General features: G+C 36.0%; 25 protein-coding genes, 2 long non-coding RNA genes and 6 pseudogenes across 34 annotated transcripts; 15 read left to right on the forward strand and 18 right to left on the reverse strand.

Annotated features, from left to right (window-relative positions):
• Positions 1–1780: 1780 nt before the first annotated feature.
• LOC120159119 (polynucleotide 3'-phosphatase ZDP-like) lies at positions 1781–2458 on the reverse strand. The gene is made up of 3 exons (XM_039169781.1): positions 2087–2458; positions 1923–1982; positions 1781–1813 (listed from the first exon to the last, which is right to left on the reverse strand). Exons 1-3 carry the CDS (start codon positions 2432–2434, stop codon positions 1799–1801), a joined length of 423 nt encoding a protein of 140 aa, XP_039025712.1. The 5' UTR covers positions 2435–2458; the 3' UTR covers positions 1781–1798.
• Positions 2459–3356: 898 nt separating this feature from the next.
• Positions 3357–8723, forward strand: LOC120159073. 2 transcript variants are annotated; one of them, XM_039169741.1, is made up of 8 exons: positions 3357–4155; positions 4483–4578; positions 5336–5461; positions 5559–5645; positions 6020–6631; positions 7345–7440; positions 7830–8432; positions 8513–8723. In XM_039169741.1, the coding sequence occupies exons 1-8, from the start codon at positions 3412–3414 to the stop codon at positions 8540–8542; spliced, it is 2394 nt and encodes a 797-aa protein (XP_039025672.1). In that variant the 5' UTR covers positions 3357–3411; the 3' UTR covers positions 8543–8723. The 2 variants fall into 2 exon arrangements, with proteins under 2 accessions (XP_039025672.1, XP_039025671.1); XM_039169740.1 differs by having other exon boundaries at positions 3358–4155; positions 8510–8723.
• A 5005-nt stretch (positions 8724–13728) lies between these two features.
• Positions 13729–15277, forward strand: LOC120159106 (multiprotein-bridging factor 1a-like). Its single transcript, XM_039169772.1, has 4 exons — positions 13729–13975; positions 14112–14195; positions 14871–14953; positions 15061–15277. Exons 1-4 carry the CDS (start codon positions 13834–13836, stop codon positions 15178–15180), a joined length of 429 nt encoding a protein of 142 aa, XP_039025703.1. The 5' UTR covers positions 13729–13833; the 3' UTR covers positions 15181–15277.
• A 2238-nt stretch (positions 15278–17515) lies between these two features.
• LOC120159202 (cytochrome b561 and DOMON domain-containing protein At5g47530-like) lies at positions 17516–18622 on the reverse strand. Its single transcript, XM_039169844.1, has one exon. It carries the CDS (start codon positions 18620–18622, stop codon positions 17516–17518), a length of 1107 nt encoding a protein of 368 aa, XP_039025775.1.
• Positions 18623–19360: 738 nt separating this feature from the next.
• On the reverse strand, positions 19361–23118 carry LOC120159203 (receptor-like protein 33). The gene is made up of 3 exons (XM_039169845.1): positions 20625–23118; positions 19663–19969; positions 19361–19505 (listed from the first exon to the last, which is right to left on the reverse strand). The coding sequence occupies exons 1-3, from the start codon at positions 23113–23115 to the stop codon at positions 19361–19363; spliced, it is 2943 nt and encodes a 980-aa protein (XP_039025776.1). The 5' UTR covers positions 23116–23118.
• Positions 23119–23597: 479 nt separating this feature from the next.
• LOC120159240 (receptor-like protein 33) lies at positions 23598–32847 on the reverse strand. The gene is made up of 3 exons (XM_039169879.1): positions 30852–32847; positions 25279–25687; positions 23598–23869 (listed from the first exon to the last, which is right to left on the reverse strand). Exons 1-3 carry the CDS (start codon positions 32845–32847, stop codon positions 23704–23706), a joined length of 2571 nt encoding a protein of 856 aa, XP_039025810.1. The 3' UTR covers positions 23598–23703.
• A 1103-nt stretch (positions 32848–33950) lies between these two features.
• Positions 33951–38477, forward strand: LOC120159204 (annotated as a pseudogene).
• A 283-nt stretch (positions 38478–38760) lies between these two features.
• LOC120159242 (BES1/BZR1 homolog protein 4-like) lies at positions 38761–41724 on the reverse strand. The gene is made up of 3 exons (XM_039169881.1): positions 41470–41724; positions 38908–39670; positions 38761–38811 (listed from the first exon to the last, which is right to left on the reverse strand). The coding sequence occupies exons 1-2, from the start codon at positions 41683–41685 to the stop codon at positions 38912–38914; spliced, it is 975 nt and encodes a 324-aa protein (XP_039025812.1). The 5' UTR covers positions 41686–41724; the 3' UTR covers positions 38761–38811; positions 38908–38911.
• A 4530-nt stretch (positions 41725–46254) lies between these two features.
• LOC120159241 (LEAF RUST 10 DISEASE-RESISTANCE LOCUS RECEPTOR-LIKE PROTEIN KINASE-like 2.1) lies at positions 46255–49064 on the reverse strand. Its single transcript, XM_039169880.1, has 3 exons — positions 48201–49064; positions 47563–47604; positions 46255–47480 (listed from the first exon to the last, which is right to left on the reverse strand). Exons 1-3 carry the CDS (start codon positions 48748–48750, stop codon positions 46339–46341), a joined length of 1734 nt encoding a protein of 577 aa, XP_039025811.1. The 5' UTR covers positions 48751–49064; the 3' UTR covers positions 46255–46338.
• Positions 49065–62745: 13681 nt separating this feature from the next.
• LOC120159205 lies at positions 62746–67450 on the reverse strand (annotated as a pseudogene).
• A 6820-nt stretch (positions 67451–74270) lies between these two features.
• LOC120159206 lies at positions 74271–80904 on the reverse strand (annotated as a pseudogene).
• Positions 80905–97000: 16096 nt separating this feature from the next.
• Positions 97001–99496, forward strand: LOC120159207 (annotated as a pseudogene).
• A 602-nt stretch (positions 99497–100098) lies between these two features.
• On the reverse strand, positions 100099–102704 carry LOC120159047 (B-box zinc finger protein 22-like). The gene is made up of 3 exons (XM_039169723.1): positions 102371–102704; positions 100866–101300; positions 100099–100659 (listed from the first exon to the last, which is right to left on the reverse strand). The coding sequence occupies exons 1-3, from the start codon at positions 102554–102556 to the stop codon at positions 100378–100380; spliced, it is 903 nt and encodes a 300-aa protein (XP_039025654.1). The 5' UTR covers positions 102557–102704; the 3' UTR covers positions 100099–100377.
• A 6824-nt stretch (positions 102705–109528) lies between these two features.
• On the forward strand, positions 109529–111619 carry LOC120159076 (E3 ubiquitin-protein ligase CCNB1IP1 homolog). 2 transcript variants are annotated; one of them, XM_039169744.1, is made up of 7 exons: positions 109529–109720; positions 109839–109911; positions 110221–110266; positions 110449–110479; positions 110655–110910; positions 110983–111149; positions 111357–111619. In XM_039169744.1, exons 1-7 carry the CDS (start codon positions 109651–109653, stop codon positions 111617–111619), a joined length of 906 nt encoding a protein of 301 aa, XP_039025675.1. In that variant the 5' UTR covers positions 109529–109650. The 2 variants fall into 2 exon arrangements, with proteins under 2 accessions (XP_039025675.1, XP_039025676.1); XM_039169745.1 differs by having other exon boundaries at positions 111387–111619.
• Positions 111620–113926: 2307 nt separating this feature from the next.
• On the reverse strand, positions 113927–116501 carry LOC120159077 (NADH kinase-like). The gene is made up of 5 exons (XM_039169746.1): positions 116391–116501; positions 115247–115492; positions 115024–115104; positions 114507–114658; positions 113927–114431 (listed from the first exon to the last, which is right to left on the reverse strand). Exons 1-5 carry the CDS (start codon positions 116481–116483, stop codon positions 114068–114070), a joined length of 936 nt encoding a protein of 311 aa, XP_039025677.1. The 5' UTR covers positions 116484–116501; the 3' UTR covers positions 113927–114067.
• A 10110-nt stretch (positions 116502–126611) lies between these two features.
• Positions 126612–141454, forward strand: LOC120159226 (trifunctional UDP-glucose 4,6-dehydratase/UDP-4-keto-6-deoxy-D-glucose 3,5-epimerase/UDP-4-keto-L-rhamnose-reductase RHM1). Of its 4 annotated transcripts, none has more exons than XM_039169863.1 (4): positions 126612–126617; positions 131772–131773; positions 139086–140658; positions 140745–141188. In XM_039169863.1, the coding sequence occupies exons 3-4, from the start codon at positions 139099–139101 to the stop codon at positions 141186–141188; spliced, it is 2004 nt and encodes a 667-aa protein (XP_039025794.1). In that variant the 5' UTR covers positions 126612–126617; positions 131772–131773; positions 139086–139098. The 4 variants fall into 4 exon arrangements, with proteins under 4 accessions (XP_039025794.1, XP_039025795.1, XP_039025793.1 ...); XM_039169864.1 differs by lacking the exon at positions 131772–131773 and adding an exon at positions 130723–130726 and having other exon boundaries at positions 126613–126617; positions 139088–140658; XM_039169862.1 differs by lacking the exons at positions 126612–126617; positions 131772–131773 and adding an exon at positions 138175–138300.
• LOC120159208 (tyrosine--tRNA ligase-like) lies at positions 130062–132972 on the forward strand. Its single transcript, XM_039169847.1, is given in 9 exon segments — positions 130062–130112; positions 130207–130347; positions 130478–130643; positions 130954–131045; positions 131167–131385; positions 131791–132030; positions 132032–132709; positions 132711–132784; positions 132786–132972. Coding segments are annotated over 9 exon segments (1785 nt in total). The 3' UTR covers positions 132910–132972.
• On the reverse strand, positions 135005–135534 carry LOC120159209 (annotated as a pseudogene).
• A 702-nt stretch (positions 141455–142156) lies between the features above and the next one.
• LOC120159227 lies at positions 142157–144108 on the reverse strand. Of its 2 annotated transcripts, XM_039169867.1 has the most exons (5): positions 144020–144108; positions 143807–143826; positions 143428–143675; positions 142657–142845; positions 142157–142454 (listed from the first exon to the last, which is right to left on the reverse strand). In XM_039169867.1, exons 3-5 carry the CDS (start codon positions 143668–143670, stop codon positions 142377–142379), a joined length of 510 nt encoding a protein of 169 aa, XP_039025798.1. In that variant the 5' UTR covers positions 143671–143675; positions 143807–143826; positions 144020–144108; the 3' UTR covers positions 142157–142376. The 2 variants fall into 2 exon arrangements, with proteins under 2 accessions (XP_039025798.1, XP_039025799.1); XM_039169868.1 differs by lacking the exon at positions 143807–143826.
• A 1384-nt stretch (positions 144109–145492) lies between these two features.
• LOC120159224 (alpha,alpha-trehalose-phosphate synthase [UDP-forming] 1-like) lies at positions 145493–153599 on the reverse strand. 2 transcript variants are annotated; one of them, XM_039169861.1, is made up of 18 exons: positions 153200–153599; positions 153008–153105; positions 152528–152916; positions 151825–151939; positions 151581–151682; positions 150789–150939; positions 149850–149938; positions 149125–149173; positions 148340–148440; positions 147962–148149; positions 147411–147528; positions 146916–147092; positions 146710–146832; positions 146541–146643; positions 146315–146445; positions 146106–146204; positions 145604–146000; positions 145493–145542 (listed from the first exon to the last, which is right to left on the reverse strand). In XM_039169861.1, the coding sequence occupies exons 1-17, from the start codon at positions 153588–153590 to the stop codon at positions 145608–145610; spliced, it is 2817 nt and encodes a 938-aa protein (XP_039025792.1). In that variant the 5' UTR covers positions 153591–153599; the 3' UTR covers positions 145493–145542; positions 145604–145607. The 2 variants fall into 2 exon arrangements, with proteins under 2 accessions (XP_039025792.1, XP_039025791.1); XM_039169860.1 differs by having other exon boundaries at positions 145532–146000.
• Positions 153600–164244: 10645 nt separating this feature from the next.
• Positions 164245–165324, forward strand: LOC120159210 (putative disease resistance protein At3g14460). Its single transcript, XM_039169848.1, has one exon. It carries the CDS (start codon positions 164245–164247, stop codon positions 165322–165324), a length of 1080 nt encoding a protein of 359 aa, XP_039025779.1.
• Positions 165325–168438: 3114 nt separating this feature from the next.
• Positions 168439–169790, forward strand: LOC120159096 (receptor-like serine/threonine-protein kinase At1g78530). Its single transcript, XM_039169765.1, has 4 exons — positions 168439–168913; positions 168989–169243; positions 169337–169470; positions 169582–169790. Exons 1-4 carry the CDS (start codon positions 168439–168441, stop codon positions 169759–169761), a joined length of 1044 nt encoding a protein of 347 aa, XP_039025696.1. The 3' UTR covers positions 169762–169790.
• Positions 169791–170204: 414 nt separating this feature from the next.
• LOC120159138 (persulfide dioxygenase ETHE1 homolog, mitochondrial-like) lies at positions 170205–172536 on the reverse strand. The gene is made up of 9 exons (XM_039169792.1): positions 172121–172536; positions 171915–172043; positions 171709–171816; positions 171236–171370; positions 170938–170979; positions 170801–170860; positions 170666–170719; positions 170556–170580; positions 170205–170471 (listed from the first exon to the last, which is right to left on the reverse strand). The coding sequence occupies exons 1-9, from the start codon at positions 172379–172381 to the stop codon at positions 170380–170382; spliced, it is 906 nt and encodes a 301-aa protein (XP_039025723.1). The 5' UTR covers positions 172382–172536; the 3' UTR covers positions 170205–170379.
• A 493-nt stretch (positions 172537–173029) lies between these two features.
• LOC120159142 lies at positions 173030–173829 on the forward strand. Its single transcript, XR_005519327.1, has 3 exons — positions 173030–173131; positions 173204–173325; positions 173798–173829. It is a non-coding gene; the product is annotated as an uncharacterized LOC120159142 (long non-coding RNA).
• A 2027-nt stretch (positions 173830–175856) lies between these two features.
• LOC120159135 (C2 domain-containing protein At1g53590-like) lies at positions 175857–180456 on the reverse strand. The gene is made up of 12 exons (XM_039169790.1): positions 180100–180456; positions 179909–179983; positions 179334–179477; positions 178949–179044; positions 178722–178850; positions 178362–178514; positions 178231–178272; positions 178031–178079; positions 177779–177871; positions 177514–177697; positions 177119–177242; positions 175857–176986 (listed from the first exon to the last, which is right to left on the reverse strand). The coding sequence occupies exons 1-12, from the start codon at positions 180223–180225 to the stop codon at positions 175883–175885; spliced, it is 2319 nt and encodes a 772-aa protein (XP_039025721.1). The 5' UTR covers positions 180226–180456; the 3' UTR covers positions 175857–175882.
• An 18273-nt stretch (positions 180457–198729) lies between these two features.
• On the reverse strand, positions 198730–201943 carry LOC120159140. The gene is made up of 2 exons (XM_039169793.1): positions 201913–201943; positions 198730–199290 (listed from the first exon to the last, which is right to left on the reverse strand). The coding sequence occupies exon 2, from the start codon at positions 199286–199288 to the stop codon at positions 198830–198832; it is 459 nt and encodes a 152-aa protein (XP_039025724.1). The 5' UTR covers positions 199289–199290; positions 201913–201943; the 3' UTR covers positions 198730–198829.
• Positions 201944–205742: 3799 nt separating this feature from the next.
• Positions 205743–229096, reverse strand: LOC120159134 (ubiquitin carboxyl-terminal hydrolase 15-like). The gene is made up of 15 exons (XM_039169789.1): positions 229083–229096; positions 212225–212308; positions 210084–210513; positions 209522–209960; positions 209027–209432; positions 208819–208934; positions 208599–208687; positions 208263–208348; positions 208001–208163; positions 207713–207836; positions 207420–207577; positions 207224–207308; positions 206926–207138; positions 206723–206784; positions 205743–206479 (listed from the first exon to the last, which is right to left on the reverse strand). The coding sequence occupies exons 3-15, from the start codon at positions 210368–210370 to the stop codon at positions 205801–205803; spliced, it is 2907 nt and encodes a 968-aa protein (XP_039025720.1). The 5' UTR covers positions 210371–210513; positions 212225–212308; positions 229083–229096; the 3' UTR covers positions 205743–205800.
• LOC120159143 lies at positions 206728–206988 on the forward strand. Its single transcript, XR_005519328.1, has 2 exons — positions 206728–206847; positions 206909–206988. It is a non-coding gene; the product is annotated as an uncharacterized LOC120159143 (long non-coding RNA).
• LOC120159212 (receptor-like protein 34) lies at positions 214916–220794 on the forward strand. The gene is made up of 7 exons (XM_039169849.1): positions 214916–215762; positions 215878–215988; positions 216279–218090; positions 218323–219375; positions 219638–219744; positions 220510–220578; positions 220777–220794. The coding sequence occupies exons 1-7, from the start codon at positions 214916–214918 to the stop codon at positions 220792–220794; spliced, it is 4017 nt and encodes a 1338-aa protein (XP_039025780.1).
• Positions 220132–230680, forward strand: LOC120159136 (annotated as a pseudogene).
• Positions 223383–234922, forward strand: LOC120159141 (VQ motif-containing protein 1-like). The gene is made up of 2 exons (XM_039169794.1): positions 223383–223792; positions 234911–234922. Exon 1 carries the CDS (start codon positions 223458–223460, stop codon positions 223776–223778), a length of 321 nt encoding a protein of 106 aa, XP_039025725.1. The 5' UTR covers positions 223383–223457; the 3' UTR covers positions 223779–223792; positions 234911–234922.
• Positions 226624–227451, forward strand: LOC120159213. The gene is made up of 2 exons (XM_039169850.1): positions 226624–227014; positions 227255–227451. The coding sequence occupies exons 1-2, from the start codon at positions 226624–226626 to the stop codon at positions 227449–227451; spliced, it is 588 nt and encodes a 195-aa protein (XP_039025781.1).
• Positions 230963–232202, reverse strand: LOC120159137 (GLABROUS1 enhancer-binding protein-like). Its single transcript, XM_039169791.1, has one exon. The coding sequence runs from the start codon at positions 232194–232196 to the stop codon at positions 231153–231155; it is 1044 nt and encodes a 347-aa protein (XP_039025722.1). The 5' UTR covers positions 232197–232202; the 3' UTR covers positions 230963–231152.
• Positions 234923–245359: the final 10437 nt, after the last annotated feature.

Raw genomic sequence — 245359 nt, forward strand, 5'->3', positions numbered from 1 at the left:
TATTGTGACAACCAATCGGCAATTCGGCTAGCGGAGAATCCTGTCTTTCATGCAAGAACTAAACATGTGGAAGTACATTACCACTTTGTTAGGGAAAAAGTTTTGCAAGAAGAGATTGAGATGAGGCAAATCAAGACAGATGAGCAAATTGCTGACTTGTTTACAAAAAGCTTGAGTGTTGGAAAGTTTGAACATTTTCGTCGTCAGCATGGCGTGATTCAAAGAATGGAGGCTAACATTGAGGGGGAGTGTTGAAAATTCAATATTAGCCTATATGTTCACACCTAAATTAATTTGATGTCATTGCTTACATCAATTTAGTTTTGATGTCATTGCTTACATCAATTTAGTTAGGTGAAAATTAAGTATTTTTCTCATGTTTTAATTTCAATGGTTTAGATTATTTAGTGTTTATTTTAATGAGTGGTTTAGATTGTTTCTTGTAACCTATAAATACCCTACTTGTATTTGAGTTTTATCATCCAACAATCAAAGCTTAATTATAAGCATTTGAAAGCTTTCTTAAGAGTTCTTCCCTTTTGCAATTTTGTGAGATTATTCTAAAGAGAGTTTTTTTTTATCAATTAGAGTTTTTACTCTATTTTGATTCAACAAGAAGCTCCACAAGGTTTGTAATAACCTCGACAATAACTCAAGAAATATTTTCTGATGTGGAAGATCAGTTAAAAACTGCAGCCACAGAGCATACTCAGAATTTCAAGAGATCTTAAAAAACGTGGCTCTGATACCAATTGTTGAATCAAAATAGAGTAAAAACTCTAATTGATCAAAAAAAACTCTCTTTAGAATAATCTCACAAAATTGCAAAAGGTAAGAACTCTTAAGAAAGCTTTCAAATGCTTATAATTAAGCTTTGATTGTTGGATGATAAAACTCAAATACAAGTAGGGTATTTATAGGTTACAAGAAACAATCTAAACCACTCATTAAAATAAACACTAAATAATCTAAACCATTGAAATTAAAACATGAGAAAAATACTTAATTTTCACCTAACTAAATTGATGTAAGCAATGACATCAAAACTAAATTGATGTAAGCAATGACATCAAATTAATTTAGGTGTGAACATATAGGCTAATATTGAATTTTCAACATGTTCTTTGTATGAGGAGCAGGATATCGCATAAAATGTGATAGATAAATTATAATATGAGCAATGCAAAGCTAAAAATAGAAAGGTGATTTTCCTTTTCTTCTTTTCTTTCTGAAGGTTTTATATCATGCAAGAAAGCGATACTCGCGTACCTTAATTTTCTTTGAAATGCTTTAATCTGATTCAATTTCTTCTTCTTCTTTTCTTTCCCTTTCATCATCTTTTCCCTGGAATTGTTAAAGAGATAGATAAATGAAATCAATACACTAACAAAGCTGAAAGTGGAAAACCATAAGTTTAATTTTAGGGGGGTCCCCAACTCTCAAAATACACCTAAAGCATCTCTTCTTCATGAAAACAAAAAAAGGAAAGAAGGATAACAGAAAATCGTAAACACATTACCAACTGACGACAACGTAGAAACATTTTATCAGCAACCCAATCCATGCAAAAACCATGTAAAGGCAAAACACAGGAACTGTGTATGACTACAAATTACATTCCATACAATTCTAGTAAAGGTTCTAGAATGCTCCATTCAGGGGGATTCCAACAGAATGTTCCCTTTTCAAACTTGTTCTTAACTCTAGCTCATGCCGATTTTATTAGACAATATGCTGCACCGGGAAAAGAATCAAACAAAACTAGAATCCTCTTGGACACAATTCGAGTAATACTTTATCAATTTTGTCTCATCTGCAGCATAAGCATAAACCAAATCACACTCAACTAACTCTAAAATCAACCGGAAAGAGATAATCTCAGTTCATATTTACAATCAAAACTCTGAAACTTATTAAAGTACCTGCTTGGTCGACTTAATAGAACCATCAGCCAAATTCTTTAAAGCTTCCTGGTCAACACCCTATCACCAACAACAAAAATCACTTTAACCAAAACACAGTTTATATATATATATATATATATATATATATATATATGCAAGGTAAAAGGATAAAAAGGTTCAACCTTGAGAGTGTCAAAGCCTTTTATTCCATCAACGGAATCAATCTTTCCAGCGAAGCAATCCAAGTGATGCCATTTGGTCATGTCAAAGCCTCTAGCATCTCTGGAAACAAGGCCCAACCTCAGGGCCTGAGCAGTTATGGCGTTGCCACATTTCTTGCAAGAGGACCTTCCGGATTTGGCATACTCAGCTACGATTTTGGTGGACATATTTCGCTTTTTCCAACAGTGGAAAGAAAAGTGAGATGAAAGATCGGGGCTTTGGAGGGATTCCGGATTGGGGAAGCGGGAAAACAGAAGAGGAATTCTGGGTTTATCGAGTGTTGTAAGGATTAAGGAAAGGTTAAGCATGGAAAAGAGAGGGGATTTTATGGGGAAGAACCGAAGAGGCTTAATGGGCTCCCGCCATTTTGTGGTGGTTTCGCTCTTCACTGTGGAAGAATGTTGTGCGTGACAAAAGCCTGACAGGTTAGTCGATTAATGTTATAAATCGATTAATCTTAGTAATAAAATTATTATTATTATTTAAAATTCTGGATTTGAATATTAAAAATATCATAACAAATATTCTCTTATATTTAAGTTAAATTAATAAAAAAATTATTAATTTTAAAATATTAATGAAAATTGTTTTTACTCAAATATAAATAATCATTTAAGTAGTTTATCTAAATTCTGACCATTTAAATACTTTGCATTAATTGAGTGGTCTCCTTGGTAAAGGAACGGTTCCTTGAAAATTGAGTTCGAGTATTGAGAACGTCATGGGTGTGTACGTTTAATGTTAAGAGGTTCAGAGTTATATTCGAACAGATAATATCTTGTATTTACTTCAGATTAATAAAAAATACTTAAATTTTTATTTTTTTAAAATTATATCTAAAGTTTAGTTTTTATTTTATTTTAGTATCCCGTTGTTAAAAACTTTAGTTTTGGTTTCATTTTAATATCTCGTTCAAAATTTAACGTTAAATTTTGAAAAAATTGAAAGTTTAAATGCTAAAACGGATCAAAACTAATAATTTCGTTACTCAACGTGTTAAATTTTTAACGACAACGTACTAAATTAAAATAAAAACTAAACATTATATATGATTTTGAAAATATTAAAAGTTTAAATATTAAAATAAATTAAAATTATTAATTTAAATACTAAATACGTAGTTTAATCTTCTTATTTTTACTTCTTTCAGATTTCTCCTATTTCCATGTTTTACCCTTTGCTCGCCCTCCAGCCAGAATTTTATTCGAAGTGATTCCAAGTGGAGGAAATTCCTATAAAAAGTTCCAATAAACAAAGGAAAACCCGAAATATTATACTCGTCTTAATGAATCCATATGACGAGAAAAGGCTAAGAGACGAAGTGATCTACTTGCACTATCTCTGGCACCAAGGACCCCCTCAGAGCACTAATCAAACCCCCCAGAAAAGACCCAGACCTTCAACCCAAAACCCCACCAACAGAAGAAAGTTTGCTCCTTTAGGATCCGACCCATCCCCCGAACCCGACCCGGGACTCGACTGGTCAGCCCTTATGAAACCATCATCACCTTCTTCTCCTGGATGGCCAAAACCCAAGTCTAAACCTGACCCCACCACGGTCAGGCCTGTTTCAGTTGAAGACCAGGCCAGGTTTGCCTCCATGCAAATGCAGAACAAGGTCGTTGAAGGCTGCAAAGAGTTCTTTAATAAAAGGGTTCATGATGAAGAGAACAGTGACGGTGATGATGTTGATGATGAAGAAGAAAAGAGTGAGTTTGACGTGTTTTTGTTGAGTGTTTTTGTGAATAACAGTGAGTTGAGGGGTTATTATGAGGAGAATCATGAGAAAGGTGAGTTCTTTTGCTTGGTTTGTGGTGGCATTGGTGAGAATTTAGGTAAGAAATTCAATGATTGTGTTGGACTTGTACATCATTGTATGTCGATTTCGAAAACAAAGTGTAAGACAGGACATAGAGCTTTTGGATTGGTTGTTTGTAAAGTTCTTGGTTGGGACTGTGATAGGTTGCCTGTGATTTTGTTGAAGGGGGAGCCATTGAGTCGTCGTTTGGAAAATTCAGGGGAATCCCAGGTAATATTTATTATGTTTACTTCATCTTGTTTTTTGTGTTTAATTGCATGCTAATTGTCTCAATCATGGAGCTGTATGAGTGTAGGATACATGTGAACTCTCTATATTTCCATGGTATAGATGATTTGAATTGAATAATTAGTAGTAGAATTGACAGAGAATAACCATTCCCGGTGTGAACTGCTGCCAATGGTAAAGTTTGCAGGGTTAAAAGGGTTAGTGTTGGATTGTGGTCATGCTTGATTAATGAGGAATTTTCTGTAATATGAATTTAGAAATTGAATTGAATTCAAATACGGGAATCTATTATAATCGTGTTAAGTGCAGAACACTTTAAATGGAGATGATTCCAATAAAAATGTGGACAATCTTGAAACCGGAAATTCAGTTGGCGAAGCCCAGAAAGAAATGTCTAACTCTCTGGTAAGAGATTATCTGTAGACTTTTTCTGCTAGTATTTTTATCGACTTTTTGCATTGTTGTGATCGGAGTGATTGTTGTTTGATGTGAAATAATACTAACTGGGTGACATTTAGTTGTGAAATTTTCTATCTTTTAGTTTTAAAATTGAACAATATTTGATTTTTTACTAATTAAATGAAAAGTATGAGGATTCTGATTTTAAAGGATATCGACTAGATAGCCCTTTTTTCTTAATAAAAATCATAATAATGGTTGTTACAGCATTGTCGGTGTATGGTTGCCATTTTATGGACAACTGAACAGTATAATCATGTATGTCAGATATGCAAACTTTTGTTATTTGTAAAAATTAGTTACCAAATTACCGATATACTAACTTTTCCACTTATCAATATCCTTTGTTGGTATACTCGATAACATCACCTTCATTTCGTTCCTAAGGGCACTATTATGATGCTTCTTAACATTCTATAAGTGTTTAATCTCATGGCTAATTTGAAGAAAGGTCAATAGATGATTTGAGGATACGTGAATAGCTGGTGAAAAGCCTAGAGTTTCTCTTAGAATATTTTGAAACTAAGCCTTTTCCTTAAAGTACTAAAGCCAACCTCATTTATTCATTTCAGTCAGAGCATGTTTTGTTTGATTTTTGTCACATTGTTGTGGCTTTTCAAATGTTTCTTATTCTGACATTGCTCTTGCATTAATTAAATTTGGTTTTTCAAGTTCATAGGTTGGCTTATGTCAAATTTTGCAGGATAAGCAGAACGATTTGAATGTAGTTTCGGGTAATGTGGAGTCTGCAAATGATGATGGGAATAAATCAGTTGAAAGAGAGGTTTCTGGTATTGGTCAGAGAAATGGTGAACTGATGATCTTTGAGGTGAGTAACGAGTAACGTGAGTGTAGGATTATTCGCTTTATCATTTGTCGAATCTTGGCTAAACAAGGAATTTTATTCTTGTTCTTTTGAGTTGCAGAATTCTTTAGAGGGGGATGATGCCAATAAAAATGTTGAAAGCCTTGAGATTTTAGATGCTGAGCCAAATAAAGCAGTTAATGATATGGTGAGATAACTATTTTCTAGTAGTGTATGTATGCACATCACATAAATCAACCAAAATTACTATTCCAGCAATCTCAACCTTGTTCTTCATTGCATGCTACAATGAGTTATGAAAATGCTTCTCCATGATCCACAAGTATAGAAACTCATTGTAATTAGGTGAAAAAGGGGATATGATAGTATTTAGGTCCCCTAATTGTTTCTCTGCTGCACAACAATTCGTACAAATCATTAATCCAAGTTGTTGCTTCTGCAAGTGCTTCTTTGAGATCCCCTCACTTGCACCCTTCCTTTCGAATTTTAAACTGGACAAAGTTGGTTATCGATTTTGGTACCATCAAAATCTTTACCCGTTATGGAATATGTATGATGCAGGGATTAGACTCGTCTCAGATCACTACCGGTGAATGGCCCTGCATTGAACCTGTTAATGAGTCCACTTCAACAACTCTGGAATGGCCCAGCTTTAAGACTTTCACTGCTCCTGTCACACACGTGGTTTCTGCTGAAGAACAGATACGAATCGACATGGTGAAGTTCCAGCAGAATGTCTTTGAAGCTTGCACACAATTCTTATCTACAACAGCTGAATCAGACAGTGGCGAAGACTATAATGAATTTGATGAAGATGGAAATGAAAATGATTTGATGGATGAAGATGAGTCTAAAGATAGTGAGGGGTTCAGTTTCTTTCTGAGGCTTTTCACAGAGAACGATGGACTCCGCAGTTATTACGAGACTCACTGTAGAAATGGGGATTTCTTTTGTTTGGTCTGTCGTGGGATGAGGGAAAAAGCTTGGAGGACTTTTAAAGACTGTGTGGGGCTTATTCAGCATTCGACTGCTATATCAAAGACAAAAAGGAAACGAGCTCATAGAGCTTTTGGGCAGGTTATCTGTAAAGTTCTTAATTGGGATATTGACCATCTTCCATCGATCATGTTAAAGAGTGAGCTTCAGAGCCATTCATTGGAGGACTCGTCACAGGTAACCATCGATATGCAACTGAGCATTATAATTATACATGTCAGAGATGCAAACTTTTGGTATTATGAAAATTAGTTAAAAAATTACCGAAACATTAAAGTTACCCCTTACCAATATCCCTTTGCTGGTATTTTCGATATCATCATCTTTATTTCATTCCTAAGAGCACTCTAACGATGCTTTTTAACATTATGAGTATATAATCTCATGACGTGTTTACATAAAGAATGTCAATAGGTGTTTTAAGGATTTTGCCAATGGTTGTGAAAAGCCTAGTTTTCTCCTACAATATTTTGAAACCAAGCCTTTTCCATAAAATACTAAACCTTATTGATTCAAATCGGTGCATGTTTTTTTTTCTTTTTCTTTTTCTTTTTTTTTTTATCTCGTGTTGTGGTTTTTTCAAATGTTTCTTATCCCGACATTGTCCGCACTAGCTAATTTTGGTTTCCAAGCTCAACGGTTGGCTTATGTTAATTTTGCCCGTTTAGGGGGGATGATTTGAATGTTGCTTTGGGTTATTTAGAATCTGCAAATGCTGATTGTAGTGAATCAATTGAAAGAGAGGTTTCTATTATCGGTCAAAAGTAATGTTAAATTGAAGACTTGTAACACAAGTAACGCGAGTGTAGTATTTTTCACTTAATTCATGTGTGCACTAATGGAATCTGAGCTAAATATGGAATTATCTATTGCTTATGTAAATTTTGCAGAATTCCTTGAAGGGGGATGATGCCGATGAAAATGTAGAAAGTCTAGGGATTTCGGATGGTAAACCAAAACCAAACAAAGGAGCACCTAATGATCTGGTGAGATAATTTCTTTTTCTTGCACTGTATCCATGCGATATAAATCACCCACACATCCTTTACCATCATACCACAAGGAGCTATAATAAAGCTTCTCCATGATCCACAAGCATATAAAAACTCGTTGTTTTTTGGTGAAAGAAAATTAAAAATGATACTTAAGATGTTCTACAGATAAAAGCCCGGGTAAGTTCGAGACTAAGTTACCTAATCCTACCTCAGCTACTCAACAGTTCTTACAAAGCATTATCGAGTGGCCTCAGCAAGTACCTCTTTCAGATTCCCTCACTTGCACCCTTTCTTTTGAATGTTAAACTGGAAAAAGTCTATCGATTTTGGTACCATCAAAATTCAAAACCTTTATCTGTTTTGGAATGTGTATGATGCAGGGATTAGACTCGTCTCCGATCACTGCCGGTGAATGGCCCTGCATAGAACCTGTTAATGAGTCCACTTCAACAGCTCTGGAATGGCCCAGCTTTAAGCCTTGCAGTGCTTCCTTCACACTCGTGGTTTCTGCCGAAGAACAGATACGAATTGACATGGTGCAGTTCCAGCAGAATGTCTTTGAAGCTTGCACACAATTCTTGTCTGCAACAGCTGAATCAGACAGTGATGAAGATGATGATGAAGATGATAATGAAGATGATTTAATGGATGAAGATGGGTCTAAAGATGGTGAGGAGTTCAGTTTCTTTCTGAGGCTTTTCACAGAGAACAATAGACTCCGAAGTTATTACGAGACTCACTGTAGAGATGGGGATTTCTTTTGTTTGGTCTGTCGTGGGATTGGGAAGAAAGCTTGGAGGACTTTCAAAGACTGCGCGGGGCTCGTTCAGCATTCGACCGCGATATCAAAGACAAAAAGGAAACGAGCTCATAGAGCTTTCGGGCAGGCTATTTGTAAGGTTCTTAATTGGGATATTGACCATCTTCCATCGACCATAATAAAGAGTAAAACTCGGAGCCATTCATCGGAGGACTTGTCACAGGTAACCACCAATCTACAATACTGAAACTGCAAGTTCCCTTTGTTCTTCACTAATAACAACCATAACATTGTCAACAGAAGAATTCTTCAGAGGGAAACAACACAACCTAAAGCGGACGATAACAAGATCAAGAGTACGAGTTCTCGAAAATCTGGGTGTGGACGCTCGCAATCTCAAGTAGAAGAAATGTGTTGAAAATCAATGAACATTATAGCTAGCTAGTGCAAGTGTGTGTTGAATTGTTTCGTAGTTTATTTGAATGGAGGTGTTAACCGTTCTGCAAAAACTTGGATTAATTTAGACATATTAAGCCTTCTGTTAATCTTTGCACTTGTTGGTTTAGATATTCTGGTTTAATCATTCTTAATCCCCTTATTTTTAAAGTTCAAAATTTTGATTTAGATGTTATTATATTTAGCTGATAAATGTCAAATTATATATTTTTTAATTATATATTTATAGTTGTAAATTTAGCTGATAAATTTCAAATTATATATTTAGCTGATAAATGTCAAATTATATATTTTTTAATTTAAATGTTTAACGTTTTTTGTTAAATGTTTCATTACATTACTATTTTAAAGTTGGTCTGATAATTTTGTAAAAAATATGTGCTTCTTATGAATGTATGACGGCAAAAATCGTGAGATAATGGTGTGGAGAAAAAAAATTCCTAAGATAATGTTGTTGGAGAATTATTTGTTGAGATAGGACGTTTGCTACAGTTTGAACGTTGGTCGCCAAGTGGTCCGGGCGATGAAGGAGGTCGCCAAGCCATCCCTGCGACTTGTGCATGCGCCATGGTTGTAGGTCGCCATGCACGCCAACTACCTGCATATTCATGCTTGAATCTTTAGAATTTCAACATCTTTAATATAATATTCATGCTATGTGCATGGCTTATTATTTTATTAGATTTGTTTTATATAGTATTATTTTTATTATTAAATGATATATGTTTTTATTTTATTATATTAACATTAATATTTTTTATAGTATTGATATATGTTTTTTACTTTTTAAAATTTTTGAATTATTTAATCAGATTTGTTTTATATAATATTATTTTATTATTAAATGATTAACTTTTATTATCTAATGATTTAAAAAATAGCCTATTAATATATTATTATGTGATATTAATCTTAGATTGACAACCAAAACTGTGATGGTTTGTATAAAATAAGATTGCCTATTAGATTGGGCAAAATTCTTGAGATAATGATGTGGAAAAAAAAAATCTTGAGATAGTGCTATTGAAGAATTAATTGCTGAGATAGGGCAATGGTATGTTGAGGGCAATGAAAGGGGTAGAGGATGGTGATATCTATCATGATGGTGGTTACAAATTTGTTTTTTATAAGAAGAAATTGATTGGAGGGAGAATGATTAGAATTTAGGGTTTTTAGCAATAACTAAAATATTTTAGGGTTTAGGGTTCACAAAATCAATATACAACAAATAATATAAGTAACTATTGATTTTGTGAACCTTAAACCTTAAACCCTAAACCCTAAACTTTAAACCCTAAATCTTAAAAATATTTTGGTTATTGCTAAAAACCCTAAACCTTAAACACTAAACCCTAACCATTCTCCCTCCAATCAATTTCTTCTTATAAAAAACAAATATGTAACCACCATCATGGTAGATATCACCATCCTCTACCCCCTTCATTGCCCTCAACATATCATGAATTTATAAAGATTTTCAGCAATAATCAAAATTTTAGGGTTTAAGGTTCCAAAATCAATATACAACAAATAATATAAGGAACTATGATTTGTAAACCTTAAACCCTAAACCCTAAAATATTTTGGTTATTGTTGAAAACTCTAAATGCTAAACCCTAAACCCTAAACACTAAATCCTAACCATTCTCCCTCCAATCAATTTCTTCTTATAAAAACCAAATATGTAACCACCATCATGGTAGATATCACCATCCTCTACCCCCTTCATTGCCCTCAACATATCATGAACTTATAAAGGTTTTCAACAATAACCAAAATATTTTAGGGTTTAAGCTTCCAAAATCAATATACAACAATAATATCAGTAACTATTGATTTTGCAAACCCTAAATCTTAAACCTTAAACCCTAAAATTTTTTGGTTGTTATTGAAAACCCTAAAACCAAAAATCTAAACCCTAAACACTAAATCTAAACATTCTCCCTCCAATCAATTTCTTCTTATAAAAAATAAATATGTAACCACCATCATGGTAGATACCACCATCCTCTACCCCTTTCATTACCCTCAACATACCATTGCCATATCTCAGCAATTAATTCTTCAACAACATTATTTCAAGAATTTTTTTTTCACATCATTATCTCAAGAATTTTGCCCAATCTAATAGGCAATCTTATTTTATACAAACCATCACAGTTTTGGTAGTCAATCTAAGATTAATATCACATAATAATATTAATAGGCTATTTTTTAAATCATTAGATAATAAAAATTAATCATTTAATAATAAAAATAATATTATATAAAACAAATCTGATTAAATAATTCAAAAATTTTAAAAAGTAAAAAAACATATATCAATACTATAAAAAATATTAATGTTAATATAATAATAAAATAAAAACATATATCATTTAATAATAAAAATAACACTATAAAAAACAAATCTAATAAAATAATAAGCCATGCACGTGGAAGCCATGGCATGAATATTATATTAAAGATGTTTAAATTCTAAAGATTCAAGCATGAATATGCAGGTAGTTGCGTGCATGGCGACTTACAGCCATGGTGCATGCACAGGTCGCAAGGATGGCTTGGCGACCTCCTTTATCGCCCGGACCATTTGGCGACCAACGTTCGAACTGTAGCAAACGCCCTATCTCAGCAAATAATTCTCCAACAACATTATCTCAGGAATTTTTTTTCTCCACACCATTATCTCTCGATTTTTGCCAATGTATGACATATGATGTATATTTTAATTTTTCTTATTACAATTGTTATTGAATGGTAAAAAGTAGGGTAAACTAAGCCAATGGGCACTAATGTTTGTGTAAGTTTTCGTTTTCACCACTAATATTTGAAAAGTTAAAAATCGGTCACTAATGTTATCCTTTGTTACAAAATGGTCACTAACGTTATCGTTTGTTACAAAATGATCACTCATCGTTAATGGCCGTTGACAAATCGTTACTACATTAACGAAATACTGACGTGACACGTTAAACCAGCTAACTCGACATGTTTGACCGACTGTTTGACTCTTCTTCCTCCTCCCCCATTAACCATTATCCGTGAAATCAAGCCCAAGAGCAAAAGAATTATGGTAATTTCACATTCTTAAAAAAAAAATCCATTTTTCCTCGTTGGAATGGTGTTTAATGGCTTTGATTTTCGTTTGATAAGGAGTCGGTGGTCCTGATGAAGAAGACAACATGTGAACACCATGGTTGAAATCTTTGTTGAGAGAACATTCTTTGTTCATGTTGATTTTCACAATAGTAAGTGCAATATATTCTGCTTAGATTGCATGAACGGCACCCTTTGCTCTCTCTGCTTAGCTTATCATAAGGATCATCGTCTTTTTGAATGAGAGGCCACAACCGAGGCTCGGAAAAGGAGTGACCAATACGTGCGAGGTCTGTGATTGTAGCCACGTGGACTCCTTTCGGTTCTGTTCTCTGGGTTGCAAGGTACAATTCCCCTGTTTATAATTTTCTCGGTTTCTGTTTGGTAGCCGAGGAAATGAAGATCATAATTTGAACTAGTTTTTTTTTGTTAAGTGTATGAGTGCAGATTATTGGAACATCAAAGAGTTTCTGGAAGAAGAAGAGGTAGTTGCACATGGGTATGGCATTAAACTCTAAGGATTCATACAACAGCAGTAGCAGCCATGGAAAGCCGAGGAGCTTTAGTCCGTCGACATCGCCTTCAACTTCGGTTAATCATTAGACTGCGAAATGGAGAAAGGGGGTTCCTCACAGAGCTCCGATGGTAGCGAGCAAAACATAGAAGTGAAAAATGATAATAATAAGCTACTTGGAATGCTTAGTTTTTAAAGATAAATTAGGGTTTATACTTCTGGTTTTAAGGCAAGACTAGGAGCAGTTGAAACATGAAAAAAATAAGAAGACAACAAATGGACGCCATGGTTTTGTCTTTACTTTTGATGTTATCGTATTTGTTACTGTGTTTTTTCTTGTATGGTTTTGTCTAAATGGTCATGGGTGAAGAAGAAGAAAAATAAAAAGAATCAAACGATGAGTCAAACATGTTGAGTCAACTGGTTTAACGTGTCACGTCAGTATTTTGTTATTATAGTAACGATTTGTTAACGGCTGTTAATATCAAATGATTATTTTATAATAAACGATAATGTTAGTGACCATTTTGTAATAATGTTAATGATCGATTTGTGACTTTTCAAATATCAATGGTGAAAACGAATACATACCCAAATATTAGTGAATATTGGTGTAGTTTACCCTAAAAAGAATTGAATATGATGATGATAACAATGGAAGATTCGAAAAGTACATGAATTAAAAATAATTAAATTAGGTATAAAGATTAAATTTAGGATAAATTACGCGCTTAATATCTAAACTATCAGTTTTATTATGTTTTAATATTCTAATTTCAAAACTATATTTAATGTTTCAATTTAGTAAATCGTCGTTAAAAACTTAACACATGATTTGCACGTAACTTATTTTCTATGGGTAAGTTGTATCATTCATTACTCAACTATCTCACTCTTACTTTGTTCACTAAAGTTTAAATTTTTTAATTTAATTACTTAACTTTTAAATTACTCATAATTTAATCACACGAACTTTTAAATTAATTTTTTATTTTTAATTATATATTAATAAACTAATAATAAATGTCATGTCACACAAATTATTAATAAAATAAATTAGAGTGATTAAAATAAGAATAATTTGAAAGTTGAGTAGTTAAATTGAAATTTTTTAAACTTTATTATCAAAATAAAAATAAAAAATAGTTAAGTGATGAATAATGTAACTTACCCATAAAATGTAGTGACGTTAAAAACTTAACGACGATGTACTAAGAAACAAAAATTAAATATTAGATATAATTTTAAAAATTAATAATTTAAATACTAAAATAGATTAAAATATATAATTTAAGTGTTAAATACGTAATTTTTACCCTTAAATCTATCATCTATAGATAAAGCAGGGACTAGTAGTAGTAATAAATTAATTAATAATTGGATAATGTTTAATTATTGTTTAGAAATTAATAATACCTATAAAAAAAAGGAAGCCCCTATAGATAATTTTGTTGCAATCTTTTTCTAGCCAAAAAAAAAAAATTCTCTTTTTTGATTCCTTTCTTTCAATTTGCCTTTCCTTTCCTTTCGTCCGATCAAGGATTAAGAGGTTACAGAAATGGCCGGAATCGGACCTTTAACTCAAGACTGGGAGCCCGTCGTCATTCGGAAGAAAGCCCCCAGCGCCGCCACCAAAAAGGATGAGAAAGTCGTCAACGCCGCCCGTCGAGCCGGTGCCGAGATCGAATCCGTTAAAAAATGTAATATATTTACCCCTTCTGTAAAAAAACATAAATACCTAATATAATTAGATATTTTTTTTATCTCAATCAGGGTAATTTTGGTTGATGATAAAGGATAATTTAAATCTGTTTTCTTGTTGATGGGAATTTGCAGCGAATGCTGGGACGAACAAGGCAGCATCAAGTGGTACCACTTTGAATACAAGGAAGCTTGATGAAGAAACTGAAAATCTTGCTCGTAAGGAATACTTTATTCCCTTTCGTTCCTTTTTTTTCCTCCCCTATTTATCAAATTATAGCTGAATTACGTCTGAATAATAAAGGAATTTTTTCACAAGAGAATATTTGATTTTCTTTTGAATAAGTAATAGAATAAGTTCCTTTTGAATCTATCCGTTGGGGTGGATTTTAATTTTTGTATGGCAAGTGTTTGTTGATTTAAAGCATGTTTCTTCACTGACTGGCAATTTTATGAACTTTTTAATCTTAAAGGTTTAAAAATGGGTTCTTTATGCATCAATGTAATCTTTGTTAAGAAATATCGAGATATAAAGGGGTGGTTTTCGAGTTGATTGTTATTGTTGCAGTAGCAATGACTAGGTTCATACATCCTTGCATTCCTTGGAATGGTATTTTTATCATGTGCAAGTCAAATTACTTGCTCAATGTGTCCATTGCTTTCAAAGTTAAATTATGCTTTTATGAGTTTATTTACATGAACTCTGTGAATTACCTGATTATGTGTTTTGGTGATCTCGTTCGTAACAAGTGAGATGCTTTTCATTTACACGTTTGGCTATTATGACATGACCTGAAGTTCCATTGTTTTCACTAGTTTTAAACATTTATACACGTTGGGTTTTGATCGGTGTTGCCGTTATAAATATCGATCGGTGTTTAAACTAATGAACAGATGAACGAGTGCCAACAGAACTGAAGAAAGCCATCATGCTGGCTCGAATGGACAAGAAACTCACCCAGGCTCAACTTGCTCAGGTCTCTCTCTTCATCTATGTGTATGCTGATGCATATTCCCTAAGAGTGTTACACATTCCATATTTATTGTAATGTTCTTTAATTGAATCTTTCTTGTCGTCCTACAGATGATCAACGAAAAGCCTCAGATCATACAAGAGTACGAATCCGGGAAAGCTATCCCTAACCAGCAGATAATTGGTAAACTTGAGAGGGCACTTGGTACGAAGCTGCGAGGGAAAAAGTGAGGGTCATATTGTAACATCAAACAGAACTCGAATATGGTTTCCCAGTGTTTTAGTCCTGAAAACTTTGTGATATGAATAAATATTCGGAATAACAGTGTCATCGACTTTGTCCAGTTACTATAACTATGAAGTTTGTGTTCTTGAATGTTACAAGGAATCCTCTTTTCCGTATTAACAGAGACAAGTTTGCAGCCAATAATTTCAGCAAATGTTATTAGCTACAAGAGAAACATGTACGTGATTTGCTTGTCTCATAAAGCCAAGGCTGTCTAGAAGTTTTGAAAGTGAATTAAAAAAGAAAGCATTATATTAAACATGTAGCACAACTTGTTAAAAAAAAAGCCGGGCAGTTCGACGTTAAACAGCCCGAGTACACCGAGTACACAGATGGTTTCGAAATCAATATCCGAAAGACTCCTCGGAAAATTCTTCGATGCATCTCTATACGGTTTTGATTACGAGCAGAGTTGTTGGTCTCCTCATGTGAGAAGAAGCGTTTACTTGACATCCCCTGGTAACATTGTTATTTGCTCTCAAGTTGAATTGATCTTCTCCTAACTCAAAATCGCAAACAAGGCTTGCAGGTGGAGCTTTCGCAGTATCGCTTGCTTCAGTGTATGCACATTGCTTTCTCTTTGGTAACTCGGTACATACATACATACATATATATATTACACTTTCTTTTCTTTTCTCTTCTAGTTACTTATCTACATATAGGCAGATCTTCGTAAAGATTAAAAGATTTTGCTACCAGTTCATGCATATGGAGTAGCAGTGCAATCGAGTCAAGTCTTACTTAGATTGTAGTAAGTTCATACTGAAAATATTGATTCGAATTTGAAAGGCATTTAAAAGGACATCACTGACTGGCAATTTTATTAACTTTTTAAAGTTAATAAGTCTTACTTAGATTGCAGTATGTTTATTTTCTTTGTCTCTGTTTCTTGTATGGAAAATGCACCTATAAACACAGAAGCTTTGTGGCTTTTTCAAATCATCTCAAAATATATTCTCCTCTCTGCTTTCAAAGTTTTTCTCTCTTCCTACAAACTTTTCTTCGAAGTTTGTTTCTTCCGAAATTATAAGTGGTGAAGAGCGATACCACCTTTTGTCCACTCCAATCTCTTGGGTGTACGAGTTTTGAAGAATCGTGTTAACCTTAGGGGGCATTCGACCATTGCTGCGATTACATTCATCGGACCAAATTAGCTTATAAGGCAGTGGATCACCAAAAACACGGTTTATAGTTACGATTTATTTTATTTATTTATATTCCATGTCATTACTAACGACTTTGTTTTTGTAATTACTTTTTCCAATTTTTTAGAGACAAAATCCTGTTTGGAGGTAAAATTATCTTTTTATCTTTCTTAACTCGTAGGTTCTTTCAGCAACTGTTTTCACTCAGGGAAAAATATTTGAAAAATCCATTTTTATAAATTATAAATATATTATTATTGTTTTGTTCAAATAATTTATGGTTGAATTTTTAAAAGAATAATGTATTTTATTATAATTTAGGTTGATATATTTGATATATTAAAATATAATTGAATTTAAAATAATATATATTTTTAATTTACAATATAATGTCTAAAACATAGATTTCATCTTCTCCAAAGTACTTTTTAAATTAATATCAAACACTAAAATCTAAACTCAACTTTTCAAAATCACTTTTAAAAATACTTTCTCATAGGGATGGGCCAAGGCAGGGTGGGTGGAGGTGGTCGCCCTCCCCCTTAGAAATATAAAATTACCATATATTTTAAATTTTTTCTATGTATTTTCTATTGAAAATCCGTTTTCGTCTCTTAAAATTTTGTAAATTCAAGGTCACCCCATGAAATTTTGTAAGTTCAAGCTTGTCCCCCAACGTAAAATCATACGTTTGTTTCTGCTTTCTCATATCACTTTTCAAAAATAATGTCAAACTAGTCGATATTAATTTTAAGATTTAAATTTAGATTCTCTACTTAAAAAATACAATGTACTTAATTCTCATAAATTACCTCTTTTTCTATTATCCTAGATTGATTTTAAGGAAACATCTATTCATGATCTTTCTTAACTATTGATAGTGTACACACATCTTACAAACGTAGCTGCTCGAATTCAATACCTCGAGAGATAACAACACTCCACTTAACCAATTATTATTAATCTTATGCTTCAAATTATTATATTAAACCATTCTGGCCCAAACAATCTTGTCAATATTGGCAATAAATTTCCCCAAAACATATAGTCAATAAAAAGTAAAACAAAGTCCCTAAAGAAACTAAGACAAGAAAAATACTTAAGACAAAGCCTATAAAGAAACTAAGATCACAGCTTAAATTTCTTCCAAAGCACCTTCGGTGATAATTGCTGATTTGCTCCACTTCCACCAGCTGAATCCTTCCAAGATTAAAGCACAGGTTCCCAACAATGACATTACAACAATGAACGTCAATTGAGGCCAAGCCTTGATCCCCAAATGTACCATATGAAAACCCAGCAAGGCATTGACAATGCTTAATCCAATGGTTCCATATCCCATTGTGAAGTGAAAGATCTTGAAGTAGACCCTCTTTTTATCTTCCTTGTGTGGCCTGAAACGCCCTATTATCCCTTGAAAGAACCCGAGGCAAAGAAGGGCAATTCCTATATATTGATGGCTTGCACCGCAAGTTTTAACTCCATTGGCCCCAACTCCATGCCAAAGCAAAATACCAACGATCCCACCACCCAAACCCATCGAGTAAGCTGTGCACTGAGTATAAACATGTAGTTTAAACCAAGTAGTGCCTGCCCCTTGCTTCCCATGCCTTGCGATTAAAGCTCCAATAGGCATTAGAATACAATATCCCAATATGCATAAAACTCCATGAAGTATCTTCCATCGGCTACTTGTTTTGTGAACAACGACCTTGCCGGAGAGAAAATCCAGGGTTCCGGTCGAAGCCATGTTGGGACCGGACAATCGGTGCATCCTGGGAACGTTGCCGACTAAGGGTCCTTGTTGCCAAAGGTGGTTCACGGTGGTAGCGTTGGCGGCCGGCAACATCAGGGTTGCGAAGATGATCATCTCGTTGCCGTCGACGATCGAGGAAACTCGATCGACGGGGAAACTAAGGTCACCTTGTTGAAGCTGAGTCGCGTAACTTGTTATAGGAGAAGTATAAGCCATCATAGTTCCATCGTCTCTTTGGAAAGCGACCAATGCTTGTGAACCCACCATGCCTTTCGAGTGCGGATTGATCGCCCATGAAATCCATCTTGGGTTTTGGTCGACGCTGCTTTGCCGGAAGGCGATGTCGACTGTTTGAGACGATGAATGGAAGTTCCAATGAAGTGAGCAGTTTAAGGAAGGTAGGTCGGTGCATGAGGCGAAGGTTTTGCCTCCATGAAAACGGTGGTTGCCGCAAGGTTCGGCGGCGGAGAAGGTGCAGAAAAACATAGCAGAAGAAAGATGAAAAAGGATTTAGAAGCCATTGGAGACTATGGATTAACGAAAGACGAAGGGTTTTAAGCTTTGCCCTAGCTCTTAGGGTTCGTTATATAAGCTTTGATAGTCGGTGCAGTAGTTCCCTCCTCTTTGCTTTTCATACAAGAAAGAAGATTTGATTTATTGAAAACAAGTAACTTATTCAAATTAAAATTCTAACCTAATTTGCTTTCACTAATTAATTTAAATACTAATACTATTCAATTAAAATATATATATATACTTTTATTTTAAACTATAATAAATATTATTGTAAACTTTTTCTATTTTTAATATTTTTATAAATTTTTAAATAAAATAAATAGAAACTATCTCTTTAAATTCGGGTACTTACCATATTCTTTTTCATGCAATCCTTTTCTTTTTAAGGAATTTTATGCTTCTCCAATTCATTAATAATCATTTATTGATTAACTATAACAATTTTTAAACTTTTTTTTAAAAAAATTAAAACACTTTAAGTAATAATTAATTTAAAATAATTATTATAATTTATTATTGATATGATCTTATATATCATTATAATTTTGATTTAAGTTGTTAATAGGAGTGTTATTCTCCCTAAAGGTTATAGATTCGAACAATTACACTTATAAGGAATGCGTGTCGCGTGTATTATCAATGATTAAGAACATATTAGGTAAAATAGTTCGTGAAGGCCCTGTACTTTTAAACCAGCTCAACAACTGCCTAAATGGTCACGGATTGCTCCCCACACGACCCACGACCATCCATATCAGCTCTAGCACCATCACGACCATCCATATCAGCTCTAGCACCATCGGTATTGACCTCTAACCATCCCACCGGCGGAGGAGACCAGAACACCATCGATCTGCAAAACACCATGAACATTACCAACTCCGCAAGGAACCACATGATACTGATGCATACGAAAACAGTTCTCCTAAAATGCCATATCATCTGTTTCGAGCGAGGGAGTTAGGATTCAAGAGCGACGGACGAAGCATAAACTTCGGGGATTCCCGCACTGGGTCGGAATACTGCTGGCTGTTCGAGTGTAACTTTCAAGCACGTGGTCGGCTCGAGTCCTTCGATGAATTCGTTCATTTTGATGTTCAGGATTTGGGATTCGGATCGGTGACTGGTTATGAGAGGAATGGCGTAGATAACGGATTCGGCGAAACGGAGAGTTTGACTCTTGAAGCGCGGCATACATGGATACCTTGAAGCAGAGGTGACTCTCCGTTGGCAAATAGGAACTCAAACATGACATATGGATTGTAATGTCAGTACCGTGGACTTTCCCGTCAGCATCGTGAACTACCCTGTTAGAACCTTAATCAAACAACGAAAAATGTTGATCAATAGGCAACATTAAAAAAAATCTGAGTTGGAAGGTCATTAAGAGAAAATGAGGATCATATTGTTTTTTTTCAAAAGTACAGGGATCTCTACTGCGTTTTTACCAATATTGTTTTTTGTTTTGTTGGGGGCCTACTCATGATGTCACGGTCCGTGTACTCAAAATTAGTCTAGCCTGAAAGAGATTATTGCTAGCAGACATGAAACCCGACTCAAATTTAGTTAAAGTTCCTTTTCCTTCTTTGTTTCTCATCTGCACTACTGGCCAGTACTATTTCTGCATTGGACCATTTACCGAGCACCCATGTTGATAGATAATTTCACTTATGAATCCAGAATATAACACAGTAGCTGTAAGTTTAATGCAGATATTAGTTTGATATGAATGAAGTTTTGGTCATAATCTTTGAAGTTTGAGGGTTCTGGTATGGGTTTTGGACTTTGGACACTGATTGAGATTAATGGTTTTGAAAGTTGTTGATGGTCCTGTGTTCATTTCTGAATCTGATATGCTATTACATGTCATAAAATAAGAACATTTAAAAACAGAATACAACCAGGCACTGATGAACAATCATCTATCTTCCTCAATGATATTTTTTCTTGAATGTCCTTAGAACTTTGTTGCCTGCTCTTTGAACCATTTCAACAAGCCATTTTGGCTTCCTGATTGTCATCATTATATATCCTGCTGAAAATCCCAACACCGCTCCACATCCATAACTCATTATCACGATTTTGCAATCCAATCCGAGCTCGGAATCAGCTTCTTGTTCATCAAAAGTAGTTGCTGCCGGTGGTGGTTCACTTTGGCCACAACTTTCTGAAACTGGGAACCCGCATAATCCAATATTGCCGATGTAGGAATCATTCTGAAAGGTGTTGAATTGTTTCCCCTTAGGAATTGGTCCGACAAGCTGGTTCTCCGATAGGTTTAGTGTGGAAAGAAAATTCAAGTCGGTCAACTGCGAAGGAATTCCCCCGGCAAGCTTGTTGTCTGAGAGATCTAAAGATTCAAGTGCTGTCATTTTCCCTAATGAGGAAGGGATGTGACCGGTGAGGTGGTTATGAGAAAAATTGAGCACTTTGAGAGATATAAGGTTTCCAACTGTTTCCGAAATCGTTCCCTCGAATCGGTTGCTCGACATATCAATGGTTGCAAAAATAGTGAGGATTCTCTTCAGCTCGATGTCGATACCTTTCATTGTGATAACCACAGAATCTTCGTAGTATGAACTCCTGTATCCCATCTGAACTTGAGACAAATTCATCATACTTTTGAAAATTTTGAAGTATGATGTTGGAAGAGATCCAGAGAACTCATTATAGGAGAGATCCAATATTCTTAAACTCGAGAAATCCGATCCGTTTTTTAAAGGACTTATTCGACCATGGAAATGATTGGATCGCAAGGCAAGAACCTGTAGCCAAGGAAGAGTTCCTAACCAGTAGGGGAAGGTGTCATTTATCTTATTGTTTCCGAGATTCAACACTTCCAAATTCTCACAGTTAGCCAAGGATTTAGGCACCGGCCCTTCGAAATCATTGTCGTTGAGGTTAAGTGAATTTAACATGTAATCCTCAACACAAAAATCAGGGATGACTCCATGAAAATGATTCGTCTGCAAATATAAACGAACAAGTTTTGCATAGGCCATACATTTTGGAATTGCTCCACTCAAGTTGTTATGAGACAAGTCAAAAGTATTAGAATCAAACCCGATATTGCACATAGAAGATGGAATTTCTCCGGTCAATCTGTTGTTCGAGATTAAGAAGACTTGTGTAGAAAGTGGTGGTACCAGAAGTGGCCCTTCTAGCAGGTTGGAACGGAGATTAAGCGTTTCGACATTCTTCCATGGATAATATTCTATAGCTGTCAACAAGTTGTTAGAAAGATCAAGGATTTCCAGGCTGCTTCCCCAATTGTTTTCTTGCTCGGTAATTCGGCCTCGAATGTTGTTGTTTGAAAGATCTAAATGAGTCAAACTCTCTTGAGTCGTCAAGAAATTTGAAAGTTGGGTTATATTACAAGAAGACATGAGCAATGTCCTAAGAACGGGCAAGACAAGAGTAAGGTTGTTGATGTTGCTAAACGATAACGGACTGTTGTGTGAAAGATCCAATTCTTGAAGGTTTGTAAGGTTTGCAAACATATCGGCATCGATGAATCGGATCTTATTGCGAGAAAGGTCTAGGGTCATCAAAGAGTAATCGGGATTGCTTGCACTGGTGAACGATAGCAAAGCGTTATCCGAGAGAGAGAGTATCATAACTTTACGGAACCTTGATAATTTGTTCAATTCAAAGCTGCCACTCAAATTATTTGAAGAAAGATCAAGAAGAGTAATGTTCACAAGTTCGAAAACCGGATCCGGAATCGGACCGGTGAGATTGTTGTTACTAAGGGCCAACCTAAACAAAGATCGGAGAGAAAACAACCAAGAGGGTACCCTGCCACTGAAAGAGTTGTGATCAAGGAGTAGACCAACAATCCGTGAAAGCCCACTAACTCGAGAAGGAAGAGAACCGATCAAGTTGTTATACGAAAGATCTAGAAATTCAACTCGTGGGAGGTTAAAAACTGAGAATGGAATAAGACCACTAAGCTGATTATGTGAAAGAGCTAAAGTTTTGAGTTGTGTGAGGTTACCAAGAGATGCTGGAATTGGACCTGTTAAATTGCAATAAGAAAGATACAATATCTCGAGCGATTTAAGATCGCCGAACTCGGACGTTATCGGGGAGGACTCGAAATCATTGTTAGAAAGGTCAAGCTCCCGCAGTTGGCCGAGGCGGAAGAGATTGCTGTTAGAGGGGATAAGGCCTACAAGGCAGCTGCAACTAAGATCAAGGCCGGTCACGTCCCCTGTTTCAGTATCACACTTAACCCCATCCCACAAGCAACAATCTGTTCCTTGCTTCCACGACGTCGTCTTTCTGTTTAGTACACCACACGCCGACGGAGAGTCATGGCACCGAACGGAAAAGGAGCTGTTGAATTGGATTAAGGCAACGCTTTGGTCAGGAGGGCAGGACGGATTTGTTTGAGCAGAAGAATCATAGGCAAAGAAGTGGGAAAAGAGCAGAAAATACAATGGTATCAACCACATTTTCATGTCTCTCTCAGGTACGGCAATGGAACAATAAAATGTGAAGGCTGAGATATAATAAGAGTTCAGAGTCAAGTGGAATGCATGCACTTATACGAAATAAACAATGACAGCCATTTTCTTTTTCTTTTAGTGTTTTGATAATACAATTACAGCCATTTTTCTTTAATATTTTGATAATACAAGAGACGTTGACATTTCATTTCATAAACCACGTTGACAGGTATGCTCGATGAATTTTAAAGTTATCTGAATGTTGGTATTATTTGTTAAGCCACAAAGTCAACAGGTATGCTCCTACATCAAAAGGAAACAAGACAACAAAATACAAACATCTATCTTCACCAATCCCAACTGTTTCCTGAATTGTTCCTTCGAATCGGTTGCTTGACACATCTATGGTTGTGAAAATAGTGAGAATTCTTAACATGTCATTTGCTTTATGTTTTTTATGGAATGCTTAACATGTAGTTGAACTTCCTGTCTCAATAATATGACCCAAGACTTGACTCATCAAAACTCACATGGCCAACCAAATACAAACATTTAAAAACAGAATACAACCTGGCACCGATGAGCAATTATCCATCTTCCTCAATGATAGCCTGCTCTTTGAACCATTCCAACTAGCCATTTTGGCTTCCTAATTTCCATCATTATATATCCTGCTGAAAATCCCAACACCACTCCACATCCATAACTCATCATCACGGTTTTCCAAACCAATCCGAACTCAGAATCAGCTTCTTGTTCATCAAAAGTTGTTGCTGGTAGATTGCTTACAAAATTTGGGAACTCACTTGTGTTGCAAGAAGAGAGGTTTAATGTCGAAAGATCTGGCGAAGAGTAATTGGCATTGCTTGCACTGGTGAATGATAGCAAAGTGTTATCCGAGAGATAGAGGTGCTGAAGTTTACCGAACCTTGATAGTTTGTCCAATTCAAAGCTGCCACTTAAATTATTTGAAGAAAGATCAAGAAGAGTAAGATTCACAAGTTCGGAAACGGGATCCGGAATCGAACCGGTGAGATTGTTATTACTAAGGACCAGCCTACCCAAAGATTAGAGAGAAAACAACCAAGAGGGTACCCTACCACTGAGAAAGTTGTGATCAAGGAGTAGATCAACAAGACGGGAAAGCCCACCAAATTGAGAAGGAAGAGAACCGAGCAAGTTATTATATGAAAAATCTAGTAATTCAACTTGTGGGAGGTTGAAAATTGAGAATGGCACATCCCACTTTCCTTTTCTATGTAATGAACACATCTTCTAGAAGAAAAAGTAGGCATAGGAGCAAATGGGATGACACTTTGGTCACATGGTTACCAACTGGAATTCACATGGACTTGTTCTCTTTTGTCTTCTTGAAACATGGTGTTAATATTCTTAAGGGCCCATGCCAAGCAGTTGTCGACATGAAAACATGCTTCAGCTTATTAACGCAAGTTTTTTTTTTTTAATCCATGCAACCATGGCTGAATTGAATGACAGTGGAAATATAGCTTCCACTTGTAACGTCAAACACCTAAAGTAGCAGCGTTTATAACTTTAGGCACCTGGATGAGATAAAAAATAGTTTCAGCGCCTATTCGAAAAAAACACTATAGTTTTGTCAGTTATTTTATACTTAAGCCTTTAATTAAAGAAAATTAGATTGAGATCTGTCTGATAAGGTATTAAAATATTATAACTAAGTTTGATAATTTAAAATTAAATTTATCTATTATATTTTTTTTATAAATTGCGTGAAAATGTTAAATAATAATAATCTAATTCTCATTTAATTTAAAAAAAAGAGTTCATACAAATTTATCTAAAATACGTCTGTTTTTAATTTGGATAAGGCAAAACTCTAAAGTTGATGAACATGAACATGAACATGAACATGAACATGAACATGAACATGAAGAACATCAAAAGGAAACAAGATAACAAAATACAAACATCTATCTTCACCATTTCCATCTTCCTCAATGATGTTTTTTCTTGAATGTCCTCAACACTTTGTTGCCTGCTCGTTGAATCATCCCGACAAGCCATTTTGGTTTCCTGATTGTCATCATTATATATCCTGCTGAAAATCCCAACACTGCTCCACATCCATAGCCCATAATTATAGATTTCCATTCCAATCTGAATGTAGAATCAGCTTCTTGTTCGTCAAAAGTTGTTGCTGGTGGTGGTTCACTGCGGCCGCAACTTTTCGAAACTGGAAACCCACACAAGCCTGGATTGCCAACGTAGGAATCATTCATGAAGGTATTGAATTGTTTTCCCTGAGGAATGAGCCCAACAAGCTGGTTCTCTGACAGGTTTAACACCGCAAGAAAGTTCAAGTCAGTCAACTGTGAAGGAATTTTCCCAACTAGCACGTTGTAGGAGAGATCTAATGACTCAAGTGTTGCCAAATTCCCTAATGCTGAAGGAATTTGGCCGGTTAAGTGGTTATGAGAAAAGTTGAGCACGTTGAGAGACACAAGGTTTCCAACTGTTTCTGGAATTGTTCCTTCGAATCGGTTGCTCGACATGTCGATGGTTGCAAAAATAGTGAGGATTCTCTTGAGTTCGACCTCCACACCTTTCATTGCGATAACCAGAATACAACCAGGCACCGATGAGCAATCATCATCTTCCTCAATGATATTTTTTCTTGAATGTCCTTAGAACTTTGTTGCCTGCTCTTTGAACCATTTCAACAAGCCATTTTGGCTTCCTGATTGTCATCATTATATATCCTGCTGAAAATCCCAACACCGCTCCACATCCATAACTCATTATCACGATTTTCCAATCCAATCCGAGCTCGGAATCAGCTTCTTGTTCATCAAAAGTAGTTGCTGCCGGTGGTGGTTCACTTTGGCCACAACTTTCTGAAACTGGGAACCCGCATAATCCAATATTGCCGATGTAGGAATCATTCTCAAAGGTGTTGAATTGTTTCCCCTTAGGAATTGGTCCGACAAGCTGGTTCTCCGACAGGTTTAGTGTGGAAAGAAAATTCAAGTCGGTCAACTGCGAAGGAATTCCCCCGGCAAGCTTGTTGTCTGAGAGATCTAAAGATTCAAGTGCTGTCATTTTCCCTAATGAGGAAGGGATGTGACCGGTGAGGTGGTTATGAGAAAAATTGAGCACTTTGAGAGATATAAGGTTTCCAACTGTTTCCGAAATCGTTCCCTCGAATCGGTTGCTTGACATATCAATGGTTGCAAAAATAGTGAGGATTCTCTTCAGCTCGATGTCGATACCTTTCATTGTGATAACCACAGAATCTTCGTAGTATGAACTCCTGTATCCCATCTGAACTTGAGACAAATTCATCATACTTTTGAAAATTTTGAAGTATGATGTTGGAAGAGATCCAGAGAACTCATTATAGGAGAGATCCAATATTCTTAAACTCGAGAAATCCGATCCGTTTTTTAAAGGACTTATTCGACCATGGAAATGATTGGATCGCAAGGCAAGAACCTGTAGCCAAGGAAGAGTTCCTAACCAGTAGGGGAAGGTGTCATTGATCTTATTGTTTCCGAGATTCAACACTTCCAAATTCTCACAGTTAGCCAAGGATTTAGGCACCGGCCCTTCGAAATCATTGTCGTTGAGGTTAAGTGAATTTAACATGTAATCCTCAACACAAAAATCAGGGATGACTCCATGAAAATGATTCGTCTGCAAATATAAACGAACAAGTTTTGCATAGGCCATACATTTTGGAATTGCTCCACTCAAGTTGTTATGAGACAAGTCAAAAGTATTAGAATCAAACCCGATATTGCACATAGAAGATGGAATTTCTCCGGTCAATCTGTTGTTCGAGATTAAGAAGACTTGTGTAGAAAGTGGTGGTACCAGAAGTGGCCCTTCTAGCAGGTTGGAACGGAGATTAAGCGTTTCGACATTCTTCCATGCATAATATTCTATAGTTGTCAACAAGTTGTTAGAAAGATCAAGGATTTCCAGGTTGCTTCCCCAATTGTTTTCTTGCTCGGTAATTCGGCCTCGAATGTTGTTGTTTGAAAGATCTAAATGAGTCAAACTCTCTTGAGTCGTCAAGAAATTTGAAAGTTGGGTTATATTACAAGAAGACATGAGCAATGTCCTAAGAACGGGCAAGACAAGAGTAAGGTTGTTGATGTTGCTAAACGATAACGGACTGTTGTGAGAAAGATCCAATTCTTGAAGGTTTGTAAGGTTTGCAAACATATCGGCATCGATGAATCGGATCTTATTGCGAGAAAGGTCTAGGGTCATCAAGCCTGGTAGATTTCTTACAAAATTTGGGAACTCACTTGTGTTGCAAGAAGAGAGGTTTAATGTCGAAAGATTTGGCAAAGAGTAATCGGGATTGCTTGCACTGGTGAACGATAGCAAAGCGTTATCCGAGAGAGAGAGTATCATAACTTTACGGAACCTTGATAATTTGTTCAATTCAAAGCTGCCACTCAAATTATTTGAAGAAAGATCAAGAAGAGTAATGTTCACAAGTTCGAAAACCGGATCCGGAATCGGACCGGTGAGATTGTTGTTACTAAGGGCCAACCTAAACAAGATCGGAGAGAAAACAACCAAGAGGGTACCCTGCCACTGAAAGAGTTGTGATCAAGGAGTAGACCAACAATCCGTGAAAGCCCACTAACTCGAGAAGGAAGAGAACCGATCAAGTTGTTATACGAAAGATCTAGAAATTCAACTCGTGGGAGGTTAAAAACTGAGAATGGAATAAGACCACTAAGCTGATTATGTGAAAGAGCTAAAGTTTTGAGTTGTGTGAGATTACCAAGAGATGCTGGAATTGGACCTGTTAAATTGCAATAAGAAAGATACAATATCTCGAGCGATTTAAGATCGCCGAACTCGGACGTTATCGGGGAGGACTCGAAATCATTGTTAGAAAGGTCAAGCTCCCGCAGTTGGCCGAGGCGGAAGAGATTGCTGTTAGAGGGGATAAGGCCTACAAGGCAGCTGCAACTAAGATCAAGGCCGGTCACGTCCCCTGTTTCAGTATCACACTTAACCCCATCCCACTAGCAACAATCTGTTCCTTGCTTCCACGACGTCGTCTTTCTGTTTAGTACACCACACGCCGACGGAGAGTCATGGCACCGAACGGAAAAGGAGCTGTTGAATTGGATTAAGGCAACGCTTTGGTCAGGAGGGCAGGACGGATTTGTTTGAGCAGAATAATCATAGGCAAAGAAGTGGGAAAAGAGCAGAAAATACAATGGTATCAACCACATTTTCATGTCTCTCTCAGGTACGGCAATGGAACAATAAAATGTGAAGGCTGAGATATAATAAGAGTTCAGAGTCAAGTGGAATGCATGCACTTATACGAAATAAACAATGACAGCCTTTTTCTTTTTCTTTTAGTGTTTTGATAATACAATTACAGCCATTTTTCTTTAATATTTTGATAATACAAGAGACGTTGACATTTCATTTCATAAACCACGTTGACAGGTATGCTCGATGAATTTTAAAGTTATCTGAATGTTGGTATTATTTGTTAAGCCACAAAGTCAACAGGTATGCTCCTACATCAAAAGGAAACAAGACAACAAAATACAAACATCTATCTTCACCAATCCCAACTGTTTCCTGAATTGTTCCTTCGAATCGGTTGCTTGACACATCGATGGTTGTGAAAATAGTGAGAATTCTTAACATGTCATTTGCTTTATGTTTTTTATGGAATGCTTAACATGTAGTTGAACTTCCTGTCTCAATAATATGACCCAAGACTTGACTCATCAAAACTCACATGGCCAACCAAATACAAACATTTAAAAACAGAATACAACCTGGCACCAATGAGCAATTATCCATCTTCCTCAATGATAGCCTGCTCTTTGAACCATTCCAACTAGCCATTTTGGCTTCCTAATTTCCATCATTATATCCTGCTGAAAATCCCAACACCACTCCACATCCATAACTCATCATCACGGTTTCCAAACCAATCCGAACTCAGAATCAGCTTCTTGTTCATCAAAAGTTGTTGCTGGTAGATTGCTTACAAAATTTGGGAACTCACTTGTGTTGCAAGAAGAGAGGTTTAATGTCGAAAGATCTGGCGAAGAGTAATTGACATTGCTTGCACTGGTGAATGATAGCAAAGTGTTATCCGAGAGATAGAGGTGCTGAAGTTTACCGAACCTTGATAGTTTGTCCAATTCAAAGCTGCCACTTAAATTATTTGAAGAAAGATCAAGAAGAGTAAGATTCACAAGTTCAGAAACGGGATCCGGAATCGAACCGGTGAGATTGTTATTACTAAGGACCAGCCTACCCAAAGATTAGAGAGAAAACAACCAAGAGGGTACCCTACCACTGAGAAAGTTGTGATCAAGGAGTAGATCAACAAGACGGGAAAGCCCACCAACTTGAGAAGGAAGAGAACCGAGCAAGTTATTATATGAAAAATCTAGTAATTCAACTTGTGGGAGGTTGAAAATTGAGAATGGCACATCCCACTTTCCTTTTCTATGTAATGAACACATCTTCTAGAAGAAAAAGTAGGCATAGGAGCAAATGGGATGACACTTTGGTCACATGGTTACCAACTGGAATTCACATGGACCTGTTCTCTTTTGTCTTCTTGAAACATGGTGCTAATATTCTTGAGGGCCCATGCCAAGCTGTTGTCGACATGAAAACATGCTTCAGCTTATTAACGCAAGTTTTTTTTAATCCATGCAACCATGGCTGAATTGAATGACAGTGGAAATATAGCTTCCACTTGTAACGTCAAACACCTAAAGTAGCAGCGTTTATAACTTTAGGCACCTAGATGAGACAAAAAATAGTTTCAACGCCTATTCGAAAAAAACTAGATTGAGATCTGTCTGATAAAGGTATTAAAATATTATAACTAAGTTTGATAATTTAAAATTAAATTTATCTATTATATTTTTTTATAAATTGCGTGAAAATGTTAAATAATAATAATCTAATTCTCATTTAATTTTTAAAAAAAAGTGTTCATACAAATTTATCTAAAATACGTCTGTTTTTAATTTGGATAAGGCAAAACTCTAAAGTACATGAACATGAACATGAACATGAACATGAACAACATCAAAAGAAAACAAGATAACAAAATACAAACATCTATCTTCACCAATTCCAGCTTCCTCAATGATGCTTTTTCTTGAATGTCCTCAACACTTTGTTGCCTGCTCGTTGAATCATCCCGACAAGCCATTTTGGTTTCCTGATTGTCATCATTATATATCCTGCTGAAAATCCCAACACTGCTCCACATCCATAGCCCATAATTATAGATTTCCATTCCAATCTGAATGTAGAATCAGCTTCTTGTTCGTCAAAAGTTGTTGCTGGTGGTGGTTCACTGCGGCCGCAACTTTTCGAAACTGGAAACCCACACAAGCCTGGATTGCCAACGTAGGAATCATTCATGAAGGTATTGAATTGTTTTCCCTGAGGAATGAGCCCAACAAGATGGTTCTCTGACAGGTTTAACACCGCAAGAAAGTTCAGGCCAGTCAACTGTGAAGGAATTTTCCCAACTAGCATGTTGTAGGAGACATCTAATGACTCAAGTGTTGCCAAATTCCCTAATGCTGAAGGAATTTGGCCGGTTAAGTGGTTATGAGAAAAGTTGAGCACGTTGAGAGACACAAGGTTTCCAACTGTTTCTGGAATTGTTCCTTCGAATCGGTTGCTCGACATGTCGATGGTTGCAAAAATAGTGAGGATTCTCTTGAGTTCGACCTCCACACCTTTCATTGCGATAACCAAAGAATCTTCAAAGTAAGAATTCATATATCCCATCTGAACTTGAGACAAATCCATCATACTTTTGAAACTTTTGAAGTATGATGTTGGGAGAAGTCCAGAGAACTCGTTATGGGAGAGGTCCAAGATTCGTAAGGTCGAGAAATGTGACCCGTTTTCCGATGGACTTATTTGACCATGGAAATGGTTGGCGCGCAAGGCAAGAACCTGTAGCCGAGGAAGAGTTCCTAACCAGTGGGGGAAAGTGTCATTTATCTTGTTGTTTCCAAGATTCAACACTTCCAAATTCTCACAGTTAACCAAGGATTTAGGTACTGAGCCCTCGAAATCATTGTCGTTGAGGTTAAGTGTATTTAACATGCGATCATCAGCACAAAAATTAGGGATGTTTCCATGAAAATGATTCTTATGTAAATACAAACTATTAAGTTTTGCATAGCCCAAACATTCTGGAATTGCTCCACTCAAGTTGTTACGGGACAAGTCAAGAATATTAGAATCAAACCCAATGTTGCATATTGAAGATGGAATTTCTCCAATCAATCTGTTGTTCGAGACTAAGAAGATTTGTGTGGAAACTGGTGGGACTAGAAGTGGCCCTTCTAGCAGGTTGGAACCAAGATTAAGCGTTTCAACATTCTTCCATGGATAATATTCTATAGCTGTCAACAAGTTGTTTGAAAGATGAAGGACTTCCAGGTTGCTTCCCCAGTTGTTTTCTTGTTCGGTAATCCGGCCTCGAATGCTGTTGTTTGAAAGGTCTAAACTAGTCAAACTCTCTTGAGTTGTCAAGAAATTTGAAAGTTGGGTTATGTTACAAGAAGACATGGACAATGTACGAAGAAGGGGAAAGACAAGAGTAAGGTTGTTGATGTTGCTGAACGATAGTGGACTGTTGTGTGAAAGATCCAGTTCTTGAAGGTTTTTAAGGTTTACAAACATATCGGCGTCGATGAATCGGATTTTATTGTGAGAAAGGTCTAGAGTCACCAAGCCTGGTAGATTTCTTACAAAATTCGGGAACTCACTTGTGTTGCAAGAAGAGAGGTTTAATATCGAAAGATCCGGCAAAGAGTAATCGGCATTGCTTGCACTGGCGAATGATAGCAAAGCGTTACCCGAGAGATAGAGTTGCCCAAGTTTACCGAACCCTGATAGTTGGTCCAATTCAAAGGTGCCACTCAAATTATTTGAAGAAAGATCAAGAAGAGTAAGGTTCACAAGTTCGGAAACTGGATCGGGAATCGGACCGGTGAGCTTGTTGTTACTAAGCACCAACCTACTTAAAGATGGGAGAGAAAACAACCAGGAGGGTACCCTGCCACTGACGAAGTTGTGATCAAGGAACAGATCAACAACTCGAGAAAGCCCGGTAACTTGAGAAGGAAGAGAACCAAGCAAGTTGTTATACGAAAAATCTAGAAATTCAACTTGTGGGAGGTTGAAAACTGAGAACGGAATAAGACCACTGAGTCGATTATGTGAAAGAGCTAAAGTCTTGAGTTGTGTGAGGTTACCAAGAGATGCTGGAATTGTACCTGTTAAATTGCAATCGGAAAGATACAATATCTCCAGAGACGTAAGATCGCCGAACTCCGATGCCACCGGGGAGGACTGGAGATCGTTGAAAGAAAGGGAAAGCTCCCGCAGGTGGCGGAGGCGGAAGAGAGTGCTGTTAGAGGGCACAGCGCCGACAAGGCAGTTGCAAGTAAGATCAAGGCCGATCACGTTCCCTGTTTCAGTATCACACTTAACCCCATCCCACAAACAACAGTCCTTTCCTCTCTTCCACGACAATGTAATGTTCCGTACACCACACGTCGACAAAGCGTCGGAGCACTGAACGGAAAAGGAGCTGTTGAATTGGATTAAGGCAAGGCTTTGGTCTCGAGGGCACGACGGCTTTGTTTGAGCACAAGAATCACAAGCAAAGAAGAGGAAAAAGAGGAGAAAATACGACGGCATTAAGGATGGTTTCATGTTTCTCTCAGAAACGATAATGGATGAATGGTGTAAAATGGAAAGCATATATTTAGATGGAACCTTTGGGGTTTGGTTTGGTGGACTTATTTTTTAGATGGAAAATTCAAAGACAGACTCTTGACTTTGAATGTTTCATGGAGACTCCCATGACAAGGACAACCGAAGACTAACGACCAGAAATGCTTACTTAGCGGGAAAAAAAGGTAAATTACACATTTAGTATCTATATTATTAGTTTTGATCTATTTTGGTATCTAAACTTTTACCTTTTTCAAAGTCATACCTAATGTTTAGATTTTGTTTCATTTTAGTATCCGTTCAAAATTTAATATTGAGTTTTGAAAAAATTAAAAGTTTAGGTACTAAAATGGATAAAAACTGGTAGTTTAGGTATTAAAAATGTTAAGTTTTTAACACCGAGTACTAAAATTAAATAAAAATTAAATATTATGCATGATTCTGAAAAAAAATTAAAAATTTAGTTACTAAAACGGACCAAAACTATTAATTTAAATACTAAATGTGTAATTTACTCAAAAAAAAATTGGGCTTGTTTTTGTAAAGTCAAGTTTAGATACTAAAACAGACAAAAACTGATAATTTAAGTATGATTTCAAGAAACTACATTATTACTATCAGATTAGATCGGAGTTATTTCACCTTCCACCCGACCTGACCTATGCCAAATCTATATATTTTTCTTAAAAAATGACCTTATCATATTGATTGAAGTTGGAAATCATCGATTTTGACTTAAATTGAGATCCCTAACTTATGCAACTTACTTTAAATTTAATTATATTTAATATTAAACCTAAATTTAATATTTATGTTTTTCTCATTTCATCAAATACTAATACTTCAAAATTTGGTTAACTAAAAATATCAAATTAATTAAATTTTTTATCTTAATAAAGATAAAGATAACATATAGATATGGATAACAAATACATTTTTTCTTAAAAAAAATGGAGAAAAATCCGAGCTAAATATTTCTTTACAGCAAGTGATCCCGTAGTACTGTTTTCGATTACGTTTGTCTTCTTTGGGTCGAATAAAAAACCTTTTTTTAGTTTCAAAATATAGGGAGGAATCAATCAATGGAGGAGAAGATAGAATACCCAGAAATTCTACAAGAAGAATACCAGTCTAAGTTATTCTCTAACCCGGTATTTTTTTCTATTCTCTTTGTTAAATATCTGTTTGGTTGCCAAGAAAACCATGGAAATGGAGCTGGAAAGTTTGTGAACATGTTTCTATTCTTTTCCAATTTGGGTTATTTATAAAAGGTTTGGGGTTTTATCCCAATTGCTAAATTTTTTTTGTTTATTTCATCTGTTTGTTCATTAAAGTTTAAGGGTTGCTCTTGGTATTTCTTTGTGTAACAAAATTGTAGGGTGTTATTGTAGTTTTAGTTTGATATCTCTTACGTTACGATCATGGAAGCTAATGTGGAACCATTAAGAACGTTTTTAGCTAAGACATGGTGAACTGTTGGTCCTGGAATTTTCTGAGTAGTTTATGTTGTGCTTGTCATAATGTATGTTCAAGATCGATTGTAGTGTGTTCGCATTGCTGCATCGATGTAATTTCCAAGTATTTGTGTAACACCCCAATTTAGGGGTTATGTTTTTCTAGATTAAATATGAAGTTGGTTGGAAAATAATTGTTGTATTAGACCATTATTTTATTAAACAAATGGAGGATAATGAATTAGGTAGAATGTGGACACTGGACAAATTGTTGTGTGAAATAGGAATAAAATAAGGATAATGGCATTCCATAATTGAAAAAAAATTATCATACAAACTTAATCATGAAGACAAAAGTCTTTGGAGTCTGACAAAGAAAGCAACAAAATAAAGTTGAAGACTTTGTATCATATACTTGTAGCTTTGTTGTGTTAATTATCTAAGGGTAAAGGGGCACGTAGAGGAGGGGGGGGGGAAGGGAAAGCTGAAGATAGAGACATGTGAGAATAAAACAAAGTGAGCGGTTTTGGGGATTTGGTAACGCCGATTCAATTTTCTTTCCGGTGGAGAAGGAACACAAGCAGCTACAACCTGCGTCTGCTTTCACTTGCCAAGGCTGCCCGTGCTTTGGATGATGATTTGCCCGATGATGGTGTTCACTTCTATACTGATGCATGTGTTATTCTCGAAGATGATGGAAATGAACAAATGGCCTTTGATCTGTATCGTGCTACCGCTAGTGTTTATGTTAAACTTGAGAAGGTATGAGGTTCCAAGACTTCCTTCAATAACAAGCTCGATAGAATGGGAGCTGATCCATGGAAAGTTCTCAACCAGGGTGTAAACTACTCCAGACTTCTCAAATCCATGCTCTCCACCGGCTTTCTCCTTGTCCTAGCTGGTTTAGTGCTAGGACGTGAATCACAAGGTATGTCATCCAAGTTTGGTGAGATATTTACTTTGTCTCTTAGTTTCCAAGTGGTTATAGTTATGACATAATAGTTTTTACAAGATCAATTTAGTCACTAATTTAAGTAATTAACTATTTTGATGGCAACACTAGTTTTTAATTTTACCAATTGAGTCCTCAAATTATTACTTAGATTCTAATAAGTTATTTTTATGGCGAGGGAAATTATTTGGATACGAGTTAGTAATTTTGATGACCTGGATCGTGAGGAAAATATTGGAAGTTGAATTAAAGATCGAGGGCGTTCAAATGGAATTTAAATGGTCGATCGATATGGCATGGAAATCGAGGTTACTACATCTTTATGCTTTATGGAACAAGTTGATATTGATAAATGCATGAATAAGATAATGTTTGGTCTCATCTGGCTAGTTAATTAATTCATACACTAAATATGAATGCGGTAAAAATTCGATAATTGAATACGGCTCAGATGATTAATATAAGAAATGGAGGAATTGTTAGAATTAAATTACGAATTCTGTGATTAGTGATAAAGGAATTAGCCTAGATATGTAACTTAAAATTTATATCATCAAAGGTTAATTGTTAAAGGTATTTGGATGAGAAATTATGAGAATACTCTGATTGGATAAAATTACGAAAATACCCTTATATTGTAAAAGTACAAGAATTGACTTTGAAAGTTGGATAAGAAGTTGTAAAGACGTATTGATCTAATAAAACTACTGATGTGTATAGAAAATACTAGCTTTGCTTAGAAAATCTGGATAATCAATTTCTAAACTCAAGATGACTTGTACAAGATACTAGAAGTTTGGTAAGGAATAATTTAAAGTTTAAAGATTATCCGAAAAAGATATAAACCCTAGAATCTCTGAATTATAATTATCTTTGTTAAGAATTTTAATATCGAAATTATATGGTTAAGAAATTATGAAATTACCCTTGAGAGGGAAAAGTAGCTTGAATTGACCATGAATGAAAAAATACTCAAGAAGTCATACCTAAATCGATGAATTACCAGTTTCATCGTTAAGTTACACGTTTATACAGAAAGTTCTTGATAATCCGTAAATCTTCGAGTTATCAGTAAATACCTGAAGAATAATTTATCGATTATGCTCTTTTGTCAGAATTGTTTGAAAAGACTAGAATAGATAATAAGTTTGAATTAATTAATAAGATCGGATGGAAGGACATGATTGAAATACCATAGAACTGTAAAATGACTAAATTACCCTTGGAATAGAAATGACCCAAGAATATCACCAAGCTCAGAAATGAATGGATATCCTCAAGCCTAGAAATAAATAGATATCCTCAAGCTTTAAAATGATTGGAATAACATCGAGTACCAAAATGACCAAAATACCCTTAAGGACTAGACTAAGTAAATGTCTTGGATTAATTAAGGAATCCAAATAAACATAGGTGTTGTACTACCCTTAAAAGTTGTGGAACACAACTTAAGTGAGTAGCAGCTTATAAGTTATGAGGATGAATGTAGAGAAGAAAGCAATCCGGTCGATAAAAATGTCGTGCAAGATGGAAAGCAGCTTATAAGTTCTGAGGGTGAAGTAGATCCTGGAGTTAGCTGGCGCAATGACGTGGAAATTGTTTCGGGCCTCGGAAACCAGAAGCAAGGAAAAGTGTTTTACTATGATAACCCAATTTCCGAAGAAACTGGAGTTTGGACACTTGTATCAGTTCCTCCTATGACTGAAAATAAACATGAAGAATGGGATAGAGGCCTCTTCCTGAATGGAGGGCACTTTCCTGATGATGGTTTGGGTTCGAATCAGTTTACAGGAGACAGTAAGGATCTGACCATGTGGGATGTGTTCAGTGAGTTGTTAATTGCCGCTCGAGGCAAAGTGAGTGCTATTGCTTCAGGTGACGTTCAAAGATGTGGGATCGCTTGGTTATCCAATCATCTTCTTGAACAAACTTGGAACGAGATGGCTCAAACACTTGCAGAGGCTAATTTTGGTAACTTCAATGAAATACTTGAAGCAGAGCCGCCGAAATGGTTGGCTGACAGTGCTGCTTCCACTTGCATGCTATGTAACGTGCGGTTCCATCCTATCATGCGCTCCCGTCATCATTGCCGTTTCTGCGGTGGGATATTCTGCAATGAATGTTCCAGGGGACGGAGCCTGTTACCAATGAAATTCTGCATGGGGAACCCACAACGAGTATGTGATGTTTGTTGTGTGCGACTTGAGCCCGTCCAACCATACTTGATGGACTGGGTAAGTCGTGCTGCTCAGTTGCCTACCCACGATCTGACAGACCTCAGTACATTAAGGTCATGGCTTAATTTTCCTTGGGGCCAATCAATGGAATATGAGATTTACAAGGCAGCAAATACTATTACCAATTACAGAAAGGTGGTGTCTCACTTTTTAATTTGAACTCATCTAGATTAATACTTGAAAGTGTTCATCTCATAAGACCATTTCATGACACATTGGTTACTTTACACAGGTCGGGTCCTTGAAACCTGAAAAGTCCATACCAGATGCTATTTTGAAACAAGCAAAAGGCCTTGCGATTCTCACTGTTGCAAAGGTTGGGGTTATGGTGACATACAATATCGGAACGGGACTGGTTGTTGCTCGTAGAGATGATGGATCTGGGTCTCCACCATCTGCCATAACTTCCTTGGGTGTTGGCTGAGGAGTTCAGGTAACTCGATATTGTCCGATTATGATGATGAAACCGTTTTGATGATCATTTAACAATATCTTTCACAAGTTTGAATGTATAGTTCCAATCCGACTCGGGGTACCTATATCTATTGTACTATTTTTTCTTGAATCTAACAGGCCGGAGGTGAATTTACGGATTTCGTTATTGTACTGGGAAATGAAAGTGCCGTTGCAACATTTAGTGGAAACATGCATTTATCAGTTGGAGCAGGTTCGAGTGCAGCTGTTGGCATTGTTGGGCGAGCTGCTGAAGCTGACATTCGTGGTGGCTCTGGAGGTTATGCTGCTTGTTATACATACAGCTGTAGTAAAGGTGAGATTTCTTTTTGTGACAAATCTTCGATTGGATTTATTAGTTTGCATAGTTTTGTTGCTTGGAGTTCGGGCAGCCAGTCGGAGTTATTTCCATTTTATCTTCTCTGCCCAGAAGAAAATAGGTGCCCACCAGGGTCCAGTTTAGATACTGGAAGAAACCCTTCCTACTTAAAGAGATAGATGGACTATAAAACTACTCGAGGTCTATGTTTTAAAACCTTGCATGTCAAGCAAACCAAATGAATCCGAATTTTTTTTTGAGATGGTTTGTTTAATGTTTGATGCTTGCGGCTTGGTCATTGTAGAGCCATTACATCTTCGAGAAAACAAGAAAACAATCATGCTAAGAAAGCAGAGAACAAACTATCTTCGAGAACAAACTAATATTTATATAATTCAGAGTTAAAATTTTCAAAAATTAATGAAAGCTGAATCAAGGGCGAGCAACGGCTCAGGCTCAGGCTCAGGCTCACCTCCATCCCTATTGTTTCCCGACCGAACAAACATGGGATCAAAGTTAATGCTAAGAAAGTGATTTTTTTTCAAGCGGATTGCTCTTATCTGCAGGACAATGTGACGCTGTAAAATAGAAGTCGATTTTAGCTAATCTATTCGATAAGCTTTCGGACTCACCTAGTCTTGGAACTGCCAAGAGTGAGTTCTAGATCATCTGATCCACATTCTTCATGTATTCTCTCCCCTTCCCATGGCTTTACTATCCCGGTTGCATTGCTTCCAAATGCAAACTCATCTGAAATAGCTTCAGACATTGGAACATCAGCAGTATGATCTAATCCTCCAGCTATTGCAGGAGAACATGTCCCACTTTGTCCGGGAGTCCACATGCCGGATCCCCCACCGGCTAAGACTTCCTCCTTGAAGCCAAAGGGGTTTGAGGAGACAAGACTGAATGTGGGAGACGTTGGCCGGCTATGAGGGGTTCGGAGCCCAGTAAACCATTCTGGGTCGGGAACGATCTGACGACCAGGGCTAGGGGGAGTTGAAGAAGGTAGGAAAGACCGCTGTTGTGCACTCCAATTTGGGTGAGTAGACTGATACTCCCAGTCATTTTTGATTCGTGGGGTTCGAGCAGTGGGTGAGCTCAATGGAGGGGTCACAGGAGCACTAATAGAACCACCGTGAATGTAGCTATAGGGACGCTTGGAAGAGGATGCTGATGAGGAGGCAGATGATAGGTTCTTGAGCCAGGGGAAAAGAGCTTTCACATCACCATTGGGATTAACCACATAAGAAGAAGCTGGGCTTGGAAAGGATGATGATGCAGGGCTTGGGTTGTAAGAAGCACAAGGGCTTGGTTGGTAAGACGAACAGGGGCTCAACGTTGCAGATCCACCAACCATATCAATGCGCTCAACAGGCTTGCAACCCTGCCAAAATCAATTTTTTTTATCAGTTCGCTAAAAGCACAAGCAACAGATCAATGAACATTACTGTAAAAGTATGCTCAACTTTGGAAATAATAAATTTTAAACAAATAGCAGCTCGGAAAACCAAAACTCATTCCAGCTTTTTATTACACGTGTAATTTGAGCTCTTACTTCTTATGAATGCCATTAATTTCACCATGGTAGGGCATCATTATATTCACTCCATCTTTCTTTTCCATCCCTATAATCTTACTTTCCACCCAAAATCATTTCATTTATGTACAATATCAGTTAATTTGAGCTTATTAATTGTGCCATATTACTCCTTGTTTCCATCACATCCCAGTCTCACAATGTCTTCCCTGAAAAACTCATCTTTTTGCGCTATGATAAAAAAAGAAAGCATGGTCATCATACATTCTTAAAATAAATTTATCCTCAATTTTTGCTTAGGAGCCAGACAACTGCTTTATGCATTATAAAAACCTCAATTTCCCCTTTAAGCTGCAGTTCTAAGATATGGTCCTTCTGATATTTTATTTCAAAATTGTACACAATAGGGGCCTTACTAATTAAACTATTTGAGTAATTAAAACTAAGAACGCCAAAACAAGTTAAAATGTGGTACTAATTTGCCTAAAAGGTTTTGTAATTTACAAATACAGTCAAGCAGCAAAAAAACAAAAAAAAATTACTGTAACATAAAATGCGCCAAGTTATAAAAATATATCGAAATATAGAACACCTTAAACACAATTATAACAAAAGAAAGACTACAAACAAACGGATTGCCAAGTCTGAAACCCCCAAATGATTGTATGAGCAACTGATAATGAAAGTTATCTCAAAGTGGAAACTGTGTAAAATCCTTGAAAACGGACTCTTTTACTTGGCAATTAAAAAAAGGTCTAAAAATAATATCAAAACTCACTGTAAGTTCACATGGTGGCATGGTGCAAAAAACAAGGGTAGTTAGGTATTTTCTCAAGATCTATGCAATTTGGGTTATTTTTTAAAATTGGGATGATCAGTCCCATGTTCTTTCTCATCTGGAATAGTGGAATACTACAAGTTATATGGAATATGGCCATCAAAGAAAGAGAAGAATCTTTCGTTGGTGCTTCACGCCTCACGCGTTGGCTAAAGTGAAAGTTAAAAAAAAAGTACAAGAAAAGAGGGCTGACCAGATCTCTAAAACGAACGATTTGAGAGGACTAATAAAATGACGATTCTAACCTTGCAACAAACAAAACTAACGCGGTCAGTGATTCAGGCCGTGCATGTTAGCAGTTGACACCAGATCTTCCTGTTTCTCCGATGTCAACATTCGGCCGGGACCGGCGTATGCTAGCACCACGGGAAGACTTCCGTTGATTAACATGCACCGCAAAGAGCGGCACAAATCAGCATACGGATCGCAGTTTAACTTGATTTTCTTTTCATTTTTGAATATTAATTTATTATTACTACTACACTAGAAACTAAAATCTTCGTGCTAAAATACGCCAGACAAATTTAATAAAAAAAGTACAATTTCAATGATACGACTTCCGTCGTGCCAAGTTATGCAGGAAATAAGCAATTTTCCGTTGCTTTTATATTTAAAAAATTCACAAACAAATTAAAACAAGCAATGTTGAAGTTCAAACAAGCTATTAATAAACTCAATTTTCAGTTAATTTTCATTTCAAACAAGATATTGACCGTTCCATCAGCATTATCTTCATCTATTTCCTACTAACACTAATCAATAAAATAACAAAGAAAAAAAATAAGTTTAGGTGATGATAGTAATTTACCTTACGATAAGTAGTGCCATCGGGTTCGACAGTCCAACCGGCCTCGTTACAAAGAGCTTTGAGAACTTCATTGTTATCGCAGTGCTTTGGAAGCTTATAATTACCGTACATCCGAAGTCCGGCGAAGATCTTCGCCGCTATTGCTCTCCTCCGCCGCTCTCTCCGCTTGTTATTCTCTCTTTCTTTCCATGTCGGTAGCCTCGTCCCAGACGTCATTTCAAAGAAGGGAGAAAAAAACCGAAGATATAACTATTGAATTTAGAGAAAATTTTATTGTCCGGTCGAAAGAAAAAAAATAGAATTTGACAAATTAATAAAAATAAATAAAGGATCGGAGAAGGATCTCTAGTTTCGAAATTTTAGATCGACGACCGGAGATATAAAACGCCGGCGTTTGCTGACGGGTGAATTGGAGGGGAAGTTCAGAAGCAGAGTTGACTGAGATCTAGCCGGAAGTGGATTCCGATCAACAGATGGACCGGAAACAGACCGGGAAAAAGGAAACGGTTTTTGGGTTGTTAAAGTTGAAAACCCGGGAAGAAAACGGAAGTTGTATCATTGATAGGAAGCTTGAAATGGTAGCGCTTGGAAAATGGTCTGTTAAAACTGCACTGATTGGATATCTTTGCCCTTGATCTCTTTGCAATTTACAACTTTTCCACTCATAGTTGAACATTTTATTAATAATTTTTATTAAAATATTTTCCCCCTACCAAATTTTAATTTGAGGATGAAATTATTATTAACATAAACGTAAATTTTAACGTATTTAATATTTATAATAAACAAATAAATCTACTGTACAAAAGGTTGATATTTGAATTTATTGAGTAATAAAAATATTGATATGTAAATTTATTGAATAGTTTTAATGGTAAAAAATATTATTCTTTTATAAAATTTGAATTTAAATAGTCGTGCTTATAAAATATGTTTATGTTATTAATAAGTTAAAAAAAATTTAAAAATATAATATCTTATAATTATCGTATATTACTAAAAACTTAATATTTTCATTTTTTAATTCCTTATAATTATTTTATTAATAAATATAGTCTTGTATACTAACATTTGTAGATAATTAAAACCCAATCTTAATGTCTACAAGTGTCCACCTTTATCCTATTTCTTATTTTATTTCTTATTTACTCTATTTTAATTTTTTTCTAAGAAACTAATTTATTTATTTTTTATTAATCTAGAATAAGTACAAAGTAATATATATTCATAGATAAAATTTTACTATTGATATTGAACATTTACACTTCTAACATTTCAAGTCTTAAATCGAGATCTCAAATAATAATAATATTTTTTATTATCGAGATCGTTTAATTTATGTAACTAATTTATCTTTTAATGATATAATTTTATGATTAAAATAAAATTTGTTTTTTAAATATCGATTTAAAATAAAAAAATTGAAAAAGATAATGGAAAGGGCAAATTGAGAAACGCAAATGCACATGGTAAAGCAGCACGTTAAGCGTTAGTCCCCCCTTCTCTCTCCCTCCCAATGCGTGACCAAAGTGTGACCCGTGGCGGATCCTCCTGCAATGGGTTCGGCAACCGTCTTTGTCGATGACTCTTCAATGGGAAACGAAGATAATGTCACAAGTGTCAAAGTTCGTCCCACGTGCGAAATTACTCCACCGGCCCAATTAGGGATCATGGGCATGGGTAAGCTTAATTAGGTTTTCGCTCAATCCAACTCGATTCAAAAATATTTATCCTTCATTCTAGATTCGATTCGAGTTTAGAGGTGACTTCACTTATATGAATTCTATCTAATGTTTTGAGATAAAACCCAAACTTGACCCGGTTTAATCCGAAATAAATATATTTTTAAAATTTTATTTATATTCATAAAAAATATAGATTTAATTGAAAAAAATAATATATAGAGAGTCATTATTGTAATTATTTATAAATATATAAGGTAAAATTTGCTAGGTCGGGTTAGGAAATTTTTCATTGAAACACGAACCCAATCCGAATATATTTTAAAAAAACCCGACCCTATACAATCGGGTTGGATACCATCGGGTTTGGATCCCATGCCATTTCTAGGCCCAACCCAAGGTGACAAAGATTCGAAACAAATAAAGGAATCGGTTGCCGAACTATTAACTTGTGTCTATTTATGTCATCAAAATAATTATTTTCAATTTAGTCACTATCGTTACAAAAATTGATATTTTGATTATCATCCGTTAAGTATTAATGGAGTTACCAATGTGACTCATTTTTAATTCGACATGTAAAGTGTTAATAATATATTGATTTCAGCATCTCATCTTGCATCTTAACTATTCATGGATCTTAAAAAAATATTTGACATTTGAGATGATGATGATGATAGTGTGTTTTAGGGTCAATTTTATAGAATATGTAAATATATAACACTAAGTTTGTTAAATTATTTAGAATTAATATCAAATGAATAAAATATAGGAATATTGAGAACTAAAATTATTATTATTCCAATTAAAAACGAGTTTTATTAATAATTAATGATAGATGGTTAAATGATTAATTTTTGTAATGTTTACGACCAAATATGAAAAGTTATTTCAGTGATCAAAACAGAAACCTACTAATAATTGGGTGATCAACTATGTGGTTTACCCTATTAAATAAACAAAAAGTTAACTAACCGATCCTTGTGTCTCCATGTGTGGGGGTCCACCAAAAGATGATGCGGACTCGGGGGTGGGGGCTGCTCCCTTTCACGTGATCATACAGCTTAGCGTGGCAATAGATAAGGTGGGACCCGTAATTTTTTTAATATAGAGTAATTATAATATAGTATTTTATTAGATATATTTTTTAATTTTTTTAATATTAAAGGTTTATGTCTCTGATATCTATGGTGTTCGAACCGAGGTTCTTAAAGAATAATAAGAATTCCTTTATAATAAAAGTCACTTGATTCGTGTGAGACCTAATAATTTAAACACGAAATAATATTTTGAAATAATAATAATGATAATAATAAGGGTTAATAATGATACTAATAAGGGTTAATTGACTTATAATTTAGTTTTGGTGAGTCGATATTTTTTTTATTTCTGTACTTTGAAAACGACAAAAAAGGCTCAAAAGTCGAATTTATGTTTGGTATGTTTTATGACTTTAAATTTATTTTTCCTACCCTTTTATGGAATTCCATTGGATTTTATTACCATTTTCTTTAGGATTATTAGAAATTCTGCATTTGTTATTTTTGAAATTAAAATAATTTTTTTTCAAAAAAAAATTATTCTATTTAAAAATCAAATCAAATGATTATTTATTTTTCTAATTTAGAGTAATTATAACATAGCGTCTGTTCAGAATTTTTTAACTAATTACAAAACACATACATTCTTCAAACGCAGTTGCTCGAAACTAAATCTTTATAAAAAAAAAATATTTTCTTTTAATACTGGGATAATTTAATAATTTTTTAGATTAATTATTTTCAATATATATTGCTGGTGAAGAATTTTCAGATAAATGTAAGTGTTTGCAGATATATATATATATATATATATATATATTATAAGTTTACAAATTTTGATATACATTAATGATAAAATATTTTAACGTGATGACGTGAAATTTAATTTTTGTTTAGTCAAAATATTGGATTGTTAAATCGTTAATGACGTGATAACATGATCATTTATTTTTAATTTGTAAAAATTCATTAACTCCTTTGATTATTGTTTTCGGTTGATCATTTCTCATTAACGGTCGTTATTCACGGTAAAATCAATATTAAAACATTCACATCTCATTCTTCTTCTTAAATTGATTTTCTACAAAATCTACTCAAAAAGGGCAAAAATTCATCTAAATGATTGACTTTTTTTATGCTCTGATATCCTCCGACAGCTATTCAATGAACTTATTTCTACGTATATTGTTCGTATGTCAACTACCATATTATCCAACTATTAATGGTTAAACAGTCCAATGTTCTAATTGAAAAGTAACTAAAGTTAGTGTTAAAACTGAAGTACTTTAAAGTTTAGTGTTAAAACTAATACACAATCTAAAGTTTAATGACTACTAGTGTATTTTATACTATTTTTCATCTACAAAACCCTTACATGACTCGGCAATGTAATACAAGGGCTTATTTTTGGGGGTAATTATGCATTTAATATATAAATTATCAGTTTTAATATTTAATATTTTAATTTTTTTAAAACCATTTCTAATGTTTAGTTTTTAAAATTTTATTTCAGTACCCTGCCGTTAAATAAACGATCAGTTTTTGTTCATTTTAGTATCTAAACTTTTAATATTTTTCAAAACTTAATGTTTAATTTTGAACGAGTATACTAAAATGAAACAAAAACTAAAATTTTTAACGGCGGAGTACTAAAATGAAACAAAAACTAAACTTTAGCTATGATTTAAAAAAAATAAAAAATTTAGGTATTAAAACGGACCAAAACTAATATATGTACTAAACGCATAATTTATCTTTTTTAACCTATGTATAAATCACAGGACCCTATATCCTATCAAACCAGTAGCGGATCCAGAAATATTTTTTAGGGTAGATACATATATATTAACAACATAAAATTTTTAAATGGGACGGGTACAAATAAAATTTCAGGTCAAACATCGTCCGTAAAATAAGTAACTAATTGAAGAAAACTCAGATTTTATGGTAAGCACAAAAAATTTCAGGGGGACCACTATCAGTAAAATAAATACTTAATCGAAGAAAATTCAGATTTCAAGTATGTACTCACCCTAAACAAGCCGTGGCTCCGCCACTGTATCAAACTGTGATGAAATATTATGATCAAGGTTAAAGATACTAAATTTTCTAAATAACTAACAAGAAACACACACTGTGTTAAATTCTTACTGGTAATAGCTGGTATAAAATGATATTGCCGATGAGGAATTTCCGGCCGATCGTGGAGGAGAAAACAAGAATGGTCTCGGCGGAATCGGCAAAGATTGAAGTGTTCCTTGTAACATCTCGAGCACTCTTGTCATTGATGGTCGGTCCGACGGATTCGTTTGAATGCACCATAAACTCACTATGATCATCTTCTTAGTTGTTTCTTCATCTTCAACCGTGATTCCTTCGAGATCGAATGGTTCGTCTCGGAGATGTTCGTAAATCCATGTAGGGAAGTTCGTTTCGCTAGTTATTGACCCTGCGACATGAACGTTTTCCTTTGCTCCAACCATTTCGAGCACCATCATTCCGTAGCTATAAACATCGGATTTGTACGAAACTCCACCGAAGTTTCGACAGAATAGTTCCGGGGCGATGTATCCTATAGTTCCGCGGGCGGTTATCGACGAAAGAATGCTTTCTTTCCGCTCGCATAACTTAGCGAGACCGAAATCGGATATCTTGGGGATGAAGTCATCGTCTAGAAGGACGTTATGAGGTTTTATGTCCAAGTGCAAGATTCTTGTGTTACATCCTTGATGGAGATATTCTAGTCCTCTAGCGATCCCGACTGCGATTTCGAACAATGTTTTCTGGTCTAGCACACGAAGTCGATCCCTGGATCCATGGTGATAGATGAACTTATCCAACGATCCATTCGGCATGAATTCGTACAATAAAGCCCTCATCGAACTGTCGTAGCAGAATCCAAGAAACGTCACGACATTGACATGAGAAGTTCGACTAATACTCGCAACTTCGTTAATGAACTCCTCTCCGTCCCCCCTCGACTCACTCAGGACTTTAACAGCAACGAGACGACCGTCGGGCAAATTACCTCTGTAGACAGTGCCGAATCCGCCTTCGCCGAGCTTGTCTCTGAACGACTTGGTGATTTTCTTGATGTCCGAATAAGAATATCGCTTCGGAGCAAGATCCGAACCGTATCTCATGATGAAAGCCTCGATCCTTTCACTGTTTTTCCTTTTATTTTGCTGTAAACCCATCAGCATTCCACTTGACAACGATCCTTTCTTAAGCCTCAAGGCAAACACCATGAGAGAAACCACCATAGCAGCAGCCCCAACCACTGCAAACCCTGTTTTAAATGAATGGCCCAATTAGCTGACAAATTTTAGTTTATTTTCATATTTTTTTCAAATATGATTATGATAAATTACCTATGATTAGTTTAATCTTCAAAATGGTACCTTTAGATGACCCTGTAACATAAAATACAAAAAAATTAAAGAGAAAAAAAACCCCATATTTAACTAATCTTCAAAAGCAAGCATGTTACTTTAGAATAAAAAAATATTCATTATTTGTCACCTTTAAATTTGATGCTGTCACATAAATTATATTACAAAAGTGGCCGACAGCTGACTGTTGATTGAATACTTTGTTTCTGCGTTTATATTATAATAATAGCAACCAATGTTCTTCATATCCATGCTTTTGGTTTATGTCATCAAACCACTAAAAGAGCTAAAAGAAAACCCAGTTTTTGACTCACATGGTTGAAAAAGTTGCAGGTTTTGGAGAATTTTCAATTTCTTTTTCCAGGGGAAAAGAAACCTACCATGGAAAATCCAAAACTTGACAAATTTGATCACAAAACTAAGAAAAAAGAAGGAAAATCTTTGGTTTTAGTGCACACGTGATAGAAGATACATGGTTGAAAAAGTTGCAGATTTTGGAGAATTTTCAAGTTCTTTTTCCAGGGGAAAAGAAACCCACCAAGGAAATTCCAAAACTTGACTAATTTGATCAACAAAACTAAGAAAAAAGAAAAAAAATTTGTGGGTTTAGTGCATACCTGATAGAAAACAAGTTGATAGATGAGTATGGTCTGGACAATAGCAAGTGAATTGATTCAAGCTCCTATTGTGCCCACACCTCCCACCAGAACCATTGCATTCCTCACATTTGGAAGCAATTTTTTCACCCCATTTCAGGCCAAATCCATTACCTAGTGGCAAAACCAGAGTGTCTGGAGTTGGTTTGCTCTTAATCGACTCGGCTGCAGTATAAAAAGCCGGAACAATCACATTGCTAGTACAACATCCCAACCCATCTTTAACCTCGTCCGATAGGTTACCAAAAACAGATGCTACGACATAGTAGTTCACCAAATTTGTTCCACTGCAGTTGAACCGAGTTGGAAACCCTGAAAACATGTCGGAAATCGAAGGGCAGCCATAGTACAATGTTATGTTCTCCAGATTCCAGGCGTAGCTCAATATGTTGAAGTTCATGGTGGTATTGAAAAGGGCTTGTGGACAAAGGGTTTGCAGATAATCAGCTCTTGCAACCGTGAAAGCTCGTAAATCGAGGTTGATTTCGATGACTTTGTAGCTTACAGACATGATTGAGATCAGGGTTCGCTCATTTTCCGTGCAGGTTAGCTTCAGCTCTGGATGGCCACAGTTCTGGGGCCTGTCACCTCCCCAGAAAGGGTAGCTTACATTCTTTATGTTCCCACAATGGAACTGTTTGCTGCAGGCCGAATAGTTTTCATTGCTTGAACTTGATGATGACTGAACATGAACCGATAGAATGATAATGGTGAAGAAAACCAGTAGCTTGAGGAAGAACTTGACAGATATTTCATAATGACAAAAGATCAAGACGCTACGAATGTTTGTGAAGAGATTTTCTTCATAGATTAATGAAGCTCTTAAATGATTCTAAGCACTTGGAGAAGTTGAAAGGAAGTTTCCCCCATTTTCTTTTATTATTGTTAATAATTAGAGTGAGAAAGTGAAATATTCCTACTGGAATTGTGCTTGGTATTAACATTGATGGGCCTGGTGTGGTTTATATATTTTTTTCTTTCATTTTTCAAAAAAAATATTTTCTGGGATGAGACACTAGGTCTCTTAACCAAAGTTAGGCGTTCGAATCTTGGCGTTTACAAATGAAGCAAACTGGGTTGGGAAGGTCACGCTCGCCTCTGCAGTATCCGATCTGAATTAGTTAGTCAATAAATTGAATATCAGTAATTAATTCAAAAAAATATTTTCTAGTTATATATTGTAATAATGACTAGCAAGAAAGAAGAGACGAATTTGGTCTTTTTTTTTCTTCCTTTACTTCTATGTGTACATGATTTCTCACTTTGAAGATCATTTATAGAAGTGTATATGATTTGATTCAATTTTTTAAATATTTTTAATAATTTAAATTCGGTTAATTTAAACTTTTTAGTTAATTTTAAGGTAAAGTACACAAATAATTCCTTGACTATAGAGTATCGCTTTATTAAGTATCTCGAATATTAAAAGTTACAAATAGTCCTCCAACTATAGAGTGTTACTCTGTTGAGTCACTCGACTATTATAAGTTATAAAATTATCACCCGACTAATCATTATATTCATTATCTTCCGTTAAAAAATTGACAAAAAGTTTAACATTAAGTTTTGGACAAATTAAAAGTTTAGATACTAAAACAAATCAAAAGTAATAGTTTAGGTATGAAACACGTTAAGTTTTTAATGATGACGGGACACTAAAATAAAATGAAAACTAAACCATAGGTATGATTTTAAAAAAATTAAAAGTTTATGTACTTAAACGGATCAAAACCAATAGCCTAGGTACTAAAGGGGTAGTTTATCCTAAAAAGAATGTAAGTCTTTATTTTATTCCTTTATATGCTTCCCCCCTACTTGATTCTCCCCATTTGCATAATTTATTAAGCTTCTCAAAGCTTTTGAACTTGGATAACGTTAAACGCGTCTTTCGAGCATCTCTTCGAATCATTTCATCTCCATCCATTTTGCTCTTCTTCTTCTTCCCGTTGTTCCTCTGCATCTGGCTTTCAATTTTTCCCCGCCTTGTTGAAAGAGTATACCGTTTTTCTTCACTTGTTTCAAAAGAAGGCTAAAGGGTCCTCCATTAAAGACCTCGGTTTTGTTCATTCATTTTTCTTTTCCTATTTTCATGTAAGCCCTCATCATTGCCATTATTCTCATAGATCTTTATTGTCTGCCCCCATTTCCCCCCCCCCCTGTCTATCCCTTTCTTATTTACTTATTGTCTGCTTGAGATCGCATTTGCAGATAGAAGCTGTGATGCCAACGGCTGTTGCACCATCAAGAGTAAATGGGCTCGAACTTTATCGAAAGTCCTTCACCGGCACTCGAAGGCGGCTGGGGTTGTCCCCGACGACGGGGTTCACAAGGTTAAACTGCCTAACGAAACTGGAGAATGGAAATTATCCAGAAATTTGACAGATTACATGATGAAGAGCATGAAAGAAAGCTGGCCTTGGAAGCACTTGTTGCGAAAATCTTTGCAGCTGTTTCAGCTATTAATGCAGGATATGCTCAGTTGCAGTACGCTCAATCTCCTTACGATGCTGAAGGGATACAAGAAGCCGATGGATTGATTGTTTCCGACTTGAAAAAGCTGTCGGAATTGAAGCAGTGTTGCTTGAAGAAACAGTACGATTTTTCCCCAGAACAGGCGATGGCTTTAGCAGAAATCCAGGAACTGAAGAGCCTTTCGACGACGTTTAAAATCATGGGAAAGAAACTGGAATCCCAGATGAGACTCAAAGATTCCGAGATCATTTTTCTTCGAGGAAAGTTGGTGAATCCAATAAGCAAAACAGGTTCTGGAGAAGAGATTAAATCAAAGCGGTCAGTTAGTTGTGCTCGACGATCTAGACCTCTCCGGCTTAAACCCGACCCATTTCGTCACTTTTCTTCGACAAACTGTGAAGTCGATTCGAAGTTTCGTCAGGCTCATGATCGACGAAATGAAGTTGGCTGATTGGGATCAATGCGGCAGCAAATTCAATCGAAAGAGACGTGGTGTATTGGAAAGAAGATGACAAATGTTTTGCATTTGAGTCCTTCATTTGCAGGGAAATGTCCAAGTCCTTCCACATACCGTATTTCTCCCTTTTTGGTAGCTCAGTGCCAAAAGGGAAGAATCATCACCATCCCCAAGTCTTTTTCGATCGGTTTACTGAATTGAAATCCATGAAAGCTAATGAATACTTATCTTCGAAACCGAAATCAACATTCGCCAAATTTGCAGGAACAAGTACTTGCAAGTCGTTCATCCCAAGATGGAATCATCGTTTCTGGCAATTAAACAAGAGAGATGGTGGGTTCATATCAGTTCCTAGACACAACACTTTTCGGCAATATTATATTAAAAATCTCAAATAAATAATTATTTAAATAAATAGAGTCATCCATAAATTATTTGAAAATATAACTTCAATTCGTCCATATCAAATGATCTCGCGACCTATAAACTGCTTGTTAAATCCTTGCATCTTCCAAGTGAGATACATCCGAAGTGGGCTTACTTTCCAGTTAATCCAATAAAATAATTAGATAAAATAACCTCACGCATTTCGAAACGTGAGATTCTTTCGAATTTCGTATAACATCTTAATTTAAAATGTATAAATTAAATTAATATAATAAATAAATATAATAAAAATAATAATTAATAATATTAATTATTAAATATAATAATAATTAAAATATAATAATATATAAATATAGTAATTAAAATAGATATTCTATAAAAAATAATTATAATATATTTTGTAAATTTTGAAAAATTATATGGGTAAAATATTAAATATAATAAATAATTAATAATATTATAATTATAATATATTTTAAAATTTAAAAGATAAAAGCTGTTAGCAATCTCGTATCTTGCAAACCGCGAGGTACTGAGAATAGAATAAGTAACTCACATATTGCAGGAGGCGAGTTGCATTTAAAACTGCGCTTCCCCAGATGCAAAAAGGGTTATAAATAGAGTCATTTACTCATATTCATCACCACACCCATCTATTTCATTTATTCAAAGATTCATATCATGACTGTCTATTAAGACATTATCAAAGTCACGTATTCGATTATTGGAGGCGAAATAACGAGGTAAAATAATTAATATTATTTTATATTTTTTCTATTTATTTATTTATTTAGTTTATTTATTTTGGTATTTAAATAATTTTTTAATATTTATATTTCGTAGAGATATGAATGTGTATTAGAGTGTCATATAAATCGTGTGACACCGCCAGATGCAGATATTATTGACTATTTACATTTAGCGGGTTTGGATATATAAGTAGTATAACTCGTGACAGTGTTAAGTTGCACCCTCCACTTATGAATGATGGAAAGATGGAGACCGAAGACGCACACGTTTCATTTACCGTGTGGGAAGGCAACTAGTACCCTGCAAGATATTGTATTTCATATGGGTCTGCTATTGATGGAGTAGCTATTACTGCTGTTGACGGCGCCCTAGAAACATATGTGAAGTATTGCTCGGAATTGATCCGCCTGATAAGGCATGTGATGGTGGAAAAATAAAAATTAAATTTTTGGATAAAAATTTTACGAACCTACCCCAGAATGCGGAGCATGAAGTGAATGAGGTAAATATAAATGTTTTTGTCTATGAATATTTATTAATATTTCAATTTATTTATTTAATTTTTTAGAAATGAAGTAATTATATTATTTTATTAATTTTTTGAAGCGATTTTCTCGTGCGCATATTACGAGTTATTGGGGGATTTTAATGTCAGACAAATCCAGAAATAAGGTGCATCTAATGTTGTTGAATCATTTGCAAAATTTGAGTGATTCAGAAATATAAGTTGGGGATCGGCAGTTTTGACATTTTGTTCAAGCAGCTTTGTAGAGCCGTAGATCCAACGAAAAATGTCATTGGAGGGTGTTTATTGTTGTTCCAATCGTGGGCCTAGATTCGAATGCCATTTTTATGCCCAATCCTTAAAACACATGTCTTATATGAATTTCCATTACTTAAGAGATAAAAAATAATTTTTATCTATTTTTATAATATTACAAACAAATAATACAATTCTATTATATTAATGATATGTGGACAGATGAAACCTCTCGCGCCCACTTACCAACACATCAACGAGACTTCAGACTCTTGATCAATAAGTTTGGACATCAGGTAACAAAATATTTTCCTTCAACTTTTATATTGTAATTTTAGAATAATTTAATTTATTTGATGTTTTTAGCTAACAAAGTTATGTAATTTTAATTGTTCATGTGGACGCCTTACTGTGATGTTGTTATTGCCGACTTTATACCACATGAGATTTGGGTGACTAATGCGCTCGTGTACATCGTGTCAGTCCCGTTGATCTTGTATGAGATAGTCGAGTGACATCCTATCGATCGCGTCCTTCAACAATTTAACTATGTCCAATCAATTTCGTCACATTCACCTTGCTTGGATGAGTTGTATCGATTGACACGACAAGCGAAGACGGAAATTAATTGAGTGGACCATAATATGGTGTATCTGAACAAGTGGGTTCGAAGATTCGAGAGGACACCCACAACTCAACCCATCTTCGACCACAACATGACATACAATTATATGCGGTGGTACCAATAATATGAGATGCCACATATATTGACCGATGAGGAACAAGCGCGAGAATTATATATTCCTCCACAGAGTCATCCACGGACGGGGAGGCAACGTGGGGGGAGTTAAGGCAGAGAAGAAGAAGCAACAAGGTGCATCCTCCTCATCGACAACAACACCTGTACCTCCGTAGACACCCCTGACAACCCTGACCCTGTCTTCACCCATTCGACTCAATCAAAATTTCAACAAAATGGGGCAGTTCTCGGAAGGTTTCCTCACCAACTTCTTTGACCAGTTGAATTCACCACCGATACAATTGGCGGCTAACTTTGGATTCAATATTGTTGAGCAGACGCTGTCGTAGAGCATATTCTACACCGGTCCCGGTTTCAGTGCCAGTGGTGGATCGATTCCATATACAATTGCCGGTCCTAATGATGATATTGCTGAAGAGGAAGAGGAACCTCAATTATGTCTAAGTCAGACTCGTCGTCCACCACGATACAAAATTGGTGGACATCAACATTAGTAGATGTTATTTATTTCGTTCTTCAAAACTGAAATATTTGTACTAAACTATTTTATTTTGAGTTAATCATAATATTTCAGTGAAAATCGCACCCTACATCCCGCGATATCTATAGTACGTTAGTAGAACAACGCATCTTGCAAAACACGAGATACTAGGATCTCGCACCCTGCAACCCGCATTATTTGGAATCGAGTCTTGCAACCCGTGAGGTTCTTAAATGCCAATAAAACAACAACAATTCAGTATTATCGGGCAATAATTCAGCTAAAATATTGAAGAGAAAACGACTTACTTCTTTGGTATATTACGATGACGAAATGATCAATGATGCATCTCTTGGTGTCGTGTTTCAGTCCGTACACAATGTGATAATAATGCTACCAACGAAGTTAACGTATAACAAGTTGATGAAGGAAGTGAAAAATGTCTCACATGCTTGCAGTACAAAATTGTTACCCTTGAAGTATCGACTACCGACGTTGTTAGAACCATTAACGTACACGATATACACTGTTAAGGACAATAGTGATGTGCATATGATGGTCAACACTCACTTGCAATATTCATTTGGAGGGCCGATAGAGTTCTATGCATTATTTTATGATGTTGATGATGATACCACTGTTCCAAGTAGGAGACGAGCGGAGTTCGACTTTGATCCAACTATTGACAGTCCGACGAGAAATTTAAGAAATGACTTCAATTTGTTAAGTACACACGGTACACAGAATGATTTGGGTGCATCATCGTCTCGATGCCAAGGTATTCTTGCATTACTAGATTCGAGTTTGACTTGAACATGCCACTACGCAACAATCCATATTTAATCCATTCGATGATTTCTCATCTCGACGATATTCAATGTATATCCCTTCTGTGGATAACGTTTCAACACATATGGGGATACATTCTTTTACTAGTGTATGTGACGTTGATCTTGGGGAACTGGTTCATGAGCGGTCTCGTGATCGATGAACGCTTGCAACAGTGGCTAACTTTGATTTAAACGAGGCTAAACTATTCCACTTTGAGGGGGATCATTCTGACGAAAAACCAATAAGGGAGCCCAACCCCGACGGTGATGAGTTAGGCCATTCTATGAAGAATCAGAAGACCTTGACATACCGTGAGAAGCAGACGACTACGAAGAATACGATACGGCTACAATGATTCCACTTCCTGCAATGTTTATTTCTTATTACCAACTATCATCGCACCTTACAACAATTGATATGGAAGCATTTAACGCTCTGGAATTTTCCCAATTCCCACACATTGAGCAATACAATCAACGTAGTGATGGTGATCTATATGTTGGAATGGTTTTCAGGTTAATATAATGTTTTAATTTTTCATTATTTATTTTGATTTGTTTATTGGTAAGTTGACAATTTTATTTACTCTTTTTACGAATGAGTTTTAGGACAAAAGAACAAGTTGTGGCTGCAATCAAGAACTGCAATATAAGTCGATCCGTCACATCAACTATGAAAAAATGATACGGATAAGTACATTGCTGAATATCTCCACAAGAAGAAGGGATGTAATTGAAGGGTTCGTGTATCACGGTTGAAGACGATGAACAACATTTGGAAACTCACAAAATACGTCCAACCACATACATACACCGCCAACATCCTAAATCAAGATCATCGTAAATTAGATATGCACGTGCTTTCTGAAGCCTTTATTCCGCTGCTCAAATCAAATCCACGTGTTACGGTTGCGACCTGTATTGCTTCAGTTACATCGCTATATGGGAGGAATCATTCAATGAATTGCGGCCATGGCTTAAACTGATGTAGAAACACATTCCAGGAACAATTGTGAAATTGGAAACAATCCCGGCATACAAAAATGACCGTGTTCTACAAGGTGTCTGCCAATTATACCTGCTCTTTTAAACTTTTCTGTAATGTATTAATGCATTCTAACAATGCAAGCTGATTGTTCAAATTGACAACACTTGGTTATATGGTTGATACACTCAAATAATGTTATTGATTGTTGCACAAGACGACAACAGAAAAACTATTCCTATCGCTTTCACAATTATCGAAAAGAAAGATATCGACTCTTGGAATTCTTCCTTACGAACTTACAAACATATGTTCTATCACATGTGATGCATGATAGAGATGATGAGATTTGTCTTTTTTCTGACAGAGGCGCTAATATCAAATACGCACTCCAGTGTATGAGCATGTCTTGCCAAGCCCTAAATATTTATCACTGGTACTGTTTACGACATATTGCCGCAAACTATTTGTAGAACTTCAAGAGTCAAGATGAGCGTCTAATGGTGCTTCGAATGGGTATTTCATTCGCCTTTTTCGGTTTACCATATCTTTACAAAAAGTATTTCAAATTAATTGTTCCACTTTTTATTGATAGGCTACACATAGTTCGTATGTGAGTTTGAGGACCTGATACAGGAACTGAGACACGTGAATTCTGAGGGCTTCAACTACCTTGCTAGAATCTCAAAAGAGAAATGACTTTGATCATTTGATACGGGTAGACGGTATGGTCACATGACAACGAACTTGGCTGAGGCAATAAATTCATCACTAAAAGTGATCCATTTTCCTATCACGTCCGTTGTAAAGTGACATATTATAGATTGGCAACTTTTTTGCAACTTTGGGAAGACAAGCAGCTGACTGGATGACAAGGGGCCACCAAATCCACCCAGACCTCCTCAAAAAATTAAAACATTCCAGCAGTATTCCAACGCGATGAGTGCCATATGATTCTCTCGCGAAATGTCATTATTCTGTATATCAGAATTTGCGAGGCCATTGGAAGGCATATACACAACGTTTATATGGTTAATTTACGAGAAAAAACATACGAGTGTGGATTCTTCTAAACTTTCAAATACCCGTGTGCGCACACCATTGTTGATGCTGCTTCTGTTGTTCAGATACCCTATATGAGATTCATTGATCAGGTTTACTTACTTGAAACTATATTCAAGATTTATGAATACAAGTTTGCTCCCATTGGAAATGAATGGGATCTGGATGAAGCTGACGATGAACCTACAATACGGTCATATATATACTACGGTGAAAAAATCAATCGTCCACGACCAACTCGGATTTTTTGTGACGAGGATTTGGTCAAACATTAAGAAAGAACCGGACAACCGAAATTGTGCTCTATATGTAGGAATCCCAGACACACGAAGAATAAATGTCCCAATCGCTCAGACCCACGTATCAATTAAATGGTTTTTTTGCATTTCTTTTTTAATTAGCAACACATATACTTAGTTTTCAATTTCTTTTGATTTCTTCATGCACCAAATCATGCATTCCAGCCTTTTCCAACACGATTTTTACCCCATTAAAAATCTCGTATGTGGCCAAATTAGCCTTAACATAAATATAAGTTGCAATACTATACATCTAAGCATATAAATTATGAAATCACTCATATTTACTAGCCAGAAATAACACTCCAATATGTCTATCAAACATTTTTTTCTTCTTCCTTCACAAAACCATGATTTCTAACCATTTCAACGTCATTTTTACTCCGCGTAAAATGTCTTATATATGATGAGATTATAGTCACCTTAAAGATAAATTGTAACACTACGAGTTTATATTAAAATTTAAAAAAATTCAGTTTCCCACCTGAAAATAGTATTCAAACAAGACTATGGACACTAAAGGGAGGGTAGGGATTCTATTGTCCACGCTTTTAACAGGTCGCGAAATCTCCAATAAATCTCGCGATATTTTGGATCATAAAGGTTACCTCACGATTCGCAATGTGCGAAATCATTTTATCCAATTGTTTTATTGGCTTACCTGGAAAGTGCGCCCACATCGGATGTATCTTGCGTGTTGGAGGGTGTGAGGATTTAACGCTGTTTGCAGATCGTGAGGTTGTCCGATGTGGACGATTTAGGGTTATTCTTCCAATAATTTCTGGAGAACCTTATTTTTAAATAATTATTTATTATGGTTTTTAATATAAAATTGCCGCACTGCTTAACAAAGGGTTTGACTTCTGCACTGCTTAGCTTTCTCCTTCGATCCTAGAGCATCTATCTTTCAAATTAGCAAAGGGTGTAGGTTTTAAGAAGTGTACATGGAAAGCGTAACCGAGGAAGCCTTCCTCCTAATAACAAATAAATATTATAAAAAAATAAATTTTAAAAAGCATGCCGCTAATAATAATATTGACATGTATTGAAAAATTGGGCCATTAATAACAAAAATTAGAAAAATATTGGCAATAAATTAGACACTTGTACAAAAATTAGAAAAAAATTATAAGAGTAGACTCTAATAATAAATATTATAAAAAAACTAAGCCTATAATAATAAATATTAGGGAAAAAATAAACCCTAAATAATAAGTATTAAACATAATTGAAACCCTGTAATCGATGTAAAACTATTTTTTATAATATAATACATTATAAAATTCTGAATCCTGGCAGATATCCCTCCTGTCTAGGCCTAGATACGGTCCTGGCAGCCTCCTTTCAAAGATGTTTGGATTTTCATTTCCCATCATGGGAGTTCATAATGGTCCTTTCTTGATTTAATACCTGTTAAAAACTTGGATTTTGATCATGTTAAACTTGCAGCAATTTCTGCTGTATCACTCCCTACATATGGGCGAGTTCTGATGAACATTAGAGGGAAAGCTCAAGCTCAAAACAGACAGTTCACATTTGAGGATTCGAATATCTGTAAATGGTAATGAATCTCTTGCACCTACGAGGTAACGATAGAATCTTCCTAGAAGTAATATTATATTCTGTGAACTAAACGACAGGTTAGAGTCATCAATGGCTGTTCGAGACACTCATAAGAAGGTAGATCCCATTGTCCTTTATTACGGCTATGAAGGCCTTAGCATGGTAGAACCAATAATGAAGAAACCGCTGAGATTCAGCACTATGCATCTTACTTTTTAGTGGGTCCTTTTCTGCTTCAAATTTGATGTTGTTCCATTGATTTGGAATATTGCAAGTTCTAAACTTGTTCAAGTGGTCTTTACTGTTTGATATGAAAAACGTATCTTTGTTATTCATGAAAAAGGTTATATTGCAAAACGCCTTGTAATTAATCATACTGCAGAATCTTCATATCAACAAAGTGAAAGCAATAGATGGATATGAGTCATATGACCAAGAATTTCATTTCTTATTCATAGCAAACTTCATTGTATGCATATTAATAAAACTAAGCCCCAACCCCAAATTACAAATATATAGACATACAATATGTACTGTAAAAATGGAAGCATATAGAACTCTAACCATGACATATAAAGAACAACATATAGTAAGGGGGGACACTGGGAGGATAATGCGATTAGTTTCAGTGGTGACTGCCTCCAGGACTTGCGTGGGATTGTAATATTCTATCTATCTTGGCTAGATGAATGGCTATTAGCCTCTTATTGTTAGCCATTGCATGCCCTTTATCATCATCACCAGCAGGAAACATCTTTGTAGGCTCCTTGGAAAGGGTGGTTCCAACAAAATGCCCTTAAATTGGAATGCTTTCTAGGCTCAAAACATGTTGGATGGAAGATCAGAGTACGATAACGAGGAACAAGACAGGCTTGAACGAGCCATTTTAACCCAGCTTGTATGTGTTTTTAAGCAACTTCATGCAATGTCCGTCCACTTATCACCACAAATATTTGGGTACAAACAGGGTCAAACACAAAGCTTTTGCTTTCCCAGTTAAATCATCTACAGGAGATCTAAAAACGACCAAGTTTGCCAATGGTGCACTGGAAGTTGACTTTATAGGCCTAGGAGTAAAACGAAATGCCCTCAAATCTCTTATTGTAGAGGTTGAAGAGGGCAAGATAACGGCTGTTATTGCAGCACTAACTAGAAAATATTGAACCCTTGCATGAACTTCATTATCAGGAACTGCTATTTCTTTCTCTATATTCAATCGTCTTCTAGATTCTAAATAAGGTAAGATACGTGGAAAATGATGATTTGATCCAGCTATTAAGTCCTAGGGAAGTGAGGACTTCTTTTACGGTGCATATTCACCAAGTCGACAAACATCAATTATTGTTCCTAAAGTGGTCGGTACTGTGCTGTCTTCGGAGCACTTCTCTTTGCCACAAAGGTATTGATCATTGCATAAGTCATATAAAAAGTTTTGATATGCTCAAGTTTATGGTTTTCTTTAGTCCGGTCAGGTTCTCGACCTAATTCCATCAATTTCACTCCATTACCATGAGATCTTTTCTCTATATACATGCATGAAACTGATGGCTAACGCAAGCTAATTATTATGAGACATTGCAGGAAAGAGAGACGTGAGGGTCACTTTAACTAGATGAGATGATATGCATATTTGAAAAAAAACCCTGAAAAATTATTTGATATATAACAAGTGTACATAATGTAGGGAGGCTTCACTGAAAATTGAGTCGGGTTGTTCTCAACTAGTTAGCTGCCTTCTCGGTTCTTTTACCTTTCCACTGCTCATAGTACTTGACAATGCTGTTGTATCAGAAAATCTAAAAAAAAATTATAATCAAGTTCTAACATTTATAATGACAGGCATATATCGATTACACTGCAGGCTTGAATGAATGTGTGACTACAAACAATCAATAGATAAAGTTCATTCAACTTTTCTGGGCATCCGCCCTCTACCTTTGTTCCAAGCTGTCTATGAAGGCGAAAGACCATTTCTTTGCTTTGTGAGACCCAACATTCTGGGCATGGATTACAGCACCTATTTGTCTGTTCAACCAGGTTAATTTGGGCTATTAACATGATATCTTTGCGTATTGCTCTTGCTTTGAAGTCACATAATCAATATATTTGGCATAATTTTAAGTAATATATCTGCAGGCTAAGGTGGAATTTAGAACTTTGACAAAAAAAAAAAGTAAAATTGTTTTCCCTCTCAAAGTTGGAAAGCTTTCTAGCTTCGAAACATGTTGTTTGTAAGATGAAAGCAACAATATAATATGTGTGAAAATACGCAAATTGCTTATCTAAGTGAAAAGGTACTTTTAGTCTGGTCTGTTTCACAACTCGGTTCCATCAATTTCATTCCATTACTATAAATCGTTCTCTCTATATATCTGGGAATCATATATACTATTCCTCGGCTTGCTGAAGCAGGCTTACATGCATGAACTCTTGGTGTAAAATTCGTATGGCTAAATTATTTATAAGACATTGTAGGAAAGAGAGACGTAAGGGTCACTTTTAACTGGCTGAGATGATATATGCATATTTGAAAACCCCTCAACGGTTATTTGATAAGTGTAAATAATGCTGCAGGTAAGCTTCATTGAAAATTAAGTCGGGTAATTCTCAACTAGTTGGCCGCCTTTTCGTTTCTTGCACCTTTCCACTGCTAAGTGCAAATAATGCAGGGCCTAATGAGTAACGAATGCTTGAGGTTTTGCAGTCGATACAATGAACATTTTAACAATGGTGTTGTTTCAGAAACTTTCAAAGATCAGTGGTAACCAGTAAAGCTATTTTTGTCCAGCAGATACAACATATGGTATGGATATGAGACATGATTCTTCATACATACATACATACATACACACACACACACACACACACATATATATATGACAAAATTGATTATACTCGTACTAAACATATATTGTGATGAATTATATTGATCTGTTTTTAATGAGTTTAGAGGCATGCTTGACTCTCAAGAAAACTGTTATAAAAGGTTTAGGATGCTGATTACATACACTAGCCATATATTTGGCATAATTTTAATTAATATATCTGCAGGATAAGGTGCGATTTAGGACTTTGACAAAGAAAAAGGTGAGCTGATGAACTAATTATTGGAGTAGACATTCTTAAATAAAGAACAGAAGTCAACCAGCATAAACTATCCAGTAAAGGAGGGAATTAACATGGAGTTCCATTAAACATTTTTGCCATTTAATTGAATAAGATTATATATTTAGTCAACCATTTTTTTTCAATAAAGAAATTGAGTTGTGTTCATGAAGTTGGTAGGTCATGAGATCACAGGAACCACTTGGACCAAAAGAGAACAATTTTATGCTTTGTTATCATATTTATTAGTTTGGAAATAACAAAAACAGACAAAAGTTGGCCTCTGATACAACTTGATTAAGTCATTTCAGGTTTGAAAGCAAGAATTTTCTCTCTAAATTGAATTAGTCTGTGGAATTTAACCCTTTAATTGAGCTCTTAACTATGATTTGACAGATTCTGCAGACAACAATTTAGCATTTACATATGAAATGCTTCTACACTGAATCTCACTGTCATTATTCATTGCAACAAACATCTAAACATTATTGTAATTAAAATTGCAGATAAACCATTGCAGGCAACAACATAAGAGTATGATAAACCACACATATACTGAATTCAAGGGCTACAGTTTAGTGACAAATGAGTGTAGCTAGTGGCCACCTCCAGGACTTGGAACCGACTGCAATATTCGATCGATTTCAGCAAGATGAGCAGCAAAAGCAAAAACCCTTTCATTATTAGCCATTACATGATCTTTATCAGTTGGAGATTTCATGGGAAAATCGCTTGGAACCAAATTATCACTGGGGGAAATGACTGGTTCTTCCATCTCAACATTGAACAGCTTCCTAGATTGCATATATGGTACCTGATAGATCAAAAAAAAGACAACTATAAGCAAAGAAACGCATAAGCGAGCCATATTTGGACCCCCCAAGTAACCTATATCGCCTGGTTTTGAAATTTGAAGGGCTTTAGATGGTGTGCATGAGTTGGATTTCGAGGTGCGTATATATAGATGAGTTCAGAGAGGGATTGCTTCACGCTTCATGTTGGATAAGTCATCGTAATTGGAACATAAATCACTTAAAATTTAGGCTGGTTTGAAAAGATTTTCAGTGAGATACTATGGAATTTGTGGTTGGTACAAATCAACTGCAGCATTTCTACCGGCTTTTGTTTTATAATTCCTCGGTTTAATTTAATTAATTTCTAAATTGACAACATCTTAAAAAACAATTAAACTAGAAATACCAAGGTAATAAGACTAATTTCACTTAATTTAAAATTGCAGTAACTTAAATGTAATTAAACCATAAAAGGTGAGAGGGATTGTCCCTCCCACACCGCTGCTAGTTCAATCCCCGAGTATCGTATTGATAGGAGTAAATTACATCGTTTCTCAATAAATTTTACTATGTCTCCTATTTTAATAAAAAACTATCAATTTTTCTATTTGGTTCACCGAAATTTATCGAAGGTGTGGATATCACCTCCGGCCACCGTTGATTGCCATAGATGGTGGTCGTTCGGTCCCAAATTTCATGGGTCGTTCTTCTCGACACCTTGAGTTTGGATCCAACCTCCATTTTGTCGGAACTTGCTCCAAAGTTAAAATTGGAGATTAAAAGTGAGGAAGCCGAAACATTTGAATCGAGATTCATGGATTTTGAGATATTTTCTAGTGAAACAACCACCAGATTTGGGCTTGGGGGTTGAGACAAACCGACCCATGAATTTGAGACCGAACGGCCACCATCAACGATGATAGACGGTGGCGATATAAAAAATGATGTGGTAGCCGACTGCGAGTAAAGAAAAAATTGGAGGAAAGAAGAAGATTTGAAACAACGTTGTTTTGGTGTATATTTGAGTTTTGTAAAATGATGTCATTTTGATACTTGTGTCATGTTATCACACTGTTAGAGAGTTAACGTAGAATGAGCAAAATGATTCAATCTAAAAAATTCAGTGAGCAAATAAGAAAATGAATATATGATGAGTAAAATAAGAGAGAGAATAAAGTTCAATGAGATACGGTGTAATTTACCTTTAGATAGTTATACTGTTTTTCACTTGTATATAATGGTATTGTTGTTTCTGATATGATTACAGTTTATAGTTTTAAATATTCTGTATATTATAATATATATATTTAAATTTGTATTTATAATGTTATTTATATTTTGTACCAAAAAATATAATGTATTTATATAAATATTTAAATCTTAAAATTATTAATTAAGTATGATAATTAAATTATTTAAATATAATTATAAAAAATAACAACAGTTCCAATAGAAAAAGCTTAATTATAAAATAAGTACCTAACTATAACGCTTTTCACAAATAGGTGTCCAAACTTTTTTTAATGATTCGGGTGCCTAATTTTACAAACATTACATTTTAGATGTCCGAGCCGTAAACGTCATTAATTTCTTTATTAAGTGACCTGTGTCATATTCTGGTAAATTTAAAAAGTTTATTTATAATTATTTTTTTTATAAAAAAATATAAAACTTTGAAATAGCCCCAAAACTTTGAAAACCCTCATTTCAACCCTAAACCCATGTCAGTCGCCTCCCTTTATCGTCGATGAAGCTCCACCCAACCTCACCTCCCCATCGACCAATAGCCATATGAAATTGTGACCAATCGACGACCAATCAACATTTTGTGTCCTGTGAACCCTAGGCTGAAAATCGTGACCTCACATGATCCTAACGACCAATTAGTGACAACTATGGCAGCGCATGACTAGGAAGATGGTAGGGACTACGTCGGTGGCAGCGATCGTGGCCGGCAAGGACGACCACGACGGGTTAGGGATTTAAGAGTTTTAGGGATTTGTTTTTGTAATTTAGGAGAAATTAAGGTTTTTTTTTAATAAATATACTAATATTTTTAATTTTTTTTTAAAAATTTAAAATTGCCAGAATTTGACACTGAATCGAAAAAAAATTAACAAAAATTATGACCCAGACACCTAAAATGGTAATATTTATAATGCCAAACACGTAAATCATTCAAAAGAAAGTATGAACATTTATTTTATAATTAATCCATATAAAATGAAAATTAGATTAAAATGTTTGCATGTAACATACAAGTTAATGTTAATCAAAACTGATCGAAATATATCAAACTTTGAATTATAATGGAATTTAAAATACTTGATATCCATCGAAGATTGATTCAATTAATAATAATTTAAGACCTATATGATCAATACCGATATAATATTAACGATAAATCTAGGGTTAACGTCGTCGCTGCACATGGCCTTCTCCGGGACTCGGCACCGACTGCAAAATTCGACGAATTTAAGCAAGACGAGCAGCAAAAACCCTTTCGTTATTGTCCATACGTGATCCTTATCAGTTCCAGGCTTCTCGGGGAAATCACTTTGAACCAAATTATCCTTCTGGGAAATGACTGATGCTTCCATCTCAGCATCGAAAAGCTTCCCGGACTGCATCGGTGGTGCCTGATGGATCAAAACGAAGACAAATATCTAAGCTTTGTTGTAATTAAAAGGTCTAAAAGCCTCATTTGCCCCCTTAACTTTAAAACATTACCTATGTTATCATATTTTTAGGGTAAACTACATATTTAGTCACCCGATATTATTTTGGTTCTGTTTTAGTCACCCAACTATGCTTTTTTAAATCATTACTAATGTTAAGTTTTGGTTTCATTTTGGTCACCCATCGCTAAAAAATTAATAGAATTGTTGACGTGATATTTTTTGTATATATTTTTCAATGATGACATGACATTAGCTTATTGTGACATGTTAGCATGACCGTTGATTTTTTAACGGCATGTGACCAAAATAAAACCAAAATGTAACATTAGAGATGATTTTGAAAAAAAATAGTTAAACGATCAAAACGGAACCAAAGTGATAGTTGAGTGACTAAATACATTGTTTACCTTTTTTCTAAAAGTTCCTTAGAGAAAAAGTTCCGCTGATGAGAACTGTTCGTTGCATTTTTGACAAAAAACTGCTGCTGACTTCAATAAAAAAAAGGTAAATTGCAAGTTAACTCTGTCAAATTTGTTTTTATTCAATTTAATATGATTCTCTGAATAAAATTTCTCACTAAATTTTAACATTAAAGCAAAGGCATGGTGTCGGAGAATCAACTAATAAAGGACTAAAACACACAAATCATTAGTGACTATATCATCTAACCCTTTGTATTTCCTTTAGAAACTTGGTTTTGATCTTCTTCATGTCAATTCTCTCTTCAGGTGAATCTGCAGAACATTCCCCAGCTAATTGCAAAATGGAGATAGCACAATCCTTTGCTGCCAAATGTTGTCTCCCACTAGAACTTAGAAAATTTGTATCCACAACTTGGATTAATGTATGTGCTCACACATTACCTGGTGCCATATAGCCCATAGATGCCATTGTCATGGTTTGTATCATTGAGTCTTCTTCACCTAGGAGTTTCGAAATGCCGAAATCAGTTAGATGTGCAACCATATCACCGTCTATAAGAACATTGCTCGGCTTTATATCGCAGTGCACACGGATGTTGTGAGGCCTTGATGGAGATACTCTAATGCATATGCAACATCTATCATTATGTTCAACCTCTGTAAAATATCGAGAGAATGGTTGTGAGAGTACAAACCATTTCTCTAGACTTTCATTAGGCAAGAACTCAAATACCAAAGCTTTAAAATCAAGGTTACAACAACTGCTGATGATTTTGACTAGATTCCGATGGCGAATCTGTCTTAGGACCTCACACTCGACTTCGAAAACTTTTGAAGGCTCTTTCTGAATCCACATTGATGACCTTTACTGCAATGATCGTTCCATCAGTTAGTGCTCCTTGGTATACCGAGCCGAAACTTCCCGCACCGAGAAAATTGCTCTCACAAAACCGATCAGTCGCTTGTTGAAGCTCGTGGTAGGATATCATTCTCCATGTTGCTAAAGGCAAAACATCTCGATGAGTTGGGACTCTAGCTTTCCTTATTCGGCTTCGTATGATAATCAAGGCCAGTACTAACATTGTTGCAGCAGCTACTGGTGGTAGAATATATGCTAAAAGATTTCTAACCTTCATGGATCGACTTCTATGAGCATTAACTTTGCATGGTGGCAGGTGCAATCGAGCAGCACCATAAAATGCTTGATTTCCCATGAATGATCGAATCGAGTAGTTCGAAAATGCTCCTCCGTTGGGAAATTCCCCTTGTAGTTTATTGAAAGAGACATTGAAATACTTGAGCATCAAAAGCTTTTCAAGTGATCTGGGAATTGTTCCGGACAGATTATTCCTCGACAAATCCAGGAATTCCAAGTCTATCATTTTAGCAATGGACTCAGGCATAGAGCCCAGCAATTTATTACTAGACAAAGAGATGAATTATGCCTATGAGATCTCCAATGCCATCAGGGATATCACCATATAGCTGATTTCCTGATAAATCTATACCGATGACAACCTGCCATTTTCTTATATCGTCCGGTAGAGGGCCGCTTAGAGAATTCGAAGACAAATTCAGGTGCAGGATATCTTCAAGCCTTGTCAAAGTCAAGGGTATTGAGGATGTGAACCTGTTAGAGCCTAAGAACAGAGATCTCAGAGAAGTAATATTACCCAACCAAGCCGGAATAGATCCGGAGAGGTCGTTGTTGGTGAGAATTAAGTAACTCAACCTCTCCAAACGACAAATATCGACCGGAAGAGAAATATTGCAGCTCTCTTAATCTTCCAACTGTACTAGGAATTGTTTGTTGGATCATAAACTTGATCCATTATGGGAGCCTAAACCCAAACCCAAACTAAATTGATGTCATTACTTACATCATTTAATTAAAGATGTCATTGCTTACATCATTTAATTAATGATGTCATTGCTTACATCAATTTAGTTAGGTGAGAGTTAGATATTTGTTGAATTTGTAATGGTTTAAATTAGTTTATTTGTGTGGTGTAGGATTGTTCTTGAGTAGTATAAATACCCCTTCCCATTTTAGTTTTAAGCATCAAGAAAAATTAAGAGCTTCTAAGTGAGTGAAGAAGCAAAGTCTTATAACAGTGAGTTGTAGTTCTTGTTTTTGAGTGAGAGTACTCTTGTAATATTTGTTTGAGTTTCAATAAAAGTTGTTTGTGTGAGTGTTTTATTTCCAACAAAGTGGCATCAGAGAGAGTTGGAAAGATCGAAGGTCTCGACGAGAGGAATACGACGCCGCCAGAATTTTCTTAATCTGAGTTCTGACGCACCGCCACGCACCGCCGGAAGACTGCTGCCAGAAAATCGAGTTGACTCACCGAGTTGAGCCGAGTCAGCCGAGTTGGAGCCCTTGACCGAGTTGTCCAAGTCCCTCCAAAGTTTTTTTTCATCGTTCCGGATACATCCGTGCAATCGGATTTTACAAAATCTCATTATATGAGAGATATGGCAAATGGTATGGCACCATTCCAAGTTCCGACACTCAACAACAACAACTACGACAATTGGAGTATCAAAATGAAGGCACTTATTGGATCACAAGATGTGTGGGATATCATAGAGAAAGGCTACAACGAGCCTGCGGATGATGATGCTTTTGCTACTCTTACACCAGATCAAAAGACAACTTTGAAGGATTCAAGAAAGAGAGACAAGAAGGCTCTCTACCTCATCTATCAAGCATTAGATGATGATGGTTTTGAAAAGATTTCAAGTGCAAGCTCTAGCAAGGAAGCGTGGGAGAAGCTGCAAACCTCTTACAAAGGATCCGAGCAAGTGAAGAAGGTTCGTCTCCAAACATTAAGAGGTGAATTCGAATCCTTAAACATGAAAGCATCTGAGTCTATTTCAGATTATTCTCAAGAGTAGTAGTTGTTTTTAATCAATTAAAAAGAAATGGTGAAAAGTTAGACGATGTGAGGATAATAGAGAAGATACTCCGTTCGCTGGATCCCAAATTTGAGCACATCGTCGTGACGATTGAAGAAACTAAAGACTTGGAAGAAATGAAGATCGAACAGCTCCAAGGATCATTGCAAGCATACGAAGAGAAGCATAAAAGAAGCATGAGTTTACTGAGCAACTCCTCAAGCTGCAACTCAAGGATATGCATGAGAGCCAACGCAATGATAGAAACCAACGTGGCCAAGGCAGAGGTAGAGGCCATGGACGAGGTGGAAGTCGAGGTCGTGGACGAGGCTGGAATTACAACAATAACAATTCCAACAACAACTATGAGAAATGAGAAAGCTCAACACGAGGCCGTGGAAGAATTAATCCAAACTCAAAGTATGACAAATCTCAAATTCGATGTTATAATTGTCAAAAATTTGGGCATTATGCTTCAGAATGTAGAGCTCCCAACAACAAAATTGAGGAGAAGGCCAATTACGTGGAGAAAAAGACAGATGGAAAAGAAACTCTTCTTCTAGCACGAAAGGAAACTGATGGTGGCCAAGCAAATTCCTGGTATCTTGACAGTGGTGCAAGCAATCACATGTGTGGAAGGAAAGACATGTTTGTGGAGCTAGACGAGTCAGTAAGTGGAAATGTTTCGTTTGGAGATGATTCCACAATAGCAGTGAAAGGGAGAGGTAACATTCTTATCCGTTTGAAAGATGGGAGACATCAATTTATTTCAAATGTCTACTATGTGCCCAATATGAAAAGTAACATTTTAAGTTTAGGGCAACTGGTAGAGAAGGTTATGATATTCATATGAATAATTATAATCTTTCTATAAAAGATGATAAGAATAACTTCATTGCTAAAGTGTCGATGTCAAAGAATAGAATGTTCTTGATCAACATACAAAATGATGTTGCAAAGTGCCTGAAAGCTTGCTACAAAGATGCATCATGGCTTTGGCATCTTCGATTTGGGCATCTCAATTTTGGAGGTCTAGAGCTATTATCTAAGAAGGAGATGGTGAAAGGACTACCTCACATCAACCATCCTGACCAGCTCTGTGAAGGGTGTCTAGTCGGGAAACAATTCAGGAAAAGCTTTCCAAAGGAGTCAGAGACAAGAGCTAAGAAGCCACTTGAGCTCATCCATACCGATATGTGTGGACCGATCAAGCCAAGCTCTCTCGGTAACAATAACTATTTTCTTCTCTTCATTGATGATTTTTCAAGAAAAACCTGGGTATATTTCTTGAAACAGAAGTCAGAAGTTTTTGAAGTCTTCAAGAAGTTCAAAGCAGCAGTGGAGAGAGAAAGCGGTAGAAAGATCAAAGCCATGAGATCCGATCGAGGTGGAGAATTTACTTCCAGGGAGTTTCAAGAGTTCTGTGAAGCAAATGGAATTCGTCGACCAATGACAGTTCCTAGATCCCCCCAGCAAAATGGTGTGGCAGAAAGAAAGAATAGAACAATCCTCGACATGGCACGAAGCATGCTCAAAAGCAAGAAACTACCCAAAGAATTTTGGGTGGAAGCAGTATCGTGTGCAGTCTACTTGTCAAATCGATCTCCAACAAGAAGTGTATGGGGAAAGACACCGCAAGAGGCATGGAGTGGAAGAAAGCCTGGCATTTCCCACTTGAGAACCTTTGGAAGTATAGCCCATGTTCACGTACCAGACGAGAGAGAACGAAGCTTGATGATAAAAGCGAGAGTTTTATCTTCATCGGCTATGATGCTAATTCGAAGGGCTACAAGTTGTACAATCCAGACAATAAGAAGTTTGTGATTAGTCGAGATGTGGTCTTCAACGAAGAAGGAGAATGGGATTTTAACTCTCATACAGATGACTTCAATTTCTTTCCTCAGTTTGAAGAAGATGAGCAGACAATGAGGGAGCAACTAGATGAATCTCAACAAGAGCTTGCAACTCCACCCACTTCACCAACATCAACCACTCAAGGAGACTCATCACCTTCATCATCGTCAAGTGGGAGTCAAAGTGAAAGAGTTGTGCAACGCACAAGAAGCCTTAGAGATCTCTATGAGGTAACTGAACGACAAGATAATCTTACATTATTTTGTCTGTTTGCCGATTGTGAACCAGTGAGCTTTCAAGAAGCGGTACAAGAAAAGAAATGCAGAGATGCGATGGACGAAGAAATCAAGGCCATCGAGAAGAATGACACATGGGAACTTACCTCACTTCCCAAGGGACATAAGGCGATAGGTGTCAAATGGGTGTACAAAACAAAGCAAAACGCCAAAGGAGAGATTGAAAGGCACAAGGCGAGGCTAGTTGCTAAAGGCTATAGTCAAAAGGCTGAAATTGACTATGATGAGGTATGTGCTCCTGTTGCTCGATTGGAGACTATCAGACTAATCATTTCTTTGGCAGCTCAAAACAAGTGGAAGATACAACAGATGGATGTAAAGTCCGCCTTCCTAAATGGAGTTCTTGAAGAGGAACTTTACATTCAGCAACCACCAGGCTATGAAGTCAAAGGGCATGAAGACAAGGTGTTGAAGTTGAAGAAGGCTCTTTACGGGCTAAAACAAGCACCAAGGGCATGGAATAGCCGAATCGACAAGTACTTCCAAGAGAATGGCTTCAACAAATGTCCCTACGAGCATGCTCTATATATCAAGATCAAAGATAAAGATATTTGATCGTGTGCCTCTACGTGGACGATTTGATCTTCACTGGAAGCAACCCAAGCATGTTTAATGAATTCAAGGATGTGATGATGAAAGAATCGAGATGACAGACATGGGGCTCATGGCGTACTACCTTGGCATTGAAGTTAAGCAACAAAATGATGGAATTTTCATTTCACAGGAAAGCTATGCAAAGGAGATACTGAAGAAGTTCAAGATGGAGAACTGTAAGCCAATAAGCACACCGGCAGAATACGGGATCAAGATGACCAAACATGAAGAAGGCGAAAGTGTAGATCCAACATTCTTCAAAAGTTTGGTTGGAAGTCTACGCTATCTAACTTGCACGAGACCCGATATTCTTCACGCAGTTGGATTGGTTAGTCGCTACATGGAATCCCCAACAACCACCCATTTTAAAGCCGCAAAGAGAATTCTTCGCTATCTGAAAGGTACAATTGACTTTGGCTTGTTCTATTCAGTTTCTAATGATTACAAGCTTGTTGGATATAGCGACAATGATTGGGGTGGAGACATAGATAATCGAAGGAGCACTACTGGATTCGTATTTTTCATGGGAGATATTGCATTCACATGGATGTCAAAGAAACAACCGATTGTCACATTGTCCACTTGTGAAGCGGAATATGTTGCTGCTACCTCATGTGTTTGTCATGCAATTTGGCTTAGAAATCTATTGAAGGAGATTGGTTTGATACAAGAAGAGCCTACCAAGGTTTGTGTCGACAACAAGTCAGCCATTGCCTTAGCGAAGAATCCAGTATTCCATGATCGAAGCAAGCACATTGATATTCGCTACCACTATATAAGGGAGTGTGTTGCAAGAAAAGATGTGGAAGTTGAATATGTGAAGTCACAAGATCAAGTTGCTGATATTTTTACCAAGCCACTGACCAGCGAAGACTTCTTAAGATTAAGGAACCTACTAGGGGTCACGAGATCAAGTTTAAGGGAGGGTGTTGGATCATAAACTTGATCCATTATGGGAGCCTAAACCCAAACCCAAACTAAATTGATGTCATTACTTACATCATTTAATTAAAGATGTCATTGCTTACATCATTTAATTAATGATGTCATTGCTTACATCAATTTAGTTAGGTGAGAGTTAGATATTTGTTGAATTTGTAATGGTTTAAATTAGTTTATTTGTGTGGTGTAGGATTGTTCTTGAGTAGTATAAATACCCCTTCCCATTTTAGTTTTAAGCATCAAGAAAAATTAAGAGCTTCTAAGTGAGTGAAGAAGCAAAGTCTTATAAGAGTGAGTTGTAGTTCTTGTTTTTGAGTGAGAGTACTCTTGTAATATTTGTTTGAGTTTCAATAAAAGTTGTTTGTGTGAGTGTTTTATTTCCAACATTGTTCCCATCGGTTCATTGTTCTCCAAGTTCAAGCTTAACAAGCCAGTTAAGTTCCCGATTTCTTTCGGGATACCTCCATTGATGTTTCACCCAGAAGCAGAGAACATCAAGAGAACCCGAGGTTCTCTACTGAAGCAGGAAGATTAGTGTTGAGTAATGAATTCTCATCAATATATATGTTCTTCAAGAATCTACAGTTTGTCAAAGACGAGAAAAAAATTGAAGGTCTAATGGAGAACTTATTATACGCAAGGTTGAGATCTTTAAGATATATTAAGTTTCCAAACGATACCGGGAAAGATCCAGTGAAGGAATTATTAGGAATATCAATACTTGTAAGATAAGAGGCATTGGAGAGGGATGGTGGGATTTCTCCAGAAAGTTGATTTCCTGAAAGATAAAAGCATTGAAGTTGAGGAAGCCAAAGAGTAGGAGGAAGATGACCTGAAAGGCGATTTGTTTGAAGTGATAAACACGCCATTGTTGAAGATGGCTAGAGGGATTGGACCAGAGAGATTGTTTCCCAAATATAAGGTGTTCAGATTTGGAAGATTGCTAATCTCAATGGGAATTTTACCTGCCACAAAATCACAACATCCAATTTTTGTCATGCACAAAAAAGAAATTAAGTTCTCCCGACACATTACTTTGTTGAGCCTCTCAACTGTTAAAAATTACAAAATGGTTATCTGACTATAGTGCGATGCTTTGTTGAGTCTCCCGACTATTAAAACTTACAAAATGGTCATCCAACTATTCAGATGTTCCAAACTCGTCATTTTCCGTTGAAAAATTAGTGGTCGTATGAACTGAACATTAACCTACTGACTAGATATGATAAAATCTGATGTCAAAATTGTTTGAGCAGTATTTTGTGGACCGAGTCTTCGTTTATATTATGTCATCTAGCTAATGCTTGAAAGCAACGACGATGCCAATGGGCATCATTAAAATTTGATTTTATCATATCCTAGTCAATAGATTAACGTCCAGTTCGACTTCAATTTTTTAATAAAAAATAACGAGTTTGGAACATATGAATAGTCGGATGATCATTTTGTAACTTCTAGTAGTTCAGGACTCAACAAAGTAATGCCCTATAATCGGGGAACTATTTTGTAACTTTTAATAGTCAGGAGATTCAACAAAACAAAATCATATAGTCGGAGACCAACTATGTACTGTATACTATAAATAAGTTGAAGGTTGAAAAAAAAGATATTGATATCTGTGAAGTTGTTAAAGCTCAAATCAAGAACAATAAGAAGACTTAAGGTTCCCAATAAACAAAGGAATGGGACCTTCCAATCCACCATGTATAAAGCTCAAGCTCTCCAATCCAATAAGATTCCCAATCTGCCACGGGATTTCACCTCTAAAGTTGTTCCAGCCAACGAACAATAGCGTGAGCGTAGTCAAATTCCCAAGCCCTTCAGGCAAAGTCCCCCCAAATTGATTGTGAGACAAGAACAAAACCTGCAGTTGTTCATGCTTGAATAAACCAGGTGGGAATTCACCAGAAAATTGGTTCCTATCCAAGTAAATCTCTTGAAGGAGAGGAAGATGATCAAACATATTCCATGGGAGATGACCAGTGAGATTATTCCATCCAAAATCAATGATTTGGAGAGAAGACATGTTGTTTGGGATCGAGGGTATTGAGCTTATTAGATAATTGCTCTTGAATTCAACGTCTTGTAATGAAGATATGTTGAAGATTGAAGAAGGTATGGAACCTGAAATCTGATTGTTCTGCAAATATAACGCCTTCAAGCTTGGAAGATTTCCGATTTCTTCAGGAATCTGTCCTTTCAGATTATTTTGATGGAAATCCAAGATCTCCAGCTTTGGTAAATAGCACAGAGAAGATGGGATAACAACTGTGAAATAGTTATCTTGCAGGAACAAAGCTTCAAGTCTAGCAAAAGAATCTAACCATGAAGGGATTTCCCCACTGAAGTTGTTCTTACCAAAGCTGAAATATTCAGCCGATGCAAATTAGCCAATTCCATTGGTAACGTGCCCTGGAAGCCATTGTTTTCGATGTCGAGCCGAGCAAGGAACGAGAGATTTCCCAAGTGAGGTGGGATAGTTCCGGTAAGACACATGTTAGAAAGAACCAGAGAAGTTACTCTGGGGTGCTTGGATCCGCAAGTGACACCAATCCAATCGCAAACAGAAGCCGATATCGACCAGTTGGTCGCCAAGTGGTTTCGAGGGTCTTCGATGTTGGCTTTCAGTTCCAGAAGAGCTAATCGGTCCGTGGTGATATCGGTCGATTCAATGGATAAAGAAGAACGGTTTATATTCAACAGCAAAACCAGGATAAGACCAGTAAGGCTGAAGTGAGTATTCATCATGAAGACAAGAGTAATTAAGGCTTACTGGTAAATTAAAAGGTATCTGTGACATTTCATATATGAATCCTCATCATTACGAAACACATATAGCCAACAAATTGATAAGATTCTGGACTAATTTTTCTTTCCAACGGATCACATTCAAGTCAATAGTGGATTCCCCATTTACTTTAAAGTCATTTTCAAGTAGAAAAAGAACAGCTTCCTTTGCCACTCGTGATGGTTTACATAGTGGTATATTTTGACTACTAAAGGTGGATTCTTTATATACTCGTCATTTCCTATAATTCCATTCCGAATTATCCAACACATTAAAAATGTAATTCATCGAAGTTATTAATTTTCAATTGATTGAAATTTTTTCAGTATGTTATCAAACATGCTCCTAGTTTAATGTAGCCATTTCATTTCTATTTTATACATACCGAACCCGTTCAGTATCCTTTAGAAACTTAGCTCTGATCTTCTTTAGTTTCGGAACAATCTCTTTCGAATTAAGCCTCTCATCCGGTAACTCTGCTGTACATTCTAAACCAACTTGCAAAATGGATAAGGCACAGTCATTGGCTGCTAAACGTTCCGTCTCGACAGCACTTAGCAAATTGGTGTCCATCTATGGGTTTTTTTCTTGTGATGGTTTCCATTAGAAGAATACCGAAAGTATACACATCACCCCTTGTCGAAACAATTCCTCCATCTCCGTACTCTGTGTATAAGTATAGAACATCATCAATAAAATATTCATAACGAAAATAATGATATAAAGTATTTAAAATGTATATGTATGCATAGTTAGAAGCATCACCTGGTGCCATATATCCAAACGTTGCAATAGTCATGGTTTGTATCATCGAGTCCTCTTCACATAAGAGTTTTGCAATGCCAAAATCACTCAAATGTGCAACCATATCTTCATCTAGTAGAACATTGCTGGGTTTTAAATCACAATGCACCACGGGTGTTGTAAGACCATGATGGAGATATTCCAGCGCAGATGCAACATCTATCATTGTGTTCAACCTTTGTAGGATATCAAGAAAATGATGGTCGGAATACAACCATTTATCAAGACTTCCATTGGGCATGAACTCAAGCACTAAGGCTCTGAAATCAAGATTATTTGAGCAGCTGCTGATGACTTTGATTAAGTTTCGGTGACGATAGTTACGGAGAATTTCACATTCAACATCAAAGCTCTTAAAACCTCTTTCTAACTCTAACTCGAATACCTTCACCGCAATTTCCATCCCATCTGAGAGAATTCCATGGTATACAGAACCATAACTCCCATTACCAAGTAATTTTCTTTGACTGAATCCATCAGTAGCTTGATGAAGCTCCTGGTATGAAAATCGACTCCATGTTCCTAAAGGTAACAAGTCTTCTTCAGTTGGTAATTTGTCCTTCCTTTTCCTTCTTCGCAAGATAATGATAATTAAAGCCATAACCAAAATTGTTGAAACAATTGGCAGTGTTGCATACAATATGAGCTTAGTTCTTGCCTTGGAATTCCTAACAGGTTTGCAGCTTAGAAGATGAAGTTGAGGTGCACCACACAATGCTTCGTTCCCCTTAAATGATTCAATTGAGTAGTTTCCAAATGATCCTCCCTCGGGAATTTCTCCTTGAAGTCTATTAAAAGAGACATTGAAATATTTGAGATAACTGAGTTTCTCTAAAGATTTGGGAATTTCCCCGGATAGATTATTTCTTGACAAGTCCAAGAATTCCAAACTCAACAAGTCTCCAAATGACTCAGGAATAGAACCTGCGATTCTATTATTGGATAAGGAGAAGTGAGTGAGATCTTTGAGATCTGCAACTCCTGTTGGGATATCACCCGAGAACTGATTGTTTGAAAAATCAATACTTGTTAAAACCTTCCACTTTCCAATGTCAATTGGAAGTGCACCACTTAGAGAATTTGAAGACAAATGCAGGATAAGCAGATCATTAAGCCCTGTCAAGGTTGAAGGTATTGAAGAAGAAAACGTATTGGAGCCAAGAAATATGTTCCTCAAAGAAATGAGATTACCCAAGCAAGCAGGTATTGGACCAGACAATTTGTTACTTGTGAAAAACAAGAAAGCCAACTTGTTTAGATTACATAACTCATTTGGAATGGATCCTTCTAACATATTGTGCTGAAGAGAAAGACTTTGCAGCTCTTCTAATCCTCCAATTGAAGCAGGAATGCTTCCTGTCAGTTTATTACCGTCCAGCTCAATGATTATCAAGCGACTTAAGTTGCCAATTTCACTCGGGATGCTACCCCTAATGTCACAACCAGAAGCATAAACCACTGAAGATAACTTGAGAGATTCCCTACCGAACCAGGAAGTTCGCCACTGATCAAAGGGTTTCTCCTGAAATCCAAGAACTCCAAGACTATACAGTTTATCAAAGAAGAGAGAAAGCTCAACCCTGAAGAAGTTAAATTATTAGCCTCCAGGTTGAGAAACTCTAAATTTCTCAGATTACCTAGAGGGTCAGGAACGGACCCTGAAAAGTAATTACTGGACACATCAAGCTCAGTGAGCTGAGAGGCATTGGAAATAGACATTGGCAATGGACCAACGAGTTGATTTCCACCAAGATATAATCCTTTCAGGTTTGGAAGCCAAAGCCCCACATTTGATGGAAGATAACCAGAGAGCTGATTTGAATACAAAGAAATGACAGACAGAGTTGAAATATTAAATATTGTAGGAGGAACCGAACCAGCAATATTGTTAACTCCAAAATCCAAGAATTCCAGATTCTTTAAGTTGCCAATCTCATGTGGTATTGTACCTGAAATAAATGAAGACATGAATGAATTCAATAAAGAATAAGCTTTCATACATGACTCAAGGAAGACGAAGATACAAGTTTCCTTTCACCTGTGAAGTTATTATAGGGACAAGCAAACATCTTCATAAGAGTTAGATTCACAATCTGTTTCGGAATTTCACCTGCAAAAAAATAAATCTTACACATCACCAGAGTTCATTTTCTGAGTTAAAAGAATTTCAATATTAATAACACATTACCTATAAAGTGGTTCCGACTAAGATAGATGAACTGAAGCATATTCAAATTCCCAATTTCCGCCGGTAAACTTCCCTCCATTTGGTTAGCAGCTAATGATAAATTCTGCAACTCTTTGCAGTTGAATAAACTGGCCGGAATTCTACCAGAAAGCAAGTTAACGCCCAAGAACAGTTGTTTCAGTCTCGGAAGATGATCAAACAAATCATTTGGAATATGGCCAGTGAGATTATTGATGCTGAAATTGATGTATTCTAAAGATAACAGATCGCGTGAAGCAGAGGGTATGGAACCTGAGAGCATATTGTTTCCCAGATTTAATTTCTGCAACGAAGATAGATTGAAGATGGAGGGCGGTATTGAACCTAAGAAGTTGTTATACGAACAATCAAAATCTCTGAGAAGAGTCAGATTCCCAATTTGTTCTGGAATTTCACCTGTAAAAATAAAATTTGCATATCAAATTCAAGATTCATCTACTAGCAAAAATTATTGTAATAAATTAACAAAGAGCCATGGGTAAGATGTTTGGCATCGTATTAGATGTCATGTAGCAAACTAGAAAACTAGAGGAATACAGATTTATTTGGGAATTTAGTTTTGAGTGGGAAAATAATCTTTCCCTGAAATTTAATTAAGGGTAAATTACGCAATTAGCACCTAAACTAATAATTTTGGTCTGTTTTAGTACCTAAACTTTTAATTTTTTTTCAAAATCATACCTAAAGTTTAGTTTTTGTTTCATTTTAGTACTGTTCAAAGTTGAACGTTAAGTTTTGATTTTTTTTGAAAGTTTAGATATTAAAATGGATTAAAACTCATAGTTTAGGTACTAAACGCATTAAGTTTTAAATTAAGTGATACTAAAATGAAACAAAAATTAAGCGTTAAGTATGATTTGAAAAATTAAAGTTTAAATACTAAAACAGATCAAAACTAATAATTTAGGTACTAACTACGTAGTTTACCCTTTAATTAAAGAGATAATGTTATATTTGGTGCATATACTTTTCTAAAACCTTTAATGCAGTTCATGTATTTTTAAACTATTAGATAAATTATACTAGATATAACCGGATTTTCAAATTATTTTTGTTTTTATCATTATTTTTTTAATTCGAATTTTCGTTTAACTTCAAAGTAAGCATTAAGCAGCTAATATCTTAATGTTGTGACGACTTGGAAGAAACTATCTGTCACTATGATAACGTGACCAAAACTACGTCGTCGTTTTGGTATGACTATATTGATACCCGAACGACTCTAAGACTATAAATCATTTGTTTTTGTTTTCTCAATTTTCCCTTTTTTTCTCTCCTCTTATTTACACGACCCTAATACGGTAAGTTCTTAATCACATCGATCATTGTTCATCGACGTAGGCCACCAGCGTCGGCCACCTTGACGATGGACGGTATTTATAAAAAATACACATTCCGACTTATTTTCCTAAACTCATTTACTACCAAGACATAGTTATTAACTTATACCTTTGCTTTTTCTTTCAAATGTACTTTGGCAAGAAAAGGTAAACAATAATTAAAAAAAAAACTTTAAAAGCTGGTTGGTATGCATTACCTTCGAAGTTGTTCTCACGAATATAGAAGGTTTGAAGCATACTCAAATTCCCAATTTCTACTGGTAGACTCCCCTCCAACTGGTTATATGATAAGGATAAGAGCCGCAACTCTTTGCATTTGAATAAACTGGTTGGAATTTCGCCGGAAAGCATGTTAGCACTCAAGTACAACCCTTCCAATTTCGGAAGATGATCGAACATATCCTTAGGAACATGACCAGTGAGATTGTTGTAGGTGAAATCGATGGATTTTAGGGAAAGCAAATCACTTGGAACGGAGGGTATGGAACCAGAGAGCATGTTGTTTCTTAGATTTATGCTTTGCAACGAAGACATATCGAAGATGGAAGAGGGTATTGAACCTGAAATCTGGTTCTCGTACAAGCTCAAGATCTCTAGCTTTGGAGGTGTCCTAAAGAGAACGGAATAACACCCTTGAAGTTGTTGTGGTATAGAAACAATGTTCGAAGCTCGGTTAATGATCCCAGCCATGATGGGATTTCTCCACTGAAGTTGTTGCTGCCGAAGTTTAAGTGTTGCAGCCGATGCAGATTGGATAATTGGACCGGTAATCTGCCATGAAAAGCATTGTTTGTTAGGTAAAGACGAGAAAGGAATGATAGATTTCCCAACTGAGGTGGAAGGGTGGCTGCGAGCCCGAACCCTGTTAGGTCCAGAGCTGTGACTCTTCGGTGTTTCGATCCGCAACCAACACCGATCCAATTGCAAACAGGAGTAGAAGCTGACCAATTAGTTGCGAATACATTTTCAGGATCATGGACGACATGATCTTTTAATGCAAGAAGAGCCGATTGGTCTGTAAGTATTGTGTTTAGTTTCATAGAGAAAGTAGCCATAAAAGAACGGCAGATGATGAGAAGAGCTAAGCTGAAGAGAGCCTTCCTCATTTGATTTTGGGTGTAATTCACTGGAAATGGAGATTATCAAGCTACCAACAATTAACAAAGGAGTCTGAACACCGTAAACAATAAAATAAGCTTGTCATGACATTTTTGCCTATTTCTTAATCTATAGATTAAAAAATGACTTTTCAAGGATAAATGATATGCGTCTTTTTTTTTCACTGACCCACCACCAACAATCAACGATTCACAGTTGATTTTGAGCTACCTACTACCGATCTTACAGGTTCAACCGAAGAAAAAATTGATGCTAATATTTCAATTCCAAAACGGGGCAGAGTACTAAAGACAAAACGAAATCAGTTTTTATCGGATCCAAAAACAGATTTGATCTCCTTAATTTAATGGACGAAAATCCTCCAATCATAGAAGAAGAAGCAAGGAAAATTCGATCATCTTCACTAGGTGTAGCAGGTTTGGTTAATGACCTCAAATTTAAAAAAAATCTCACCTAGACAAAGTAAAAAGTCCAACATGTCTTGGTTATGGGGTTGCAACGGACCCTCCTTCTTTATGATTATTAGTTTCTGGAATATTAGAGTATTAAACAATCCTCAAAAACAAGGAAAAATCTGCAAAGGGCTATTCAAAATAATGTTGACATACTCTGTTTATTGGAGACCCGTGTTAAATTGGAGAAATCAGTGGAAATTTTAAACTCCAAATTTACTCAATGGAATACTGTTCAAACTACAAATTTGCTTCAAATGGAAGGATTTGGATTCTTTAAAAAAAAAGGTTTAGATATCTCTCTTTGTCAAGCTTCAGCTCAATCCATTACTATCAGAGGCTCTTTTAAGGGTGTTCCCCACATCATTACAGCTATTTATGCAAGAAATGATGGTATAATTAGAAGACAACTCTGGCAACATCTACGCGAATTGGAATCTTATTTTGGATCATTACCTTGGATATTAGAAGGAGACTACAACGTTATCTTGCAACCGAAGGAAAGCTCATACTACGAGCTTACGGGTCCAACTTTAACCCAAAACATGAAGGACTTTAAGAAGTCACTCAAGATCTCCATCTTCATGACCACCCTTTCTTTGGTCCTTCCTTTACCTAGAGCAACAAACAACAACTCTCTTTTCTTGCAAAGAAGCTTGATAGGGTACTTATCAATCCCACGTGGGTAAATACCTTTCATAACTCATTAGTGGAATTCATTGCACCTGGCGCATCTGATCATTGTATGGAACTAGCTTGGATCAATAGAGAGGCTCAAGCTAATCGACCAAAACCATTCAAATTTTTCAACTTCTGGACTCTTCATCCTAATTTCCTAAATGAAGTTCGACAGTCATGGCAACCATCCATTCGAGGAAATCCGATGAAGGTTCTCTTCCTCAAGCTTAAGTGTCTTAAAGCATGACTCAAGCACATTAACAAAGAATGTTACAGTGATATCTCTGCTAGGGTGCGTCAAAATAAATTCGATCTTGAACAACTTCAACTATTTACTCTAAGAGGAGAAGACACTATCGAAAAAGAGTTGCTTTTACATAACAAACTCTTATTTCTTGAAGAAGTAGAGATCATGTTCTTAAAACAAAAGGCCAAAGTTCGATGGTTAAAAGAGGGTGAAAATGCACTAAATTCTTCCATTCTATTATTCCTGGTAAAAACAAAAGAGACATCATCCGAATTCTTGCTAATGACCAAGGTAGAAGGCTTGAATCTTTTGATGAAATGGCTTCCGAAGTGACTGAATTTTACTCAAGTATTTTAGGTACTGCAGACCCTGGGGTAAAAAATTGTGGGCCAAATCTTCTGAAAGACTTGATGCAATTTAATTTGCCTTCAGAAGTTTCTTCTAACCTTGTAAAGGAAGTAACTGGTGAAGAGATCCAAGAAGCCATTTTCAACCAAGGAAATGAAAAGCTCATGGTCCTGATGGATTCACTCCATACTTTTTCAAAAAATCCTGGTTTGTGGTTGGAGTAGACGTAACAATTGCTATTAAATACTTCTTCCAAGAGACTTTCATCCTTCCAGCCTTCAATGCTACTACCATTGCTTTAATCCCAAAGGTACCTAATCCCAACCAGATTAGAGATTTTCAGCCTATTTTTTGTTGCTCAGTCATTTACAAGGAAATTATAAAGATCCTAGTCAATAGGTTGACTACCCTTCTTCCAGGGATAATATCTCTCAACCAGCCAGCTTTCGTAAAAGGAAGAAACATTGTTGACAACACCCTCCTTGCTCAAGAACTGCTGAGAGGCTATGGAAGGCAATCTATCTCTCCTAGATGTGCCTTGAAAATTGACTTACAAAAGGCTTTTGACTCTCTCCACTGGGGTTTCATTTCTACTATCCTAAAGGCCTTATAGCTTTCTAATACTTTTATTGGTTGGATTGAAACCTACTTCATTGAAGCACGATACTCCATCTCTTTCAAAGGAAGTTTGATTGGCTTCTTCAAGGGTACAAGGGGAATAAGACAATGTGACCCTCTTCTCCTATCTTATTTGTTCTTGCTATGAATGTGCTCTCTAGAATACTCAACATGGCTGCTGTGAAAGGTTTATTCGGATACCATCCTAAATGTAAGAAGATCGGCCTCACTCACATTTCTTTTGAAGATGACCTACTTATCTTCTGTAAAGAAATTGAATCTGTTGCTGGAGTCATCAGTGTATTGGACCATTTCTATGAAATGTCAGGTCTAAAACTTAATTCTGCCAAATGTGAACTTTTTAGTGCTGGAATCACTTTCAGAAACCTAGAGCATATTTTACAATCAACAGGATTCAAACATGGTTACTTGCCAATGAGATACTTAGGGGTTCTTTAGTTGTAAGGAAACTCACTGAAAATGACTATGTGGTTCTCATAGAAAAGATCAAATCAAAGTTTCATCATTGGTCGGGAAAGCACTTGAGCTATGCAGGTAGATTAGAACTTATCAGAGCTGTCTTCTTCAGTATATCAAACTACTGGTGCAGATAGTTAATTTGCCTCAGACCATGATTAACATGATTGAATAACTTTACTCTCAATTTTTCTGGAAAGGTACCGATAAGGCAACCACTGGAGCCAGAGTTAGCTGGCAGAAAATTTGCCAACTGAAATCTGAAGGAGGACTCGGACTAAAAAATATTGGAACATGGAACAAAGCATGTATGATACAACTTATCAGGAACATCCTTGCGGGAGATGGATTATTGTGGGTAGCTTGGATTAAAAGATATGTTATTAAGGATAAAGACTTTCTGTTGATGGAAGATGTGACAAATTCTAGCTGGTGTATCAGACGCATATTGAAACTAAGGGTGGTTGCCATATCAGTTTTATCTACAGGCGCAACAAAAACAAAAGATTTATAGAAAGAACTACGGGTAAAAGAAGATAAAGTCTCATGGGTGACGCTTCTGGATAGGCTCCCAACTAAGGAGAGGTTTCTTAGAATGGGAATCATTACAGATGGCACATGTATAATCTGCAATGAAGTTACGGAGACTAGGGACCACCTATTCAGTGATTGCTCTCTAGCAGTTTTGTTATAGAAGTCTATCTTGAATCTCTCAGGCCTAAGCACTCCCACTTTACCATGGGCGAGCATGTTAGATTAGGCCAATGATGCTTGGAAAGGTAAGTCACTCCTCACTACTATCTTGAAACTTGCTTGATGTGTTTTAATCTATTCCATGTGGGACGAAAGAAATAGAAGATTGTACCGAGGAAGAAAAAGAAGTGTCGAAGAAATTCTAAATTCTATTAAAAGATTGTAGGTATTCAATTAAGAGGAATGAATATAAATAGATTAGATAATATCAATATTTACCTTTGTAATCGTTGGGGTGTTGACCATCCATTTTTGTTGTAAGTAGGATGTCATTTATCCCATTGATGGGATTTTTGTTGTAGCAGAACTCTGCATTCTTGGGTAATAAAATTAAAATTATCCACATAAAAAATATATGCGTTTTTTGTACAATCTGAAGTCTAACTTTGAAGATTTCAACAAATTATGCGTCATAGATGTTAAAAGTCAAAAACCTTTTCGGTGAATTAATACACCTAATGGTGCAGTGCTAAAATTCAATATTCACGGCAGATTTTGGTTGAAAATTGGCAAGGGAAAAAATTACCTAATTTAGTCCATGTACTTTAGGTTATTTACAAGATTAGTCCTTAAGCTTCAACTATAAACACCCTAACCCATTTAGCTTCAAAAACATCCCAAATCATTCTAGCTTTCTCCTAATACTAGAGAAATTATGGAGTTTTCTTGAGAGTTATTTTTTTCCTTTTCATCAAGAGAGAATTGTCATTGTTTTCTCCTTGTTAGATCGAGAGAAGTTGTAATTCCTATTTTTCGATAGTGAAATTCTTTTACCTTTGCTCGTGATTTTTACCCTATATTATTTAGGGGTTTTCCATGTAAAATTTATGTCTTCTTTATCTTAATTTTTATTTTCTCAAATTATCAGTTACGATTTTACTTATCCAATTGCCGTATTACGTAACAATAGAATTAATCAGTGTTTTTTTCCTTCAAGTCTTGTTATGTATAAATTTTCTCAAATGATCTTATATCAGGAACCAAAAGGTGAGGGTGATCCTCCCAACTTAATTTATTCCATTTATAAATATTAGGGTTTGAACTTTTAATCTTATTTAAAAAATCTAGTGCCTTGTCCCACTAGACTAACTAGGTAAACACATGTTTTTTAACCAAATTAACGGTTGCTCCTTTTTTGAACCCGTTCAGTTTCCTTTAGAAACTTGGCTCAGATATTCTTTAGCTTCTGAACAATCTCTTTCGAATTAAGTCGTTCATCTAGTAACTCTGCTGAACATTCTAAGCCAACTTGCAAAATGGATAAGACACAATCATTGGTTACTAAACATTCCCTCTCAATAGTTTTTAGAAAACTGGTGTCTACAACTTGATTCAGGGGAGAAGACAATGACTCTTTCACCCAACTTTTCAAGATCACATCTCCCCCAAACATTTCATCTATGAGACTTTTTTGTGTGATGGTTTCCATCATAAGAATACCGAAGCTATACACATCACCCTTGTCGAAACAATTCCTCATTTCATACTCTGTATATAAGTAAAGAACATCATCAATATTCAATAATATATTCATAGTTAGAAGTATCTAGAAAGTATATGTATGCATGCTATAATTGGTGCATAGTTAGAAGCATCACCTGGTGCCATATATCCAAATGTTGCAATAGTCATGGTTTTTATCATTAAGTCATCTTCACATAAGAGTTTTGCAATGCCAAAATCACTCAAATGTGCAACCATATCTTCATCTAGTAGAACATTGATGGGTTTTAAATCTCAATGCACCACGGGTGTTATATGACCATGATGGAGATATTTCAGCGAAGATGCAACATCTATCATTATGTTCAACCTTTGTAGGATATCAAGAAAATGATGGTCGAATATAACCATTTATCAAGACTTCCATTGGGCATGAACTCAAGCACTAAGGCTCTGAAATCAAGACTTCCCTTTAAATGATTCAACCGAGTAGTTTCCAAATGATCCTATTTCAGGAATTTCTCCTTGAAGTCTATTGAAAGACACATTGAAATATATGAGATAAGGAAGTTTCACTAAAGACTTGGGAATCTTGCCGGATAGAATATTTTTTGACAAATCCAATACTTTCAAACTCAACAAGTCACCAAATGACTTGGGAATAGAACCTTGTGATTCTATTATTAGATAAGGAAAAATAAGTGAGGTCTTTGAGGTATGCAACTCCAGCTGGGATATCACTCGAGAACCGATTGTTCGACAAATCAATACTAGTCAAAACATTCCACTTTCCAATGTCAATTGGCAGTGGACCTCTTAGAAAATTCGAAGACAAGTTCAAGATCAACAGATCTTTAAGCCTTGTCAAGTTTGAAGGTATTGAGGAAGACAACATGTTGGAATTTAGAAATAGTCTCCTCAAAGAAATGAGATTGCCTAAGCAATTAGGTATTGGTCCAGACAATATGTTATTCATCAAGAGCAAGAAAGCCAACTTCTGCTTTTGATGACATAACTCAGACTTCTATCTTGTTTCCCATAAGAGAGACTATGCACCTCTTGCAATCATCCAACTGAACTAGGAATGTTTCCAGTCAATCTATTACTGTCGAGCTGGATGTTTATCAAGCGACTTAAGTTACTGATTTCACTCGGGATACTACCCCTGATGTTGCACCCTATAGCAGAGAAGCTCTAAAGAAAACCTGAGAGATTTCCTACCACAGTTGGAATTTCACCACTGATTAATGTGTTCTCGTTGAAGTTCAGAACTTGCAAGCCTCTACAACTTGTCAAAGAAGATAGAAAACTCATTCCTGAGGAAGCCAAATTATTAGCCTCCAGGTCGAGAATCCTTAGATTTCTTAGATTGCCTAGATTTTCAGGAATTAACCCTGAAAAGTAATTATGTGACATGCCAAGAAGAGTAAGCTCAGGGGCATTGGAAATAGACATTGGGAATGAATCAACGAGCTGATTAGCCATAAGATATAGTCCTTCAAGATTCAGAAACCACAACCCCATATTTGATAGATGATGACCAGAGAGCTGATTTGAATCCAAAGCAATAACTGACAAAGTTGAACTATTAAATATTGCAGTAGGAATAGGACATGCAATATTATTTTCTTGCAAACCCAAGAATCTAGAGCTCGTGTGGGATTGTTATTGCCAAAATGTTTATCAAACAAATAAATTTAAAAGATTGGAAAAAATGTTTGATTGAGCTCTTGCAAATATTAAAGTAAGGGGGTAAATTACATCATTCCTTAGTGAACTTGATTAATATTCAAATTTGTAACACCCCAACCCGTACCCGACCCGAATACGTGTCCGAGATGTCACATTGCCTTTTTAAAACACTTTTCCTTACAAAATAACAAAACATTTGAACTTATTTTAAGAAAATACGATAATATATTATTAAATTATATTCGATATAAAATTTTGAGATAAAAATGTTAAATTTTCCAGATTAAAATAGGGTATCGATACCCTGCTACAGGGTACCGATTCCCCAGCTACAATACTGCTACAGTACTTCCGTACAACGTACATAAAACCCGTAAAAATTTAACCGTTCATTACTATACATTTACATTTACATAAATACGTTCAAAACATTAGAAAAGTCGATTAGAGCGTTCGCAACTAACAACTTATTACATTTCTTACATGCCAACATATTATACACAATCAAAATATATACTTTATCAATTACTTCTGATATGATCTTCTAGCAGTGTTGTTGTTTTTGCCACTTCTATTTCTGCTAATCTTGGTTTTTGGTACCTACGTGTAAATCACCTACACGCTAAGTCATAGACTTAGTGAGGCATAATAATAATAACAATGGAATATAATAACGATATCATAATAAAATGAAATGTAATGAAAACATCTATGCAATCTATGTACGTTGCATAACAATGTACCTTACCAATAATCTCCTCAATTTAACCATCATGAATTCATATAATAAGTTCGGTAAGTTCAATAGATTCAATAGATTCAATAGATTCAATAGCTTCAATAGCCCATGATACAATACTGAGAACCCGAGGTATGTGAGTACTGTGAGGTTGTGCACTATACTGTCACCACAACTCGTATAAATTTTCACCGAAGTGCCACGAAGAATTTGTCCCAAAGGACCACGTAGAAATACACCGTAGTTCCATGTAAGATTGTCCATAAGGACCACATAGAAATTCCTTAAGAATCATATACATATACCAATGATCAAGTATGTGTCTCAAAAGATCTCATACATGTTCCAAAGAATACATATATGTCCCGAAGGACCACGTAGAATTTGTCCCGAAGAACCGCGTAGACCCTCTACTCTTGGCGTGCCAACTATACCTATAGTTCTCATCTACATAACATGGGCTTTTACATTTCACATAGTTTATATCGCGTAGACATGTAACTTCTTACCTTTATCACATAGCTCATATTATCTTTTCATGTAATCATATAACTCCATGCTACATAACTTGTCTCACACTTTCATGTAATCACATAGAATGATATGTAATACATAAATCAGGTAGAATGATGCATATAACACACATAACATATGATCATAGTCATGTACACATAGAAGTCATATTAATTACATATTAGTACTCATGAAATCATGAATTCAGAAAATTGAAAATAGACTTATCGCAAGTCTAATTTCCATATAATCATATACTATAATAATATGCACTCACCTAGATCTCTTTGCCTTTCCCTCGATCAATCTTACTTGTCCCTTGTTCCGGAACTCGTTTAGGCTCGATATCTACATAAACATAATTTCCGAGATAATATCAAAATCCTAAACCTTATAATTTGATACTAATAGCTTAAATGACTTAATGAACCAAACTTTAACTTTTCCTTTAGGGGGTATCGATACCCTCCTTAGGGTATTGGTACCCTTATTACGTTCTGGAAATTTTCACCCAAAAATTCATCAACTCATCATTGAATTTCCTCATACAAAACTCCTTTCATACCACTAAATTCAACTACAACCATTTTAACTAACTTCTATCATTCACACACCTTATTATCTCCAATACTTCATTCAAATTCTTAAAGCTAAGAATCATACCAAATTTTTTCAACATGTTTTAAATCCAATTCTAACACTCCATATTTCTTAATTAACCTCTTGACAAGTCAAAAATCTTATTCAAACTTCAAAAACAATCCATATCAAAATTTCATCTAAAAACCCATTCTTCAAATCCATCTCTAAAACACTTATCTTGCTGTTTTAATGTCATATAAGCTTTCCTTTAGCTTATATAACATCCAAACTTTCATTACTAAGCCAAAAATCAAAGAAACAACCAAGATTCAGATTCTTACCTTGAGCTTGGATGCTTCACGTTTGGGAGAAGAAGATGAAGAAGATAAGTCTCTGGAAACTTATCTCCTCAATTCATTCACATGGGTATTATAATACCCACAATTTATTACCCTTTTACCCTCTTACTTCTCCTTCACTTATTAATTAATCCTACACCAACATCTTTCAATTAATTCCTTCACTTTTCAATTTATTTAATTTGGTCATTGAATTTTAAAAAAAATTACACTTAAATCAATAACCCAGTATTGAGGATGTTACAAAATTAGTTAATATTTCATTGTTAATTAATCCTTAATTTCTTTATTTTTTTGTTTATTTGAGTGTTTTCTCCTATTTTCTGTGCATGGCATTGGATTCTGGAAATAGCACTAAAAAGGCACATTTTTTGCGGTTTTTTCCGGAGTCAAGGCTAGACTAGTAGGCATGACTTGGGGCATGACTCTGTTGAGGTAGCGTCCAGTCAGCATCTTCTAGAATGTCCATTCAGCATTTTTATGGAGACAGAATACTTAGCCGCAAATTCAAACTTTAAATTTGGAATTATATTTATTTTGAATTTTATTTGGATAATTTTAGGATTTATCTTGAATTATTTCAAATGTAATTTTCTAGGGTTTTAGGAGACTATAAATACCCTTTGGGGTAAGCCTTAGAAATCATCCCGATTATTCCAAACATTTTTAGTTTACTTCTTCTTCTTAGTTTATAAAATTTTCTTCTTCTTTTTACTACGCTCTTCTTTTATTTTCTTCAAGTTATTTTCTTTTAAATGTTGAGTATGATTTCTATCATGCTCAGCTAAGTTTTTCAAAGCCAAAGGCTGAAGCGATGACTCAATTCTCACCATGAGAATTGAAAAGCACCTCATACCCTTCGGGTTAAATTTCTCAATTTTCTGGAAACTAGATTGACAGTTCGTCTTTCTTAAAATCAAAACGCTTCCACTTCAAAAATAGATTTTGACTTGGATGTTGTTATGGTTTATTGTTGGGATTATAGAATCTATTGATTCGAATTCCCTAGAACACACTTAGCGATAGAACGCTAAAGGGAGATTTGAGATCGAGTTCGACTTTCATAGGGAAAGCATAATTCGAGTAGGGATTTTTTTTGAATTGCTTTTAAATTGTTTTGAATTAACTACGATGGTCGTGGTTAATCCAAATAAAGATTGAGATTTCTAAAATAAATTTGGGAAAAATCAATCACTAGAGGGAAAAGTGAGCTACAATGATTGAACCTTATGGACTCAACCGTCATTTAAACGGAGTAAAATCCTATTTTAGGATTGATTGGAATTTGAGACAAAGCGGAAGGCTGAGGTTGTTTTTAATCATCTTGAATTTTAATTTACTTTCTTCAACCTTTTTATCTTTTTTTAAATTGCTTTCTTTATTCTTTTAGATTAAATTTATTAGTTATATACTCTCAACAAATTCCCCCTTCTTTATTTTTCCTTGCAATTCACGCTAGATCAAGAATCAAATTTTTGACAACTTCCTTAGTCCATGTGGATCGACCCTTACTCTCTCTATACTATCTTTTTCTATTATATTTTTGAGATTAAGGATGTTATTTGACATTAAAACAACACGTGTCAAATTGGTGTTGTTGTCAGGTATTTCGAAAAAAGTTATTTATCTTTGTTTTTTGATTTATGACCAGGCAAAACTCGGGCACATTAGAGGAGTTTGATCCATAAATCGAAGCATGAGCTAGACAAATCCATGAACAAACGCTTTGAGAGAAAAGTAGGCGACAAAAAGAACAATCAAATACCGAAGGATCAATTGGCATTGACACCACATAAGAAGAATCGACGAATCTTGAAGCATCATCACAAGCTAAATCACACTATGCACTACCTGAAGTCGAAGCTAACGCACAAATGCTGAAACTAATAGTCAATCAAACCACTCACGAGTTAGCCACAACACTCGCAGTTTAACAACCTCTTAGCATCACCTTGCCTCAAGGAGAAACTCTGTTTCAACTAAAAACTGAGTTGATTCATCTTCTTCCCACTTTCAATGGTCTTCCCATTGAAAGCCCGCACAAATATTTGGTAGAATTTCATTTGATATATTCAAGCATGAAACCATATGAAGTTTTTTATAACCAAGTTAAATTAAGAGCTTTCCATTTTTCTTTATCCAACATTGCTAAAGAATGGTTATTTTATTTAAAGCCGAATTCTATTCACACTTGGAATTATTTAACCCGAATTTTTCTTGACAGGTTTTTTCCAGCAGCAAAGGTGAGCGAAATATGAAGGAGCATCCTGGGAATTAAACAAAGAGATGGCAAATCGCTCTATGATTACTGGGAGATATTCAAAAAGCTTTGTGCAAGTTGTCTTCAACACGGACTAACTGAGCAAACACTTCTTCATTATTTCTACGAAAGACTGCTCCCTTTGGAAATGAAGATGGTTGACGCTGCTAGTGGAGGAGAACTCGTCAGCATGACCCCGCAAGCAGCACGAGATTTAATTTCAACAATGGTAGAGAATTCACAACAGTTTGGCGCAACATGTGAACTCAGCCGAAGAGTTCATGAGATAAGTATCGTTTCAATAGAGAGTAAATTAGATAAACTTACTGAAGTAGTTAATTCTCTTACTACAGTTAAAACTGGGTCATCTAGATTATGTGGGATTTACACGACGACGGATCATCCGACGAATTGTTTCCCGTTACTTTAGAAAGAAGGAGCCGTTCAAGTTAATGATGTAGGGAACTTCCTGGGACTTTCCAAAGGCCCTACAACCCTTACAGTAACACATATAACTCGGGATGGAGAGACCACTCAAACCTCAATTATGCACAAAACCTAAGGCTTAATCAATCTTATCAATTGAGACCACCCCAGTAGCAACCTTATCAGCCGCCAAAGTCATCACTCGAATCAATTATTGAACGATTCAATCTTTCCTAGGAGAAGTTCTATAATCATACTTAGGAGCATTTATAAGAGATTGACAAACAAATGAGTCAATTAGCTCAAGTTATAGGGCGATTAGAGTCACAAGGTAAACTTCGCTCTCAAACCGAGAAGAACCCGTGGGAAAATGTAAGCTCTATCACCCTCCGGAGTGGAAAAGTTATTGCACAGCCAGTCCAAAAAAGTGTAGGCACAGAATCCCAGGAAAAAGATAAAGAACTAGAATCCCAGGAATATGAAACAACAGTAGGTGTAGATCCCCAGATAAAGAAGAGAAAAGATTTGCAAGAAGTTCCACCATCATTCCCTTCAAGATTAGTGAAAAGAGATAAACAAGCTAAAGAAAAGGAAATTTTGGAAGTTTTTCGGAAAGTAGAAATCAATATCCCTATTCTTGAATTTATCCAAAAAATGCCTAGGTATGCTTGATCCCTTAAAAGAATTATGCACTACAAAAAGAAGACTTACCGGGTATGAGAAGGTAAATATGGGGGAACACATTTATGCAGTCTTGACACGGAAACTCCCACCAAAACTGAAGGCTCAAGGTATGTTTGTTATCCTATGAAAAATTGGTAAATTTAATATTACTCGTGCAATGTGTTATTTGGGAGCATTAATAAATTTAATGCATTTGTCCGTATACAACTTACTCTCTGTTGAGCCCTTGAAGGATACAAGAGTAACGATACAACTTGCAGATCGCTCGATAATTTACCCAAAAAGAGTTCTCGAGGATGTCTTATTTGAGGTAAATGTATTTATATTTTCAGTGGATTTCAATGTCATTGACATGAAAAACGATCGGACAAATTCTTGTTCTTAAATCCTCCTTGGGCGCCCCTTCCTTAGTATAGCGAATACGAAGATTGATGTGAGAAGCAGAATTCTTATGGTGGAATTCAACGGTCAAGTCGTTAAATTTGATGTATATAAGGCCATGCGATATCCCGATAAAATTGAAAGTTTAAACTTCGTAGATGTTTTAGAGCCTGTCGTTAATAAATTTATGGATTCTAACTTTGTTGATAATTTATGCAGAGAATTGGAAGATTTCAACGAGGGAATCATGGAGTTTAAAAAATCTTTTTAATTAATTATAATTCCTGATTAATTCATTCGAAATATAAATCTTTACCTTATGTTTTTCAGGCTCCTAAAATTGATTTGAAAGGATTACCGAATCACTTGAAGTATGCATTTTAGGGAGAAAACGAGACTTTACTAGTGATCATCTCTAATAAGTTATCAAAAGATGAATAAGAGGATATTGTGACAGTGTTGCAAGTGCATAAAGAAGCCATATGATGGATGATCGCCGACATTAAGGGCCTTAGTCCCTCGACTTGTATGCACAAGATCCAAACCAGAGAAGGAGAAAAACTGTCACGAGAAGGACAACACCAGTTAAATCCACCGATGATGGAAGTGGTAAAGAAACAAATCCAGAAGCTTCTTGATGCAGACATGATTTACTCAATTTCGGATAGTAATTAGGTAAGTTTTATACATGTAGTCCCAAAGAAAACTGGAGTTAATGTAATTACAAACTCGGAAGGTGAGTTAGTTCCGACAAGAGTATTGAACGAATGGCGAGTCTTCATTGATTACAGGAAGTTGAACTCCCTAACTTGAAAATATCATTTTCCTCTTCCATTTATAGATCAAATGATAGAAAGATTAGCCAGTAAAACTCACTATTGTTGTCCTGATAAATTTTCAGGTTTTTTCTAAATTCCAGTGGCACCAGAAGATGAAGAAAATGAGACTTCCACTTGCCTCTTCGGAACATTTGTCTACCGTCGTATGCCTTTCAGACTTTGTAATGCACCCGCCACGTTCCAGAGATGTATACTGACCATTTTTTCGGATTATGTTGAGAAGGGTATCGAAGTCTTCATGGATTATTTCATTGTGTATGGTAATTCTTTTAACGAATGCCTTGTCAATTTAACAAACATATTAAAATGATACCTAGATTTCAACCTAGTTTTAAATTATGAAAAATGTCATTTTATGGTTAATAAAGGGTTTATTCTAGGCCATATAGTTTCTTCTAATGGTATTGAACTTGATAAATCCAAAATGGATGTTATACACTCACTCCCTTACCCCACAACGGTAAGGGAAATACAATAATTTCTTGGTCATACAGGATTCTACCGCATGTTTATTAAGGATTTTTCAAAGATAGCGCAGCCGTTATGTTATTTGCTACAAAAAGATGTCGTCTTTGATTTTAATCCGGAGTACAAAGATTCATTTGACATTTTAAAGGAAAAGTTTATTTCGGCTCCCATCATCCAACCACCAAATTGAAACTACCCTTTCGAGCTTATGTGTGATGCATCGGATACAAGCGTAGGCGCGATTCTCGAACAAAAAATTAGAAGAGACCCACATGTCATAGCTTATGCTTCTCGTACCTTAGATCAGGCACAGAAAAATTATTCCACCACAAAAAAAGAATTATTTTCAGTTATCTTTGCTTTAGAAAAATTTAGATCGTATTTGCTGGGAACTAAAATTGTAATTTTTTCTGAGCATGCAACTTTACGATATTTGATGAGCAAGAAATAAGTAAAGCCAAGACTTATCCGGTGGATTCTACTTCTATAGGAATTCGATTTGGAAATTAAGGATATGAAGGGATACGAGAACCTAGTGGTCGATCATTTGAGTCGTATTCCCCTCTTTATAACTGATCCACCAATTCGAGAGGAGTTTCCCGAAGAAAGCTTGATGTTGGTGCAAGGAGTTACTCATTGGTTAGCTGATATAGTCAACTATTTGGCTACAGGTAAATTACCTTCGGATTTACCGAGAGCAGAGATTAATCGAATTAAAAGAGAATCCCGACTCTACATTTTGGATGACCCTTATCTTTGGAAGCACTGCACCGATCAGGTAATCCGAAGATGTGTCTCCTAAGATGAGGTAAATTCGATCCTACATTTTTGTCATTCATATTCTTGTGGCGGTCATTTTGGACCGAAGCGAACCACCCATAAAATATTAGAATGCGGTTTCTTTTGTCCTACGATTTTTCATGATGCTTTCTTGTTTTGTAAGGCCTGTGATACGTGTCAACGTGCGGAAAATTTAAGCTGATGAAATGAGATGCCTCAACATCCGATTCATATATGTGAAATCTTTGATGTATGGGGAATCGACTACATGGGTCCCTTTACTTCGTCATTTGGAAATACTTACATTATATTAGTTATTGATTATGTTTCCAAATAGGTTGAAGCTAAGGCTACTCAAAGTAATGATGCTAGGACCACAATTAACTTTTTGAAAAAAAAAATTATTTTTTTCAGATTTGACACACCGTGGGCGATAATGAGCAATTGAGGGACTCATTTCATTAACCAGATAATTGAAGCACTTATGAAGAAATTTGGTATAACCCATAGGATCGCCACGTCATACCATCCGCAAACAAATGGACAAGTGAATGTTTTGAATCGGGAGATAAAGACGATCCTTGAAAAGATTGTCAAAGGAAACCGTAAAGATTGGAGTCTCAAGTTACCCGATGTGTTTTGGGCATACCGAACCGCTTACAAAGGCCCCATTGGAATGTCCATGTACCGCCTCGTTTTCAATAAACCGTGTCATTTACTGGTTGAACTAGAACACCGAGCTGATTGGGAAGTTAAAGAATGTAACATGCAAATGGAGGTGATCGGCGAAGTTACATATCCAAGAATTATAAGAAATCTGAAGAAACGCTTACGACAATGCTTGAATCTTTAAAGAAAGGACAAAAGAATATCATGATCGCAAAATTTCTTTTAAATATTTTGTTATCGAACAAAAAGTTTTGTTATTTAATTTAAACTCAAACTTTTTGTAGGTAAGCTCAAGTCGAAGTGGCTCGGACCTTTCACGGTGGTTCAGATATTTCCTAATGGCGCGATCGAGATTAAAGATGATACCGGAGCTCAACTTAAAGTTAACGACAAAGATTGAGACTGTATTTTGATAACGCTCCCATCGGATTAGTCGAGGAAATCGAGTTACAAGAAACTGTTGCCTGAAAATAGGTCATCGAGCTAACGCATTAAAAAATAGTGCTTTATGGGAGACAACTCATATTTAAATTTTTTGATCAATTTTAATCTTAATCTTAATTTTCATTGTCATTTTATTTTTATTATTCCCTTTTATTTTTACATTTTTAATTTTGATTTTGCAGGTACCCGTCGTTACTATTTAAATTCGAAGAAACCGGGAGTAATTCTTGGATCGAACAATGGCGAAAACTCCTTCGCCCGAAGCAAAGTATCGCGTGACAGAAGGGAATTTAATTCCCAAATTCGGTGCGCACTGTTTCATTAAACGGTATGCGTTAGAAGCTCTCTCATGGAGCCGGTACACAATAGCAATCCCCCTGCCCAATTTTTAATTTGCTTCCTGCCGACCAATCTACCCCAATTTTAATCCCCCAAATCCCAACATTCTTTATTTCTCTTTGACCAGCCGTCAACCCCAACAAATAAAACCCACACCTTTTAATCGTACACCCCACCTTTAAATTTCAAAACCTTATACCATCCTTTCCCCTATGATTTTATGGACTAAAATTTGGTTCTGATTGCTTGAAATTACTTGCTTGAAAGAAAGTTGAAAGGGAAACCAAGAGTAAATTTCTTGGATATGTTACTCAAGTTTTGGTTTGTCTTGTGGTGGGAGTCATGTTGTGGTTAGTGAAGACTCTTTTGGTGAAGGTATTGGCCTCTTTTCCATGTTAGTAGTTATTTCGATAGAATCCAGGACTCGTTGTTCAACCAATATGTGATCGAGACTCATCCTGTCCTCCGTTGATCGAAATCCAAAGGGCAGAGGAGGAAGAGAGACTTGCGAACGAAGTTATGAGCCTGCAGAAAGCCGGTGCTAAGATTCCTCCGGGGCTCAGGACGTCTACCCTTCCGTCTCCGCCTTCTGCGGGACCGATAGGGAGTGCAAGGAGCCAGAAAAGTCCCGGAGTGAAAAGCCCTATGATTTCCCGTGTGCTTTCTTCGGAGAAGGCAGAGAAGGATGATACGGGATAACGATTGACCATCTGCACAAATTGAATCATAAAAATGTCTGCTTGGAATATGAAGAGGTTGATTAATATAGTCCGCCATGGGTCTCTTTCCACTCTAGATGAACAGATACAAAATTCAACTCACGGATACGAGTCTGCGAACAAAATTAGAAAAAAAACGTGAGGCAAAAGTTGCGGCAAGAAGAATATTTCAGAATGTTTCTAAGCCGGGATCCAAGTGAGTCTATTTTTCCCATTTACTTGGCTGTGAATAAGTAGTGTAACTACATGTTGCTGTTCTTAGTTTAACTGATGAGTTGCAGGCTTAATGTTAACATGATATTGTCTGGCTGGTTTGAATTCGTAAGAAACATGAACCTAAGATGTTTTTTTCCTCGTCTTATTGCTAATAATTGTGGTCTCAGGTTCATCTACTTGGAGGACATTGGACGTTTTCTCCAAGAAGATGAAGCTTTGAAGATTATGAATCTCTTTGAAGAAGCATCCGAAAGCAGGAGAATTAGCAAGAAGGCCCTGAAGAATTGAGTGGTAAGAATATATGCAACACCGTCTTTATCGCGTTCGATGGAGGGGGACCTTATATTTTCGAAGCATTTGTTAAAACAAGGCCTTGTCCACCCCTTTGTATGTATGCTAGTAATGTGATGATGCACTTCTATGTAGGTCAATGCTTTCAGAGAACAAAGGGCACTCACCTTGACACTGAACAATACCAAAACGGCTGTCAACAGACTTCATCGAGTAGTTGACATTCTGGTTGGCATAATCATAGTTGTTATTTTGGCCCTCATACTCGAAATCGCCACAAGCAAAGTTCTCGTTTTCATTAGCTCTCAACTGCTTCTTGTTGCTTTCATATTTGGGAACACCTGCAAGACAGTGTTTGAAGCCATTATATTCATATTTATTATGCACCCGTTTGACGTGGGCGACAGGTGCGAAATCGATGGATTTCAGGTACCTGAATAAGCATGTGAACTTTCTTCCCCTTTTATCGTACCGTTCACGTAAACTCTGGTTACTGAAATATTTGTTTAAAAGCTTGAGCTCTCATGAAGTCACAATAAATGAATTGCAGATGATTGTGGAGGAAATGAACGTCTTGACTACTGTTGTCCTGAGATACGACAACCAGAAGATCATAATCCCGAACAGTGTCCTTGCTACGAAGGCCATACATAACTACTATCGCAGCCAGGATATGGGTGATGCGTTCGAATTCTGTATCCATGTTAAAACTCCTGCAGAAAAAATTGGTTTAATCAAGAAGAGAATATTGAGGTGAGTAGAAAAATCTACAATTGTTTACCTCGCTTTGCTTTTGTTTACAAGAATCTTTTGCTGTTCATGTTTGACAAGTAATGGAAGATATGCCTAACGTGTCTGATTCGATGCACTGCAGTTTCGTTCGAGCAAAAGAGCGACCACTGGTATCTGGATCCAATGATCGTCTTAAAGGAATTCGAAGATCTGAACAGAGTGAGGATAGGAGTATGACTCACACATAAAATGAATCACCTAGACATGGGAGAGAGATGGACAAGAAGGGCACTCTTGGTTGAATAGATGATTAAGATTTTCAACGACCTCGATATTAAATACCGCTTATATCCCCTCAACATCAACGTCTGTAGCATGCCTCCCTCAGTATCCGATCGCCTTCCTCTTAATTGGACATGACCTGCTAGATAAACAAGGTAACAAGCAAAATCCTCTTCGGTATAGTTTCGAGATTGCCGGTAGGCTTTCCGGCCTTATGAAAGTTTTTAACTATGTGATTACATACAAAACTACTATAGTTGGAATCTTTCTGGTGGATTGAACCAAATCTAGTTTGCTCGATGATTGTGTATAGTTAAGAACTAATAATTTACAATTCATTTCATGGATTGTTTGTGTATGATGATGCTCCATTGCAATAATCATCAATTTTTCAATCATTGCATTCTCTGTCGCAAATCAGTCTTTGGTTCTTTGTGTAATGCAAAAATATAAGGAACCATTCCCCCAACTGTTGCCAGCCTGCAGGCTGCAACTGATATCTTGTCTAGTTAGATAAAGCTTGGAACAAGATCAAGTTTGAGCTTGAACCAGCGTTGTCATGAATCTTGAAGAAATGTTTTTCGGCATCCAGGTCTCGGTAATCAGGTAATCAGTCAAAAATATTGGTACAACCACGAAGATTATCATCGACGACACGGATTACAAACTGATTGTAACTAACATCAATGAAAATAATGGAATGTCAAACCTCTAGACTTTAATATTCTAGCTGGTGAATCATGAAGAAATACAAGCTATTAATAGAAACTGACATTAACTACTACGTTTAACAAGCTTTTTTCTAGTACACCTTTTTGTTCTGGTTTTTCGTTTTATCAACCAAAATATCAACGGCAGGATGACAATGATTTCAACATAGAAAAAAAGCGGCTTAGCCCACACTGGAAGCAAGTAGTTCAAGCCGATGCATGGAAGGATAGAAGCCTATATAGATAATAGGCTGTAAGCACACCTGAGAAGGTGGATTTGGAACTGTGGGAAGACCAACTTGTGCATTTTAAGTTTACCAGATGATTCTAAATATGTCGCCGGCGTTTCGGGTAGGAGCCGGTACGCCTTGAATTGAAAGGGTTTTTCATAACTGAGCAGCATATGTCGGGAACAAAAACCACGCTATCACATTGATTGCGAGAATCTTTCGGCCAATACATCCCTGAGGCTGTAGGAGGCGAAGGCATTTGTGGTACAGCCCATGACGAGTCTGGCACCTGACCCAAATGCCTGTCATCGTCCAACTCGTCATCAACAGATCTCAAGATTGATGAACTGTCAGAATCTCCATTCTTGCCACCATCAGCCTGGAAGAATCCAGCAAAAATAACCCAGACAGAACTCTTAGATGCATTAGCCAGACAGTTGCTAGCTGAGCTGCAACATTAGTATAATATAACCTAATAAAGAACTCAGTTTGCACGCACATGAATATTTTCGAAACAAGAAGAAAATGGTAGGCATTCGCTCATAGACCAATATAAAACATAGCACAAAACAACTATAAGCGTACCTTAGATGACCCATCGTCCATGTAACCATAGCTTTGATTAAAGTCAGTCAGCCCAAATAAATCATCCATTTGCCATGTCTGTATGCTTCCGGGTGTAGAACCCCCTGCGTATGTTACTTTTGTCAGCTCATTGTTCCCGTCTCCAATATTTGATGGTAGGACCTCATTGACATTGTATCCACCAGTAAATGCCATAGGAGCCCCCCTTCTAGATATAGAATTAGTTTTAGTCTCTGAAGTCTTTTCACTAGAAGGTGATTTGACATCAGAAGACGATGCACCGGGGTCAGTTGTTGTTTCAAGACCAACTTTTACTCCAGTAAGCAGAAATCTTTGATGACCAGATACATAAGGATTTGCTGTATGTATAGCAACATCACATTTTCTGCACAGTAATGCTCGATCTTGCAAACAAAAGAAAAACCCAGATGCTTCCTGCCAAGAAAGATTGATATATCAGAATAGAATGATTGTCACAAGGAATACTTATTCCAAAAAAAAAAAGACAAAGATATGACAACTAAGCTACAAAATCAAACAGTTCGAGACTCCAGCCTACATGTCACAGTAGATATGATAATATTTTGAGAAATGACTATTAACATGCCATGGTAGAAGACGTTGCCACTCTTTCTCGACTTCTATCCAACTTAGCACAAGTCAACAGAAAAACTGGTTTTATAGATAGCTTAATGCAGAATCAGAAAGCTGGTACTAATCAGGAAAAACTTGTATAAAGATGCACAGAAGAAGAGAAGAAAAAAAGGTCTGCAATAATAACACTCTAAGGTTTAAGACCATAAGTTTGTTAACTATGGACAAGCCAAAAAACCCTTCATCAAAGGCACCAGCAAAATGCTAGACAAGCTCCTAGACATCTGACATGGCATAACTTAAAAAAGCTTTCCTGTGAAAGACGTACTTTTAGCCATGAACTGTCATTGTATGAACATATTTATGAACCCCACCCTCCTACATCTTGGTCACAAAGATACCAACTTAAAAAAAAATACATTGGTAATTATGTTTAGCCATGTAAAGCAGTTTTTGCTTGTGAGTTGCTCTTCACCATTCTTTGATTGTTGCTCTCACTACTCATCTTTTGCTTCCCCCGAAGCAACAGCGAAATCAAACTGATTGAAGAATCAAAGATTAAATATACAATTTTACTTTTACACAAATTAAACATTGCATTCAGTCATCCACTCATTTTTATTAAAAAAATGAAGTACAGAGAACGAAAAGGATAGTAAAAAAAATAAAAAATTCAGCAAAATATTGATCGAAGCTAAGAATACTTAAGATCCTAAAATATATAAACTACAAAAGGTTTCCCCAAATTTACTAATAGTATCTCATTTCTCTTATAGATAATCTGATTAAAGCAACTCTGACCAAAACTTCAAATCAAACCCAAATTCTACCTTATCTTAAAATTAGAATGACTTCTAGAATAAACATAATTACTAAAGCCCAGAAGATTTTTTTCTATTTTGAAGGAATACCTGACAAATGTCACATTTAGGAATATGGGAAGAAGAAGAAGAATATAGCGAGACACGCTGATGCTTGCTGGCCAACTTGTTGGCAGCGTGGACTTTCTCGTCACACGCCCAACACAGGGCCGCCTCGTCCGCGCAGCACAGCACCACCGCCTCCGCCGCCTCGCATACGTTGCACTGAATTCTCATCTCACTTCACTTTTTTCTAAAAAAAATCACAAAATTTCAGATATTTTTGTTTCGCTGGCAAGTGGTAAGGGGTTTATTAATGGTTTAAGGCAAGGGGAGGGGAGAGGAGAGGAGAAGCCAAAGGAACCGATTCCTTTTACTACTTTATTATTAATGAATAAAAAAATTGGATTTGGTTGGGATTTTATAAGGGTGGCACAAAGAGGATATTTTGTGAGGCTGTGATTTGAGAAATGTAGACGTGGGTGGTTTCTGGCGTGTCGTTGACGGCCGCCTTTCTGGCTCCGTCGGATCCCTACTAGACCAGTAAACCTTTGAACTGTAAAAAATTTAATTCGATCAAAAAAAATTAAAGATTTTATTTTGATTAACTTAAAATTTGATTTTTGAATTATTCTGATCAAGTTAAATTTTATATATTATTAATTAAATATTAAAATATAATATTAGATACTATATATATTTTTTATCTATATTTAGTTCTTTTAAGGATATATAATTTGGAAATTATTAAAATTTTAAATTTTTAAATAATGGCTTGTGTTTGTTTTATTTTTTTTCTTTTTTCTTAGTTGTCGTTAGCCTGTTTTCTTTTTCATCTTTATGATAGTGACGATCCAATTGTTGGAATTTATTTTTTTCATTTTTTTTACTAAAGTGTATCTTTTTTCGTGTTTTTTAGTTTTAATAATTATGTTTTTATGATACTTCTTATTTAATTTTCTGACACGTTATTCTCTGTTCTTATTGCACGTTTTTTGTTTTATTTTCATTTATTCTTCTTTTTTAGGTTGGATTTGACATCGTCATGACTGATGAAGGTAGCACTTTATTTGTTATCATCATGATATTCACTGTTTTAGACCCTTGAATTGGATTTGGATACACAATTTTGTTCGTGAATAGTATTTACACATCGTTCAATTTTGATTTGCGATTTGTCGATGAACTTTCAATAGTTTCATCTCCTTTTGTAGTTTGTTTGTCGATGCGGTCTAATTTGTTCGTATATACCTTTTATCTAAGTTTATTTGATTAGGCTTTTTCAACATTTTCCTTGTATGGTCCTTGTGATCTTAAGTGACAATTTTTCTCTTGTTTAAAAATATTTTTATTATGTGTTTAGTTTACGATTGTAATTATAAGATTTCATTGTAATTCGAATATTTTTTATTTTTAATAAAGTTAGTGGATTCTATAAAAGAATTAAAAATTAATTAAAACCGACAATCAAACTAAAATATTATCAATTTTAAAATCAAAAGTTTCTTGTGAGAGCTCTTTTAATCTGATCCTTATAATTATATTATATTCAAAATCTTTATAAATTCAAAATTTGTCCAAATAATAAGGGGAACCTTATTTTTTTTAGTTTGAGTACTTTTATTTATATTATATATATACTATGCTATAGTTAGATCTTTAAACAAAAAAATGATTACCGTGGAGTATGTTTAAGAGATTCATTTTGGGTTCAGATAAAATATGATGTATATCATAAGGTTAAATTATATCATACACCACTAAATTTTAGATTTGTATCATTTATACCATTGAACTTTCAATTTTGTCAATTATAGTTAAAATTTGCTTTTTATTTCAATTATACCATTGAATTGTTAAAAACGTTAATAGTCGGATCAAAATGACGTCGTTTTGGTGAGGTGTCTACATCGGCTATTGTCATCCATGTCGGCATTCATCAGCCACGTCATCGTGTCATTAACGATTCAATGGTTCAGTGGTATAATTGACACAAAATTCAAAGTGCAATACTATAACTGACAAAACTGAAAGTTCTTTGGTATAAACAATACGTCTGAATTTCGATGGTATCTGATGTAGTTTTTCTATTTGTTAAGAATCTTACTCATTATTTTTCTATGTGTTAATTGCACTATATATCTCTAATTATGACCTTTATTTCACTATGATCTTTACATTTTTAAATATTATAAATTCAACCCAAATTATATTCATTATAAATTAGTTCCTAAACTTTGAAATATTTTGAATTCATCCTAACATTATGACCCTCATTCTGTATTGATCTCTAAACTTTTGAATGCTCCAATTCCATCCTCAAACTTTTGAATGATTTTGGGGGACATTATTGGAATGTTCAAAAGTTTGAGAATGAATTTGGAACATTTAAAAGTTTTACGATCAATTTAGAAAAAACAGTTATAATTCAAAGATAAGATCGAAACGATTAAAAGTTTAAAGATTAATTTAAAATAACGATCATAGTTTATGAACATACATTCCAATTATAAGTGTTGTTCAATAGTTTTTTTTTTATTCACTCTATTTCTTTGCTTTCCTTGGAAATAAAATATTGGGTATGAATGCATTAAATGGGAGAGGTTGGCAAGAGTTGTGATTTATGAACCTTTTGGTGACAATGTAAAGAAAGTTCCTTAAATTAATATATCACTAATGACCCCTTCACAATTGGATGCCCATTTCTGTCTATACAAAGCTTAATATTTAATTTCATTTGGCGTCCAAGATTTTACTTCTCAACAACCCTAATTTTTATGTCCCTCAAATTAATTTGTTCGATAAGAAAGAGGAAAAGGGATTGTAGAAACTTTAACCCAATATTAATTTAACTTTTGATTGATTCTTTTTGTTGTTAAATTATTCAAGAGAACATAATTTTGTTTTAAATAAATACGTTGATTGCATTAATCATAAAAGACATCACGTAAAATAATGTCATATATTTATTCATGATAGCCATAAATAAAATAAAACGATGATCAATTAGTGACAACCTGATGAGCGTGAATAATTGAGACAACGATATACATAAACAGATCACCCCGAAGTCCCTGAACTCTATACATAGAAGATGAGAACTTGAAGAGTATCCAAAGTGAACGAAAGAAAAATCAATCCTCCCTTAATCATAATCTCATCCGACACGTATACCCGAAAATCAACAAAATGTCATATGCAAACGACCACGCATCAGGAAATTAAGAAGAAGTCCGAGAGAAAAACCTGCATCGGGAATTTGAAAGTACCGATAATTATGATACCCGAGAAATGACCAAAAAGAACATTTTTGAAAATACAATAAAATATAACTGAAATCTAACAAATCAAACAATTATAAACTAAAAAATAAAAGTAAAAGTAATAAATGACAGTGGAATGGCCGGAAAAAATCACCACCACCACGAAGAAAAGTAAAAATTCTAAAGCAATGTGAAACCGCTTATGACCGCGGCAAAAAAAATACAAGTTTTTTTAAATTATACACTTAAATGATTCATATAATTTTTTGTTAATTAAGAAAAAAAATTGAATAATATAAATATTATACGATATAAATCTTATCTGAAAAATGATGATATACTACCATCTTGTTGTAAGAATGATTTCTAGGTCTGTTTTGAATTATGAAATGTAATGGCGAACACTCGATTTAAGAATTAAAAGAAGGGTAAACTACTTCAAATATCATAAGGATCAAATATGTTTGTGTGCACAATTTCCAATTACCTTCGGGTTCGTCAGAATTTACAAACTTCAAAGTTTTGTCTTTGTTGCTTTCTTTTGATGCATGTCTCACATAGTTGATTTGGAGGGTTGATTTTTGACAGTCCTTTCACCATATTTGCCTTCGATGACATCTTTAAACCCGAAAATCCAAGATGTTCATATATCAAATGTCATAACTAAGAATTATCTTTGATTGTCGTCTTTATACACTTGACTTATCCTAATTCGATGTCAACGGTAAAGAGACGATTTCAAGTCATGGCAACTTTAGCAATTAAGTCACCTTCTTTATTTTTTATGGCGAGGGAGTGATTCCTCATCTGAATTTCATATCATTTTTCCAAGAGTTGACCAAGACTGATGATGCTGCTTTTCAAAGCCGATAAGTAATACACATATGAGATGTATTTTTTTCACCATTCTTTTGTGTGATCATAACTTTGCCTTTGCCTTTGCCTTTGACTTCTGCATGCGAGTCATCTCCAAATGTTACTCGGTCATGGATAGTTACATTAAACTTCACGAACAGGTCCTTTCGGCCACACATGTGATTGTTGGCACAATTGTCAATATACCAAATATTTTTCTTAAATTCATTATTTCCTTATGAGTCAGGAAAACACAGGATTTTTCAACGTTTTCTTCTTCAGCTTATGTACATTATTTTTTTTCTTCTTAATTCGGAGTTGATCTACACTCGTAACTAAATTGATCATATTTATTGCAGTTATAACATTGTATATGTGAGTTCCTTGTTGATATTGACCTCAACCTCGAACTCTAAATCATTGTCCACAGCCTGATGTTTGGTTGTTTTCATTTGATTGAATGGTGTCATATGAATGACCACCATGTCTACAAGTTCCTCGCCTACCTCTAAATGTGTCAGGATAACCACCACGGCCTTGTGTGTATTTGTTGCTAGCTTCACTTTCATTTACATTCATCTTGCTTTGCAAAGCTTGTTCTAAATTTTCATAATCTTCATTTTACTTCATCTTCTGCTCATAGGCTTGAAGTGAACCCACAAGCTCGTTAATAGATATCTAGGATAAATCTTTCGATTCTTCGATTGTCACGACCATGTAATCAAAATTTCGTATTAGTGACCACAATTTTTTCCATCACTCTAAATTCATCGAGTGGTTCTCCATTCCTTTTTATTTTGTTTACTACTACACGACTAACATAATCATTTATACTTTTTGTATTTCTCATTTTCAGCATTTCAAATTCAGTTCTAAGCGATTGTAAACGTACTTTTTTCGCTTTCGCGACACCTTGAAGAGATTTTTGCAAAATCTCCCATGCTTGTTTTGCGGTCTTCGCATGTGAGATTTTTTCAAAGGCATATTCATCTATTACTTGAAAAATAAAAAACAACGTCCTTTTATCTTTCTTGTATGATTCTTTTGGTACTCGTTTATCTTCATTAGTTAAAGTTGCCTCTGTTGTCGCATTTTCTGGTTCGACATAACCATCTTCGACAACGTCCCAACAATCCTTGGAACCAAGTAACACCTTCATTTATCTATGCCACCAATTTAATAATATAATGATAAATAATAATAACATCACTCCGAATGCAAAATTCATTGCGGTAAAGTTCCAATAAAGTGATCCATTACCAAATCTTGTGATAATTCTCATTAAAGAATAAAGGCAGCAATTTGTCAGTAATCAACCAATTTATTTACCCAATTAGAGACCAAATTATGCCTTGTTATGGGGCTATTATCTCTTAAATTTATATTATTAAAAGATATATATATATATAATTCTTTTAAATTTAATTTACTTTTTTGAATTTATTATTTTTTACTATTAATTATATTTTGTTCTCTAAAATTAGTATATTAACTCTTTCCTATATTCTTTTATGACGTTTTCCTTTAGGTAATTATAGATGATAATGTTTATTTTAAATAATTTTAATTATTTGATAATGAACACTCGAAGTAAGATACACTCATTTTATGATGTTAAATACTATCGTACTGATAATTTTTATATGATGAAAAGCAAATAAATTGGATAATAAATGAAAATTTGTATACTGTTAATTGTGGGTGCAGATCTATGCATTCAAATTGTAAATTGAATGTTGCAATTAATGCTCAGCTAACATTTGCCCGGAATCCATTGCTTTTCTTTTATATATATTTATTTGAATATTCTAAAATAATTATAAAATATATTTATTTAAAAAAAATTAACTATCGATAATGCACACACCCGCGAACACAGTTGTTTAAATCAATCAATTTTATTTTTATTCATATTATGTATTTTAAAATTAAAATATAACTATACAAAAATATTCCATCAAAGTCAAAGATAGAAGAGCTTTTTCAATGAGTAAAAATTAAATTATAAAATTTTATATTTACATTACCTTACGACTTTAGAAATTTTAAATGGATTAAACTGAAACTTTACCATTTTTAAAGGGTCAAAATGCAATTCTACAATTGCATCATAACTTTATAAATTTGAAGGGAGTAAACTGCAGTTTTACCATTGGCGCCGCCCCTGCGTATATCAAAACTAAGCGCAAACAATAACGAACCTGTTCAACTACTCGGAACTGAAGAATTTAAAAGGAACATTGCGCGCCAAAGTGATATTTTCAATTCGAAGCCTTCACGAAGAAAGAGTGCCAGAGAAAGGAGATTCGTTTTCTTCCAGATGATATTCAGGATTTTTTAAGGTAAATCGAAAATTTCTACGATTTCAATTTTTCCAGGCGTTTTCGATCTCTTATTTCGTTCGCCGTTCTCGTCTCATTTCCGCCATTTTTTTTAAAAAAATCTTAGTTAATCTATTATATGTGAAGTTCTAGTTTTTTAAATCATTCTTATTTGATATTTTAGATCAAGTCGCTAGAGAATCCGTCGTTTTGGAAGGAATTGGTGGTTAACCGCGGATAAAAGGTCGATTATCACTCTGTTTGGTTGCTAAGAAAAATTTAGAAAGACGAATAATAGATAACTCGGAAACCTCGAACAACGTATTTGCATTTTCCGTGTTTGGAGCCTTATGAAGCTAAATCGTCAGGTGATTTGGTTGAGCATCTTAGAAATGTTGGAATCGGGACAAAAAAATTGCTGATAAATTGCAATGCCAAGAAACTTTAGGGCTTCAAATTTTCTTTAACATCTGACGGTTAATTTTCAAGCTTCTGTGATAATTTAATTTCTGGTGCTTTGCTTGCCCAAGTATGAATTTCAAGTTACTAACATACTAGTTGAGTTATTATTTGGCCATCACTTCTGTAGTTGATATTTATATTCCAAAAGGAAACAAATTTTTTGAAGAATTTAAAATTAAAGGAAAACGAAATTTGAAGAAAAAGGTTTTTCTTTGTAAAGGGAAGACTTATTCACCCATTTTTTATATTCCATGGAGTTTTTCTTATTGGGGCAAAACTTTGTTCCTTTCAATTCATGAAACAACAACCTGTAGCAGTGATGACTTGAAACTTTATGGAGGGGCATGTGCTACTAAAGAATTTCGCCCTGATGGTCGCTTATGATATGAAGATAGAGTTTATGATTTGATGAGAAACACAATCAATTGAAATGAGATGCAATGCTTGCTGGCGTGAATTAGAAGGGCGAGCCATTTCCACTATATGTTGTCACCTCTTGTGTATCCTAACTAGTTTAATCGATCTGTTGTTGCAATTGTATACATTTATCTTTTCGTTTCCATTGTTTAAGTAAGAAACAGTTGATGTATTGCAAAGATTCCTTGACAATGTAAATAGGCACGGAAGATGCAAGCAAGATCCTTAGCAATGATGCAGCATGCCCCATCTGTGATCAAGTTCTCTCTAAGTGGTAAGAATTTTTTCTTGTGGTAGTCGATCATTGTCATGCTTTCCGGAATTTTCGTTTTCTAATCCAAGGGAATAGAATTGAATAATGAAAAATATTAGTTATTGTTTATTTGGGAATAGAGGTCCGTCAGAATTTCCCCCCCTTTTCACTAGTTTATTGAGTGCTTACTGATTATAAAGGTGAGGCTGTTAATTTATTATCAAGCATTTGGATTTAGAATTGTTCTCCGTAACTTCTAGTTTTATTTACTTTAATGTTGTATTTTTTATTTCAATTCTACTTACCAAATCTTGGAATTATTATTCTCAGTCTTATGAAACCTGTGGATATCAACCCAAATGACGAATGGATAAATGTAAGCAAATGATTTACTTGGATTATTGGCTATTGCTTACGGCTTGTTCTATTTTTTAAACTATTTCCCTGCTAAAATCTGCACCATGCTATAGTTTTCATTTGCCTTCTGTTTGGAATTTGGGATGCTGCTTTATTTGTCTACTGGTTATTTTGTTCGCTTACATGATGTGTTTACTGCAGATGGCAATGGCCGGAGTCTCTCCACATATATGTATCCTTCATGGTATAGCTTATATGATTTTCCATTTACTTTAGTGTTCCGATAATGTTTTTTTTTGATAATGTTCTTTATGACTGTATCATTGAAAGATTTTGCAACTAAGAGAGAATGGACTCTGATCAACATGAAAAAACCTTTTAGACATGCATTTCCTTAATGAATTTAGCGATGAAGAGTGCATACAAAAGTGTGATGTTTTACATTGGGCAAAAGGAATTAGAAATGCAATACAAGATGAACAAAATTGTGGCTCAGTACCGGCAGAAATGCGAGACAATGGAAGAAAAATTCTCAGAGAAATGGGAACAGGTGCATACTGCATATCAGAAAATGGCCAAGAAGTGTCAGATGATGCAGCAGGAAATTGAGAGTCTAACAAAGGATAAGCAAGAGCTCCAAGAAAAGTTCTCTGAGAAATCAAGGCCAGTCTAAATTCTTTTCTTTGAACTCGTTAATTCTTTTGGCCAAAGCTTATTTTATATCCCAAATTCCAGACAAAAGAGAAAGCTTGATGAAATGTATGATCAACTGAGGTGTGAATACCAGTCACTGAAACGGTCATCTATCCAACCTGCAAGAAATTTCTTTGTGAGAAATGAACCTGATTTATTCTCAAATCCAGTGGCTAACATGATGGATAACAGAGATCCAATTCGAAAGGGTAATCGTGTTCTTTTGTCAACTTATAATATTAAGCCTACTTTGTGTCAAATGCTAAAATAGATCATTCAACAAGCTGAAAAACCTTTTACTAAAAGCCTTTAAACAATTAATATTTTCCATGGTTCCTACTATCGCGATTTCAGTCAAATTTATAGGTCATTTTTTGCTTAATTATTCCCCTCCCCAGTTAACTTATTTGTTGCAGATCGGTCGGTTTTTTCTCCTGGAACTCCAGTGCCTCAAGAGGACGTATGGCCAGCAAGACAGAACAGTTCAAGCTCTGGTCCTTTTGACATATCGAGTGGCTCACCGGCAAAGCAACCAGACATCCCTGTTAGGCGAGGTAGTGGTGCTCAGCCTGCTTTTGGGAATTCTGCTGCTAACCCTTCAATGACTTTGAGGAACCTGATAATATCTCCTATAAAGCGGCCTCAGCTCTCTCGTAACCGCAACAACCTTTTTACTTAATCAAAAAAAAAAGACGTAGGTATGCTCAATTTACTCTGTATTGCTCGTTTACTGAATTTAGGGCTAGATTTTCCATATCGTAGACTCCAAAGTCATGGGCTAAATTAGTCACATTGGAGACCAAGAACAAAAGAATGACTTGAAACAACAGAAAATTGCTTGTCAGTATCACAAATTGAACGAGTTGCATTGTTTTTTTCTTTAATTTCTTTGCCTTCATGCACGATAACTTTGTGTGGATGAAAGTTGCTGCCGACATGAACATAGAAGCAGAATTTGCTGGAAATATAATGATTGAAGTAAACTTCTCCTTTTATGAAATTAACTTCTTGTTTGCAACCAAAAGAGGGGCAACTAATGCACATCTATAAATGTTTCTTTGGGAGCATGGACAAAAAAGAAAAAGAAAAATGAACATTAGTATCCCATTGTCATTGCCAAATACTCTTTTTTTTTTAGAATAGTCAATTCCAGTCCTTGATTGAGCTTGTAAGATGGAGTAGTCTCCCAAATGAAATGTGGTCGTTATTGATTGCAGCATCATATGAGGTCTATTTCAAGCAATTTGTAGTGTTTTGATGAATGCCAAGATCTTTTCTATTTCGGGATTTGTAATGAAATGTGTGGATAGTTTAATGATAGTTTTGTTGAACTGTGAATGGAACAATGTTCTTCCTTTTAGGAGTCTTGTTCCCGACATGAGCAACCTCCGCTTTGGCAAAGAGAGCTGTAACTTCTATGACCACAATATGAGACAAAGACATTCCAAAATATCTTAGGTTGGGGCCACCCATTTGATGGGAAAAAGCGAAAAGGGTTTCTGTCCTTGAAATATCTCCGAGTCATCATGTTAATATACAACTTAGGCGACTGTCAATTTTTTTTTACAAAAAATGACGAGTTTGAAACATAATGAATTGTCGGGTGATTATTTTATAACTTTTAATAGTAGAGGGATTTAACAAAGCAACAACATATAATAGGAGGATCTTTTGTAACTTTTAATAATTGATAGAGTTAATAAAAAAATATCCTATAATCGAGGTATTATTTGTATACTTTACCTCAAAAAAAAGTAAAATTTTAGAGCTTATCAATTAAAAATACAAGTCCTACTGACATCTTTAGATTACAGATTCAGCTCATGCTGAAATATCCTCCACAAATGAGATTCAACAATCAAAGTGCACCATGCTTCTTCCTCTTAAAGGAGACCCGACTTATCACTTCCCTAAAGAGTGTTCGATGCAATAGGAAAAAAAAAGCTACTTCAAAAACCAAAGAATTATGCTCTCGAAAGGGGTGTCATACACAGCTGGAAAGAAATCGGCCAGTAAACGTCGGAAAAAAGCTTGTTCGACTTGTGAATTAAGCTCACATGGCAGGGCGTTTTACTCACGTGAAGAGGCTTTTAAGTTGGGGTACACAATGGAAACATAACCGTATTGCAGGGTAAATGCATACTCTCTTTTGTTCTGTTCTCTTAAAGCTAGACTTACATCTTCACCAATGCTTAATATCTACAAAGCAGAAAAGGGGAGGAAAGAAAAAAGCACTCGAAGTTATCTTTATATTTGCATGATATGCAAGGGCGTAAATGAACCGAGGTTGAATGAAAAAAGATTGTGTTTGTGTTCGTTTCTTTATTTTTGAAGATCTTCATGTTTTATACGTGTCTGTTTAAATTTTTAGTATCATGTTCGTATTTGCTTATTTATTTTTAGAGGTGTTCATATCCGTGTATTTATTATTTGTGAACATATTCATGTGAATATGTTCGTTTATTGTTAGCATACATGTTCATTTATATGTTCAAAAAATGCAGAAATTATGCCACTACTCCTTTATCTCCCTGTGCTTCATAGTTTGAACTCCAAAATTCACTTCTGTTCAATTTAACCCCTATCATCACCAGGATTTTAAATGTAAAAAAATGAGAATTATTTTTATTTTCATTTAATAAACGATCATTTAATAAACGAACATTCTGTTCATAATCGTTTATTTAGCTTAATAAACGGACGTTACAGAAACAGTTCACGAATAATCCATTAAACGCTTTATTCATTTACACCCCTAATAATATAGACTCTACATACAGATGCTACAAATATTCAACATCAAACTACCTCCAAAATGTCTAACAGAATCGGCCAAACTTTGCCAGTTCAACCAATTGACATTCACACTTATCTATTACTCAAAGACTGCAGGTCTTTAACTCAGCACCACATGTTCACATACAGATTTCATATAAAGCAACGCTCTAAACTAGTCGTTGGATATTTGTGGCCTTTCAAAGATACGAAGATTTGAATTATCTACAGATGAAAATGAAAGATTGGTCCCTGCGCGTCTCTTTTGTATTTACAAGAGCTGTTATTTAGTTATGGATTCAAAAATGTCAATGTCTTTCGGATGAGCATTTGCCAGCTCTTTCCATGAGATTTATGATGACAGATGTGGCAAGACAACTTGCAAAATTGGGGCCTTGGAAGATATTTCTATGGCATCCCCACTTTGGATAGGATAGAAAACATGAGAGCCGTCGAAATATACAAAACCCTCTTTAGAAAACCATGCAGCATCCATAGACTGATCCGACTTGATTAAACCGTGCATCAAGCTAGAATTGGCTGCTCCGGGTGAAATAGGCTCTCTTACCATGTATTGGAGATCCCTGGACAAAATAGGCATTGCAAATCCTCCTGCTGAGAGCATCGCAGCCGTTGATCCTGCTGCAGTCGAGATTCTGAGACCACTTGATCGGCAGTTCACTAATGGCGAACATGTCTGGTCAATCCCTCTAATTCTGCCAATATGAACAGAGAATATTTTAAAGCCTGCATCATTATGTAATGCTTACTTATCTGTTATAATTCCTTACTTGAATGAGAACCGGGAAACTGTTGCAGGACAAGGGTGTGCAATCAATATATCATTAAGAGCATATGCAGGCAGAGCTTTAGAATTTACGGATACTGATATCCTTGACAACTCAGAAGGAACTGTTTGACCCTCTAGAAAGCCATCTAGCACCTGAAAGAAATGTCAGATATAAAAAATCACATCAACAAGCTTCAATGTAGAAGAGAACAGTAAGCCTTTTGCTATATATAACATATGAAAGAACCAAGCTGTTGAATTCTAGTGAAAATAAATAATGCTTAAAATCAGCTTAGGCAAGTAGGTTATAGAACCTCTAGCTTTTTACTAAACTGTCAAGTTTTAAGTAAAAAGCTTATTCTCTAACTTAAATAAACATAAAACTTACTCCTTTTCAGACATCAACTGACATGTAACACCCCGAAAAAAAAAATCACTAGAGAATTCTTTCCTTCTGCAATATCTCCAAATAATGTTAATTTCCTTCTTTAACACTTTATGTGTGTGTGTATCCTTACTTGCTCGAAATTTTTTACGGTTGCTGCACATAAATAGCCAGTGCTTCTAGTAGCATCAAACTCATTGCTGAACTTTTCAACCTGCAAAAAGGAATTAAAAAATAAATAAGTGGCATATCCAACCAAGATGTATGCAATATAAATGATTGTCCACATCATCAAAAGAATTTTAAAATTGGCAAAAAGCACCAAATTGAATGCTTGGCTAGAGAAATGAACTAACCTCTTCAGCTTGTGTAGGATCAGAATTTACTCCTAGAACTGGAATTGAGTCATCCAAGAAATGACTGGCCTGCAAAAGAGTTCCGTCACCACCAACTGTAACAACCAAATCGACATTATGAATTGGTTGTGATAAGTTGTTACGAAATATGGGTTTCCAGTCAATTGTCTTCTGCCGTAAAATTTTCTGACAAATGTTTATGGCCTCTTTGTGCACCTTACACCTATTATCAATATAATGGAAAATCTGTGACCATATAAAGAGAAAATTTCAGTCCAACCAATAAATTAGTTCTAGTGGAAGGATAGATAGAGGATGAAGTAAACAAAACAACAATCATAGCAAGTGTTCTAATGCCATATGAGCATAGGATCTAAGACAAATGGTCACAACCTAACAAGAAATAACACAATACAGGGCCGTGTATGTGCCACAATAATGTCAAGGTACACTGTACACACAGAGGTAAGCATGTTCTATGCGTGAGGCCTCCAAATTTGCTCTTTAAAACTAGTAATCACAATTACGTTTGGATTTGTATTTCCTACATTTTTTTTCATCATCAATTTAGGTGAAAGCGAGTAATCTGATCATATGCTTACAGCTTCGGGTTCAGTAATTTTAACACAAAAGCTAGGCATTGTGATTAAAAACACTTGATAGGCTACCAAATTATTGGGAAACTAATACAAAATAATAATAACAATAATAATAAAAGCTTGATACTTAATAGTCAATATTAATATACAGCATAAGGCAAAACAACCCACGTTATATTCCTAGAAATCCACCCTACAAATCTTTGTGGAACTGAAACAAGCAATAAACATACAATCCTAATTCATTCTCATAAACATATTAGTAGCTACTAAAACATGGAAATAACCACTCAGGTTTAGCCTTTCATCAAACAGAAAAAAAAATCTTTAACATGAAGGTTATGGCTCAAAAGAAGCCAAAAACAGATAGCGAAATGAATGCAAGAAAAGAAATAAGGTAAACCCAACAGGAGGAAAATAATAAATATGACGTTTTATTTGAAATTTCATCAAACACCAGGAATGCTAATGTAAAATACACAAGAACAATGCAGGTACGTTGACGGGGTTTACTGAAGGTTCAGTTTCTCATTTATAATATATACCCGGGGATTGGTGAAGCGAGAAACAGCGTTTGATTGAGTAACTTGGTAGACGTCAAATGGCTTCATGAGCAATAAAAGCTTTCTTCTCGCCATTTTTTCCCCTTCTCTGTCAAAGAAAGTTTTGCTGTATTGCCCGGTGGAAAAGTGTATAAAGCAAACAAGGCAGGCGTCTAAGGCTCGCGAGTTAGCCCAAGCCTGCAAACCCAACCCTATATTTTGGCGGGCTTGAGAGCTGGATTTGAGTAACTGTTCGAATTAATTCGACCGCTTTGGTAAATTATGTGTTTAGTGCTTAAACTATTAGTTTTAGTCCGTTTTAATAGCTAGACTTTTAATTTTTTTAAAATCATATCTAATGTTTAATTTTATTTCATTTTAGTACCCAAAGTTAAAAACTTAACGAAATGTTGTAGCACTTTTTTATGGGTAAACTACTTCATTCATCCCTTAACTATCTACTCACTACTATTTTGGTCATTGGAGTTTAATTTTTTAATTTAATTATTTAACTTTAAAATTACTTCTAATTTAATCACTATGACTTTCAAATTTAATTTTTTATTTTAATTATATATTAATAAAATAATAAAAAATATCATGTCACAAAATATTATTAATAAAATAAATTAGAGTTATTAAAACATGAGCAATTTGAAAGTTTAGTATTTAAATTGAAAATTTTTAAACTTTAATGATAAAAATAGTAGTGAGAAGATAGTTAAGGGATGAATCGAGTGGTTAATTAGTGAAAACAGGTTACCATGTTCGAATTTGGTGAAACTGACCTAAAAACAGACTCATAACGTCAAAAAACATAAAATATGACTTTTCAAAAATTTTAACTTTTCGGTCAAAGTCAATAGTCAATGATTGGTCAAAGTCAATGGTTAACGGTCAACTATTTGACTTGGTCAAAGTCAACGAGTTGACTTAGTGACTGAGTCTGTCAGGCAGGTCGGACGAGTCGGGTCAACTAGGGATGGCAAACGGGTATAATTTCGTGGATTCTGCACCGTACCCGCTCCAATTGAGGCGGGGATCGGTATAATTTTAGTGGGTAGTGGGCGGGTGTGGATTTAGAAAGTGGTACCCGTCGCGGGTAGTGGGCGGGTGATGGGTTTGAAACCTTACCCGCCCCACATCCGCCCCCACTAAATACCCATTAAATTTTGGACCATTATAAATTTAGGTATAATTTTAGGGTTTGTCATTTATGTGTGTCAAAGAACAAAAATATTATGTATTTGTCATTTATGTTTCTAGGCTTTAATATGTCTTTTATTATGGTGTTTTATATACTTTAAGATCTATGTTAACACTTAACTCAGATAATTCTTGGTTTATTTTATTATGTTTCTTAATGGATGTGTTTGTTTTATGTTTGTTGCTTATGTATAACTTATGGTTGCTTATGTATAACTTAAGGTTACTGTTAGGCGAGTCTAGCCGGGTACGTCTCCAGTTGGGTAGTGGGTGTGGGGATGGATTTGAGAATATACCCGTGTGGGCGGGTGTGGATTTGAAAAATTTTACCCATCATGGGTGGTGGGCGGGTGGTGGATTTGAAAATGTTTGGTGGATATGGGGATGGGCTGACTATTTTCCATACCTAGGGTCAAGCGGGTCGGGTTGACCGATTCTGGAAATTTTCTTGGGCCAAAACAAGCCCCACGCGCACTATCTACGCGTGCGATGGCGACGGAGCCAGTTTTGATCGGCTGATTACTCCCTGCTTCAACAATCACCAATATCAACCCCAGTCAACATAAAAAAATCATCTAAAACCAATTAAAAATAATTAAGGGAGCGATTGGAGTTCATCACCAACGACGACTAGAGAAAATCACATTGACCAGAGACATCGCTGACTGGGTTATGACCGCGACGGAATGGGAAGTTCGATGGGAAGGGCGGTGAGACTAGTCGGCGATGGAGGTGATCGAAAATGTCAAAAATCGGGGTGATAGTTTTGGGTTCAATCGCAGCTTGTAAACGCTCGATCCCGATGAACGACGGCTGATACGGGGACGATAATGGTCGAGGTGGGACCCCGGTTCGTTGGTGGTGAAGACGCACACTGGCGACGGCGAGATGGTGGATAATCGGCGTTAAAAGGCGGTGAGACTAGGTGGGGGGAAAATTAGGGATTTGATAAATTTGGGAATTTTGGTTCTTACCTTACAGTGAAAACCAGGTTTATTTTTCACCCAAAATAGAAAATGGTCAAATTCAGGACTAGGTCCCTCAATTTCCTGCATTTTTTAAAGATGTTCATAATTTTCAGAAACTCATAATTTGACACGTAATTTGGGGTGTTACAATACTCATTGTTTTTGTCTTGTTTGAGCTATATCATGCTTGGAAAATTGAAACATTTTCATTGCATAAATAATACTCGAATGCTTTTTACTAAGCAGTAATGCCTAGATTAAAGTAAGTGTTGTTCATAGAGGACTTTGAACTCTCTTGGAAGTTGAAATAGCTGTCGTTCAGGTAATTGCGTCGGGTTTTGTCTATTTCTATGTAGTTCTTTACTCGGTGTGTGACTTCAACTCTATGTATATTAAGTGTTTAATTTTTGTTGGTAACTGCTCTGTAGTATACACCTGCTATTGATATTTGGAGCATCGGTTGCATCTTTGCTGAGGTATTGGCAGGGAAGCCCCTGTTGGGGAAATCGGGTTATTTTCCACACAAACGTAGTTTCAAAATTGACCTAAAATTTCAAGATCAAAACCACCAAAGGTTGCACAGCGGTTAAACCTGTCAAACTATTGAATATTGAAACACAATGGAAAAAACTGAATAAAAACAATAAAGGAGAGAACACACCAAATTTACGAGGTTCGACGAGAATATCGTCTACTCCTCGGGCACCACACCGGATGATAACTTCACTTTATCGCCAATATTACAACAAATGGAATTCTTTAGAATTCCCAAAGTGGGAGAATGAAGAATACAAGAGGAAGAGAGAACTTGTTTTTTGGGATGATTTTTAATGAAATACTTAGGCCTGTTTATAGTTGAGTTTTAAGGACTAAACTTTTAAATAGCCTAATATTTTAGGGATTAAACATGAAAAATAAGTAGGCCACCTACCAAAGAATTTTCTAATGTGTACAAGTTAGCCACCAAATATGAAATTCTCATATTCAAAGTTTGGCCACCAACCAAGATGAAATTTCCAATAAGTTGGCCACCAACCAAGATGAAATTTCCAACTTGTCAACTTAATTTCAAGCCAAATCTAACAAATCTCCACCTTGGCTTAAAATTACCAAGCCTACTCAACTTCTTCAACTCCCCAAATTTGTAGTGCCTCTAATTGCGCTCACAGGCGCCACACACCCGAAGGTTTTCATACTTTCAGGATGTTAATCAAGTTCAAACAATGATTGAACTTGATTACTGTTACCACCTTGGTCATCATATATGCAGGATTTTCTGATGTCGTAATTTTTTGAAGTAGAATCTTTCATTCTTCAAAGATCTCCCGCACAAAGTGATACCTCACGTCGATATGCTTAGTCCTTGAATGGTAGACTTGATTTTTCGCTAAGTGAATAACACTCTGACTGTCACAATAGAGACTAATGTGACTTTGAATAACTCCTAAGTCTTCCATAAACCCGTTAAGCCAAATTGCTTCCTTTACAGCCTCTGTAGTAGACAAGGCCACCGTAGATTGCAATGTAGACTTCCAACTTACTGGGGCTTTAGCAAGAGTAAACAAATACCCAGTAGTTGATTGACGCTTATCCAAATCACCAGCATAATCAGAATCAGCATATTCAACCACGCACTGACCAAGTGCTTCATCATGTTCAAAAACTAAACCAACATCCACGGTTTGTTGGAGATATCGTAGAATCCATTTCACAGCTTGCCAACGTCCTTCTCCAGGATCATGCATGTACCTGCTCATAACTCCAACTGCTTGTGAAATGTCAGGACCCGTACACACCATTGCATACATCAAGCTCCCAACTGCATTAGCATATGGAACTTTTGCCATATATTATCGTTCTTTGTTAGTTTTAGGAGATAATTGAGAACTAAGTTTCAAATGAGAAGCCAGTGGGATACTTACATGTTTGGTATTTTCATTCATGCCAAAACATTGTAATACTTTTCTCAGATACTGCTTCTGTGTTAAACAAAGCTTCATTCTCTGTCTATCTCTGCTTATCTCCATACCAAGAATCTTCTTGGCCTCTCCTAGATCTTTCATCTCAAACTCTTGATTCAACTGAGCCTTTTATTTGTCTATCTCCTTTTGACTCTTCGAAGCGATCAATATATCGTCAACGTACAAGAGAAGATAAATGAAAGATCCATCTTTGAGCTTTTGCAAATATACACAATGATCATATTTGCTTCTAGTGTACTTTTGCCTCCTCATAAAGCTATCAAATCGCTTGTACCACTGCCTCAGAGATTGCTTCAATCCATATAGCGATTTGTTCAGCTTATAAACCCATTTCTAACAACCACCATCTTTGTATCCTTCTGGCTGAGTCATATAGATCTCCTCTTCTAAATCACCGTGCAAGAAAGTCGTCTTTACATCAAGTTGAGCTAGCTCCAAATTCAACTGTGCTACCAAGGCCAACAATATTATAATGGAGGAATGTTTCACAACAGGGGAAAATACTTCATTGTAGTCGATTCCCTCCTTTTGAGCGTAGCCTTTAGCTACCAACCGTGCCTTGTAGCGAACATCTTTCTTGCTATGAGATCTATCTTTCTTTGCAAATACCCACTTGCATCCAATTGCTCTTTTACCTTTCGGTAATTGAGCCAGTTTCCAAGTGTTGTTCTTTTGGAGAGATTGTATTTCTTCATCCATGACACTTTTCCACTTATCACTTTCCAAGTTTTGTATTGCTTCTTGGTAAGTGATAGGGATATCATCATCAACAACTGGAAGAGCATAGGCCACCATATCAACAAATCGAGCAGGTCTACGAATTTCTCTTTTTGGCCTTGTAACTGCAAGTGGTTTTGGTGTCTCCAATGGTTCTTGGGTTTGGACCTCTTCATCTTCTGATTCTTCTATTGGAGTTGAAGAATCAACTGCATCAACTTCTGGGATCATCGTCTGCTGAAACTCCACCTGTTTTGGAATATGCTCCACCTGCTGCGGAGTACTACTTGTCTGGACAACTTCATTTGTTACCTTCTTTATTAGGGCAGATTCATCAAAGGTAACATCTCTGCTACAAATTATCTTCTTGGTGTCTAAACATCAAAGGCAGAATCCCTTCACTCCATGGGTGATTCCCATAAAGAAAGCCTTCTTTGCTCTCGGATCAAGCTTGGATTCCTTCACATGATAATAAACAGTGGATCCAAATAAATGTAAAGAATCATAATCAGTAGCAGATTTTCCAGACCATACCTCCAATGGTGTTTTTCCTCCTATCACTGATGACGGCAGACGATTGATGAGATGGCCAGCTTTGTCACAGCCTCAGCCCAAAATGCCTTGCCTAACCCAACATTAGACAACATACATCGAACTTTCTCCAATAGTGTTCGATTCATACGCTCTGCCACCCCATTTTGTTGTGGTGTATTTCTAACAGTGAAGTGTCGAACAATACCATACTCATGGAAAACGTCAAAGAATGGGTCACTTTTATATTCCCCTCCATTGTCCGTCCAAAGACGTTTGATCTTTCTACCAATCTGGTTCTCGATCATATTTTTCCATTTCAGGAAAATTCAAAGCACTTCATCTTTAGACTTCATCGGATACACCCAAACTCTTATGGAAAAGTCATCTACAAAAGTTACAAAATAATGGTTTCCTCCCAAAGACGATGTCTTTGAAAGACCCCATACATCTGAGTGAATATAATCCATAATACCTTTTGTATTATGTATAGTGGTGTCAAACTTCACTCTCTTCTGCTTTCCCATAACACAATGCTAGCAAAAGTTTAATTTGCAAGCCTTTATACCTTTCAACAATCCTTTCTTTGCCAGAATTTGCAAGGATTTCTCTCCAGCATGTCCCAACCGCATATGCCACAACTGGGTTGCGTCCAAATCATCACATCCGGAAGCTGTTGCAACTGCTCCAATAATTGTACCACCTTGATAGTAATACAAATTATTTTTCCTAATACCCTTTATCATCACAAGTGCGCCATATGTGACTTTTAAAACTCCATCTCTCATAGTGACTACTGAGCCTTTGGATTCCAAGTGTCATGGACTTAATCGCTCAATAATCCTCGTACGGCCTTAGCTCATTTTCGCCCCTCGCGATAGCTAAGTCAGCCTCACTCGAACTCATGCTAGTGAAAGGATTGACAAGGAGACAAAGAATAAAGGAAAGAACTTAGAGAGAAAGCTTGTTGAATGCTTGAATGCTTACAACTCTTGGATGATTTACAAATGAGGATTCTACACCTATTTATAGCATCCCACCTCTTCAATGGACGGTGGAGATTGATTTGATCCTACGGTAGGGAGAGATTCTCTAGAATTCTCCATTATTTCCTACCTAACATGGAAGACTCTAGAATGCTTCTAGAATATATACAAGTCTTGAGTGTTCTAGAATAATCTACACTATTCTATCAACCTCTAAGACCAAATGTGGCCCAACATAGCCCAAAGTGTGGGAAAAAGCCCAAGTTCGTGACATTCTCCCCCACCTATTCTGGCGTCGTCCTCGTCGCCTCGTACGTTTTGAGATGTTCTTCGAACTGTCATAAGTCTTCAGCTAGTTCCCATGTTGCCTCGGACTCTGGTAGTCCTTTTCACTTGATTAAATACTCGGTACGCGGTGGGACTCCTCTCTTGCGGACCGTCATGCTTGTGAGCACCGTTTCCACCTCTTTGTCATAAGACTTGGTTACTATGGGAGGTGCTCGATGCGAATACCCTCGGCTTGGGTCTTCTTTGTCGGTATGATATGGCTTGAGCATACTTACATGGAAGACCGGATGAATCTTAAGTGTACTTGGCAAGTCTAAGCGATAAGACACTTTACCCACCTTGACAAGTACTTGGAACGGTCCCTCGTATCTACGTATTAGTCCTTTGTAAACGCTTCGAAGAGCTTTGAACTATTGTGGTAAAAGCTTCACAAGGACTAAGTCTCCAATAGAGAACTCTCGATGTCGCCTCTTCTCGTCCGCCCATTACTTCATCTTCTTCCGTGCTTTCTCCAAACATGCACGGGCGATGTCGGCGTTCTCCTCCCATGACTTAGCCATCTTGGCGGCCCCGGGACTCTTACCCTCGTCAAGTGGCATTGTCAGTGTGTGCGGCGTGAGCGGTTGTTGTCCGGTCGCAAGCTCAAACGGACTTTGACCTGTGGCTTCACTCCGCTGCAAGTTATAAGAGAATTGGGCGACGTCTAGCAATTTAGCCCAATCTCGCTAGTTAGCACTCACAAAGTGCCGCAAATAACACTCCAACAAAGCGTTCACCCGTTCGGTCTGCCCATCAGTTTAAGGATGAAAGCTTGTGGAGAAATTTAACTCGGTTCCAAGGAGCTTGAACAATTCCGTCCATAGGCGTTCGGTGAATCGAGGGTCTCGATCACTAATGATGCTCCTTGGTAAGCCCCAATGCTTCACGACATTCTTGAAGAATGCTCGCGCGGCCTCCTCCGCAGTGCAATCCTTGGGGCATGGTATGAAAGTCCCATACTTAGAAAATCGGTCCACGACGACCATGATCGAACCGTATCCCTCGGACTTGGGTAATTCACTAATGAAATCCAAGGTGATCGCATCCCAAGGTCTTTGGGGGACTGGTAAAGGTTCTAGTAATCCCACCGGTTGTCGGTTCTCCACTTTGTCTTGTTGGCACACAAGACAAGTCTTCACGTAAAACTCCACGCTATCCTTCATATGGGGCCAAAAGTATGCCGTCTCTAGCAATGCCATAGTGCGCTTTTGACCCGGATGACCAGCCCACTTGGTGTCGTGGCACTCTTTGATAAGATCTCGCCTTAAGTTGTCCCACTTTGGAACATAGATTTGCCGTCCCTTGTTGTAGAGTAGATTGTCCTCTACCCAAAACCCGTTGGGTTTTGCCATCGCTAGCCAGCTTTACTAATTCTCTTGCCATTGGATCTTGCTCAAGGCCCTCCTTGATGCGTTCCAACACGGTTCCCTTGGCTAGAGAGATCGCGGCGAGCTCCGCCTTTCGACTTAGGGCATCGGCTATAACGTTGGCTTTGCCCGGCTTGTATTCCAACGTGTAATCGAACTCGGCTAGGAAGTCTTGCCACCTAGCTTGTTTTGGTGATAGCTTCTTCTGGGTCTGAAAGTAACTCGTCGCCACATTGTCGGTCTTGATGGTGAAATGCGCGCCGAGTAAGTAATGTCTCCATACCCGCAAGCAATGGATGATGGTCGTCATCTCCTTTTTTTGTACCGTGTACTGCCTCTCGGTGTCATTTAGCTTGCGGCTCTCAAATGCTATCGGATGCCCATCTTGCATTAATACTCCCCCGATAGCGAAGTCAGATACATCGGTATGCACCTCGAACGGCATGGTAAAGTCGGGTAAGGCCAAGACAGGTTCTTGGCTAACTGATGCCTTCAGGTTCTTAAAGGCCTTCTGACATTGTTCGGACCACTCCCACGCCTTCCCCTTCTTGAGTAGGTCCGTCAATGGTGATGCTCGCGCCGAATAACCCTGTATAAACCGGCGATAATAATTTACTAGACCAAGAAAGGACCTCATCTTACTTACCTTGGTCGGCGGCTCCCACTCGGTTATGGCTTTGATTTTGATTCCGTCCATGAATAGCTTCTCATGGCCGATTACATGTCCAAGGAAGTGTACTTCCTCGGTGGCAAACGTGCACTTTTCCTTCTTGACGTACAGCTCGTTTTCTCGAAGTATCTTGAACACAATCCTCAAGTGGTCTACATGTTCCCCAATAGAGTTACTGTATACCACGATATCGTCCAAGTACACCACCATGAACTGGTCCAAGTATGGTTGGAAGAGCTTGTTCATGAGCGTGCAAAACGTTGCTGGTGCATTGGATAGGCCAAAGGGCATGACCAACCACTCATACGATCCGTATCGAGTAATGCATGCGGTCTTTGGCTCGTCACCTTCTGCAATTCGAACTTGGTAGTAGCCTTTTTGCAAGTCCATCTTCGTGTACACCTTGGCTCCTCCAAGTCTGTCAAATAAATCGGCAATCAAAGGGATTGGGTAGCGATTTTTAATGGTTACCTTATTAAGTGCCCGGTAATCGACACACATGCACAACGACCCATCGTGTTTCTTTTGGAAGAGTATCGGTGCGCCATACGGTGCCTTCGAAGGTCGAATCATTCCCATATCGACTAGCTCCTTGAGTTGCCTTCGAAGTTCCTCAAGTTCGGGTGGAGCCATTCGGTAGGGTGCCAAGGCTGGCGGCTTGGCACCGGGTTCCAACTCGATCTTGTGATCCACCTCACGCCTTGGGGGAAGTTTATTTGGTAACTCGGGTGGCATCACATCCTTGTTCTCCTCTAGGACTTCACGGATGATCAATGGTAGGTCATACATTTTCTCGATCTCGTCGTCTTCCTTTAGCATGGCCAAGTAAGTAATGTCCCCTTTCTTGATGCCTTTACCAAGTTGTATGGCCGAGAGTTGTGTGGAATCTCGACCTTGCTCTTTTGGTGCCTCGACCGTGGGGATCATGTAAGGAGACCCTTTCTCCAAGATACAAACAGAACTAAAGGAAGGTATAGGGATAGCGGTTACCTGTCGGAGAAAGTTTAACCCCAAAACAACCTTGAAGTCATCCATAGGAATGACAGAAAAGTTCACTTGGCCCTTCCAAGTGCCTGAGCGTAGCTCGACCCCTCGTGTCACGCCCTGGAGTGGTACCGCTTGTGTGTTTACCGTCTTGAGCCATCATGTGCTCCCAGTGTACTTTAGGCCCAAACGGTTGGCTTCGTCTTTAGACACGAAATTGTGGGTAGCTCCCGTGTCCACCATGGCTCTTGTCGGCTTCTTGTTGATCACCGCTTCCACATACATGAGCCCATTACTTGGTGTTGGTGTCAATGGCTTGGCCTTTAAGGCGTTTAGAACTTGGAGTGACCCCATCTCGGCTTGAGACTCTGTGTCTTGACGATCGACGATGGCAGACAATGAACCAAGTTTGGGACAGCTACTCATCGAATGCGACCCTTTACACAAGAAGCATTCTCCTTTGGGAACGAAGGCCTTTTTCTTCTCTTCATAGTCCCTTCGGCCCGGACGTCGATCACGATCTCCCTCTTTAGCTTGTGGCCTTCGGTGATCTCGGTCTCGGTTGCCTTGGTAATTCTCCTGTCGTTCTCCCCCACCTTTGGCTGGATACTTATCTTTATTTTTCGTCGCATTGGTGTGGGAGTAGGGTTGGAAGTCGATGAGTGACTCGGCGATGACAATGGCCTCATCAACCATTTTAATGTCTTGATGGTGCATCTCTTGCTTTGCCCATTCTTGTAGTCCGTCAATGAAGTAGAACAAGAGATCTTCTTCGGACATATTGGGAATTTGAAGCATAAGGGTTGTGAATTCTTTCACATAGTCCCGCATAATACCCTGTTGCTTCAACTCCCGCAATTTCTTGCGAGCCTCATAGACCACATTCTCGGGATAGAAGTGCTTCTTGAGTTCTTTCTTGAACTCATCCCATGTATCTAACCGACAAGCCCATCGCTCAATGTCGGCATGTTTCCTACACCGCCATAACATAGCAGTATCGGAAAGATATAAGGCAGCGGTCTTTACCTTGGCGGCCTCGTCGTTAAGGTCGATTCCCTCGAAGTATTGTTCCATCCGCCATAGGTAGTTTTTGACTTCCTTGGCGTCCCTTGCCCCGTTGAACCCTTGCGGCTTCGGGCACTCGACCCTCGGGTTGGAGATGGTGATGTTAGCAGTCCCGCTAACGGCGGCTCTCTTGCAGAGCGTCACGTCCTCCCGCATCCTCTCGATGCTTTCACGTAAGGATTGGATCATATATTCTAGCCGTATGAACCGAACTTCTACCTCATTGCTAGTCTCTTCGGCACTCCCCTTGAGCGCGTCAACTTGCTCCAAGACATGGTCCTCCAACGTCTTGAAGTCATGCTGGACTCTCTCCAGCCTCTCCCCGAATTCTGCCACCATCGGTTCTAGTGAGTTCCCCTCGCAGGCCTTACTCTGGTCCCTTTTCTTCTTCTGCTTGGTGGGTGCAGCTTCTCTCCCACGTTCCTCGGTAACAGTCGACTCGTTGGTGCTCTTCTTCGGGTTGGTGGGTGCAGTTTCTTTCCCACGTCCCTCGGTAGCAGTCGAATCGTTCGAGTTCCCGGCCATTCCTACAAGATACGTGCACGATATTGATGCTTTAACCGGATCTGATACCAACTGTCACAGACTTAATCGCTCAATAAGCCTCGTACGGCCTTAGCTCCTTTTCGCCCCTCGCGATAGCTAAGTCAGCCTCACTCGAACTCGTGCTAGTGAAATGATTGGTAAGGAGACAAAGAAGAAAGGAAAGAACTTAGAGAGAAAGCTTGTTGAATGCTTGAATGCTTACAACTCTTGGATGATTTACAAATGAGGATTCTACACCTATTTATAGCATCCCTCCTCCTCAATGGACGATGGAGATTGATTTGATTCTACGGTAGGGAGAGATTCTCTAGAATTCTCCATTATTTCCTACCTAACATGGAAGACTCTAGAATGCTTCTAGAATATGTACAAGTCTTGAGTGTTCTAGAATAATCTACACTATTCTATCAATCTCCAAGACCAAATGTGGCCCAACATAGCCCAAAGTGTGGGAAAAAGCCCAAGTTTGTGACATTAGGCTCCCAACGAGATGAGATTTTTCTTCAAACTGGGCACGTATCGGACATCCGTCAGAACTTTGGTTGATCCATCTTGATTCTTCAATCGAATTGAACCTATCCCAACAGTTTTACAGGCATTGTCATTGCCCATATAAACAACTCCTACATTTAGTTCTACTAAATCGGAGAACCACTCCCGATTAGGGGACATATGATAGGTGCAACCCGAATCTAATATACATTCATCTGAATGGAATGTTGTTGATGAAGCAACCAATGATATGTCAGAGTCATTTGCATCTTGCTCTGCAACACATGCATCTAGAGCAGCTTTTCATTTCTTCTTCAGCTTCGGACAATCTTTCTTCCAATGGCATTTCTCATGACAAAAGGCACATTCATCTTTTCCCAATCTGGACTTCGACTTTGATCTCCCTCTCCACTTTGGCTTTTGACTTTTCGAGCGACCTCTTGCCACCATGGCCTCCACTGCTTCGTACTTACTCTCCTTCTTGGTTTTCTTTCTAAGCTCATAACTATACAAAGCAGCAGTTACATCTTTAAGGGTAACATTATCCTTACCATGAAGTAGCGTTGTCTCAAGGTGCTCAAATTCATCTGGAAGAGATGACAACAACATCAAGGCCAAATCTTCATCTTTGAAGGTTTCATCCATGCCCAATAAGTCTGCCACTATCTCATTGAACGCAGTGATGTGTTCATTTATACTGGTGTCTGGTTGATAATCAAATCTAAACAATCTTTTCTTCATGTGGAGACGATTCTGAGAGCTTTTCTTTAGGAATTTTTCCTCCAATGCTTTCCACATCTTACTTGCAGAAATCTCGTTCTTGTAGCCATACTTATGCTCCCTGGAAAGACAAGATCGAATCGTGTTGCACGCCAAACGATTGATTGTTCTCCATTCTTTCTCCTCCATATATTCGGGCTTTTCTTCCTCAATGGCGATGTCTAGACCTTGTTGGAATAAAGCGTCTAACACCTTGCCTTGCCACATGCCAAAATGACCGGATCCATCGAACAACTCCACCGAGAAATTTGCATTTGACATCATCCTCTTCACTGGTCCGGATGAAGAACTTGATGTCTCAACTGATCCGTATTTTAGCATTTTAATTCCAACGAACAATATTCAATAGCACAAACTGTATCTTTTCAGCAACAGAACCACCAGGATAACCTCAATCGAAGCTCTGATACCAATTGTTGGGGAAATCGAGTAATTTCCCACACGAACGTAGTTTCAAAATTGACCTAAAATGTCAAGATCAAAACCACCAAAGGTTGCACAGCGGATAAACCTGTCAAACTATTGAATATTGAAACACAATGGAAAAAACCGAATAAAAACAATAAAGGAGAGAATACACCAAATTTACGAGGTTCGACGAGAATATCGTCTACTCCTCGGGCACCACACCGAATGATAACTTTACTATATCGCCAATATTACAACAAATGGAATTCTTTAGAATTCCCAAAGAATGAAGAATACAAGAGGAAGAGAGAACTTGTTTTTTGGGATGATTTCTAATTAAATACTTAGGTCTATTTATAGTTGAGTTTTAAGGAATAAACTTATAAATAACCTAATATTTTAGGGATTAAACATGAAAAATAAGTAGGCCACCTACCAAAGAATTTTCCAATGTATACAAGTTAGCCACCAAATATGAAATTCCCATATTCAAAGTTTGGCCACCAACCAAGATGAAATTTTCAATAAGTTGGCCACCAACCAAGATGAAATTTCCAACTTGCCAACTTAATTTCAAGCCAAATCTAACAGCCCCTATTTCCTGGAATAAGTGTTGTTCGTCAATTAGAATTGATCACTGATCTTATGGGGACACCTTCAGCTGAAACCATTTCTGCAGTACGGCATCTTGTTTTTGTGTGTGTGTGTTGTTTTCTTCGGGGACTACTTCGCTATTCTTCTCTGTTATTTGCTAGAGTGAATTGATGATATTTGTTTTACATGATTACAGGTTCGAAATGAAAAGGCAAGAAAATACTTGATGGAAATGCAGAAGAAACAGCCAGTTCCATTTGCAAAGAAGTTCCCCAATGCAGATCCGTTAGCATTGTGGCTTTTGATCCCAAGGACCGACCAACTGCCGAGCTGGTGTGTTTTCTTATCTTTTATGCCTTAATGAAGGGAGCTTTCTCGTGCTGTCGTGCATGTCTATGTTGTGCAAGTTCATCCTCTTTTAGGTTCATCATACTGTGATCTGAAACATTTCCATATTAATGTAACAGGCTTTAGCTGACCCTTACTTCAAAGGCTTGGCTAAAATCGAGAGGGAACCTTCTTGCCATCCAATCTCAAAGGTCGAGTTTGACTTCAGTTTGCGTATCTCGAGGAAAACAGTGGTAGAAGTGCCCCGGTTTTCCCTTTGGAGAGGAAGCATGCTTCTCTTCCAAGGTATTACATGTTTCAGACAATCCGGTTTCAAACGCATGAATATAGTCTGTTAGATATGTTAATTATGCTACTTCTAAAGCTGTTTTGAGATGGGGGCAAGGGAAATCATGGACTCATTTATGTTTCTCATTTTTCATGAATTTCCCACCAGCTAAATGACAGATGTATAAGATACCGCCTTTTCTCGCCCTCTCGAGATGAAAAATTATAACTTGTACTCTGTTTTATTGCAAGTCTACAGTTCATTAAAATACCATCCTTTCGTGCGAGAATCAACTGTTTAAAGACAAGGCTTCCAAAAAGGAAACAGATACCATTGCTGGTAATCCAAAGACCGCACGGCCTCCACTTAGGGTGCCAGTGCCAACGGGTAGGACTGATTCTGTTCTGCTTCTACCTAAGGTTTCTTCTACTCAAGCAACCGTTTTTGGTACTAAAAACTACCGAACCATTAGGTTTGTATACCTGTTTGTTCCACCAATTAGCTGATGTTGGAATTCTGTTCTCCTTCCGCTTTGTACAGCAAAACCAGGTAGAATTGTCGAATCTATCATACCATAATAGAATGGGAAAAAACGCTAAAGATGGTTTCGATGTGAAGATCCTTCACCGAAATGCAGTCCTTCCTCTGCAGACAATGTCCCCTCATTGTTACTTCCGGACCAGCACCACATTTCAAGAGAAATCCAGAATACAAGGCAATAGGAATCCACAGACCAGGCTGCAACCTCAGTATACCATGGTTGGCTAAACCAGCATGGGGAATGGTTTTCGAAGTTAACAGCCACCTCTATTACCAACCACAAAGATTTGGCATTGTTTTTTCTCTGTTATTCTCTCTGGTTCGAGACTCAGTGGACAGCCATAGTGACCAAGGTCAGCCTTTCTCAGTATTTCTTTTTTAATTTTTCTTTTCATATCTATTCTTTCATTTTCAAAGATTTAGCATTGTTTATTACATCAAGCTATAATCTTTTTTAATTTTAATATTGGAAACAGATCACTGTTTATGGCTTCAAGGACTTTGCTTTGCTTCAATCATGGAAAATTCTTCATACCCTTTTCTGCAGCCAAAGTTATCCTTTTTTCTAAAAGACCCATTAAAAGTTTCTTTTTTTCTTCCGTAAGTTGTAGCCTTAACACTCAGCCAATTGTTGAACCGAAATCTCAAACGGGTGGCACGCCGAATGTTGCTAAAATACTTAAAGAAAGAGTACTGCTTGAATCCATAACCAATGAAAATCTCAGGTTGGTTTGTTCAGACCATACTGCTGGTCCTCTCAAAGTTTACTGTGGTTTTGACCCAATTGCTGATAGCTTGCATTTGGGAAATCTTTTGGGTCTCATTGTACTTTCTTGGTTCCAAAGATGTGGTCACAAAGCTGTTTGATTTCCTTAAACAGGTCGGTCGATATGCTCGGGTGGGAAGTATGATGAGTAAGGAGAGTGTTAAGAAGAGGTTGGAATCCGAACAAGGGATGAGCTATACTGAGTTTACTTATCAGTTGTTGCAAGGTTATGATTTTCTATACCTTTTTGATAATGAAGGTGTGTATGTACAGATTGGTGGGAGTGATCAGTGGGGTAATATTACTGCTGGGACTGAGTTGATAAGGAAGATTTTACAAGCTGAAGGAGCTTATGGCTTGACATTTCCTCTTTTATTGAAGAGGGATGGTACCAAGTTTGGAAAATCAGAAGATGGTGCGATTTGGCTTTCGCCTTCTATGTTGTCTCCATATAAGTTTTACGAGTATTTCTTCTCTGTTCCGGATGCAGATGTGGTGAGGTTTCTCAGAATTCTTACATTCTTGGATATGAAAGAGATAAATGAGCTGGAAAGGGCAATGAAAAATCCCGGTTATGCGCCCAATGCCGCCCAGCGGAAGCTAGCTGAAGAAGTCGCTCGTTTTGTTCATGGCGAAGATGGTTTAAGCGAGGCTAGTAAGGCAACTGAAGCATTGAGACCCGGATCAGAGACGAAATTGGATTGGAAAACCATTGAAGGGATCGCCGAGGATGTTCCATCTTGCTCCTTGCCTTACTCCGAAGTGTTTGAATCTTCTGATCGTTGATCTTTGTGTTTCATCTGGTTTGTTCGGGAGCAAATCTGCTGCTCGTCGTCTATTGAGGCAAGGGGGGCTACTTGAACAACAAAAGAGTGGATAATGAAAGTAAAAGAATAGAGGCCGAAGACATTGTAGATGGCAAAGTGCTTCTTCTATCTGCAGGCAAGAAGAACAAGGTGGTTGTTAGAATCTGTTGATTCCTTGCAAGAGTGCCTGATTATTCAATGAGAAACTGTTTCGAATTAATGGTATATGAGCAAAAGAAAGGTAATGTTTTCTTGTTAATTGTTATAGTTGCAGAAGTTCCTGCTGTTGTTATTATTTGTTTATATTGTTTTTCTTCTTTGTGTTGTTTGCAAATCCATATCCTTTGAATTATATGGATGAACAAGGAATAAATATCTTAATTGCATTCATATTTTGATCTTCCGATGAAAGATGAACCAATTTAAAACTTCGGGGATAAAATTGAAATATTCTAAATTTTAGAGTCCAATTTAAAATGAAAGTCATTGTTTGAGGATGTATGATTCAATGCATTAGTAGAGACTTGATCCATAACTACTAGAAAATTGGCTGATTTAATCCTCAATCCTGTTGAATTTTAAAGGTATCAACATAAGCTTTCCCCTGAAGCCTACGAGAGAACAAGCCTTTGTAGAATTCTTGAACTTTCACCCTCATAAACTTAGCTGGCGATTGTTCTGAGATCAAGCTCGGTGCAGGGCCGAATTCGCCGTCTAATCCCAGCCCGAAGAACGTCGCGAACGAGAGCCGTTCCTTTACCGGGTGCACCATCCCACGATGCTCGATGCTATGGTACCGTCCATTCGATATGATCTCCAAAATGTAGCCGACGTTGATAATGAAAGCATTCGGGAGGGGTTGAACTTGAACCCACTTCCCGTCTTTCCTTATCTCGAGACCATCGATGTCGTTGAGTTGAAGCAAAATGGTGATGAGCGTGGGGTCCGAGTGAGGAGTGAGTCCCATGACCTGGTCGGATAGTTCACATGGCGGGTAACAGTTGATCCTAATCGTTTGCCTTCCCTCTCCGACGAGCTCCGTCATTTCCTCGGCTTTCATGTGCAGGCCTTCTGCTATCTTTTCTAACATGCCCGTCGATAGATTGTTTAACTCGGACGTGTAACGCTCCATCGATTCACTATATCAAAAACAAAAATAGCAAATTAAGTAGTTTCAGGGTTAAGACCAACTAGCCAAAATGCTTCACAAAACCATGTGGATATTAGACTTCAAAAACTCATGTTACGCATAAGGATGGGTATTTCACTTGGACCCAATAAGAATTGATCTAATCCGATTTGATCAGATTATCTTTTTATTTTAAAAGTTCGGTTTTGCATCAAAATTTTTCATCCTAAACTCAAATTATACTTGATCCGACCCATTCTTAAAAAAAATTGACTTGACATAATATTATAAGGGTATGGTACACAAATGATCCCCGACTATAGGGTATTATTTTATTAAGTCCCTTGACAATTAAAAGTTACAAAATGTTTCTTCAACTATAGAATGTTGCTTTATTGAGTCTCTCAACTATTTTTAAGTTATAAAATAGTCATCCGATTATTCATTATGTCACAAGCTCATCCTTTTATGTTAAGAAATTGGCGATCGTCTAAGTTGGATATTAACCTAATGATTGAGATATATGATAGTCATTTGAGATTCTAGGATCAAATTTTATCATATCACAATAAGCATGTTAACATTCAGATTAGAATATCGCCCTTTTTTAACAGAAAATGATGAGTTTGGAACATAATGAATAGTCGGGTGATCATTTTGTAACTTTTTAATAGTTGAGGGACTTAACAAGGCAACACTCTTTAGTCAAATGACTATTTTTTAACTTTTAATAGTCGAAGGACTTAATAAAGCAATATCCTATAATTAGGGGATCATTGTATACTTTACCCATATTATAATAATCTTTTATACCCATATTATAATTATCTTTTTATATATTTATAGATAATTTTAATAATATATCTTTCTATTTTATTTTTCTTCGATTAGGTCTTTATTTTATGTACTACAAGTATATCGGTTTCCTATCAGGTGAGATCGTTTTAAACTCGAGTAGGATTAAGTGCTAATGGTTGGTTTCAGGAATAGATTCGAGTCGGATTAAGTACCAAAAACTTGATCCAACCTAATAAGACCATCTCTAGTTGTGTTGTGTTTTAGTTATAATGTTGGGAGTGTACCTCAAAGGAGAAGGGGGGCTCGGGATCAAGCGAGGGTTTCTCAGACGGAGAGGTCGCCCCAATCAAGCTTCTGATTATCGGACACAACAAAAGCTTGTCCGAATCCCTCGGCGTTTCCAGGTGACTTCCACCACTTCTTCTTCTCCTCAATCGGAAGCTTGAAGAACTCATCGATCTCCGCCTTGATATTCCCCAACAGAGTCGAGTCAAATCCATGGTTTACCAGCTGCACGCCAATTCATTCAACAAAAATCAAAACCGACAAAGACAACAACATCAGTATACTTCGAGCACACAAGGCCAGGATCGAGGCAAGAATCCCCATTCTTTTCAAGCGAAATCAAGCTTTTCGACTTCGGGATTGTTTGGTCCACCAGAAACCAACTTCTGCATGTCTATGGCTGGGATTTCCAGAACGTGATCGCCATTAGGAACCACTGCTTTTTCGATGTCCGATCGAAGGTATCTACTGGGGATGGAGGTCGATAATTCTTTAGACAGCTCTACAACACTTGGAACCAGCAAAGAACTAACCTCAAGCGATGCCTTCGATGCCATGTCTGTCTTTTCCAAAGGGATAAAACAATGTTTTTCTTAATGCTGATAATTCACAAGTAGCAAAAGCTGTGATTTCAGTTCAATTTGATTGTCGTATATATATATATATATTTATACATATATATATATATATAGAGAGAGAGAGAGAGAATTTTCCACTTGCTTTCTTTCCTACGTAATCCTTCTGAATGTTCATTGATCAATTGAATTATAAAAAAAAAAAAACTAGGAAACATTTTTCCTCTTCAATTCAAACTGAATTGCATGAGAAAACTCCACCAATGTTGCAGGTTGCAGGTTGAAATATTAATAACATATTCATCTAGTAGCTATTTTTCTAGGGATATAATCAAGGATGACAACCGTCGGGTTAGGGTCGAGTTTTTGATCAACCTAACTTGATCCGAAAAGATGTATTATCCACTTGAAATTGATCCGATTGGAAAAATTATGTATCCTCCATCTGACCCGACTCACAAAATATATATTTTTCATTCGACTCCGACCCAACCGAACTTTTTAGAGTATAAATTCGATCTAACCCGATATAAAATAAAGACTTCATTAAAAAATAATAGTTTTTTAAAAATATATTATTATCTCCGGGTCGGGTCGATTAAAAGTTTTTTCATATTCCACCCGAACCCAACCTTACCCAACCTCACTCTTAAAAAAACTGATTCAATCCAATCCAATCCAACTCACACCCAGCATTTAAAAAAAATTAATTCTATCGAATTGAATCAAAATCCATCAGTTTCAGATTAAATTATAATTCCCTAATTATAATTCCAAATTTCCACATGTAAAGTTTGTGGGAAATGATCACGTGCGGCAGCCTTAATATACGGTTAAAAAAGGCGCTACCGATTTTATTATTATTTAAATAACAAAACCGATAAAAAATTATCAGAAACATTATTATTTCTACTGATTTTGTTATTATTAGGTATTTTAACGTTTTTATTATTATTGACGGTCAAATTATTAATTTAATATTTTAAAAAATAAAAAGGCACCAAAGAGCTATGTACTTTTAAGAAAAATTAATGCATCAATCATATTATTTTTTTCTCTTAGTATGACCCTTCAACTCAAAAATTATATCCCTTGTATTTGACAAACGATTTTCATCATTTGACCGTTACAGTATTGACGTAGCAGTTCACGATGCTAATGTAGTGGTCCATGATACTGATGTAGTAATTTATCTGTCATGTTTAACTTATCAATTTAGTTTATATGTCATGTTATTAATCACTGCGGACTATCACATCATTACCATAGACCATCACATTAACATCGTGGATCGTCACGTCAACACAATAACCTTCAAACGACGAAAAAATTGGTCAAAATATCTTATTTTTTGTGTTAGAGAATTATATTAAAAAAAATAAAAGAAGTCACATATATTAATTTAAAAAATACATACCTCTTATCCCATTTCGCTAAAATACAATAATTCATTCAATCAACATTTTAATTTGTTATATTTTAGTTATTGGTTTTTATTGATCTGCGATAATTCACTTTATATTCAATTTTATTTGACAAATCAAATTGATTAAATCATCCATTTTTAAATTTAATGGATCGATCTAATACATTTTTTTGGGAAAAATACACAAATGGTCCTCATCTATAAGATATTACTTTGATGAATCTATCGACTATTAAAAGTTATGAATTGGTCTTTCGACTATAGGATATTACTTTATTGAGTCCCTCAACTATTAAAATTTACAAAATAATTACTCGACTATTAATATATTCCAAACTCGTCATTTTTGTTAAAAAATTGATAGTAGTTTGATTTGGACTTTAACCTGCTGACTGAGATATGATAAAATCTGATCCCATAATCTCAAAGGATCACTATATATCATTCAGCATCTTAACATCTAGCTCAAATGACCGTCATTTTTTAACGGAAAAGGATGCGATTGGAATGTATGAATAGTCAGACGATTATTTTGTAACTTTGAATAGTTGAGAGGCTCAACAAAGCAACACCCTATAATCGAATCGAATGACTTGACAAAACAACATCCTATAATTGAGGGACTATTTGTATACTTTATTCTTTTTTTTTTAATCATCAATCGAATACAATTTTGATAACCGAATAAAATCTTATACCATATAACTAAGCTTATTACAGACCGATGTCAAGGTTATCATCTAAAGCTTCTATATATAAATAATTTATTTTATAAAAAATTAATCTTAATTAGTCAAAACAATTTGAAAAACTTCTTCAAATTAGTCAAGAATTACAATTAAAAAAAATATTCATTGCAAGCAGAAAGTTGACCAAAACCCAATTAAAGAAAATAAATCTTCATAAACATGAAAAAAATATAAATTTATTTGAAAAAAAGAAAGGAATTCTTTGTCCAAATTCAAGCATTATTTAGTGTCTCGAATTAATTTCTAATTAAGTCCACAATTAACAGCCGACAGCACCGTCATCATCATCAACAGCGTGTTGGCCAGCTCTCAAATCCTGTACTTTTTCCATTCCACAACGACCCTTATACTTTATTGTCCACACAAGAAGCATGACAGCAGTGTCATATATCAACTCTCAAGGGTGTTTTTGGCATGTACAATAAATTTCCATGGCTCGTCTTTTAACTGTTATTTAGAGCTATATATAGCTTATACGTATACGCGGAGTCTCTGCAATTTCCCTCTACTTCAGAGCTGTTCTCCTTTCTCCTCTGAAACGCCGCTCTAGATTTCTGCTTGTCTTTCTCCATCTGGAGTTTGATTGATTTATCTTGATTTGTAAGTCAAACTCTTCTCTCTCTCTCTCTCTCTCTTGTTTATGTTTTTCAGTGTGATTTGGTAGAAGATCGAATGTGATCGATTATTGTTTGCGTTTCTTTTCAGAAATTTGGTGTTTTTTTAACCGATCCAGGCCATTTTAGGATCTGGGTATCTCTTAATTTTCTTAGATCTGTTCCGAAATGTGAGAAAATTCCATGTCTTGTTTGCTATTTTAGCTGTTACTCTGGCTGTTTTTTTTTTTTTGCTTATTAATTGGATCCGGGTCTCTTTCTGCTAATATATGAATGAAATGGGATTTAAAGGATCTGTTTTTTTTTTATATTTGATCTGGAAATTGAGGTGGATCTTGTTGCTGAAGTAACTATATTATGGATCATTTCCTTCTTTGCTTTTAGCTACGAGTGCAAACATTGACTCTAGGATAAAACAGTGAAATGGAAGCTTTAGATAGTTTGTTGTTCAAGTTTAATTTGATGAGCCAAAGCTAATTAAAAGAACAAAGATAACGTGAATTGGTTGCATTGAATGGCCCGATCCACCTATTTTGCCGTCAGATCTGGTGGAATATTCTTTAAAGATGGAATTTTGTTAACTCGTCTTGGTGGTGATTTACTGTTTGTTTTTGTCTTTATTTGCTTTTGTAATTTTACTTGATCATACTAGGTTTGGTCCCTGATTCTATGTTTACATTTTGATGTATTTGTTTATTCAATTTGGTGCTGATTTTCTTTTGATTTTTTTTCATACTTCTGAAGTTAGCTTGTCCTTTCTTATTTTTGCAGAATTGGTTCCGCAATGGCTAATTATACCCCAAAGAACATCCTCATAACTGGGGCTGCAGGGTTTATTGCCTCACATGTCGCTAATCGGCTCATACGAAGCTACCCAGACTACAAGATTGTTGTGCTTGACAAGCTTGATTACTGCTCCAACCTGAAAAACCTCCTTCCCTCCAAGTCGTCTCCAAACTTTAAGTTTGTGAAGGGGGATATCGGCAGTGCTGACCTTGTCAACTACCTCCTCATCACCGAGTCTATTGATACAATTATGCATTTTGCAGCCCAAACTCACGTCGATAACTCATTTGGAAACAGCTTTGAGTTTACCAAGAACAATATTTATGGAACTCATGTCCTGCTTGAAGCTTGCAAAGTCACTGGCCAAATCAGGAGGTTCATCCATGTCAGCACAGATGAGGTTTACGGGGAGACAGAAGAGGATGCTGTTGTAGGAAACCATGAAGCTTCCCAACTTCTGCCAACAAATCCATACTCTGCAACAAAAGCTGGTGCTGAAATGCTTGTCATGGCATATGGTAGGTCGTATGGATTACCCGTGATTACAACCCGTGGAAACAATGTTTATGGTCCCAACCAGTTCCCTGAAAAGTTAATTCCGAAGTTTATCCTCTTGGCAATGAGGGGGAAGACTCTTCCGATTCACGGGGATGGTTCTAATGTGAGGAGTTACTTATACTGTGAGGATGTGGCTGAAGCATTTGAAGTTATTCTTCACAAGGGTGAAGTTGGCCATGTTTATAATATTGGAACAAAGAGGGAGAGGAGAGTGATTGATGTAGCCAAAGATATATGCAAACTTTTTTCAATGGATCCAGAGACTAGCATCAAGTTCGTTGAAAACAGACCATTCAATGACCAAAGGTATTTTCTTGATGATCAGAAACTGAAGAACTTGGGTTGGTCTGAGCGAACTGTATGGGAAGATGGATTGAAGAAGACCATAGAATGGTATACTCAGAATCCAGATTGGTGGGGCGATGTGTCCGGTGCTCTGCTTCCACACCCAAGAATGCTGATGATGCCTGGTGGGAGACACTTTGATTGTGAAGAGGAAAAAGATTCATCATATGTAACTGGTTCTACTCAGACCCAGATGGTGGTTCCAATCCTCAAAACTAGTAGCTCGCCCCAGAAACCAGCCTTGAAGTTCTTGATCTATGGCCGGACTGGCTGGATTGGAGGACTTCTTGGTCAGTTATGTGAGAAACAAGGTATTCCCTTTGAATATGGAAGAGGGCGCTTGGAAGATCGTTCATCACTTATGGCAGATATTCAGAATATAAAGCCAACCCATGTTTTTAATGCTGCTGGTGTGACTGGTAGGCCCAATGTTGATTGGTGTGAATCTCACAAAACCGAAACAATCCGCACCAATGTGGCTGGAACCTTGACCTTGGCAGACGTTTGCAGAGAACATGGACTTTTGATGATGAATTTTGCTACTGGGTGTATATTCGAGTATGATGCAGTACATCCTGAGGGCTCTGGCATTGGGTATAAAGAGGAAGACAAACCCAATTTCACTGGTTCTTTCTATTCAAAGACCAAGGCTATGGTAACCATGTTGTCTATCTTTAATCTTTTTCATTTTGGCTGTTGGTTTATGTCTTAAGATCACATAAACATCCTCCATTTTTTTAGGTTGAAGAGCTGTTGAAAGAATACAACAATGTCTGCACCCTCAGAGTTCGAATGCCGATCTCATCTGACCTAAACAACCCTCGCAACTTTATCACCAAGATTGCACGCTACAACAAGGTGGTCAACATTCCAAACAGCATGACAGTATTGGATGAACTTCTGCCCATTTCCATCGAGATGGCTAAAAGGAACTTGAAGGGTATCTGGAACTTCACGAACCCGGGGGTCGTGAGCCACAACGAGATCCTGGAGATGTACAAGGCTTACATTGACCCCAAGTTTCAGTGGGTGAACTTCACATTGGAAGAACAAGCCAAGGTGATAGTTGCCCCTCGAAGCAACAATGAGATGGACGCATCTAAGCTGAAGAAAGAGTTCCCCGATATGCTATCTATCAAGGAATCACTGGCTAAGTATGTCTTTGAACCCAACAAGAGAACCTGAGCCTATTAAAAGCAGGTTTATGGTTTAGAACCAAGTATCGTCCTTTGCTTGCTTTTGCATTTAGTTATTTCCAGGAAGATCTTGTCAGTTTCATTCATTTGCTGAAGTTGTCTTCTACCACATTTAATTCTACTACAAACTATAAGGTATTACAATTAGATATTTCATTATTCATCCCTACTATAGCAGCTGGCATCCTAGTATGCTTTGAATTCCATTTTTTCTTCCAAGAAACCTTCTATAGGAACTTCTACAATTTGTCATCTGGAGGGTTTACAGGTGTATTATTTTGGTATTACATTAGTTGAATATTATGACTTTCGGCACTCATGTTCAAATGAGTGGATTATTTATGAATTTGTTGTCTTTTGTGCTATTATTACGAAATGATAGATAAAAAGGAATATATGTGATTGAGCCCATTGTGAGCGTCCCCGGCTGTTTCCAGGCTTTCAAAAGCTTCAAAAGAGCCATATTTGATTCGTATATTGTTCTTTCATACATTATTACTCGATGATATTTTGGACCACTACATTGATGATGTTCCATTTTCTCTTTCATGGGGTTTCTATTTATTACCACAGAAGTTGCCAAGGAACAAAAAGGGAAGTTAAGATTTGATCTTTAAATTGGAAAAAATAATTGAATTTTACACCATTTTAAGATTTAAGTATTCTGTAGTGAAGGACATTCTCTCTTCAAAGAACTAAAACATTTTATCATGTCTTTAAAAGTAAAAAAACAACCATTAATCTATCATAAATTGAAGTTTACGATCTGGAAAATTCAATTTTTCAGCATTCCCATGGATTCAAGGTTAGTCGGAGCCTCAAGATTCACAATTCCAAATGATACACAAGTTCTTTGAGGCAAACAATAATGAAAATTTAAAATTAAAAGAAATCAAAGTTGTGCAAATATGAACTTCCTTTTTCAGGGGGGAAAACCCCCAAGATGACGTCATAACATGTTATACATTATATGCCTCTGTAAATCTGCTAAATATCCAATCATCATTGGATACAGTTAAATCCCATGCAAATCCATTTGAACCCTTTCCCCATAGGTAGGTTTGCATAGTTATTCACACTAGGCATCAGAATCACTAATGGTTCTTAATTCTATCAAAGAATTGCATTTGTACTCGAGGGAAAAAATATGGCAAAGTCTTCTAGCATGATTTCAGTTCTACTTACGTTTCGAACAGTTTTCAGCCCTCGTTACTGCATCTGTAAGAACATCAATTGTCCAATTCTTCAAGTCCTCCTACATGAAAGACAAAAATCAGCAAGATTTGAAAACCATCAACATCAAGGGTCTTTCTTTAAAAGATTATTAGCTGATGCAAAAATCATTTAAATGCAGTCGATGCATGCATAAAAGGGTCCAGCAGCCATCAATAAGAAAAAAAGAACAGATTCGCATATTCATCCATCGAACAAAATCGAGTACCAGATATGTGGCTTACCATATGCAATGGTTCTCCGGTTCTTATTTTTGCATTTGGACGAGCAAGCTTGGATTCAAAAGGAGTTCTTGGTCTGACTTCTCTAATTTCTTCCCACTCCTCACGAGTAAGCATCTTGACCGTGCCTTGACCAGGAGGAGCATTCTTTATTTTTCGCTCAATCATTTCCTGGGACTTCGATTCATCATGCTGCCAATGCACAAAATATCAATATAAAAATCTCCGCATTCCTTCGTAAATACTAAACGAGAGCACTCAATGAGACATGCAACTGTCAGAAGACGATTCATAAAGCCTCAAAAAAAAAAAGGAAAATTAAGGTGTCATGATGAGTGGTTTGGTTTCATCCGGGAAAGAAGATTATGTGGCCGACAACAAAAGATAAATAAATAACAAACATCACTAAGCTCATTCCACAAACTCCACGAGTGTGTAATTTCTTTTCCTCCAAATACATTGAATTAAGTAACTACACAATGAATATACAATGTCCAGCGGGTTATCAAGAGTGACAACATAACCAACAAGGATTTCTATAAACTGTTGAACTATCAAACCAATAAGAATAAACTTTCACAAGAACTGCTTCTAGCAGTGATTATTTTACTCTAAATTGCATTGTCCATGGATGACAATATAAGATATTGAGCTTTGCACACTCAAGGCAGCCTGAAAAACCGTAGTTTCTCAAACAGATCACCTAGAAGCAATCATCAAACTACGTAACTGAAGGAGCATTCTCAGCAAAAACAGAGATTTGAGAAAACAAACCATCATGAGCAGCTTCGCAAACAGTGCAATTCCAGCTACAGCAAGAACCATCGGCAGCGTTGCAGTATCTAGAAAGGATCTTGAATCGGGAACCTCCACAAATAACTGATCCTTCTTGGGACTCTTTTTCCTGGCCTTCCGAATTTCAGCAATCTTTATCTTCAAGGTTTCAGAAGGACCATCGCGGGATAACGAATGAAATAATCTCCTAAACAAGGGTGAGTTTCGACTAACCCTATCCATGTTACCTAGAAAACGATATAATATACTTACCTAACAAGTTTATGAATTAAAACAAAAAACACTCCAAAAGCTTAACCCACAAATAAAAAAGCAAATGAAAATAGAAAAACAGAAGCTCTCAAATAGGAAAATTAACCTTCTGTCAGCAAAAACCACCTGCAGTTAACAAGCAAGAAAATTTCAAATTTAATGTCTCAATCGTAATTAAATTAAAAGAATCCCTTACGAACATAGAATCACAATCTCTCCTAATATTTCCTAAAAGGAACGGTTTTTTCAGCAATTAACAAGCTTAGGTCATGAATTGAACAGTTAAATTTCAATGCATTTGCTAAGAAAGAAAGATTACCTGCTGCAACTGGGGATAGTCGCGAGCTGAGGCTTGAATTTTTCTCCGCAGAAGGCTCGAGAGGATTTTGAGACGACTGAGAAAATGAAATGATGAAGATTAGCCCATGAGGCCCAACAACATTGGGTATAGATTTGTTTTTTCTGCTTTCAATTATTTATTACTATTATTTTGATTCAATTTTGTTAAACAATAAATAAAAGAGTTAATTACATGATTGATCACATATGTTTTTGATTTATCTACTTTTCCTCACTGATTTCAGAAAATATAATATATAGTCATTTTTTATTTTTATTTAATTAAGATATGATCACTTTCGTGTTTATTTAATTAAGATGTGATCACCAGAGGTTAACTGACGTTAACAGTTAAACATATTAGGTGATGTGATATTATTGGTATAATCACACATTTGGTCCTTGTTATTTACATATTCTCTCAATTTCATCATACTTTTAATAAATTAAAATAAATTTAATCCTCCAATCGAATGATGCCATTTGTCACTAGTGCTACGTGTCATGCCATGTGTCACCATTCGATTAAAGGACTAACTAAATTTTAATTTAATATATTTAATTTATTAGAAGATTAAATTTATTTTAATTTATTAAATGTATGATTAAATTCAGAGAATATGTATATAATAAGAACAAAATGTTTAATTGTACCAAAATATTTAACGACAGTTAACTCGTGATGACCCATCTTAATTAAATGAAAATGATTATATATTATATTTTCTAAAATCAGGAAGGAGATGTAAACAAAATACAAACATAATAGTTGATACATTCAAAATCTAAACCCTAAATCTTAAAATCATAAATCATAAGTTCTGATTCTTAAATTTTAAACCCTAAAACACTAATCCTTAATTCCTAAACATTATATTCATCTTTATTTAAAACATCAACTCTTAAATATGACATCATTCATTAAATTTTTTTATCAAGTTCTTTAACTTCACCAATAATGAATGAAATTATTTTTCTCTAAAATTAAGATAATTTGTGTTCAAATAAAATTAAGTTTATTTTTTTATTTTAGTTAAATAATCATTGTAATATATTTAAATAATTTTTTCATTGATTTGATTCAAATAAAATTTTCCAAGAGTTTATTTTGTTATTTTTTAAATAATGCATATAAATTTCAACGTTATTAATTAATTAATTGTACGTAGGTGGGGTATAGTGCTGGTTATACAAGTCAAAGCTTTCCACTACGTACTCTGTAATCTGTATCTATATGTAGATGTGCATCCACCTTTCCATGCATAGATAAAAATGAAGACAAAATTTTGTCGCTAAATAGTGTTTTCCTTAATGATATATATATATATATATATATATATATATATATATATATATATATAATATTTTGACTAATAATATGAACCATGCTTCGGTTTATTCATGTGTCCGGAAACTTTGGTTTGCAGAGTTCGATCCCGGAAGGATGGGAGAATCGGAGGAAGTGTCAGCAGCATAGCGGTCTCGAACGTCAAAGAATGCTTTTTTGTTTGTTGCTGCCATCGATTTCAGAGCCTTCAAATGTTTTAGAGGTGGATTATTGCGCATGATCAAGAACCATTTGCCAGTCTGTTCAGAAATGCGACGACATCATCCGACGAACCGAGTATATATCGAGCACTAGTCCGAGTCCGTCCAACGGTGCAGGAGAAGTAGTTATCTCCTTTGAGATCGAGCACGCTCCAGGCCATCTTTTCCTTTTCTGTTGATGCACGCCGTACACTCCCACCACTATGGTTATTGTTGCCGGTTCTTCTATCAGGAGCTGGGGATGTTTGGGGTGTTATCGTCTGCGATGATTTTGCCCCGTTTTTGCTTACCGGAAGTTTCGGAGGAGTCTTTCTCTCTGTAGATAACCTTGGTCCATCACTTGGTGGCCTGCTTCTTGGCGCACTCGCATCAGAAGGCAACTCCGGCTCAAAAAACGTATAAACATCTTCGTCCTGGTGAAGCGACAAATGAAAATTATCTCATCGTTAAAGTACATCAAACCAAGTTCAATACCATGCATGTTAATGTCTTTGATGCAAGATTGATGAGAATATTACCTTCTGCAGGAAATGTCCGACACAAAGGACATAATCGATTGGAGTTGTCATTGATTTATTGTGAACTATCTCTCCTAAAATACGACCAATAGCTGCCCCCTGGGATTAAGTGAAGTTATAAAAAAGGCAAGCGACCATCTCCATTGCCGATAAACTAGACATATTCGAATAGATTAAACAAAATCCATGTAAGGCGAACAGGCAGTTACCTTCGTAACACCAACTGGTCGCACCTCTACTGATCGACTTCCTTGAACAACATCAAGAGATGCATTAGAAATTGGACCGGTCCAGAGATGCTGCAGCATATCTCTTGCCTGAAGTCTTCCAAATTCAACATCTACAGACAAAATAACACGATAGGAAACACAATGAGGAGTCGAGCAAGCAGGGTCTGTAACGAGAGAAAACTTGGAAATATAAAGGACTAACTACCTGCATACTTGTAATTCCATACGAGCGATGTCTCGCGGAAATCAAAATGTGATCTTGGTGTTCTCTCTTTGAAATATGCGAAAACATGCTGCCCACGTGCCATCAGCATCGTTAGGAAAAGCAGGAAATACAAATTGGACGGAGAGTACATTAAGGACAACTTGGTTACCTTCACACTATCAACCCATTCCATATTCAAGTGTTCTGGCATGGTTGTCATCCAGTCTCCCTTTGTATGGCGTAGAAACATCCCATTTTCCGCAGCCAACCAAATGTCATACTCCCCAAAGTCCTACGAGAGCAATCAGTTGGCTTTGATAGAGGACAGACCAAGGATAGAATAGAAAGAAAGAAAGAAAAAAATTCCAAGCGTACCTCATCCAAGACATCTCTCTTGCTCCCACTAAGGACAACTACCGTTGTCTTTGGATCATTACAGAGAGCTGTTAAGGGTTCTTTTAATTCGGGGTGCAATTTGAGGTCCATTTCTTTGAATTGATCACCTCTACTTCCTGGAGTATCCACTGGTTCCGTTAATGCGGAATTAAGACCCTGAGTTTTGAGCCATCCCAAAGATGAGTTCAACAACATAGGAAGCATATAGAACTTTAATAGTACCCCTCCGGTAAAAGAATGCAGAGGCGAAAAAGAAAACAATAGAGCTAACAATCACATTAACAATCGTAGACAGCAATGTATTACGTAGAAATGTTTAAAGAAAGGACAAATACCACTTGATTTTAGTTAACACAAGAACAATCATACGCCTATGGGCTTGATGTGTATCTTATACTTTCAGGCCTTGGATAAAGCCTTTACTGGTTGAGGGGAATTTTAAAATAAAAGAGACTATTGCTCAAACAGCCATACCAGTATCAGCAATCGATTGCTAGACTGCAAGTAACGTTCCACTGCATCATTTTGTGGCAGCTCAGGAGGCACTTTGCTTGTCCTTAGTTTTGCTTCGACAACAGTATCGTTCAGTTCACTGCAAAGTATTTATAGTAAACTCAAATTTCTGAATCCTGGTAATTTTTCCATGACATGGTTAGCACGAAAGGGATACATTAATTTTAATAAGGAAAAAAATTAGATTTCCAAGTCATTTATACAATTATCGGGAAATATGATCTTGGGAGTGACCACAGAATTAGTAATGATAATAACATCTAGCTTGTTAAGGCGCCTAAGCTAAAAGCAAATGGTCGAGATCCAATGGTCCAACTTGGTGGACCACGTCAATTCCCCCACATGAGTAAGTCAAACACTCAAAAGGCATGTTAAAATAGAACTAATTAGCCCATAAGAGGAAAAAATTCCTACCCAAAATGATCAACATGTTCCCTTGAGTTTTGAAACTTTGAAGCGAGAAACAAGCAAAAAAGGCATATTTCAAAATTGGACACAAATTATGTTCACACCTTACAAATGTTTCAGCCCATTCTTGAGCAGTGTGTGATGTCACATGATGGAAATTGTGTTGATATCGCTTCTCCCTTTCTTCAGCTGACATGTTCAAAGCCTGGCTAATAGAAGCAGCCACTTCAGTGATATTCCAAGGGTTTACTAGAATTGCTCCAGCACCCAGAGATTGTGCAGCACCGGTAAACTGCACGATAAATCAAGGATTAAAGATTGGAAATAACTATTTTCACTAACTTGGTAAAAGCACTGCAGTACTTTGACCGCAAGTATGTTGATCAACCTAAAAGTCTTCTGTATAGAATGAAAATTAAGTAGAGAAAAATCTAGTTTTGTTCAACAAAAAAACATGCAATGAATAAGTAGTAAGTAATTACTTCACTGAGAATGAGAACCCCTTTCTTTACATCTTGGCAAGCAACAAACTCATAACTGACAAGGTTCATGCCATCCCTTAAAGATGTGACAAGAGCTACATCTGAAGAAAGGAGGAAATTTTGCCGATTATGATAGACAGCAATCCACAACTAAATAACAGAACAAAAATTTTAGTACTAAGAACCATATCCTGGAATCAATCATGACTAAAATGTTATCATTATATGAGCTTTATGGTGCTAAAGAACAATATTCTGAAACAGATTTTTAAAAGAAATTGGGAGATCCAATTCGTTGAGATTGCTACTTCTGTAACACAATCGACATTCCAGGTTACAATGACAACAACATAATATAGTATCTAAATGCAGTTTATGATTGGTATTTAATCCCATGTTTTGCACAAATTATTGGATTTTTCCAGATATGATCTTAGAGAACAACTCTGCATTTTCCCTTTTCCCTCAACTCAAAGTTGCAGTCATTCAAGTGACCAAAGACAATAAAAACAGCTTTATTGTATTTCACAGAAATATCCATGAACAAGCCATTCTTTCCATCGAATATTATTTGCAAGAAGTGAAACCAGGGTCTTTGTTTGTGACTTATGTACTGACTGTAATTGCAACTACAACAGATGATCAAATCAATTGACGTCTGAACCCATAGAACACAACTTGAATAGAAAAAGTAAAATAGGACTAATTTCAAAAAGTAAAGTGGTAAAACGATCAAGAACCAAACAAATAAATTGAAGAATGAAAAGAAACAATTGAGTAAGTACCAGTAACAGCGTATAATGCACATAGCGCATGAAAGTCAAGCGAACGATCCTGTAGAGATGAAAAGATGCATTAGAAGATTCCCCAGTGATTAAAAATCCATGACGACAAACAATAACTTAAAATATGATTTATCGTGCTAGCAGGTACACATGATCTTAAATGGGTTCAATTATAACAAAATGTGAACCACTCGGGATAAGAAAAATAATACACAACCTGAAATTTGGCCTATTATAACTATTATAATTCATTCTATAATATAGACAATATATCACTTTCCTGTACAGTAGTGTACCTAACTTCCTAAGGCACTACACCACGTGATCAAAATATGAGGATAGAGAATGCACCACCTACAAAAACTCATGGTAAACTTCTATAACTTCTTTGAAAGGGGAAGAGAAAAGGAAAATAGAGTGAAAGAAATCCATGTTTTTTAGTTCTTCAGTAGAGGATGCAGAGGCAAAGTTACCACCCAAAATTCTATTTTAGTAATGGTTTGAATCTGGGGCATACTGTTAATTCAGGGAAAACCCCATTATGATAAATTCTCAACTCTACACTAATTTCAAAACAAGAAATGGGGAAGTGCATATCAAGCATGATAATTTCTCAACCCCGTTATGATAAATACTGTATACAAAATAGTTCAAATAAAAGTACTCAAGAAGCTGGCAGATAAAATACAAGCGAAGCATATCAAGTATGAAATTCAAAGACAGACCAGGTGATGTATTGGGACTGCAGTCAATGATCCAAATCGACCATTAATACGCCCAACAATTTCATGAACTTGGCTTGTAAGTTTCTGGTCTGTGGACAATAATAAGTAAAACTAAGAATAACATTCAGCCAAACACATTAAGCAGGAATTTTCCACATAATTTTATTATATGCCAAAAATAATATGATCAAATTGAGCATGCATGATGAACCCAAGAAATATGTAAGACAAAGTTGACAACATTATCATCCTGCCTTTTGCATATACTTCTAGAGTTCTTTAGTGAACAATATCAAATTCTTTTTCATTGGACAAAAGAAATCGTAGCAAGTTTTCAGAAGAGTCGCAATCACTGTAAAGAGAAATATGTTAATTATCTTCAACTTTGCTCAGGAAGGAAAACATATTTCAGGTAACCAATTGAGGAATTAGAACAACATATTCATATGTCAAAACTTTACTCTCCACGGAAGCAGATAGAAGGGCGGTAAGGTTTGAAGTCATCTTAGTATCTTACACCATGTCCTAGTTCAGACTTCACAAGTAAGTTCCAGGAAAACTAAATCCTTTATGAACTAGAGTAAAGGGAATGAAAATTTCAAGCTCAAGTTGTAGCTGCACTTTTCACTTTAAAGCTTCTAATCGCTAACTAATGTTCCCAGTCTAACTTTCTCAGTCGGCAACATCTAGAGGCTCTCTATGCCCAATGGCTAGTAATACACAATTGACAGTTCCAAAACAGATTAAGGTTAAAAACACCTCCCCAGCTGCTTCCCAAGATCAAACTCAAGAATACTAAAATATTTTTTTAAAGAAACAGCAAATCATATGGGATAGGCCAGCTTTCTTGTAAAGGAAAACTAACTCATACTATACCTGGCAAACACATAAATAGTATTGGAACACATATCTACAAACAAGAGAAAGGAAGAAGTGTACATTCAGGAACATCTGTTCTTGTTGGGACAGCAATTTGCAGTAAAACCACTTTATCACGCCAGTAAGGATTTTCCTCAAGGAACTTTTCAAATGCCAATATCTTCTGGGGAATTCCTTTAATCATATCAAGACGATCAACACCAAGCATTACCTGCCAAGTTTGGACAGTTAACAATAAGCACGTAGGCAACAAATAAAATAATAAAATCACAACAATATAAGGCCACAAGAGACTTGTACAAAAACCAAAAAAGAAAGTATAGAAGAGAACTTTTTCTTTCTACATGAATTTGCAAATATGTATAATAAATTGGAAAAGATATCTAAATTCTTCTTCTTTGAATGGTGAAATAGAAATAAAACTGAAAGGAAAAAATCAATCTAAAGGGAATATACAGGTGCAATGGAGCGAGTTGTTAACTGGTGTTATCCTACATTTGTTAAATATGGGGTTTCCTGTGGTCTTATAAAGTCGGGCCTCTCCACTTATAAGTATACATTCTGATATCACGTTAAAATACTATAAACTACGCACACATATCACATTTCTATATAGAGAATCCAAAATAGTGAACGTGTGATAATCTAATAAGAAATTCAAGCATAGCCTGACCAGAAGATCAGGGTGGAACCTTATATTCAACAACTGCTGAGTTTTGATCAAAACAATCACTCAAAATGTTGATCAAATACTTGCAAAACCAGAAATCACAGGTTTCAAATTTAGAAACAAGCAAGCAGATGAAGAAATTGAAGAACATAATAATACCAAAAGGTAAATAAAGCATCTACCTTTCGGCCAGAAAACCTTTCTTTCAAGTCTTTGATGTGTTCTTGGACCTGAGGAAGCTCAAGTGCACGAATGAATCGTTCCGAGTCTATCCCAATTGGAAACTGGTGTTTCAAGCAAGTAAAGAACCATAAAAACAAGTGTAAGCATTCATTTTAATATGTTCAAAGGAAAAACTGTTAACAAGGGAAAAAGAAACTAAAGGCATGAGAACAATCAAGTGAGAAAAAAAGGAATTAAACATACCGCAGCAACACGGGTCAGCCTCCCTTGATCCTCAACTCCTTCAGGTGTCCCCTCAAATCCAAGAATCCGAGTACAGGCACTAACAAAATGTCTGGCGTAGTCATAGGTATGAAAACTGGAACATGTACAACCAAAAAATATTGTTAACTGCACATTAGGCAAACAGTTACACAAGTCTAAGATAAGTGGTGATAGAGTCAAAGGGAATAACCACTTCAGAGAAATAAAACCATTAGACCTATCAGAATCAAATGCAATCCACCTTAAATCCAAACATCTACACAAGGATATTTTTTTTTCATTGCCAACTTTTCTTCAATAATAAACATCACCTTTCCCTGAAGAATTTCAGAAAGTTCTATTGCAAAAGGTCATACAATTCTGAAATCACATAATCCTGTTTCTTTGGTTTAAACTATTGCACATGCTAGTTACATTATGTGAAATTAAAAAATACCCACTGCAACAAAACTAAGATTTTCAGTGCAACAAAATCATTCACCATTCCACGCCAAATTTTCAAATGATGGACCTGATATAACTAGAAAGAAAAACCAACTGCAAAAAGTTGAGGAAAAGTTAGGTTACGAGTAAAAATTAACTACCATATCATGCATATCCAGATTTCATCCATTGAGATGGATTGATAACTTATGTCTGAAAAGTAAAATACATCAATCATGTTAAATCAGCAGAAACCTACCCAACCAAGTCAGCAGCAAGAACTGAACGCAAAAGCTCTGATCTGGATGGCAGTGTCCTATGAATTTCAGAAGAAGGGAATGGTGTATGTAGAAACCAACCAACTTTCATTTTGGTGTTGTGTTTCTTCAGGCATTCTGGAAGATACATGAGGTGGTAATCATGGCACCAGACGACATCCCCCTCTTCATAGTGCATATTTACAACATCAGCAAACATTTGATTTGCTTTCTTGTATGCAGCAAACTGTGACTGGAAACTTCTTGTGGTAGCAAGGAGATCTTCTTGTGGAAGTCCAAGGTAGTGAAAAAGGGGCCACAAAATATTGTTGCAATAACCATTGTAATATTGATGAACAATCTCTTCATCAAGGAATACAGGGATACACCTCTGCAATGATAAGTGCCTTCAAAGTAAATCGCCTATACCACGTATAATCAGATTGCATTCCAAAAAGAATGTTTCGAATGCAACTAAATACCTTTTCAGCTAAAGCTTTAGTAAGTGCCTTCTGTCCGATCTCATCTGGAACATTTACACCAGCCCATCCAATCCACCTTGCTTCAAACTCCTTGACACCTGGAAAGTTCATCTAAAGTCATGATATTCCTGTAATGGAAAATGTACACGTATTGAAACATGAACCAAGTTAGCCAGGGAGTCAATATCATACCCAATAAAGCAGTTACAAGACCTCCAGCACTTATTTCCAGTGACCATGAGTCTTCACCTCTCCTCACAGCAGAAACTGGAAGCCTATTGGCCACTACCAACAGTCGTTGCCTGAAAGGCCTTCCATCTTGTCTTTCACATCCCTGTATCAATGCCCTTGCAGCTGCCGCGTCTTCCAAGTATTTTTTGACAAAAGCAACCCTAGAGTTGTCACCTTCTCTAAAAGATGGACCATTCTCAGATATTTCAGCTTCCTTAGGACTGTCATTCACTTCATTTGAATGGGAAGCTCTGCTGCTTCTCCTTCGCTCCCTTAGCTCTCTCTCCCGCAAGAGGCGTTCCACACGAGTTGGTATATGGGTCGAATTACCATTGTACTTATGTCCAGGCATATGCGCAATCTAGAAATCAACAACCAATATCAACTTTATAAGCTCTCATAAGAATTTTGTGTGCTGCATTTTTGTTTTAGTAAAGTGTAGTAATCAGCATAATTTACAGAATGCTCTGTCTTCCTATATCAGGTACTATAAAAACAAGACTCTGCAACCAATGATTTTTTACGAACAGTTATTAATAATTCCACTGCTGTTATAAACTTCTGATAGCTTGAATTTAACACAAAAAAGTATCAAACAAACTACAAACGAAAGGAGAAAAATTGTTGATAATTGAAATACAATATGGAAAAACAAATATAACATCCATATGGCTATCTAGTTCCGTTCATTTTTCAAAGATTCCCCAAGAATCCGTCATCTAGTTTAATATACAATCTATTGCACGCGACATCAAAAGATTTTTTAAGTTAAAAGATTGGAAGTTCAACAAACTAGAAGAATCTACCTGAAACATAGTCTTACACGTTTAAGATAGAAAAAAATAAGTGAAAAGCGAAAAAAATCAATTCCCACCTTTAAGACCAAATTCTCAAGAACTCAATATTTACACTACGAAAAAATTAACCAGCGTTTGTTGTGCTACAACACATGAACTCCTGTATTAGCTAAGCTTGAAACAGAAAAGGATTAGATGAAGAATGAAACAGGAAATTTCTAGAGCCTAGTTGTGGGTGGTAGAGATTTATCATAGCAAGAAAAAAAGTAAGGAATGAATACAATTCTTGTGAAATATTTATATGGGCACTTAAAGCCAGCCATGCAGCTGCAGGTGACACCAGAAAGAATATAAAAGATCGAGTTGAAACGGAAAGAAAAAGAATTACCAACAAAAAAAATCCAGAAAATTAGTGTAGTAAAATACTAATCCATAACCTCGTAAGATGTAAGAAAATGGGCCATATAAATCAAGTAGATTAATACAGTCTTTCAATGATTATTACTAAAAGAATTCGATGATGAAAGCACTTGGGGGAGATCTTCTGCTTTCCTTCCTACACGTTACTCGGTGGGTCCTCATCAGGTAAGACCACATGAGCATTTTTCCAGCTCTTATAGGGAATTCGAACCGATTTCTAAAAAAATCTGAACCGCTTCAATTTTTTAGTGCTAGAATAAATAAATATATTGAAAAGACCGTCTTTTTATTCCACACAAAAGGGTAATCTTTTGTCTTTTTTCAAATAAAATAAAACAATCAAATCTCTTCACTTATTATATTTAACAGTTAAAGCTTGTCCTATTTTCTAAAAACAACAAGAGGAAATGTTTTAAACCATTTTTTCCTTTCAGTGAAAGGAAGCACGAGTTTATATTTAAGCTTTAGCCAATGTCGTCAGCTGGTGTTGTCTAAGGCTCCAGATATCAATGTACTAACCTTGAAAGTCATGGCACACTGTAGAACGTAAAATAGGGATAAAACAAGAGCGGCCACTATTAAAAAATAAAAACGACGAGTACATATCTGTTTGGAGATGCTGTAAAATGGACGAAAGCGACTTAACAAGAGTCTAAAAGCTAAAACGACAGTAGAAACGTGGATACCTACTTTTCTCAGAAGTTGCATGCATGAAAAGGTCAAACATTATTATTTTTTCTTACATTTATAGGAGAACATCAAAGTAAAGGCGTGGTACAGGCAGAATGGTTTTGATGGGTTCAATTGCATACCTATTATTTTGGAAAAATTATTAAATCTAATTTAGTATATTAAGGGGAATGAAAAAAATAAAGAAATTTGCATACCTATTTTTTTGGAAAATAAAATATTAGAATTTTGAACCCCTATATTTTAGTTTCTAGATCCGTCACTGGGTACAGGAGAAACGAGTAAATCAAAATCTGAGGTCAAGTTAGGTATTCTCTTGCCAAACATAGGTATAAAATGTGATATGTAGTATAAACAATACATATGTGACATATTGAAAGTTTTCAATATTTAAGTCGCATTATGTACGTGTTTAGCTGTTATTAATTTTTTTCCTAGTAGAAATGTGATCATTGATAAGTGTGAGTGAAGCTTTTGGTGTGAAATTTTTACCATTTGATTTTTTTTTATAAAATTTATACTTTTATATTTTAACATAAATGCATTTTAATCTCATGTACAGAGTTTATAATCCCTTGTACCTTCTCATGCAAAAGACAACTAAAGTAAATGCGCACACAGAGAGCAACCAGCAAGCAAAACGCACAAACTTACTAGTCATAAAAAGTGGTTTTTAGGGTAATTTGGACTTTCACACTTTTTTTAGTAACAACTTTCTTTGATGTTTTAGGCACGTTAAAACGATAATTTGAATAGACCCAAGAACAAAAACAACGAACAATGTTCATTGCGATGACGTGTTAACCCCTGCCCTGCTGAGTGGGGAACTGCTAGTGCTCTTTTACTAGAGGAAATTTCTTAACAAAAGGCAACTCTTCGGCCCGTGGAGAACAACCAAATAGGGAAAACATTTCTCTATTTTTCTAGAATTTCTGAAATGACAGACATTTTTCTAGTACTCGGAATAGACATGTTTTTTTAACTAAAGAACCTAAAGGACAGACCAAAATTCTTGGTCTACACGTATTCCTAATCCAATTCTTTGAAAGAAAACTTGAATGATAACGGCTTCAGCCAAATTAAACAGTTAGTACATATTAGGAATCTCCTTGGTACCTAACCTGATGTTCGAAAATGATCCGCCAACAACTTGTACTGTATGATTAGAAGACCTGAGCGCCTAACCTGGTAACACGCTCTGCATATTGCAAGCAAACTTTCCAAGTATAAAAAAAAAGATACTCCACAGCATAAAGCTTGTTGGCTAGCTAGGTTACAATTCACCGAAAGCAATTCATCCAAGAAAAATATATTTCACAGCATAAAGCTTGTTGATTAGAAGAGACGTGCATCAACGGAAATTTGGCAAGATGGGAAACATGAGCAATTTGGTGCTAAAATATGTCGGAAATTAATGCTACAGGTTGGTAAGCAAATGCCGCAACTTACGGTCTAAGTGGAAATGGGAAAAATCTGCATGGGCTTGCTGTAGGGGAAGGGAGCTACTTTTGGCTTTTCAAAAGTGTGATAATAAGCAAACAGAAATATCTTGTTTAAATACCTTTTTTAATGATGGCTATTATCCATGTTAAAAACGAAGGAAAGGAATACAGATACCGGAAAAGAACCATAAATCATGTGACTAAATCAATGAGATGGAAGAAAGGGAAATGAGAGAGGACCAAAAATTGACAAAGGATTCTGCATGCTGCTTTGCTCTTTTTCTCTGCTAAACGAAGGCAAGTGGGGTGGGGTTGGTATTATTGCTTGCGGCCGGAGATAGAAAGAAAGATATGGGGGATCCTAGAGCGTGAGTGCCCGTGAAAAGACATACATAGCTCGCCACTCGCCAGCAAATTTTCAGTGAAGGCATAAAAATCTGTCACTTATTCACGAAAGGGTTGATACCCACAATTTGTGGGTCCTGAAAAAAAATTATGCCTGATGAGATGATACTAACCATCCAGTCTGGCAAACACTTTCGTGGAGCAAAAATGACCTCATAGTAATGTGAAAATACTGTAAAAATCTGGGTTTTATGTTGAGGCCTAAGAAAGTATTTTTCTGTAATGTGGCCCCAAGGAAATGTCGCATCATAAAACGTCTAAAACATGAGATGTGAGGCTCTTAATATATAATTAAAGAAATATGTTACGAAAATATTATTATATTTTAATATTTTTGGTAAAACGTTACTTAAAATATTATTTTTTATTAAAAATGTTAATATTGGACGCTACCTAAAATATTATTTTTCTATCGAAAATGTTGATATTAAGTGTTATCTAAAATGTTATTTTTTTCTACTGGTTTTTAAATAGCGAAATTTTCATTTTCAGTAAAAAATAATATTTTAAGTAACGTTTTATCAAAAATATTAAAAAATAATAATATTTCGGTATTATTTTTCCTTTAACTGTATATTAAGCCGCTGTACGGTAGAACTACCGAGCCTCCAAGGCTCAAAGTAATGACTAACTATTGGCTACAAGCTACTCTAGCATAGAAAATTCTTCATTGTTTTCTTCTAACGAGACTATGGAGAAAAGTACAACACTCTGTTTCTTAAATTCCTCGTGATTATACCACGTTCTTTATATGAAAAAGAAGAGTAAAACAGAGTGCATCATAGAAAAAACTCAAATTACAATTATCATACAGAGAGAAGCACAGCTTACCTCAATTACGATTTGGAAAGAGAATGAATATACTCTGTTTTCAATCTACAGATGAATGTTATTTTTAAGGTCTAGTTGTTGTGAGGGGGATAGATATATACTTTTGTCTAACAAGTCGGAGAATATTTACATGACAAATGAAGACACGTAAATGCCTCAATTCCAAAGGAGTTCTTGCACCCCCTCTGTCAATCGGACCAACTAAAATTATTGTCATCTTATCCTCACTACATGGGACATCAATTTGGCCAGTTTGATAAAAAAAGAATTGTCATTTTCTTCACGAATGATTTTGGCCCTTTTCCTTCTACTGCATAATCCTTGAACTAAAATTATTGAACATATTTCCAAAAGTTAAAACACTGTTGTAAAAGCTATAAGGGTTGTTAAGACTTAACATCACAATCTCCTGGGTCTCACAAAGAAATATCCTACGGCAATTTATGATATTTGAAAGTTCCAGATTCAATTAGATGTAAATCCAGCTATATGATTTAACTGCTCGAAAATGCTAGCTCCTCCAAAGCCATATTAATGACAAATCTGAGAACAACTTTTGAAGACACCAAAATGTGCTTTACCTATATTTTAATGGAATACTTGTAGCACAAGTTCTACGGTGCCTCATTAAATGAACCTGTTTCATGCTTTTTCGACGTCCAAGAATCAAAGAAAGTCTAGGCAGCTCTGTAAGTGACTAAACTCTGATTCCACTAGAACTAAAAGTCCAGCACTCTATCAATTGGCTATATACACTAGAATTTAACACATATTTTAATTTATTTTATTAATATAATTTTAAATAATAAGTGAGACTGAACTCTCGTAATACAAATTTAGTGAAAACTTTCTAATTGATATACAGTATTGTTGAAAAATGAAACAACATAATTAGAGACTTTTTTTTTCCTAAAAACCAAAATAGTAAAATGTCTACACATTGTAATTTTAAATATCGCCATATGAATCTAACAACTTTCCTATAACCATATTTCATCCAAAGTATCAAATACAAAGGATTATATAAGTACTTTTTTTGGGATAATTGTTGGTTTATAAGCTAAAGAAGCAGAATTCTGCTATCGTTTACAAATCCTCAACTCAAAGATAACAAATGCGAATTTACAGAATCAGGTCTGACTACACATTTTTTTACAGAGTTTGATTGCCAGAAGTGGACAGAATCATATAGAAAAACAAATCATAAAGCAATTACCATTGTTGTAAAGCAAAGAGAATCCTCTATATTGCAAACAAAGAAACAAAAGCTTTCTTTCTATATACTACAAAATTTCCTCTCTCGTTTCACAGCAATCAACCAGAGCGGCCTCGAAAATGAACTTCGTTTCTCAAGTAAATTCTTAAACGGAATCACGGAAAACGACGACGCAAATCAAGCGTATCTCAGTTGTCGAAATTATAACAAAATAAATAGATAAATAGTATTTTCAAGATCAAACTCAAAAAACGGAACAGATAAGAAAAACAGAGAATAAACGTAAAAGATTACGGAGAGAAACTAACCTGGGAAAATGTAGGGGTAGACCTGGTAACCTGAGAAAATAACCTGATAAATGTAAGGGTAAGGAATTCCAAAATAACAAGCCTCAGCTAATTGGAGATCAGATTCGAAGCATGGTTAATGAAATGAAAACAGAGTAAGAGAAATCTCTGAAGAGAAAAAAGGAAGAAAAATATGAGGGTATTTATTTATTAGGACCGAATCAAAAGGGCTTTTTATTTTTGGCGGGGGAGAGAGCGAAGGAGAGTAATGGCGATGACCGGAGGAGCCTTTGACTTCGCTTTGGTTGCGCCCAATCGTTTGGAGGGAATTTGTTCTTCTTTCTCTCCTTTTTCAAATTTTCTTTTCAATATTTACAAATCTCAATAAAAATAAAATTTAAAAATTGTAACTATAATCACATTATACAGTTTTTTAAAATTCGTTTGATATAAATTATTGAACGATATAAGTGGTAAAATAAAATTTTATTCTCTTAAAATATTTGAATTCGAACAATTATGTCTGTAAAATATATAAACGTACATGGGTCACTAACATATAAGAGTTAATTCATGATTTTGGTTATTTGAAATTAATCGACAAACCATTATCACATCTGATTGATTGATTAGATCATGTAAATAGTCTCTAATTATTTTAGAAAAGTGAGATAAAATTTAAGGACGCCAAATTAGATTAACAAAAAAGATGGTAATGATAATATTTTGATTATGATAGTTATAGACGGTTCACTTCTTTCGATTTAGACAGAGAGTTACAATGGATGGACTACGATAGAGTTACAGACGATTAATAACATCTGATTAGTGATGATCGAGAAAATTTGAAGAACAAGACTGAACCCCTTTAATATCGTGAGGGATTTATGTAGAGACCTTTGGTATTGATGTGATACCTATGATCAATCATAATCACTACGCGTAGATTGGCTGGTTGAATGTATACGACCGTCTAACAGTGATAAATCACGTAGGTCTGTCAGAGACAGGGACAAATGTAATATTTTATGTTAGGGATGAATTTATAAATTTATAAGGGATGACGAACTTATAAAATTTTAGGAAATGAAAATAGATCTCCAATCGAAAATACAATTTTTTTTAAATATATAAGAATTTAAAATTTTTAGGGACATACCCTCGATCTATCCCTACTAGAGTTACCATTAAGATAAAATAATTAGATAAAAAAATATGAAATTCCGTATCCTATGATTATAGGATAAATCTTCTAAAGACCTTCATTGTCAAAGAAGTTGTTTGGGAAGAAGGTATAAAGAAGATATAAAATTTATCTAAATTATATATAAATTTATTTTATTAAAATTATAGTCGTCCCTGTCATTTTTCGATTCATCCCTGATTTTATGAATACGGAGGTAAGCTCAAATCTATAGTTGTGGGAAAAAAAGTACCCCATTCATCTTACTAAATGTATCTGTTTTGATATTTAAAATTGTCAAATTCAAAATATTCGATTAGAAAAGTCAACAATCAAGAACAAATATTTTGTCATTTCTTTTGATCGACTATATCTCCTGAAACTAACAGCATAATTAATATAAGATATAAATTATGAGATCGGGTAATAGTTTTTGTCCGTTGGGAAAGATACCTTCTAGCCATGGACCCCAACTGTAGATCATGGATTCATTTTTATTGAGAATGAATCAAGAGGTGTCCAGCGACAAAGGAACCCAAACCGGACCCCTACACACTACAAAATCAGTTGTTTGAACACATATACATATAAACAATATGGTTGGATTTTAAGCACATACTTTCCATGCACGTAGCAATCTTATATCGGCCTTTTGAGTTTCCTTTGCCTAATCGACGATTTCGTATCTTTTGCAATATCTTTATGATATGCATGTTTATTTCATAAATTTATATTTGTTATGCATTTTTACATATAAAATTTGTCTATATATCAACATTTAAATATATTTGATTTTATGTATTTTTATATGATATATTGACAATAATAATAATTGTGATTAAGGATTCTGACTTTTAGAACATGGAGGCTGGTATTAATTCAAGCTGGAGCTTTAGGCGATTACTCAAAATGAGACTTCAGGCTTTCCCTGTTCTAGCTTCTGGAGTCCAAAAGATCAGAGATATTTGGCATCTGATTCGAAACAAAGGGACTAAAGTTACTTGGCACAAGCTGATCTGGTTTCCTCTTCATATTCCTAAGTATAGTATTATTGCATGGATGACCTTATTAGACAGACTTCCAGCGAAAGACAGGCTGAAACGTATAGGACTTGATATTGATGATAAATGTGTGTTTTGCAATGACTCGATGGAAACTAGAGATCACTTATTCCTCCAATGTCCTATAGCTATTTCTATGTGGGAGGCAGTATTGAACCTTAACGGCATGCATAGAAGATCACTTTCATGGAAAAATCACTTAGCTTGAGCTTGTGGTACTTGGAAAGGTAAATCCTTACTCACTATCATCATGAAGTTAGCTTGGACTGCTTTAACTTACACTCTTTGGGAGGAGAGGAACAAGAGATTATTCCAAGGCTACTCGAGAAATTTTGAAGAGATGTTCCATTTTATTTAAGAATTTGTTGCTATTCAATTAAGGGGTAGAAATATTAATAGGAATGATAGTGTTAATATTACACTTTGTAATCAATGGGGTATAGATTAATTGATGTTTTATTGTGCTTGTAAGTAGGTGGTTCTTTTGTAATCATGAACAGGTTGTTTTTTTTGTAGCAGTTCTCTGCACTTTGTGTAATAAAATTGAATTATCTAAAAAAATAATTGAAATTAAATTCAATTAATTTTTGGGTAAAATACACAAATGATCCCGACTATAGGGTATTTTTTTTATTAAGTCTCTTTACTATCAAAAATTACAAAATGGTTTCCTGGTTACATAGTGTTGCTTTGTTGAGCCCCTCGACTATTAAAAGTTACAAAATGGTCACCCGACCATTCATTATATTCCAAACTCATCATTTTTCGTTAAAAAAATTGACAGTATTCTGAACTCAACGTTAATTTGTTGACTGTGATATGATAAAATTTGATCCTGCAATCTTAAACAACTATCATATCTCAGTCATCGTGTTAACATTCAACTTTAACAACCACCAATTTTTTAACGGAACATGACGAGTTTGTAATATAATGAATAGTCGGGTAATCATTTTGTAACTTTAAATAGTTGATGGACTTAACAAAGTAATATTGTATAGTTGAAATATCATTTTATAAGTTTTAATAGTTGAGGGACTTAATAAAATAGTACCCTGTATTCAGGGACCATTTGTATATTTTACCCTTATTTTTTATGAATCATTTTCATCTAATAATATATATATATATATATATATATATATATAAATAACTAATTAAAGACATATAACGATGAATTAAAAACATTTACATATAAAAATACATCATAACCAATCCATATATATCACATAATTATAAGACTAGTTTGGTTGTTGGATGTGGTTTTAATTATTTATTATATGGGGTTTAATATTTATTTTCAACCTTTTTAAGATGTGGTATGAGTTTATTTCCGATTTCGTATTCGGTAAATGTTTTCAAAACAACCTATTAAATAATTTTTCGTTCGTGGATCATTTATGTGATCAACGTGATCACCCGAGTCAGTTGTAACTCCTAGGTTGGGTCTAGGGGTTATAAAAATATTATATAAAAAAACATAATATTTTCGGATTCGTGTAGCCCAAAATGTTAATTTTTGTAATTTTAGTTGCGTCTAATAAAAATATTATATATTTTTTATTGCGCCTATTCTCTTCCGTTCCTTAACCTTAAATTAGAGTATCCTTCTTTAAACTCTCCTACATTTTTTACATTAAAATAGAGGAAAAGAAAACCTAGCAAAGAAATAAAAGTTATTTTTATTGAGTTTGATATGTTTGCATTTAAAAGATTAAGAAAAAATAATAAAATTATTAATAAATAAAAAATATTCATACTATAATAGTAAATAATATATCAATATTGATCTTAAATGATAGAAAAACAAACCTATTTAAAATAGAAATCCCTTTAATATTCAAAACTCAAGTTCATTAGTTTCATCGATATTTTTAGGTTCATAATATATTATATTTTTTTCGTTGATGATAATATTTATATTTTAGTATCACAGATGATTCATTATTTTTGATTTGAGTAGAGAATTGCAGTCAATTAAAAATGAAGAACGTTATCCTTTATCTCCAAGTAGAGAGGGAGAGGAGGAAGAAGAAGAGGTCGAAAGGGTAGACCTTGTGAAGATGCTGCTGCTGCCAAAATGTCATCAATGATAATTATCTGCTTCAACTTCTCACAGTCTACTAAGATTGTTCAAATGTGGTAAATTTTGGATGAGCATCATTGGAAAGATGTATGTCAAGCCACGGCAGTGCATTATGGTTAGTTCCCTGATATTTGTTTCAAATGGGATGGGACCCTTCCATATATATCGCAGCCAATTCATATCGGAGATTCTCAGGTCTTCCAGATTGGAGGAGTATCCACCTTGAAGCTGAAACAGTTGGTGCTTAGAGATGTTACAGACTTTCCCCCCTTGAGAAAAGTTTCTCTTTCGAATATCTCCAAGCTTTCTCCCCTAACTGAGAAGCTGGTGTCAGGCCTAAGCAACCTGGAGCATCTGAGTATTAGTAGCTGTAACAATTTGGCGTCCTTATCATGGAAGCAGTTTGAATCAGTCGGGGATTTGAGGTCTCTCCGTAGTCTCCAAATGTCGAATTCTATGCAGATCGAGTTTGACGAACAGCAGTTAAAACTTGAGAAGGCTAGCAATATTGAGTCCTTGACAATAGCGAACTTTTAAAAGCTCCATAGGCTACCACAAGACCTGCATTTCCTCACATTTCTAACCGAGATGCAAATCAAAGAGTGCCGGTCCATAGTTTCGTTTTCGATGAACAACTTGCCCCCGACTCTAAAGAGGTTAGTGATTATAGATTGCTCGAATTTACGGTGTTTAGTGGATCAAGGAGAAAATACCAGCATCAGTAGTACATGTTCCCTTGAACACTTGGAAATCATGGTCTGTCCTCTTTTAGTATCTTTATCATTGCCCATTAGGCTCCAAAATCTCCTGGTTGCAAATTGCTCGAGGCTTGCTTCCTTATCATCGAGTGGCGAGTTACCCTCGGGCCTTAAACAGCTTTCGGTTAAGGACTGCCTTGGACTGGAATCCATTGTGCAAGCAATCCATGAAACATCTTCTCTTGAACTACTTGAAATCTGTAGGTGTGGGAACCTTAAATCTTTACCTCAAGGGTTAAACAAGCTCAGCAATGTTAAGAAGATCAATATTTTGCTGTGCCGAAATTTGGTTTCTTTGACCGCGAGTGGTTTGCCTACCAGAAAGCTCGAATCCCTTCGGATTAGTGACTGCCAAAGTTTAGCAGACCTTCCCAACATGCATAAACTCACTGCTCTGAAGAAACTGTCACTGTTTGATTGCTCACCTGACTTTCCATTTACAGAACAAGGTCTTCCTACATCTCTAACATCGATTTCGGTCACGCTGCCTAAATTTTGTCACTCGCTGCTTAAATGGGGACTGCATAAACTTACTTCCCTTAAAGAACTCTTCATTGATGGCCAGCAATGTCCACATGTGGTGACATTTCCACCAGAAGGATGTGTGCTGCCTCCCACTCTCACTAGTATCACCGTGATCAACTTCGGAAACCTGAGAAGCTTATTGACGATGGGGTTTCGAAATGTCGGCTGTCTTCGAGAACTGTGGCTGCTCGATTGCCCCGAAATCGAATCTCTGCCAGAAAAAGATGTGCTTCTTTCAGTTCGGAAGCTATATATTCGAAGGTGTCATATATCGCTACTAGGCCAGCTGATAATGAATCAGGGACCAGAGTGGTTGAAGATATCCCATATGCCTGAAGTTATAGTTGATCGTCAAAGCATCATTCCAAAGGCAACTTGGGAATAGGATCAGCACTGATTTTTGCCTTTGTACTGTTTTTTCACGAAATTAACCCAAAATCAACAAAATAATCTTCTAAAAGTTTGACGTTCTAGTGTTTTTATCTTCTTCGACAATTGTCTGATGATACTAGTTTCGAGGTATATTGTTCGTCTTCTCATAATAATGTTTGTCTCCTTTCGAATTTTTGAATAAGCCCCTCGAATATGAGAAAATCAAAAAAATAATAGATTTTTGATGTTTACTTTCGTAAGTTTTAATCATATTTTTAAAAATCTAAATAGATAAATTATTTGAGACGAATTTATCGATATCTAAAATGGCCATAACAAAACTCGTAGGATGATTAATTTCAATAATGACTAATATATTTGATGAAGAATATAAGATGAAATAAAATATATACTAGTATGTACCAAATATATATATATATATATATATATATATATATATACTAGTACTATTTTTACTTCTACATCAACACATGTTAATATTAAATTGTCATGCTACTATTAATGTATCATGGTTCGATATTCTAAATGAATTTAAATTTAACATTTAATGTTAAAATTGATAGAACTTTAAAATTTAATGATAAAATTAATATACAACTTAAAGTTAAATGATATTTGTGATAGTTTACCCAGAAGTTATTTAACTCATATTGGGGCGGTTTTACACATGTTAAAATCGCGTCTTTGCATGGTTGTGTTCGAGCTGACACCGTGTCATGAAAGGCGCGGATGATTAACCTTATCCGAGCTGGCACCACGTAAAGACAGGCGCGGACGATCCGCGCCTTACCATTAAAAATTAAAAAATAAAACTATAGGGACTAATATCGTAATTTAATACATATTAATTCCATGAGTTGAAGAGTTTAATGGGATTAGCTTAGGTTATGTTTTTTACAATGTGGGATAAAAGTTGTGTATTACTTGATGCACATATTTATATGTATTTTCATTATTTTTAGTTAAAAATTTTAAGAATATAAAACAAAATATACGTAAAAAAAAATGATAGTTCATATATTATTATTATTATTTATTAAGTATTGATGGACATATCTTTCATACATTCATGTTATTATTATTGATTGATGGTCGGTGATGACTTCGTTGATAAGAGCTCTTTTTAAAAGTGGCCAAAAAATTAGATAAAAAACAAAAAACGTGTCAAAAAAAAACAAAAAAAACGTGCTATGAAAGTAGATGAATACGTGTCATAAAGGCAGACTTATTAAAATCTAAAGTAATGAAAGAAAGAAAATGATCGACAGCCAGCAACCAACCTTCAGCAATTCTTAAGACTAGGGGTGTAAACGAGCCAAGTCGAGCTCGAGTATTGTTGAGCTCAACTCGACTCGAAAACTCTGAAATGGAGCTCGACTCGAAAACTCGCGAGCTTAAAATTTTCAAGCTCGACTCGAACTCGAAATCCTGAACTGAAGCTCCTGAACAGCTCGAAAAGGCTCGAAATGGAAAAAATTCTTAAACTTAACTCGATTGAAGCCTCAAACTCAAACTCGAACATGAACCTTAAATATATGAAAATCTTACTGTATTTTTTTAAAAAAAATTAATACATAAATATTAATATTATTAATAAAATCTTAATATATTATCTTTTCTAGTCGAATATCGAGTAGCTCGTTTCGGCTCGTTAAAAACACGAGTCGAGTCCATTCGATCCGAGTATTTATCGAACATTGATTAAGTCTATCTCGAGTAGCTTGCTATATATGGTTAATAAAATAAACAAAATAGAATGACATTAATAATTTGAAAAGTAATATAAAATGTTTTAAAATTTTAAGAATTAATTTAAAAATGAAGACATACTGTTTATGCAATTATCTCTATACAAATACAAATATTTGACCTTTTGCAGTCCCATCCAAACCTACCATCTATGAAACACCAATGTGAAAAAGGTAGTCTCATTTTTTGAAAGAGAAATTTTTTTTTATGTCTTTTAACATTTTTGGTTAAGTGATTATATTAATATTTTCGGTAAAAAAAATAATATTTTAAATAATATTTTATTGGATATATTAACAAACCTAATAAAACTCCGACTAATAATAATTTCGGATATATTAGAATGTCGTGAGATTTCCCAAGAAAAAAGACGACTTTCATGGATCAAAAGTTGAACAACAAAAATCACCTAACTAACTCTTTGCCTTGACAGCATTGCATTTACTTTCTTTCATCAAGCACAGATGGATAATAATACATCCTATTGGCTTAACATGGAAATTCCCAACTCCCCACATTAATAGTGAAACGACAGGTGGCGCAAGATCTATGGCGACAGCCCACACTTTCACATGATCAATTTACATTCTAAAAATAATAAATATTTATTGTTAAATGATTGGAAATATCTAAAATATTTATTATTTTACGATAATTTTAGCTTAATAAAAAAATAGCTTTCCCTTCCCAGTTTGGCTAAATCCAGTTTTATTGTATTTGCTGCTTTTTTTTCCATTGATTGGTTAGAATTGGTACAAAGGGATGATGATGACCAAAACAAAAAGTGAAGCCAAATATCTGTTTCCACACATGATTCATGCAAGATTTGGAAACGTGTTGTCATCAGTGACTGCCACATATGCATATGACGTGGCCATTCAATATTCTTGAGAAACGTAGCCTTTTACTCCACGAGAAAGGGAAGATGTTTGACATGCAACAAACTTAAATGTCAAAGAAAAACACAAAAGTGTTGAATAAGCAATTAAGCGCTATTTTTTAACTTTTCATTTGTCGGTTTCACTTTGATTTCTGGGTCCAACTGATACTCCATTACAAGAATCTATCAACCTTCTTCAAGAGTATTTCTGGCAAGTTCATCTACTTCACACTTTTCATATAATTTTCACTGCGCCATGTTCCAATTTGTTGTCTTATAACAATGATTGACACTACAGGGAGATGTTGTTGGTAAGGATGAAATTGCAGAGTTTAGCTGAAATTTTTGGCCATGAACTCATTTTAGTTTTGCCATTTTGATCCTCACTTTTTGATTTGTTTGCTTCTCCGTGCACCTTGGTTGCTGTCAATGGTGATTTGAACTTTCAATTTTCAAGTTTGCTGCAGAGAAACAAAAATGGCAAATTATCTGGGATTAGCCTTCTACATCACCATATGCTGCGTAGTCTTCATCATATCGAAGACCGTTCTTATGATCCTCCTGTACAAGCGATGGAAAAGAAAGAACGCCATTCATGAGCAAGGCTTCTCGGGTGGAAAGATGGTGATGTTCAGATCACCATTGTTGCGGTCACTAACATCCGATGCGTTCTTGAAGTGCACATTGAAATTAACCAACAACGACATCATCGGCACCGGCGGGTACGGTACGGTTTACCGGTTAACGATAAACGAGACCATGGCCTTTGCCGTCAAGAGGCTCAGCAGAGGAACTGCAGATAGAGATACAGGATTCGAGAGAGAATTGGAAGCCATGGCCGATATCAAGCACCGCAACATCGTAACTCTTCACGGATACTACACCAACCCTCACTACAATCTTCTTATCTATGAGCTCATGCCTAATGGAAGTTTGGATTCTGTTCTTCATGGTAATGCACACATTATTTCTTCACTTCTTATGGGGTCTAAATTTGATGATAATGTTGGATTGAACCATGATGCAGGTAAATCAATGGACAAGAAGGTTTTGGATTGGCCAACAAGGTCTAAAATAGCACTTGGTGCTGCAAGAGGAATAGCATATCTTCACCATGATTGTATCCCTCACATAATCCACAGGGATATAAAATCGAGCAACATACTTCTCGACCGGAACATGGAGGCTCAAGTCTCCGATTTCGGGCTAGCCACATTGATGGAACCAGACAAGACTCATGTTTCAACATTTGTCGCTGGAACCTTTGGATATTTAGCCCCAGGTTCATGACAAAACAACATTTGCAGACATTCTTCTCATCTTATCTGTTTGATTGCTCGATAGTTACATCGAAACTGCCTCTATTTTTCTGCAGAATATTTCGATACCGGAAGAGCAACGGCAAAGGGTGATGTTTATAGTTTCGGAGTAGTTTTGCTCGAACTTTTAACCGGAAAGAAACCGATGGATGAAGCATTTATTGAGGAAGGAACAAAGCTTGTGACATGGGTAACTTTCTCTAGTTTCATCAACTTTTAGTTCAAGGATTAACTTTAAAAAAACGGGATCGATCATCGATTTCACCAAATATATAATTGATTTCAATCAATATTACAACAGGTAAAGGGAGTTGTTGAAGAAAGGAAGCAAGAATATGTGGTCGACAGTAACTTAGGTTGTTGTCCTGGTGAAGAGATTAACATTACATTCAACATAGCACTGATGTGCCTTCAAACTGATCCTTCCAATAGACCAACAATGGCTGAGGTTGTAAAAATGTTGGAGCAGATCAAAGTCTGAGAAATCTGTAACTGATTTTTAATGTTGTTCATCATTTTTTATCCTTCCTTTCCCTTGTTTTGGATTGAATGATCGTAGACAATTTAGATTCACTTATAGTTTCACTTGTGGTTCTTTGTACAAATAGTGGGAATCCGAGGGGCTTAAAACACCATTTTCAGTGACTAAAATAGGAGAAAAGTAATAGATCGATGACTATTAATATAGTTTATCCTAGATATTTTATACAAAACTAAATATAGTTATGTATGATTTTGAAAAAATAGAAAGTTAAGGTACTAAAACGGATCAAAACTGATAGTTTAAATATTAAATACGTGATTTACCCAAAAAACAAATACGTATATCAAAATGGCATAATTTTGACAAAAACATGATAGCTCCATCATAAAAGATATGGATCAATATACCTATCAGGTTTACATGAAGAACACAAGTTTAAATGCAGTGGGAAAAATGACAATATTGCATGCTCACAACATTATATAATGTTTATACATTGATTCTCTGCAATCAAGCAGGCATGTGTAGCCATTTATTTAGCATATTCACTGATATCAGGATCAAGAATCATGCTCCAAACGAAATCCGTGCACCTATCGATGCTCCAGCAAAGCCTTAGTTGGTTTTAGGTTCCAAATCTTGCAACCCACAGACCATATTTGCTGGCACTGCAACATCAATCATCTTAGGGTATGCCAAGTTTAGATCTGTTGCACCAACAGAAAAACAGAGACGTTAGGACCGACGATCCGAAACCGCCTACAGATTGGATTGATTGAGCATCGACTTACTTTGCATGATGCTTCTGAAAGTTTCCTGCAAAAGGGTATTCAACAGATAACATCATCAAATCCATGAAAAAAACGAGAAAAGGGACGATGGATCGTGCCAGAAGGAATACCTCATCCTTCGTCAAGCGCGGATTATACACCATCTCCTCTCCGACAGTGGTTACCTATAAGCAACGGGTTTTATATAATCAATAATAATTTATGTATGTGTGTATGAAATGAGAAGGATTAAGTTATAGTCCTACTGTGAATCCTTTGTAGTCATGGGCTGGATATAGCAACGTCTCCTTGGGCAATGTGAAAATCTGGGACCATGAAACAAATATGTCTATATCTTATATTCGAATTTCGACAATTCCATAAGAAATCCCATGTCCTTTACCTGTGAATGCACTGAATTGTAGAGTTGCTCTGAACTTCCACCCTGCAAAAGGAGTTAATTTGTACCAGTCAATGCCTGCTGAACCTCGGAACAATGATTCCATTACCGAGTAATTTACCATGAAGGTTGAGAACGAAAAAAAAAACGCTACTACCATATATGTGCAGTCACAATAACAAGGCAAGCATTGATATGTGGAAGACTAGACAAACGGATAACGGAGAGCAGGATTCCTATTGGATATCTACACATCGGTCCTATTGCATCTAGGCAAGATAACATTTTCGAGACATTATACCTGAAAATCTGTCCTCCCACACCCCCTTATCAACAGGGCATCTCCTGTGAAAGCCATCCTCGGGTGAGGTTGATCGGGTCCATCTCCCGTGACATAGGTAACACAACCCGCGGTATGACCAGGCGTGGCACGAACCTGCAAGTATTCATGTCATAAAAGGAAACATACAAGCTACACTTGCCATACAACTTATCCAAGTTCATAAAGAATCATGATTCTCTCACTAACGGATTATCCGATTCAGTTGGCTCATATGTTTCTCATTCTATAAGAGTTACGCATATAATGTTTATAACAGTGAAGGCCTTCCTTAGTAAGTCGAGTGAAAAATATTTCGAGTTCGTCGAGTTGACCGACAATATGTAAACCAGTAAACCACCCAAACACCAAAGCTATATTCTCCAGAACTATTCAAAAAACCCATACAAAAAAACTGACAGAACAGCATGTTTGCATACACAACACAGGCCTACCTCAAGAAATAGATTGCCAAAAGAGATTTTATCACCAGGTTCAACAAAAACATCAGCCTTGGAACCACTCGCTCTTGAAATAACAGATTTCACACCAGTCACCTTGCCCTAAAAGAATCAAACACATTCATACACAAAACAAAACAAAAAACCCAGAATATATAGAATCTGAAATAGGAAACAATCTAAGCAACAATAGGGAAAACCTTGATGAGGCCAGTTCCAGTGATATGATCAGCATGAACATGAGTGTTCATGGCATATATAAGCTTCAGCCCCAATTCTCTAACCAAACTCAAATCTCTATCAACATTCTTGTCTACAGGGTCAATCAACTGCACATCATATCATCACATCACATCAAATACTAATCAAAACCCAGGGTTTATTTTCAGGGGAAACAAACACTTACAAGTGCTGGTTTATCAGGGTGAGAGAAATCAGCAAGGAGGTAAGTGTAAGTAGAGGATTCTTTCTCGAACAGCTGCCGAAACAAAAGCTTCGAAGATGATGATTGGGATAACGTTGTGAAAGACCCCATTTGTGACCGTAGAGCAAAAGCGATGGTTTTCTTTGGAGAGAAACTGAAACAAGAAGAAGGAGAAGAAGGATGATTAATAATAAAAGGAGAGAATCGAATAGCTGTTGATCTCATGAAACCAAAGCTCAGCATTGTCAATTCCGCTATATGAGGGTAATGGGTTTCTTTTAAAATAAAGAATGAGATTGGGAAACGATTAGATCAAAGCTTAATAAGTTGGACAACATCTTCAAGTGTCGTTTTTTAATGTTATCTTCGAGTGGTTGTCTGCGTTGGAAAGCAAAGCAGGGATTTTTATCTGTCATCCTCCATTCGTTAAACGTCGTTTTCACAATATTGCTCTTTTTCTGTTTGCTGGAGAAACCGTGGACTCATTAAAATAATATTTTTTAATAATAAATATAAAATTAGTTCCCAAATGTTTAGGGTTATTGCATTTTGGTCACCTAACTTGTAAAACTTACAGTACAGTCATCGGACTATTAGTTCGTTTTTAGCAAGGTCATTGCCGTTACCTTCCGTTAGTTAGAGCTGACATGACAAGTTACCTCCGTCAACTCCTCCTCCTCCTCTTCTTCTTCTACAAAAATTTAATCAAATATAAAAACCCAAGCAATATATACATAATATAGTGAGTAAAATAACTGTAGTTACAAACCCGTCGTATTGTTCTGAGTCTCGGAAAGCACTTAGAGCTTTGAAAGGGCTGGTTCGATTACAAGCTCTGGTTAGAGGCTTTCTTGTAAGAAACAGGGCATCTCCTCTTAGAAGAGTATGCATGCTCTTCTAAGAGGACAAACATCAGTTCGTTCTCAGCGGATTCGTCGCTCCTTCAACAAGGAGAATTCGTATTGTCTCGAAAACAGGAACCGGAAATCCTTTGTAAGCACCATTTGTCGATCCGTTTCCGTCACTCAATATTTGGTTATATTGGTGTTCTTTTTTCGTTTTCAGGAACGATTTGATGAACCAAGAAGTGAAATTCACTGCAATAGACTGTTTGCATCAATGGAAACCAATGCATGTGATGACAGCCCCAAAATTGTCAAAGTCGATACATTGAAGACAAGATCAAGGTCACGTAGGTTCAACTTCAATGCATTATCAGAATGTGGGGATGAATTGCCATACCAGACAGTATCATCGCCCCTTCCGTGTCCTGTTCGATCATCCACACCCAATCAAAAAAATGTTCATGATTTCGAATGGTGTTTCGCTGACAAGGAATGTAAGTTTTCTACTGCTCAGACCACTCCTCGTTTCGGGCAGTAATGCCTTGAAATTTGACTAAGAAACTCTCCCATGTAAAGATTAGTGAATATTGGCTTGATGCCTCGGCAAACCACAGAGATTATGGGGGCATAGGTACCCGATTCCTTGTTTTGACCTGCTTAATAAGCAAGTAAACAAGAAAATGTTATACCCGAGAACTTGGAAGTTGTTCATGTAGCCTTTTGCATACATACTTTTGTTTGCATCAATGGAAACCAATGCATGAGATGACAGCCCCAAAATTGTCAAAGTCGATACATTGAAGACAAGATCAAGGTCACGTAGGTTCAACCTCAATGCATTATCAGAATGTGGGGATGAATTGCCATACCAGACAATATCATCGCCCCTTCCGTGTCCTGTTCGATCATCCACACTCGATCAAAAAAATGTTCATGATTTCGAATGGTGTTTTGCTGACAAGGAATGTAAGTTTTCTACTGCTCAGACCACTCCTCGTTTCGGGCAGTAATGCCTTGAAATTTGACTAAGAAACTCTCCCATGTAAAGATTAGTGAATATTGGCTTGATGCCTCGGCAAACCACAGAGATTATGGGGGCATAGGTACCCGATTCCTTGTTTTGACCTGCTTAATAAGCAAGTAAACAAGAAAATGTTATACCCGAGAACTTGGAAGTTGTTCATGTAGCCTTTTGCATACATACTTTTGTTTGCATCAATGGAAACCAATGCATGAGATGACAGCCCCAAAATTGTCAAAGTCGATACATTGAAGACAAGATCAAGGTCACGTAGGTTCAACTTCAATGCATTATCAGAATGTGGGGATGAATTGCCATACCAGACAGTATCATCGCCCCTTCCGTGTCCTGTTCGATCATCCACACCCAATCAAAAAAATGTTCATGATTTCGAATGGTGTTTCGCTGACAAGGAATGTAAGTTTTCTACTGCTCAGACCACTCCTCGTTTCGGGCAGTAATGCCTTGAAATTTGACTAAGAAACTCTCCCATGTAAAGATTAGTGGATATTGGATTGATGCCTCGGTAAACCACAGAGATTATGGGGGCATAGGTGGCTGATTCCTTGTTTTGGCCGTGCTTAATAAGCAAGTAAACAAGAAAATGTTATACCCGAGATCTTGGAAGTTGTTCATGTAGCCTTTTGCATACATACTTTGGATCATCAATACATCCATGGCTAAAGAGAAAGCCTTAACACCGGGAATGATAAGGCGATCTGTTATTCTGTTTCGAGTAAACTCCGTGTTTACGGTTTGAGTTAAATTAAAGAGATTCAGATTTGAATATTTGCTCCATTTCACATTGAAGCTGCTTGTAATAGAACAGAACCAATAAACATTTCATTGATAACCTCAAGGAATACAATACCTTGACAAATGACAATGCAGCAGAATGCCGCCTGCCTTAACAAAACAAAGCTGCAAATCGCAGAAACATGCATGATTTACCTATGAAATAAAAGAAGAAATATAAGACTTCAATCCCACAAATAGCATCCATACTCGATCAAGCTCCCTGCTTCTTCACATGGATACGGTGAAAGTCCTCGCCGTCTTCTTTGGAATAAAGAGTGACCCTAGCTCTCTCCCCCGCCCAATTGAAGAAACAAGTCCACCCAGAGCCACTGATGTAGTATGTGTTGCCTCCAAAACTCTTGCATTTAAACTTCCACCCTTCGGACGCGTATGTGACCTTCAAGTCAGCCGTACCACCAGGAGGTACAGCAAGTGTGCCGCTATGATCATCAAACATCCATCCTGCTCCATTGTTTCTATCATTGGTTGTCGTCAAAGAAGATCATGGGTTTGTAAACTACAATGTTTTTACTAACTATTTTATGTATATATTGTTTGGGTTTTTGTATTTAATTAATTTTTGTTGAAGAAGGAGAAGAAGAAGAAGAGTTTACAGAGGTAACGTGTCACATCAGCCCTAACTAGGAAGGTAATGGCAAAGATCTTATTGAAAATGAACTAAAAGTTCAATGATTGTATTACAAGTTATAAAAGTTGGGTGACCAAAATACAAGCACCCTAAAAATTCAGGGACTATTTTTATATTTTACCCTATTTTATATTGCATATTAGGCCAAGTTTGAGCCTTGAAATTTTGATAAATTATTAAACAAGGTGCTCAAAGGTTTGAACTTTAAGGAAAACTGCTCTAGGTGTTGCTCATCATGTACAAACTGTTTTCATTTTGGTAGTTTACACGGATTTGTATAACAGAGATGAGAAATCAAACTTGGAGATTTAAAAGGAACAGATCTATATGTATTCTTATCCACCTAAAACTCTATATTGCCGTAACATGGCACTCTTCTTCAAAACTCAAGTCTTTAAACATATCAGTGGATTCACATGCCTTTGTGGAAACTAAACTTCAGTATCAGTTTGAGGATTTTCTACTTTTTTCTCACATTCCGAGTTCCCCTCGGAAGGATTCGGTTTTCGGGGCGGCTCATTACTTCCATTAGCTAGCTTAACAGGACGGTCGGCTTCATCTTCATCCACTCCATTTTGGCCTTCAACACTCGTTTGCTCCACTTGTCCCTCGGCATTTGTTTCAGGGTTCAACTGGTTGTTTGAATCTGCTTGAATGACATGCTCCTGATGATCATTTGTACCGTCGTTTCCACTGGCGCTGGATATGGGATTGGAAAGAACCGGCATTCTCCTGACTCCTGGGGATGACAATGAATCGTCGTCGTCGTCGGATTCTGACTCTATTGGGAACTCTTGTTCTTCCACAGCTGATAGATTGCGAGATTTTTTCGACCCTTTACGAGAAAAAACATGTTTTATGCCATGAGCAGCGGAATTCCCAGCATGTTTTAGAATACTCTTTGCCATATCTTTCATTTTTCTAGGGCTCTCTGCACTGCTTCCCCCGGGACTCGAGCTTCCATCATTCGAAACCTTGACAGCCAAGAGATTGTCATCAACTACAAACTTCACCAAAACATCCTTGTCATTAACTGCTCTGAGGTTTTCATGAGGAGAAGGAACCACCTCTTCGAGGTTGCCCGAGTAACCCTCGCTTTTGGGACTCCTCTGAAATAAAGAACCAATCTTCCGTAAACCCTGCTTAATCATGTTGACTCGATTCTTCGAATTGGGATTTTCTTCAGAACTGCTGTCATCACTTTTAATGGATCCGGTTGCTGCTGAAATGGTGCTGCCAAAAGAACCGTTAGGCACTCGATGAATCTGCGTCTCGAGGCTTCTAACCTTCCCTTTCCTAGGTTCCCAAGTTTGTGACACTTCACTTCCAGGGTGATGAACCCATATCCCGGTTTCTTGTTGTCCTTCAACATCTATAGGTTCTAAATGATCCGGCAGGGTTGGAGACTTAAGCGAAGACGAAGGTGAGAATAAACCGTTATCAGCATCTTTAGTTGCAAAGGCGACCTGTATATCTTCCTTGTTTAATGTTTCAGCATGAACCGTGTGGTCCGCGTCATCACTTCCCTGTGTAACCTGTCCACAGATTCAGTTTTAGTTTCTCTGCAGATTTTAACTCATAATAGTAGTTTCATGCAAAAGATTGAAAATTAAAACATTCTGGTTCTTACTTATCGTTATCGACCAGCGGATTATATAGTAGATTACCTTAGCATTATCTTCAACCACAGTTATCGCAAGATGCAATCTTCCCATTTTAATATTTCGAAGAGGCAACCACATGTCGTGTCTCTGACCACCCCTAAGTTCGGTAACATTCACCGAGCAATTACTGTAAACACAGAAAAATCAGTATGCCATGAGAAGAGAAAAGCAACAAGTTGCGGCACCAAATATCACGATCACAAAAGCTAAACAGATGCTAGTTCAAAGATAAACTAATGAGTTACTAGAAAGGGTTGTTAACGTAGCGCACAAAACGGCAAGGGCAGATGGACCTAAAAATTGTACAATAGGAGTACAAAAAAGGGAAATCCCGCTCGACGATTTAAACATGATTGCACAATATGCCATATGGTTATTTTAGATATTTAGAGACGAACCCGAGACTGTCATCAAACAAATGGTCTTTGTCCTGAACTTCTATAACCATTACATTAGGTGTCTCCCAAGAGCAGATAGGGATCATAAATTCCTCGTGCCATTTCGGAGACAAAGTTTTCTTGTGCGTCTTAGTCCTGAATCTATAAGGGCCAAGTGTCCCTTTCACATATGGATCAGCCAATCCTGGAAATTTGTATTCAATCAACGATTGCAAAATCAGATATTATATGATAGAAAGATAAAGCAACGTGATCGGAAACTAACCATTTAAATCTGAAGGTTTCATATCAGATGCTTCAATAACTTCAACCTTAGCATGAGCAATAGGTTGCTTCTCATGGACAGAAAACCAGCTTTCTGGGTATATATTGAACGATAAGGTGAATGAGAAAAGTCATAAGAACAATGAAATATTAACTCGTGAAAATAGTTAATCTGTAATAATTTACGACCTACGAATGAGCTATAAGTAAAATATAAGAACAATGAAACATGGGAAATTAATGACCAAATTACCTGAACTGGGTGAAGCAAACTTCTCAACATCAACCACCAGCATATTAGGCTGCAAAAGAAACAAATATTTTAACTTTAGACCGGAAGAGCAAATTGCTGGTAACTTAAACGTGTAAGTACATCCTAAGACTGCAATATGCATTTGCAGAATATAAGATAGAACATAGTTGGCAACGGAGTTTAGAAGGAAAAAAAACAACCTCAACAAGCGTCTGCTCAAATGCTGTCGAGAGAAGTTTATCCTAAAACGAGGATGCACAATACGATTAGGATAAAGGAAGAAATGTTAAAATAAGAAGCTGAAGATTTATCAAGGAAATAGAGTTATTACAAGCCATCCAGCAATCCCTGGAAGTTCGGTAACATCAAGTCCATGCGGTAAGATAGGTTTCACAGTCATCTGGAAATATGGAGGCTCAGCAAAGCATACTCTCAGACGACCAAGAAAAGGCCACTTCCGGATAAATTTCACCCCAATCAAAACCTTAAAGATGGAATAAATTCCAATTAATTATGTCACGTCAATAGAAATAAGCACTTGCAGGGGTCTGGATAGGGCATAGGAACTATGCAACCTGACATGATGCAAATTCCTTGGCAGTACTACTGTTTAGGAGAGACAATAAACTCTTTCCATGGGCAACATAGCTAATACTATAGCAAAAACAACCATTTCGTTTTTCATCGGTACCTTTCCTTCAACATGCATGCCTGTTACATGCAACTTTGCAGACATTCCGCCCAGTCTTTTCCTTAGTTTCACAGCAAGAATTGCACTCATGTCATCAGCTGTGAGAAAATTCATTCCCAGTTCCAGTACCTGCAATGAGAAAATGAAACTTCTATTATCTCCAAAATCGAAATGAGAAATCATTGCCACTCTGATTATCATCGGGGAAGGGTTACGAGAACATGTACCAAGTGGTCATCATCGGAGCATTCGCGAAGAACTCTCATATCCGTGAACAAAGGTGGATTTCTTCCCAAATATAAGTGCTGAACCACAGCATTTTCCTGCATGGACAGAAGTATCATAATGAAATATTCACAAAGTCGATAAGAGTATTATCATCTGCTGGTCATTGAAAATAACTTCACAGAAGCAAATGCACGTATTAAGATTACTATTCTTCAATTAGACCGCTGGACATTTTTGTTCATGCCCTAAGAATAGCATAATTCAGAAATCAAAACCACAAATGAAGAACAACCTGTTCATAATTCTTTCCCTAAATCAAACATTTTACTATATCGCAATCTTTAGTCAATAGAACGGAAAGTACCAAGAAAGTGAAATTCTTACAGCAGTCCAAGGTTTGTACTTGTCCAAGAACCAAGGTATGATAGGAAGCAGAATCTTCTGTGATGTAATCTGTTCCATACAAATAGGCCACATCTTTTCAACAGCATGGTTTAACCACCGAACAGATTCGGAATCCGAAAGCACCTGGAAATAAACGAAAGGCCAACAAAGCATTAAAGGCACAAACTTTACAAGATCAGAATCATGAATCTAAAGCTTGAATCTACCTATGTACACATCACAAAGAGAATAAGAAAAGTTGGAAAGCATGTGCTTCTTCCTCTTTCAATAAAGGGGGTTTCATGAAGAGGCTGATTCTAAACATTTTCTCAACACCCAAAAGACTAAAATTGACCAAGAAAAGTAACCATTCCGACCAACCAAAGAAAGAAAAACCTCCATTAAAGAACAAAAGAAGATCTGCTACAATAGTCAGAATTACCCCGAAGCACAAATTCATTCAAAATGACTGATGAATAATACAATTACAATCAGAATAAATCAATATTTTCGAAAACTTAAAAAGTAAAGCAAAAAAGAAGAAGAAGAAGAAGAAGAAAGAAACTGAGAATCACCCTTCTCCTAAAACTTTGCCTTTTTTCCTCGAACTCCAATTTCTTCCTCAATCTCGTCACATAGCTTTCATGAACCTTTGATCAACGAAGAAATGAACATATACATAAAAGGAATTTTCGTAACAAAAAAAGTACAAGCCAAGTTCAAAAATAAACAAAAGATTCAATTTTTTTCTATATGAATGAATTACCAAATAGAGGTAAATGAGAGACACTAAATAAGCAAGTGGATGGCAAAGATTGTAGTGAGAAAGCATCCAAAGCAGCATCAAAACTAATCCAACGTGAAGCATTATCGAAATCTCCATTAGACCCATTTCAAAGAGCGAAGAAAAAGAAAACCCCACTTCAACAAAAATCACAACTTTTCACTCCTCTTTCTATCATTAATGAAATCAAAAACAAAGAAGGGAACTTTCAGGGAGAATTTATTTGGGAAAACCAAAGGAATCTGAATCAAAGACTTGGAATTCAAAGGGTGGGTTTGGTTTGTCTGAAATGAATGCGTAATCCAAATGGAATGGCGGTTGTTGTATTTACTCGTAAGACACTTCCATCTTATACAATGATCAGAGTTGATTTACTTTTTTCTTTTTTTAACAAATGGGATTAGTTATAATATTACGTAATTTAGAGATTGAAAAATGGTTTGGAGTAGTTTGATTGTTTTCCTCTACAGGGAAACACTATCGTATAATAACCTAAGCAAGTTTCGATTGGGAAATGCGAAAGTGTTCTTTTTGGTAAAACTGTTGTGAGGTAATATTTTATTGGATAATTAGCTTGAGAGATCAAGTCGATATTTTTTTAAGCAAAAGGTATCAGCTTATTTAAAAAAAATTAACGTGATTCTCGTATTATTTTTTAAAATAATCTTATAATTTAAAAGATAAGTATAAAATGATCTTTTGATAAATATTTTTTATTGTTGATTAATATTGTATTAGTGTGTCAATTTACAATGTTGACGTGACGATCTATGGTATTAACGTAACAATCTATTTTTATGTTTGAGTTATTAATTTAGCTCATATTCTATGTCATCCGTCACGTTAGTATGTCACTTTAAACTATCCGACAGCACCGTAAACCACCACGTTAGCATCCTTAATTGTTATGTCAACATCATAATAATCAACAATGAAAAATATCGATCAAAAAATCATATTAAATTTATTCTATGAATTAAAAATCACACTAAAAAATAATACGAAAACTACATTTTTTTTAAATACATAAACTTCTTAGTTTTTTTTTTTACTTTTTTTTTATCTCTTATGCGTTCAATTGGATTTTTTTAATCTCGTGTGGTGAGGTTTAAATTAAATTAAATACAGAATTTAAATCATAAATTTTAATATTTACTATATTATAAACTATAATTAAAGTAAATTAAATTTTTTGATGAAAATAAGTTTATCTTATAATCGTGAATAATTTTATTTTTTCTGATTTGAATAAAAATTCATAATTATTTTTAAATCATTAATGATTTCATGATCTAAACTTTTCAAATGGCATAATTTTAAATTAATAATTTTTATTATAGTCAAATTCAGTGGATATAGAACTAATAATACACGAAACGTACACGGATTTATATAACTAACGATTATAATTTTCATTTTTGGTAAGATCTTTATCCACGTGGATTATCTTTGTGTTTCTTACTAATTTGTTTGTTAATGTCTCTTTCTAAATGTTTTCTCCTCAGCTTTGGTTCTCTACCACGTTTCCATCACGTGTATGCTACGCGTCCCGATGCTATATATATATATATATATATATATATTTTTAATATCTAAATTATTAATTTTATCCGTTTTAATCCTTAAACTTTTAATTTTTTTAAAAATCATGCTTAATGTTAAGTTTTTGTTTTATTTTAGTATACCGTCATTAAAAACTTCACATGTTTAGTACTTAAATTATCAGTTTAGTCCGTTTTAGTACCTAAATTTTTAATTTTTTTTTCAAAACTTAACGTTGAATTTTGAAGGGGTACTAAAATAAAAAAACTAAACTTTAGGTATGATTTTAAAAAAGTTAAAAGTTTAGTTACTAAAATACAGGGGTGAACGTTCGATCGAGTCTAGTCAAAAAATTTCTAGTTATTGGGGTTGACGAATCCTATTTTATAGCTCATTGTTGAATTGAATTTTTTCGAGTCGAGTCGAGCCAAATTTTTGAGTTTCTATTTAAATTTCATTGTAAATATTTACAATATTATTGCATTATTTTATTCCAATTTAAATAATATTTTATAACCATATACAATATATATATTATCGTTTTTAATATGTGATTTACATATACCATACAAAGGGACTCGACTAAAATATTATGGTGGAAGGAGAATAAGGAAATCGTGAAGAAAAGGGGATTCGGGTTGCGAATGAAGGGTTAGGATTTACAAGACCATAATTGGGGGTTTTGGAAGGAAAGAAAAATTAAGGGAATTCAACTGTTAGGCATATGAATCATTAAGTGAATTGAGAGGAATTGAGTCACTGCACCAAGCCCAAACCACAAAGGATCTATAGAACTGTTAAGGGAGTTAGAAGAAATGGCAGTTGGTGAATAGTATAATTGTAAGCAAATAAAACAGTGTACTCACAAATTTATTTTCAGATTTTGAATGAATGAAAGAACGGTTTCTGTATTCCTTTCTTTTATTCTTTCCTTTGTTCTCATCTTCTCATTTCTCTTATATTCTGATCATCACAAATTGGTATTCAGAGCCATCAATCCTAGCAAACTGACTATCGGTTATGCCAATAAAAATCTAAACCATGACTGAATTTGTAGATCTGTCCACCCTATATTAGAAGATTAAAGAACTATTAGTCTTAGTGCAACAAGCTACAAATAACACTCAACCTCAAAGGTGGAAGACAACACAGGAGGATCGCATCACGAACTTGAAAAATCGGATGCACATAAATCAGGGTTATGTAGAAGATATTTTAAAAATCTTAACAGGGAGAAATGGTGACCAAGAACAATCTTCAGCTGATAGTGACATGATACAACCTTTTAATAACCCTAAAACACTCAAAAAGACACATGTGATGGCAACTGTTATCAATGATAAATCTCATTTTTCCTATAAAAATGGACGAACCTGGTATTTTACAATCTAAACCTCTTGATATCCAAACTTCTCAACCAAATTGTGGAATTGATAACCAGATGGATGAAAAAAGAAAGGGGAAACAAACTCCTTTCAAATATGAGCCAATAAGAAAAGAGAAAGCAGGATCTTTTAACAACCCTAGTTCCTTAGCTTACAAACCTAAGGTTGAGTTACCTTTCTTTGATGGAACAAATCCACGGGGTTGGGTTCAAAAGTGTCACAAGTATTTTTACTTGTTTGGGGTCCCTGATAAACAAAGAGTTGAAATTGTTGCTATATATCTGCAAGGTAGGGCAGCAACTTATTTTGATGGTTACATCCTACAGAAACATCATGTTCATTGACATGAATTCGAGGCTGATATGTGTCATCGATTCAATGATAGGTCATATCCTGACATCATTGAAGACTTTAGTAAATTGGTTAAAAGATATTGTAGATGAATATCAAGATCAGTTTGAGGAATTACAACCCTATATGTTAATGTAAAACCCTACTCTACAAAAAAAAAAGTTTTTTTGTGTTCATGTTCCTCAGTGGCTTGAAAGAAGAGCTTAAACATAGGATAAAATCTTTTAACCCTCACAGTGTATCTAAAGCCAGTAGACAGGCTAAACTTTATGAGCTTTCATTGGAAAATAAAAACAAAAGATAGAAGATGTATTCCAGACATCAATCTTACCCAAATTCACCGAATTTTTCCAAATCATCATTCACATCCCAATCCTCGAAACCTCTTCCTGCACAACAATAAAACCTAATTTATTAGAGTATATGAGGCAGAATAATATGTGTTTTAAGTGCGGTGACAAGTAAATGTGAGGCCATCAATGCAAGAATCGTTAATTAAATTTCATTGAGGAGAACGAGCCATAACAAATAGAGGGGGAATTAATGGATCATATGGAAGATAGTCCTACTGAAGGGGATGATAAGTTACATATTTCTATCAATGCCATCACAAGTTGTGCAAGTCATAATACCTTAAGAATTCAAGGGTTGTTGAATGGGAAAACCCTAAATATTTTTGCTAGATTGTGGCAGCACTCATAGTTTCTTGGCTCCTATATGGGCTAAATAAGAACTGTATATAGTTAATACTCATCTTTTAACTATAACAGTTGCTAATGGGCAACACATATTTACTTCATCAAAATGCAACAAGGTCACATGGTCTATGCAAGGCCATTCTTTTACTTATGATTTCAGAGCTTTACAGTTAGGGAACTGATATAGTACTTAGAGTTGACTGGTTGAAATGTTTCAGTCCAATCTTGATGGTTTTGAACAACATGACAATAACATTTCACAAAGGTAATGAGCAGATTGTTATTAAAGGCCAACAGGACACCAATGAGTTGCAAGCAATTTCTAGAGTCACATTAAACAAAATTACTGCAACAGATTGTGATTTTATTGGCCATATTTTTATGATGATAACAGAAAAACATGCAACTGAAGTTCCTCAACAAATTCAACCAATTTTACAGCAGTTTCAATCTATTTTTACTGAACCACAAAGTCTACTACCTCTTACAAGAACTCATGATCATGCTATAACACTCAAACCAGGGTTTGCACTAGTGAATTTGAGGCCCCATAGATTTGCTCATCATTAGAAGGTAGAAGTGGAGAAACAAATTGCAAATATGATGGTTGCTTCAAAAATACAACCCAGTAAAAGCCCTTTTGCATCCCCCTATTTACTTGTGAATAAAAAATATGGCACGTAGCATTTTATGTGGACTATAGGCAACTCAATAGTTAAACTATAAAGAATATAAGTTCCCTATTCCAGTGGTGAAAGATCTTTTAGATGAGTTGTATGGAGTTGTATATTTTTCTAAAATAGACTTAAGATCAGGTTATTGGCAAATCAAAATCAGACATGAGGACATATACAAAATTGCATTCAGGACTAATCATGGTCATTTTGAATTCAAGGTTATGCCTTTTGGGCTGACCAATGCCCCAACTGCCTTTCAATCTCTTATGAATACATTGTTTAACCCTTATCTAAGGCACTTCGTCCTAGTTTTCTTTGATGATATTCTGGTTTATAGTAAGACTATGTTAGATCATGTCTACCACTTGCAGCTAGTCTTAAAAAAATTACAGGACAACAAATTATTTGCAAGGTAGTCTAAATGTTTCTTTGTACATTCCCAAATTGAATATTTGGGACATATAATTTCTGCTCAAGGAGTTTCAACAGATCCAAACAAAGTGGCTGCAATGAAATATTGGCTTATACTTAAGAGTTTGAAATCTCTTAGAGGATTTTTGGGCTTAACTGGGTATTACAGACATTTTATCAGAAACTATGGTGCTATCAATAAGCCCTTAACTCAATTATTGAAGAAAGTTTTTTATGGTCTCCAGAAGCAAAACATTCATTTGAATCCCTTAAACAAGCAATGTGTGAAGCCCCTGTTTTGGTTCTTCCAAATTTTTCAAAGTGTTTTCACTTAGAAACTGATGCAAGCTGTACTAGATTGGGTGTTGTCTTATCACAGGAGGGCATGCCCATTTCTTACTTAAGTAAAGCCCTGAGTTCTAGACATGTTGCCTTATCTATTTATGAGATAGAGTATTTTGCTATCCTATTGGTTGTATCTAAGTGGAGACATTACCTGGAAGGATGACCTTTTGTGATTAAAACAGAACATGAGCCACTAAAATTTCTGTTAGAACATAAATTAACTACAACAATTCAGAAGAGGGGGTTAACTAAGTTGTTGGACTTGGATTACAATATACAATACAAAAAAGGTAATACTAATAATGTGGCTGATGCTCTTTCTAGAAAATTTGAGAACCAAGGTCAATTATTTCAGATAGGAGTAACAACTTTTGTACCTACTTGGGTGGAGGAATTTGAAAACAATTATGAGGGAGATGATATTGATGCTGAATGGGTTACAAGATTAACTGTACATCCTACCTTACATGAAGACTGAAGGTTTGCAAATGATATTTTGAGATACAAGTCAAGAGTTTGTGTGGGAAGTACGTGAGACCTAAGACTTCAAATTCTGCAAGCTATGTATGACTCTCCACAAGGTTGCCATTTTGGTATACATGCTACTTACCAGAGACTTAAAGAACATTTCTATTGGCTTAGCCTAAAAAAAATTCACTACTTATGTCCAGAAGTGTGATATTTGTCAGAGAATAAAAGGGAAACATATATCTAAACCAAATTTATTACAACCTATTCCAATTCCTACTCAGGCTTGGTAAGTGGTAATCATGGACTTTATTGAGGTACTTCCTCCTTCATTGAAGAAAAATTGTATTCTGGTTGTGGTAGATAAATTGACAAAGTATGCTCATTTTGTAGCCTTGACTCACCCCTATACTGCTCTAGATGTTGCTAAAGTTTATCTAGATCACATTTTCAAATTACATGGTCAGCCTAAAATGGCCATCTCTAACATGGATAAATTTTTACTAGTCTATTTTGGAAGGAATTCATGAAGTTATTGGGTACACAACCACTATACAATACAACCTACCATCAGGAAATCGATGGTCAAACGGAATGGGTCAATCAATGCTTGGAATAATATCTCAGGGGCTTTTGTCTTTACAAACCTACATTATGGGCTAAGTGGCTATCCCATGCTGAATGGTGGTATAACACTACATACCACACATCCCTACAAACAACACCATTTCATGTATTATATGTCTATAAACCTCCCCTTATGACATGGCAAAATGAGTCAAACGTGCAACATGCCAATGATTTAATGGCAGATTGTGAGCAAGCAAGAAATATAATTTGAGAATAATTACAAACATCATAAAGCTGTATGAAGCAGAATGAAGATAAACACAGAACTGAATGAGAATTTGAAGTAGGAGAAGAGATTTACCTGAAGTTACAACCATATAAACAAACTTCTTTAGCCCTAAGAAGAAACTTAAAGTTAGCTGCGAAGTTTTATGTACCTTTCAATATTCTGAAACGAATATGAAATGTTGCTTATAGACTCGACTTCTCAGGCACATGCAGAATCCATCTAGTATTCCACGCCAGTTTGTTGAAGAAAAAGATTGGTCAGTAAATCGTGCCCTCTACTACTCCACTTGCGGTTGAATCTGATGGTCAGTTCAAGATATACCCTCAGATGATTCTGGGAAAACAAATTGTTAAACGTGAGAATAGACATGTCACACAGCTACTGGATCGATGGACGAATCCAACGATACTTGTGAGGATTACTCAATTCTCCACATGCAATTCCTAAAATTTGATCTTTGGGGACAATGATCGTTTCTTGGGGCGGATACTGTTATGGTAGAAGGAGAAAAAGAAAATCGTAAATAAAGGAGAATTGAGGCTGCGAATGAAGGGTTGAGGATTACAAGACCATAATTAGGGATTTTGGAAGGAAAGAAAATTAAGGGAAGTCACGTGCAAAGCATGAAAGTCATTAAGTGAATAAAACAGTTAAGGTAGTTAGAAGAAATGACAGTTGGTGAATAGTATATTTGTAAACAAATAAAACAGTGTACTCACAATTCTATTTTTAGAGTTTGAATGAATGAAAACATATTTTATGTAATCTTTTATTCCTTATTTCCTTTGCTCTCGTCTTCTCCGTTTTCTTATCTTGTGATCATCACATCAAACTTCAAAATCAATCTACTTATTATTAAAAATTACGAGCTATTCGAGTTGTGTTTTACAATTTGATTTGAACTTGAAATTTTTTCGAGTCGAGTTTATGAAATTACAGCTCGAAGTCAATTCGAGTCGAGTTTTTTCAATTCGAATCAAGTCGAGTCGAAAAAATCAATTTTTCGATTGGAGTCGAGTTTTGCTCACCCTACTAAAATAGACAAAAACTGATAATTTAGCCACTAAACGTGTAATTAACCCAATATATTTTTTTGATAAGTTTCTTGTTTCCGGGATAAGAATAACTAACATGGCGGTGTACACATGTTATCCACGTAGCGGATCATCCGGATATCTTGCGCCACAGATTTGTTGATATGCTACGATAAGATGCATAGAATTCTAGCTCTCGGGGGGACAAAAAGTCGGGGAAACAAAAAGTCGGGGAAACGGCTGTCGGCCCCTTTAATTATAGAGAAAATAACCTCAGTGACCAAAAATCTCATATAATATACGATTTTAACCAACTTTTTTCGGATTTTCCAAAATGACCAACAAAATCGCAATGCGATCGCTAATTCGCAACGCGATCTCCATTATCGCAAATCAGTTTCCAGATTCGCAACGCGATTATGACTATCGCAATGCGATTTTCCAATTTCGTGTTGCGATTTTCCCTATTCGCAATGCGAATAAGTAAATCGCAATGCGATACTGACTATCGCAACGCGATAATACAAAATCGCAACGCGATACTGACTTTCGCAACGCGATAATAACTTTCGCAACGCGATTCTGACTATCGCAACGAGATAATACATAATCGCAATGCGATTTTCAAAGTTCGCAACAGGTTTTAGTTTCGCAACACAATTTTTTTGGGTATATATCTACGCAGCAGCAACAACTCATAACCTAAATCCCTAAATCGCAACTCATTCCATCTCCATCTATCACTCTCTCCGACGACATCCGTTCCTATATCCGTTCCTACATCCTTCCCCATTCGGCAACAGGTTTTAGTTTCGCAACTCGTTTGTTTAGTAAATTAATTTACAACCATGAAATAATCTAATATTGATCATGTTTGGATAGATTTGTGTTTTGGAGGGTCATGGAAGAATGTTCATGGTGTTTTACAATATATGCCTTTACCCATGAATCTTCAACTAAAATTGTCATTAAAAAAGTTAACTTATGAAACTCTAATGTTACATGTTTCAAAGAAATTGAATTTAGAGCCTCTAAGTGGATTTAGGCTATCTTATCAGAGAAATGGTAAAGTTTATTTGTTAACCGACAATGAAGATGTTGAACGATTCATTGCTTACATTAGTGTTTCAAGTGATGATGTTACATTGTATGTTGTTGAACCTAGAAGTAGTATTGTTGGGTCCGTAGCGGGTAGTAATCAACTAAGTTTTTCTCAAAACCCACAACATTTCTCTAATCCAAATCCCAATCAACTTTCAGCACCAAATTTCGGTTTTCGTATTGACCAGTTAGACGATGATGAGCCAACAAAAAAAATTGTGAGTAGTAGTCAGTATTCGAAATTTGATCTTGGTCAATACCCGGACTTTGATATTGGTCAATACTCGGATTTTGATGATGTTTCAGAAGAAGAAACAGACCCTGAGTGTAATGATTTTGATATTGGTCAATACCCAAATTTTGATGATGAAACAGCCTTTGCCAAGGAAGATGTTGTTGATGATAATGAGGAGGAAGTTACGACTATGAATGAACATGTTGAACATCCATTCTGTAATTAATATAATCCTGAAGAAGAAAAAGTCCCCGAAGAAAAGAAAATGCCACGGGAGTATAACTGGAATATGCCAGAATTACTTCAGATACCGGAAGAAGAGTTGGTAAAGAAAGCAGTTAATTGTTACACAAAAGTTATTCGTATCAAGAAAGATGATTGTTTTGATACAAAAGAAGACTTGAAGATAGCTTTGTATACGAAATGTGTGGAAGATGGCTATCAACTAAAAGTTAACAACTCAAAGGTGTATGATTGACAAAAACTGTATGTGGCGTATGATTGACAAAAGGTGTTGGGTGGTTTTCTGGCTGAGTTAATGTTTTTGAATGGCAGGGTATATCGGGGACATGAAATTATGACTGACATGAATGCTCGGTTCAAGATTAGTATATCATATTCTCAAGCTTGGAGAGCCAAATGTTATGCCTTGGAATTGTTGAGGGGGTCGCCAGAAGCATCGTTTGCCCAACTGCCGGCTTATTGTCACAATTTAAAGCTGAAAAATCCTGGGTCGGTAACTCATATCAAAACAGATAGAGATGGACGCTTTGAGTTGTTGTTTATCGCCATTGGTGCTGCGGTTAGTAAATCAATATAATTCTGTTGACTCATTTTTGTTAGTTACATGCATTTCACATTTAAATGATTATATTTCTTGTGTATATTATTTTGTAGATTCGTTTGTTTATTACTTGCATGCGCCCAGTTATTATAGTTGACGGAGCACATTTGAAAGGTCGATACCTTGGAGTAAACTTATTAGCAGTAGCCATGGATGCTAACAATGGGATATTGCCAATAGCTTACGGGGTTGGCAAATATGAAACCTCTGATTCATGGACATGGTTTATGGGGCATCTTAGGGATTGCATAGTTCCTATTAGCAATCTGACAATCATATCCGATAGGGCAAACTCAATTGACAATGCTGTTAGAAGGTGTTTCCCAGATGCTTTTCATGGACTTTGTGGTGTTCATTTGTATAGAAATCTAAAATCAAGGTCTGTTGGTATAAAAAAGCACAAATGGACATACTGGAAGGCTGTAAAAGCTTATCGGGAAGTGGATTTCAATAAGCATATAAAATGTTTAAGACGTGTTTTGCCTCAGCGTGCTCAAACACTAGAAGATGTCGGGTTTGAAAGATGGTCAAGAGTACATCAACTTGGAGTAAGATATGGTTTCATGATATCTAATAGTGCAGAATCAATCAACGCTCTAAGTCGTCATTCCCGGAAATTACCCATTACTATGTTAATGGAGTTTTTTCGAGCCTCTATTCAATAGTGGTACTACAAGAAAAGAAACCATGCAGGTATTATTTCTTTGAATTCGTAACTTATCATATATTTTACTAAGTATTATTTATTTAAATTTACATGAACATTGGAACATCGTGTTACACCATGGACTGAAAAAAAGATAACGAAACGTGTTGTGAAGTCAACGTCATGGAGAGTTGAACCATGTTCAAACACTTTGTTTGAAGTACTGGATAATAACTTAAATGGGCTTGTCGATCTAAATGCAAGGACGTGTAGTTGTATGAAATGGCAAACATCTGGTTATCCGTGTGGCCATGTTATAAAAGTTGCTCTTCATCTAAACCAAGATGATTCAAGCACATACGCTATGGATTGCTACACTACAGAAGTATATCGACAGACTTATGCCGAGATTGTCTACCCTATTCCACATCCTTCTGAGTGGGACATACCAGATGACTTACAAACAGTTTTGCCACCAGCCATGGACAGAAGGCTACCTAGCCGACCAAAAAGTAACGATCGTATACCGTCTAAGGGTGAAGAGAAGAAGAGATCGACATGTAGTCGGTGCAAGGAAAGTGGTCATACAAGGTTGACATGTGGATCACCAGTGCCATCACAATCATCTTTTCCTCTACCAAAATATGGATCCTCATCAAAATCCAAAGCTCATATGGTGTCAAGCAAAAGGCAATCAAAATCGCAATCATCTTTAAAATCCCAATCACAACCGGCTTCACCTTTTGGGACTGTTAACTTAGGTGATTTTTAAATGCAAACGTTGTATTATGTGTATTTTATGTGTGCACTTTTAACATTTTCAGTTAGACATGTATTAGTAACTTGAGTTTGAACATTGCTATGATCTGTTCAGTTGTTATCACTTATTAGACATTCATTTGACTATCGCAACGGGGAAATCGCAACGCGAAAATGGCTATCGCAACGCGAAAATGGCTATCGCAACGCGGAAATGGCTATCGCAACGAGAGAATCGCAATGCGAAATGAAAATCGCAATGCGAAAATGAAAATCACAATGCGAATTTAGTTTTCGCATTGCGATTTTCATTTCGCATTGCGATTCTCTCGTTGCGATAGCCATTTCCGCGTTGCGATTCTCTCGTTGCGATAGTCAGTTTTGTGTTGCGATAGTCTGTTTTGCCTTCAACATAATGCAGATTGAAAATCAACAAATCAACTATTACATTTCAATCAATTAAACAAGCACAAATAAGAATTATGTATACATCAATTAAACAAATCAACATTTACAAATCATCTTTTACAAATCAATTAAACAATCAAAAAATAATAATAATTCTTATTTCTTCATCAATTATTGAATCAATGAATCAACTTTTGCACCCGTACATCCATTTCACGCAGCTCACTTAAGGATTAACCTGCAGAAACTAAACATTTGCTCAAACAAGACTTCCTACACATCTAAAACCTACAAACAGCAAATTATTGAATTCTAGGTACTTAACCAAACATTTTCAAACCAAAAGGAGTATATATGTTAACAAAACTTGCATTTGACTTACCAATTGTTTATGGATACTTTCATAACGCGGATGCAGGTAGGCAGCGTCTCGAATATATCGCTTTAGCCATATAATGTCAAAACCATAAGCCTACTGCAGCTCTATCTCTATCAGTGGGAGGTAGAAACTCTATGCTTCCCGTCGTCAAACGCGCCAAGCACATGCATACAAGAGGACCACAATCCCCTCTAGCTCCCGGCGATTGTTGTGGCGCGGTCTCGTCTCTGACAACTGTAACATTTAACTTCTTTGGCTTCTTGTGTCCAGAATGAGTCCAATAATTAATCTCATCCAAGAATTTAGCCAAATGAGAGCTCCATCCCTTGATAATATCTCTCAAATCAGACAGTGATATGTAATTTATCATGCTGTCATATACTATTATCTTCAGGGATGGGAGCTGAAGTTGGACGAGAAGCCAATGACGACGTTCCAAAACAGGGATAAACACCTGCAATCATAAGTAATAATTCATTTATTTGCGCACTTATTTATGAACACCTTTAAAAAATTTAAAAAATAAATACTAACCTTATCGACCTCCCACCATGCAGGATAAAGTTTAGCTTGTCCATTGCCCAACGAAAATGATTCATCTCGTTGATTCTTCAAGTGAATTGCGTGAAAAGCCGCCGACATTATTGTATATCGTGAATTTTTTTTATTTTTCCTAAGTTTCCTTATTATTAGAAGACGTGACACCCACGCATCGATATGTTGTTTTACAAAAAAAGACATATATTAGTGAATTACATTAATTTTAAAAAAATTAATCAAAATCATATATAAGACAAATATAAGACTTATCTCCCCATCGAAATAGCCACTGTCTTCAACCCCTAATAACATACCCCACCAAGACCGATTAAGCAACAAATACATCTCATCGTTGAGTTTGCTTATGTCAGTGTTACACCCTTGGCTCCGCTCATGTAGATAAAAATCAACTGTGGTCTTAGCCCAAAGAGTATTATCCAGAATTGTTTCTGGTAGTTGTCTCCTCTCCACTTCAGATACCGGAAGGGTACTAGCCGATAACTCATACGAAAGCCAACTCTCATCCATCATGTCCGGCAACGGTGGGGGTTTCTCAATAATTCGATATATTACCCCATGTGAATCGGGCTCTGGAATGGTGGGAGGGACCTCTTCAACGATGACAGTGGCCTCTTGAACGGTGGGAGGGGCTCTTGAGGGATGATAAGGGCCTCTTGAACGATTGGAGGGGACTCTTGAGGGATGACAGGTGAGTCGGGCTTCTTCTTGCGGAGTCTTCGCACTATTGGGGTGAACGAAGACGTAATAGCACGTGCACGCCGTCTGATGCGTAAACTCCATCGTGCAAGAAAAACCCGACGTAAAGCATCCACCTTATCGGGCCGCTAAAAAAAATTAATACATAAATCAGTAAATAAATAGACATGATATTAAACAAAGACAAATATGTTTCAAACTTGCATTGTATTCACCCAAGTCATTATTCTATCATAGTTCACAAAATGCATCAGATAACATTCCAGAAGTAAGCACTTATATAAACATTTAAAATGACAACATATATAAACATTCCAGAAGAAGAATAGTTTACTTTCGCAACACGAAACTTAAAATCGCAACGCAAAAATGACTATCGCAACGCGGAAATGGCTATCGCAATGCAAAATGAAAATCGCAACGACAAAATCGCAACGCAAAACACAAATCGCATTGCAATTTTCATTTTCACGTTGCGATTTTCATTTCGCATTGCGATTTTGTCGTTGCGATTTTCATTTCGCATTGCGATAGCCATTTCCGCGTTGCGATAGTCATTTTCGCGTTGCGATTTTAAGTTTCGTGTTGCGAAAGTAAACTATTCTTCTTCTGCAAATTGAAACTTGAATGGATTCCATTACTTCAACCAAAAGACAAAACCAAAAACAAATACTAACTTCACAGAGTTAAAGAATAAACAGTTTAGCAGTATTGCCAACAACCGAATGAATTTACTAAGCAATCTAAGTGAAATGGTTAATCTAAGTAAAATTACGAGTAAATTTTTCATCAAGTTAAATATGAAAAATCTTAAACTTACCTCGTTGCGTAGAGTATGAACCTCATTCTGCAACGATACTACCATCTCACGTAGAGCGGCTACCCCACCACGTAAAGTAGACACCTCAACACGCCATGCACCATCGTCTTTGCGTAAAGTATCGACCTCCTCACGTAAGGCATTGACCTCATCACGTAACTCCCTAACTCATCCCGTGTAGGTGGAGGTGGAGAACAGGGAGATAAACGTCGTGGCATCTTTGCTGGTCGCCTATCTTGAGGTGATGGTGGAGAAGAGGCTCGATGATGTGACAGAATAGGTGATGGCTGTCGTTGTGGAGGTGTATAGTCGGGTCGATCAGGTGATGGCTCTGGGTGAGGTGATAGCTCTGGGTGAGGTGATGGCTCCCGAAGTGGAGGCTGCTCATCATCCGTGCCATAAAAAAACGCTTACTAGCTTGCCACCAATCAGTGGCAAGCTCAGCTTCCGTGGGTGTCAGTCTCTGTAATGGAGTGTTGGCCTCCTAACAATATAAAAGCTCAAACAAAGTTAAACGTGTACTAGTAATAACTTTTTTATAAACATATGGTAGTATTTATGTTAACTTACATTATTTATTGTCGTATACCGTAGTAAATCTTCCCATTGCAAGGTCCGTTTCCTCTTCCAGGAAATAGCCCTGGGAATATCATTTGAAGTTTTTATTGCATATGTCTGCATGGCGGGAAAGGCCTCAAATATCCAAATCTACAAACAATATAATAACAAACATTAGTAATTGTTAAATAATTAATTATAATTTTGGAAACATTATATAAAAATTCTTACCTTAAAGGCCCAAATAAAGTCTGTCAAAGTGTATTTGGAACCATCGCCATGCAAACTTTTTCGATCATCCAAGGCAAACGATAACTTATTCCATGTAGCTTTCCATAAATACGAACCCCACGGAAATAGGTTCCATGCATTTAGGTCCTCTACCAATTTAATTAGATCATTCGGAATAGGTTGTCTGGCCTCTCTGCCTAAAAAGCCGGCATGCAAAAGTATTAGAAGGCATACTCGGACAACATCGACGTCATCCATCCGAGTAAAACCATCTTTCTTATTCAATAATCTCGTCAAGTCTTCCACGTGTAGATTCGGCCTCTCCAGCTCAGGAAAAACCCGGGATAACCATGATGGACGGGTAATATGTCTAGTGTACCGACCTACATCATCGTGTCTGAAGCGTAGACCAGTGATTAAGCAAAACTCCTCCCTCCCAAAACACATATACGCCGGTGGAAAATCAAACCATATCTCTTCATCACGACGTTGTATAGTCTCTGGTAGATCGCTAGTCATGGTTTGAAGAAACAGGTGTGTCAACATCGCATCTCCACCGGGATGTTGTACTTTTAGCCATGGCCCGAAGCAAGTATCCTCAAACATTTTTCTTTGTGCAGGTGAAAGCTTCGACGCAATTGTTTTGGCCAGGCTTACTTTATTTCTTAAGGTCAATTGAGCCGAATAAAAGTTCTACAAAAACAATAAACATACTAAGTTAGATATACCAAAAACTACACTGTGAAGATATACCAAAAACAATAATAAACATAAAGAGTAGTAGTTTATTCTTCAAACTTAAATTTGCAACACTGTGAATTTCGTATTTGTCTTTGTTTTTTGGTTGAAGTAATGCAATTCATTCAAGTTTCAATTTGCAGAAGAAGAATAGTTTTTGAAACTTAAAATCGCAACACGAAAATGAAAATCGCAACACGAAAATGACTATCGCAACGCGAATTTGACTATCGCAACGAGAGAATCGCAACGCGAAACTAAAATCGCGTTGCGATTTTCATTTCGCGTTGCGATTCTCGGTTTCAAATAGTCATTGTCTAAAATTGAAACTTGAATGAATTGCATTACTTCAACAAAAGACAAAACAAAGACAAATACTAACTTCACAGGGTTAAAGACTAAACAGTTTAGCAGTATTGGTAGCAATCGAATGAATTTAATAAGCAATCTAAGTGAAATGGTTAATCTATTATTGAAATTACCAGTAAACTTATCATCAATTTCAATATGAAAAACCTAATAATAATGCAAAAATTTCAAAATGAAACTAATTAAAAAAACTAACCCTCGGTGGTTGATTTGGTTGATTTTCCATTTCTGATTGTGAGGGTGGCTCTGAGAGATGGAGATAGACGGATTTTGCAAGGGATGGGACGGATTTCGTTGGAGATGGGGACGGATGTCGCGTAGAGAGTGAGAGATGGAGATGGGACTGAGTTGTGATTTTAGGTTTTAGGTTATGAGTTGCGATTACGGGATATACTGTGGACTGTTCAGTGTTCCAATATATTAATATTCGTGTTTGGAATTTGAAAATAAAATACGCGTTGCGATACTAATGGCGCTTTGAAAATCACATTGCGATTATGTATTATCGCGTTGCGAAAGTCAGTATCGCGTTGCGATTTTGTATTATCGCGTTGCGATTTTCCAAATTCACATTGCGATTTACTTATTCGCATTGCGAATTGGGAAAATCACAACGCGAAATTGGAAAATCGCATTGCGATAGTCATAATCGCGTTGCGAATCTGGAAACTGATTTGCGATAATGGAGATCGCGTTGCGAATTAGCAATCACATTGCGATTTTGTTGGTCATTTTGGCAAATCCGGAAAAAGTTGGTTAAAATCGTATATTATATGGGATTTTTGGTCACTGAGGTTATTTTCTCTTAATTATATTGGAATGGACGGTTGGATTGAATTAGTGACGACAATAAGGTGGATTTTTGTCCGTTTGATGATGAGATGTAGTATAATTTGATTATAATTCAATTTGAATTTAAATATAATTTAGAATTTTTAAAATTTAATTTAATTTTTCAAAAAAAAAAATTGAGTAAAATATTAATTTAGTCAAATAATATAAAATCAGAGTATATCTTAATCTATATAATTATTCTAATATATAAGATCTCAATTATTTACATATGTTTTTATCAATTACATCATAAATATTAGGATCAAATTGAATAAAACTTAAAATTATTTAGATTTTTAAAAAATATCTTATTAAATATAATCTTATTTTGAAGAAAATATCAACATTATTTATTCAGATTAAATTAGATTTCATCCATAGATTAAATTCATTGAGATAGGCAAAATCAAGCCTTTAATGTTTGTGTAATAATTATTTAGGTTTTTAAGGTAATTAAAAAATTAATTAGTAATATAGACATTTACTATAATGTTTTGGAAGTCGTCATAATTAAAAAATTAATTAGTAATATAAACATTTATTCGTCATATAGGTATGGTGAGTTCTTATAAAATATTTTTTTCTTGAAACTTATTATTTGGATGTGACATATTTTAATAAAAAATTATACTTTTTCGAAACTCATCATGAAAATGTGAAGAATTTGAATAAAAAGTATTTTTTCGGAACTCGTCACGCAGATGTGATCAATTTAAATGAATAATTAACCGTCAATAAATTAAACTTGTTCTCATTAATAAAAAAAATATTTAAATCATTATTATTCTTTAATCATGATAATGCTTAGGGATCATGTGCCATCTATGTTATTTTTTACGGTGAAATATAAAATATTCAAGAGAAGAGGGCATCGGGCATATATTAAAAGAATGAAAAACTCCAAAACATTGAACAAATGGGATGCTTCCGTGTGACAAAAGTATTGGGAAAACCAGGACAGCATGCTGTTCCTTACCGTAGAGGATTTTAGTTTGCCGACGCCGCAGTTGGGTCCTGTTAGAAAATTGACATTTTACCTTATTGCTGGTTTGTTATTTACGAAAAAGACACTTTTGCATGAATAAGGGTTACGTAATACGCGCTACCGACAAATAATCCAAACCGAACAGTCCAAAACGAATTGAATGAAGAAAACGAAATGCATAAAAAAAAGATTTAATCAAAAAAGGTGTTTAAATTACATATAGTTAGTTTTAAGTATCTTTTTACAGTTTAATGTTTTAGAAAATAAAGTTAACGTGACCCTTTGATTAACGTTTTTCGTTGTTTAATTGTTACGGTACCGACGTGATAGTTCACATCGTTGATGTGATAATTCACTACACTGACGTGATAATTCATCTGTCATGTTTGAGTTACCAATTTAGTTCATACGTCATGTTATCTATAACGTTATCAACTACCATGGACTGTCACATCAACATCATAAATCATCATGTCAACACCATAAATTATCACGTTAGTACCGTAATAGTTAATGACAAAAAATATTGATTAAAGGGTCACATTGGACTCATTTTCTGAGCTGGAGGACCGATTTTTTTTAAAAAAAGTTCAGGAAATTATGATAACTTTTGACTATATAATATATTATTTTATCAAAATAAACCTACTAGTTGTAAAGTAAGTTGAAACACACCATCCCCGTTTCCCCTCTTTACAAGTAAATTTAAGTCCTTTAAAAACCTAACCCCACCAAGCTTGAGCCGCCAAAGAGCATGTCTAACCAACCAGTAACCACTCTAATGAATAGTCCTTATTTTATAGTTAATAATTTTAATTAGAGTTAGCATTAAAAAACCCTCTTGCCACGTAGATGCATGGCCGTTTTCTAACGGAAATTCATAACAATTCAAAGCGAAATCATTTCCAAATTGAACCAACTCATCCACTGACATCTCCTCAAAGTGATCCTCCACACACCAGTTCATGTCATCGCTCGGCATCAAAGGCGCCGTTTCCATTTCCGCCCATTCGGAGCCACTGTTTGGTTTGACGTCTCCTTCGGGACTGCATGAACCATGGTTTGCCATTTGAATCTCTGCTTCTAGAGGTTCCATCAAACTGTTGACTTGCTCCTCGTTGCAATACTCTTCGTACTGCGATTCCTCTAATAACGACATTAGAAGATCGACGTCGATTTCGGGGACGTCGACTTCTTCCATTGCATTGCTTCCGTCGATCAACCCTGGTTTCTCCATCAGCAAGAGAGTCATGTTTCCCCCCTTTCTTTTTTGTGTTGAACAACAAAAATGAGAAACCCTAAGATAAGCTAGACTTGGAATGGTTCAATCAGTGGAAGCTATAGCCTTTTTATAGGCCAGGTAATTGTTACTTGTTGAGCGTTCATGTGGTCGTCCAGTAATTAAATAGACAATCAATTGGACAAAAACAAATAATAATTGTTTAAAAAATGAATGGTTGTGCTAGACAAAGATGGAACAACGAACGAACATGGTGATATTATTTTAGAAATGGTGACAAATCAAAGTTAGGCTAATTAATCGCTACCACATGAATTGAAAGTATATCTTAAGTGAAGGGTTCCAATTTAGTTAGGAATAGAGAAGTCACCCACTTTCAGGCAATATCCAGCATTGGCTGCATTTGACATAAATGGAACAGAGAGTGGACAATATCTACATCAAATGAACATTAAGTACCATTGCCAACTTCTGTAGATTGGAGTTGTTGCTCCACTTAGGTTATTTGTAGTCTTCGAATAATTTTTTTGTTGTCCTCTCGATTCCAAAGCTTTGCTCTGATTAATCCGAATCGACCTGTTTCACACACCTGATTTTGATAGGTGAATTTTTCAACATAGATTTTTGTATATATAAGGACTCAAACTCAAGATAAGCTTAAACGATCTCAAGCGGCATACAACTTGAACCAACCCATTGGTACCAAAATACTCAAATAATTAAACAGCTTGTTATTTTCTTATTAAATTACGTGACATAATTCATATAAGGGTAAATTATAAATTTCATCATTAAATTTCTTCTCACTTTTATTTTAGTTACTAATGTTTTAAAAAATTTAATTTACTCATTATTTTTTCATTTACTCCTATTTTGTTCACTTGATTGTTAGAACATAAATGAAAGAGAGACATGGCAACCATATATGTTGATGTAAACTACCTTTTACTGACATAGAATCATGAGATTCATGTGTCATTCACGTCATTTTTCTTTTTTTCTTTCTTTTTTTCATTTTATCTTTTTTCTTTAAAGATGAAAGTTTTATAATTTCATTTATGTGTTACGCTGACACTGCAATTACCAATTTTTAGTGTCTTCTCCAACCACTCAAGATATCTACAAATTCGTCTCATTGTCTCCTACCACTCTATCAATTTATATTTTACTTAAATCACTTTAAAACTCATAAAGCTCAACTGTAAATCCAAAACTCATGAAACCCTAAACCACTCTTATTTATAATATCCACCGCCATATCAACGTGAAGTCAAGATAGACAACTTGTTTTCTTCTTTTCCAACTCCCAACCGTTGGGATTTGAAAGAAGATGCTTCATCATCGAGATATCAAAGAGAATTCGAAAGTAGTGGTTTTTCACAAGAAATGAAAGAAATTTATGGGATAATTTCATAATTTTAAAAGAAAAATGTGCATTCATAATGCCTTTAAGAGGAGCAAATTCAAAGTCCAATAATGAGTAAATTAAAAAATATTCAAACTTTAATAATTAAAATAGGTGTGAGAAGAAAGTTGAGTAATGAAATTCGTCACTTACCCTTCATATAAATGTTCCATGCAAATTATTTTTTTAAGAAAACAAAGCACATCAAACATACAAATCAACCCAAAAATGACAGAAGTGAATAGACAATACTGTATTATTTTGTTCATGAAAGAAAGATTTTCAAGATAGGCTTTGTGGAGTGTGGACCAAAGGCATAAACGACGGAGGAAACAGCAAGGGCGATACCTTAAAATATTGTAGCAGACATTGTACACCATAACCCACCATTGACGAGATTCATTGCCAAGTTCGTAGACCCTTGAATAATGCATGAAAATAAGTGAGTTTTTGTCACATGGTCGTGTTGGGTGTTGAGGAAGAAATGGAACAGGTTATGCAACGATACATTGGCCCATGATTTATTATTTATTCAACCAATTCGGTGCACGTGTTAGCACCACAAATAAAAATGAAGTCGAACCACACTTTTAGGTTAAGTGACAATGAGTGGAACTATACCCATGTGCTCTGATTCAATGATAAGTGGAAATGTTGGGTTAAGTGACTCCTTTGATTGATCCACGTTGAAGTTTTTTACTTTTAAGAAAATCTAAATGATAAGAAAGTTGAAGAAGAGAAATGTAAAGGGTAAAGTACAAAAATAGTCCCCCGACTATAGAGATTTACTTTGTTGAGTCCCTCGATTATTAAAAGTTATAAAGTGATCCCCTAACTATAGGGAGTTACTTTTTTTAATCTCTCAACTATTAGAAGTTACAAAATGGTCTCCCGACTATTCAAGTTCCAAACTCGTCATTTTCCGTTAAAAAATTAACGGTTGTTTAAGTTGTACATTAACCTACTGACCGAGACATGATAGTCGTATGTCATTATAAGATCAGATTTTATCATATATCAGTCAGTAGGTTAACGTACTAAGACTATGAGTATTATAGGTTAGACAAATAAAAAGATTTCTTTCAAATTGTTTACTTGTTCCTCATTGCAATACTCGCACAGTGATTCCTCTAATAACGACATGAGAAGATCAGTTTCGGGGCGTCGACTTCTTCGATCAAATTACTTCCGTCGATCAACCCCGGTTTCTCCTTTGACACAAGAGCCCTAATTTGCAGTGTTTTTGGTTTCTCCTCCAACATGAAAGAGCCATAACTTTCAAAGCAGGCAATATCCAGCATTGGTTGCATTTGACCTAATGAACATCAAGTATTCAAGTGGCATGGCCAGATTAGGTCAAATGAAGTTGAACCACTGGTTTAGGTTAAGTGACAATCAAATGGAACAGTACCCATGTGCTCTGATTCTTCCTTTATGTGAAGATTTTATATAATATAAAAGAAATCAATTCAGCTACTCCATTAGTTTGAAATTAATATTAATCTTAATCAATTTGGATTACGATCTAATGTAGGGTAAGTCACTAAACATCACTTTGGGGTGTCGTTTTATTTTATATTACTTAAATAATATACAGCTGATCACATTGTTGCTGTTTGGTTAAGATTAATATGCTGGTACATTTTTTATATTATAAGATGAAGATTTACAAATCGTAAATGCGTTTGATTTACATTTTTAATATTATTTTTGCTTATTTTTATAGATTTACAAATAAATCATTAGAGGTTGACAAATCACTCCCAAATTGAACCAAGTAACCATCCATGGCCATCTCCTCCACATGATCTTCAACGTACCAATTCATGTCATCGCTTGGTGACGAGGGCACCATTTCCATTTCACTCCATTCGAACCCATAGTTGCTTTCCGTATCGACACCGCAAGGACCGGCACTCGCCATTCGGATCTCGGCTTCTAGAGACTCCATCAAACTATTCACTTCCTCCTCGTCGCAGTACTCCTCACACGCTGATTCCTCTAACAACGACATCAGAAGATCGGCGTCGACTTCCGGGGTTTCGGGTTCTTCCATCGTGTTACTTCCGTCGATCATCCCGGGTTTCTCCTTCAACACGAGAGCCATGATTTGAGTAGAATGACAATGAAAGATGATGAGATAGCTTAGAGTTGAAAGAAAATGTGTGGGATGAGTCCATCAAAGGAAGAAGCTAACCCTTTTTATAGCACAAGTCATTGTACTTGTGAGACCCCATGGAAAGTGCGCACATGGGCTCAACCGAAGCTAAAATAATAGGGGAGATCACCCACTTTGTGTAGCGACAAACTTCTTTACAGGCAGGCAATATGCACAGCATTGGTTGTATCTGACTCAACCATACAGGGACCTGACAATATCTTATATGAAATGGACATTTTAAGCACCATTGCCAATAAATATCATCAACTTAAACCAAGTGGAAACATGCAATTAATCAAATAGTGAAAAGATAAGAGAATATAATAGCAAGGGTGTATTATCTTGTCCAAGAAATGGAGATTTTGTTGGTAGGCAAGATCTAGCCTTTGTGGGGTATGACCAAAGACATAAAAGACAGGAATCAGCAATGGAAGCCAACACCATGAAAATTATTAGATGGACCTCCTGACTCACCACGTCATCCGTGGTCCCAACCAATAATACTTATCCATCTCATTTTTTCAAGGTGAGTCTTTACCTCTTTCCTATATGTAAATAAGAAATATGTAGTTATTTAGAAGTTATTTTAAAATTTATAACAGTAATTTACCGGGACTATGAATGACATGGTGAGCTAAGTATATCAAATAATTTATCCTACTATAAGGACAAAAGTCAATCCTTAAAAAAACAAGTGGTTGCATAAATGAGCTTCTGTCACGTGTTTATGTTGGATGTTGACAAGGAAAAGGGCCATCAAACCAAACTAGATTAAGCGGCAAATGCATTGGCCCATAAGATTTTATTATTCAACCAACACTTTGGTGCATAACAATAACTGGTTTTAAGATGTCTGTAACAAAACAATTGCTTATGAAATCTAAATAAGCATATGAAATTTCATAAAATCTATCAATTTAGTGCATGAAATCTTAAATGGATAATAAATTGATAGATTACTTATTGGCTTAGTGCATGAAGAGATGTCACCTTCCCAAGACTCTGAGGAATGAAGCCTGTCAGATTGTTACTTGACAAATCTAATCCAGACATGTATTTCAGAATGTCTCCTTTGTAAGAAAGGAGATTGCATTTAGTGAAAAAGTCTATCTTATACGCATAATCATCTTCTAACCAGTGGCGGAACGCTTCATGGACTAGAGGGGGCCATGCCCCCACCCCCAATATAAAATAATAATAATAATAATAATAATAATATAATAATAATAATAATAATAATAATAAAGTGAAGAAACAAGATTTAGAATTGTCGAAACTCGGATAGATCTCTTTCAGATTCTGACCTTAAGGATAGGTGGCTGCCAACGACTATGGAGGCGGAGAAGACCCTAAGCTTGGGTAAAAAGTTAGGGATTCAAGTTGCTGGTAATGAACATGAGGTCATGAGAGAATTGACTCCGGTGACGGAACTCAACATTATTTATAGAGGGAATCATTTTAAAAAATGTGTATATATTTAAAAGTTGAATACTTTATAACTTTATTTGAATGTTCAACTCAAAGAAGGTGAATGCTCAAAGAAGATGAATAACCAAACATGAAAAACACAAAATTTGTTGTATCTTGAAATAAAAAAATGACAAAAAATAAATTTTTATTCATTTAGAAATAAAATAATAATACAAAATAATGGATATTGGTTTTCAAAATTCAGAATAATATATACGTTTCTTGGACAATCAAATTTAATAACTTAATATACATATTTTTAAGGCTTATATAACAAATAAGTACTTAAAGTATATTATTTTTTTCATTCAAGTATCTAAAGAATTTTTGATCAAAACAAATATCTAAATTTATCTTTTTGATAAAAATAGGTACCTAAAGTATTTTTTGATCAAAATAAGTACCTAAAGTATTTAAATTTTTTTATCTAAGTATCTAAAGTATTCAATTTTTTTTATCTAAGTATCTAAAGTATTCTTTAATTAATGTCACTTGTCAACTTTTTTAGAACTTAGATGAAAAGGTTTGAATAGTTTAGGTACCTCTTTTGACCAAAAAGATAACTTTAAGTATTTATTTTCACTAAAAAATACTTTAAGACTTAAATGAAAAAAATAGATATTTTAAGTATTTATTTGTTATATAAGATTTTTTAAAGGGAATTTTATATATTATTATTATTATTATTTTGCTCGGCAAAATTCAATTTATTAATTAATAACCTCAGTTATTAATATTACTTTATTGACACAAGACTCACGATACCCCCAAACCAGCTAACCTCAGTTTATACGGTTGCTCAGTCCAACTCTCCTTTTGAATTCAGTGGCAGGGTGAATGAGATTTGGATGTTGTTTGATTTGGAAGATGAGTTCTTGCCAGTTTAAGCTTAACTAAGCTAGCTTCCTAGAACATTAAGTTAATATACTGAAAAACACTATGTATGTTATAAGTCTCTGAACTTTGTATGAGATCATGAGGATCTGTACATAACATGTAGCATGTAAAAATAAATGGTCTTTTGATAATTCAGTCTTTCTCCTTGTTATGATTATCACCTTCCAAAACTTTAAGCTCGGGTCTAGTTGTGTGCCGTCTTTTAAGCATCGTGTTTTTGTTTCGCTTGGGTCGTGTCTAATACAGTCGAGTCCAATGGAAGAAGAAAATGAAAATTGAAGGGTTACTGCATCTGCAAAATCTTCATCTGATGTGGTTTGAGAAAACCTTTATCTGTAAGTTGCAGTAAACCAAAACCTTGAAATATATTACATTTATATGTATGGACTGTGTCCCCTTAGTGCCTGCAGACTGAGATTAGAATATTCAAAAAAACCACATTTTCAGAAAATATGAAATAATCCTTTCATTTGATCTTACAAGCCTCAATATACAAAGCCATTGAAAAACAAAAAATGGAGGCAACACCTTTAACTTGGCTAAGTCACTATTTTAATCAGTTGGATATTCCATGAACTACCATTCACAATGTGCATAAGTTCTATCAAAAGTACTTTTCGGGTTACTCCCGTGTTTTACAAACATACCGTGGTCAGTATCTAAAGAAAAATCTGTCAAAGAATCACAGACCTGTTTGAAGTTCTCTTGATCTCGGTTCGTTAGTTGGGCCGAGTGGGAATCCAGAACATAGCACTTCTCCTCTAAGACGTACCCCGTATGGGGTCTACTAGTTGAAAACATTCTGCACGAAACTGTGTTGCAAGAGGATGATTCTGGAGTGTATAAGTTGTTGAAGATTGAGAATGGATCTCCATTGCTTGCATCGGCATAGTCAACAGTACTGAAAGAGTCTCGAGCACTATCTGTCGTAAAAGAAGCCTCGTCTGAGCTCGTGAAAAGGGACCAATCGCTTGACGTAGCATCAGAGAACTCCAAATTGGTTGTCCCAGCATACATCTCTACCACTCGATGAATGTTACTATTTGCATTCTGACTGAGAATGCCATTAGAGTTGCGATTGATACAGCCTGTAGCAGTTTCAGGCCTGGAATCTGGGTAAAGCTTGTGGCCAACAGAGTGGCTACTCGATTTGCTTTGTGCTGGTCGTGACGGCTTCTCCATTTTCGAAGCGAAGTGCCTAGCAGGAACTTGCTTGATCTTTTCAGTAACTGCTCTTTGAGGGCGAGGGTATGACCTTGAAAGATTTACATACTTTCAGAGCTAGAAGAGAACATCGATATGGAAACCAAAAGTAACATTCATACAACAAAGAAGCATAAAAAAGTATTATATAAAAGTAAACTGACAACCAATCTTAGTATTTCAACAAACCAACTGTTTACATAGGATCGGAAAACAAATAAAACAGAGGGAAGGGATAAAACCGGGAAAGGAATACGGTATTTCTAAAGTACGCTGTGAAATAATAGGTGTCTACCTCATGTAAAATAAGATGTATGCATCCTCGGACATCACTTGGCTCATCGAGACTGAATGTACCTGAAAGGGATACACCAAAACCGCGTTTCAATTCCATTGCCAACATATTTTCAATGAGCAGCTGTTTTTCGAAGAGATATTCTACCAGTGAGCATATAACCGATACCATTCAGTGAACCAAAAGGGCGGTGATAACTTTACCTCGGTATCATCTAACCTGAACCAGCTGCCTCGCATATCTTTTACATATGACACATAGTGTCCGGAAAAAGATGCATTGAGTGTATCCAAATGTACAACGACAGCATAAAGCATGTAAAGCGGAGGGATGTCACTCGTTCCAGTCATGAAAGGAACCATATCCAGCATGTCAGGAAAAGTGATACACTTGTTTATTTTCCCATATTTTCCCTCCTGATTAACATCCACATCAAGAAATAATCACATAAAATAGTTAACACGACATTAACAGAGGACAATATGTAGAGCAACGTAATACCTGAAACCTCTTTAAGACAATTGTCAGGATATTAGGAGCCTCGTGTATGCGCAATTGCTTCCTAGCTCGAGCATAACTAGCACACCTTTTAACAAAAATATTCACAGAGCCAATAAATAAAACAAGATTAATCAAATTAATCAATAATTCTAATCAAATGATAATGTGGCGACACAATGAAACAATGGTTTCGTACCTTCCACATCTGTACATGTTCTCTCCATCCAAATCTTCAGGTGTTGTAAACTGAGTTAATGCATCTTCCAGTGATTCAACCCAACCATATATCTCCAAAGTAAGGTCCATAATGTTTTCATATCTTTCTGACTCATGAGAGCATCTTAGACACTTCACCTGGTTACATGGTTATTCAGTTTAGGCAAAAAAAAAAAGGTACATAAACATATATGAATTCAAGAAAGGTAAAATGGAGCACCACAAAAGTATATCACGAGATAAAAGTAAAACGAAGTAAAAAGTACACTTCACCTTTGACCTAAGACACCCTCCAAAAGTATGTTGTATAAATGTGGTCTCCTGCAGCCTGGGGTCAACCTTTTGTTCACCGCCTAACCTCTCCAAGCATATAGATTGCATTGAAGCAACCAAGAGTCTGAAACAGACAAAGATTGGAACTTTCAGAGAGGCAAGGTGATGAAATTTTCATTCTTACATAAAGTAAAAGCATCAATTTTAAATCGAAACTAACAAATCTAAACACATAAATGAGGGGAAAAGAAGGGAGCCAGGGGATGTCAGCAAGTGAATTCTGTAGACCTCAAGAACTCATGTGCATCTTCCTGACTTCCATCACCCATCTGCCCATTAATACTTCGGATGTGCAAAAGGATCCTACTAGGTGACAAGGGGCCTCCAGCATCTCTTAACAACATAACATGTTGCTCAAGCTCACACATAAGACACCAATCCTTCCCGTAACCTATATAATGTTAAACAAAGTGAGCTATGCATATGATTGAACAACGTTAATATTAGTATGTACAAAAAAAAAACAAGTAAACCACATAAAAGCAAGTACAGGTTCTTGAATGATATCCATGTAGCAAATAGATGCTGAGAGGCTTTGTGAAGGTTAAACACTGCATAACAGCATTAGCATAGCAGCTGCAAAATGAAAACTATAATGAGTTCATAAAACATGAGCTCCTAAATCTTTCTTTTATATGCATACAAACAAGTCATCCCCTGGAAAATCCAAAAAGGCAGTATGTTTTGATTGGTCTGATCTGATGTTTAACACACTGCTTTTTTATTACCAATCGGTCTGATGTACGAACATGTACTACTAGAGAAATTTCCTACCAATATGACCATGTTCCAAATATAGTGGGAGGGACCATAACAAAAGTAATACCTGTTTCCGCAATTTAGAAGGCCCCTTGGCAATAAGTCAAAGACTTCACACTGGAAGAAATTTACAAATTCTTCGTAAGGAAACAGCATCTGTGACAATAGGATAATAGATCATAGTCCGGAGTTTTTCATTCACATTTCAAGAGCCCCATGAAATAATTTAACTCAACAACAGAAGAATGGAACAGATAACAATCATAGATAAACGTAAAGGAACTGACCTTTATCTTCTTATGTCTATCACCATAGGATGCAGGAAAATCCTGCCTGGCAAGTTTAGATGACTTCCGTGAACCCATCATCTCCATAACTCCAATGCTGGCAGCTCCATTGATACCTGGTGCCAGAATGTTACTTGTCATTCCAGAAGAAAATTGTAGAAAAAACTAGCATGGCTAAAATATCAAGAAAGAAATATTGAAAACCTACTTAATTCATCAGGTGACTTGGATTTAGGTGACTTGGATATTTTGGGTCCTACTGACTGCAATGAACCTCTAACTTTCGTGCATTCTTTTGCTGCTGCCACCCCAGAACAGTCTAATTCTACTGATTTACCACCGAAAGCATTTTCCCTATTGACAATATTCTCCGAAGTCCAGACAAAGGCATTTTCAGCTTCATGTGCGCTTTTCCCACCTTTTACAGAATATGGTGGGCAAGAAATTTCATAACTGCTTTTGGGTTCGGGCATATTGCCTTGTTGGCTTTGATGTTTATGACTCTCATGCATGTCCACACTTGCATTTTGTCCACGAATATGCATGTTAGAACCACTGGCATTTTGCTGTTTTAAGATTCCATCTTCGGATACAACAAAGCCACTAGTTCTCGACTGCAGCAATAGTTTGATGCAATTATCAGAAACCATGTGATTAAATAAAAGTTAACACATTCTACAAAAAAGTATGTTAAGATAAGAACCTTATGCCTTCTATGAGCTTCTTTTGAAGAAATATTATTTGGTGCCGAACTAGTTGCTCTAGTCCTCATGGTCTCCTCACAAGAATCAAATACAGCTGCATCCTCTCTTCCTAGTATTTCTCCATTGGATTGACGAGAAATTCTTTTGTCTGCACGTTTCTCTGGTGCACAGACTTGAGAGGTACCGGCAGGAGAACAATCCCCATTATCAAATAAACCAGTGGTTATGGGACAATGATTTATGTTATCTAAAGGTGCATTTTCCCTGGCAGCCTGCTTATTAATGTACTCGAAGAACTGTGAATTCATGTTGGCACTGAGTAGCGTAGATTCTTCAAATGAGGCAACAATAGGAAACGAGCTTGAGCTTGAGCTCTCCAACTGCAGGCATTCCTCTTTATGAACTTGCCTCCAATGAATAATCTGGCACTTCCCAGAACTGCATAAATTCAACAGTTTTAAAGAAATATTTTATTTTACTTTCCCAAACAATAAAACCATTCGACAACAATGAAGTATAGCAATAGAAGATGCATTGCAGCTGCTAACGGATAGGATATACCAATATCTGACAGCCTTGCATCTCGAGCAGCGAGTTGTAGCTGGACCAAAACACCTAGCACACACATGCAATCCCTTCTTCGGAATAGGAGCAACTGGAGTAACACTTGCAGCAGCCATTGTTTCTGCTCTAAGAGCTTCTTCAGCGGCAAGATGAGCAAGTAGACTTATCTTCTCTCGTTTATTTGAAACCTCACTCCATTTCCCTAGCAAGAAATAAGCAACCAGAGGAAGCACCACCAAGACCAGAAACAATGCGGGTATATCAGCTTCTCTTGGCTCGAGCATGTTCCAACAAGCATTCTCATGACCAATTTGAGCGCAGATTTGCCATCCAGAATATATTCTTCAAAAGCTACATAAGCCCATTGAAATCAACTTCCACACCAGTAACAAATGAAGATGTGAAAATCGTTCTCTTCCCTTTAACCCTGTCAAGGTTTCTTTGACTCGTTAGGTCACACATAAGATTGCCACATAAAGAACCACACTATCATACAAACAAGCAAGTATAGAGAGAGTTGCTTGGCATTCTACTTTGAATATTTGCATCAAAACACAAAAGTGGATTACTCGTTTCCCGGCTTTACATACATTCAAGAAATAGTGCAGCCAAAACTCCACAAGTTATTTCAAAATGAAGGAGATGCTGCCATTCATATGGGTTGCAGTGAAGAAAATAAATCAAGTCCATGAATAAACTTAGATACCATATCAGCAAAACAATTTCAGTCTAAGCACTCATCCTACAATAACAAGGAGATGGGAAACATGGAATATAATTCCCAGTCGGCATTGGGATCCTCCTGTTCACAACACAATTAAACCCAGCTATATTACTGGGAAAGAGGGGACTCGGGGAAAAGTTTTGGTTGTTAGAGGATGACTTATGTCGGGGCAAAAGCTTGCTTACTTTATACCTACACCAACCAAATCAAAGACGATAAAACTTAAAGCAACAAAAAATATATATACATAATTCAGATTAAAAAATGGCAAAAAAGTGACAAGATTTCTAGTTTTAACTATCATTAAACATGAAGATGCACAAGCACAACCATTACTCAGATTCTCTTCCGATTCCACAGAGGAACTTTACACCAACTTGACAATGGGAAAATGGTTTCTATTTAACAAGTTCAGAAAAATTGTTCCACCACTGCCAGGTACTAAATGTAGCAACTAAAGCAAACTTCAGTCAACTTTAGTTTGCTGGTTTGAGTCTGTGAATATACGAAGATAAGTCATTCCCATCTCTCTTCTTTATAGTTTTATTTCTCTATTTATTTCTAAAATCTAAACTTATATATCTATTGTTTTGACTGTAGGACAATCTGTAAATATAATGAAGAATCGAAACACCTTAAATTAGGTTGAGTTCAGAAAAGGCTCAATCATATCTGATTTTTACAGAGAATTCATTATGAAAAAAGCAGTTCCGCTCCGCTAGACAAATGACATGAACTGACAAGATCTCCATACTTTGCTTCCACAGAGAGCAACAAAATGGAAGGAAATGGAGCAACATGGAAGAAGGGGAAACCATCTTTTTACTAGCTCATAAGGACAAGGAATGACATCCGAAACAGTTTTCGGTTCACAAAAGCCGCTAAATGAAGCATCTCACTTCCACAATGCACCAAATATTAGAACTATAGTTTCAGGCACAACAAGCAAAGTCATTGGAAAACAAAAAAACTTGTCCTCCCCAAAAGCACCAGCATTTTAGCTAGAGTTAATTGAATCAAGCACGCAAGATTAAATATTATTTAAACGAACAAATCTAAGAGAACGTCACTCAAATCTTTCCCATTTGAAAAAGACCAATTAGCACTACCAAACTAACCAATTTCTAAGAACTGGTTCTATTTGCAGGTCCTTATCTACTTTTATACCCAAAATGGGAAAAATAACGCAAAGCACAGCCAGCATTTTCTAGGACAAAGCTAGTTAAATAAGTACAGCTTAACAAATAACTCATCTGCTAAAAAACCAACTTTTTTCTTCAAAACAGCAAGTTCATTGAAACCTAGAATTTCAGCAATCTCAGATTCAAACCCCAAAAGGCTAAAATAAGCAGTAAAGCAAGTACAACTTGATGAAACCATGGGCAGAGTTGAGTAAAGCTTGAATCTTTCTTACCTCTCTTTCATGCAAGTAGAATAACAAATCTAAATCCCAAAGCAAAAAAAACACTCAACAAACATTTTTTTTTCTTTCTTCTCTCTTCAAAACTCGGAAAAAGATTCTTTGATTCCTCAGATGGTAAGTCTAAAGACAATAGTTCCTCTCTGTTACTTTCTTTTGCATTCACATTATTTTCTTCTTTTTTTTCTCCCAGTTTTTTTGGTTTTGGAGAGAGAGAAAAAAATTGTCTGCACTATTCAGACTCAAAGCACTGTACTTTTAATACTCTATACACGTGGCACATGACAATTCGCTGTCAACTGGACACGTGTAGGGTCCACTCCCTGTTCTGTTTATAGGGAGTGGTGACGATTTTACTGTGATTTTGTTATCCACCGTTGGATTTGTGGAATAGGGTGTTTAGGAATGTACTTGCTTTGCTTTTTTATTTTATTTCTAGTTATGTCATTTTAAATTAAAGTATGGGAAATTCAAATTTTTAATTTTTTTTTAATTATCAATAATTGTATAACGATATTTTTATTAAATAAAGTAACTTAAGTATTTATTTTGGTATTTTTATCCAAAAATCACCCAAATATATATTATTTATATGTCAGGTACCGTTTCTCTAAATATTAACGATATAACACCCTTTGGCAATAAAGTGCGGTTGACTAAACGCGCCTTGCACACGTGGATGGAAAAATTGGATCATCAAGCGTGCCTTCTGTCCGAGTTAACGCCACGGGGTAAAGTGTGAATCCTCAGGCACACCTTCGACGGGATTCCGACACATGCTGGAAGATGCGGTCGCGCCTTCCATTATTCCCCAAAATTATTGCTCCTTCAATTATTTACTCAAGCTGATAATCACCCATCCTCTCCCCTATAAATATCGCCTCAAATGTAAATATCGAGTCACACACAAATCCAGTGATATTCTTATTCTATCAATTTTTTTATCGAGTTAAATATAAGTCTTTATAGTTTTAGAAAGTAAAATTATTTTTTAAAATAAAAAATAAAATAAAGAAATAAATAAATAATTGTAAAATCATGTGCAATTCAACAATCATAAGCATAGAGCACAGGCAATGAAATCCTGCATTTCCATGTAGGGAATTTTGTGAGTGGCAGGTAAGATTTTATGATTTGCCACTCAATCACTGTTTTTTATAGGGAAAATTACGAGTTTAATATCTAAACTATCAGTTTTAGTTTATTTTAATATTTAAATTTTTTTATTCAAAATCGTACCTAAAGTTTAGTTTTTGTTTCATTTTAGTATCATATTCAAAATTTAACGTTAAGTTTTAAAATAAATTGAAAGTTTATGTACTAAAACAGATTAAAATTGATAATTTAGGTACTAACTCATTAAGTTTTTAACAGTGGGGGTGCTAAAATGAAATAAAAAATTAAACATTAGGTATAATTTTGAAAAATCTAAAAGTTTAGATACTAAAACTAATCAAAACTGATAGTTTAGATACTAAATACATAATTCACCCTTTTTTATTTATATCGGGGTTCTATGATATCTCTCAATAATTATTTAAATAAAATAAATCGTATATTAATATAATTTTTATATTAATAATTAATTTGATTGATTAATTGTAATACGTATTGATTAAATCTAACTCAATTGATATGATTATTATTTTATTTAATAATGGAGTTAAAATTTTGATTTAAGATGGACAAATAATATATTTTAGAAGTAGAAGATAATTTGTAGTTGTCGTACAACTATTTAAATTTTATATCTAAATTAATGTAAAATTAATTGTGGAATTTTGAGAGCCCAAGTCTTTCTTGTGTATCGAATAAATTCTTCATTATTACAACACTTCAACAACTTTTTCTAGATTTATTTAAAAAAACGATGATACGGAAGCGTTTAATGTCAAATGATTTAAAGTTATTTTTAAATAAAATTTATTTTGTATTTACTTCAGATTAATGAAAAAAAGAAAATTAATCATAAAGAATTCATCAAGTGGTATTGATAGTTAAAGTAAGTTTTGTTCTCCCTCACAATCATGGATTCGAATAGTTGTGTCTGACGTGTGTGTACGTTCAGGGATGTACGTAAAAATTTATGTTAGAGGGACGGCTTTTTAAAATTTTAGATTGGACGAATCTATAAAATTTCAGAGGGCGAGAACAGATTTTGAATAGAAATACATGGAAAAAAATATAAAATATATACTAATTTTAAATTCTCAAGTGATGTGTCTGTCCTCCATCTGTCTCTCTTCGATTCATCCCTGTGTATGTTGTCAATAATTAAGAATGATTTTGAATATATAATACGTTTAAATCACTCATATTATTTAAAAAATAAAAAAATATTAATTAGTTATAAATATTATTTCGGAAACCTTTATAATTATAAAAATATAAAATCATTCTAATGTGAATGTGAGTACGACTTTCGTCGTCAATCAGTTTGCTTTCACGTATATCTTCTACTCATTTCGGCTAAATTTGGCGTTGTCTATTGTAATATGAACAACTATATAGAAATCTGCATTTCTTTCATGGGAAGCCAACAAAGACTTGCGTTTTCTCGTTTTTGCGTGGCTCACCAAGAGTCGAAGACTTCAATTTCCATTAATTTTTGGCTTATAAATTTACATTCATAAATGATATACATAACACAGGTTCTTCTTTTTAATTGCTTGTATTGGGGAGAAGATGGAGCAAATCTTTATAACACTTGCCTCTAAGTTTCTCAACTTTCCATTATTGATAATTTTAGTCTTTCAAGTTGCTTTTTTGTCAGTGTCTCTTTCTTCTTCTTCTTCTTCTTCACACTTGTGCCCTCCTGATCAGAACCTTGCATTGCTCCAATTCAAGACTGCAATTTCTTTAAGTAACTGTTCGGTTGAAGGTCCATTTATGAGCGGACCAAGAAAGATTGTTTCTTGGAAGGAAGGAAGTGATTGTTGCTTCTGGGACGGGGTTTCCTGTGATAATGTAACCGGAAATGTCATCGGCCTCGACCTTCAAGACTGCCAGCTTTATGGCACAATCAATTCCGACACCACTCTTTTTCATCTTTCTCATCTCCGATGGCTTAACTTGGCTCACAATGAGTTTTGCAGGTCTGAAATCCCCTCAACAATCTCGCAGTTGGCTGAGTTGACACATCTCAACTTATCTTGGTCTGGTCTTTCTGGTTCCGTCCCTCAAGAAATATCCCATTTATCCAAAATTGTTTCTCTAGACCTCTCTTCCAATCGAGGTCTCTACTTGGAGAATGCTGCTATGAAGAGATCGGTCCGAAACATGACTAATTTAAGGGACTTGGTGCTCGATTTGGTAGACATGTCTGGTGTTGCTCCTCATTCTCTCGCCAATTTGTCTTCTTCTTTGGTGTCTCTCGGTCTAGACATGTGTAGTCTAGGCTACACTAACGGAGGAGAATTCCCGGTTTATATATTCCAATTACCAAACTTGGAATCAATCCAGCTACGGTATAATCCTATGAGAGGTCATTTCCCCAAGTCTAATTGGACTGCTACCCCTCAAGTTCTTACAAGTAGTGGCCACGGGATTCTCAGGAGGATTACCGGATTCTATTGGGGGTTTGAAGTTTTGGGAATATTTGTATGTTGATGGCACTGGAGAACTACCTATTTCCATTGGCAATTTAGTGTCGCTCAAGTCCCTGCATCTGCTAGGTTCTTTCACAGGATCTATTCCTGCATCCATTGGAAACCTTACACAAATCACTGATATTCACCTCTCGGGTGGGAATTTCACAGGTAAGCTTCCCTTTTCAATTGGAAAACTTGAACATCTTTCCTCTTTAGTTCTTTCAGAAAACAACTTCACTGGTCAAATTCCAAATGCATTCACTAATCTCACCAACCTGTCTGTCATAGATCTTCGGATGAACAATTTCAATGGCCAGTTGCCAGTTTCTTTATTCAACCTGACACAACCTATTTCAGTGTGCTTTTCACATAATCAACTTACGGGTCATATCCCAACAAGCGTAAGTAGTCATTCAGGCTTGGTTTTACTTGACATATCTAGTAACTTACTGGAATAGTACCGCCTTCCTTGTTTAATATCCCTTCATTACAACGCTTGGATCTTAGCTATAATAAACTTGAAGGCCATATTGATGACTTTCAAGTGAATGAATCACGGCTGTCTTTCATTGATCTGAGCAACAACAAGCTCCATGGCCCAATTCCAAGGTCACTCTTTGGGCTTCTGCACCTGGAGAGACTCTTACTTTCGTCAAATAACATGAGTGGCTTTCTTGATCTAGAGGTGATTTCAAAACTCAAGAATCTTACCTATCTTGATCTCTCATACAACACCTTGTCCTTGAGCCTTCCTAGTAGCAACCGAAATTTATCCTTCCCCATGTTTACTTACTTAAGTCTGTCCTCATGCAACATAAGTGAAATCCCAACATTCTTGAGAGATTCAAAGTCTGTGGAAAGATTAGATCTTTCGAGTAAAGAAATTCAGGGGCCTCTTCCAAAGTGGTTTTGGGGACTTGGAGAGGATTCGTTGTCATATCTGAATCTTTCACACAACCTTCTCACAAGTTTCCAAGGATTTCATCCATGGAAGAGCTTATCCGTGCTTGATCTCCACTCGAATTTACTTCAAGGATCACTTCCAGATGCAGTGCACTGGGCAGATTTTATTTTGATTTCGAACAATAAGTTCACAGGAGAGATTCCTCCTTCAATCTGCAACAACAGCTTTACTTCAGTTATCGACTTGTCCAATAACAACTTGAATGGCAAAATTCCACAATGTTTGGGAAATTTCAGCGATTCGTTGATGGTGTTGGATCTGCGGATGAACAACTTTCATGGGGTAATCCCTACCAAATTTGTCCAATGTAGAAGCTTAACGACTCTTGCCCTGAACGGGAACCAATTGGAGGGATCATTGCCGCATTCTCTTCATAATTGTAGAAAATTGGAAGTTATTGATGTTGGTAACAACAAAATTGGTGGTCAGTTTCCCTACTTGTTGAGAGCTCTTCCAAAGCTTCGGGTTCTCATCTTAAGATCCAACAAGTTCCATGGTGCCATAGTCAGCTCTAAAGCCAAACATTTCTTTCCTATGTTGCGAATCATGGACATCTCTCACAATGAATTCACAGGGTCATTGCCCACGAGGTTCTTCAACAATTTAAAAGCTATGTTGAGCGTGGGCAGCGATGAACTACGGAAACTGCAATATGTGGGACCTGAAGACCGCTACTATCGGAATGATGTGAAGGTTACCATGAAAGGAATTTATATTAAGATGGAGAGAATTCTTACCATCTTCACCACCATTGATCTGTCCAACAACAATTTCAGTGGGGAAATTCCAAGCAACATTGGCAAGCTTAAGTCGCTTAAAGGCCTCAACTTCTCCCATAACAATCTAATGGGATGTATTCCATCATCGATCGGTTCCTTGACGAACTTGGAATGGTTAGACCTCTCTTCAAACCAACTTTCTTGCAGAATTCCGCAGAAATTGTTGGATCTGACATTCCTTGAAGTCCTGAACTTTTCATACAACAAGCTTGAGGGACTAATCCCACAGGGGAAGCAATTCAATACGTTTTCAAACGAGTCCTATCGAGGAAACTCGGGATTATGTGGAATTCCATTGTCCAAATTGTGCAACAAAAGTGAAACACGGCACCCTCCAGCACAACAACAGAATGTTTCATCAGGTTCAATGTTTGACTTTGGGTGGAAAGTTGTAGTCTTAGGGTATGGATGCGGAGTTGCTTTTGGACTGATTGTGGGGAATGTGGTGTTTTCAACTGGGAAACCCCAATGGCTGGTGATGTTGGTCGAAGGGCTTCAACCCCGAAAGCTGAAACGGTCGAAACGAGGTGGTAGACGCCGTCGAAGAAGCAACTAGTTGCAGAGTAATTCAGAAGACTTATTGGTAACTGGTTTTTCTAATATATTGTTGTGTACTATTGGCTTGTGATATTTCTAGTGTCTGTATTTGTGTTTGAGCTGAGATGATTGTTCTTAGTGTCTGTATTTTTATATTTCTGTTTGTAATTTGAATTGTTGCTCTTGTAATAAACATGACATTTTAGCTCAATTTTATCTTAGCATCAATTTGTGAGATCGAAAACTTAACGACTCTTGCCCTGAACGGGAACCAATTAGAGGGATTGTTGCCACAATCTCTCAATAATTGTAAAGAACTGGAAGTTGTTGATGTTGGTAACAACAAAATTAGTGGTGAGTTCCCCCATCGGCTTGGAACTCTTCCAAAGCTTCGGGTTCTTGTCTTAAGATCCAACAAGTTCCATGGTAGCATAGTGAGCTCTAAAACCAAACCTTTCTTTCCTGTGTTGCGAATCATGGACATCTCTCACAATGAATTCAATGGCTCATTGCCTACGAGGTTCTTCCACAATTTAAAAGCTATGTCGAGCGTGGGCAGCAATGAACTAGGGAAACTACAATACATGGGACCTGAAGACCGCTACTATCGGAATGATGTGAAGATAACCATGAAAGGAATTTATATTGAGCTGGAGAGAATTCTTACCATCTTCACCACCACTGATCTGTCCAACAACAATTTCAGTGGGGAAATTCCAAGCAACATTGGAAAGCTTAATTCGCTTAAAGGCCTCAACTTTTCCCATAACAATCTCACGGAATGTATTCCATCGTCGATTGGGTCCTTGACAGACTTGGAATGGTTAGAGCTCTCTTCAAATCAACTTTCTTGCAGAATTCCACTAAAGTTGGTGGATCTGACATTCCTTGAAGTCTTGAACTTTTCATACAACAAGCTTGAGGTACCAATCCCTCTGGGGAAGCAATTCAATACATTCTCAAACGAGTCCTATCTAGGAAACTCGGGATTATGCGGATTTCCATTGTCCAAAGTGTGCAACCCAAGTGAAACACAGCATCGTCCAGCACGACAACAAAATGTTTCATCAGGTTCAATGTTTGAAGTCGGATGGAAAGTTGTAGTGTTAAGATATGGATGTGGAGTTATTTTTGGACTGATTATGGGGTATGTGGTGTTTTCAACTGGGAAACCTCAATGGCTGGTGATGAAGGTCGAAGGACTTCAACCCCGAAAGCTGAAGCGGTCGAAACTCGGTGGTAGACGCCGTCAAAGAAGCAACTTGCAGAGCAACGGTAACTGGTTTTTCTGATACGTTGTTGTGTACTATTGGCTTGTATTGTGTTGACCTGAGCTGATTGTTCTTAGAAGACTTATGTGTAATGTTGTTACGTGTACAATAGTAATGGTTTCGTTCTGATTCGGTGAAGTCACTTTCGAAAAATTGCCTCTTTCAGGTCACTGATGAGCAACTTGTTGGCTTATTTAGTAATTGTGGACAAGTGAGTTAAAATGTTGGTTTTAAAGTTTTTGTTTATTATTCTGTTTGTTCCTCAGTGACTGATGCTGCTTCTTGCACAACTTCATCCTCTAGAACATTTTTACTTTATTTGAAGGTTTCTCAAGCTGAAGTGAAGAATTTCTTTGAATCAGCCTGTGGTGAGGTTAGTATCGCATCGATACCATGCATGTCCTTTTTCTATCTGTTTTTTACTAAGACTAAGGGGGCGTTTGGATTAGTGAATGTGGGATTCCCATGGGAATAGAATCTACATTCTCCCGTTTGATTAGTCCTGGAATCTCATTCCTGGTAATATAAGATTACCAATAGTGAGTTTTTTTGGTATATTATCGGGAATGTCATTACCTCCATTTCCTTAGTTATTGTTGGATTACTGACGTTTTGGATTAAAATGCCCTTAAATTTTTTTTCTTTCAAAAATATCATTCTTCTGTCATTGAATAATAAAAATTTTACGAAGGTTAAATTACAAATTTATCCTTAAACTATTTTAGATTTACAAAAAAAATCTATAATTGAAATTTTATATGAAGTTTAGGGTTAAAATAAAATTTTACCCTTTCATTAAACCTTTTTATATTTTAAATTTTGTAAAAAAAAATTATATAAATTTTACGAATTTAAATCTTTTAAAGAAAATATATAAATATTTTCCAACTTGTTAAAAAACAAATATCTAATAAGGACAATTTGGTCAAATATACATTATAATAATCTTTTATTCATTTAGCTAAACACGTTAATCTTACATTCTTGCTAAGTCAACCAAACACAAAATACAACATTCTCAGTAATCCTATTCCCTGATAATCTTACATTCCCACTGGTAATCTACATTCCGTGAATCAAACGCACCCTAAAGATAAGAGGTTCCGAAGGTCGACATTGTTTTTCTTTTAATTCTCAGGTCACTCGATTGAGGCTTTTAGGGGATAATGTGCATTCAACTCGAATTGCTTTTGTTGAATTTGTCATGGTAAGTTCATATTTTCAGGACCTGGGCTCAAATTATTTCAGATTATGTTTATGGTACCTTGAAACCTATGTTTCTGCGATAAACTCGACTTCAGCCATCAGACTACTCTGATATTAGTTGATAATCTCCAGGAGCTGTTATCCATTATTAGTTGAAACCTATGTTTTGCTATAACCTTTGCTTAATGTCTTGTTACAGGATGACATGTCTTCGTAAAAAGTCGAAATTGATAACTCTACACCCTTTGATATATATATATATATATAAAAGCGATTTCCTTTCGTTTGTTTGTTTGTATGAACGGTCGGTGATTATTATTTTTTCTAGTCGATTCGAGTTTCGACAATCCCACCTACTAGTGTGAGGAAAGGGTGGTGATACACAATTTTAAATTATTGAAATAGATTATTTAAAAAAATAAAAATAATTATTTTTATTAAAAATAAAAAATAGCTAAAATTATAATTATGATTTACAATCATAGTCATAAATTAAATGTAAATTAAACACATGATTAAAATGTTCTCTTATAACTATTGACACAAATATATTAACCACTTAAGATCATATAAAGATCATACAAGAAAAAGTTGAAAAGCCCCAAAATAAATTCGAACAAAAGATAGATATTAATAAATCTGACTACACTGGTACACGAACTGTAATATGAAATCAAACTAATGAAAGACTACCGACGCAAATTAGAGCCAAACATCATAAGAAACTATCTATGAACGTAAATAATAAATCTAAAATTAATCCAAGCCCCGAGAGTCTAAAATAGAGAAAATCGATATGATAACAAATAAATATCACCTCAGTTAATGACGGTAATATCAAATCTAATCATGAAAGAAAAAAATAAAAAAGTTATCAAACAACTGACAAAAACAATTAAAATATATCAAAATAACAGAAAAAAAGTGTGTCAAAGATCGAGATTAACAAATATAAATTTGATTATATGGGGGATAATGACCCATTCTAAAACTCAATAAGTTAAATTTGATATTGTCCCTATCCCAACAGCGGTCAAGCTTGGCAACTATCATTTTCTTCCTTTCTCTTTCCCTCACTAATTAATGGGTCCAACAACGTAAATAAATAATGAATTAATCACCCATCAAAATTAACAAACCACCCTAGAGTTAACCTAATTCAATCAAATCGATCTAATAATCCTTGAAAAAACCCTAAATCATCTCTCATCCATGTATGTATGTATCCAGGGATGACGATGGGTCGGGTTAAGGTCAACTTAATCTAACCCAAAAAATGCACTCTCCATACGAACTCGATCAGACTAAAAAAATTTATATCCTACATCTTACTCGATCTAATTCGAAAAATATATATTCTTCATCTGACTTGATTTTCTAGAGCATAAATCCAACATGACTCGGTATTAATTAAGGATTTAATTAAAAAAATAATATGAGTTGGTCCATTATATATATAGTTTTTATTTTATTATCCATATTAATATGTGTATAATGAAATTAAAATTTGAATAAAATCTCTAGAGTCAAATCATGCACAGTTACTGATTTTATATGAAAACGTGCTCATAAAATAAGAAAAAGAGACCAAGCTAAAGCCAAAAGTGACCTTTTCTGATCCATTTCTGGTCAAACTTCAAATCATTTTTGCCATTTTCTAATATTAGCAGAAGGAACAACTATATTTTATATTACTTGAACCTCAAGTGACATAAACTTTATAACCACCAACCATATGATTATAATTATTTTGGTAAACCTACTCATGTGACCATTTAATTATTGTCAGATTTTATTTATATTATTGTTAGATTGTATTCTGAGTATCGATGTTTCGATTTAATCAATCAGACCGTTCGACTATTTAAATGCTTTGATAAAGTCCTTGTCCGTTAATTTCTAACTGAAGAGGTAGTGTGGTTGTAAAAAAAACTTGATATAGTTGCATATTTAATCTTCATTATTTATACATTATATAATTTTAGTCACAATTTAATTCAATTAAAATAAATTTAATCACTAATGAAATCGTAACACATATCACTACCTAATTAGAGGATATTTTCTTTAATTTCATTTATTTAATCTAATGATTTTCTCATCAATAAGGTGATAACACGTGTCACCACTATATTAAAGAGAGAAAATAAAGGGAAAAGAGCATACACCGGTGTGGAATCAAACTTGGGATACCACCTTATATTATGACTAAAATGATAGAATATATAAATATTAGGGAGTAAATATGCAATTATACCAAGTTTTTTAACTGGCTTCTCACCTCACCCATTAAAAGTTAACGGGCAATAACTTGATTGAATTATTTAAATAATTGAGTGGTTTGATTGATTAAATCAAAATATCGGTGATCGAAATGAATCCGACAATAATTAAGTCTCTTAGTATTTCTCGATCATAATCACAAAAATATCAGAACTTTATGTCTTTCACAAGAGATTAATTTTTAATCATTTACGTAACGTGATTAACCAGAGCTACGTCCAATTCTCTCCTTCCTTCATCAACCACAGAAATTGAGGCCGAAACTTGAAAGAATGCATAAACGTAAAAGCAGAAGGGGCCATGCAGGGTCCACAATGGCATGCATCACGCATGTGCCCTTTGACTGACCTCGTAATCGTATACATACGTACAAATGCAACGCATTTCAACATGCAATTTCCTCTCATGTGCCATTGAATCCAATAAAAAAATAATTGGTCCTTCTAGACTGCCTCTAAACATAACGGTCAAATAGTCTCATCTCTCTATATATCTATATGGAAACAGCATACACCAACACAAAATCATAAAACAAAAGCTACCCTTTACTCCTCTAGCATAATTGGATTATTGGTTTCTTTTAATTCTTCTTTCGATATGTCGAACGGAGGAGAACCGGTGAAGGTGGTGATCATCAACACCGAGTATGTCGAGACGGATGCCACGAGCTTTAAGTCCATCGTGCAAGAGCTGACCGGAAAAGATTCGGAAGTTACAAGCAATCCGCCGAGTCGGAGGAGCCGGTTTTACCATGAAGATCAGATAAACAAAAAAGAACAGGCCGCTGCCGGGGTTGGGAGTGCTTCATCTAGGTCGGGGGAGTCGGCGGCGTTGATGAAAAACTTGTCGTTCAAGGAGTTCGAAAGGCTGCTAAAGGAGATGCCTCCGGCGGATGATTTGTGGTGGAGGATGGAGTGAGATAATAAGCCATAGTTTTTATGGCTGCTGCAATGGTGCTTTTTTACACACCATGACAATAACGAGAATGTACCGTGAACATTATTGATATTCTTTCAAGGAAAAAAATCCTTTCTCAATTATTTCCTGCACTTTTTTCTACTCTTCTTGCTCTGTAAAAAAAGAAACCGAAAACTCACTCAATTTCCTCATAAACAGCCCCCTTCCACATGCAATTAGCTTTCGAAGTATTCATAAAAAATACCATGTTTCTTAAGATGGCATTACAAAATCAAAAATCAATAAAATTTAACAAAAAAATCTCAGAAATTGATGAAAGTTAAAGAAGCAAATTTGAAACTCTTGTGGCAAAAAGTTCGAAAATCCATGGAAGATGCATCTTTTCATTGTCCAGTGCAAGTGTTTTCAGAATTTCAGCCAAGTAGATGCAATGCTCTAATGAAGGTGATCGTTGCCTATTTGCTTGTCGTCCTGGGAGGAAACCTTGGCTCTTCTACTGATGATCTGAAGGATATTCTCAGATCTATTGGAGTCGAGGAGGATGATGATGATAGGATAGAGTCTCTATTGTCTCAAGTCAAAGGTAAAGGTATCGCCAAGCTAATTACATCTAGAAGGGAGAAGTTGGCTTCAGTTCCTTTAGGCGGCGGTGCCACCGTCGTTGCTATTCCTACATTTGGTGATGATGATATAGGTTAACTAACGGTAAAAATATTTTCGAACTTTCAATAATTTCAATAAATCATCAACAATTTCTAGATTATATGGTTAAAAACTCTCAGTTGACACTCATTATCGTAAATTGTGAACCGAATATACATATGAATAAAATTCTCTAACACGTCCCATAAGTAAAATGGTGCTCAAACCCCTTACATCAATGCAATATCAATGTCCCGTAAGTTGACAATTATTATTATTATTAATATGCGATAAGTACAATGCAATATCAATTCAAAGAATATTCTCAACAATTTGGCATTACACGCTCATACCCCTTACATTACTGGTGCTCAAACTCGGGACATCAATGAATAATAACAGTGATTTTACCATTGAGGTCACTCGGTTAATAGAAAAATATTTTATTATTGAATACAAGTATTTATGATTAGATCACCATTGAATTTATCTAGGGATGAGCATGGGTCGGGTCGGATTTTTGGTCTACCCGATCCGTTAAAAAATTATAAATCTTCCACCGACCTGAAAAATATACACCTGACCCCGGAATCCGATCTTATTTTTTGAGATAAAATCCAAACCCGACCCAACTCGAAATAATATATTTATTAAAAAATATTATTTTTATCCATAAAAATAGGAATTTAATTGAAAGAAAATAATATATCGTCCTCCGATTTTATGCTTTGCCCAGATTAATTTGAATCATCTCGCGTCGTACACCTGACTTTGGTAGATGAGTCTCCCATCGAGGATTTTCTGCATACACAATGACTCGAACTCGAGACATTACTTAAGCGATATCAAATTACTTACTACTTGAACTAACCCGTTGTATAAAATAACATGATTTTAAAGTATTACTAAAAAACCATTTTTATTAACAAGAGCCTTTGGTATATTTATTGAAGATTATATTTTATCATTTAATTTTCGAACAAACATCTTAAATTTTTTATATCTATAAAAGCCTCAATTTTTTTTTAAAATTAAAAAAATTGTTGTGTTCATTTTTGTGAATTTTAAAAAGATTTTGAAAAAAAAATTATGATAGAAGTGTAATGAAGATGAGATGAATTCGTCGATATTTATAATGGATACAAATGATATTGAAAATGATAATTTTTTACATCAGTTAAAAGTATAAAAAATATTTATTTTTATAAAGAAATGATTATATATATATATATATATTAATCGTAACTTTACCATTTAGGGACAAGTTGCGTAACAACTCCATGAAATCTCATTATTATTATTTAATTAGATTAAAATGATTATAAAATAATGTATATATTTAAAAGATTTTTAATTATTTCATAATAAACGTTCAAACATTCGTTCGAATAACTTGTCCAAATCTGGAATCTTTAAACAACATTCATATTTTAATCAATAAAATCGCTTAATTTGTATAAAAATCTTGTTATTTAGATACAAATATTAAAATTTATAATATTACAATATAAATACCAAAATTGCTGGATAATTAATAAAGTTCATATATAAAGTGCAAGCGCATGCACAGTGATAAGAGAAAGAAGAAAAATAAAATAAGAAAGGGTTGAAGATTTGAAAAGAGACAAAGACAAGGGTTGAAGATACAGGTTGGGATTTCCAAGATTCTACTACCAATATTTTCCCACAAAATTACACTCTCGTCCTTTTCCCTTCAATTTCTTTTAGGGTAAAATATGTAAATAGTCTCTAAACCTTTAATACTATTACGTTTTGGTCACCTAACTTTTGATATTTGCAATACAATCATCAAATTTTTAGTTCGTTTTCATTTTGATCCTACCGTTTAACTTTTGCTGACGTGACATCTAATCCCGTTAATTTTCTGACGTGGCAGCAGCTTCCTCTCCTCCATCCTTCTTCCTTCTTTCTTTTTCTTCTTCACACACACTTTCTCAATTAAATCTCAGATTCAAAGCCTTGTCATTTAGGGTGTAGCGTGGAGATTCTAGTTTCAAAACTTCCTTCTTTCCTCTTTCTCTGACTCTCATTCTCCCCAAGCTCAGGAAAAAGAAATTGCTTGTATCTTTGACCTCCAGAGCCATCTTTCACCTCCGAATCCACCTTCAGTGAGTCCAAATCACTCTGGTCAGAGCCCAGACTCGTCCCTGCCCGACCTGAGATCATTAACTCTTGGGAGCTCATGTCTGAACTCGATGCCGATAGCTTCCGTTTCTCTCAAAGCGGCAGCGTTCCAAAGCCGCGGGTCTCACGATCTTCGCTGCTAGAGAAATTCCAGGCCGAGAGCTTCCGTTTTTCAAACACAACGCTCCCCGAAAAGGAAAACGCCGATCCTAATTTAAACAAAAAAGGCACCGCCACGAAGACTCATTTTTCGAGTTCTTCACCGCTAAACAAATACGATCCCGGAAGTGAAGTTGTTTTGAAATCATCGCCGCTCGACAAATTCGAGAGCTTCAAGGAAGAGTTATGGGAAATATTTAAAGGGACAAACCAAGCGACACCGCCTCAGGTTTTCATTAAGGGGAGGCACGTTGGGGGAGCGGAGGAAGTCATGAGGATGGTGGACCAAGGTTGTTTTGGGGATTTAATTAAGGGTTAGGGCGGGGACACAAGAGTCGGGGAGGAACATGACGGATTGACGGTGGTCAGGTGTACGGACTGTAATGAGAACGGTTTGGTCCTTTGCCCCATTTGTAGCTGAATCACTGTCTATTTTAATATCCAAGCGTTTGGTTGCATGTTTAGCTAATTAATCTTATAGGTTGCAATATCTTTTTGATCAAATCTGTATGTTCCTTTATGTTCTATAGTATTCTCTATGCTCCAAGGTAGGGTTTCAAATCGCGGTCACGATCGCGTTTTCAGTTATTTCGAATTTACCGTGATTGCGACCGTCGCGGGCGTTATTACGACCGTCATGAACGCTATTGCGGCCGTTGCGAGTAACTCGGAAGACGACAAAACCACTATATCACGGTCGAAATCGCGATCACGAACCATTTTTTAAAATCCTGCTCCAAGGGTAGACTGTAGAGTTCTAGTGATGTTAGCGGTTGAAGAAAGTGTGTGAGAAGAAGAAAGAAAGAAAAAGGAAGGAGAAGAAGAAGCTACTGCCATGTCAGAAAATTAACGGGTTAAATGTCATGTCAACAAAAATCAACGGATGTAATGGTAGGAATCAAAATAAAAATGAATTAAAAATTTGATGATTTTATTATAATATTTAAAAGTTTGGTGACTAAAGTATAAATGATCTAAAAATTTGGAGACTATTCGTGTACTTTACCCTTTCTTTTAATAAAAAAAAACAATCATAATCCGACAATAATACAAGAAATTATAGCTTTAGCATTCAAATTCAAACTCATCAAATTATATAGATTAATTAATTTTAGATAATTTTTTTATGTATTTATTGTTATTTGTGAGTGATATTAATGGGGTATATGCCACTTTCCCATTTGCAGCTTTTATTCAAACTTTTGAACCTTTCTCTCTCCATGCTCTACTCTTTCTCTGCTTCATTGCTTCAAACAAATTTTTTAAGACATTTTCCTTTCTCCATTGATTTGCATTTCAGTACTAAAAGCTTCCTCAGCTCTCTAGTGATATTAATGGAGTATATGCCACTTTCACATTTGCAGCTTTTATTCAAACTTTTGAACCCTTCTTTCTCTCCATGCTCTTCTCTTTCTCTGCTTCAAACAAATTTTTTAAGACATTTTCCTTTCTCCATTGATTTGCATTTCAGTACTAAAAGCTTCCTCAGGTCTCTCATGGCTTAAAGTTTCTTCATTTATTCTTTAAGGTAAGCTAGCTTTCTTCTCTCCAGGAAAAAAAGCAGTAAAGTTTCGATTTTGGATCCAGTTATGGACCATGCATTGTTTTCTTTGCTATGCTTACATGAAAATAGCTTGTAAAAACTGGGTTCAACTTCAACTTGGAGCTCCATATATATATGTAAAGATCTGATCCAAAAAGTTGGTTCTTTTAGCTAACAATTGCTGGCTTCTGCTGTAAAATGCTTTGAAGTTTATTCCTTTTTTTGTTGTTATTTTGATCAAGAAATGCTGTTTCTCAAACTGGGTTTTTTTTAATATGATATGTCTGAATTAATTCTTTGGAATTTGATATGTTTTCAAATCCTTCTAATTTGCAGACTAAGAACCTTGTCCGATGGTCTGCATAATAAGCCAAAAACATTTGCATTTGCCTCATCTCACTCACCACCACGCTCACGGTGGCGCGTGACAATGTTTTTTGACTCAGGAATCCTGACATGAGGCAAATTCAAAGCATGCATGCATCCCTGGCCTCCCTTTGATCATACATACATCTTTGATCATACATACATCACCTTGAATTGCAAAAATACCCTTGGAAATTTTATATTTTCTAATGTGTTTTTTACATTGTTCATGGTTAATAAATTGTCCACTGTGGGAAAAAATGGCTTTTGCACTGCCCCAGAAAGGGCATGGAAACCAGCAAAGAAATATACAATGAATCAAAGGCATAGGATATAGGGAAAGTGAACTATTTTTGGAACTTCTGTTTGCATTTTTAGTGGATATGTTTCTTGTTTGATGGTGCTTTGATTATATGTGGTTTGTTTTGGCCATCAGCAGGACTTTCTACTCTCTTCTCTTTAAAAAAAATCTGCAGAAGATTACAAGCTCTGCGGTTCGTTTTCAAGCATAAACTCTTTGAATTTCAAGGGACAAAAATGCCAAGATCAAGGTGAGAATCTAATCTAATCTGCCTTGAACTAATGAATGTTGTGCTTGTTCTTGTTCTTGTTCATGTTCATGTTCATGTTTGTTAGTAGGATAATGTTGGTTCGTGTTACATGCTTATTTGCTCTTCTGATTTATATGTAATTTCTGTTAATGAGGATTACGAGCTCAGAAATGCCACAAAGGCAGTCTCCTCGAGGCACACATCAGGTTAGGTCGTCGAGTTCCGATTCCGACCCTTTGCATCATCGACCGATCACTGATCGGAGTAGTCCCAAGGTTGGTGATCGTCGTTCGCCTAGAGGTGCTCCCCAGTCGGATCCATTGAACCAGAGGAAGCTCGGCACTCGCATTGCGGATTTGGAGTCTCAACTGGGGCAGGCACAAGAAGAGCTGAAGAATCTGAAAGACCAGTTGGCTTCAGCGGAAGCTGCAAAGAAAGAAGCACAAGAAGAGCTGGAAAATAAGACCAAGAAGCCTAAAGCTCTCGTATTGAGCCTAATGAAAAGATTTCTCCGAAGAAGACTCGAGATTCTAAGAAATCCTACTGCAGCGTCAGAGACGAGGTTTCTGAAGACAATCAACGAGAAACTGATGTTTTCGAAGTCCCGGTGGAAAAAGCAGCAATTGATCCTAAGGTGGAAGTCGATCAAGCTGATGAAAAAACCAAAGCAATAGATATATCTACTGCACCACCGGAAGAATCCGAGCCAGAGAAACCTTCTTTGCATGAATTGGCTTTGAAAAATGATGAGATAAGTATGTTGAAATCCAAGCTAGAAGTGAAAGAAAAGGAGCATAGTGTGTTTACTCGAGAAAATGAGGACCTGAAGAAGCTGCTCGATGAAGCGACCTTGAACATTTCGAGTGCTAAAGCTAAGGAAGAAGAAATGACTTTGAAGTTGGGCCGAGTAGGGGGGGAACTGGCAGCAAGTAAAACAGAAGCAGCTCAATTGAAGGAAAAGCTCCAATCAGTGGAAGAGCAAAAGGAAGCATTGGAAGCCGAGATGAAGAAGCTAAGGGTACAGACTGAACAGTGGAGAAAAGCAGCCGATGCCGCAGCAGCTATTCTTTCCGGGGGCAAGGAAATGAACGGGAGGATTTCGAACCGATTTAGCTCAATGGATAAGCATTTTGGTGGAGTATTCGAGACTCCAGCTGGTGGTGCTTTTGCAGGTTATGTTGGATCACCAGGCTTAGGTGACGATACGGACGATGGTTTCGGAACTGGAAAGCGCAAAGGATCTGGGATTAAAATGTTCGGGGACTTATGGAAAAAGAAGAGCCAGAAATAAAACTCTGCATCTCCGAAGCACTTTCGAATATCGTATTTTGTAACGGCAGCGCCTATAATCATTCTGAAATGGTTGCTCACCATTCCGGTTTTTGTCGGTCATGCGTTCCGAACGTTGCATCAGGTCTGGCTGCCATATCTCATGCTCAGTAGGTAGTATTGTTCCTGCAAAAGTACTGTAAAATCTAAAACCACTAAGGATGATCTTTACTATGTTGTAGTGTTATTAATTGGGTATGGGGACATATGGTATTTAAGGGGCATTTCTTCTAAATTTGGCCAAGTTTCACTTATGTTGCAGAGTTCTTTTTGGGTATATTTTGATGATTATACGTATCCGAATACGGGTCGGGACAATTATATCATGAGAAATTGAAACTAAAGATTAAGATAGAGCAAATACAAGCATCAGATTGAAGACTTAAGATTAAAGCAGCAAACTCATACAGATACTGCAATGTTAAAGCAAACCTAAAGACAATTTGAAACTTGTTGAGCAATGAACACAAATCATATCCTACACCAAATGACCACAACCTATCAGTGATTAAAATAGCAGCTCTCTATCGGCATCCAAAACCGTTATTGTACAATCACGATACCCGCTGTGACCACGATTGCGACCATTTGCCCACAATAGTGATAAATGCAGGACAATGAACCGAAAAGGCGCTGCAACTATGCTTCTTGAGACTTATAAAATTCCAGCATCCATTTGGCCTGTTCCATTACCAACTCATTCCTCTCCAAAAACAGCTCCAACTCAGCAATCTGCAATCTCCTCCATTTCTCCTTCAAAGATGCTCTCTTTTCTTCCCCAACCATATCCAATCCTTGCTTCAAAACTTCATCTTCCAAGCTACCGACACCGGATTTCTTGTCAAACAAGCTACCGGAACTCTTGGGCCACTTGATATCGACCTCCATTGGCTCCCCATCATCCACTTTCTCGTCAGCTGAAGCAACCGGCTCTGCTTTCAATGCATCCAATGCCTTGCCGTTCCCCTTTGGTTTTGCAGCTGAAGTATCGATTTTTCTAATGATCCCTTCTTTACCCCATATCCTTTTGGACAATTCAAAGCTTTTCTGTTCATGGGGCTTAGAAAACGTCCGATCCTCACCGTCCTTACTCCTCCTAGCATTGTTCTCTAACTTCTTCCTCAACCTCCTCACCTTATACATCAACTGAGCTTTCGAAACATCGGCATGGATCGACCCCTTGACAAAATCATGGAAGGCGTTCGTATCAGCAAAAGGGTCAACCCCTTTTGTGGCCAGGAAATCTAACAGACCTTTCAGCACGGCGATTTCGTCGTCGTCGCTGAACAGTCGTTGGAAAAGCTGCTTCTTTTCGTCTTCTCCGGTCTTATTCTCCTCCTCTTCCTCAACAGCATCGACAGAACCGGACCCTTCTTCGCCGGCTTTCTTCCTGGACCGCTTCAATTCCTTCGTTTGTTCTTGCTCGGACACGCTGGGTCGTTTCATTGAGGCAGGCTTAACGGGAGACGATGAGGGTTTGGATCTGGGTTTTTTGGCCTTTGAGGTTCCTTCCATGGGTTTTGTGGCGACTGGCTTGACATTGAGAGTAGAGTTTTTCTGGGATTGTGGGGTTTGGGTTGAAGTATCCTCTGAGGAAGACGAAGAGGAAGATGAAGCAGTGGGTGGGTCGTCAATGGGATCTTTCGAGCTTTTCTTAGCCATGAAATTGAAAAAAGTAGGCATTTTTTGTCAAAGATTCAGAGCTTAAAAGTGAACGTTAAGTACAAAAGCAAGCCAACTGGAAGAGGCCCAACTGTCCTTTGGATTCTTAACTAAAAAAATATTTACTTTTTTTTTTTACTTTTATTTTTATGATGAAGTATATTTTTATTATATTGATATATTAATTTTTATGTAAATTGTATATTTAGTACTTAAATTATTGATTTTGATTCATTTTGATTTTAATATTTTTTTTCAAAATCATATTTTAAATTTAGTTTTTATTGTATTTTATTATCCACCGTTAAAAACTTAACATATTTTTTATTAAACTAAAGTGATTATAAGATAATTTATTATTCGAACATCTCTATTTATGGAGGCTGATGCTCGAACCTAAAAACCTCTAATTATAATAACTATTCTTTTAACCACTATGATAACTTGGTTGATGCATCAATTATAATATTAATAATTTATTAGTTTCCATGTCAATAATATTGTCACGTTAACGGAAGTTATACGTTAACGTCTATCTAGTAATAACATGTGGCAATAACGCGTAATGTTACGGTCACATGGATAAAAATGAATGGTCTCGTTAGTCATTAAAGATCAAAAGATAGAATTAATAAAACTGAAAGCAAAATTGATACAAAAAAAATTCAGAAACAAAATTATTTAATTTAAATTTAAAAACAAAATATACATTTAAACTTTTAAAAAATAGTTATATGAGTATTATATTTCTAAATAAATTTTACTCAATTTACATTATCTTCAAAATCCAAATTTCAAAACTGAAATTCTCCGATTAATTGTTTTTTTTTTCTTCTCCTCTAAATTATAAACATTATTTTAATCAATTTCTAAGTTCATTGACTTCTAACATTTCTTAGTGGTTGCAATATAATATTTCTCTTTGGGTTGGAAGTTCAAATGAAACTGGTTCGATCGGGTCGAGTTTTTCTATAAAAAAATTCGGGTTCGGGTCGGATTCGGGTTTAGGGTGAAAAAAATATCCGACCCGACCTGACATAGAAAAAATATATAATTTTACCTTATATATTTAGGAATAATTGACCATCCAGCTCAGTTGGTAGAGCACAAGGTTCTTAACCTTGAGGTCGTGGGATCGAGTCCCACGGAGGACATTTCATAATTCGGATATCTCCTACGGAAGCTGCTCTCAATCTGGTGTTGGGGGTCAGTCTACTATCTTACCTCCCTCTTACCTCATTACATATGGGAACAAGGGTCAACCATTTTACAATAATACCCATTTATATATAATTTTTTCAATTAAGTCACTATTTTTATTAAATAAAAATATATTTTTATTATTATTTCGGATCGGGTCGGATTTCTATGTCATATATTCAGGTCGGATCGGGTGAAATTTTGTTTTGATCGGGTCGAGTTAGGTCTCGGGTAGAGGCTCTCTTGCTCTCGGGTCGGATCAGGTGGACCAAAAAACCGACTCATGCCCATCCCTAGGGCTAATTCCAATGCCTGAATCTTTCACCTACACCAGATGCCAAGAAGCGTAAACATCATCGACCTCTAAGATACAAACAACAATTACAAATGACACCAACGGAACTAACCTGTACTCGCAAATAAAAGTGATTATCGCTAGGCATTGGGAAAAATTCAGGGGTTCAAGAATCTCTTGGTAACTCTGCTTTTTCAACAAAAGCCATGATCGAAATGCTTCCGTCCTTTGAAAACTTCACAGCATTACCAACAATGTCTAAAATCGTTTGCATCAGGCACTTTTCGTCTCCAACGGCATATTCAGGTAAGTCAGGAGCAAGATTTAATGAAACGTGAGGCTTTTTAACAGACGCAATGGCTTTGAACACTAATGGGTGTTCATGTTCGTTCGTTTAACTTTAAACAAATAAACGAACACAAAATTTCTTGTTCGTGTTTGTTTATTAAAGAATGTAGCTTGTTCATGTTCGTTTATTTAAATAGTAAACGAAAATAAACGAACGAACGTAAACGAACATAAACAAACACAATAAATGCAAATAAATGAACATCAACGAACATAAACGAACTTGCATCGGACATAATAAATGAGCGTAAACAAATGTAAAAAACAACAACAATAACCACATAAAACTCATTATTCATTAATAAAACATACAACTTCAGAGCTAAAATTATTTGGATTTTAAATGGGTATGATTTATATTTTCTTTAATTGATCTGAGTTTAAAATTACTTGGGTTTTAAAATATTAATGATTGGATCTTAATATTTTAAATGGGTATGGAGATTGGGTTGAATATAAATGAACGAACATGCACGAACATAAACATACATAAACGAACAAACATAAACATACATAAACGAACAAACATAAACGGAAATAAATGAACGAACACAAATGAACAAATTACCGAACGTTCACGAACGTAAATAAACGAAAGAGACCTTCGTTCATGTTCGTTCAATTAATTAAGCGAATATAAAATCTTGTTCATGTTCGTTCGTGTTGAGTCAATCGAATGGATGAAATAGCCAAGAGGAGGGTGAATTGGTAATTAAAAATTTTGGTGGAAGCTTGACAGAATGTAAACAATGAAAACAATAATTTAGAGTGATTCGACTTTATCAACCAAAGTCTACATCCACTATCTTCGCTATCCACACTAAGTATTTCCACAATTCACTAATTTGTATATACCTTTGAGGATAAGGTGTAACCTTACAACTCCCTCAAGAATTATACCCCAAAATTTTGAGACAATCTCTCAAAGAGAAAATTACAAATTACAAGCTTATAAAATTCGCTTATAAAATTCTCGCTAGGAATGTGTTTGCACAATTCAAGAATAAATCAAAACACTTGAGAAATGAATACAAATGAGCACAAGAAAAATTCTTTGAAACCAAAAGGAATATTGAAAAAATGTTGACTTAATTTGGCTCAAATTTGTTGTTTTTGGCTTTATCTTTTGTCTCTTATCTTCACAATGATTTGAGATCTTATTTTTATACTTTTCCATTCAATTCCAACCGTTTGAGTTGTTGTGTGAGCGAATATAGTCGTTGGGGGAGTGAATAGAGTCGTTGCGAGGTAGTTTCCCGCATTAAATGATGTCTATAAGCTTGTAGTATCGGTACTCGATCTCTCAATATCTATACTCTCTACATTAAATACAAAAATTTAACTGTTTGGAAACTCTAGTATCAATACTGTCAAAATGATATCGTCACTACTATATTTAATAGTATCGATACTGTACATAGTATCGATACCATTTTAGTATACTGAAATTTTGATGGATTCAAAATCAAAAAGGTAGTATCGGTACCACCACTAAGAGTATCGGTATTACTATATTAAGTAGTATCATTATTGTATATATTATCGGTACCATTTTAATATTCTATTTTGATAGTATCGGTACTGCCTTAGCAATATCAGTACTACTGCATCATTTTGGGCTTTGGCATCGATATTTGTATCGATATTTATTGAACAGTATCGATACTGTTCTAGTAGTATCGGTACTACTACGCTTAAAAATCATTTTTGACTCGATTGAAGTTCGAAACCCTTAGTAAAAATTATTTCAAAAATATTTCCAATATAAGACTCAATTTTTCAGTAGAGTGATGAGTAGTATTGACCTTTTAAATTTAAAGTATAATTTACATGTTCGAATGATTGAATCGAATATAATCTTAAAATTTGTAACAAACTATTTAACAATTTTTGGTATATCGAAATATCAAAGTGTTTTCAACAATTTCCTCCTTTTTTATATAACAAAACATTTTAGAATTTTAAGATTTTCTTGAAAAAATACTCTCCCTAACTCTAACATTTCTCCATCTTTTTGCTAAATCAAAAAGACAAGTTTCGAAATAAACAAGATAAATAACAAAGCTTTGAAGATCAAAAGGGCCAAACAAGTTAGTCAACATAATTAATATACATATGCAGCGGGCATGGTCACAATAAAAGGAAACATGGCTGAAGACACGCGGAATAATATATCAAATAATCCAAAACATAAAAGAAATACCAAATCCAAAATATCAAAGTCTAAGCAAATCACACGAAATTGTAAGTTCAAAGTATGACATTGCAACACCAACAAAAAAGCAAATAGCAAAGCAATATCATCATGCATCTGACGGAGGATCAGGATCCGAAGGAGGTGCGCGGAAAGAAGCAAGGTTTCGAGAGAGAGAGTTGAGCCTATCTGTCACCATGTCGAATCGAGCGAGGATGTCTCGTCGGGAATCCATATGCATCGCTTGCAACACCAACTGTTGAGAAGCGATCTCGGACACCTGAGTCCCCAAAGCAGTAAAGTGGGACTCTATAGAGACAAACCTCAAGTCCAAAATCGTCATCATGGACTGAAGGTAATGAGGCATCTCACCACTAGTGCTAGGAGGCTCGTCAGGAACGACTGGATCATCAACGTCATGTATAACATCATCATCTTGAGGTGGAATTGGAGCCGGAGCCGCTCGAGATGAACTTGCATCAGGCGCCTCTTTTGCTTTCCTTTCCCAATTGTCTCCAACTTTAGTCCATCCCGACTTACGAAGAGAGGTGAGATCAATATTGGTACCCAAGGGGATAGCAACATCAAGATCGACTCTAAGACCAGCTTTTATAAAGAAATTACTAAGAAGACAACCATAAACTAGAGATTCAACCCTCTTAGAAGGAATATGGTTAACGATGTCCACTAGTTCATTGAAGATGATTTGAGCAAGGTTAATTCTTTTATTTTCTTAAAAACAATGAATCCACCAAAATGTCATTGCTACGGAGAGAGGAATATCTTCCTCCGGATGGTCGAAACCACCAAGAGATGATCAAGTGAAGGAATCTCTCATGAAAATCAAAGACGCTAGCGCTCTGCCCTACTGCTAAGGTGGAAGGGACAGTGTCTCGCTCATTACCAATCCCGGTGTTTTCAAGGCCAAAAGCACAGGCGATGGAGTCGGAGTCAAGAGTAATGTATTCCCCCAAGAGATAGGAGTGAATACTTTCTATATGAGTACGAGCTTCGTTTTGGACACAAACCGCATTGGAATAGAAAATGCGGACGAGTTGATGATAAACGACAGGTTTGACTTTGAACGTGTTATCAAATTTCCAAGCTTTGAAACGTGGAAGGTATTTAAAATTGATGGCGTTCATTGCCGGAACGGAAGGGAGACGCTCACCCCTAAGGGCATAAAATTCGAAATGATTAAGATATCGTGAATAGAGGTTATGACGATTTGGTTCATTAAAACACGAATTCACAATGGTCATTTCATTTTGATTGAGATTAGGATTTGGCGGAGGGTTAGGAGGCAGATTAGCACGAGAGGAAAATGATCGATGTCGTTTATGAGATATGGTAAGTAGTGGGATAAAGGTAAAACCTGCAAAAAAAAACAATATATATGTATGCAACCAATCAGTCCCAAAACTCAATACGAGTCCACAATTCAAGGCATGATATAACGAAATTAAGTTAAAAACATAATAATGAGCCAAAAAGAAAATAGTGTTAAGGAAAACAAAAGTATATATATATAAACAAACGTATATATATATAAACAAACGTATATATATGGATCAAGAAATAAGCAAGAGCGATAAAGAAGTCGGAAATATATGAATATTTCATTAAGAGGTCATCTGGTGGCCATTGTGGCTCAATGCAGTTGCAAGAATCCATTCTGACTGAGCCACCAATGCTCTAACCTGTTCTTCACATAACTGAAGGAGAAAGGTAGATTCTAAACCATTAACAAGATAGCAGGGAAGATTGAATAAAACATACATACATACATACATAAATGCCCTATTTTTCATCATATTTACGCCAAATCAAACATCATATAAATCCTACCCAGTTTATGTTCTTATTCCTTCCTCCCCAATTCTTGGCAGGCAAACATACCCTTAAGCATAAATGATAAAGAAACCGAAATCAAGCAAAACATCTAAGCTACACTCATTAAGTTATCAGGTAAAAACTACCAGAAGCCAAAAGAATAATGCAATTTGTTAAGACCAAACTACTCATATTATCCAATTCTCAAATCATTAAAAAAAATCATTCCTTTACAGAAAGTAAGAGCTTGACCTGAGAAATCAGAGAGAGGCAATGGTGGGTTTGGAGGAGAAGAAGGGCACTTTGGATTATAAATAAATAAACAAACCCATATTTCCAAAAACTGAAATTTACCCAAAAATAATAAGCAATCGGGTAAAAATTTCTATTTGAAACATCAAATCAAATTTCACCAACAAGCTGCCAAAGGAAGTCAAAAATGAAAAACTATATCCAAAGAGCAAACTTACCTTGTTGATTTTTGTCTTTTTAGCAGCTTAATTGCAACTTTTCCCCATTAAGACGACTTTTGACGATCTCTCTCTCTCTATATATATATACACGGTAACAGACGAACTAAACAAGAGACGGTTACTACTTAATGTGGACCTCATCACTCAGGTCATGATGAACGGTGGTGATTACGTTTAATCTCCCTAAAAGGAAATGGATTGGATGACAAACTTTATTTCTTTTATTTTTTTATTTTTTTATTTTTGTTTAGATTATTTATTACTTAATATAACTTGAATTTCTATTGTATTTGTAATAGAACACCTTGGAGTATTTCTTTTCTTCTTTGTAAAGATAACCAAATATAGAAGGAAGTGATGTATGTATTTATAAGCTTTTTTTTGTTTAATCATTTACGTATTAGGGAATTAATGATATATCTCTCGTAAGTATGCTCAGGTGATACATGTGGTGATACATGTGATTCTTGAAATAGGTCGACTTCCTTTTTAAAGATCAAATCATGATTTTTAAAATTAAGGCGACGTTCGGTTATTAGGCACAATAGTCGATCTCCTGCGTTTATGCTAGGAGACGAATGCTATCGACCTTAATAAACGAATACCTTTTTTAACTTTTTGCATCCATAATGATTTTTAAATTTAATAAAGATCGAACTCAAAATTTTCTAATTTTAAATATAGGGTAATCAACTATGTACTAATTTTTAGGCGCTTGTGGGGTGCTAAACCTTCTCCACACGTAACTGATTCCCGAACCCGATTTCTGGATTTTCGCAGACCTTAAAACTCAGTATTCTGATAAAAAAATATTTTATTAAAATCACCAGGTTTTCATGGTGTTCCAATCGCACCTTAAATGATTGGTGGTGACTCCTTACATTTCGAAATTTCTTTTCAAAGAGAAAACCCTCGAGTCGGTATCGGTCTTTTCCCTGCCTGGGCGAAAAACGATGTCGATACTTTCTAAAATAATATTTTTATTTAAACTTGTCACATTAACGTGACGACTCCAATCAAATATAAATTTTTATTAGAATTTATCATATCGGAATAAAAATTTTGAATAAAAATATATTTTATTAAAACTCATCATTTCGACGTGATAAATTTCAAGTCACTATAATAAATATCGTAAATTCATAAATAACTAAGAGAGAAAATTTACAGGTGTTTACAAAACACTTACTACTCACAAGAAAACTCTCTAGTATTGGGAGAAAGAAATGATTTGGGATGATTTTGAAGCTAAATGGGCTAGAGTATTTATAGCTGAAGTTTAATGACTAATCTTGTAAATACCCTAAAGTATCCAGGGACTAAAATATAATTAACCCTATTACAAAATAAATAAAAAATTGGGGCCCCCTTTGTTGAAAATCACTCCCCCCTTATACGACTTTCACGTTCAACAATCTCCCACTTGAAGACTGATTTTAATCTGTCTTCACACCTCGATCAATGCATCATCATTTCTGGTCTTGTTACTCTAGCATGCCAACTGGAGCTGAACACAACTTCAGTTTATCCGTAGTCACCGTCTTTGTTAACATGTCTGTTGGATTTTGAGGCCCACAAATCTTTTCAAGTTTCAAAATCCCATCTTCCAGAAGAGACCGGATAAAATGATATCGTAAGTGTATGTGCTTCGTCCTGGAATGAAAAAACGGATTCTTCGCTAAATGGATAGCACTTTGACTATCGTAATACAACTATACAAGAAATTGTTTTCTTGTTTCTTGCCTAACTCTTCCAAGAAACTTTGGAATCAAATCATCTCCTTGCTGGCTTCCGTAACAACGACATATTCTGCTTCAGTTGTGGAGAGAGCAACTATCTTCTGTAGTTGAGAAACCCAACTTACCGTGGTTCCTCCTAGAGTATAGACATACCCTGTAGTGCTCCTTCTGATGTCAACATTTCCGGCTAAGTCATCATCTACATAGCCTGTCAGTATAGTATCTCCACCTTTGAAACAAAGTGATTTGTTTATAGTACCCCGTAGATATCTGAGGATCCATTCGACTGCTTCTCAGTGTACCTTATCCAGATTATTCATATACCTGCTAACAGCTCCCACTGCTTGAGCAATATCTGGTATGGTACAAACCATGGCATACATCAGACTTCCAATTGATGAGGCATACGACACCTTCACCATGTGTGCACGTTCTTCCTCCGTCTTTGGTGACTGTTTTTTGGAGAGTATGAAATGAACACCTAAAGGTGTACTTACTGGTTTAGAATCTTGCATGTTGAACCTGAAGAGTACATTGTTGATGTACTCAGCCTGTGATAACATCAAAGTCCCCGACTTTGTGTCTCTCTTAATCCTCATCCCAAGAATCTGCTTTGCAGCGCCCAGATCTTTAATAGCAAACTGCTTCGATAATTTTTGCTTCAAGTGTATAATCTCTTACATGTCTGAGCCTGCAACGAGCATGTCATTAACATACAATAATAAAATAATGAAGCTGTTTTCGAACCTCTTGATGTAGCAACAATGATCTGCTTGGCATCTGGTAAAACCATTGCTACTCATGAAACTATCGAACTTCTTGTACCACTATCTAGGAGCTTGTTTTAAACCATACAAGCTCTTCTTCAACCTGCATACCAGGTTTTTTTTGTCTGCCTTTATGAAGCCTTCTGGCTGCCTTATATAGATTTCTTCCTCCAAATCACCATGAGAAAGTTGTCTTCACATCTAACTGCTCAAGATGTAGATTTTCTGCAGCTACAATTTTCAACACCAGTCTGATTGTAGACACTTTCACGACTGGAGAGAAAATTTCATTGTAGTCAATACCTTCTTTTTGTTGAAAACCTTTGACAACCAATCTTGCTTTGTAGCGTTTGTTCCCATCGTGCTCTTCTTTGTTCCTGTAAATCCACTTGTTATGGAGCGCTTTCTTGCCTGGTGGTAATTCAGCTAATTCCCACGTCTGATTTGACATAAGTGAGTCCATCTCATCTTTCATGGAAGACTCCCACTTGACTGAATCCTCCACCTGCATTGCTTCATCATAGCACTCTGGTTTACCATTGTCAGTCATCAACAAATAGTGCAAAGCAGGCGAATGACGCTAGGTTGGTTTAGGAATTCTGGATGAGCGTCTCAGTTCTGGTGTGCCTGGTTCTTCTTGAACTTCTTTAAGACTGATATGAACATCATTTCCAGAAATCTCTTCGAACTCAGCAAATTCCTTTGTTTCAGCTTCGGAATTGGAGCTACTTAATTCTATGGCTGACCTGTCTTTATACATCACATTCTCATTGAAAATGACGTCTATGCTTTTGATGATCTTTTGATTTTCGTAGTCCCAAAACCGGTAACCGAACTCATCAACACCATAACCAACAAAGACACATTTGTTGGACTTGGCGTCAAGTTTACTTCTTTAAGTGTGAAAGGTTTATTTTTTTCTTGCTCCAAAATTCCTTTGGTATTCCATCATCCAAGAGAACTGAGGGCCCACGGTTGATCAGGTAAGCTGCAGTGTTGATAGCTTCAGCCCATAACATTTTGGGCAATACGACATGTATCCTCATGCTTCTGGCACGTTCATTCAGGGTTCTGTTCATACGCTCTGCTGCGGTGTCATGGGAACTGTTGTCTCCATCTTGATCCCATTGTTTGCACAGAAATCTCTGAATGTACTATTTCTGTACTCTCCTCCATTATCAAACCTCAACCGCTTGACTTTCAGACCAGTCTCATTTTCCACCATGACCTTCCATTTTCTGAAGGTATCAAAGACTTCTGATTTTTTCTTCAGAAAATAAACCCACACCTTCCTTGTAGAATCATCGATGAAGGTGGCATAATATAGTGAGCCTGCAAGGGATGGAACTGGAGATGGTCCCCATACATCAGTATGAACCAACTCTAACTTTTCTACCTTGGGTGTCTTGCCAATCTTTGCAAAACTAACTTTCTTTTGTTTGCCAAAGATGCAATCCTCGCATAGTCCGACATCTACATTCTTTAGATCCGGCAGCTTCCCTTTTGACAAAAGTGTCTTCATCCCTTTCTCGCTCATATGGCCAAGCCTTTGGTGTCATATGTTTGATTTTCTATCAGCATATGCTACTGCAATGATATTCTCTAAATTTGAGGTTACATAGAGAGTATCAGTCTTCTTACCACGAGCAATGACGAGTGCTCCTTTGGTAATCTTCCATTCACAGCCTGAAAAGGTTGTGCTATATCCTTCCCCCATCAAGTCGTCCTACAGAAATCAAATTTCTTTTGAGGCCAGGAATATGTCTCACTCCTTTCAGCGTCCAGGTGGTCTGGTTTGACAACTTTAATCGGATGTCTTATTTTTCGACGATCTTCAAGGTTTCATCATCAGCTAGATGAACCTTCCAAAAATCACCACTGACATAGTTCTCCATGATTTCTCGGCATGGGGTGGAGTGGAAAGATGCCTCTGAATCCAAGATCACTGATTCAATTGGATTGTTGACGCTTAGAATCATGACATCACCTGTCTCCTATGTCATATTGGCAGATTTCTGTGCGCCAATATCTTTCTTCAGTGCTCGGCAATCTCTTTTAAAGTGACCCTTCTTGCCAAAATTATAACAGGTAAAAATTTTCTTTCCCGTTCTAGATTTCGATCTGCCACGATTTGAATTTCTTTATGAAGTTCTCCCTCTAGACTCCGTGTGCAAGGCTGAGGAGCTTGATGCTTTCGTCGAATTTTAATTTGTTGTTTCCCGACGAGCTACTGACTGTTGTAACAGTAGCATTCCAACTGTCTGGTAGAGATGATAAGAGAATTAAAGCTCAAACTTCATCATCGAATTCAATTTCCACGGAACTTAACTGGGTTTTGATTGTGTTGAGTTCATTTAGGTGTTGAGCCACTGATGCCCCTTCCGTCATCTGCAAATTGAATAATCGCCTCATCAAATGAACTTTTTTTTTAGGCCGATGGCTTCTAATACATACTGGAGAGAGCCGCCATAAGACCCGCCGTTGTCTTTTCCTTTGCTATGTTGAAAGCAACATTGCGGGATAACGTCAGTCGGATAACTCCGAGGGCTTGTCTGTCGAGAAGAGCCCAGCCTTCATTCTTCATGCCCTCTGGTTGCTTTCCTGAGAGAGGTTGATATAGATTTTTCTGATACAGAAAATCTTCAATCTGCATCTTCCAAAAGCCAAATTCCGCACCATCGAACTTCTCAATTTTCACATTCTTTTCGTCTGCAGCCATCGCTCCCACTCGAATCTGGCTTCGTTTGGATCGTTTTTGACAATTCTTGCAAACCACCGTGTATTAGAACACCTCCGTCTACAAATTCGTATCGCCGACAAAATTTCACTATTCATGAAATTCACTATTCACATGAATAGTAATAAATAGTAACCTCACAAAAAATTGACAAAATTTACAACCAAAAGTTCTGATACCAGTTGTTGGGAAATAATCGAGTACGAGTAATTTCTCTATAACCAGATTAGTGAGAATGCGAAATAAAAGCGGAAAAATAATATCCGAAATTGATAACGGAGTTCAACCAATTTTGCCTACGTCTTCGGACTGCTGCAGATCTTTTACTAAAAGAAAAAAATTACAGGTGTTTACAAAACACTCACTACTTACAAGAAAACTCTCTAGTATTGAGAGAAATAAATGATTTGGGATGATTTTGAAGCTAAATGGACTAGAATATTTATAGCTGAAGCTTAATGACTAATCTTGTAAATACACTAAAGTATACAGTGACTAAAATGTAAGTAACCCTATTATAAAATAAATAAAAAATTGGGGCACCCCCTTTGTTGAAAATCACTCTCCCCTTATGCGACTTTCACGTTCAACACCCTTGGTAATGTAACTGTGTAGAATACAAATGAATTCAGAATTGCAATTTTCGGAAACAATTTGTAAAGCAGCTGCGAGCGTGAATTCATTGCGGCGCTCATTCTCCAGTATCTGAATAAAAGTGGTTATCCCTTCGTCAGCTAACCCATTGTGGCAGTAACATGATATCATTGATGTCCATGATGCCACGGTTTTCACAGGCATATGATCGAACAGCTTTCCGACGAATTCTATACACCCACATTTCACGTACATGTCAAGAAGACAGTTATTAACAAAGACATCCGCTTGTGAGATCATCGGCGCAACAACGAAAGAGTAAACGACGTCAGGATCTGTTAGCGAATGATACCATGTGAGAAAAGGGCCATCAATGGCAAGGTGAGTATGAAGAAGAGATGAGCAGCAAGTATCCAGTAAAGAAAGTATCACACTTGTATATTGACTGTGTAAAAGCTATGTATGGAATACAAAACTTCTGCTTTTATATACAACTTATAATGTCTAATACAAGCGTAACAGACTTCACAACTGATACTAACAACCCTAACTGCCACTAGCAGCTTCAAGAAGCTCCTAACTACTTTACTAACACCACCATGCAGGTTTTCAAAAAAAAAACACCATGCAAGCTAAGCATGCATACGCAGTAGCACGAGCAGCATGGGCACCATTGTTGCTGACTCATCATGCAAACAATGCTCGACCCTCGGAATCAAATTTAAAAACTCTGTTGGCATTTTAATGAGGTCTTAAATGAAAAATAAATATATGAAATGCAGAACCATGCCCTGATAAGATACAAAAGTGGAAAAACAGTCCTGCAAATATCACAGATAGAGAGAGCTGCTCGATAGACCTAAACGATAAAAGCTAGAACATTAATTATTCCATATGTCTTATAAGGAATGAAGTTGTGCAAGAAGCAGCATCAGTCACTGAGGAACAAACAGAATTATAAACAAAAACTTCAAAAACAGTATTTTAACTCACTTGTCCACAAT

This window comes from Hibiscus syriacus, unplaced genomic scaffold (assembly GCF_006381635.1).
Source record: "Hibiscus syriacus cultivar Baekdansim isolate YM2019G1 unplaced genomic scaffold, ASM638163v2 tig00111342_pilon, whole genome shotgun sequence".
NCBI lineage: Eukaryota > Viridiplantae > Streptophyta > Magnoliopsida > Malvales > Malvaceae > Hibiscus > Hibiscus syriacus.

What these genes read in the sequence shown, in the direction of transcription:
- LOC120159106 (XM_039169772.1), top strand. Translation starts at nt 13,834, where the DNA reads ATGGCCGGAATCGGACCTTTAACTCAAGACTGGGAGCCCGTCGTCATT. An exon ending in GATCGAATCCGTTAAAAAAT is followed by an intron (nt 13,976 to 14,111) that starts GTAATATATTTA and finishes GGGAATTTGCAG; the next exon opens with CGAATGCTGGGACGAACAAG. An exon ending in AGAAACTGAAAATCTTGCTC is followed by an intron (nt 14,196 to 14,870) that starts GTAAGGAATACT and finishes ACTAATGAACAG; the next exon opens with ATGAACGAGTGCCAACAGAA.
- LOC120159240 (XM_039169879.1), bottom strand. Translation starts at nt 32,847, where the DNA reads ATGAAACCATCCTTAATGCCGTCGTATTTTCTCCTCTTTTTCCTCTTC. An exon ending in TTTGGTTATCGCAATGAAAG is followed by an intron (nt 25,688 to 30,851) that starts GTGTGGAGGTCG and finishes TCGCAATGAAAG; the next exon opens with GTGTGGAGGTCGAACTCAAG. An exon ending in AGTGAACCACCACCAGCAAC is followed by an intron (nt 23,870 to 25,278) that starts AACTTTTGACGA and finishes ACCAGCAACAAC; the next exon opens with TTTTGATGAACAAGAAGCTG.
- LOC120159073 (XM_039169740.1), top strand. Translation starts at nt 3,412, where the DNA reads ATGAATCCATATGACGAGAAAAGGCTAAGAGACGAAGTGATCTACTTG. An exon ending in AAAATTCAGGGGAATCCCAG is followed by an intron (nt 4,156 to 4,482) that starts GTAATATTTATT and finishes TGTTAAGTGCAG; the next exon opens with AACACTTTAAATGGAGATGA. An exon ending in AAGAAATGTCTAACTCTCTG is followed by an intron (nt 4,579 to 5,335) that starts GTAAGAGATTAT and finishes CAAATTTTGCAG; the next exon opens with GATAAGCAGAACGATTTGAA.
- LOC120159210 (XM_039169848.1), top strand. Translation starts at nt 164,245, where the DNA reads ATGCAAATCAAAGAGTGCCGGTCCATAGTTTCGTTTTCGATGAACAAC.
- LOC120159202 (XM_039169844.1), bottom strand. Translation starts at nt 18,622, where the DNA reads ATGTTTTTCTGCACCTTCTCCGCCGCCGAACCTTGCGGCAACCACCGT.
- LOC120159119 (XM_039169781.1), bottom strand. Translation starts at nt 2,434, where the DNA reads ATGCTTAACCTTTCCTTAATCCTTACAACACTCGATAAACCCAGAATT. An exon ending in AAGGCTTTGACACTCTCAAG is followed by an intron (nt 1,983 to 2,086) that starts GTTGAACCTTTT and finishes TGTTGGTGATAG; the next exon opens with GGTGTTGACCAGGAAGCTTT.
- LOC120159141 (XM_039169794.1), top strand. Translation starts at nt 223,458, where the DNA reads ATGTCGAACGGAGGAGAACCGGTGAAGGTGGTGATCATCAACACCGAG.
- LOC120159047 (XM_039169723.1), bottom strand. Translation starts at nt 102,556, where the DNA reads ATGAGAATTCAGTGCAACGTATGCGAGGCGGCGGAGGCGGTGGTGCTG. An exon ending in CTAAATGTGACATTTGTCAG is followed by an intron (nt 101,301 to 102,370) that starts GTATTCCTTCAA and finishes CTTTCTTGGCAG; the next exon opens with GAAGCATCTGGGTTTTTCTT. An exon ending in TGGACGATGGGTCATCTAAG is followed by an intron (nt 100,660 to 100,865) that starts GTACGCTTATAG and finishes GGATTCTTCCAG; the next exon opens with GCTGATGGTGGCAAGAATGG.
- LOC120159213 (XM_039169850.1), top strand. Translation starts at nt 226,624, where the DNA reads ATGTCTGAACTCGATGCCGATAGCTTCCGTTTCTCTCAAAGCGGCAGC. An exon ending in CATGAGGATGGTGGACCAAG is followed by an intron (nt 227,015 to 227,254) that starts GTTGTTTTGGGG and finishes TATGTTCTATAG; the next exon opens with TATTCTCTATGCTCCAAGGT.
- LOC120159203 (XM_039169845.1), bottom strand. Translation starts at nt 23,115, where the DNA reads ATGAAAATGTGGTTGATACCATTGTATTTTCTGCTCTTTTCCCACTTC. An exon ending in TGAAATGGTTCAAAGAGCAG is followed by an intron (nt 19,970 to 20,624) that starts GCAACAAAGTTC and finishes TGTTTGATTAAG; the next exon opens with GTTCTAACAGGGTAGTTCAC. An exon ending in GCCAGCAGTATTCCGACCCA is followed by an intron (nt 19,506 to 19,662) that starts GTGCGGGAATCC and finishes GGTGTTTTGCAG; the next exon opens with ATCGATGGTGTTCTGGTCTC.
- LOC120159076 (XM_039169744.1), top strand. Translation starts at nt 109,651, where the DNA reads ATGAGATGCAATGCTTGCTGGCGTGAATTAGAAGGGCGAGCCATTTCC. An exon ending in GATCAAGTTCTCTCTAAGTG is followed by an intron (nt 109,912 to 110,220) that starts GTAAGAATTTTT and finishes TATTATTCTCAG; the next exon opens with TCTTATGAAACCTGTGGATA. An exon ending in CAGAGATCCAATTCGAAAGG is followed by an intron (nt 111,150 to 111,356) that starts GTAATCGTGTTC and finishes TATTTGTTGCAG; the next exon opens with ATCGGTCGGTTTTTTCTCCT.
- LOC120159137 (XM_039169791.1), bottom strand. Translation starts at nt 232,196, where the DNA reads ATGCCTACTTTTTTCAATTTCATGGCTAAGAAAAGCTCGAAAGATCCC.
- LOC120159096 (XM_039169765.1), top strand. Translation starts at nt 168,439, where the DNA reads ATGGCAAATTATCTGGGATTAGCCTTCTACATCACCATATGCTGCGTA. An exon ending in TTTGGATTCTGTTCTTCATG is followed by an intron (nt 168,914 to 168,988) that starts GTAATGCACACA and finishes ACCATGATGCAG; the next exon opens with GTAAATCAATGGACAAGAAG. An exon ending in GAACAAAGCTTGTGACATGG is followed by an intron (nt 169,471 to 169,581) that starts GTAACTTTCTCT and finishes ATATTACAACAG; the next exon opens with GTAAAGGGAGTTGTTGAAGA.
- LOC120159242 (XM_039169881.1), bottom strand. Translation starts at nt 41,685, where the DNA reads ATGACGTCTGGGACGAGGCTACCGACATGGAAAGAAAGAGAGAATAAC. An exon ending in ATGGCACTACTTATCGTAAG is followed by an intron (nt 39,671 to 41,469) that starts GTAAATTACTAT and finishes TGATTTTGGCAG; the next exon opens with GGTTGCAAGCCTGTTGAGCG.
- LOC120159227 (XM_039169868.1), bottom strand. Translation starts at nt 143,670, where the DNA reads ATGGATAGGGTTAGTCGAAACTCACCCTTGTTTAGGAGATTATTTCAT. An exon ending in TTGCGAAGCTGCTCATGATG is followed by an intron (nt 142,846 to 143,427) that starts GTTTGTTTTCTC and finishes GTGCATTGGCAG; the next exon opens with CATGATGAATCGAAGTCCCA. An exon ending in CCGGAGAACCATTGCATATG is followed by an intron (nt 142,455 to 142,656) that starts GTAAGCCACATA and finishes TCTTTCATGTAG; the next exon opens with GAGGACTTGAAGAATTGGAC.
- LOC120159224 (XM_039169861.1), bottom strand. Translation starts at nt 153,590, where the DNA reads ATGCCTGGACATAAGTACAATGGTAATTCGACCCATATACCAACTCGT. An exon ending in CTTGCTGCTGACTTGGTTGG is followed by an intron (nt 151,940 to 152,527) that starts GTAGGTTTCTGC and finishes TACATGTTCCAG; the next exon opens with TTTTCATACCTATGACTACG. An exon ending in AGAGAGATGTCTTGGATGAG is followed by an intron (nt 146,833 to 146,915) that starts GTACGCTTGGAA and finishes TTGCTCTCGTAG; the next exon opens with GACTTTGGGGAGTATGACAT.
- LOC120159140 (XM_039169793.1), bottom strand. Translation starts at nt 199,288, where the DNA reads ATGGAGAAACCAGGGTTGATCGACGGAAGCAATGCAATGGAAGAAGTC.
- LOC120159077 (XM_039169746.1), bottom strand. Translation starts at nt 116,483, where the DNA reads ATGGCGAGAAGAAAGCTTTTATTGCTCATGAAGCCATTTGACGTCTAC. An exon ending in CTCGCTTCACCAATCCCCGG is followed by an intron (nt 115,493 to 116,390) that starts GTATATATTATA and finishes ATATGGTCACAG; the next exon opens with ATTTTCCATTATATTGATAA. An exon ending in ATCCTACACAAGCTGAAGAG is followed by an intron (nt 115,105 to 115,246) that starts GTTAGTTCATTT and finishes TCCTTTTTGCAG; the next exon opens with GTTGAAAAGTTCAGCAATGA.
- LOC120159241 (XM_039169880.1), bottom strand. Translation starts at nt 48,750, where the DNA reads ATGTCTGTAAGCTACAAAGTCATCGAAATCAACCTCGATTTACGAGCT. An exon ending in ATCAACTTGTTTTCTATCAG is followed by an intron (nt 47,605 to 48,200) that starts GTATGCACTAAA and finishes TTTATGTTACAG; the next exon opens with GGTCATCTAAAGGTACCATT. An exon ending in GAAGATTAAACTAATCATAG is followed by an intron (nt 47,481 to 47,562) that starts GTAATTTATCAT and finishes CATTTAAAACAG; the next exon opens with GGTTTGCAGTGGTTGGGGCT.
- LOC120159226 (XM_039169863.1), top strand. Translation starts at nt 139,099, where the DNA reads ATGGCTAATTATACCCCAAAGAACATCCTCATAACTGGGGCTGCAGGG. An exon ending in ATTCAAAGACCAAGGCTATG is followed by an intron (nt 140,659 to 140,744) that starts GTAACCATGTTG and finishes CCATTTTTTTAG; the next exon opens with GTTGAAGAGCTGTTGAAAGA.
- LOC120159138 (XM_039169792.1), bottom strand. Translation starts at nt 172,381, where the DNA reads ATGCTGAGCTTTGGTTTCATGAGATCAACAGCTATTCGATTCTCTCCT. An exon ending in ACCCTGATAAACCAGCACTT is followed by an intron (nt 172,044 to 172,120) that starts GTAAGTGTTTGT and finishes TATGATGTGCAG; the next exon opens with TTGATTGACCCTGTAGACAA. An exon ending in ATGACTACAAAGGATTCACA is followed by an intron (nt 170,720 to 170,800) that starts GTAGGACTATAA and finishes CGTTGCTTATAG; the next exon opens with GTAACCACTGTCGGAGAGGA.
- LOC120159212 (XM_039169849.1), top strand. Translation starts at nt 214,916, where the DNA reads ATGGAGCAAATCTTTATAACACTTGCCTCTAAGTTTCTCAACTTTCCA. An exon ending in CTCGGGTGGGAATTTCACAG is followed by an intron (nt 215,989 to 216,278) that starts GTAAGCTTCCCT and finishes TTACTGGAATAG; the next exon opens with TACCGCCTTCCTTGTTTAAT. An exon ending in GCTGAAACGGTCGAAACGAG is followed by an intron (nt 218,091 to 218,322) that starts GTGGTAGACGCC and finishes ATTTTATCTTAG; the next exon opens with CATCAATTTGTGAGATCGAA.
- LOC120159134 (XM_039169789.1), bottom strand. Translation starts at nt 210,370, where the DNA reads ATGCTCGAGCCAAGAGAAGCTGATATACCCGCATTGTTTCTGGTCTTG. An exon ending in CAAGTCACCTGATGAATTAA is followed by an intron (nt 208,935 to 209,026) that starts GTAGGTTTTCAA and finishes TTCTGGCACCAG; the next exon opens with GTATCAATGGAGCTGCCAGC. An exon ending in GATGCACATGAGTTCTTGAG is followed by an intron (nt 207,837 to 208,000) that starts GTCTACAGAATT and finishes TGTCTGTTTCAG; the next exon opens with ACTCTTGGTTGCTTCAATGC.
- LOC120159135 (XM_039169790.1), bottom strand. Translation starts at nt 180,225, where the DNA reads ATGGGTCTAATGGAGATTTCGATAATGCTTCACGTTGGATTAGTTTTG. An exon ending in CTCTCATTTACCTCTATTTG is followed by an intron (nt 179,984 to 180,099) that starts GTAATTCATTCA and finishes CGTTGATCAAAG; the next exon opens with GTTCATGAAAGCTATGTGAC. An exon ending in CAGGGATTGCTGGATGGCTT is followed by an intron (nt 178,273 to 178,361) that starts GTAATAACTCTA and finishes TCCTCGTTTTAG; the next exon opens with GATAAACTTCTCTCGACAGC.